Source organism: Coturnix japonica, chromosome 12, assembly GCF_054131305.1.
Source record: "Coturnix japonica strain WE chromosome 12, WE-NBRP24, whole genome shotgun sequence".
Taxonomy (NCBI): domain Eukaryota; kingdom Metazoa; phylum Chordata; class Aves; order Galliformes; family Phasianidae; genus Coturnix; species Coturnix japonica.
In genome coordinates, this window is record NC_140674.1 from 21,840,463 (window position 1) to 22,083,414 (window position 242,952).

Here is a 242,952-nt window from a genome sequence, read left to right on the forward strand (position 1 = left end):
AGCAACCGCTACAGCATTGAGAGGCTGAAGTACTTCTGCAGCACACCAAGGAGCTTTAATTGTCACCTCACCATTTACCTAAGAGACACCAATGCAATGAAAACTATCCTCAGATTTTATAGACTGAAAACTAGAATGTGCTCTAAGGCCATCAGTTTATTAGGGAGCTTTTGTTTGAAATAATGCACGCTAAAAATTTAAGTTTCCTTTCAACAGAACCCATGCTGTACTAATAGATTCTGCCTCAGCAACCACTGACACAGTGTTTGGATCGCCAGAGCATGTGTGTTAACAGGTCTAACTCCATTCACACAGCAAAAAGCTCACTGAGGTCACAACGGGTGCAGTCACAAGAACTACACCAGCTCAGGAGGCAGCTGAGATGCACAGCAGTTTGCATCTGCTCACCCAAGCCCCGTGCAAGCTGCAGATGCAGGGCAGCTCATGGCCACCTGCAGCAAGAGTGACCTCAGAGTGCAGGGGCTGCTGCGCACCACCTCCATAGGAAATGCATCTGCTCAGGAATACAGGCAAAAATCAGAAGTCTACATGTCAGCCATGTCCTGTAAGCTGCCGTCCAAATAGATTTCCATAATGCGTAGGCAGGAAATGCAGAAATGATAGGAACACATGATGTGCAGCCAAACAAAACAGAATGCTTTCAACCATTATTCCAGTTCATTGATCTGTGTAAGTGGAGATATAAGTAGCCACAGCCATGAAATACCCCGTGCTCCTTAACAGTTGAGAACAACCATTTTGTCCCCCCATAGTACAGTTGCCTTCCATTCGGCTGCAACAAAAGGGCAGCAGGGCTGACCGGGAGCACACAGCAGCAGTTCCATGGCAGAGGTACCCAGCAAACTGCTCAATTCAGAGCTGCCACAGAACCTGCACCTCCACAGACAGCAGCTGCAGGACGTGCTCAGCACTCTCAGGTGGATGGAAACAGCTCCGCCTTGACATATGGGAAAAGCACAGGGTGCCCAAGGTAAACACCCCTTAAATTATTGCTTAACTACAGAAACAGCAGAGTACACATGATGGAAATAATCAGTACTGGTTGGGTAAGTCACTCCAGTACTGTGACTGCACATTAATGACTATAAGGATTTTAAAAGTCAATCTAAGTACATTGCATACAAAAAAATAATACATATCCTATGAAAGCAAATGTGAAGAAAACAAACTGCCATCAAGTATAAGGTAAGCACATGGGCAGCAGCAGGCTGTGAAGGGACTATTGCATAAGGGTCAGAGACCAGAACCAGGATTCGGACATCCTGGAGCTCTGGTGCCACAGCTTCCAGAGCCGCGCTCCTGCTTTTACTCCTCTCCAAGGCCCCAAAAACACAGACACCTCACAGGGACGTGGCATTTCCACACACACAGTGTGTGATGGGATGTGCCTCTCACCAACCAACACACCTACCAGGCGACGCAAGAGGGAGTGAGGACAGACAGGCAGGCAGGCAGGAGGCCATCTCATAATACTATCAGCATTGCTCTTTTGGGACTCAGTGTTATTGCCATGGGCTAATACGTCAAACAATCTAGAACAGGCCTTACAGCACACAACAGTACACGTCAGTTCCACAACTCAGCAGTACCCACTACTCCATTTGGCAAAATATTTATTTATAATAAATTTGTTCAAAAGCAGTTGGTCACAAAGAATCCGTTTTACATTTTTAGGCTGTTACAATGCTTTCAGTAAAGTAAATAAGCCGTCTCTTTTTACACAGTGTACAAAACCAAAGACACGTTGAAATGACAGTTAACAAACCGAAACACGAAATGGGAAGAATCAGTAAGACAAAGGCCAAAGCAATAGGAATCTGTCTGCACACAGGCAACGCTGCCGCCATCGTTTACCCGTACAAATCCTCAGCCCCACTCTGTTATCCCTGCACTGCTTGTAACCGCCGCTCTGCGCTCCAGGAGAGGAGTCAGATGGGATGTAGCAGCTCCAGTCACTCTTTCACAGTCCTGCATGTCAACACTGGGAATGGTTTCTGATATGACTTAGACTGCACGCAGTACTTTAATAAAAAAAAGTTATTTACTCCCACTCCGTAGTTCCTGGGGGCTTTGAAGTCAAGTCATACATCACCCGAGAAATGCCAGGAATCTTCTTTATCTCTGCCACCATTTTCAATACAACCTATGGGGGATAAATAGATTTGTAAAAAGCAGGTAGAATAGACATGATGAAAACTATCGTAATAAAAGGAAAACCCTGTTCAGACTGTTCTATAAACAGGAGAGAAAAATCCTACAGCTATTAGCATATTACTACCAATTAAGAAATAAAAACAACTAAGGAAAACTCCCAGCTTCACAATGTTTGCAGCTGTATTTAGAACCTGCTGATGGTAACAGAACTGAGCAGCAATCACAACATGCTTCCCTTAAGGCAGTGGCTCTTCAGCTTCACAATGATTTTTTGGAGGTTATGTTTTAGTACATGCTGTCCTGCTCTGCTGCCCATCACTTGCAGACACCTCAGACCAACACCTCCAGCTGACCCACGATCAAACAGAAAGCAGCAGCCTGATTGAAATGATGAACTTCTCATAAAAAAAAGGGAGCTCTGAAGGTTAAAAACCAGCTGCTCCCTTCTGCTAATGGACAGATGCTTCATTGACAGTTGTTCTCCAGAGCAATCCATTAACATTGCTCCATCAGAGATGAAGCACTCAAGGCTGGACACTGATGAAGCTTCCTAGAAAAACTGCTTGCAAGGTCTCCCAGTGATCTAACCTGGAAACAGCACGTTTTGAGATGTTAAGCAGCAGCTTCCAGTAAAATAAAAAATGGGAAGCAAAGCAATTCCAGAAGGCAGGACATTCCCAGCTACTAATGCAGGCAAAAGCTTCAAAATCTCTGCTATTTTGGCTGGAAAAATTTTAAGTTAGTCGTTCCCACTGCAAACTGCTCTTTGTTACTGGTTTTTTTTTTCCAAAGCAACACTACATTGTACTTAACCAAGAGCAAGAAAGAAAGAAAATCAAGAAAGAGAAAGTTAAAACAAGTCACCTACAACACAAGCTCTGCAAAGGAACTTGAAGGCCCATCTTACCTCTTCTGGAATCTCATTACCAGGAGTTGCTGCAATCCCAGTCATGAAGTCGCTAGTAATAAACGTTCGGATAACCACAGACCTCTGGCAGGATGGCTGTTTCTGCAGCGGGTCCCGATCAAAATGCAGCGGGGTCAGGATTATTGGCATCTGGCTAATTTTTCCGGCATAACCTTCAGGAAAATAGCAACACAAAGCGCTTTAATTTGATTTAGAAGTACAAGCACGACTAAAGTTTTACAGGAAACACTGTAGTCCTGGGGCTTTCCCTCCCACAAAACATAAGCATTCAGTTTTGCCTGCTCCAACATTAAGTGCAATAAGGGGTGATTCTCACAAAGAGAAATGTTAAAGAAGTTTATTTTATGAGATACTTTCAGCCATTACCAATGAAATGTAGGTAACACCACACACCAGGGTAGGGTGATTGAACATTTGCTCCCTTCTTTCCACAAGGAAGCATGATTTCAAAACCACACCAAGTGTCTTTGCACAGTTCATCTACTTTATTGGCAAATACTGATAACTGAGCTCATCAAAAAGAAGTAATTTGACTTTCTTCTGGCTAACAGTGGCTCTTGTAGGAGCACACACTGCAGCAAAGTATCATGCCTCTGAGCTGTGCAGCGTGTCCCACCCTACCCCTACCAGAAGGGTCCCAGGCACAGTCCCATGTGTGACAACAGGCAGCAGATGAGGAAGCAGCAACCAGCTGTGAAATTTATCTCCAGCTGCCATATGAAGAATTAAAAGAACTGCAATCCCACCACTAATTCTGCCAGCAGAAAGTCCAGTAGTTCCTGCCTTTCAGCTCTCCACCTCCAGGCCTTTAAGAAAAGGCCTGTCATCCCATGCAGCAATAAATTTTGGACGTATTCAAGAAGCCTACAGAGTGACTGTGCCACTACGTAACCACAGCCATAGCAATGGGGGCATGGGGAACTTGAAACAACAGCCTCATCTACAGGACAAGGCCGAACACCTACCAGACTCCCTGAGAATGTTGTGAGCCTCAAAATCAGCTTGACGTAAAGTGCTGAGGACTCCTGTTGTCAGGAACGTGGGTGTGACATCAGTGGGAGGCTCTTTGACTGGTGGACCAAACACATACACAACCCTGGAAAACAAACCAGATGGTAGGAAAACACATTTCCTGGAAGTGGAATGTAACAGACTGCCTAAAGACTGCATTTCAGCACTGCAGAAAAAGCAACCACAGAAAGACTGGATATTTAGTTTCACTCCTTAGCCACCAATTAGAACGTGTTATAATTTAATGGATATGTTCAATAAGGGCAACATGCATGCCAGCTTTGCAAGTCAGATCTTACTAATATATGCTGTTTGCCAGAGACCAGCAATAGTTCCAGAATTACTTACCCAAGAGAATAATCCCTTGATAAAACACCAACTCAGTGGCATTACAGAAGACTTTTTTTTCTTTCCAATTTTACTTTGATGTCAGTAAAAGTTAAGATTATTCTAAGAAAGCTACTTATGTGCTTAAAATGTCCATTTTCAGTCCCATTAGGAAACCACCGTATCATTGACAGGAAACCTTACTGTTAAGGAATAGCTGCCTTTTCAAAGCAGGGCACTAACACTGCTGTTAACAAATCCATTTCACTACATTTGTAATAAAGTATCTTCTGAGCCCAAACCAATCACATCAGATTGATCTTTTTAATCTTACTGTTACATGTGCTGCAGAACTAAAAGCAATATTGCACAACTGGCCTCACAGAAAGATCAACACCAACCCAAAGTTCTGAGACAAACGCCCTGGAATGGCAGAACTCCTGGTGAGGTGGTATATCCCAGAGGGGAGTATTAAATCCAGAGCATCTTAAAGACAGCAATGCTGTAAATCCAGCACACACTTGGAAATTGCACATACCACCTCAGTTCGTGCCTTCTTTTATTTGCTCTGCACACAGTTTAGAGGAATACCTTGTAATTCAGGATCTATCTCCCAGGTACAGCAGCGCTTTCAGTGGGTGTCACTTAAGTGACAAAATGAAGTTTTGCTGTAAGCAGTTCTAAGCAGCTTTGCCACAAGTCTACAGCTGAGCAAGAAGGATACGTATTTTCCAGAACTGCCTTAATCTCTGGACAACTTCAGAAGAAAATACATATTCACAAGAGACCTCAATTAAGATAAAACCATCCATCTTCGGAGCTCTCCTCTGCAGCACTAGAGCTGGCAGTCTCATGTAAATCCCCTTCTTGACACAAAGTACAATCCCACATGCCACCACAGCTCATCAGCTGGCTCAGAATTCTTAAGTTACATTGGAAGTTGTTTAATTGAGTGCTTAAAATGAGGAGATAAACTAACCATTACTTCGAGTTGGTATTGCCAGAAATAGACCCAAGCTTGGATTTATTGTTTGTAACCTCCATATAATACACATATGTTGATAAGTAATTACATCATAGACTCCATGGGGACACTAAGCTTATTATTATTAGAAATAAAAGCAGTTTGGTACCGAGCAGAGAACACTTGCCTGTTGATGTTGTGGCACATACGTGGTATGAGCCTGGCGAGAAACATGAGGGACTCCCAGTGTGGAGCATCCTTACTGGAGATCCCACACACGTAGCTGTATGAGCGGCAGTCACCCTGGAAATCAATGGAACATGAATTTCACTGCCAAAATATTTCACACTGCCTTTCCATGCACTCTGTAAGTTACAGGTCCATACTTTGTGTCAATGCTCAGCAGACACAAACTTGTTTAAGTCAGAACACGTAGAAATATCGAGTAAATGAGAGAATGCCAAAGTGACAGACGTCTCTCACAAACTAGCAAGTGTGTATAAAATGAAAGGTTTCAGAATCTACGAGGTGACTGGAATGCAGGGACTTGATTGCATGTTTTGAGGGCACCATCTGAGGAAGGCTTGTGACAAAGTATAGGAGTCTGTACTTTGAATGAGGAGAACGATATTGCTATTGCTAGAAACAACAAAAGCTGACTGCAAGGAGTTACAGAAGAGACATGCAAGATTAAGCAGCCAATAATAAAAGTAAAGGTGTAATTCAATACTGATAATGCAAAGAAAGACTTGGCAGCTATGACCGCCAACTCAGCATTTAGTGACAGAACAACAAACCAAATACAAACAGAACCCATAAAAACCATCATGGTTTTGGTAAAGGAGCGAAAAGGAAGAAAACGCTGCACTTGTGTATGTTGTGCATCTGTACAGATGTGAGTGTTTCCATATCCTGAAGTTTGCTTTGCTCTGGGTCCTTTTTTTTTTTTTTTTGAGCAATTTATTTTAGGACCACTCAGCCCCAAACGGGGCAACACGAGTACAGCAGGAATCTATGAGATTATAAACATCAAGAAGAAATTGCCTGTGCAAGCAGCCAGCACTATTCAACCTTAATGATATCCTCAAATGTGACACCTGGCATTTACCTCTTCAGATATCATGACACCTGCACACCACCAGAACTGGCATACAGCACAGCTATCACACTCCTGTGAAGCTGATTTTCCAGAACTCTTATCAACATCACAGTAGCAATTCTTACACTTCCTAGCAGCCTGCCAACTGCTAGGAAGCAGCTTCCTGGAATGAATTCATTTACCTGCACTCCCACCGTTTTGATGGGTAACAAGAAGGCATTCAGTGAATGTAGGCTTGTAATCTGCATCAGTTTCTCCTGGTCCTCTTCAGTCGTGCACGCTTTGACCCTTTGCAACAAAGTATGTGGCTGTGCAGTGATGCAGAAAAATAACATTTAACTACACAAAGCCCCCAAGCATTCAGACAGAACTTACACAACACAAATAAAATCAAGTAGCTGGTTGTCTAAATTTAGTTCACATTTACCCTTGGGAATTGTTTACAAAATACCTTTCCTATAACAACTAAGTTTCAGTGAAAGTAATTGCATGTATTTTAAGCTGAAGCCCTCTCAAGATCACAGCTTTTCTGCATTCATTCTCTCTCCCCAGAAGCTGAATTTTTCATGCCTGTTTATCTCAGGCACAGAACAAAGCAATACCATATTACCTCACACAGCAATACAACGTGCTTTCAAGAAGAACACTTACAGATGCTTTTCCTTCAGTGTTCCTTCAAGAAAAAGCTCTGCAAGTTGTTCTGAACTTGGGACTTATTGCTGCTCCCTACTGGTGGCTCTTCAGCCCCCTGTAGCTCAGTTTGAGAGCTCACAGAAACCAGGAAGGTTCCAACAGTTCAAGGACTGAGTGCTTAAGTGTCACTGACTTATCACTTCAGTTTGGGGCACCCAACAAGTGCTGGTTCCTCACTCTTGCACCCTCATCCAGGCACCCAGTGGCTGTTAGGAAATGCCATCCTAGGAAATTACAACTGCTCCAAGTAGGGAAAATCTTTTTTCTGACATGGTGAGATTTGAATCATCTTCTGAAATCCCCATATCCATTAATTTTAACTAAAGCAGTATTTATTTGCTATATGAAAGGTAAGTAAAGCTTCCAATTTACACAAGTCACTCAATACTGTGCCAAACAGCTTTGAGCAAGTTGGACTGGAATGTGTTATACCCAAAGAGCACAAATCAGTCATTTTTAAATGTTACCAACTTAAACCACACAGCAATGTGCTACAGAATGATCACACCACTTCTATACACGTTAGAGCCCGACAGTTTTGTTACCTTCTTAACACTTGCAGAAAAATCTGCAACTATTTTCAAGATGTTGTTTGTTTCAGGAAAATCTTTGCACACATAAGGCTCCTCAGCACATATCACTCTGATGGCCAGACCTGGACCTGCAACAAAAAGTTGAAAAAGCATCACGCTAAATTACATGAAAAGTTGACTTTCATCTCCGGAAGCAAAAGCACCTGGAACAGCAGGTCACTCAGTAAGTACGCTATGCTTTGCCATCACACCTCCAATGCTGTCTTAACACCCAACAGAATAAGCCAAAGAAAGAAGCCAACAGTTTATTCCGGAATAGTATTTCTGGCCAATACATTTAAGCAGTAATTACTGACGTTTTGCGTTGGCTGGTTGTTTAAAGCAGCAGTTAGTGATGATGAAGTGCGCTGGATGGCAAGCCAAAGCAAACAGTAACCTCCTCTTTCCCTTCACTAGGCAGCCTGGATGACAGAGTTGGTTACAACATACAGTTGAATCCCCATTGTTTTTTAAGAAGACCCCTGGAGGCCATTTGGCCAGCTAACTACTTGACACAGAAGTACGTGTAATTTGCTGGAAACATCTGAATAGTGTCTTTAACTTCATGCAGTGCTGGTGCATTAACAGAAGAGTCCATGCGTTCTGACTGCGACTACTACACACCCTGCAGGACAAGTTTAGAAACACAAAAAGTACATCCCTCTTAAGAAGATGTGGACTTTGCTACATTACGTATTTTGTTGTTTCCTGGTTGAAAAGTGTTGCTGTTATTCTCTGTTCAATCATTTTCAAAACAGCAACAACCACTTAGAAAAGCAGGCAAACAACAGCCATTATTTCAAATTAGATATATTTGACAGCTTAGACAGCATTCAGCTGCACTTCACTGATAATTCTTGCTTTGGCTTAAAAAATTAAGAAGCAAATACAGCTATGTGATAGCTCATTACAAATCTGATTTTACGCATAGAGCTTAAAATAACAAGCTGCTCTCAATACTCATTTCCTCAAAAACAAAAAAACAACAAAACAACCCTATGATTAAATTAAAGCCTCATAAAATCCACCAGATTAGTTCTGTGTTTAGAGGTAAGTTTTATTCTCCAACACAATTGTTTTCTGCACGCTAAATATCTTCCAAGCAATACTGATGCTTCACTAAGCAGCATGGATTCTGGTACCTGGGAAGGGATGCCTTGAAACCAGCTCTTCGGGAAGTCCAAGCTCTCTTCCTAGCACTCGAACTTCATCTTTGTGAAAGTCTTTTAGTGGTTCTATAACTTTACCCTTAAAGAAAAACAAACAAAATCCACAGTGATTTACACTCTAGCTCACATATTCAAACAAAAAGCCTCAAATGTTTAGGTAAGGGCAGTCAGAGCGGCCTGCTTTTCACAGCATCAGCTGCCAACACTTGCATAAACACTGGAAAGGAAAGTACACGTGAATGCAGGCTTTGCAGAACAGTTACAGGAGAGGGGATAAGACAAAGTTTAAGTCTGTGCCAAGAGTATCAATGGCTTAAAAAGTGCAAATACAGCTGTAGGTCAGCCTGGTTCTGACCGTCTTCTGAAATTCACACAGATCAAGAAGCTTTGAAAATACCATATAGAACTATAGGTTTGTTCAAGCTAACCAGCCAAGGGTACAATAAAAAAGACAAGGCTCGTGCTGCACATCTTCAGAGTGTCTTCTGTCACCAGTTCAATCTCCTGTGTTTGTACCATTTCTAAACTCCCGCTCTTTATCCACCGGTGTCCACAGCAGGATATTCCAAAAAGATCTGTGGGTTCTTAAGTTGACAAATGGCAATCAGATCGTGCACCACCAGCACACTGCTGGCAGACAGCCAACCAGGCCACCGACTTGATGCTGTGGCTGTGAAAGAGCACAGAGAACAGATCCTTGGAGGGACCTGATGGAGCTGCCCCTGGTTCTCAACTCACTTAAATGCATTCACAGAATCACAAAGGTTGGAAAAGACCACCAAGGTCATCTAGTCCAACCATTAACCCACCTTGATGAACCACGTCCCTAAGTGCCACATTTCTACAATCCTTGAACACCTCCAGGGACAGTGACCCCCCCAGTCCCCTGTTCCAATATCTGGCCACTCCCTCTGATCAGAAATTCTTCCAAATTCTCACTCCCTTCCAAAGGAGAAAACTATTATGCCTGTAGTGTTCAGTGCAACTGAGCAGACTTGCAGTCACACCTCTCAACAGGAACTAATGATCATTTCACCTAAAAGCACATCGCTGCTGTTGCTTGAATCCATATCGTGTGCAATCTGAGCTATCAATGCCATTACAAAACATTGCATGCTGACTGTATCTCTCATTCTGAACATCAGAAGGAGAAGTAAGTGGCCCATTACATCATGAATTCCAGCCGATCAGTCTAAAGTTGTCTGAAAAGCCTTTCAGCAATCATCTGCTGTAGGTGTTTGGTATTGGCTATGCTTCCATACACGGTCCTAGGTTTAAGTGCTAAAGGAAGGAAGAGCAAGGAAATCGTTTTCAGGTAACGATTGTGAGCAGCACTGTTCACAAGGGCATGGATTCAGTCTGTTGACATTTCCACTAATATCCAGTGCTGGACAATACTGAAGCCACTCTGACTACTTTGAGAATGTAGCAACCAGAAAGAAGTGTAATAAATTACAACATTAAAACAGAACTTAAAGGGCCTCACAAGCATAGAGATGCATCAACACAGGCCAGTTATACCAGAAAAACATAAGCTATTCATCTTTGACTTCCAGCATCACATTTGTGATAATCAGAAGGACACACCACCATTCACATTTTCATTTACCTCTTCTCTTAACTTTCGAATCAGCTCTGTGTCATTATGATGAGTTTTGATTACTTCAGCTTTGCCACTCGCAACAAGGGAAGCGCTTTCAATGAGATCAGGTCTGAGGGTACCCTGAGCAAGAAAAACCTCTTCAGGTTTCAGATTCATTTCTCCGATAACTTCATTGGCAATCTGTAAGATGGAGAGGAAAAGAGAACTTTTCAGTTTTCAAAGGTCTCACTGGATTGCCAATGGATTAGGCCATCTGTAGCTTATACAACACTGTGCTACTGAGTGCACAGTGCTTCAGAAGGAAATAACCTGAGACACAAAATGTATCTAGAACGCATGTGGAAAAAAAGAATTCTAAGTATTACCTTAACAAATGTGTCACCAATAATCTTCCTTTTTTCTTCAGGACTTGTAGTCATATTTAAGGTCTTGCTAATTCTTTTACGTGGAGTTCTGTCCTCATCAGAGATCGGCAGAGTTGTTGTACCATTATAGAAGGAATGAGCTGCATTCACCACTGTATGAAATTACAGGGATTGGTTGGCAAAGCCAATACAGATTTATATGTAAGGTTACAAAGAATAGGAATTACTATTGTGCTTAAGAATACTGCGACCATTTAAGCACCAATTGTACTAAATAGGCCTGATACCTCAAGAATGAACTGCTGCAAAAAACACATTATTTCCTTTATCAACATGCTCTAGAGGGCCATTTTTTACATACTACGAGGCTAGGAAACAAGTTCAGTTCTTGTCTCCCCTCTTAGATTACAACTTACATGCTCTGTTTAAATAGTTATGGGATGGCTATTAAGCGAAGGCCTCACTGCAACCAAAGTTAAACAACACAATGTTTACTCATGGTGCATCATGCCTCTTAATTTAGAGAGGCTCTTGATACAGAGACCAGCTAGGAGGCTCTCTGGCATCTTTTACCAGCACTCCATGGCTGACAGAAGGCTCATTTTCCATAAAGGAATTCCCTTCATTTGTCACCCTGGGAGCTTGTCACAGCCCAGACTCGTCAGTCTAGGGAATGCAAGAATAAGGCACAGCATTCCTCTGAAACAAAACAATACAACAAGAAAATCCTGCAATGATGTGTGTAGAACAAACTCTGGTCATCACCATTTGCTTGAAGTCATAAGATGGCTTCTCCACAGACTATTCCACAAACAACACACTCCAATAAAACAGGAGGGAAAAAAAAAAAAAAGCTTTGAGGAAGGACTTTTGAGTGATTGAATGTCATTGGAGCCAAATGAGCTCGGTTTGTAAAGACAGAGATACAGAACAAGATGTGAACCTCCAGTGGAGCACTCTTAAACAAACTACAGACGACAACTGTGATTAAATGAGTTTTGCCACAGCTGAGTGGTACCTTTAACCTGAATCCCAAGTTTTTTCAGTGCCTCCTCCACAGACTGACTTTCTCTTTTGCGCATAAATCCATTGTCTATATGTACAGCTATCACCTGGTCCCGGTTTAAAGCGCGGTTCAGGAGAGCAGTGCACACAGTTGAGTCCACACCACCACTGAGTAAAACCTAAGGGTGAGAATAAAAAGGGAAAAAAAACAGACTTGCCAAGCTGTCAAGGGAGAAAGTGTTAACTACTAATTCAGATACGGCTGCAAGGATGAAAGCAGACTATCAATTTTTCAGTTTCCTCCAAGTCACCACTGGGAAGTCAAACAACATATTGACCCAACCGTGCAACATGCAAATGCTTTCTCAAACCTGCTTAATGTGTTACCCAAATGATGACAGCTCTGTGCTCTTCTACTTACCCAGTCTAACTTCATTAGTGTTTTTCTCAGTTTTTTGCAAATAATCTCCCGACTTGAGCTCCAGATGCTTACCAGAACTTTGGATGAGCCCACTTTCTCTTTGATATTTTGAATGCATTGAAGCTCTCTGTTTTCCACCGTAAAGGTACCGCTGCATCCCGCAATATCGTAGAGAAAATTCTTCAGGATCATTTTTCCATTCACTGTAAGGCTAACTTCAGGGTGGAACTGTGCTCCATACAGCTTTTTAGATTCATTTGCTATACCTTCATTGGTGCAAAGAAATGAGCAAAGCAAATTAACTGGATGTGAAACGTGCACATACACAGCAAAACAAACATCTGCTCCAAATACACTAAGCTTTATTTTTAAAACTGCACGTTCTTTTCAGAAGGTTAAATTAGAAAAAGGCGAGTTGAAACATTATGGAATTTCATCAGGAAGTCATTCACCAAAAGGTGCAATTCTTTATTTCAATAAATAATGAGTAACACATCAGAAATTGTAGTTCTGCTCCCCCAGTGTCAGCAAACCCGAGAAGTTGAGACAATCTGATACTATTTGCCATCCATGCTGCCCACTGACACGCCTGGCTACCAGAGCCTCGTTTCTTTCAGCAGCAAAGAAGCTGCCATTTTAATGTCATTAACCCCAAAAGTCAATTTATACAATTCACAGACATTGTCCAGAGTTTCTCTACTCAGTTACAGGTCTGCTTTAAGAGCAGGATGTGAAACATTCCTAACCCTTTGTTTTTTAAATGAGAGATTTTCATTAAGCCACAAGAATAGCTTGAAACCTTACTAAGTGTTTGAGTAAACTTAAGACTTATCCATATCTTCCATCTACCAGGAAAGACTCTTAAAGAGGCTGCTGGGTATTCAGTACTTTGAGTAGCTGGCAAAAACCAACACTTTCCCGTGACAGCCTGCAAGTAACTTAAGTCCTTTAACAAAAGCAATAAAAAAAAACCAATTTCAGTTAGAATAAATACCTGCTATAATGTTCCCAGACTGTGCAACCACCTTGAATCCATCAGCAACCTTATCCACACTGTCCCCATGAGTGAGGAGCACAAGTTCTTCCTTCTGAAGGCCCCTAGACAAAGATTAAAGTCTAGAATCAGTAATAATAAGGTGGCTAGACTTAAACAGAGTGCCATACATTGCAGCGTAAATGTGACAGAAGTCACACATCAGGTTTTCACAATGCTCTCACTTACAGAGCCCACAAAAAAATAATCCAGCTACCTGCAACACCAATCCCCAAATACTTTGTGCTAAAGGCACAACGTGGGGGGGTTTTGGGGTTTCTTCTTTCCCCCAGAGATGTGCTCAAAAACAACCAGGCCCTTTCTAAAGGCATACAGAATTCCTTCCCAGGAGCACTCACCTCCATCTGGGACTCCTACACTGGAAGCTGCCAAAGCTCCCATACAATCACAGAAAGAGGGGTTGGGTTTGGGGTTTTTTTTTGCTGTTTTTAAAATACCTCAACACTGAAATACTCCCTGTCTGATGTGTACAGCCATTTACTGCCAATCAGGATATCTGGATTCCTGCTTTTTACTCCAATTAAGTTAAGTTTTCTTGATCAAATCTGAATGACTTCAGAACAATTCTGGGCACCCTAAACATTAGGCAGGATACAAAGTTCTACAATAGCTCTACAGGGAAGAAGTCAATAAAATTGCATCTCAGGGCACAATTAAACTGTTCAGATTACTACAAGGAACTTGTGAGGTACTGACAAACTACCAAGAAATTTAATTCTAGTTTATTAAGACACCACAAAGCAGTTTTGAAGGAAGGCAGAAAATGTATGTTTCAAATGTACTGTTACCTTTCAGAAACAGGATGGGTGCCAGCCAATATAAAGTAATGCGCTGTCAGGGAGGTTACAAGAGCTTGATGCAGACTTTTGCACAGCAGTACTTGACAGTGACCCAACTAAAACATTTTACTTTGAAACAAAAGGGCTTATGCAATATTCTAAACAAACATCTACATCTCAAAAGACAACTGAGAAGTTATTCCTAAATACTTGTTTAAATACATAATTTGCCTACTCATTAATATAGCTGTAACGGTCTATCAGAATTTCTGAGAGCTTGGGTGCAATTTCACTGTTCTCTGGAAATCACCCCTCCCTCCTCTCATTCGGTCACCAGTTTCCAGACCAGTTCCATTCCATTCCCAGTATTGCTCTCTTCGCTCAAAGCATCCACGTACCTGAACAGTGAACACGTGTTATCCAGAGTGATGTTGAACACTCCATCTTCTCTGACACTCTTCTTGTGTACCGTACCTCCAAACACCTTATTCATCATCTGCCAAAACACAATGATTAAATGAAAAAGCAAGACAATTTAGTTTTGCTTTAATCTTTGTACTTCAGGCTGTGTCAGGCAAATAGCTCTAGTCCCTGGACACACAACAAGCCAGACTTTCATGATTATACTCATTTAAAATAGCACTTGGCAAAACAGTGAGAATTCTTCTCAAAAATGAGCACTGGGCTCATTTTCTTCCTCTGGCCTTCTGTCAGCGTAGCTGGGGACCACTGCTGCACACAATGAGTAATAGAAACACACGGCAGCAGGCAAGAGACAGAGATGCACAAGACAACGCATACTCAGTACTGTAAATCAATGTGTACTTCTGAATGATTGCTCTGCACATCAGAGGATTATCTGAGGCCAGTTGCCACAAAGGCATATAAGCTACTAAACAAAAACCTGACACCCAGCCCTTAGTGAAGTGCCCTCACATAGGCTTAACCTCCTTGAGATCTGCCCGATCATCTCTGGAGAGTCAGGCAAAAACATAAGTCTGATTTTTGTGACCACGGAGACTCTTCTTAGCCCTCGTTAGGAAGGAGTAGCACAAATCTCCACCCAATTATTTCTTCTTAAAACTCAAAGGGTAAAAGCACTTCACCTGTTTATGATGGACGTGTTTTCTAATATCATATAGATGGAATCAGTTTACGATTGCCAGGGTGCATTTATTGTGATTAAAAAAAAATGAGCACAAAACTCAGTTCATGGTAGCAAAGCAAGGAGAAAAGCATTAATGCTGTTGATATGGCAGAATCAAGAAAGCAAGCACAGCACACCCGGTTTACCAATTAGCACCTTAAAAATATCTTCTGCATTCATGGCATGCGACACTGCTTATTTAGGAAAAGCTGGTCCTGTAGCAGTTCACTCTAGCTAACTGCAAAGCAAGGCTGCCATGGGCAAACAGCTCTCTCCTCCATACCTGCATGCCGTAGCAGATCCCAAGAACCGGCTTTCCTATTGTAAATATTGCTGGGTCGAACCATGGCGCATCTTCAGCATACACAGAATTTGGTCCTCCAGATATGATGATAGCTCTGCAGACAAGAGATTTATTAACTCACATTTATTGACTTCATTTGAACACCAGCATTGCCTTATAACACCCATAACTCTGTATATTCTGAATTAAATTCTAATACAGATACCCTAGCAGACAGTTTAGGTTTGCTAGGCTACAGCTGGCAAAAACAGTTTACAAGAGAGGTATTTCTTCAGGTTAAACAAAGTCAAATAGAAGCCAGCTTAAAACAGGGCTGCGTTTCACATTCCCAGCCAAATGCTGACTACGAGAGAAGCAAGATGGCGAGAATCAAGCACAGAGCATTAACGTTGCAACACAAACACACTCTGCATTGCCTGTGCCATCTGGAGGAGAGCCACGTTCAAATAGAGACTCCTGAGCTTCTGGGGCTGCGAAAGCAGCACTGCTGGGCCAGAGCTGCACAGGGGGCAGGGAGGGCTGGGGTGTTGCTGGGGATGTGCACAAGGGGCTGGGCAAGCAGGGCTGGGCCACAGGGAACAGGGGTGACCCACCTCAGCCACCCTATGACTGCACATTACATTTGCTCAAGAGCCATGCATTTGGAGCAGTAATTATTTAAAATAAGGAAAATCTAGCCACACACCTACAGACTAAACATTTTTTTAATGAGAAGTCTATTAGCTACTGCCTTGTTAAAAAAAATTCCAGGCTTCAAGTCTGCTTCTCTTACTTGCCAATTAAAAACACAAGAACACAGAAAGATCTCCTGAATCTGAATCCTTAAAATAAAAAATGAATTGAGAGATGAGAGAAGAAAACAGGAAGAAAGCCAGCACCAGCCACGAGCTGCACCAGTTGTCCTCATGTTCCTGCAGCACAGGATGCAGAATTTTGAAGTTCAATTGCACTGCCATGTAATTAGTGCTGTGCCTTCTAACTCTGGTACAGACATACTTTGCTTCGGTTTTGCTTAAACCACTTCCAAAGCAGCCTGTTTATAAAGGGCTACAGGCCCACCAGGAGCCACATCAAAACACCAGGAATAAAACGCACCCATTGCTCCCCAGCCCTCAGGTCCTGGAGGTCAGAAATGTGGCCAAACCTACAGGCTAATACCCCCAGACACAGCACAGTACGTCCTTACAGGACCCTGTGCCAGTGTTCTGCAGCTGCAGAGATGCCTTTGTAAATGCAACTTGCAAATGCAACTTGACAGCTCTTTCCACCTCTCTGCCTATCTCAGACCTTGAACAGACCACGGGCAGCTCCCAGGACTACTCAGTTTTTATCTTTGATGCCACGTGCTGCGATATGGAAACCAGGCTGTTCCCATGGCACACAGAGCCTCATCAAAACCCTGCAGTAAAACCATGAGCTCCTTTTTACAACGGTCACTGCAGAAAGGCACCAGACAGCTAAACTCAGTGTTTGTAGAGCTCTCAGGGATGCCAATGATTGACCAGCACTAGGGACACAACGTTTATTGACTGATGGGTGCGACTGATAAGCCGGAATCATTACCTCAGCCTTGAGAAGCAACCTGTAGAGTGGAGAACCCTAATTTAGAGAGCAATTACCTGGAAAGACAAATCCAACAGCTCTGAGCAGGAAAAGCAGAATCTGCAACTCTGAACAGAAAGGGAGAAAAAAGCTCTCCCACTGCTGCAGCAGCAGAGCACAGCTCTGAGCCCCTCACTGCCAGCACCACCAACCACACCTGGAAGCGAGGTGCAGGGATGCTTCTTAAAGAGGTAGTTCGGTACATCCACTGCTCAAAGACTTGGTTGCTGGGGAATCATTAACTAAATCTGACACATTTCTAAAAGAAACTCTTCACAGAAAGGCTGCCTGATGTGTGCAGCAGCCCCAGGGTTCTCCGTTCAGTTTGCAGAAGAGATCAGTGTGTTCCTATCTGACTTTCTAAAACACACTGCTTATTGAGTCACTAATTATCATTGATTAGAAAAACAGATCTGCAACACAGCGCTGCCTTATCTCCTGCGTGGCTCCAGCAAAGGCACTCAGAGCACCTCTGAATTTTCACCCGACAAGTAACATCCTTGATGACTTGCAGACCTTGGCCTATTTATTTTCCCCACACAAAAGAGGCAGACTCTGGCAAGCATCATAAAACAAGAACTGTACAAAGTTCTGCACAACTGGGACAGTTTCTTGCTGCTAACAATGCATGGCACTTCCACTGAGGCTTTTTTCAGTTGCATCCCAGAAATGGTTTGGCATCAATTATAACAATTTGTCCAATACTCAAACTGTAGTTAAATAGGTTGGGGTTTTTTCATAATTAAACTACCCTGGTTTAACAGGTTAAAGAGCGCTGCCATGTAATTTTCTGCAGATGCACAATTAAAATGCAGCCATTTAAGTTGTACTTACAACCAAAAACTATTAAAGTGACATTTTATAACACCACAACAAGCAGCAAACAAACGACAGTAACACTGCTGTACAAGTTTTGCCCAGTGAAACCTAGGCAGATGAGCTGAGGATCCCACAGCACAGCACGACCCCAGGGAAAGGCACAGCACAAGCAGGCAGCCAGCCCGGCCAGCACCTACCGAAAGCCCTGCTCCCTGATGGCGAAGGCGGGCGTCTCCAGGGGGAAGATCTCAGACTGGACGAAGAGCTCACGCACACGGCGGTCGATGACCTTCCCATACTGTGCACCAGCATCCAGGATGACGACAGCTCCCTCGTAGTGGTGCTGCCCATCCTTCAGCTCTCCTCCCGCGTTCTCTGGCTGTGAACATGGCTCAGTCAGTGCTTTGTTAGACACCACAGCCTTATAGCACACATCTTACAGCTACAGGGCTGCTGGCACCTTAACTCCTGGCTAAAATAATACAGACTAAAGGCAAGACTTGTAAATGAAAGAACCTGCAAGTTTACAAAGCCCAGTGTGTCCCTGACCTGGCTACACTGACACAGCACATCCCTCCCACACAACCACCACATCCCCATCCCCAAATCCAAGCACAGCACAAACTACATCAGCCTTTCCCCTGCATGATGAGAGAGCCTTCCATAAACAAACCTCCACAGCCCCAGCCTCTGCCACGTTACACTTCTGCATGCAGCCCAGCACGCCATATGATAATGAAGAGCACGTGCCTTGTTCCTAAAGCAAAGCAGCACCGTGCAAAGCCAGGAGAAAAATGTGTTTCCTCATTGCATTGCCATGTACTCTGAGCTTTCACTTGTCATTACATCCTGGGGGGAGCAGGGAGTAGAAATTGAGAACAAATGTTTCTGCTTCAACTTATGAAAAACAAACAAACTTTTGAATGCAGCATTCAAGCAGAGCCTGCAGTCTGCACACTGGGCTGCTTGAGCTGGATGGCCAGCTTCAGCCAAACCTGGCAGAGGACAAGAAAACACATGGATGGGTTTCTTCTTCTCTAGGGAGAATTGATGCTCTGTGGAAGCACCCTCACCAAGGGGTCTTTGAGGAACAACACGAACTTGACCATAATAAGATGGCACGAAATTCATGCAGAAAAAACTTTTGCTCCTGAAATCGCTCACTTTTGAGTTTTTTTTCCCTCTTAACTTAAAACTTGCACTGTTTCTTTGCCAGAGTAATTTGATGAAGGAAAACCTGAGAAGGGTTCTACTTTGGCAGATGCTACCTTAACAGACATTCTGAAGCTTTCCCAAATGCAAAGGCTGCCCTACAGATGCCTTCCTCAGCCACTGAGGGACATCACACCAGCAGTTGCCCTGCAGGCTGGAGCCAGCGAGCATCCAGGGGACTTCCAAAGCTCACAGCAACCAGGAAATGTTTTGCTTTCCATCCTCTTACAGGGGCAACTGACATCGGTTCTGGTGCCTCCTGTGGTTTATCAGGTTGGTCAGTTCTGATGCTCTCACTCTCCAGCTTGGCTCGGAGTCTGTCTCGTTCAATTATGAGGATATTTAGTTCAGATTGGAAGGTGTCTCACTCTGTTTGAAGGCTGTTGAGTTTGGACTGAAGGGAGTCCCTCTCAGATTCAAAGGCATCTCGTTGAGATCGGAGATACTTTCTCTCAGCTCGCAGATCTTCCCTTTTGGCTTGGAGATTTTCGTTCTCAGCTCAGAGACACTCTTGCCAGGCTTTGAGACTCTCTCTCCTAACGAGGAGACACTCTTTCTCAACCTGGAGATTCTCTGCCTTGGTTAGAAGACTCTCTCTTTGGATTTGGAGACTCTGTTTCTCAATTAGGAGACTCTCCTTCTGGAGCTGGAGATTGTCCCTCTCAGCTTGGAGACTCTCTTGGAAACTCTCTCTTTCACCCTGCAGATTCTGTTTCTCAGCAAGAAGACTCTCTCTCTGGAACTGGAGATTCTCCCTATCAGCTCTAAGACACTCTCTTTCATCTTGGAGACTCTCTCTCTCAATTTCAGAAACTCTCTGCCTTTCTGAGATAGTATTGAATAAGGCTCGATAAGCACTAGCCAGGCCCCAAATCATTTGTGCCTCCTCAGATCTGCCTGAGCCACAACATTCCTGCCTCAAATATCTGTTTAAGCTCTCAGGGTCTTTCAGGTGTTCAGGAGTAAAGGTTCCATGACACTGAGGACATCCATCTCTCTAAAGTCTCTCCCAAGCCTCTCCACACTCCCTGACACTCAGCGTTCTCTGGTTTGGGGGAAGACTTCTTCAAAACATGATAAATACAAACACTGAGTGAAATGACAAACCAATAGTCCGCAGGCCCTTGAGAAGCAGTTTTACAAGGGAAAACATTTTTTCTCTTAACAAAAGTATGATAGCAGTGCTCAAAGTTTACAAATATCACCGAGTACTGGCAGCCCGCCTGGACTTCCAAGGTCAAGTTTTCAGTGAGCACCTGCGAAATAGATGAACTTTCCCAACGAAGCTCTCCGAGAGCAGAGATTCATTTTAAAAACCTAAAAAGCAGCTTCCTTCCCTTCCAGACAGGTACCCAGAACTGGAGCATTAACACTTTAACTCCCAGTGCACTACATGATACTATGATGTGGAATACCAGGAACCAACAATCATCAAACCATAACACCATCTAAATTAAAGGATGTAAACAAACAGTTCTAGATCCTTCAAAAGCCTAAATCCAGGTTAGAGTCGTTATTAATTTCTGTCCCTCAGCTGACAACTGATGAGAAGCTCTTAATGACTTCTCAGCATTGAGCCAGGCAGCACGAGGGGCTCCTGCTCAAGCAGACTGGGGCAATACTTCTCCCCAGTGCTGCTGAGCACCCCTCAGCAGGGTTATAACCACAGCTCCCTGTCTTCTCCTGGTCTGTTTCCAAAATAAATCCCTGGAAATGGCTGTTTGGGAGAATGCCTGTTAAACCTGGTTGGACAAGCAAGCAAGGGGTTCAAGGACTATGCACAGCACACAGCTGCACCCGCTCTGACATCATGGGAGAGCAGGGCTAGGGCAACAGAACAGAACTTACACTTCCTAAGAGAAAAACAGGGGGAAAAAAAGCCTATATTGAGTCCCAAGACTCCTGCTGAAGAGCACAACAGACACAAAACATTCCTACTGCCACCCACACCTGGAGAACCAAATAACCCTACAGAGCCCAGACCAGCAGCCGGCCCATTGCAGATCTCTCACCCCATAATTCCGAGAGGAAAAGGCAATGCTGTTGGTTTTCAGCATTAGAAAACACAGCATTGGTTCTATAGGAATAACATCAGCTCCATAACCAGCTCCAGCACGGATCCTGCCATCAGGTGCCCGGTGCAGGACACAGCCTGCCTTATTGCCTTATTCCCGCTGTGCCCACACACAGTCGGCAGTGTGAGCAGGGAGCAGGCAGTGCCCGCACACACACGGACCTCCATCACGGCCCCACGAGGCCGCAGCGCAGCCGGCACCGCAACGAGCTGCAGCCAGGACCTCGCTCCGTTGCTCCCAATGCAGCACAGGTTTCACGGCATTAACTGCTCCCCGTGGTGCGGGATTTCAGCAGCCGCAGGGACTCGTCCTCCTGCTCTCGATGTGCGGCACAGCAGCGCCTGCTCCCCGCTCGGGAAGCCCCACGGCGGGCACGAAACCCCCGACTTCAACCCGGCCCCAACCCGGCCGCATCCCAGCCGGGCTCCAGCGGCCGCAGGGCCAGGCCCGAGATCGCGGTGCCCGCGTTGCAGCCCCGGGCCGTTCACCGGCCGCCCGCGGAGCGCGGTTCAGTTCCGGCGGCCCGCGGCGCTGCTGGGGACCGAGCCGAGGAGCTCCGAGCAGGCAGCCCCTGCGGCCCTTTGTTCGGGGCCGAGCCCACCCCAACGCCCCGCAGAGCCGACGGGAACCGCCGCGGGGCCGCTCGAACCGCTGCCGGCCTCGGGCCCGACCGTAACCGAAACGGGTCGGAGTTCGGCCGGGGCCGGGCCGCGCCGTGTGCCCGCCGCCCCCGGCACAAAGCGGCCGGAGCCCAGCGCGCAACGCCGCACCGACCTTGGCGTCTCCGTTGCACAGCGCCATGAGGACGGCAGCGGGGAGCCGGGAAAGAGACAAGGCCGAGCCGAGCCAAGGCCGCCAGTGTGCGACTGCCAGGGGAGGAGCCGGCCCAGCACCGCCAGCCGGGGAGCAGCGACGGCAGGAAGAGGAGGAGCGGGGGGACGGGGCGGGGAGACGGCCGGGATGTGTGTGTGCGATTGGCCGTGTCCGTGCTATGGCCGGGCTGTGTACGGGCTGTGTCCCGTCCTTGTGGTGCTCGTGCCCCGCAGCGCTGTGTGCAGCCGGCTCAGGGCAGGGCTGGGTGCGAGGCACGTTCCGACCCATCCGCCCCTCGGTTCCGCTGCGGGTCGCGGCGCAGCGTGTGTTTGTACCGAGCGCCCACAGCTGATGGCGGCGTACGGACAGCACGGCTCGGGGCTCACACACCAATAACATCGTGCTTTGTGCTGCACCACGGGGCGGAACCTGCCCCGCCTGGACGTTCGGGTGGGAGATAAAGGGCGAACACTGGAGGTACTCGCTGCCAACAGCAGGTCAGAGCGGGGCGGCTCAGCAGCGATAAATAAAGCAGTAATAAAGCAGTAATAGAGCAGCGCTGCCGGGTACCGCTGTACGTTTGTATGAGCGCTGCCGCTCGGTCCCCGCGCGGTGAGGCCGGAACCGACCGCGACCAACGGCCCCGCACGGTGCCGGCACTTCCGCATCGACACGGACGGCGCCGCGCACCAATGGGACGCAGCCACGCCTGCCCCGCCGCCTCCACGTGACCGGAAGTGCCGTGCCGTACCGGCGCGGTGGTGCCGGCGCGGTTCCTCATCGCCGTGTGTCGCTCCGTGTGGAGCCGCCCGTCCCGCCCGCCCGGGGCCATGTCTCCCGCCATCGCGGCCAAGGATGGCGGCCGGCAGCGCCGCCCCGGCAGCCACCAGCACTGCCTGGACGTGAGGAGCGAGGTGCCGCCCTCGTTGGCGGTGTGCGGGGACGGCCCCGTGGGCGCCGAGGCCGAGGCGCTGCTCCCGCCGGAGACGCCGACGACTCGAGGCCCGCGTGGCTGCCGCGCGGAGCTGGGCAGCGTGCTGCTGCTGCTGGCGCTGTACGTGCTGCAGGGCATCCCGCTGGGGCTGGCGGGCTCTGTGCCGCTCATCCTGCAGAGCAAGAACGCCAGCTACACCGAGCAGGCCTTCTTCAGCTTCGTCTTCTGGCCCTTCAGCCTCAAGCTGCTCTGGGCCCCCCTGGTGGACGCCGTTTACCTGCGGCGCTTCGGCCGCCGCAAGTCGTGGCTGGTGCCCACGCAGTACGTGCTGGGACTGTTCATGATCTACCTGTCCACGCAGGTGGACGCGCTGCTGGGCGACGGGCAGGGCCGCGGCCCCGACGTGGTGGCTCTGACCGTGACTTTCTTCCTCTTCGAGTTCCTGGCCGCCACTCAGGACATCGCCGTGGACGGCTGGGCCCTCACCATGTTGTCCCGGGAGAACGTGGGCTACGCCTCCACCTGCAACTCGGTGGGACAGACGGCCGGCTACTTCCTGGGCAACGTGCTCTTCCTGGCCCTGGAGTCAGCCTCCTTCTGCAACAAGTACCTGCGCTTCCAGCCCCAGCCCCGAGGCATCGTCACCCTCTCAGGTACTGCCTGGATACCCGGCGTGCACACCACTACGAGGAAGGGGATGCTCCCTCCCTGAGCCCAGGGTACAGCGTGGTTCAGAGCCAGTCCTGTGAAGTGCAGGAAACTGGCAGAGATTGTGGCCTGAAGTGCAGAGGCAGCTGGGCATTTTCTGCCTGAAGAAGAGGAGGCTTTGAGGAGATCTCAGTGTGGCCTTCCAGCACTTGAAGGGGGCTTATAAACAGGAGAGAGCAACTTTTTATATGAGAGATGGTGATAGGACAAGGGGGAGTCACTTTAAACCGAAAGAGGGGAGATCTAGGTCAGATGTTAAGGGCAAGTTCTTTACATGGAGAGTGATGAGGCCCTGGCACTGCTGCCTGGAGAATTGGGGGTGCTTAGAACTGGGCTGGATGGGGCCATGGGCACCCTGAGCTGGGAGGTGTCCCTGCCTGTGGCAGAGGTTGAAGTGGAATGAGCTGTAAGTTCCCTTCCAACCCAACCGTCCTGTGATTCTGTCTGAGCTCCCAGATTTCCCTGGGCTGAGTGAGGGAGATCTGCCAAATCAGGGATCAGGCTGAGCTCAGTGCTTTGGAAACTTGGTTGCTTTAACTTCTCTTAGCTTAACAACTGTGGAATAGAGTACTGCTTAAAATAAAACAACAAAAGCTTTGTCTCTTTAAGGAGGCATTTTGGGAACATCTGGATGAAAGGCCAGAGAGAATAAAGCAAGTATCTTCTTCCCAGATGGTGAAAATGGTGTTGGCAGACATAGAGGTGATGAGGGGTTTAGTCTTGACTATACTTCCAGTCTGTAAAGGGTGGTCACCCTTAAATTGATTTGGGGGGATTTTTTTTCCCTTTAATTAATTGAACAGAATCTGATAATGCATCCTTATCTAATTGTTAGTCTAGGGATGCTTACTTCTCCTGTGTCTTGTCCGTATATCAGCAAGCACAGAGTACTCCTCAAAGTGCCCCTGCTGGATGGTTGTCCTTGCTTCTCCTTGCTGTGCAGTTCAGCAGTGCTGCCGTGTCTCTTCCCTCTCGCTGCAGCAGCGGACTGACGTCTTTCACTGCTGATGCAACCTGGGAATCACTCGTGTGCTTAGAGCTTCTTTTGTCTTTGCTTACCTTTGCTCTCCAAGGTGTGTTGTTGCTGTCTTTTTGAGTTTGGTTCTGCTTTTATAAGGGTTTTCTTAGAAACATGCTGCCTTTAAAAAAGTGCTAAAATCAAAGCACCTATAGAACCTGTCTGACCTGTGTTGGAGTATTAATCTGGGTGGAGTAAGTAAAGTAAATATTTCTGACATTGCAGTTGCAGGAGATGTCATTTTAGGGGAGCAAAACTGACTTGAAGATTCCTTTCCCTGTCCATGTGACTGTACCTCTCGGTTCACCATGTCTATGCTTGTGGAGTAGTAACTGTAGCAGCAGTACCACAAGGCAGCTGTGTTAGGCCAGGTGTGCCTCTGATCCTGGTGCTGACTGTCTCAGAGCTGGAGTAGAGCTGTAGGGAACTTCGCAGTGCAGGAAGGTGGCTGCTTTTCTGCCAGTTCAGCTCCCTGAATGCTTCTGTTCACTGAGTGCCTGTCTTATGGAAAGGACAAGCCAGTACCTCAGGACTTTGGCGCTTTGCTGTTCAAATGACTTATTTTATTTTTCCTTTGAAAGCTCACTGGGCAGGTTTGTTGATTCCTGAGCAGTTAGATACAGTCATATGAAAGCTTCCTGTAGCATAAAAGAAGAGGGGAGTTGCGGGAAGAAGGAGCCTCTCCAAGGCAGCCAAGTTTTATCTTGGCTACTGACTGCAGGGCGTGCTTTCTGCTGGGAGATGTCATTATGTCATTACTAAAGCTGCTGTGATGAAATGACAGCCCTTTTCCACACCTCGCTGATATTTTTATAACCTGCTCTATCCCTGGTTGAGTTTTGAAGTTTGGTTTTACACTGGCACAGTGGATTGTTTTCCTAGTGATAGTGTGGAGGCAGAGATAAAGCAGGGATGGGGACGGGTGGCACTGGTGGCACCAGAAATGCTAAAATACATCTACAATTAAAAAATATGGGTAATATGGGTGTATTTTTTGTTAAGACTCCTGTATGTGGCCTTGTAGCTAATTTAGCTATTGCTGTGTAGCACCTGGCAGGGCTGATGTGATCAGGAATATTCATGTGTTGATTCTCAGAGCTGTTTCCTCGTGCTGCAGTGATAACACTTATTTCTGTTGTCAGAGCGCTGCTCCTGGGTGTCCTGTGCATGCAGCAGCTGTGAGCAGCGTGGCTCCAAGCACTGATGTTTAGTCAGAAGATACTGTCAGGGTATTTAAAACAACAACAAACCAACCCCAACAACAATAGAGGAAGGAGCAGTGCTGGCTATGAGGTATCTCTTTGAAGATACTTTTGAAGAGGGACATATAAGTGATGTGGAAGCAGCAGGTGTTAGTTTGAAATGCCATTTTTTGTTTTAAACCATACGTGCTGGGGTACATCTGGAGCAGCCTTTCCATGCCTGCTTCCTCACTTGTGCTGCTTCTTCCTGCCAACAATGAGCAGCTAATGATTGATGAAACCTTGGTCCTGTCTTTACCCTTTCACCAGCTCTCACTTTCAGTTAACTTGAGGCTTCTGCAGTGGCTTCTGATCAGAAAGATGAAAGGTCGCTTTTGTTACACCCTCCTGCACGTGATTGAGTTCTTTCTTGCCTCTTTCACAGAGGTGGACGCTGGGACTATCTTATATCATCTCACCAACTCAAAGTGCTTGTCATGAAATGATGTTGTGCTTCATTACTGCTGCCTGCAAACCCACTGTTTAACAGATATCATATCTGCTTAATACAGAGTGCTTAAAAGACAGCAAATGCCGTATCCTCTTAAAACATCTCTTTGGGTGACATGGTGATTGCATAGGAGCTTTGGTCAGAACATCATTATGCTTGTTTGGCTGTAGATCTGTTTCCTTTAGTTGGTAGATACTAAATGGACTGTTTGGATAGTAGATATTAAATGGAGTAGAACTGGGGTGAAAAATGGTTGTGTGACTGCATGATGAATTAACTGGAGAGTGGTGGAACAACACTGGTTTTTCTCATCCTGTCATGTAACTATTAAATGTGTCTTTATTCTCCTCCTTTGTTCACTTCTGGTGGTTTTATGTGCAGCTCCTCAAAATGTTCCCTTTTCTGTTCTCTTTTCCATTGTGCTCACTGTGCTAATACACAGAACTTGAGCAAAGTGGCCCCGATTGCTGCCCTGTCAGAATCTCAAGCAGACGTGGTTCTGGATTGAGCAGAGAAGAGCTGTGCCTGCTGCTGTCTGTAGCTGTGTGCTTGTGCTTGTGCTTTGGTTTGTTGCTTGTTTTTACATGGGTCAGTGAGTAATGCCTCTATTCAATTATTTATTACTAGTTGTCCTTTATATTGTTGCAAAACGGCCATGCTTCTCCTACTTAGTAAATTGTTAATCAGATGTTTCTAGCAGTTGCTGGGAGAAATGTCTCTTTTCTTTGCTTTAGATTTCCTGTTTTTCTGGGGAGCTGTCTTTTTAATTACCACTACACTCGTGGCCCTTTTCAAAAAGGAAAACAAAGAATTAACGCCAACAAAAGAAGAAACAAAAGGCATCACTGATACATACAAGCTGCTCTTCTCAATAATCAAGATGCCAGCAGTTCTTACGTTCTGTCTCTTGATTCTCACAGCAAAGGTAAGGAAATACGTTTAAGAATGTTAGATGCCAGCATTATAAGAGGTTCCTCAGTCCCCGTGATGTAACTTGTATCTCAGCTTCGCTCATGGTTGTCATCGGTTCCAAATTCTCACAGAGTTTGGAAACACAACTGCTTGCACAACACAAAACATTTGTCTGAACATTTAAGTGTTTACCAAGCACTGAAGAGAAGTTTGATTGCAGTCTTTTGTTGCAGTAGTTTATTTTTAAATGTGCTTCGTTACAGTTAGGCTCTTTGTGTGGTCTGCAGTTAAAAGGACAGAAAATGTTTATTTTAACCTAAATCGTATTCCTGGAATCCACAGCTCAGTACAAACTAGGTTTCCATGGCATCCTCTTGGCAGTTCTGGATACCAGCAGGCCTTTAAGGTACGGGCATGATCACTGTTGCTGTGCTTAACGTTCCTGGTAGAGTTTTGGCATTGATGACAAGAATAGAGTGCAAGTGTAGAATTTGTTTCAGAACCAATTTGGAAATCAATTGACTTTCATTTCCAATTTGTACTCTGTTACATTTCTGTGTGTATTTGATACCAGGTGAACTTCGTTTCTAGTCACACAATGTCCGTTTTCCCTGGTTTATTTTGTCTAACTTATGTTGCAGGTTGGATTTTCAGCAGCAGATGCAGTAACAGGACTCAAGTTGGTGGAAGAGGGAGTACCTAAGGAGCATCTGGCTCTGCTGGCGGTTCCAATGGTTCCTTTACAGATAATACTGCCTCTGATTATCAGCAAATACACAGCAGGCCCGCAGCCGCTGAACACGTTTTACAAAGCTATGCCTTTTAGGTAAAAGCACACAAACAAAACCTGATTTATTGAGCAGTGGTGATTTGTGTATTCAGATCAAGTGTTGGAATTGCTGTGTAACTCTGACTTCATAGTAAGTTGAGCTCTGTCTTGTGCCTCAAAGGTGATGCACGTGCTGACATGTGAGGGAGTGCAGTGTGCTGCGTCCTCACGACATGAATACAATAGTATTGGAGCAGTGTTTTCCTGCTCTTACTCGATGTCAACAGTGCCCTGGTCATGGACTGTTCTGACTAAATTTAGGACTTGGTGTAATTTAGTGGTGATGTAAGAGAGGCTCATTGCGTTGGTGAGTCATTGGGAACATCTGCTAGATGTGTGCTTCACTGAGATCTCTGAGAATAGAAGGTGAATTAAGTGGGTATAGACTGAGGAGTTGTCATTTGTATTGAGTATCTTAAGTGGGAGTTTGCTCATGGAATTCTGTAGGAATTCCAGTTCTGGAGCAAGCCAAGGAATCCAGCAAGGTACTCAGTGCTTTTATTTAGTAGATGGATGTTTGATCTGTGACATTAATTACTTGATTGTACTCCAATGTAATTACGTATGCTTTCATTAACATAAAAATAAAATAAAATAAAATAGGTTGTATATTGGGTGTTGCTTCCTACAAATTTCTGTCTGAGGGATGGGAGAGAAGTTAGTATAGGAGGTCTGGCAGTGTCACAGTGATAGGGGAGAGAGAATTGTTGAGGTTTAAAGTGTTTATGATTTCAATGCTTGTTAAATATCAAATAGGTAATTATATACAAGATAGTTCTAACTAGATGTCAGCTGTTTCTATTTTAATATATTTTATATGCACAAGTGTTTGATAGTTGTTTTGTATCAAGGTACAGAAATGTGGGCAGAATCACCTGACGTACACGTTATCTATCTTATTCCTGCAGATTACTTCTTGGGTTGGAATTTGCTTTTCTGGTGTGGTGGACTCCTAGAGTAAGACATGAAGGAGGATTTCCTATCTACTACTATGTTGTAGTACTGCTGAGCTATGCTTTACATCAGGTAAGGTGGGAAGCAGAGGAGGACAGGGGGGTACTCCATATCTAGAGGACTAGAAGTGCCATGAACAACTTTTGTTCATAGGGAGCGATCTGTTGTGCTGTATGACTGGACCCATTTCTGTGACTTGATGCGAGCATCACAAGCAACTTGCTATTAGTAGAGAAATTGAAAGAGTGATTTCTGTTGTGCTACTTTAACCTGTTGAGTTTATTTTTGAATCAGTGTTGCTGAAGTCAAGTAATCACTTGAAACAATGTTTATGTTAGGGCTTTTATTGTCATTGTCTGAACTGGGAACACCTTACTGCCCTGTGGGTTTTTATCCCTCCTGCAGATCTCTCTGTACAGCATGTATGTTGCAATAATGGCTTTTAATGCCAAAGTCAGTGATCCACTGATTGGAGGAACCTACATGACGCTCCTCAATACTGTGTCCAATCTGGGAGGGAACTGGCCATCCACTGTTGCACTCTGGCTTGTTGATCCACTCACGGTTAAAGAGTGTATAGGAGCCCAGGAACAGGCCTGTGGGAATGCACTTGAGGCAGAAGTAAGTTTGGAGGCTGTGAAGGTCTCTATTCAATTATTTCTTGGTAAGATTGTTTCTCAGTATTTCTTGTTCCCCTTGGGAAACCTGTACAGTGCATTGCTCACACTTAAAAATTCTCACTAACTGAACTGATTTTTCATGTCTGGTAAAATTCAGTCTGTTTTTATCTGTGCATTGTTCACAGTTAACACCTTCACCAAAGATTTCTGCTTGCAGAGTAATTGTCCCTTTCTGTCTTAACTGGAGAGAAAAGCTGATGGTGGAAGCACTAGATCAGTGCTGCATCCTCTGCAGTGTGTGGAGGCTGTAGTTGCTGAGTAAACTTTTCTCAGCCTGCAGCTGCGTAAGTATGTGCTGTGTGCTTGGCGGGCCCCAAGTCACTGCAGCTTTGTGGCAGGTTTTAGTTCAGTCTGTCTAGAGCCTTCCTTGCTCCATATACCTTGGTACCTTCTACCGTGATGTTACTTTGCTGTCTTTGATCTCTGCTTTCCACATAAAGCTGAGCAGTGTGGCTGGCTGCCTTCCCAGTTCTGGGGAGCCCTGTGGAAGAGAACAGAGAACATATTGTGCTGCTGTGCACGGATCAAACAACAGCACTCACAGCTGCCTGGGATGCTGGGTTTCAAATTCGCCTCCTTGTGAGCAAATGAAAAATTTTAATGCAACTGTCTGGACATGGAGGAGTGGAAGTGTGTGTGGGGTTGTGTTGTGTGGTGTTTTGTTCCACACTTGTAATTGAGATTTTAGTCTTGAATGCCTTTCTGTGCGTACAGGACTCTGGGATGTGGAGGTCCTCTAAGCACGCAGAGTGTTCAAATGAGTTATGTTTGATTTCTACATGTGGAGCTGCAGTTCTGACTAGTTGCAGTGGAGAAGCTGCTTCTGCTTACTGTGCCTTTTCAGCGTGCATCCCAGCTTGCCTCTGACTAGGTGCCCTGCATCCTGGCATCTGTAGCACTCAAGGCCCTGCTCTTTCAGCTCATTCCTCCAGTGCTTTTCTGCATCCTTCCAGCTGGCAGTGTTCCCTCACTACCACTCCCTTCTTCCTCCTAATCTGATTCTGACACAGCTCAGAATCACACACATGCTGGCAGAACCTCTGTGCAGAGGATTGCTTTATCTTGGGATCATAGCAGTAATGAAAGATGAATAATAGCAGGAACTGCCATGTACCAAGCACTTATCCCCTCAATGAGTTTTTAACTTTCAGTTCAATTAAGAAGCATCCCAGGCCTGTTTTCTTCAGTCATATACTGCAGGCTGCTCGCTTTGTGCTGTGTGTTTGTGGGTTCCCTGTGTGAGGTGCAGGGTTGTAATTTCTAAAGAAGCAGTTTGATAGGAATTCTCTTTTTCAGCCCCATGAAATTAAGAATCATTTCACCTCTTTATTAGAGTTTACTGCTTTGGCCAATAATCTCCATTTCTCAAATGTTTTATAACAAAGCTTCATTGCTTCTCACACTAACTGCAAGCTCAAAAGCCTCTCCCCTTATTTCTGTAAGAAAAAGAGGAAGATTTATTTGGTTAGAATCGTGAAAGAACAACTGAACTGTAACTATCCAGTGCGTGCTGCTTGCAAGCCTTGTGTTGCTGCATCTGCCAGGCAATACTTCACACCTTGCCTTTTCCTTCTGCCTTTCAGCTCTGCACAAAAGCCGGCGGTTCCTGTGTCACCACCCTGGACGGTTACTACGTGGAATCTGTCGTCTGTGTCGTTCTGGGGTTCGGTTGGTGGTTCCTGCTGGGACCAAAGTTCAAAAAGCTGCAGGATGAAGGACAGTCTGCATGGAAGTGCAAGAGGACCAACTGATGCTGTTGAAATACTGGATGGACTCAGAGGTGGTTTTAGTTTTATTACAGAGACGTATCCCATAATCAATAAACAGGAATACAGTTATTTTTACACGCCAAGTTGCTGAAAAAATGCGTGGCTGAAGCAGTGGTATGTGTGTATGTGATACCACTTACCTTCCCAATATGAAAATTCAGGTTCAGAGTGTAACGATGAGAAAATGGCACCCATGTACTACACAGCTATCCCCATGCTCTAGCTTCAGAGTCGTGGCTTCCAATAGAATCAGCCTCTGAGTTTTCCATGTGGTAACTACAGGGAAGCAAATTGTGCCACGTTTATCTGAACAGCAGCTTTGTTAGCTGAGTTCCAATCCTTACTTTGCAAACAAACGATGTGGTGCAGGCAGTGGAGCAGGGGAAGGATGCGAGAGGCGTTTGGCTGGGAGCTTAAGCACATCGTACTACAGAGTTCATTGTGGGAAGAGAAACGTAACGTGTCTTTGGGCTTTGTTTCTTCTCACCTTCTGAACTGTAACTGCGCCTCAGAGGATGAATTAATGTTTCAGAGATTCTTTTAAATGTATTTTCTGGCTTTTATAAGCTTTAAAGATTTATAAGAAAATATTTTTATAAACAAAGTTACATTTGTTTAATTTATTATTTCCTCTGTTTCAAAGCATTTTGATTTCTTGATGAAAGGGAAGCAGGACCTGGGTAACGCACAACACTCTGAGCCTTCAGTCCTGGCGGTGCAAACTGCCCAGCGTAGGGCTTAGCACATAGAAGACAGGCTTCGAAAGGAGAGGGCTCGCAGCCCCTCTGGAGGCAGTCATTTGGATGGGTTTAACTGACAGTGCTGGTCCCTTTGGTGCTGAAATTTGAAGATAAGTTGGGGAGCAAAAAATGTCTCTCATCCCAGCTAGGGGTAGGAAAAGAGGATGGTGCCTTTGGAATTGACTTGGTGATGATGGACTTGCCAAATTCCTGGCCAGCTGGCATCCATCCTGCTCGTGGTTAGGGCAGGCAGGGGACGTGGTGTGCTCCGGCTGCTGAGAAATCGTGCTGATCCTTTATAGCGGAGATTTCCTGGTGCATTAATGAAGAATGACTTCTCTCTTGAGTGCCTTAGTGATGTACAGCAAGTTTACTGTACTGCTGGAGACAGGGCACTTGTGAGGTGATGGATGTATATGGTACATCGTTTAAAACAATTAAACATGCCTCTGAAAGGTACGTGATCTGCTTTGCCGTGCTCTGTTTCTCGCCTTGTCAGCACTGGAAGTGTTGCACCATAAGCTTTGTGCTCTGAGCTCCTGCTGGGGCACAGGCTGTGCACCGTTTTGTTCCTGTATGCTCCAGAAAAAACAAAGCTGGTAGCAACTGGAGACTGGAGGGGCACAGGGGTGTGCACTGAGTTCATACGTGATGTAATGAAGGTGCCAGAAGAGGAAACGGAATCCATCCATGTTTCAGTTAACTTTTACGCTGCAGCTTTGATGCTGTTTCTGGAGGTGCTACTGTAACCTGCTGGTCATAAAATACATCGGGAACTGCTCAACTGATACACAGCTGAACTCCACGCAGAACATCTCCAATGTGGTGATGGATGTGAAGTGTGACAGCGGTCGTTCAGTTCCTACCGGGTTAGCGCTGTTCGCTCAGGCTGCCGGCAGCTGATGGTGCCGTGCGGTGCCGGAGGGCTGCGCTCCGTCCGGTGAGCTCAGAGCGTTGGGTACGGGCAGGGAACGACTCTCGTCGGGGCGGCGCTGCGGGGCGGGCATCGCTGCGGGGCGGAGCGGTGGCCATGGCGGAGCGGCGCGGCGGGGCGGCGGAAGGCCTGGCCCGCCTCTCCGAGTGGGCGGACGCGCACCTCGGCCTCGTGCGGGTAACGGGGCGGCGGGGCCGGGGTCGGTGCTGGCGTCGGTGTCGGTTCGGCCCGCGGTGTCTGAACGCCGTCTCTGTCTCCTCTCCCCGCAGAGTCTCAGTGCCGGCGTGGCGGTGGCCGGGCTGCTGGTGCTGGCCAGGAGCGTCCGCATGGTGAGTGCGGCGGAACGGGGCTGCGCAGCGCCGGGACCCCCCGGGGCCGCCCCGCAGCTCACCGGCACCGCACGGCGCTGCTGCTGGATGGCCGCCCCCTGCCGGCACCGCACGGCGATAATGCGGCTCTCGGGGCCCTGCTCCCGTCCCTCCCCGGCTCCGGTGCGTCGGGTCCCGTCCTGCCCCGTGGCACAAGGCAATGAATCCCTGTGCACTGCTCAGCCCCGCTGCCCCATGGAGCTGCACTTTGCGGGTTGGCAGCTTTTGTGCTCTTCCAGTGCAGTGCTCAGGATAGAATGGCACTGGGCTGCGAAGGCCCACAGTGCTCATCCAGCTCCAACCCCCTGCTGTGTGCAGGGTCACCAACCAGCAGCCCAGGCTGCCCAGAGCCACATCCAGCCTGGCCTTGAATGCCTGCAGGGATGGGGCATCCACAGCCTCCTTGGGCAACCTGTTCCCAGTTCTTCCCATCGGTGTGCTGGCAGTGCGTGCCAGGCCTCTGCAAAGGGTTTCCTGCAGTGAGAGCTCTGCAAGTTAATTAAGATTCTTAATTGTGAGCTCTGTGCCATCCCAGTGCATCTTTCCCCTCTGTCCCCTCACAGAGCAGTGGCTTTGTTCCTGCACTGCAGCTGTTAAGCTTTGTTTCCCTGCGTGATCATATAACTCTCCTTTGAATCCTGTTATGAACAGAATCTAGTATCAAATTCGGTCATCTTGTGATCTTTTCAAAGGTGCACAGCTGCTTTTGTCCCTCTCCTGTTTACTCCCTTATCAAAGGCCGTGTTGTTCTTTCAATCCTCCACTCTCCCTTTGTTGTTGCTGTGCCTGTTCTTTGCTGGTGTCTTCAAACCCTTCTTGGCTTCCTTTCCCCCACTCTGGCACCATCTGGACCATTCCTTAACCCTCATTTCACAGTGAATCAAGTTGACCTCAGCACGTATTGCTCGAACGCATCCATTTGTTTCTCTCTCAGCCTTCGTGCCCATACCTTGTGCTGCACACCCTGCAGAATGGGGAGCGTTCCTGAGTGTGAGAGATGCTGTGCCTGCAGCTCATTGCTGCCTAACAGCACAAATAATGGCCAAATAATTGCACAGGTTGGACTGTTTGTAGAAGTTGGATTTGACTGAAGCTGCTTTATGTCTATTTCTTTTTTAACACTTGCTCTTCTTCCTGTCAACAGACCACAAAGTTCACGAATGCTTTGGATGTTCCTGCGGGCTTCATACAAAAGAACGTGAAACTGCGTGGAAAAGTACATCGTGTCACTGAGAAGGGTCTGGAAGTTGAGCACATTCCCATTAGCGTTCCTTTCATCACCTCGATACAGAGAAAATGTAAGTAAAAGTATGTAGAGAGAAATGGAGTGCGCACAGAAGGAGGTCAGGAGTTCTTAAATCCTGGGCTTGGAAGCTGGTGGTCAGGAATCAATGGAGCATGAGGCGCTGTGCCTGTATGGAGGGCGGTGCTGACACACACATGAAGTCACAGTCTGGCTTTGCCCTTTGGTCTTCCCATACTGTACAGGTGGGAAACTGAGGAATGGGAAGGAGTGAGGAGAGCTCTGTAGGAAGAGCTTGCTGGTGCTTTAATAGCAGGAGCATCATTGCAATATATTTCTGGCAGCAAAACTCAAAGTATCCAGGCAGTTCATTTGTTTGCATGGCTCCTTTCATTCCAGGGAGAAAAAACCCTGGAATTTATTTATTTTTTATAAAGTCTGTGGGAATAGACTCATAAGCAACAGCTGAGGCTGTGTGCAAAGCATGACAGCTGACTTGCCTGCTGCATTTGGTAAAGGAGCGCTGTGTCTGCACCCAGGGCAGTCCGAGGGTCTCTTGCTGGTGAGACTGGCCGGCGTGGAGCTGACCCCCGAGGGCACAGAGTGGATCCAGAGGGAGCTGAAACCCTCCCAAGTGATCTGGTTCCAGCTCCTCGGGAGGGAGCACTTGGCACTCGAGTGCCTTGTCATAGTAAATAAGGTAAGTGTGGTGGTAAGAATGACTTAAATCTGCACTGTGGGGTCTGACTGTGATCATACAGTTATCTCAGAACATGAGAACGTTATTACTGCCATTTCATAGAGTTATAGAATGGTCTGGGTTGGAAAGGACCACAATGATCATCCAGTTTCAACCTCCCTGCCTCAACCAGCAGACCAGGCTGCCCAGAGCCACATCCAGCTTGGATTAATAGTCACACAAATCTGAAGTGATGTATTTGTCAATCAGACTCTGAGATGAAGGTATCTGTGGACCAGTCTGGCTGCAGCGTGCGGCTCAGGTGGGCTTAATGTTCAACCCACTCAGTGCCTTCTCATAGCCCTCTTGCTCAAGTACTGTTTTAAAGGTCAGCTGAGTTTTGCTCAACTCAGTTAAACATGTTAAAAAGCGTTAAAAGTTTCTTTCCGTGTGAGCATAGATTCGATGAGGAGTCAAGTCTGTACCTCCATGGCAACACGCACCTGTGCATGCATGCACTGCTGTGAGGGGTAAGGGAACATGACATTCCCTGTGCTGTTCTGTAGGGCCGATTTTCCAGCGTGTGCTTAAATGAGGAGGTCCTGAGAGAAGGGCTTGGAAGAGCAGCGAGCATAGAAGGACTGCAGCACGATTCTCACCTGTTCTGGGAGCTGCACAAAAGACTTCTCCGAGCAGAGCTGAAAGCCTTGAGGAAAAACAAGGGCATATGGAAAGAAGAAAGCTTCTCCGAAAGGCTTAGGGGTCGTATGAGCAGCAGTAACTTCATGCAGACACTGAAGTGTTTTGTGAGCTGGTTGAGAAGCAAAGTTTAAGGATGGGGTGGGAGGCCGGATAGAAGCAGGGCAGTGATGTGTGTTACCTGCTTCGTGTACAGTGTAAACTGATGCAAACAACCCCTGAACTTGGGGGTTCCTTGTCTGGAGCTACAAAGTGTTGTCTCATTTAATCTGTATGGGACAGAAGCGTGGTTATATTGGGCGGGACAGGAATGGAAGTGGTGTTAAGCTAAACTGTTCCTCAGCATCCTAAGTCACATGTCTGGTTCCCCCTGCTGGGGACCCCACAGCTGTGAGCAGCAGGATGGTTTGTTTCCTGATGGTTCTGGAGGTACCTAAATCGGGTGGACAGAAACCTTTTGGAATGGGAAAAAGGGACCAGAGCTCGCCAAGAACTTGTTCTGTTTTTCAAAGCAGTGTGACGTGTACACCAGGTGTGGGGCTGTAAATATTCCCCAAATAAAGGTTGCATTCCTTACGTTTGTTGTGGCTTTTTATGTACCGGACAGCTGGGCTTTGTGTGCCATCTCCCTCACTCTTAATGATGTGAGTGAAGAACTTCATGCATTTTTCTGTGTATTTCCTAAAGGAGTGAGACACCGGACAGTGAGCTATAGCAGAATTCATCGCCACGAGCCTCCTTCAGGCCGAGACAAAGGGCTGTGCAGGGGCAGGGCTCTGTCTTTGAGTTCGGACCTGTCCTTAATGGTGCTGCCCGCGTGCGGTAACAGCGGCCGCGGTGACAACGTCGATCCCACCAGGTGCTGTTGGTGCTCTTTCCTTTATCAGCCCGGGCTGAGCCGTGAGAACAAAACCGAAGCATCTCCTCCCCCGCAAGATAAAAGAATAAGCACAAGCGCCGAGGAAAGGAAAGAGCCGTGGCTGTGCGGGGTGCTGCGGTTCGCGTGTGAGGAGCCGCACGAACGATCCCAGCTGCGAACGGGGCAGCGCCGCGGAAGATGCGGGAGCCGAGGGCGGCGCTCCCCGCAGCAGGTGCCGCCCGCAGGCGGTCGGGCTCGTTGGCTCTGCCCGCTGCTCCCGGTGAGGGGGAGGGCCGGGGGCTGCGGCCGCAGCGGGGGCCCCGCGGGCACACAATGGAGCAGGTTGAATGGGAGCGGGCTCGGGGCCGCCGCAACACCGGGGCTGGATCGTCGGGCGGCGCTGCGCTGCGGGGCCGGAGGGCGCTCCGCTCCGGGCCGGGGCGGCTCCGGGTTTGCCCTGAGCTCCGCGCCGGAGGGCGGGCCGGGCCGGGCGGCGGCGCCGTGCGTTTGAACCGGGGAGAGAGCGGGTCGGAGACGGCGAGCTGCGGGGCGTGCGGGGCTGAGCAACCGGGGGGCGGGCGGCGGAACGGGGGGAGCCCGCGAGGAGCAGCGCGGCGGCCGGAGCTCCGAGAGCTGCAGGAGGAGAGGTGCGGGTTTGTGCCGGAACTTTGGGCGGCCGGGAGGTGGGGGGCGGCAGCACGGCGGGGGGCGGCAGCACGGCGGGGGGCGCTGCGCCGCCATCGGTCCCGCGGGAGCCGCGCCGGGGGAGTTACGGCCGGGACGGGGCGGCTGCACCGGGAGCTCCGTCTCGTGTCCCGGGCTGAGCGCAGCGCGTCCCGCTGGGAATGAGATCCCGGGGGGTCGCCGCCGTCCCGGGGCCGCGCTCGGGTCGTTCGCAGCCGCGTCATCCCCGGCGCTTCGGTTCCGACGGAGCGAAGTGTCGGAGTGAAGAGTTGTTGAACTCCGGACGGACGGAGACGGCCGAGGCCGACGGAGCGGTCTCGGTTCCTTTGTTTAAGGAGCGGTCGTGAGGGGCTTTTACTCGGCGCTGGGCGCGTGGCCGCGAGCTGCGGGGCTGCGAGTGGAGGAACAGCGCGGGTCCCAGCGGGCAGAGCCGGGCCGGGGGCTGCGAAGGGCTCCGTAGGCACCGCGAGCCCGGAACGCGCCCACGAGAACCTTTTGTTTTTAGGTTGATGCGTTTCTTTTCTGTTATTTCACGAAGGGGGGTTGTTTCGGGGAAAGCGCATCTGCATCCACTGGCAAAACGATGCGAGTGATGAGAACGATGGGACGGGTTGGTTGCAGCCAAGCTGCAGGTGCCTCCCGGCTTTACCCACCCGCCCCGCAGCGCTGGGACCAGCCGGCGGTTGGGGGGACGCGGCTCCTCCATGGAACCACGCCGACTCTGCTCGGAGGTTGCCTGGGGAATTGATTTAATGCCTCGGGCCTTTCATGCCGTGAGGCAGCGTCCCGTGATGGCTTTGATCAGATGGCAAAGCCAGGGCAGCAGCTACACGGCAGCTTTCTTCTTCCCCCTCGTTTTTATTGCGCTTAAGGAAGCGTGGAAGTTAAAAGGAGAAACGTCTGAATGCTGCAGTCTGTTGGCTGGGCTGCCAGAGAGCTGCTGTATTCCTGGGGCAGCTTCCCTGCCTGTGCCTTCAGGGCAGGTCGGACTGCAGGTGGCATTGCCTTGTAGGGGACCAATGAAACTTTTTCCTGGTGTTCTGGACTCATTTGAATGCATTGAGATGAAGGTGCTCCGTAAGCACAGCTATGGTGGTGGTGTCCTCCTGGTGTGACTGGATGCAGAGCAGGTTGTGAGCAATCACCCACTGATAAACAGGAGGGGGAACAGCTGTTTATGAGGGTGGGCAGTGATAGAACAAGGGGGAATGGTTTTAAACTGAGACAGGGGAGGTTTAGGTTGGATCTTAGGAAGATGTTTTTCGCTCAGAGGGTGGTGACTCACTGAACAGGTTGCCCAAGGAGGCTGTGGATGCCCCATCCCTGCAGGCATTCAAGGCCAGGCTGGATGTGGCTCTGGGCAGCCTGGGCTGCTGGTTGGAGACCCTGCACACAGCAGGGGGTTGGAACTGGATGATCATTGTGGGCCTTTGCAACCCAGGCCATTCTGTGATCCTGACCACTGCACTGGAAGAGCACAAAAGCTGCCAACCAGCAAAGTGCAGCTCCATGGGGCAGGGGGGCTGAGCAGTGCACAGAGATTCGTTGCCTTGTGCCACAGGGCCAGAACTGTGCTTGGGATTAATCTGTCTGTGCTTCCCAGGCCACAAGCAGGAGCTGCTTCCACTGCAGCGCTGCCGAGGTTGGCTGGTGTTGGTGCAGACCGACCAAACTGCCAGGAAGTGTGTGTGTGCACTGTTTGTTTTAGAAAACCACTCTTGCTCTCTGTACCAAAGGTGGTTTCCTTGTTCCAGTTTCCACAGACACCGAGGACCTTACCATTACTTCAGAGCCCGCTCTCTGCTTTCCCAAGGCTGCCATACATGTGGCCTTTTTTAGGACATCTGGCTTTACAGAAGCTCCATTTGGTTGTGCCTGGTGGATGAGTGATGTGGATGTATCCAAGAGATGGGAGGGCACCACAAGGGTGGGGAGGTGGGAGGAAGCAGCCACCCCTGCATATAGCCACTAGCAGAGCCTCCTCCAGAGCGGAGGTATGGGGGTGTGGAGGAGAAGTGGGTTGAGGTACTGAGAGAGTTTTGGGGCAGACACCTGTTGCAGTGCTCGGAAAAGCTGGGGATAAAATGTTAAGGATGCAACATGTGCTATGGTGGGGGTGTAAGGCTATAGGTGAGCACTGCAAAACCACTTCAGTTGTGTTTGGCCACATGTGTTAACACAGCGTATGGTTCCTGGCAAGTCTCTTCAACTTGAAATAAATGAAGGCTGCTTGCAAGAAGTTTCAGGTGGAGGCAATGTGCCGTGTGAAGGAGCACAAGCATTGGGGCAGGCTTGATTTATTGGAACTGGCACAGAGTTCATGTGCCTGTGCTCATCAGGCAAGGCCAAGCGTGTCACCGAGTGGGGTGTAGGATGTGCTGACTGTCTGCTGGGGGTTGAAGCAGGCATTGCTGAGCTCATAGGAGCGTGCTTCCTGCGTTCCGTGCTCACTCCTAGTCCCAGCGATGGCAACCAATTTGGTAGTGAACCTGTAGGCAAAAATGGAAGCATGTTTGCAGTTGCCAGCGTTAGCACTTGATGACAAATGCTGAAGTTCTTTTGGAGGTAGCAGCCTTCGTCCCTGCTCCTTGGGGTCTGCATCTCAGTTGGCGAGTAGCCCCATATTGTGCAAGATGCAAATAATCTCTGCCCATGGCTGCCCGTGTTGGCAGAGGCCCTTCCCAGGCATCTTGTTTTTATCTTTGTATTTTATCAAATAGTTTGAATTATTGTGTGTGCTGCCACGGCTTCATAGGTTGTAGTAACAGCGGGAGCAGCAGCTGAAATAAAACATTTCCCATTTCAAATAATGGTCTCATAGCGTGTTACCAGTGGGTCTGAAAATGACTTGTCTGGGCTACCATCCTTACTCTGAGCTGGGTGCTCCCGGCACCACCTGCTGTGCTGGCTGCTGCCTGCCTTCTGCAGGGTGTGCCAGCTAGTCTGCAGAGGAGGAGTCCTCAAAGGACTTCCCTTGGGGGGAGGAAATGCCTACCTCCAATTCTAGAAACAAAGTTGTAATTTTCCCAAGCCATTCTAGGTAAGAACAAAGTAATCTTACACTTGGTGTTTGTTGCTGTGACTTTGTGCCTTCAGAGCATCATTTCACTGCTGGGATGGCATGTGAAATCTGTTTTCACAAGCTCTTAAAGGTGTCATTAGCAGCTGTTTGGTGGATTTCTTGCTGTGTTCAATCTCTGCCAACATCTACTCCTTTCTCTTGTCTTTCATGGTTCACCTTCAGGCAGAGGTGTGCACAGAGGTGTGCACGGTGAAGGGATGCTCACCAGGTCTGTGGCTGAAAGCAGAGCTCAGTGGGCTCTTGACAGACCAGTGTTCTGCTTGGCTGGCACCGGAGTGGTCACAGTAGCACCCTCAGAATGAACAGTGGGAGTTTTTCTTGGCTTCATGTGCTGCTGTAGTTCATTGGGACCCTTGGGAATGCATCTCCATCCAGCACTGAGGACAAAGCTGGATGTTTCCCATGGGACAGTTTGTACCTGGAGATCTAAGGCATGAGCAAGGTGTCTCTGGGAGCCTGTGAGCCGCTGCCTGAGGCCAATCATTTCTGTGTGCTTTGGGGCCATTGGTATTGCTGTGGGTGGCTCTTAAGGCTGCCAGTCCTGGCTGTGCTGTTTGTTCCTCTGCCTGCTCCTGAGGGAGTGCTGGTTTTATCCCATAGGAGAAACTGGAGAATGTATAGAAGAATCTTCAGGATGATGACAGGACCCAAGGATGTGCTACAGGTGGTGTGTTGAAACAGCATTGCCAGCGGGGCAAAGCATGTTCTGTCTGTGCAGATGAAAATCTTCAGTGTAGACTCTTGCATTCAGCATTCATGATTAAAAAATGTATGTGCAGCAGAACAAGCAAATGATTTGGATTAGTGGCTCAGGGTGCAGAGAGCTGGCAAAAACAGCTGGAAGGTGTGCAGAGCGCTGGAAAGCCACGTATGGAAGACAGCCCTACGCACTCACTCGTGTTTATCAGCCGCATGCCTGGTGTGATGAGTGCTGCTGAGTGCAGGGTGTCGAGGTAGGTGTCCTTTGGAGCAGCGCCTGCTGAGCGGTGGAGGCAGCAGCGTGCTGCACTCCTGGAAACAATTCCTCCACGGGAGGAAAACAAATTCCACTTAGGCTGCTTGAGGAATGGGGAGCAAATGCTAATTCCCTTTCAGGGTCTGTTGCCATGGGGAGTCGGTTCCAATCCTTTCTAATGCCGTCCTCAGCTGTAAGTTGTGCTGACACATGCTTTTCATGACTCCCCAGAAAGAGCAGAGGAATGACTTGAAACAAAAGCTATGCCAGAATTAACAGCCAAGGAAGGTTAAGGCTTGCTGTTTGCTAACGTGGGCTGGGCAGATAAGGAAGCTTCCCCTTGCAGAGCCCAGTGCAGCCTGGTTGGCCTCCGGCTGCCATCCCGTGTGCTTGCAGGGCAGGAATGGTGCAGGGCAACTTGTGCTGCACAGGGAGCTCTCTTCTTCCCCTAGGAACTGTTCTAAGGGTATGCAGTAAGAAAAGGAGCTGATGCTGGATGATCTTCCCTTCTATTACCAGTTATCTTTTGTTTTTTTTTTAATGCTAAATACTCCCTGTTGAAAAGGAAGAGTCACTTTGGGATAATTTTTGACCTCTCAAGATACCTGAAGTTCTCTGATGTGCTCACATATAGTGTGGGTAGCTGAAAAAGAGAAAAAGGCATAGTAAGGTGGGTGAGAGTGCTTTCCTTTATGATAGCAATGCCAGTTTTGTAGGCAAAACTGCTTTTATGCAACAGCATTGAACTGTTTGCCTGACGTTGCAATGCATTGCATGCTCTGCCTGCTCTGCACTTGCCCTGGATTTGTGATATTAGTAACATTTCTGCAAGCTGTTTTGAATAAATGTGGATATTTGATGCTGATCGCAGTGCAGATTTGCACGGATGATGTGTGGAACCCCTACAGCCTGTGGCTGTGTGGCGGTTAAGTCTCATTCAGGCCAGCTTAAATGCTTAGCAATATTTGGGTGACTGTTAGTGTCTCAATGAATTGAAAAGCCCAGGACTGCAGATGGGTGGGTGCCTCATAGACACTGTCATAGTAGGGTTTATAATCTTTCTGGATTCCATTTGCAGGCCCAGTGATGGCTAAGCTTTTCATCCGATGGCCACTTTGTTTAGGAGATTCTGCTCAAGTACTGCCTGTGTTGCACTGCATCTGGTGCCTGTGTGCAAGTGGGAAGGTTGTTCCACCAGAAGAGCTGAGGTTTCTTTCTTTACAACGTGGAAAAATGTGGACTAGGAACAGTAGCTGCTTCTCTCCTGTCTCAGCATAAAACCTTCCTTGCAGGGAGTTGCACCAGATGACCTTCAAAGGTCCCTTCCAACTGAAACCATTCTGTGTCTCCATGATGGTGTGTTGATGGCTGATGATAAGCAAATGTGCGAGGAAACCTGCAGGCTATTGGAACCTGCTCCAGGGAAAGGAAGTTGCCAAAAGCAGGAGTTTTCCTGGTTGCATGTTGTGATGCAAGCTGAAGTGCAGATGATTTCGCTCCATGCCTTTGCTATCTGCTGTTCTGAAACATGAATGTAGCAGAGGGCTGAGTTCTTGTACAAGTGCAGGTAAGCTGGGATAGGTGTCCTGTCCTCTGCTTGCTGCTGCAGTGAGTGTGCCACACTGCTGAGTGAAGACGTTGCCTTTAGAAATGCTGTGGGGCTTGGTCAGAAATGTGTTTTTTGTTCCGTTCCCAAGATATTCAAGGAAATCTTTTGCTTACTCTCAAGCTTAAAGTAAATCTGTTAACCTCTCCATGCTAGCAGTCCATGTAGACCTGTGAAGCTGATGAGTGCCTTGGTGCTCAGTGAGGGAAGTTCAAGGTGTTACTTCCACTCAGATGAGGTGTTTATTTTTCCAGTTTGCAGTACCTGGAAGCTGACTGGGTGTGTGTGTTGGGAGTCAGCAGAGAACTGGGGATCCCAGCTGCCAGATGGAGAGCCAGTGTGTGCCTGGGAGGCGTGTTCCTGCTGCTGGCTGCGGGCAGAGGGCTGTGTGCCCTCCCACACAGATGGCAGGAGCTGCCTGTTTTATGGTCACATCTGGAGCTCATGCAGAGTTATGTCCATTATTGTGCTGAGCATGTCCTTTGTTTGGTTCTACATTTCTCTTCCCATTTCTAACCTGCTCTGTTATGCTTTTATCTTTTATTTTTTATCTTTTATTTTTTTATTTTTCTGTTATCCCTCTCTGTTACGCTTTTACTTTATGCCCTTGTAGCTTCCAGAATCCCTGAGCTGTTTTCCTTGTAAAATTTACCACCAATGGCATTTGAAATGAGTGCAAGTTTCCAAAATCCAGTGCTTCTGTGTATTGTTTTCTGGGCTTCCCTTTTCTGCTGCAGACAGAATTACCAGTCACATGTGGCTTTCTATATTTCAACTTTGCAGAGCTTCTTATAGTTTATTTTTCCCGTGCACCATCTAGTGCTGGAGAGAGGAATCCCTTCTCTATAAATGATTCTTTCAAAACCTGTTGGCTGGGCAGGCAGTGGAACGTGAGCTTGGCATCTGGAGCCGTGCCTTTGGCACTGGGAGGTACTGGTGGGCTGCACCTCCCGCTGCTGGCAGGAACCATTTGTGCTATCAGACTGTGTTAATGTTATCTGTCAGAGTGCTTCAGGAGCAGGAAGGGGAGACAAGAGGAGATTTGCAGTCTCTCCACCCTGTATATTGCTGGTTTAACTACCAGCTCATCTGTCTGAGTGCTCTCCAGAGGGCTGCTCACAGGACAAGTGGGTTCCCAGGTGCTAAATGGACACGTGTAGGGGCAGGGCTTGGGGGTGCTGCCTGTGCAGTAAGGAGCATCTGTTACAGCCCACAGAGTGCAGCCTCTGCCTGCAGAGGTAGCTTACATGCTTGGCCCTACCAATTCAAGAATCCATTCCATCAAGTATTTCCAGAAAACCTTCCTTGGGAGGAGTTTCCCCCGCTGTTGTGATGATAAAAAAGAGTCATATTTGGTCAGCTCATCCCCATGTATCCACACAGACCCGTTTTGGCGTGCACATGTATGTATGCATGCACGTAACTTGACCTTACTGTTTTTTTCTATCACACTTGAGCAAAATCAGTTTCCTTTCAGCAGTACCTCCCAGGATTCCAGCTTTGGGATCCTGCCTTCATCCCCCGCTGCTGGGAGAACCTTTGTTGTGGGCAGCAGCACGGTGCGGGCGGACCCACTGTGCAATGAACAAGAGCACATTGTGTGAGCTGAGAGGGAGGGGAGGGGGCTGCAGGTTCCCCTCAGAGCTGTGCTGTGAGTTGTGCGGGCAGCTGAGCAAGAGATGCGATCTGTCTTTATCTGTGTCAATTCCAGCTGATGAAAACTCGAGACAATTGTCATAGTTAAAACACGGCCATGCTCGTCTTTCTGATGCCTGGAGGAGAAACCTGGCAGTTGGCTGGGCAGCAGCAATAACGTTATTTCTGTGCTTTCAAAGTATCTATCAGCTTGTGCCTTATTAATTAGCACTAGAAGAGTGACTGTAGTTGCAGAGAGCTATGATGAAAGCTCATGGCCCGGGAGGGCAAAAGTCCAAGGAATGCACAAGTCTGGCAGAGATGTAGTGGGTATTACTGCATAGTGATCCCAGCTCCAGTAAAACAGGCCTTTAGTTTAAATGGTATGTGGTCCATACCCAAAACATTGACTGTAATGGAGGCAGATAGGCCGGGTGCAGGTGGGAGGGAGATGGAGTGGGTGACTGAGGCTGCTGGGCTGGGCCTTGGGCAGACTGCAAAGGGGGATCCAGTGAAAGGATGTGTCTGAGCAGCAGGTCAAGGAATATGGTTAATTTTAATGCAAAAGAAATACGAAATGCTGATTTGTTGAGTTGTAACCATCACTGCTCTGTAAGCCCTGCTGGGTGGGATGGGGGCTCTGCGAGGCTCAGCTCACAGAACAAAAGACTGACTGTCTGGATGGAAGTTGGGTGAAGTGACTCAAACGCAGCCTCGTCTTGAGTTATAGCCACCAGCTTATTAATGAGTTAACTTATACTGTGTGGGTCTCTGAACATGATTGTTCTGATTGTTGCTATTGTCCCGGGTTGTGGCAGCGGAACTGCAGAGCTGCTCGTGGTGGAAGCTTTCCCAGGGACTGGAGGGGGTTGTTTAGGGGGATTGTTTCCCACCTCATTGTTAATGCTTGGCTTCAGCTGCTTGTGCTCCCTTGCTTGGCTGGGCTCTGCTTTCTGTTGGCGTGATGTGCTGGTCCGCTTTAACTGCCTGATAAATACTGCTGCCTGGGTCTGGAGAACGCTGGCTGTCAGATGGCTCAGCCCAGTGGAGCTCTGGGGCTCATGGCCAGTAATACTTTTCTCTGCTCCAGGTGCTCAGGTGGGAGTATCTGAAGCCAGTTACCCATGAGTGCTCCCAAGTCCTTGTCTCTGCTGGAGGTGCACCCATCCTGTGGCTGTGCTGGGAGCCTCAGCCTTGGTGGGCTGGGGGGGAGGCTGGGCCAGCATGAGCCCATGTGGGAAGGAGTTGGTGCCTGGCTGCCTCATTCTCCTGGGATTCTCTGTTCAGTTCTCATGATGGGGTGAAACAGAGATGTGGGAAGTAAGGAGATGGTAAAGCAGACTGATGGTTCATCAGCTGCTTCAGCACAAGGAAATGCTAAGTGGGACTCTGAGCTGAGAGCATCTCTGCTGCATAAAGCTGGGGTCCTGGGGCTGAAATTACGTAGCTGATGTGACCAGATCTCCTCAAAAGTGCTGCCCACGCTGCTGTCTCTGGAAGAGTCTGTCTTCAGCTCCATGGGTGAATATTCCCCGGTGTTTTGATCCCTTTGATTTTATTTATTTATTTATATGGAAGTTTAGCTGGGGACAGTGTGTATTGCTTTATGGTGTTGTCAGATGCACTAGCAGTTGTTAAATGTGGGACAGCATCATTAAATAGATCCAATCGATCCTCTCTCGTGGCTGTGTGATGGCCTGCAGGGCTGTAGGGCTGGCTGTAGCAGCAGGCTGCTCTGGGGCTCAGCAGTGCCGTGCTGGTGGGAGCTGCCCTGCAGGGTCCGGCTGGTTGCAGGGGCTCTGTCTGTACCTGTCCTTTCTTGTGTGTCTGTGGAGGTGAGCTGGTGTGTTTGGAGAGTGAAGGGCTGCATTTGCTGTAGTACTTCGAGGGTGATGATGGATTTGGCTTAAAGGGCTTCAATAAGTTCTCTTTGATAGTTCTGGCAGCTATGCGTTTCTTGTAAATGAACTAAATCCTTCATTCTGTTTCTCTTTGTAGGGTACCTTTCTTTAATGGTGAGCAGAAGGTCTCAGGATGAGTTACTGGAGTCTGGATAAGAAAAGCTGTCTGCAGTACTGCAGACACTTCTTGGCGGACAACGGCGTGTTTCATGGTAAGCAGCAAGCTGTACTGTTACCTTCTTTTTCCCACTGAATCCAATGCGATTGAAGCTCAGCTGTGGGGTGTAGGGCAGCTGCAGATCTGCCTGCAGACTGAGGCTCTGCTGGACAGCACTGCACAAGAGATGTGTGCCTGTCCCCAGGAACTGGCATGTTGCTCCTGACTCCTACAAGAGGAGCTGATAGAGCTAAAAGGGATGGCAGAGGCTTTTAGGGATTAGCTTGTTGTCAGCGTGCCTTTTGGAGCCTTCTGGTCCTGTGGCTTCTGGCAAAGGGCTGTGATGAAACAGGGGGATGAGTGTTTTTACTGCCTTCTTGCATGGAGAGATCTTGACTGTACCACTGGGAAATTAGGAAAGATCTCATGTGACCTCTGTGGGAGAAGTTCTGCCTGTTAGCAGGGCAGGTACCGTTATTCAACCCCTTGTGACTGGCTGACAGTTGAGCGTTTGGCTGCGTGTCCAGCTCCAATAGCTGTTAATTCTAATTTAAGCAGTTTTTATGACTTCTAAAAAAATTGCTATTATATTTTCATATTCTGACATTGGGATCGTGGCTCTTCAGGGAGCAAGTGTGCAGAGCTGTTGATTAGCTTATTTTTCTACATTTATGCATGCTAATATTCTGTAATTGTTAAATGAAAGACGGGACATGTTTAGCAAATAGCTGGTTTTGTCTCAGTTGTTCTGGAAGTAGCTTTTCATACTTAGAGCAATTATCTTTTCCTCTTCTCTCAGAAATACAAACCTTTTGTTTGAATTGCATTTCCATAACTGTAATTAATTCTCTCTCTATTTCTAATTTTATCATCTGGCCTTTGCACCTCTTTCTTTTCAGGCTTTGGTGTCAGTAGGGACTTGACCGCTGCTGGTCAGATGTCGTGTTCATTCAGTCTTGCTCTTTCATTCAGAGCAACACACTAATTCAGTTGTATTGGGCTTGCCTGGAAGGTTCACATTTCAGTGTCAGGATTATTATCTGTAACTCAGTCTTTAATCTGGAAAAACTGTTGCATCTCGTCTGTGAAGTAGACTTGGAAATATCCCACTGCATCAGCTGATGTTCTGCAAAGCTTGGGGTCATCTTTCTCCATAGAGACTTCAGAACTGGAAGCATCCAGAGACACCCAATACAAAAGCTTCCTGCTCACCCTTGTTCACTGCCATGTTCCCTTCTTATCCATCAGGGACTTGCGTTGCTTTGAGGATGTAGACACGTGGTGTTAAAGTTCTTCACTTCCAACTGAGGTGTTTCAGCACAGGAAACTTGTAGGCTGCCCAAATAAGAATGCCAAAACTCTATGTTTACTGGAAGTTCAAACATCTTGTTTTAGGAACAAACAAATAACAACAACAGCATCAAAAAAACAACCCAAAAACCAAAGCAACCACCAAAATCTTTAGGCAGAAACACTCGAATGAGACCACAGCCCTGCATGTATAACCTGTTAGAGCACACAGTGCCTCTAAAGAACTGTCACAGTACATCACTGAGGCTGAGCAGTGCACCTGTCGGCTGTGGTATGGGAGGCCTTTGCCTGCAAGCATAGATGTGGTGGGGGATGAAGTGTGAGATGTGGCAAATAGCAGGACAGCACCTTGCTCATCGTGCATTAGCTGGAGGCCTGGAGTCAAATGCACCTTTGAATCTTGCTGAGTAAGAAAGCGTAAGTGCTCTTAGATGAAGGCATTAGTGCTGCAAGGCCCAGCCTAATGCAGCTCTGATCAGTGGTCTTTAAGCAAGCAGAGCTCAGGAACATGGAGAGAAAATGTCTGCAGACGTTGCCAGGAGAATTCTGTGTAAGAGGAGACAAGATTAATTTGTTTGTTCCGTATAGGAAATCAAAGATGGAGAGGGAGTATGGCTGACCATAAATGCACTTGTGAGGGGTAAGTGTGGGGAAGAAGCAGCTTATTGGAATCGGTAGGAAAAGTTCAAATTGAAACACTGAGGACTGTATTGAAAATTGTCTGTAAGTTTATAAATCAGTGCAGGGGAAAGCTAACCTCCTTTGAGGTGGAGGCCAGGAAGTTTTGATCATTGTTAGAAGCACCCTGACTGTGCCTCTGCTCAGTGCTGCAAATGTGATTAGTATCAGCAAGCAATATTCTGGCAAATGTAAATATGGACTGGAGGGATGCTGAAGTGATCCCAGGTCAGTTCCTGTGTGGGAAACAGCAAATGCTGACAGGACTGCTTCCATTCCCTTCTGGGAAACGCTGCTGTTCACACATCAGGCTGCTCACTGCTGTGCTGTAATTATGCTTTGAGGCTTGTGCATGTTGTTTGGCAAGGAGAAACTATTGATACATGGCTGTGTGCCTTACCACGGGGCTTCAGCAGCTTGTGTGTGAGTAATGACTGAACATTCGTATACATAATGCTCCGGCACTATATGCATCTAAATTGCCTAAGGATTCCTCATCACTGCTGAATTTTATTGGGGAAAGCTGCTAATCACTTCTTTTGTGGGAATTTAAAAGTCCTGTCTCTTTGTCTGGAATTTTTTGTTACAAAAATGGAAGTTGCTGCTGTGCCTTGTGCTCTGGGGAGTCTCATCTGCCTAGGAGCAAAAATGTCAGTTTTCTTCAGTAACAGCACTGTGTGCACACAGAATAACAAACCGAAGACAGATTTGGGTTTAAGCTATTTTAGCAGTTTCTGTAGAATAGAGCAGAGAGGCTCTCACAATGTTGAGAATTGCCTAAAGGACGTGGTGAACCTACTTTCTTTTCCTTCCTGCTGCAGAGAGTGCCAAAATACAAAGTACATCATGCCTCCAGGCTTGCAAGATTTTTTTTTTCTCTGGGTTTTCATGCTGTAAAATCATATTTGATTTGTTTGCTGGCAATAACAATATAGGACTGGCTGTGTTGTCAGACCAAACTTCCATCTATTTCGCTAGCAGATATTTGGGGCTAAAAGTATAAAGGAAGACAGGCGCATACCAAAGTCTTCCATGTGGTATGTACTCCCAGCACCTGCCGGTCAGGGATGTAAGTGCTTCCCCAGCCAGAAGCTGCATCTGGATATTTGCATTTATTACCTTCTCATCTTATAAATTCTGAAGGTTTTTTTTTTTTTTTTTGAATTAATTTCTTTTGGCCACCCATGGGAATGAACTCTGAAACTTGTTTTTGTTGGTGGAAACCTGCTTGAAGGAAGCAGTCATTGCCACATTCAGGCTGTAAGCAGCGGAGAAGGCTTGGATGCTCAGTCTCTTCCCTTGGAAGGAGTGTTGGCTGGCTGGATTGAAGTTAGGGTCAGGCTAATCAAGTCAGTACACTCTTATGTCATGTTAGATGTATACGTTGCTTTGAATGCCGCCTTCCAACATCTCACTGAGAAAATGAGAGGAGGGCATTGTGAGGATAATGTTTTCTTCTGCTTCGGGAAAGAGAAAATAGCAAGAGAAAATTTTGGTCTAGACCTCAATATTGAGATCCTGATCTGCTGAAGTGTGATATAGTGATGCTCCCATTTCCTTCCATTGACTCTTCATGAAGAGCTGTTCAAGCACCTCATTGATGCTGGCATTAAACACAGTTCCTCCAGCAGTTATTTTGCCATCTGATGTTGTGCAGTGAGTGGCACCGTCCCAGTGACCTTGCAAAGGAGATTACTGAACATTGACCTGGATTCTTGTGTGCTCTTAGTCTGTCTTTTCAGGAACGTCCAGCTCATTTTTTCACAGGGTTCTTCCAGATCACCTGCTTGCAAACATCTGAAGTTGAGCTGGGGGGAATGACTTGGGACAAGGAAGCAGCTTATCTTGAGAGAGCACCTGAGTGGTTTCCCAAATGTAACGAATGCAGCCGTGCGCTGCTTCTATTAGACAAACACCCATTGCTGGTGCACATCCAGCTCTGGGCAGCACCTTTAGAGGCTGCTGGTGGCAGGTGTTGTTGCAGTGCTTTTCCCTTTGTTTCAGTCTGAAGAGCTGAGCTTTTATGCAAGTTCTCATAGGATTTCTTTCTTTTTAGTTATCTTGAACTTTTGTGTTCAGTGAATGGGAACATCAAATATGTTTTATACACTAGAATGGTCTGGTTTGTCTATTAGAGCACAAATTTTGGGGCAGTGATATTAAGCCCTTGCAGAGTTGCATGTCTGTGTTTAGCTTTGTGTTTGCTGATGGGCAGTGCTTTATAATTAGCTCTTCTGAAACCTCATTCAAGCCTTATGCTTGAGGCTACAGTGCTAAAGATGCCAGATGGAGACTGCAGAATTTGCTCTTACATCTTTATAGTTATCTTCAATTTAAGTCTTATAGTGATGCTTGGGAAAGAAGTAGTTAGTAGTACAGTAATTCATATTTCATATTCCGATTATATAGGGTAGTATACACAATCCCTTTTCAGAACAGACACATGTAACTGAAAATGTGTGCCAAAGAAGAGTATTAAAAATTAAATAAGATAGAAAAGAATTAGATTTCAAGGAAACATCCTAAAACATGAAGAAAACACCTCTCTGTGCTTTGTCCACGCACCTGTAGTGCAAGGAGCAGTTCCATTGGCCTCAAGGGCTCTGTCTCAATGTGGGGTGCCATACAGCTAACATTTCATGTTGTGTTTTTGCCCTCCTATCTAGCTCAGCTTTCCAAAGAACGGTGTGTTCATTAATGGCAAAGGAAGAAAGTTGATAAAAGCTTTAATCTAATAAAAGTGAGGAGCTGTTTGTGCAGATAATATAAAATTTTATTCAGTCCTAGATGAATTTTTGGACGATTGTGTTACAGTTTAGATTTAAGATTAAATTTGTGTGATGAATATGAAGCTTTGTTTGTCTTCTTAGTTCATTAACTACTTGCTGGAAGAGATAGAATTTCTCTAATCAGCCTTTCTTTCTCTGTAGCAGAATTAGCCCCTTTTTACCGCTTTCCAGCAATTTTGACATTGAAAAAGGAAGAGCTGATGAGCCAGAAAATTAGTATTCTTTCAATGCTGTGGTTTCTAAACCTAATTCTTGAAACTTTCTCATTTATTGGAAAATTAATATTTGGCAGTAGAACTTGGACTGCGAGCTGTGGTCAAAGGGTGGTGAGCCCTGTGGCACAGCTCCATCTCCACCCCACCCAATGTACAATGCATGCGTGGAGCCACCTTGTTACCCTGGAGTCACTGCTTGGGGTTTGGTGAGCAGCTTTCAGGCATTTCTGTGATCTGAGGCTGGAGCTGCGTGGAAGGGAAGAATTACAGTCTGCAGGTATTAGATGAAAGCTTTAAATCTCCCTTCTTAATGAGATGGTGGGGATAGCACATTGGCACCGCCCGCCTTGTACCTCGAGGTGCTTGATGTCTCGTCTCAAAATAATATCTATGGTTTAATGATAGAGCTTTGAAGAAAACTAGAAAATAATATTAGACTAGGGGAGATGGATTTCAACTGAATGAATATCTTTTTAATAAGTTTTAGTGCTTTTGTAGCTGAGATTGTCAGAAGCTATCAGTGAGATGAGGCTTGGAGGACGTGTAATGCGTTTTATTAAACCAGCTTAAAAAGTCGAGAAAACAGAGTTCTGAGTATGCAAGTCATTGGCAGAGGCTGCCAAAGGAAGGAAGGATTATGGGGCAGGAAATGTAGGTACACTCCAGTGCAGTGTGTCTTTGAGGACACAAGAGTTTCAGACTTGACTTGGGCTGATAGGGCTGGGACTGGATGTGAAACCTGGCTTGTCAGCAGAGCCATCGTGGTGATTGTTTCCTGAAGCTGAATAAACTTTGAGGTATTTTCATACCATTGGGTGGATGTCCCCCAAATTATGTAGAAATCATTTGTTTGTTGTAATGCTCTTGGTGAACAGTATAGCATGTTCTGGTCTCTAAAGCCATTCAGCACCTCATCACTTTGATTTGTAAAATGAGCCAAAGTAATGAGGAATATGGTAGTGATGGGACAAGCTTTCCTATTGAGCAGCTTCTGTGTATTGATGCTTGTTTACAGCCCCTATCACAAGAAATAGAATGAGAGGCTTGGAATGTGCCATGATTATACTCTATAACGCCTTACCAAGTGCAGTTTGATATCTCAAGAATTAAAGACCAGTGACAGTTCATTTCCTTTGTTGTTGAATTGCATCTATAATAGATCAATTCACCAGAATGTAAATGTATTGACAGCTGTCAAGAGGCTTCCAAGCAATGACTTCATCCTTTAGGAGTAATCTTGTGAAGTGTGAACCACTGTGGGGTAATTAAGTAGCTCTTCCATTTCCCTTATGGTAAGTGGGATGTGTGACGCTTCTCTCTGCAGAATGTAACTTCCCAGAGCATTGCTGTCCTCAGCTGAAGGTGTGATTAGAAGCACAAGCCTTGGGTGCAGCCAACAGTGATCCCACTGTAGGTTCTTGGGGTTGTTTCATTTGATATGTTCGTTTGCTGGCTGTAGGCAACGTGTCTTGCATTGAGCTGCAGCCTATCATATGTTGACTGTAGGAAGCCTTGCTATTTGTGTTAGCAGCAGCTAAGAAATAAGGATTTCTTGCTTAGTGAAATGCATGTCAGCTCACTCATATCTGGTCTCATGCCTCTCTCCGAGTTGCCTGCGTGCTTGTCTGTCTTTTCATCCCCCCTGCCTCAATAAACACTCCATCATGTAACTTTCTCCTAGCACACACTGGACAAATTCTGTCCTGTTCTATTGCTCTCAGTCTTTGAGAAAGCAGCTGAGGATTCCTGGTGTGAAGGCTATTCTGTAAAAGGCAGCCAGTAGAGGAACAATTAACAAATGCAGTAAATCCAGGATGAGAAGCATTACAGGTTGAGCCTACTTCGTTCCTGCAGTGCTTACCAGCGCTGTGTCCCCTTGGGCTCCATCACAACTAAGTGCAAGTGTGTTTCTGCCCATCGTTCCACACCGACTTTAAACCCGAGTTTCAAAGGCATCGACTTGGCTCAAACAAGTGCGGTATTGGCTGCGAGCACGGCGTTTTTTTTCTAGCTGCCGGGAGAGTTAGTGCTCGGCATCACTCAGGAGACTACTTGTTCTTACGAAATCAAATGCTCAGTGATGCACAGCCTGAGCCATTTGCATGCTCTGTGCTCCGGCTGGCCTCGTTCCGCAGAGCACAACAGGCTGTGCTCCCCGAGCTGGGGGGAGAGGGGAGGAACGAGCCCTTCCTGCAGCATCCCGTGGCTGAAGGCGCTGGGAGTTACCTGGGGGTGAGGGTGCTTTTCCTGCCGTGCCCCCCGCCTGCGTCACTCGCTCTGTAGCTGGGGCTTTGCTTTGCAGGCGTTGCAGCCCCTGCAGCCCGGAGCGGCGGAATCGCAGCGCCGTGTGCGCGGCTCGTGCCCAAAGTCGGCACTGCTCCTGCACAACCGCGGCAGCACGGAGCACACGCTGCCAGCTTTTCTACCAGGCGGTGCCCTTTGCTTTTGAGGAAAGTTGCCTCCGGATTTGCTTGTCTGCCTTTTATGGCTCATGAAAATCTCATCGTGCTGCTCAGCGAGCGGTGCTGGCGAGGTGCTCCTGGACTTCTGAGGACTGCTTTCCTAATGTTTGCTCTCGGGAGATGTGAAGATCCAATGGAGGCTTTCCTGCAGTGAGAATTCCCGTTTTCATTGCCAACGATGCACAAGAGTCGCAAAATTAATGGCAGACCTTGAAGTGTATAAAAATTTAAATCCTGAGAAAGGTAAGGATGCTCCAGTTTGTGGTTACTGTGGGAAGAGCTCAAGTGATGTCTGAAGTGCTTGTAGGAAAATGAAGGGTGCTTTGTTTACAATAGGAAACTCTTATGTGCTGTATTTATTTGGGCATCATTAATATGGAAAAACAAACACCCAAATCTTTCTCAATATTTCAGAGGAAATCCTGCTGCTTTTGTGTCAACTTTAAAATAGGTGTCTCCATGTAAACATGTTGGTCGTGTGTGCTGTTCCTATGGCATGCACCAAACAGGGCTGTGTTTCATCTATTACTACATGTCTTTGTCTTTAAAAACATTGTAGACCTCTTAATCCATTGGTCGTTCTGCCACGGCAGTTTTCCATGGGAATGAGTATCCGTTTTTTTCTAGTAACACTTATAAATAGAATACAAGCAGATAAGCAAATAATATGTAAAGTTCTGATCAGGGAGCAATGGATGAGAGATCTCTGAGACTTGTAGGGGACTGATACAGAAAGGAAGGCATCTCGGGTAGACTGAGCAAGATTGGATGTTAAGGTTAGTGCTGGGCAGAAAGCAGTAATTACTGTAAGCCTCTGAATGACTGTAGAGGAAAGGACATGGAGAGGGGGAGAAATCAAGGTAGCCAAAGTTTATTTTTATATTATTGTGTTTGTGTCATTACTGATGTTTGGTGATGTGTGAGAATTCTTTTTTAAGGATGTTTACTAAAGAGAAAGCTTCTCAACATTGGGTATTCTATCCAATTATTGGATAGAAAATTGGAAAAACAAAACCAAACCCTATTCTTACTATTCTGGAAAAAATGAAGACTGCTTTGAGCTGCTGTCAGTTTCTTGTGCATCCGACTGAGGACAGCCCTGCCTGTTGGGGTGCTTTGCTGCAGCTCCCTGTGCTGTGTTCATGGTTTGGAGGTTTCTGTTACACGTAGCTCTGCATTAAGTTTTGATGCACATAGTTAGGGAAAGGAGAGCAGGTGTTACTCCATCTGTTTGCTGAGACACAGCAGGTAATGGATAGGTCCCAATTAATAATTTACTGGAGAGAGCTTATTGGGAGGGTGTTTTTGGAGCAATCTTAGAAGAAAAGCATCAGGTTTAACTTCTGAAGCTTGTGTGAACGTTCTGTACGTATAAATGCATTTCATGCCAGGTGTTCAGCTGCTGGTGAGCTCCTGTCTGAAGGCATTTTGTAGTCCTTTCCTGCAGACAAACGTAGCAGCAGCTGCCACCCGTATGGTTGTTGGTGCTTCTCAGTTGGTTGCTTTGCTGGGTGATGGCAGCCCAGGGGAAGGGGCACCGAGACACTGTCCCACAGCTCCAGACATTGCAGATTTGTGGCATGGATGGGACTGGAGTGGGAACAAAGGAACTTCTCCAGGAGTTATCCTTCTTTGTGGTGTGTTCATCCTGGGCTGTTCCCGTTGGGAAATAACCGTTTCTGGCTGATGGAAGCAGGAGCACAGAGCCGTCACAGACAGGCTGGTGAGGAAAGGGAGAATGGTTGTGTGCTGTGAAAACAGGCACTCTGTTCCTTCCCCTCTTTGGAGCTCATATTTTGCAGGCATGAACCCATTTGCACTTGTGAAGGGCGAGAGTAGGTGAGCACCTGGCCCCCCATCCAGTGGGTGTGAGATTGCATTCGTGATACCAGTTGCAGCCTCTGCGATGAACACGCCTAAGGGTGCTGCCATGGCAGTGCTCGCATACCATGGTGCCACAACTATTGCCTTGCTGCAGAGCCTGCCCAGGGCCTGGCCATGAGTGGCTGTCGGAGGATGCTGCTCCCCTCCTGCCCACAGCTTGGCCGTAAGTTTGTGCCTTTGGGGTGTGAGTTAGTGAGCAGGGATCAGCATGGGGTGGGATGGGAGGAGGTACAGGGGGATGTATGAATTGAGGACCTGCCTTGGTCCCTGGCTGACCAGCAGAGCTTCTGTCTGTCTGTTCCTACTCCAACAGAACTGGAGGGCTGCAAAGCAGCAGCTGGCTGCATTGAGCTTTGTCTGCTGGGCTGTGGCAGCAGCCTTTTGTAAGGCTGGGCTTCTGTGGGATGCTTGTGTCTTTGAATCTACCCAAACGCCTATAAATCAGGCATTAAGTATAGACCATAACCTGGTGAGTGATGTTTAGGAGAATTAGCTTTAGGTGAGGGACATGCTGTTCTGACTACTATTGAAGGCATCAGCCTCCTCCTGTGACGAGCTTGGTCTTCCAGAGGTTTAATTCCAACAGTAGCATAAATCTATTGCAGCACTGTATGCACTTGTAATAGATTAGTATGGGCATGTGGCAGCTCTGAAAGCTTTAACACTGCATGTTGGCACTGAGAAAAGTGAAGGAGATCGTGTGCAGCCACAGCATGACTGCATCAGGAATTGCCAGGGCCGTTGGAGCCTGGCCTGAATGCTGCTCATCTCCTTGGGAGCCTTCCCATGGGTTTTGCAGGTCGGGGACTTGATAGACCAATTGGTAAGTAAGTTCTGTGCCTGTGGAATGCTTAGCATTCATTTATTCATATGAATTATGTACACTCCTCATTCAGTGAATCTACAGAGCACGTAATGCATAAGAGACTCGAGGTGCTCTCCTCAAACTGAGGCTAGACTGAAGGCTCCTGAAATGACCATTTTGCTGTTCCACAAAGATTGAAATGGCCACATGCTGTGCTGGGATCAGTGTGTGTGCTGTCCTCACTGTGAAAGGCAGCACGCAGGTAAGCCAGATGAACCCGGTGGAAGAGCTTGCAGAGGCAGATTGACACAGCTTCTAACAGTACAGGCCTTACCTGCAGGAGGAAACGTGCGTGTTTCTCTGCATACATCACATATCTTGAAGAAGTCATTTAAGAAGCTCCTGTCTTAGAAGTCAGCTTGTCAGCGTGCTGGCAGCATCGTGTGTGCTTCAGAAATTGAAGTTGCAGGAAACCACAAGTTGCTTTTTTGTTGATATCAGTGATGGGAAACCTCACAGCAGCTTGTGCCTCTTGGCAGTCAGGTTCCTGGGATGCTCAGTGGGGTGACTGACACTGGAGACATTCCCATGTGCTGCCCATAAGATCAGCGATTTGCATGAAACCCAAATGCACAAGGCATTTATTTCAGAAATAAAATTGCCTTGGTGCTTGAGACTGACATTTGTTTGACCCCGGGTTGCTCGGTGTTGGTGACTTCCACCAAGGCAGTGTGAGAATGGAACAGAGGAGCATGTTTCTTTAGGAAAATGACCATTTGTGCATTGTGAATAGTCTAATTCATATCATCAGTTGAACTGCAGGCTTCATTTATTGACGTAGAGGTTAATTAACTCCACCTCCAGTTGTGCTTTGCTTTTTCCCCTCCTACTCTCCACCGGAGCCCCAGCTGCATGTTGGTTTGGCAGTTGGAAGGAAGCAGTGTGTGCTGCCATGCACTGGGTCCCTCTTCCAGTCCCTTCCTCCATCCTGTGCCCTGTGGTCCATTCCCCTCATGATGCTGTGGAGGTGCCACGGGTTGCTGTGAAGTGATCCTGGAGCAGTGTGAGCTGTTCTCCATTTCTTCCAGCCTGTTGCTGCTGCTGCTCCTTGCTCTGCAGTGTTACAATCAATTTCCATGCTCTCTCTGCCTAAGGATCCTCCCGCAATGAGGAGGATTAGGATGTGAGAGCCTGTTAACTATGTTTGCTTAAGTCTATGCTTCTTGTTCGCTCTAATGATGTGATAATGTATTTTGGTAGTTGGCCATCTATATGGTTAAGTGATTGCACCTTTCAATGTTAATAAAGGAGCTGTTAATAAAGTGAAGAGTCTAGAGTTGAGGTCCTGGAGCCCTGGGACAGGGCAGGACCTTGGGGTCCCACAGCAGCACAGCTGCCCCTGCCCAAGATTCTCTTATTGGCTACTTGCCCCAGTGCTGCTGGAATGAAACCTGGGCTGGTTTCTTGAAGATAACAGTGAGAAGTTTGCTGTGCTGGCAGAGGGAAGGTATCCCTGAGCAGGGATGGAAACCATGCATTATGCATTGTGTCTGGGGGCTGTGCTCTCGGATTCCACTTCCAGTGTAGATCTCAAGGAGGGGATCACAGGCCCTGTAAGTACGGTGCTGTCCTAGCAAGGCATTTTCTGCATTGCACAATACTCTGTGAAAGATAATCTCGTAGTAGGATTGAGGTCTGGGGATGTGGATCCAATAAAATCCTCAGGATGTGCCAGGCTTGTTGCTGCTCCCATTCTGCTTTCATTATGGCTAGGAAGGGGCTCTGGGTGCTCCCAGGGCAGGAGCAATAGCTCAGTGCTGTCAGGCATCAGCCAGCTGTGGAGCAGAAGCTTTCCTATTGGAACATACGTATATAATACAATATAGATAGAGTTATAGAGATAATTTAAATTGCTTGTCCTGGAAGCATCAAGCTGGAAATCTCAATATGGGGTGCTGATCAGTAGTTACTATGAAAAATATGTTATTCCTAAACCATAACTGCTGGGAGTTCTCACTCCCAAGTCTCTTTAACAAACGAAAGCTCACACCAGACAGATTTCAGCGCTAAATGTTAAAACTACATGGATATTTCTTTTCTCCCCTTCTGCATGGTGTGTGGTGGTGTTTTCCCCTTCAGCCTTTTGGTCTGCGTGTTATTTAGTGAATGTACGGGCATGAGTTCTTCATATTTAATGATCTTCATGGACTGCAGGCCATTCTCAGTTGTTTTGAATACACCAATGTGTTGTGGGTGCCTCCCCATGTTTTATGTCTGCTTTCCTGGGCACTCCAGGGACCTGGCAGCCCCAAAGGCATTACTGCGAGTGGGACTGAGGATTGCTTCAGTTTTACAGAAGTGTGGGCGATCATCCATCTCGTGTCAGCTTGGAGATGATGATTAAAACCACTGTAAGAAGCTTAAAGTTACGCAAGGGGTTGGGAGAGTTACCGCCAAGCAGATGTAAATCCTGCGTCCAGTACGAGATGTGGTTATTAGAAGTGGTCCTGGCTGGGGGCAGAGGGCTCACTCTGCCCTCTTTGTTATCCAGTGCTTCATTATGTAACAGCCCAGCCATCAGCAGCATGATGATGTCAGTGGGAAGCCACATGGTGTTCCAGATGTCAGCGCAGCTCTGTGGGACTTGGATGAAGCGTGCTCACCAGTGGGTGTGAGGAGCCTGTGTGTCCCAGCAGTGATAGTGCAATGGCCAGCTTACAGCAAGAGGTGGCTGCAGAGTGGGATGATGAGAGTTCAGATAGACAAGAACTTTTGTGGTTTCATCCAGAATGCCTTTACTGCGTGGATCCCACCAGTACAACTGCATGAATCCCACCAGTACCACTGCGTGCTGTTCTCTGGTCTGAGGTGTGAGTGCTTTTTTTTGTTTTTTCTCATTGCTTTGGAACGTGGCTGTGCATCCCTGCAGCTGTGCTCCAAGCAGAGCCTGGGGGTGGGAGCTCACCTTGACTGCAGCAGTGCAGGTGTACAGGTGACATGCAGGATGTGCCCCTGCTTTGGGGATCACAGGAGGTGGCCCAGGAACCTGGCAGTGCTGTGCAGTGCTCCTGCTGCTGGGCTGCCTGCTGTCACTCCTCTGGGCAGAGAAATGACCTGTCTATTTGCAGGATGCATAGACAGACCAGAAATACTGACCTCACCCAGCTGGGGGATGCCAAAATGCAGCGGGGAGAGCTGACGTTACAATTGAAAATATCTTCTGCATTTTATGGGTTTATTTTATGGTTTTATTTCATCTCCTCAAGCTTAACATTGGCTTAATGCATATAATTTAGAAATACAATTTATATCCTCTTTAGTAATTACACTTCTCATTGTCTGTTTGATAATACTCTTTATGCCCTATTTAATCTCTTTATTTTGTCAGATGGCAGTACCATTAAGTCCATAAAAGCAAGACGGAACCTTTTCTCTTTCAATTGCACCTCTAAATATTAATTCCATAATACACAGTAGTACAGTGGGGAAAAATAAGGACTATTTTATGTGTTGTTTTTGTTTATGTAGACGGCAGGAGAGAGAAACCACAACATTCTTCTTTCTTTTTTATTTTTCCTTGCGACTTAAGTGAAGTAATCTCACAGCTCAGTTGTAGGATGTCGTTCCTAAAGCTATTAAGTATATTTGCATCTTACAGTGTTGGCTTTATTAAGGCCCACTGTGTTAATTTCAGGAGGCTTTCCTGTGAGCACACAGGCTGTTTGCATCAGCAGCCACACAACGTGCTCTGTGAAAGCAGAGTGGTTTTGTTGGCTGTCTGATATAGACCAAGTGGCTCCTGTTCAGAGAGCGGTGTGTGCTGTCAGATGGCTGCCTGGAGCTGCCTGCAGGAGGAGGTGCAGGTGGGATCCTGCTCAGCTGCCCAAGGAAACATCAGCATGCAGCATGCTTGGTTGGAATGGTGTGTGTTGTGCAACCTCCTGCATGGACACACAGTGTAAAGTGTGGAACTTGCAGCTTTCTTTGGTCATTTAGGTGGCATCATCCCTGTGCAGGCATGGGGTGAAATTACACACCTGGCAGCACGTGGTTATAGATTAGAACTCCAACTTAGCATCCCTGTCGTAAGTGAGGCTTGTTGGGCAGTGAGGAGCAGTGTGTCAGGTGGAACACAGTGCATCCCACAAAATGGTGAGATCTCAGGTAACATCTGGACTTGCAGGCTTGCATGCCTTTCCTCCTGGCTGCAGGACTCTGCCAGCTGCTGAACAGCATGGACATGGCAGAGATGGTACAATTGGCACTGGTGGGTCAGCGTTTGGCCTAGTGCTCAGTGAAGGAGCAGAGCAGCTCCTGGCAATGAGATGTGTGTATTGCTAAGAGTGATGGTCATTGCTCTACCTGAAAATACATGATGCCCATCTCAGGTGTGTGTCTGGCCAGAGTCTGAAATCAACGTGCTGGAAATAGGTTTGGAAGACCTTGTTTCTTGGTGTGCTGTGCTTCATAAGTAACTGAAAAGCGGGGATGGTGTAGCTTGTGAGTTAGAGAGAAAAAGGAAACTTCCTCCTGAAGTTGGATGGCGTAGCACTTTGGCTGCCCAAACCTTTCTTTAAAGGTGCATTGCTTCTGTTAACATGGATGCAATAGAGCTGATGCAGGGAACTTTCTTACATACACTGTTCTTATTTAAGTATTTGCATTTGAATGCTGTGTGCTGAGAACTTGGACAGTGCGAGCAGACAATTGGTGCTTATTGCAGATGGCATCTGAGAAATGGAGAATGCTGAGATCTCGGTGTAGGCAGCATTTATTCCCTTCTTCTGTATTTGTGTAGAAGTGCTTTAAAATCTTCCATATAAATTTGATTTGGAAGCTTATCTAAAAATGTATCTGTGAAATACATCTACTTTATCAACATGATATAGTAATATTACGCTATTGAAACAGTGACAAATAAATTGTACGATTGTTGTCTGTTGGAACTACCTGACTGTGGTGCACCTCCTGCTTTTCTTACATGAAGGAACAGCATTCCTCTCTCTGCTGCCTTTTGTTAGTGGTCCTCAACAACAGCTCAGAGAAATAGCTGTTTTCCTCACAGGTGAGCTAATGTTAATGGGAAGACTTAGGTGAGAATTAAGTATCTTTAAGACTTATTAGTAACTGATAGGCTTAGGTGCAAAGAAGCAGATTTTCTGTTGAGTAGCTTGTTGCTAAACCTCTAAGCCAAAACCTTGTTGTAATAGAACACTTAAGCAGTGAAGTACAGATGTGCATGCAGCCTGCCTGCCAACTTAATGTAGTGGTTCAGGTTTCCACACTCTCACCATCTTCTTTCTTGGAGGACAATTTTATTAAGGTGAATTTGAGGCAGACTCGCGCTGAATTTGATCTGAATTGGAAGTCTCAGTCCTTGTGCAGACACTAAGTTCCATGAACTACTTCTGCTTCAGTTATTCCTCCTTTTTGAGGCTGCAGCTCCTCCATCCTGTGCTGTTTGGAGGCGCGTCTACCTGCTGCTCTGTGCACCTGTGGGTAGCTCTGAGTCAAAGCCACAGAGGATCACTTGTGGGTACCCTTTAGTGACAATAGCACCTATTTCTGCCTTGGTTTCTCTCTCTTCTGGTTCATTTGAAAGCACTGCCCAGTCTACCCATCTGTTGGCTCTGGCTCCCCCAGGGAGCAGGAGGGTGTGCAGGTATTGGCCATGGTATGGGAGGAAGATGATGAGGAGGAGTAAGGACAGAGCTGGGCAGTGTTTGGGAGCCAGCCAGGGTGTAAGCAGATCACAGGTGGCGATTTTGGAGTGATACCAAGCGAGGAGAGGCTGCAGACAGATAGAAACAGGAAAGTAATTTGAGAACATGGCTATAGGCTGAGATCAAGGGGAAACTTTATCTTGATCTTAGTTCATGGAGGAGCGTGGGAGGGAAGAGGTGAGATGAAATGGAGGAGATGGGTCTACTGCAATCAAAACAAGGAGAAAAAAAGACTCCCCCATCCTAGGTGGGATGAGTAGATAAAAACAAGCTTGTGTGCTTGAAATTGGGTAGCAAGAGAGGAAGGCTGCGGTTGTGTGTGTGGCTGTGTGGTGGGACTGTGTGTTTATAATTCCATTAACAGTTCGTACTGTGTCAAAACCACAGGATTGAAGATAAGGGATTACTGAGCCCAGAGGAATGAGGGCTGAATGATGGTCTTGCCCTTCAAAGCTGGCAGAGTGCTGGCTTTTAAAATTGCAGCACCGTGTCTAGTCATTCAAATAGATAACATATATTTGAAGGAAGTAAGCACAGAGCAGCTATAAAATATTTCAATATTTGATTTTCTTTGACTTCTGTGAAGATGTTTTGGCAGATGCATTCTATTTTCTTACGAGAACTTATGAAGAAGGAATAGTGCATCTCTTGCATTTCCTGACTGAAATTGAAAGGCAAATGTTGTATGTCTAGTAGAAGCTTGGAAGCCATTGTGTCATTTTATTGGTGGAAATAGATGGCTGTTCGGTTCAACTTACTCTGTTCTGCTTCGCAGTTGAAAGATGCATGAGTGTTATGCAGTCTGGGACTCAGATGGTTAAGCTGAAGAGTGGAACCAAAGGGCTCGTTCGTCTCTTCTACCTGGATGAGCACAGGACCTGCATCCGATGGAGACCGTCCAGAAAAAGTGAAAAGGCAAAAAGTAAATGTATAATCCCTTCTAATTTCTTGGGAAGTTGAGTATTAAAGTGTGGATTACAGATGGGACAGTGAGTAATATGTTACGGATCAACTGCATAAATGCAATCCCCTATTATGATTCAATGTTAAAAAATGCTTAATGACTTTTAGCCTGAATAATTCAGAGCTGCTGAAAAGCAGAGTGTGCTTGGATGGTTAGACAAGCATATCAGTTTGTGACTTCTCTTTTCCCCACAGTCGTCATTGATTCTATTTACAAAGTGACCGAAGGCCGTCAGTCTGAAATCTTCCACCGCCATGCAGAGGGGAACTTTGACCCGAGCTGTTGCTTTACCATTTACCATGGCAACCACCTGGAGTCGCTGGATCTGATTACCTCCAACCCAGAGGAGGCTCGCACCTGGATCACAGGACTGAAATATTTGATGGCTGGGATAAGCGACGAGGACTCGCTTGCGAAGCGACAGAGAACTCATGATCAGTATCCTTTTACTAACCTGAGCACTGGCTTTCAGTGCAGTATTTCTTGTTTTTTAGTGAATTTGGTACAGGAGGTTCATCTGCTGCCAGTTTAACCAATAATTTTGCCACTGATTGGGATGAAAATGTTGGATAAGTGTGACATAGATGCATACATGTGCAATAAACATTAACTGTGCCTTGGGGACTGGATGAAACTCCATGGAAGTCAGTGGGCCCTGCATTTAGTTAGTGAAATCCCTACCATGTAGTCAGAGCACATGTTTATAGTTATCTCAGTGAGTACTCTAACCATGACTTTAAAGGGCCTCCAGTGCAGTTCAGCAGTAGTGTTACTCCTCTGTAGCTCTTCTTTTTCCATGTCTTTTATGTATGCAGCCTGGCTGGTCTGAGGGCTGCTGTGCTACTGACCACTTGGTAAAGCTTCTGTGTCCTGAGGTGTCCATCATGGAAGGATTTATGTCATCTTCTGTTTGCTCAGCTGTTCTTTTATTCTCCTGCTTCAGATCACAGGTTTTAATGGAAGGCATTGCTTTCAAGTTATTTACTGCTTGGAAACTTGAATTTCTTAGCCTTTGCCCAGCTGAAATTCTAAACTTTTTCAGTCCTTTGGTAAAATGGCAGGTAACTTGCAGCCCTCTGTTTTTCTTAGGTGATGTGTGTCAGATATCTGTGCCTACATTGCAGCCTCCAGTGTTTGTCAGAAGCACAAATCTTAAGAGCTCCTTAAGTATTTTTGTAGGCTGGTAACCCAAATGAACTTCTTGTAAAGATTATGGTCCCTGAGTATTTTCTTGGTATGTTTTCTTCTGCAGGAGAGCAGACTAGCATGTTAAATACAAAGAATGCTCTTCCCTCTAACTAAAAAACAAGGCAAAATCAGCACTTAATCTCGATAATAATTGTTATCTGTCTCTTTTTTTGCCTCCCAAAAGGTGCCAGTGATTGTTTGTAAATATCCCTCCTGGACAGCAGACACAGTAGATGTTTTAAATTTACACATTCAGTGGTTAATTCTGATGCACAGATCCATTTGAGGGATATATTCCATGCTCTGTTGCACACAGACTCAGCTTGCTATATTTATCCACGGCTTCTCTGAGCTGCACATATCTGCTGCATGTTCTCTACTGGTGAAACATCCCTTCAAACCTTGTTTTTGTTACGAGTGTGGCAGCTTGGAGACAGCCCACAAAATGACCACGTTACAGTTCCAGTTAGAGAAAGAACTTAGCAAAAGCTGCTGAGGAATGGATGTTCAAAAAGGGGGCTAAAGTTACTGCTTAGAACATGGAGAAGTTAAAGCAAAATTAAGGGAAGTATGTATGTCAGAGTAAGTGCAGCAGCACTTAAAAACTACTCTGAGTGCATTCTCAGAGGAGAAGTTAATGTCAGAATGAAGAGAGTAAGGGAGCAAGCATTATGAACCTAGCTGGAAATAACTGTCATCAACTGATACCAGTTTTAAGTATTTAAATTAAACCATTGTCCATAGCAAGGGTAAGGATGAAAATTGGTTCGAACACACACAAACCTTCAGAACATCCCCAGAAATGTCACTGTGGAGATGTGCCATATGCAATGTAAAGAATCAAGTCCTGTTTTCTGAGCTCAACAGCTGCTAGCTTTGATGTCATTTTGTCCTGGATGTATAACTGCTATCCCTTTTCTCTGTACAAATTATGATGTCATGGACTTGCTGCACTGTGGGACATGCGACAAAAAAGTGAGGGTAGAAACACTGGAGAGAAAGCAGCGGTCAAAGAAGTTCTACAGAGATGAAATAATTACTGAGTATACAGATGAAAGAAATGCAGGTAGTTTAAGAGGGAAGAATGTGGAAAATCAAGAGTGGTTAGTTGTTATGGAGGCTCTCATTAACCTCTGGCTCATAATAGTGTACTTTGCCTGATTTGGTTGAGTCTTCTTTATTCCAGCCCTTTGCATTAGATTAACATCATCTCTGATACAGATGGCTGTTGGGCTTTTGTCCTGTGAGTCATGAAACCAGTGGCCCCCAGATGTTAACTCTGTGTAGGTCACTAGTCCCGGTTCCACCAGCGTGGTGGTGCAATAGTGAGCTGTACAAGGAAAGGTTCGGCAGTAAAAAAAGTGGTTTGGCATCAGCACAGGGAGCACCATGTGGGTAGCATCAGATCTTTGCCAGCAAGGAGTTTTTCATGGCATACCCCAATATCTCTAACACAGACAGTGGGATATTTTATTTCTCCTGTTTTGCTCTGACTTGAAAGACACATTTGTGACATCTGGGTTGAATAATGCTCAGTTTTTCTCCCTATCGGAATCTAAGGAGTTGGAGAACTCTTATGCTGCTGAGTCTGAATCTTGACCCTTACCTGCCCCAACTGCTCTGCTTTCCTCTTCCAAGGGGAGATCACCCTCTTGTACCTTTCCTTGACATGTTTGCAGCTGGGTGAAACAAACTTTTGAGGAAGCTGACAAGAATGGGGATGGGCTGCTGAACATCGAAGAGATCCACCAGCTGATGCATAAGCTAAACGTTAACCTGCCCCGCAGGAAGGTCCGGCAGATGTTTCAGGTTGGTGACCTCTAACACCCACTGTTACGGGGGTGAGGCAGTGATGGCTATGGTGTGTATCTGGACAGATCCAGAACAGGGTCTGGAAGTTTGGATGTAACAGTGTGCCCTCCATGCCAACACCTCACACTTTTTTTCCTAAGTCTTGTCTTTTTATAGACAAAGATACATGAGAATTCTGGCTTAACAGAATGAGCTACATGGAAGAGAATCCGTTGATATTGCTTCATAGAAGAGTATTCATTATTAGTACTTCTTTAGATGCGTTGTTGTTTTCATTGCTATGAAATGAATTATTCTATGCTGGCATTGATAGGCGATAAAGTTGTTCTATTCAAAACTTTTTTTCATTTCCTTTATGGAAAAATATTTAATAGAATCTGGCTTTATGAAAGCAATTACAGATTTTTAAAGCTTCCGTTCTTAGCCAGAATCATTTTTTTAATGTCTGTTGTGTGAAAACAGTTCCCATTTTCCACCAGCTCATTTGTTTACACTGTATGAAAGGAAAGACAAGCCAAGGCATCATGGTGAGCAGAATACATTTGGTGTGACTCTTCAGAAACAGCCCTGCCCAGAATCCAGTTTACTATAAAAAGTGGGGGGCTTGGAGAAATATTAATCAAACAGCTTCTGTGAAGGGAATGCAAAACGTCATCCTTGGAATGTAAAGCAGACCAGGTCCTCTTACTGCATCTGCTATTAGATGGGCTCCTCTGCCCCAGAAGGAGGTTGGGCATGGACTGGAAGAGCTTTCTTGATAAGGTAGAAGTGATAAAGAGATGGAGATGCTTACTCTCCTTCTGGAGAGGGCTTTGTTTGGAGAACCAATGCAGAGACAAGCCACCAGGCCCAGACAAGTTGGTGTTAAGAGGACTGCAGAGAAGGCATTCTGACTTGCACAGTAGCAAATGGCCTTTTTAACACTACTTGGGGATGACAAGGGGGCTTATAATGAGTGAGAAAACATTATCTTACAGCTGTGAATAAAAGGTATTGTTTGTAGGAACATTAACACATCGCTACACTTTTATTTCATTTAGCCATCTGCTTACGCTCAACAAGAGCTGCAGCTTTCCTGAAGTTTGGTCATTGTGGAGACCTAGATAATGTTTGACAGCAGTCCTCCAGAATATATTCTTTGTTTTGAAAATCCAAAGCAATCCTCTTAGGCAGATGTTCACAGTGCAAAGCTTGTATTAACATACGTTAAGTACTGTTTTCTTCTCTTCCTACCTCTGAGGATAAAAAAAACTGCAATCAAGACTGGGGCTGCTGGGGTATTTTTGGTGTGCAGTCTTATTGCTGCTGCAGCCTTGGACCCCTGCAGAGAGCCGACAGGGGGATCAGAGCGCTGCAGCTTGAATTACCATTAATTTAAGACTGTGGCCTTGTTCTGAATGTTTTTAAATGTCAGACTCTGTTAGAGGAAGCCAAGGGGTGAAATTACAGTGTTCCTTGCTATGTTATAATCCAGGATAACTGCAGGACGTAAAGGTGGGCAGTAGATCAGAAAAAAAGCCCAGGGTGTGCTTCTTTACTTGGGAAACAAATTCAGAGCTGAAGATGGAACCTTGGTGGGGATCCACGGTAGTACTGTTCTCACCAAAAAATCCAACAGGTAGTATTATCATTCTGATGTTATTTTAGCCTATGTGTATTAGGATTTGAGCCTGCAGATTAGAATTCATTATATTTCTGTTCCTACGCATAAATCTTGTTCTGCTTTGTTCCCTGAATTCACTTGCATCTGGCATACTTACCTGAGCGTCTTTACCTCTTAGGAAGCTGACACAGACGAGAACCAAGGAACTCTGAACTTTGAAGAATTTTCAGTGTTTTACAAGATGATGTCCCTGCGTCGAGACCTCTACTTACTGCTCCTGAGCTACAGTGACAAGAAAGATCACCTCACCATTGAAGAACTCGCTCAGTTTCTGAAGGTGGAACAAAAGGTATGGAAATATATATCCATGCATATCTACATGCATATAAATCAATTCAAGTATAGGGAAAAAGCGGTATGAAAAAACTTTAGAATGGAACACTCAAAATCCTGAATGCAGGATGAGCTACGGGCTGCAACGCTCTCAACATTTCTTCCTTCCCCTTCCCCCCCCACACACACAAAAGGAGAAGCATGATCTCCTGAGATGGATCTCAAGGCTGTGTTCTTCAGCAACACCTTGCACTTTCTTTGCCCCTTCCCTTGTCTCCTCCCTTCCTAGTATTAAATGTTAAAGCAAATGTACACTTCTGTGTTTTCAGAATGCAGATATGATATCAGTGATCTCAGGTGAGGCAAGATTGCCTTCAGAAGCTGGTGGTGGTTCAGATTGTAATGCAGCACTGAAGGGCCTTCAACCAAATGGCAGCTAGCTTTTGCTCTTGTCTAGCTGCTTGGCAGTCTGTGGGCAGTCTGTCCAACTCCATCTGCTGCTCCTTTGGCAAGGCTTTTGAATATTCTGCAGAGTGAGGATGGAAGAAAAGGGTTGGGGCTTTTTTGTTAATTTGCTAAGCTGGTTTTCTGTTGTTTTTTTGTTGTTGTTGTTTGTTTTTTTTTAAAGAATTCCCTGTTGCCCTTACCCAAGAGCTTGTGAAACAGATTACTTCCACTTAATTGCAGTTAAACTCACCATATTGAAATTGCAATTTTATGGCTTCAAATGTCAGAGAAGCAGAAAACAGGCAAAAAATAGGCTGGTTTCCTGGAAGGTACTGCAGTCCTCTTAACCGTGAGTAGCTGTGAGGGAGGAACATCCCTGGATGTGCAGTCATGTCTGCATGTCTGATTGCTGTCCCACTGGGGGTGCCCTTTCCTAATATGTCGGTATCAGCTTGGAAGCTGCTCCCCTGCTAAATGACAGATCACTTCTGTGGCAAGGTCTCCAGGGGCTTTTGACTGATGGCATCTCATACTTGGCTTTGAGTTCTGGATAAAATAGGTGCTGCATACACTATCTTCCCTGTTAAAGAGCAGCTTTGTGGTGGCTGGCTACTCTGCACAGTATAGGGACTGGTGTCACTCTGCCCCACTGATTCGAGCCCCCTGGCAATGCTGTCCTGTATGCAGACTCTCAGCTTGAGGCTGCTGTCTGTCCTTCCCCTCCTTGCTGCTGTGTTCATGTCACACCAGGTGCTTTTTTTCACAGTCAGTAGAGACCTCTTTGCTGCCCCTGATGATGGTTTAATGAAGTTATGCACTTTGGTGTTGCGAACCTGAAGTGTTTGGTTCTGGTTCTGTAAGAGTAAGACCGTAAGAAGAGTGTATCCCGTGTGCCTGCTTACCACCTGCTGCTTTCCTATGGATCAGTTACTTTGCACTGTACCTCACATCTGTGCTGAGGAAACGGCCACCTGCTGAGATCCTGCCTCCAGCAACGTTCTCTGCATGCTCCAGGAAAGTTCACTGCTTGTTGTACGCTGGTTCCTGTTCCACTTCTTGTGCTTATACAAAGGGATAATAAGCATACTGACTTATGTGATAGCTCCATATGTCGTGACACTTTTCTTCCAGTCTCAGTGTAAGATGTTGATGTAGGGATTTGCTTTGATTGAATATATTTTGATTTCCATATAGAATAATTAACTATTAACAACTGGAGGCTAAACCTCCAGTCTGACACAGGCTCATGAGTTGGCATCCTATCTGGGTACAGCTGTCACCAGCATTACGCTGCTTTAATTTCTACTTTCTTTGTTTTCTAACCATTCTTCATATTCTTTCCCTTATTTTCTTTCCCATGGGAATATAGAAAATGAGGGTGATTCCTGTATGTAAAGTGTAATGAGAATAAATTGATAGTAGTTTCCTAAGTCTCAATCTCTCAAGCTACAGTTAAAAAGCACAAAACTTGCCCTTAACAGATGCAACTTTGAACTAGATCAGACATTTTCATTCTTAGAGCACACACATACTGTGCTTCTGGTCTGTCGAGGAGTGGTGTGGAATGATGAAATTGTTAATTCTAGTCAGCCTCTGCTGAGGAAAGGCCACTCTGAACGGTGTTTGCAATCAAGCAGCAATGTCTACTTGAGCTGGGATAATCAGTTATTTTCTCCATCAAATTGTTCTCTTTCCCATTATCCTGTGTAATTCCAGCAGTCATCTCATGATATTGACTTAACTAGGGGATATAAATAAAATGTTTGGGCAAGGACAGGCAGTGTTTCTCTGGACAAGAGGAAAGCAAAGGGAAAGCTGAAGGGTGGAAAGACTGGGAAATCTCTCTTCACATTACTACTTCTTTCAGGTTGGGTTGCCGTATGAGTTGGATTGCTCACTTGCTTTCCTTCTGTTACTACATTCCTAATGTTGACACATCTAGTTGCTTGTTTTTTTTCCCCTTCTCTGGTACTTTTTCATGCTTAGGCTGTAGCCTGGAGGCGCTATGAGATGTGGTTGGTCATGGCACCCACGTTTCTTAGGGAGAGCTCCTCACTTGGCAGGATCAGGCCCTTACAGAAGACCAGATCCAGAGAGTCAGCCTGCTCTTGGAGGATTTCCATGCTGTTGAATGCTAGTGCTGGGAACACTGAACTACAGGAAATAATGGGAAGTGCAGATCAGTTGGAGACTATACAGATGGAGCAGATTGAATGGAATTGGTTTTCCATCTGAGGGAGAAGTCCATTGTAAGGACAGGGTTCACAAAGGGACTGGTTTTTGTTTTCAGGAGTGAAGGCTGCAGAACCTGCAGGGTGAGTGGTCTCCCTCCTGCCTCTGCCTGAAGGAGTCATGTTAGCAGAGATCTCACCCTGGGTGAGACAGGGGGCCAGACCACACATTCCTCTGCTTCCAGACTGCTCCTCAAATTGATTTGCAGAAGGGTGGCTGAGCTGACTCAAGTGTGCAAACAGTAAACAGAACAGTGGTACGACTGAGCTGCCAAAGTTTGGTGTCATCGTTACCATCCTCTGATATAATTAGTAGAGGAAATAAAATATGCTCAACCTTAGTTTGCACTTTGGATCCCTACAGCTTGAGGATGAAAAAAAGATGACATGAGTGATGAAAAGTGCTTTCCTCTGGTTTCAGAGGAAACGTGAGCATCTCTGGTACTCTGGGCCCCATTAGTCAGGCCTTTGATTGGGAACGTCCTGGAGCTGATGACAAAACTCCTGTTTGTTTCAGAAGAGCTGCTCTTTTTCGTTTGGGAATCTAATTATTTCTCTCATAGCCTGTATATTACTCTCCTAGAGAGTGAATTCTCTTGAAAGTAATGAAATCACAGGAGTGGAAAATACTGGAAAATGAAATCGAACCCTGCAGATCTTTTTGCATGTTTAAGTAGGTTGTACTGAAGAATAGTACATCATAGTTCTCATTGCAAGGTGCAATGGCTGCACGTTTGCACAGTACAAGTACTGTTAATTGTGCTTAGCAGCTATTTTCTTTAGTCTTTTAAACTGAAATGACACAGCTTTTAGCAAGGAACTCTACCTCTCGTTCCTGTTTTTCTCCCAAAAGGTAAGAGCCACCAGGCTGCTGGAGCATTGATGAAAATCAAATCAAGTCCTATTACAGTAGGATTACTGGCTGTTCCCTCCCTGTTTGACTCAATTTGGTGTCTGATTACAAGATTTTAAACTGGCCGAGGGTAGATTCTGACATGCTGGTCACATAGTAGGAAAAATAAATGTACCAACACTGTCCTGTTTTGTGCAGATGAGTAATGTGACACCAGAATATTGTCTTGACATCATACAGAAGTTTGAAGTATCAGAAGAAAACAAGGAGCAGAACGTTCTTGGGATTGAAGGTAAAGCCTTTTGATTTCTAAATTATTTTTATGTCCTGATCTGTTACAGTGGAGTAGAAGGGCTTTAACAGTGTTTTCATGTTGCCTGTGGAGCAGTCGGCTGCATAGGTGTGCATTTTAATGACAAAGGAGAGACAAGGGTAGATGGGCTGAATTATGTCTGGCAGTATCAACAGCCAGCATCATGGCTGCGATGTGTTGCTGCATAACAGAGTAATTTGGATGCCTCAGGCTTGTATAAACTTATTGCCAGCTGTATATTTTTAAAACACAAACACAAAATATGTAATTTATAGTACAGTATGTTCTAACAAAGTAATAAATGCAAAGTTTGCATTCTGCTCTGTCTGTAGAGGTGGAATCTCAACTGTATGGTCCATTGAGTTATGCTTAATCTCTACTGTATGGTCCATTGATTTATTCTTATGTGAAGTAACAGAAGATCTGTTGCACTTAATCCTTGAGTCTTGTTAATGTATTCTTTTAGTAACTTGTTTGTTAAAGCAATTGTGGATGGTTTATTTATTCAAAATTCAACTTAGTAACTGGAACAAAGCAGATTAAATGCTACGGTCTGTTAACTTGCCCAGAAGATACTCTCATGAAGCAGAGTAATTTGCTTGGAGGTTTCTGTGGGGAGTGGGGAAGTTCCTCCACACAGAGCTGAAGGTGGGGAGGCTGCACCCAGCATTTGCAATCAGTTTCTGGCACGACTCTGGGCAGTTCCCTGAAAGTCGCACTGAAATAAGGTGACATTTAAAAGTATTTATGAAGGTTTCTCTGTTTTGATCTTACTTGCTGCTTTCATGTTTGAGTGGCTCTCCAGGTTGGCCAAGATTTTGAAATATCTTACCTCTCACGTTCTCAAAGGAGATATTTTGCAGACTTTCTTGGTTTGATTCTGATCTCATAGACAGTGCCATAAACCAGTACCATCTTCTCAAACAAACTTACAGCGTAGAGGAAAATGCGATGAAGAGAATTTTTATCTTGCTGGACTGTGTAAGAGTCCAGCAAGACTCTTTTCTCCTGTTTTCTCCTACCAGTTCTAACAGGACCCATCACCTCTCTTCTGTTCAGCTTATCCCTGGAATGGTTTTGTCTGAACTTGAGGAGGCTGCTTGAGCACATGACTTAAACTGTTCATTGGGCACAGGGAGATTCTCCACTCTTTGGGAAAGATTTCACCTGTGCCTTTTTGTCATCATTAAGAGTCTGAACGAAACACCTGATCTGCAGATAGGTGGTAGTGGGTATATAGATAAATATGAGGTATAGGAAAATGAATCCTTGCTCTGTGATTCATTGATTTGAGGAACAGGAGTTAACACCATAAAAAGAAGAGACAGCTACTAGAGTGTGAACTGTTTACATGGCAGCTTTGAAAAACTGTTTCTGTGTTCAAAGGTTTCACCAACTTCATGCGCAGTCCTGCCTGTGATGTTTTCAATCCATTGCATTGCGAAGTGCACCAGGATATGGATCAGCCCCTTTGTAACTACTTCATTGCTTCGTCTCACAACACGTACCTGACAGGAGATCAGCTGCTGTCCCAGTCTAGGGTGGAGATGTACGCACGAGTGCTGCAGGATGGTTGTCGATGTATTGAAGGTATGTTTTTAGTATAACTTGCTAGTTGTGAGAGGTATTTTCAGCACAGCTAATGACAAACCTAAAACAGTCTTTACTATCTTGTTGATTTCAGATAAAATCAGTTGCAAAAATTTCATTTAATATAAGAAAAGTGTGGCTTGTTTGTTTAAACTTAATCAGAGTAGCTTGAGTAGATTGAGTGAAACTTCCTGACAGCTGCATAGTTGGGTACATGAATTCTGCTGGCAAGATCAGCAGGTAAATATAAGATAGTTGGCGTCTCTTAACATCTAGCTTCTTTTTTTGTCTTAAAAGTGGATTGCTGGGATGGCCCAGATGGAGAACCAGTAGTGCATCATGGGTATACACTCACCTCTAAAATACTCTTCCGTGACGTGGCAGAAACTATCAATAAATACGCCTTCATCAAAAATGAGTAAGTGGAGGGTTGGTTTTGAAGCTGGACCTGTCTGTTTTGTGTAATGAATCTCGCGTCAAAATTCAAATCCAAGAAGTGTGTGTAGTCCATTAAACACGCTGAGAAATTAGAAGGCTGATTTTGTTCCTCTGTTTGTTGCCTGCATCATGTTTATTGTTCAGCTGCCTGAGCAGTACTGTCAGTGAAGCTGGAAAGTTAACTAAAGTTAGGAAGACCTTCTGTCTGTTTTCAGCTCAGTTGTACTTTGAATAGTCAGAGGCTGTTCGATATCTAGCGATCATCTTGGTTCTTTGTTTGAGAAAAAATTCCCACTTGTTTCCCATGGGAAATTCTCCTTGAAAATCAATGCTGTAGTGCTCTCTACCTAAGGAAATACTTTATTTCAGTAGGAATTTAACAAAGCTGTCTTGTAATACAGAGATGAGTGGTAATGTTTACATTCTAATTTGCTTTCCATGGTACTATATAACAAAGTTTATTATTGAAGTAGTAGGGAGTTGGGCCATGTATGTATACACAGAGGTCTCAGAAGATCATGAGTAGGTATGTAGAATTTTGAATAGCTTGGAGAGAATAAAGGCCTGGAGGAATTGGATCCTTATTTGGTGCATAGTTGGGCTGTGCTGCTCCTTGCTGTACAATTTTGGGGCTGCCAACAGTTTAGAAAAGAGCTGGGCAAGAATTAAGCCATTATATACAGAAATAATGTCACTAGCTCAGAGAACATTAACTGAAAATTCCTGGAGCCTGTGAGAGTGTTTTGGAAGGTACTGCCAGATATTTCTGCTGCTCCCCAGCCTGGTCATCTTTAGAGATTTGGTCTGGCTCACTGCAGCTGCAGTTAAGACAAAAGCAAATTGATCTTGCTGCTATCATAAAGGCTTTGGAAGATGAGCAGGGAGATGTTAACAAGTGCATTGAATCTGCAGATTTCAAAACACTTGGTTCTTGCAGTGTATGAAGACCACAGAGGGCAAAGGAATATTGTGATATCTGAACAGAAATACACTGCATTGCTGAGGAGCTTTATTGTGCATTTCTTGGTCTGTGGCTCACACTCGCTGATCCTCTGTTTCAAACACTGGCACCTGTGTGCTCCTGGGATGGGGTTGGAGGTGAGGGCAGAATCTCCTGCAGCGACTGTCAAAGGGATTCTGACTGCGCAGGAGTTTGGGAGTTCATGTGCAAAGTCCTTCCTCCCAGGGGGAGTTTGTTTCCAGGCTGTTGACAGTGTGAGAGCAAACTGCTCGAAATGGTTTGTGGTGAGCTGTGCAGCTCTTCTTTCTTAAAGCACAGTTATGTCACTGTCTGGGGTTTTGTTTCTAGGTTTCCGGTGATACTGTCTATTGAAAATCATTGCAGTATTCAGCAGCAAAAGAAGATTGCTCAGTACTTGAAGGAGATACTTGGTGACAAACTGGACTTGTCATCTGTAGTCACCGGAGATTCCAGGCAGCTTCCTAGCCCTCAAAACTTGAAAGGGAAAATCCTAGTGAAGGTAATTTGCTACTGATGGCACATTGAAAATCCAGTGGGAGGCGGTGCCTAGTATTTATTGTGTGTCTTTGGGGAATAAGTTTATCTGTACCACCATGATTGGTACAGATGCAGTGAGTTCAAATTCAAAGCTTTTCACAGAGATACCAAAATGGTAAACTTTGGCCTCAGCAAGTGGCCCAGGACACTTCTGTGAGTGTTCTAACAGGGCAGTTATATCAACAATAAGGTAAAGAAAATTCTTTCTTCTTCTTCAGCACCTTATCTAAAGGTCTTCAAGTCAGAGAAGCTGATTTTTTTTAAGCCATAGCACTGAGTGAAGGAAACAGAGATTTGGTAAAAAACCCATCTTTAAGAACAGGAGGAAATGGGGCAATTACCTGATGATTTCTCTTTTTCTGGTTTGTCAAATGAATGTTGTTAATGGGTATTTTTCCCTGCCATTCATATTCCTGTAGTGTGCAGACAATTTATACAAGGAAAGATTTTATGACAGTGCTTTGGAGTGATGTAAAATGTCTGAAAACTTGCATTTTCATGCATTGCTCCCTCACCCCGCTATGAGCAGTAGTTCATGAAATGAAACAAAACTATTTTCATGGTTCATCAGTTGCATTTATGAAAGAAGAGCACTTCAGAAGGTGGCTAAAAAGCAGCAAGAGAGGAGGCTCTGCAGCACTGTAGTTAGTGTTGTATGCAGTGTGAGTTGTTGGAGCCCCTCTGTGCAAACAGATTTGCTCTTGAAGGAATTTCAAAGGCTGAGATGGCTGTAATAAGAAAGCAATGCTAGGCAGGCCGGTGGGAAGATGATTAATAGAGTTGTAGCCTATAAATTTGTCTAATTTACTTTGGCACATGAGAATTACTTCGCTGTGAGCACTTGAGATACCGTTTTTTCTCCTCTATCCTCCGTGTTGAGCTGTCTATAGCAATTCACAATAGATCTGGTGTTAGATTGAACATTTCAGTATTTAGCAGAGATGTGACTGATTTGGAAAGCCTTCAAGTGCTCAGCTTTGGTTTTGCATTTCACTGAGGCACTTTTCTTGCTCTTGAACCATGTGAGTGTGCAGTGTTGGTGTTTTAGGGAGCTGAACAAGATAGCAGTAATGCCAGTCATTGCAAAACATAGTGAATCCAGATTGAAATATGTCACTAAATAAAAGGCAAGAGGCCTGGTGCTGTTCTGGTCTTCCATGAACTTCTGAGCTGCTCTTCCTAGCACATCTGAGTTTGCAACTTTAGGTCGATTCTTCAGCTATCAGTGGCTGGAGCCTTGTGATTGGTTTCAGAATGGAGTGCAGCTGGGCTGATGTTTGTAGAATGAGGAACTCTGTTTTCAGCATCACAGAATCTCAGCACAAAGCCCTATCTCCCATCTCCAGTTCAATTTAAACAGTCATATTAGGAAAGAAAAATATTTAGCTTCTGGTTGAAGTACGCTGGTTTCTCTCTCTCTCTTTTTTTTTTTTTTTTTTAACTGTTATTTATGCTGTTCTATGCATTTCTTTTGAAATACAATATTGACTGATTAGATTAAGAATTTCAAATTATGGCCATAATTCTTATTTTGCTATTGAATATAGAAAAGATTTCTGGTAATACTAAGGGACTTTAGGCCCACGTAAGCTCTGAAGTCATTAGCAGAGCAGCATTATTCATTTCAGAATGCAGTCCTTAAGTCAGTCCTCTTCATTTCCACAGAAACCCAGTTCTCGTCTCTCTCTGTCTGTGATGAAACAGGCAGACTGCAAGTGTTCCTGCAAACAGGGAGGATGACAAGACACGTAATAGCATAAAAGTTTGTTTTCAAAAGCATTAACCTGGCCTTTGGGGCCAATTTATTGAGTAACAGACAGCAAAACAAGAGGCAGTACCAAAAGTTACGTCTTGGTAGGTTCAGAATGGGCTGCAGGAAAGGGTTTTCAGCGGAGCATAGTGCAGCATGGGAGGAGGCTGCCCAGAGAGCTGAGGGAGCCTCCATCCTGAAAAGTTTGCAAGATTTGGCTAAGCAAAGCTCATCTAGAGCTGTGATGGTCCTCCTTTAGTGGGAGGTTGGACTAAAGACCTTCAGAGGTCTACAGACAACATTGCTACAGTTCTGAATTTGGGCCTGGCCAGAAGTGGTCAAACAGGGCAATGGCAGTGGAATGTTCCAGTAAGTATAATTCATCTTTCAGATCCTCAATTTTTTTTTTTTTTACCAGAAGTAACCAATAACCTCTGATACTCACCACTCTAATCAGATGTTGGAAACTAGACATGGAGTTGAAGTAGTTCCTTTCTGATGTAGGTATATGAAGCACAAAGTAGAGGATTAGCAACTAATTTTGGATTTCTGACTATGCGCTTGCATGAGCATGCAATATTAAATTAAACTTTGCTGCTTCATTCATGTTGATGACTACTTGCAATGAGTTTTTTGTGTATGCATTTTCCCTTCTGATGCAGAGCCTATAACATAGTCTCAGCTTCTGAGTTTTGAGCTTTATTTGAAGTATGCGATGGTTTGCTTGCTAGAGGTAAGCCTGAAGCACTGGGGAGGCAACTTTAAACATTCATTGACACTCACTGGCTCGCTCCAGAGATGGGAGATAGTGTGCTTTTTTGGACTAGCTTGCAAATGTCTTCCAATAACAAGCTAACAGAAGTACGTCAACTCCTTTTGAAGACATCTTCTATGATAATCTGGCTCCTTGAGCCAGTTTGCATGAGATTGTCTGAATTCTAAGCTCTGACCACTTTTAAAGTAAGCACTAATTGAGTTAAAGGGTATTTGAGGCTTTGGAGAACATAATGTTGACTGTGTGAGTATTAATTGTGAATATTTTTTTCCTCTGTTTTAGGGAAAGAAGTTGCCGTACAGTCTTGGAGCAGATGCCGAAGAAGGAGAGGTTTCTGATGAGGATAGTGCTGATGAAATTGAGGACGACTGCAAGTTGAAATCCTGCTATGTATGTGCATGTACACATCTTCTAGAACTACTGTTTCTTGCATACGTGTTTCATAGCCCTACTTGCTGCTGTTAGCAGACTGTTTTTAAACTTGGACTTCTAAGTCAGGTCTTTAAGATGCAGGAATTACATAATTTCACATTTTGATAAGGACTGAATTTGTTCAGAAATGCAGAACTTCTCATTTAAATCATATAAATGACAGATGTACACAGCAGCCTGGTGCCAGTGCAGTGAGCTTGCTAGGCATCTTCAACAAAAGATATTATCAGGGGAGACTCAGAAAGAATAGATCAAATTCAGATTAATATTTAGGGAGCATAGTGTTGTTTATCTCCACTTCTGAATGTAGCCTGGTGATTTTTCCCTGCTGCCACCCAGAAGCACCTTTGTACAATTCTCATTAGCTGTTTATGGCTTGCAAATTGAGCTTTTAATTTGTCTGTATTATTTTTGCCTGCTATTAGCAATCAACAGACTTTCAGAGTAGCTGGGATTTGCTTTAGAGGTAACAGAAGTCCCCACCTGAACTGGTTCATAAGAAGGGAATGTTCCAGTTTCCAATTCATTGTCATGTGCTGTTGAACAGGAGCACTCTGTAGTCCCCATCTGCTTTGCTAACGTGACTTCTGATGTACAGAAAGACCCAAGAGAAAACCTGCGGTCCTTAAAGCCACTAATGCAGTATGTCTTCTGTGGCCAGGAAGGGAGTCTGTTAGGACTGACAGCTGCACTCTTCCTGTCTCAGGAGAGTTCTCGTGCCTCATAGGGAGGGGAATGCCAGGTGAAAACATGTTATCAAGGATCCTATTTCAAGCATCGTATGTAAGAGACCTTTGGTATTTATGTAGTCAGTGCTGCTATTAACTCAAATGATTCTACAATTCGGTTATAATTCTTTTGTCTCTTGCCAGAGCAGGTATCTTGTAGCCGTTAGGCTGTCTGATATCACTGAGGAAATCTGTTGGTGATTTAGTTGAGAATTTGTGCTGTGCTCAAAAAGAAGAGGTCGGACTTGTGACTGTTTGAAACACCAGGGCCTGGGGCTGTGGGCAGTACTTTGCTGAGCCCTGCAGGGGCCCTAGAGGGAAGAAGGGAAGATGGCAGTGGCAATAAAAGCCCCAGCTGGATGGGGTTATGCGAGAAACTTTTCTTGTTCAGAGAAGGGCAATGGTGGGAGTGCCTGGGGCACATGCAGTGCTTTCTCAGGCTGTCCCAGATGGACATAATAATCTGTTCTAACTGGATCTCTTAATGGTTTTCAGAGTAATGGTGCAACTGAGCATCAGGTGGAATCTTTTATAAGAACCAAGCTTGAATCTCTGCTAAAAGAGTCCCAGATCAGGGACAAAGAAGATCCTGACAGCTTCACGGTGAGAGCACTGCTAAGGGCAACTCACGAAGGTTTAAGTGTTAACCTGAAGCAGGTAGGTGGGTGCTTTTTTCTTTCATTTCCTGGGTATGAAATATGGTGATGTGTTGTGCATTTCAATGACTTATGAACAGCTCCTGATAGATTTGTTTCATCTAAAATGAAAACCTGGAGTAGCTTCAGATAAAACGTCTGAGGATTTAGGAGATTGAATGTGAAGAGTATCTCTCTCTCTAACCTGTTTTATTTCCTTCTACATGTTGGAAGCAAGTAATTCAGGAAGCCTCAATACTGCAAATAGTTGCCTTAGTCCTGTCGTGACTGACCATGGTAATTCAGCATTGCTGTTTCCTGTAATGCACAGGATTGTGCTTTTACTGCCCGAAGCAAGGGCCTGTTTCTTTTCATACCCAGACTGTTTTATGTTTGTGAATGATATGTTTCTTTTCCCTTTTGACATCAAGTTATTATTACAGAGCTATAAAATTGTACTGGGATTTTGAATACATCAGTGCAGTTTGTTCCTCCAATCCATAGTCACCATATTTTCACCTCAACTCAATGCAACATCTATTATGTAAAATGAGAACAGATTGTTCTGAGGGATGTGCCTACTCAAATGATGTAGTATCCAAGGTCAATTACGTGCAGATTGACTTCCTGCACATCTTCCCACTCCATAGGTTTTATGTTTTTCTTGTCAATATTTTTGTAAGACTGGAGCTATGAGACCTTTGTCTGAAGCCAGGCTTGTCTGCATAGAATATGCTCATCTTGTGCTGGTGCTTGAGTTGTCTGGTCACAGCTGTGTTGTGATGGGAAGGGGCTGTGAGCATCCAAAGATCAGAGCCACCTGACCTGGCAAAGAAGGGCTATTTCCCTTCTTTCCCTGCTAAGTCATAAGATTATGACCTAGCAGCTGAGAGCGGGCTGCTTGCCTCTTCACTTTGGCCTCTGTGGGGTTGGGAAAGTGGGATTTCAGAGAGCAAACAGTTAGTAAACATGATTAGAGCCACTTCAACATTACTTTGAACTAGAATAATAACATTTGGGATGTTCTCTGGCACCTGGAAAAAGGATTGGTCCCTAGCTAGCATTGAAGAGCAAAGGACTTTGTTTAAAGAATGCAGATTTCTGTAAGTCACTTATGTTTAATTTGACACCTGGGATTACCAGTTGCATTTAACTGGTGAGGCCAAAATACTGGAAATGGGTGATGCAAGAGCATTGTTGGCACATCTGTCAGGTCATAATATCTCTAATAATCTGTAATCAACTTATTTAAAATTATTATTGGATGTCGAGATCCCTTCCCGCAGCAGAGCGTATTGGAAGACTGGGTGCATGTCTGACCCTGTTTTCAAAGGTCTTTAAGCAACATAGAGCTGAGAAATTGGCAGTAATAAGAGGTCAAGTAACTGGCAGATTAGTTGATATCAGCTGCTGATTTAGATGGAAGGCAATTATAAATGGCTTGATGATTCTGTAACTTACTTGCTCACTTTGTTTGGTGGCCCTGTGGTAGAGTTCTGCTCTGACAGTTGCTGTGTAACTGCTGCACCAGAAGCAGTCTGCTGGGATTGACTGTGTACATTCTGTTGGTCAAACCTCACTTTCCTTCCCTTTATCACTGACAAACTTCCCTTTTTCCAGTAACCGAACAACCCAAACAAAAAAAGAACTCAACAATCTATGATGCAAATTCATGTGCTGTTGCCAGTAGATACCATGTTCTGTATGGAGGTTTTTGTATACATTTGTGGAGTTGGGTTTTTGGGGTGGGGGGAGGAGTGGGGCAGTGTGTCCTATCAGTCGCTTTGGATTTGCTGTGTTTGAGAATGTCAAACTCTCATCAGACAGAGACACAACCTTCATCTGCTCGGGTTTCCTTCTCTGCTTTATGGGGATTTTCAGCCTGAGCTAGGAACAAATGTGTGTATGTAGATACAGTGAATTGGTGGCCTCAGCACCTATTGTTTCTATCATTGTTACTGGCCAGAAGTGATGACCAACACAATGCAGTGAGTAGTTGGAGTTTTCTGGAGTCACTGAAATACTGGGGCAATATTCCTCAGCATCTTTAGGTCTTTATTTTGCTCTTTGAAAGAAGAAGGGATATGTTTTTCTGGCAGAAAAGGCCAGGTGCTGCCAGGAGTTATCAAAGCCGTGTCCAGGGGCACAGCGGTGGATGTGAAACTTGGGCTCCAGGCTGTCTTGTAGCTTTATTTTTTCTCTCTCCTTTCCTTTCTGGCTATTTTTATGTATGTTTTCAGGTGGTTGCTGTTGTTTTTTTTTTTTGCTGGATTGTTTTTTCTCTGTGCCTGGTTGCTGTCTTGAATATTAATGTTCATTTTTGCCTTCCTCATAGAGGATTGCTCATCTAAATTAGAAAAGTCCTTTCATGAAATGGTTTTGAGTTTGTGTTCAGAGATCAGTATGTTGTGCATAGAGTTTAATTCCCTTCTACCTTTATTCTCTTGTGCAATTTTCGTACTCTTACAACAGTGAATCAGAGTGACGAGCCAAAACTTTCATTGGGTTAAATCCCAATGTCTGTTAGAGACTGTAGTGAGTGTAATGTAGTGTAATGTGTGTAATGAGTGTATTAGTGTGATGTCTGTTACAGACTGTGAAAGACTGAAGGTATCCACTTACACGCATCTTTCCAACTTTCTCTGTACAGAACCTGGACACGAAAGAAGGTGGGAAAAAGTCTCACAGTCGATCATTAATGGGCAACTTCGGTAAACACAAAGTAAGTGAAATGAGAGAGTGATTTTGCTGGTTTGTCTGACTGTTTTAATGGCACATGTTGTGGTTTATTGCATGAGACAGGCATGGTGTGCATGGAGGCAGTGAGGAAGGACTGCTTGCTTACACATGGTGTAATTATTGCTGTTTAGAAGAGTATAGCTGGCAAGATTATGGAGAATCATTCTGAGACAGTCGCTGCACCCCATAAAAATCTTGCCTGGCCATAAAGATAATCTGAATTAGTGAAGGGTAATTGCTGATATTTCTGATCAGACCTAGAGCTGCAGCAGAGCAGTCTGAACAAATGCCTTGATATGTTCTTGTTTTCCAGACTTCTGTCCATAAAGCTGATGTTGGTTTTGTTTGGGGGTCTGGTTTTGCTTTGTCCTACACTCTGAGCAGGGCCATGCAGTGCCCCCTGCCTGGCTTCTCACATAGGGGCTGCTGTGACTGAGCAGTGGCTTTGGTCCCACCACTCCTGCTCTGTAAAAGTTATTTTCCTCTGATCTATTCATGGTTTGTCATACACTATTTATGTGTATGTAGCTGCTGGGTCAAATTGTCTGCTTCGCTAGATCTTCATTGCAGCAACTGCACCAAACCAAGCAAGAACTAATGTAATCCAAATGAGTGTGAGGTTTCCTGTTCCACCTGTGTGTGCTGCCTGAGCAGATAATAGCCATCAGGAGGGATGGCGTGCCTGTGTTTCCTCCTGTTCTGTTGGTGGGAAAAGATGCTGTGGGGTGAGATGTCACATACACAAGTCAGCTACTAAAAACAGATGGTTATACTGAGAGTTGGAAAGCATATCAGTGATTTTAATTGCTTCCACTAGCTATCCTAATAGATACAGCAGGTGGGAGAGTCTGTCCATTTAATCTATGCTGGGAAAAAAAAGGTCTGTGTGTGTTGTTGTTTTTTTTTTTACTATATATATATATATGTAATGATTATATTGCAGATCGAGTCAGGGGGGAGTTCCAGTAGTTTCTCCCTCATGCCTTTCCAGCTAATGGGGAAGCCTGGCATAGATGGTTACTATTGATCTTTTTGCAGATGCAGAATTATCCAACCAGGGATATTGACTTGTGATGTTTTCGGCTCTTGTTCCAGCTGTATACGTGTGTAAACTCTTTAAAACCTCCAGTGGAGGAGAGAATGCCAAAGCTGGCAACTCCTGCAAGTTAACTGCAGGATGGATCATCAGTCCAGACCTTTGAACTGCTCAAGTGGTCTCCAGTATGGTCAACTTTATTTCAGTGCTGAACAGAGTTAACTTAAAATATAAACTGAGTTCTGTGCATTATTGGTTTATCATAGCAGGAGAAATGAATTCTGTGCTCAATTATCATCTAACTACATGAGCAGAAGGATACAGAGCTTTCAGTTATATTGTTGATTACCTCGTGATGATAAGGGAATTAAAGAAACTCTCATTTGAACTACAGGAAGTGTTACGAAACATGTAATGTTGCTGAAATTGGACACTGTGAAAGCATAGGCACTTATTAAACAACAGCATCTTTTTGTATCTTTTTATCATAGCTAGTTCCTTTAATGTATGCTGCAATAAATTAGAGTGATTTGAATGTTCATTTGCATGGCTCAGAAGGCAGCGGAAGAAAAGATGCTTGGGAATTTTGCCCTGAGGTTGTTTGTGTTCTCAGCTTCATGAGTGCATTTGTTAAATTCTCTAAATTGTGAAGGGAGAGAGAAAGAAGCATAGGTGAGTGCAGTACGCTGCACGTGTACACCCTGCTGCGTGCTGCTGTTTGTTAAATATGGTAGTGGCCACTGGAAATCCAGCAGGACCAGTGGAGCAGTGCAGAGTTGAGAGCCATCCTCTCTGTTTCCCCCCAACTTATCACCATCTACAGCCTGTTTATGGCAGAAGGGAAGCTGCAGAGTGTGCGTGGTATACTGTAGTGGGTGCCTGGCTTGGAGAAATGTTTCTTTTCCAGCTTGGCCCAAGCTGCTGGCCAGCAGGTAGACCTGCTCTCTGGGTTTGTGGGTAAGTGGTGTGTCCTTGCAGAAATATCCCGTACTCTGAGCTAGTTGTGCTTCATTTTTTTTCCCATCAGAAAACAGGGAAGGCAACATCCAAATGTAGCACATCAGATGATGATGAAAATCAGCAAAACTCTTCTGGAAAGGAAGCAGGGCAGCTGCACAGGTGAGCTGAGTGTCACTGCCGTTTTTCAGCTCAGTTGGATTAATAACATGTTGTTATTAATATGTATATGTCACAGCCTAAGTCTGGTTTTTCGAAGCAAGGCATTTATGACAGTTCTGTCAGGGTATGTTTTGCTGTGGCTGCTGTAGCCTGATACTTTGAATACGTAGGCTTTGGTAGGTTGCAAATAGCAATTACCCTTGAACTGATAGGAAATGCGATAGTAATACCTTCCTAATGGAAAAATGCCAGTCTACATTTTGCATGCTGTAAATAGTGCTCAAAGAAAACTGCTTTAGCCTAAATAGGGATACATCACGGCCCTTTCAGCTTTATTACATCTGAGAATGTAAAGAAAAAGCAATCAAAAAAGTGCCACTGAGAATGCATTTGCTGTCACTGAAAAGCTCCTTTTACAGAGGCAACTCAAAGCTGTCTTTGTTTTTGTCTGGAGAAGCCATCGCTTGGCTATTTCATTATGGTGTAAATAAAAAATGTTGTTTGTGCGTTGTGACTGAAGGTACAGGGGTAACTGTCAGCTTGAAGGCTGCTCAGAACCCACTGTAAGGAGACGAGCCCCACAGAGTTCCCTGCTTACTGCACCTTTCTTTGCAGCTTGAGTTGTACAGCTGTTTGTTTCCTTACTGATGAAAAATAAAGGGAATTCATATATGCTTTAAATATTAAAAAAGTCCTTCTTTGTTTTATGTATTAAATATAAATCAGTAGACTGACTCGTCGAAGGAAAACTGTGAAGCTGTGCCGAGCTCTGTCTGACCTAGTGGTGTACACGAACTCTGTGGCAGCTCAGGATATAGTAGACGATGGTAAGTAGATGTCTGCAGTTTGTTCAAAGCACTCACATCTGGGATTTTGCAGGAGAAAAGACCCTGGTAATTAGCATGAACTCTTGCTTGGCTTTCCTTGCAAATTCTTGAAACTCGAGAGTTGAACAGAAGGCACTGCTGAAAGACGAAACTGGTGCCCTTCAGTTAAACTATATATCGGTTGAGTATGACAAAACAATCAGTGTAAGTTTGGGCTAACTCTGATCTTCTCCTTGGTTAATACCAGTATAGCTGAGGTTTGGGTTCAGGCCTCCATGCCCTGGGATTGCTTTGTAACTTGTTTGTTGGTTAACAATGCATTCAGGATCAACAGGGAATGTGCTGTCATTCAGTGAAACAAGAGCCCACCAAGCAGTGCAACAGAAGGCTGAACAGTTCATGCTTTACAACCAGAAGCAGCTTACAAGGGTTTATCCGTCAGCGTATCGGATCGACTCCAGCAACTTCAATCCTTTACCTTACTGGAATGTTGGTTGCCAGTTAGGTGGGTATTGCATGAGAATCTTATTTCTCACTTCTTGTCTTTGTGTTAAGTGAATATGATCTTTATCAGTGACACTCAACTCTTCTTGTTTAACAGTGGCACTAAACTACCAGTCTGAGGGGCGTATGATGCAATTAAATGAAGCAAAATTTAGGGTAAATGGCAACTGTGGTTATGTCCTCAAACCTCAGCAGATGTGCAAAGGTAATGTTCTATTATGTATTGATTACGAAATAGTAATTAGTAGAAAGGTAACAAAGAAATGTCAGAGGCAGTCTGGGCGTTTGAAGGTGGCTGAAGAACTCAACCCGAGCTACTTGTTCTTGTTGGCATCTGTGCAAGAAATGTGAAGACCGCTGATCTGAGTTGTAACTGTAGCCTTACAAATGGTCAACCATATTGGAGAAGAATTTTTTTTTTAGGGCGGGTGTCTTAGCCTTGCAAAACTCTCCTCATTAGCAAGGGTGGTATTTGTCTTGTAGTAGTGGGAGGGTTTTTTTGTTTGTTTTTAAAATTGAATGAATTGTAAAATTCATTAATGGTTGTTCCATGCTCTCAAGTTAGCAGCTAATGTGTGCTGTGTGCATATGTACTGCTTGTGGGGGCAAGGGGTTAATGTCTAATTTAGATTGTCTATCCTTACGCTTGCTTTCCTTGCTTGCCAACTTTCAGGCTCGTTCAACCCCTATTCTTCAGATCCACTTCCTGCTAGTCCTAAGAAGCAGCTTATCCTGAAAATCATCAGTGGACAGCAGCTGCCTAAACCTCCTGACTCGATGCTGGGAGACAGAGGAGAGGTAAAGCACTCTGTTACCAACAAATGCTTTTATGGCAGGCCCTAGAATGACATGGCAGCCTTTGACTCAAGGAATTTTTCTCCTTATTTAAATCCACCAGTAACTGTCAGACATTGACAAGTTTTTGGTCATCAGTACTAGCATTTCCCACAGTCTGTATCCTATATGTAATGTTTAAGATGTAATTTGTTTTGTATTTTGGAAATGATTCATGGCTGGCCTTGGTTCCTCAGCCTATAAACCACACACCACTACAGTCTGTGAAGCCACGTTGCATGAGTGTGCTGCTTGGAAATCACAGTGATTCTCGAATATGAATTTAAATTAATTATTTGTGTCAGTTTCCTTAAGATTTGACCTTCACTTATATTGGCTTGCTTTTAAAATATTGTTGTTTCTAAAATAGATAATAGATCCCTTTGTTGAGGTGGAAATTATTGGGTTGCCTGTTGACTGCTGTAAAGATCAGACCAGGGTGGTTGATGACAATGGTAAGATAATCAACTAATTTCCTTTTCTTAGAGTAAAATATGAAGTAATTACAAATGATTCAGTGTCTGTTATTACTTTGTAAATTGCAGAGCTTCTTACCTGATGAAATCAAATGATTTTCTTCTAAATTAATTCTGCTTTCTGACCAGAATTTCTGGTGCAGGACACGAGCGAGAATTGCTTTGCCACAACATCCATCTCCTGGATTGTTTTGAAATCTCCTTTGAGCAGAAATTCTGAACATTTTGATGTGTAATAAAATACCTGTATAATTTCAAAGGAAATGAAAACAAATAAGCAGTTTTATGGCCACCTCCCCCATCATGGGAAGGTGGGAAAGAACAGAGTGAGTTAGCCTGCTGCAGCAAGGGAGGAGGCCATTAGTTTTAGCGGGCAGTTGCAATATCATGGGGGGTGGAAGAGATTAGTTCCTCCTGCCACCTACACAAGAACCATTTTTTGGTAAAAGCTGCCTGGGAGATGGATCTCCCACTCTCATTTATTTCTATAATGAAGATTGAGAGAGCTTAGACATAGATGAGCAATGTATAAGTGAGTGTTCAATTGCACGTTTGGTCTGTTTCTCATGCCTCTTGCTATGATTCATGAACACTGGGACCAGTGCTTGCTCTGACTGTGTTTCTGAAACTTTCTGCTGCATTTGTTGTATAGGGTTTAATCCTGTTTGGGAGGAAACACTCACTTTTACCATCCACATGCCTGAAATAGCTTTGGTTCGATTTCTTGTTTGGGATCACGACCCTATTGGGCGAGACTTCGTTGGACAAAGAACGCTGGCCTTTAGCAGTCTTGTACCTGGTTAGTCCCACATCTTCTTCTTGAATTAGATGTTTAAACAAAGATCAAATGGCTTTGAATTGCAAGTTTAAAACTGGGTGTCAGCACAGTATGTATGCCTAAATGTATGAACTCAGACAGCTCTGCAATGTTAGGGTTATGCATTCACTGTTGCTTTCAGGCTGGGTGGCTGTGATATTGGGTGTTTCTTCTGTCTTTAACTTGGGGCAAACTGTACTGTGAGACTTGGAAAACTCATAAGGACACATGAGGTTTCATTTAATACAGCAGGTATATATGTTCCACTTCTGCAGACACTCATTGTCAGGTGTCCATAAAGTACACACTGCTGACTGGGATGCAATGTCTTAATTTTGCTAGGTTATCGACATGTGTATTTAGAAGGACTGACAGAAGCTTCCATATTTGTTCACATAACCATTAATGAAATCTATGGAAAGGTGGGTATATTTGCATATGTAAGTATTTTATGGCTTTTTGTTGTAATTCTTCTAATAAAAATGAATTTCAGTTCAGTTTAAATGTTTTGTGGAGTTTACAGTGTGTTTTGTATTAGGTGCCTGGCTAACTCTGTGCTGATCATTAGTAAGGTTTAAAGAAATTATGCAGTTCATGTAGGGATGGAATGAGCTGAGGACTTTAAACTGCACCAGGACTTGGTATTTGAAAAGCTATTTACAGGAGCTAATTTGTCATAAATCTCATAGGTTCTAGTGCATACCTCTTGTTGCTTTTCTGAAAGATTACTAATTTTAAAGCTCATTTTTAAAATGAAAGCAAAAGCACAGTGCTTTTTCTCTGCTTTAATTGCCTTCATGAACAGGTCAGTGGAGATCAGCAACACACAGAAGTTAAGGCCATGTTCAACAAGCTTCTAAAATAAAATGGACCTTTGTAGTGATAGAAAAATTATAATAATTAAGGGTATAGAAGAAAGAATGTTAGCTCTCAGCCTTTCTCCCTCTTGAGAGCAGATGCAGGGAATGTTATGTCAAAGCTTTTCTGACCAGCAGCTTTTTGTCTGTTCTGGAGCACTGTAGTTATCTCTGTACATAAGATCACAGCTCTGCAAGTACCCAAGGAAATTTCAGAGAGGAGATAACATAGGCAAGGCCCAGGGGCTGAGATTTGGTGCAATCCAGATCCTCACTTAACTCCATTACCTTTATCCACACTGATCCCGTTAGATGGCTGAATGATCCAGAGATAGCCCTTTAAACCACTTAGATGTGTGTCTTGCTCTTGGCATCCTTGCCTCAGCACAGGGATCAGTGTTTCAGTGCACTCTCTGCTCTTGCCCCTGGAAGTGTTCCTACAGCCAGGGACATGTTGGACAGAATGGCCCTGACTGTGCCTGACCTGTGTGTGCTCTGTGCACAGAGAGAAGCTTTTAGTCTTCCAGGTAGTCTTCATCACTGCTGCATCTGTGTTAAAAGAGCAGCAGCAGTAAACAGCTTGGGTTACATCTGCAGCACATTACGTAGACATGTACACATCTGTAGAACTTTGGTTATTGCCTGAAAAACAGCCTGTTTGACTGTTGCTCCTGGTTCATGTTCTCTTCAAAGCAAAATAGTAAAGAGTAGCTTCATAGTGAAGACAAATGTTTATAACAGAAGACGGAAATTATTCTGAGTGGGATTTGATATCTCATATAACTTAGTCTATTATCTAATTCTTGCATTAATGATGGACTACATTATTGTTTCTAAGGTATAAACAGGCCAAATCTACATTGCCATGCTTTTAAAAAGGATGTCTGGTGAAGTTCCTATGAAAGACTGATGTTACATTAATGACTAGTCTTAAAGAATTTGCTGTAGAGAGTTTATATTTACAGTTGATGCATTATTTACCTTAGTTGCTTGTATTGTGGTCTTGAAAATATTAGCCAAACGTATTTGCATTTTTTGCCTTTCAGTGGAGCCCCTTAATCCTCAATCCCAGTTACACAATATTGCACTTTCTAGGAGCCACAAAGGTAGACTTCATCAGCATGCACTTTAACTTGCTGGGCACAGATTTTCGAATGGTTCCTAATCGCATGATCTGTAACTACCAAGCTACATCATTCTTCATTCAAACTCTGAAACATTTGAGTATTGCTTTGATGATGCCCATGCATAAAACTTCAAATTAATGTCTAGCCTGTCACTGCTGTACATTTCTTACAATATTGTCATCTTTGATTAGGAGACTTTGAGCAAACCTCTCTTGTAATTGTGGCAGGCTGCCATCCTAATGAGGAGAAACACAGACATGCATGAATTCATGGAGACCTATGCTGATAGTTCCTTGGTCAGAGTAGATGTGAATTGCTTGGTGTGAATTTTTTGCTTTGCTGCATTTTAACTTTGTATTCATCATTCATAAATGCTCAGAAAGCAGCCTTTTCCACCGCACCCTTCTATAGTAGTCTGGACTTGCTTGAAACCCTGGTTATTCTTGTCCTTTCAGAATAAGCAGCTGATCGGACTCCGAGGGCTGTTTAATAAGAACCCAAAGCACAGTTCTGCTGAGAGCAGTGGTCACTACGTACGGAAGCGCTCTATTGGTGACCGAATTCTCCGGCGCACGGCCAGTGCACCAGCAAAAGGTAGAAAGAAAAGTAAAATGGGTTTTCTGGAAGCTTCTGAAATTAAGGACAGTGCGTCCGAACCAGCAGACCTGAAGGACAAAGAAGGAGTCGTAAGGCGTACCAGCCGGAGTTTGCAAGCACGTCCTGCTTCTATGCCAGTGGACAAATTCCTTCTTGTAGGACTGCCGTGCACAGAAGATGAAACTACTCAAGATGCCAAAGGAAATGCAATTGGTAAGAGACTTCCAGAACTAATGGTGGTGTAATGAAGTAGAAATAGTCTATTAGGAGGGTTGATTATGCAGTTTATATACAAGTAGTGTTATTCAACTTCCTTAAGTGTTACTAGGCAAAATGCTGTGTGCTTAAGATTCTAGCATTTTTAGTCCCCTCAGATTCCATGTCAAGTGGAATGATCTCAATTGGAGTTGCAGTGGAAAGCTGTCTCCAAACTAGGCAAATAAATTACAATAATTTCTAGAAGTGCTCTTAAAAGGACACTTTTCAACTTCTGTTGTGAGAAAGCAAAATTGGTTCTTCCTTTAAGAACCCACGTTCAATCAGTCTTCACCAATGTCTGTTTTGTTACCGTCAGTTTGCTTATGAAAAGTTGCTGGCATGGTGTTTTCTCTTCCCGTTTTCAAGGAGGAAGAATATCGTGCAGTGTGTGGCTTTGGTTGCAAAATACGTAGAGACCAATGCAGACTTTCAAAAGTGACTAAAAACAGGGACAGTAGGGTCAGACTTTGTACCCAACTGTCCTTAAAAAGGAGCTGAATTGAGTAACTGAGTATAAATGGAAAGCACCAAGATAAAATCTTAGTCTTGCTTAGTCATGATACACGAGTCAAATCTTAAAACAGCTGTTTTCCCAAGTCTTTTCTGCATCACTAGTTTGAGTTTTGAATGCCATTCCCCTGACAGCAAATTTGGTGAGTTCAATGACATGCATCATATTTGATTTACTAGAATATTTAGATACATCTTGAGAACTTTAAATACCGTGGCTGTAGTTTGTTAGACCTGCTGCCTCCACCTGGAGCTTGTACCTTGTCTGAGCCACCTACGCTGCTGTTTGGGATTGGTTTTTGTTCATCTGGGTGCGTGCTCTCATACAGGCTGGCCAGGTGCCCAGCTGTGGTCAGTGTTGGCAGCTGCACTTTTTCAGAGTCGGTCCCCACAGGGCTATTCCTCCACAGGCACAGGGCAGCCAGCAGCACTGTCTGTCCTACCTGGTAAGAGGAGAGCACAGTGAGAACCTGGCTTGGATGGTGGCTGACAGAAGTGCTGCTGTGCTCTGAGTGTTCTCTCTCAGCTGCACAGCAGCAGCTTCTGCCAGTGCCAGGAGCCACGTGGAGCTGGACAGCTGAGCTCAGGTGGGAATGTATTGTTAAGCCATGTTTGTTCTACCTGCCCTCATCTGTGGCTTTGAAGGAACTTAGAATATGGACATCACTTTGTAAGACAAGTCACTAAAGAGAAATGGAAAACAAAATTAAACCTGCCTTTTTTTTTCCCCCTACCAACCTGAGATAAGACTGTAGACAGGAAAAGGGATGTTCCTGGCAAAGGAAGTTAGCTCTGAAAATGCTGCATTTGAAATAGAAATATTTTCTCTGGATAAGCACGTGAAGCTGTTACAGCTCGGTCATTTCTATCAACAGCTGTAGGCATTATTTGCAGATTTCTTACCATAGATGCTTTAAGTAAGGACAGAATTTCACATTTTTTGGAAGCTGTAGGTATTGTCTTACAGGAAAATAACACAGGCTCTGGTGAGATCACCTAAAATTCTGCTTCAGGAAGTAAATTTTCTCCTTTGGAGTGTCTGTCTGGCTTGGCCCACAGAGGAGAACCAGCCTCCTTAGGCACAGAAAGTGAGACAAAAGATGAAATGCTAAATGGAGGCCTCTGCTGTAGCTGCAGGACCTTCTCTCTTCTCTGTGCCAAAGGGACAGCCCATTTTTGGAAGAACTTACCTTCAGCCTTGATAAGAAAAGGTGTGAAAGGGCTTCACACATGTGCAGAACTTGGCTTGGGAGTTCTCCTAAAGTAACTTCAGTGCCAGTCATTCAGACTGGGAGGCAGATCCACCGTCATGGAGGTTTCCAGTCCAACCGAGTGCTCGTTATTTCAGGATGCAGTGAAGAATAAAGAGGGCTGGCTGTCCAGCAGAGGTCTTTCTTGCTAAAATGCTATGGCTAAAAGTACCTCTACTGACTTGGGTGGATTTCTGCAAAGTGAACAGTGTGCTGCCCACTTTCTCCCTTGGTTTTTGTAGGAAAACAAAGATGTACAGATGAATGAACTGTACATGTCTCCTGTCTTTCTGTGGGTACACTGATTGGCTGGAGGAACTTGTCTCTAATGGGGGGCTTCAGGCACCTGATTTCTTGTGAACGTAAAAAAGAGTATGCGTTATACCAGATTTATTGCTTAATTAAAGCTTCGAAGCTAGGAGTGAGTCATGGAGCTGGGATTTGGCAAATAAAGACAAATAAGAAGATTTGGTGGAGAAAATCTTACGTATTTCCACAGAATTTGAAAACTTGCTCTCCTATGAATGCAGAGTGCTGATAGAAGAGCAGAAATTATATCCTTCGATTTTAATCTCTTACAATAACTGTACGTAAAGAACAGTGTCTGGAGTCCAGCTACCTGACGCTTTATACTCCGAGCTCTTTTAAGCATGCATCTTGTTTCCAAGTATTATGTTTTTTTTTAACAGAGCTGTTTTGTTCTGTCTTTATTGCCATGCTTCTTTATAGTACAAATCTGAATAGGAACACAGCTGAAGGTAATGCCATGTGCGAACGATGATCTGGTACCTCATTAACATTATTTGCAACAAGTATTACATCACGTGCTTGATGTAATAGACATTCTAAGGAAGCTTCAGTGAAGTGCCTGCAGTTGTATTTTTCCATTTATCCATGTCACAGATAATTTGGGCTGAGCCCTCACGACACCATAACGGTTCTGTCACAACTGTACCTAATTTTACGTTCTCCATTTGTCTGTCTCAGGACAAAGTAGTTGTTAATAAGCAGAGCACAAAATGTATGCAACTAACGTGTTTCTCGTTTAATTTAGCCAACAGTGATGGCGATAAAAATGAAAAGGAAACAAACTGGAAAGAATCTGTTTTCGCCTGTTCTGAGAAAACCGCAGATATTTCAAATTTGGCATCTCCCTTGAAAAAGGAGAGTGCCCAGAATGAAACTACAGCTGGTTTTTCCCTTGTGCCACCTCCCCAGGAGCAACCCAAACATTTGGTTGCCGTAAGTGGTGTAACCGAAACAGATCACCTCATAGGCAATCAGGAAAGTCACCTTCCCATTGAAACTGTGCCTCTAATTCAGGACGCTGGCTTTGAGCGCATCACGGAAAAAATGCAGGGCAGGAACTGTGCAGGCAGTAAAAGGGAAGATGACACAAACAGGTGTAAGGAGCAGAAATTAACGCCTGTCAGGACTTGCCTTCCTGAAAAAGTAGAGGAGGTTGAAAATCCCAAATACGACATCATCCAGAAAAGCACCGTGGCACATCGTTCTCTCACCAATATTTCTTCTGCCGTCTGCTCTGATGCTCCTGATTTATGTTCCTCTTTAACCATGCAGGACAGCGACATCTCCCGACTTATAGAACAAGTTTCTTTGGTGACTGAGAGTGAGATGGACAGTGCAGTCTCAGCTCTGATTGGCCAGCTGGATGTCACTGATGACCAAACCAGCCTCACTGCACCGATGCTCTCAGGTGCTGGCAGCCAGACCTTTGGTGCTGTGGCCACGCAAACACTTACTGCAGAGCTTAGCACTCCCTGTAAGAACGACTTCATTTCCAGCAAATCCAGCAAATCCCCTTTATTTTCAACTCCAGACATTGCCGTGTTCCCCAGCCCTGAGACTGCGGAGTATTCTGTGTACACAATTATCCACGAGGCAACTCTTACTCCAGGTTCTGAATTTAACACCCACAGTGGGTTAGTTTGCAAAAAAAAGTCGAAGAGTGTGGAAAATAACTTGCCTGGCTCTTTTTGTTCTTCACCTTTCTCTTTGCTAAATGCAAATCCCCAAAGAAAATGTGAAACAAGCTGGGAAGCCCCAGGATCTGTGGGTTCTTTTGCTTCCAGTAGCCTCATCTTTGAGGAGATGCTTGTGGACCCCCCTGTGGGTGAGAATTCAGAAAGCAGCAGTCTTGTAGAGGTGGGTGGGGATTCTCAAGATCTCTTGGTAACTGCATGCACGTACAAAAGGGAAGATGTGAGCCAAGTGGCTTCCCCTTTAAAACTGAGGCAGCAGCAGCAGGACAGTAGGCACTGTGGTGAGAGGACCTTTGGGAACTGTGCGAGTGTTGGGCTCTGTGCTGCTGCCCTGGACTGCTCGGATAACTTTAGGACTGCGGGAAGCAAGCTCCCGTTTCCAGCCTGTGAAAATGTTGGTTTTCTACATCATCATCATCATGTGGATAAGCAGAAAGATTTGATGTGTACCTCCAGGAGGTCCCAACTTGATGTAAACTCACCAGTGCTCCGAAGCGCATTGGCTTTCCCACCCCCCCCAGCCATCAAACAGGCCAGCCCTTGCAAATCCAAGAGTCTTGGTGACTTGACATCGGAAGATATTTCCTGCAATTTTGAAAGTAAGTATCAGTACATCAGTAGGAGCTTTATCACATCTGGCATGAGAGACAAGAAGCTCGCTGCAATGAAGAGGATGAGACCACACTCTACAGATGCTTTGACGGAACAGCTGAGAAAGCTGCTGTCCCTGGACCAGGACGACAGCCACCAGATGCTGTATTCTAGGCAGCTCGATGAAGACTGCCCAAAGGCGCTGGTCAGAAAGCTGTCGTCCAGGAGCCAGAGCAGAGTGCGGAACATCGCCAGCCGTGCCAAGGAGAGGCAGGAGGCCAGCAAGCAAAAATCTTCCAACACAGGCAGCATAGCGGGGGTTGTCCTTCGGAACAAGCCTTCGGTGTCCCCTCATGTCGTCAACAGGCACTCGACAGGCTCCTACATAGCCAGGTACCTGGGCAGCTTCCCTGAGGAGGCAGCGGAGGGCCGGGGTCTCCCTGAGGGCACGTGTGCTGCCTGGCAGCAGGGCTGTGCTGAGCGGCTGTGTGCTCACAGCCCCCTGCTGCAGCTGGAGCCCGACGGCGATGAGAAGCCTGAAATCTATTTCCTGCTGAGGCTGTAGGTTGGATAAATGTACGTCTAAAACGTTTACAGACCATTTCATTGAAATGAAGGGTTTTTTAGAAAGAAATACTGTTTCGAGGCTTTAAATTATTTAGAAATGCATTTTCGTGCTGGTGGTCCAGTCACAATTTAATGTTCCTTTTCCTATTGGAACTTACGTAAATAAAACCATATTCCATCCTTATGTATGTATTACTTTAATTTAGCAGTTATCAAGGATGTAGGCTGGGGGTTGGCTGCACGCAATGAGCGTTTGTAGCATTTTGTCTTCGTAATGCACGGCTCGAGGGCATGACATTGCAATGAATGCAAGAGTATTTTTCTGTTTTCCTGAAGTCTGCTGTTTGAGAGAACAGTCCCAGTGGTTGCTTTTGGCCTTTCATGCCAATACTGCATGGAGTGCTTTCTGTTCCTGGCGACTGCTCTGGGCTCTGACTGCTCAGCCAGGTCCTCCCCAGCAGCAGACCCCGAGCATCGCCTTCACTCAGCTTTGTACCCAAATGCTAATAGTGATTTTACACGTTTCCTTGTTTGGACTGTGGTTCTGCAACAATCAATTGGTACGATTAGGGTTAGTCCACATCTGTGAGGACTGCATAGATTTATCTTCTGCCCACTCTGTGAAGTATAACAACTGTTGTGTTCTGTCTTTGTCAATGTGTGGAATGCTTGTTTCAGGACTGAGTGGAATGTGGGGGTAAATCTGGGTTTATGAATAGAAATTTCTGCATATTTTCTGTATTTCTGCTATCGGTTGTGTTTGTAGCAGATTGGTTTTCTGTATATTTGTAATTTTATTGCTGAAGTGTTGATAGTCATTGATATTTAAAGCTGATGTGATAGAATAACTATTTTGACCGTCCTTCATCTTTTTCTATGAAATGCTGGAAGTGAATTGATGAGTAATCTCCAACACCTGGAGCTTCCCTGTAGGGAACAGCATAGCTTTATTTTGGTTTAAAGATATCCTTTGTCTTTGCTGTAAGTTTTTTTCTTATATGTAAAAGATGTACCTTATACCTCTTTCTTTTGTAATGCAGAGTATTGTTGTTCTTGAGAACACCATTAAAATAGATTTTTAAGCACCTGGTTACATGTTTACTGAAAATGTGGAGAATGCAGTTATGGTTAAGCTGACAGCAGGTGGTGATTGCAGACATCACGTCTGTCTTGCCATGAACTTTCAGAAGGGGAAAAATTGTGTAACTTTTTTAAAGTTTTCAATCTCAGAACTTCAATTCTGATAAAAGGTTATGGCCTGGAATGGGATTGGTCCTCAGATATGTCTTTTCAGTGTATGAATAATGCCTGACCTCAAAATGGTGAGTATTGGAGAGTCCTCTTTAAAATATTTGGAGAGCAAATTAAGCCGGTGTCAGAGGCGTCGCATGTTGCTTTTTGTTTTACAATTATATGTAACAAAAATAATAAAGTACCAAAAAGGCAATAGTATTGCTATAGCACAACCACAGTATGTTTGGGTTAGACTTAGTATTTTGTATGAAAGCAAACCTGCCAGGCATATGTACAGAATGGCCATTTGACTCTCTCTCTCTTAATTTGCTAGAAATGGAGAGGATTCAGAGTCTGGAAGGAAGAGCTTGAGATGCAGAGGAGCTGAGTCTGTCCTTCCCTCGAAGGATGGGCAGGCGAGGAACATTCCCCAGGACTGCTGTGCCTCCTGTTCTCCTGCCAGGTGCTGTAGGGACCAGAACAGAGCTGTTTCTCTCTAAAAATCAGGTCAGAAAGTCTGTCTAATCTCAGGGCACTGGACTGTTCCTGTGCTTACTGTTTGGTATTTGGTTATGGTCTTCACAGAGTTAGGAATCATTCTATAAGCAGATGTCAAAGATGCTTGAAATGAAGTTAAATTTCTTTCGTTTTCAGGTCAGTCAGTATAAACAACTTGTCCCTTACTTAAAACTACCCATATTGCTTCTGAGATATGGAACTATTATGTGTATCCCAGTTTATATTCAAGTACAGAGTATATTCATCAGTTGCTCTTACACCTTCAATTCATAAAGCTGTTCGTCTGTTTATTCAAAATTAATTGAACCATGAAAACTCATAGTGAATGGTTTTTGTTTTTTTTTCCTGAAGAATCTGCTGCAGATGTCAACTTGTTCCAGTGCTGATTATCCCCAGGGTTTAGAAATCTATATACCTTGGGTTTCTGCCTGGCTTCACCTCCCAGTGCAGCACTGTTTTATCTGACTGCTCTGTTTAAAGGCCTCTTTCCAAATGTCTCTCAGATAAGCATGAAGCTGCAGCCTTCTCTGTGACATCCCATGTGGAGCAAACCTTTGGAGTCTTGCACTTCTTCAAATCTTATATTCGTTCCCAGAGGTCTCCTGTGAGGGCTGTCAAGTTCTCAGTGTTGTTCTGGAGCTGCAGGCACCACTTGCAACATGTCAGGAGCAGTTATGTCAGTGGAAAGCATGGAGGTAACGTGATTGGTACCACACTGGGATTATAAACACAAGGTGAGAGCATTGAATCCTTGGCTGAAATACTGCACTGGAAGCATCCATTCAGTAGGTATCTGTCGTGCCTCTCTCTCTCCCTCTTTTTTTTTCTTTTTTTTTTTCTTTTTAATACTTTCTTTGGAGGACAGATTTACTTTTGTAATTAGGATTTGCATTTTTTCCACCTGGGGTTTTGTTGAGATGCTTCCTTTGCATCTGTGCTGCAGAGAACAGTTAGCAGCAGCAAAACTGAGATAGGAATGTTACTTTTAAGAAATTCTACTTTTTAAAATTCAAAAGCAAAAAGGGTCAGTAGTTACTTTTATATGATTATCTTTTGGGATATCTCCTTCCCCTGCTTTGACCAGCAGTGTAAGATGCTCCCAATGTTAGGCATGCAGTGGTGTTCCTCATTCTTCACTCACAGCAGAGGATCCTGTATTCTCCTTTATCCACATGAAGGTCTGCTAGGAAGCTTTCACATCTTTTCAGTTCTTCCTATCTGGCTGAGGAAGCCAAAGTCACCAGGAAGCGTCAAACCAGAAGGGAAGCAGAGATTTCAGCAATTTCTGTATGGGCAGCAGGGTGAGGAAGGGATTAGTGCTAAGCTTTCGAGAGTTGGGAGTAACATTGATTGGTAGGTTTGGATGGAGACTGAAGTTTGTTAGTAAAGTCAGACATTATTTATGTGATCCTGTTTTAAGAAATAACAGTCTAAAAGAAGGACATTGTAAGGGATGCATGTCTTGAAGCGGAAGATTAATTCACAGCTGGCTTTCAAGCACTCATTTGATTTACAGGCCTTTTAAAGCAGATGCTTTCATTTAATTTAGTGCTACATATTTCCAACATTTATAGCCAAAATGTTATTGCAGTTTAAGATGTACCAGACTGAAGTGACACTTCTAAATCCAGTGGAGCAGTTTTGCTGGAAGTTAACAGCACTGAGTTGCAGAGCACCTGCAATTAATGTTAATTCTTGTACTTCTCTTGTCTTGGGGCTGTGATATTGAATATTTAAAATGTGTACCCAGTCTTCTAGGTGAGGGTGTGTGTGCTGTTTGGAATGCATTTAAATAAATAGTAGCTCTGTTGACCTGCACTCCCACTTGTTTTCCTGTAGCTGGAAGTGAGAATCTAATTATGCAGAGTGTTTGCATAAAACCAGGCTTCCTTGTTCACCACCTGCATTTCTAATGCTGGAAGACAGTCATTAGGATTTTCTGTTTTGAACTGTGTTGAGAGTAAGGCTGTCCCAGCAGCCTTTGGGGGCAAAGGGGACAAAAGGCCACGTAGGTGTAAAGCCAGGAGGTGGAGGGTCAAAATCATTGATTCTCCTGGTGCTCGGGCTGTGGGTAGGCAGAGCCATGGGACCTTCCTGTTGCAGTGAGACCCTCTCCAGCATAGCAGTGTGAGTGGAGGTTATAGAGGAGTTTCCTGGATTTCCATGGTGCCAGTATATACTTTCATGAGGTGCAACAAGATTTACTCATCAGTTCGAGAGTTTCTTTATTTGAAAGACAAAATCTCAGCAGCTTCCTTTGCCTCTGGTCTCCATGCTGAGTCTCTGTGCCAAGCAGTGCTGAGCCAGCCCTGCAGCAGGGTACTGCTAGACTTAACAGTAGTGAAGGGAGAAGGCCTGATATACACGTGTCCAGTGAATTGCCCCTTCTGTTTCCTTGCTGAAAGGTACTTTTTTTTAATTTGCTGAAAAGTAAAGACGTTTGGTCCTTTTGCCAGTAATTCAAGTTCCTGCATTATTGGGCTGGTGGGGTGCTGTCCCTTCTCAGCTGTAGATCTGTGCTAGGAATCATGTGAGGGATTCAGTCCAGTGCCAAATGAAATGTCTAGATCTCTTTGGCTTTGGCAGCATCTTCTGTTGCACTGAAATGCTAAATGCTTAGTAGGAGGAATAAATACAAGCAACAGCTGCTGACCACTTCCGAATGTGATGTTCTGTTCTTGCCAGGTGAGTAAAAGGATTCATTTACTGAAAAAAGTATATCCAGTCACTAAGGCAGCAGGAACAGTACCAAGCAAACTATTCCTTTTTACTTCCCAGAGCTGTCCTATAAAGCAGTGTCCAGTCGCAGCAGTGGAAGTACAGGCTGGTACTGCATAGTGCTGGATGTGGGAGTCCTTGTCAGCTGAGAGGGCTGTGGGACACAGGGCTCTGTGTTCCCCCTGTCACCATTTCCAGAGGCAGAGGAGTGTGGCAAGGCTCCGCAGAGCTGGGCTGTGTTTGGATTCCCAGGGTGCTGGCAGGTGGAAATTTGCACCTTGCCGATAATCTTTAAGATCCACGTTGGTTTTAAGCAACAGGTTTCTTATTGTGCCAAGAATGCAGCAGAGCAGTTAGGTGTAGGAAAATAATCCTATCAGAAACCGCACTTGACATTTTTATCACGTTATGTTGAACTAAGTGGGATTACCCAATGTGCAAATCTGTTAAAGACTTCATGGCTTCTTCTGAATGTGAATCATCCTTTTAAAGCTGGAATTGAGCCTCTGAGGGCAGGAGCTGCAGGCTGCAGCACTCGTTCAGAGAACCGGTCACCTCATTTTCCTTCTATCCTGACAGCAAATTGTCTCAATTCTTCTAATATTCCACAGCCTCTCATTGAGCCCTCTGCACAAAAAGCTGCACAATGTGTGCTGCCTCTGCAGTAGAGGGAGACTGGGATACTCTTGCTGTCCCTATTGTGGTTATTTAGGCTGTTCCAGTTAATAAAAATACATATTAACTGGAATATATGTACATGTATACATATATATATATTAGATATATGTATATAATCTGAAGTGTTCTAAAACTCTTTAGGTAACCTTGGACACAATTCCTCTGAAAAACAAAGCACAAATCAGGGAACACCTTCAGCTGTGTGTCTGTCAGACTGCAGCCCCTTAAGTCCGTTTCCTTCTGGACCCAGCACTGCTGTTCTTGTGTTTAAACAGACCCACGGTCTCCTGTTGAAAACAAGCACAAACAGCTGGTATTGTTTTCTTCTTCTTAGGAAAAAACACTAAAACTGTTTTGCTTTTTTTTCATTCCTAAAAGATTATTTGCTTCTTCTCATAGAACCAGAAGTGTGTATATATATAAAATACTGATCAATGACAGTTGATCTATTTCCAGGAAAAAAAAGGGGAAAAAAAAAAAAAAAAAGCCTGACTATATCTAGAAAGTCCCATTCATTTCTTTTATTCTTCCTTCTTTAAGCCTAAGAAAAAGTATTTGCTGATATGTTTGGCTTGCTGGCAAGCGAGGCATTGTCAGGAAGCCTGACTTGCTGTGAAATATTAGTAAACAAGCAGCTGTGTTAGTGGTAGCCAAGTTTAACAAGATCTCCACTTATTATCCCGTCATATTTTTATGAAAGAATATGCCATTGCTGTCAGATCCATCTGTCCTACCGCACAGCCCACGCATACAAACCTCTCTGCCTCGCACATGGGAGAGGTTTGGGAGAAATTGAAACAGGGAATGAAAGATGAACAGAATATCTGTTAATAAAGAGTTGGAATTTGATCGAGATAATTGACTGTCTGGCCCAGAGCAGACAGGTTTTATGTTGTGTGCAGCTGTGACAAATCCAGCTCTGCCCAATGCAAACATGACTTGCTGTAGCTCTGTAGGTGAATGCCATCAGCAGATCTGCTTGTCACAAACTGTTATGGTGAGAAGGGGGAGGGAATGGCTGAGAAAAGCCATGGAAGAAGAGCTTGAAGAAATGTGTCTTGTGTGATTCTGGCCAGTAGAACTCCTCATCCATAGGGATAGTGTCACTCATAGGAAAAGAAGATCTGCATTCAGATATCATCATTCTTAAGAGACAAAGAGCAAATCGCTGCTGGACCCCGGCAGGAGACACTGTGGGGCTGCTCCCTTCTGCCCTGGGTGAAACAGCCTCTGCTTCTTGGGGCAGCAGGAGGGGCTGAGCATGCGGCACTGCAGCTGAGCCCTGTGCCTGCTCACAGCTGGGACACATGGCTGACCCTCCCTGTGCAGGGAGCAGTGTCCATCTGGCAGCATCGCAGGGATGCTCCTTCAGTCAGAGGTTTCTCTTCTGCTCTCTTGTAAAGGAGAACAATTTCACCTGTACCAAAGACAGGCTGCAGCACAGTTTTACCTTTCAGAGACACAAATTTTACCTTTTGTTTGATCAGCCTCATTAACAGAATGCATCCTCCAGATGCAGCTTTGGCAGAGGAGCCTTAGTGGAGCTTAGCAGCTGGTCCCTTGCTTCATGTTGTGCCCTGTGAGGGGTACAAGTTATCAGGGGTTCTGACTCCCACTCCCAGTGAAGGAGCCATGCTGGTGGTGCGTGGGGCTGTGCTGGGGGCTGCCTGATCCCAGTTGGTAACTGGAGGTGGGATGGTAACGTTCCTGTGTGCTGAGTGCTCACCGATGGTGCTGGGGATACGTGAAGTTGAGCTGCCAGCTGCAGTTGGAGGCAGCTGAAGGAAGCAAACAGCCTCTAACAACACCTTCATTTTAGATAGGAGTGTTTAAGGTAATGCTTCATCACTGTGAGGTTTTGTTGTTTTTGTTTTTTTTATAGCTGTGGTGACTGTGAGTTTCACATAAAGCAAAGCAGAAGCTCTCTAGGTATGGCTGAAACTAGCTCAGATGTTTCTCTGTCTCTTGGCTCCATTTCAAACCTTCCAGATCTCTGAAAACTTGGAAAAGGGTACAAAGGAGCCCATGCAGAATATTCTGCTTCAGAAACATTAAAATTCATTGTGGTAAGCACCAAGGAATCTGCATTTGAAAACAAAAGCCAGCTCTCAGAAGCCATTCTCCAACTGCCAGGGATCGCAGTATGAAAGGTACGTGCCAACAAAATCAGGGTGTGTGGCAGCTGCTGTTTCAGACCAGCACACGAGTCTGACACGAAGGCAGCAGGATCTGTACCTGGAAATAGCAGTGACTGAGGAAATGGCTGAGATGGTGGAAAACATCTGTCATACGTGTCTGAATCTGTGAGCTCTTGGGCAGGGATGGAAATGTCGGCATCATCCAGCTTGCAGCAATCCAATGCTGCTGTAGTGAGAGCACCCCACAGTGCTGAGCCCTGCTGAGAAAGCAGTGCTGGGCAGTCTGCTGCTGCAGAGCCTGCATGGGCACGGCCCTCACTTAGGGATTCATGGAATAACAGAACAGCCTGGGTTGAAGGGAGCTCGAGGATCACGAAGCTTCAACACCCTGCTGCATGCAGGGCCACCAGTCTCCATATCTAATACTAAAGCATGCTGCCCAGGGCTCCATCCAACCTGGCTTTGAACACCTCTGGGGATGGGGAATATGCAATTGAATGGCTTGGGTTGGAAGGGACCATTCATCCAAGTTGCAGCATTCTGCCATAGATTCTACGGACAGTCCTTGGATGGTGCAGGAAAAAACCCAAAAGGTGCAAGTCTGAGTCAGCTGTAGGAATATTGTTTTCAGCACCTGGCTTGTGGGGTGTGAAGTTGTATTGATTTGTTGTTGTAGAGATATATGCAAAGCTGCTTGTGGGATGCTCTGGGGGAAATTAGTTTGCCTCTGAAACTCCATTAATTTGTGATGCTTTGAGTTTTCAGCTATCTGGAGACAAAAATAATGAATACAACGAATATGGATGACTTTGTGTAGGAACAGTTGGCAAAAAAAATAGAAGAAAAAAAGAGTAATTTGGAAATGATGTCAGTGCCCTGCAGTGCTACAGCACTGTGAGTTTTCAGCTCACTCAGTATTCATCTGGCTTTGGAAACTGGTGCACACGAAGCCTTGGTAGCTTTGGCTTTGAGATACATTGTTTGATGAAAGATGGCCCTGAAACTTAAAATCTGTTTTGTTTCTTGAATGTCGATGTCACTGTGGTGGTGTTTTCCCCAAAAGAGTAAAAAGGAAATGCCAGACTGCTGATTGATTTCAATGACTAATATGTGTTAATGAACTTGGAAACAACCTTTAACAGCATATTGGGTAACAGCACTAATTGCAGCTAGAAAAATAATATTGGGAAGATTAATATAGACCAGGAAGTAGCTGAGGAATGTGACAGCATGAGACAAACAAGGCCTGCCCAAGCAAGGAGCCCATCAGGGCAGTTCATGGGCGGCATTGGTATCATACATTGAAAAGGGCAGGACTGGAAATCAATAGATTTAATGGGTTTCTTGAAGACTTGTTATTGGTCAGTGTGGGAAATCAGCAGTCTGACTTCCTGCACACTTTTGGGTATCCAAGGAGATGTTGGTAGAGAGTGAAAAGGCATCTGTGTTCACCGCTCTCCTGTAGCTGCAGCCCTATCCCCACTTTGTGCCACCATTTGTCACAACAAGCTGAGCAATCCACTTGGGTGTTGAACCGATAAAATATGCAGCCAGTATAAACTGATGAGCAAGGTGACACAGTAAGGTCACTTTGACACGAGGGCTGTTTTCTATGAGCCTTTTGAATTTGAAATATTCGGGGCAGTTTGAGAGCTTTGACGTGTAGTAAGATCCTGACCTGTTTTCCACCAAATTGCAATTATACGGCCTTGGCTTAATAATGTATTGTCATCTGGAATTGGGTCAAAGCAAATCCACATACGTTACATAACTTGAATTGGCTTATACAAAGAGAAGGGGATAGAATTTCATAAGCCTTTTAAATAAGGGATAACTGCAATACCAGAAATGTTTTAATGTCATTTGAAGCTAAATTTTAAAATGCACTTCCAGGTGCAGTGTTTAAAGATGAAGCTGTTTCTGTGATGGGAAGATTTGCTTTCATGCGTTTGGAGCTGTGCTGGTAGGATGCCCATAGGATGCTTTGCTGTGCTCCGGAGCCAGTGGTGGACACTGCAGGGTGAGTGGGGAGAGCTGGTCCTCCCAGCTTGCTGGGAGGGATGTGGGCTGCAGGAGCTCTCAGCAGTGCTATGCAGTGCTGGCACAGGGCCCTCTGCTGCACGTTGTGGCCTGAGCAGCATTGAATCTGAGAACTGAACTGAGGATCTGCAGCAATTAACTTAAACCAGATTAACTGGAGGTTGAATTCCTCTGTGTACATGAGACCTTACAAAAATGGCATTGACCTTTATGGTTTGGATGAGGATTTTATAAACCCATCTGCGTTGTCTGGTGAGGTCCATGCAGCAATGTTCCCATTGTGGCATCCTCGATGGAACATCTCCTTTCTTCAAGGGGAATCCACGAGGCCCCTCATTTATCTTCTGCTCCATAAGAACCAGTGAGCAGAAATGTGGAGCATCAAAATTTTCCCAGGGTTGGTAGTTGTTACCAGAGATCTGCACTGATTAAATTGGGGTCTTCCCTCTTGTGGTGATCATTTAAAATCAATTTCCGATGTCTGTGACTATGAAGCATTGCTGAGAGAATGTAAAAGGAACTGTTCCTCAGTTGTTTATGGAGTGATAAAAGTGTGCTTGCAGCGTGAGGGATGGAGGGAGCGGGCATTTGCTGGGAGAGGCTTTGTGTCCAAAAATGAGGGGTAAAATTGTATTTGTCCAATTTAAAGAGTGTGTATTTTTATTATGACATCGCAGATGTGAGTCCCTATTAATGTTTACCATTCAAATCTATTTCCTCAGGCACTCTGCACAGCTGGGCTGGCGGGCGGCCCTCTGGCTGCAGGCAGGGCAGCAGGCTGTGTGCTGGGACCCGAGAAACCGTGTGATGTGCAGTGAAACCAGCAGGTCAGTCTCTCCCCAACAGCCACAAGTGCATGGCCCAAACATGGTGTGCCCTGGGGACAAAGCGAGAGGAGAGGCAGCTGTGTGCAGCTGCATTTGTGTAGCAGCCTGAACCCACTGCAAGGGTCAAATGGAACTGCTGTGCATGAGGGGAAGGCAGAGGCTGCCTAGGCTGTGTTGAGCTTCTTTTTGTGTGGTTCAGTAACAGAACTGGCTTCTGAGGTACCAGAAGGGAAAGAACAGAAGAGGAGGAAAGGGAACCGTGTCCATGGTAAGAGATGTTCTCAGTAAAGAGCCTAAAGAAATGAGAGTTGTGATGGAGGAGGAATTCTGGTCAGACACCAGAGCTGGTTCATGTTTGCCAGCAGTGCTCCAGGTAACTGAAGTGATCTGAGCAGCAGCACAGCTGCCCGTGCTCAGCCCCATTGGTTCATGCACACCAGCATCATGGGCTGAGGTCTGTGGGTCCCAGTGCTGTGCTTGGTGCCCTGTTATTGCAGGGGGATTCCTTCAGATGGGGCAGGGCTCCCCTGTGGGGAAATACTCAGCCTTTTCAAACCCCCCCAGTGCTAAATCCGTATTTCCCAAGAGAAGCGTAAGTACATCACATTCAGGCTTTTAGGACACAAAACAAACCAAAAAGCTGCTGTTGCTATATGTGTGTACCCTTAAGGTCTTTGCGGCGTGGTGCAAAAAAGGTGAAATTGCACTGACTGTCACGAGAGGGAGTTCCAGCACAAGTGTGGGAGCTGTGCTTCTGCTCGATGCCTTTGCTTCCAGGGCTTTGCTGTCTGCATGCCTAGTGTGGAGAAGCTGCTTTTGTTCTTGCTGATGGGGCTTTCTTTGGGTCACCCTGCACATGAAATTAGTGATGGACAAGTATTTGTTGAGAAATGTATTTCTGGTTGGATGAAGCTTTGGAATATTTTAATTCTTTTTTAAGTCTTGTCAAACCTTCTTGAATTAATAAGCAATTTATTCAGGTAATTTTTAAACTATGTATATTCCCCATCACGGAGGATTCATTGAATCAGGAAAATGTGAGTTACAGAAAAGGTGTGGAACAAAGATGCATCCCGTGTGCTCCCACAAGTAGATGAACAACAAGTGGAGGCAGCTGTTTCTGCAGCGGTGTAGAATCCAGGCAGGTGTGTGCACCAGTTGCATGGAAGAGAAGGAAGAGAATGAATATCCTTAGCAGGTTGTCTTCAAAACACATCAGAATGCCAAGGCAGCTCCTCCAGGAGAGCAGTGCCAAGCCCCGCACCACAGCCACACGGATACAGAAATGTAGCTTTGCAGTGTAGGGCTCTCTGCAGCTCCTAAATGCTGTTTCCTTCCAGCTGTTTTGCAGCTGGTAAAGTCCTTACTGATTTCAATATGTTTTCCTTTTATCAGAAGTTGTTTTCTTCTTGTCTTGAATTTTGCCCCCATCCAGGAGCAGCCACCTTGTGCAGACTCACTTTTCCCAGTTTTTAGGAAAAGGGAACCTTCATCTGTAGGAATATGAGCAAGGTATTCATAGGGATTTCAGCTGGGGAAGGTGCAGTTTAGGGTGTGTGGCTTTAGGGCACAAATTCCTGGGTTGGCTGATGCTGAACTGCTCTGTGGTTTTCTAATACACGGGGAAATGGAGAATTGAAGTTTCCGAGGAAATCCTTTGTTTTATTCAGAAGAAGGCATTGAAATCATCTTGCTCTGGCTTTATCCAGAGTTTATGGTTAATTGGAATGACCAACTCAGGAAATGAATTATTTAAATTAGAGATAAATGCAACATTTTGGCAAGGTTTTCATGAGATGTTAATGAATATTTGTTTTCTCCTCGTGGCAGTTTGTGTTTTGTCATTGTATTCCTTGCTGGCACAATCTCATGTTCTTTCAAAGGGCCCAACAGGACCAAATGGGAATGCTTTCAGCCTGTGTGAGTTTGCACAGCACGTGAGCTGAAATCATCCAGTGGTCAGTTCTGAATGCTGAATCAGTTCGGTGAGTTGTTTTCAATCAGGAAATTCAGACCTGAACCCAGAACCGGAACATGCATCACTGCTCAGCAATTCAGTCCTGTGTTTTTATGGAGTTAGAATGAAGGAATGGCCAAGAATGTCACTTAATGTTCAGCAGATTCGTTCAGCTTGTGTCTGGGTGTCCCCCCATGTCAGCACCCCTGCTGCCCCCTCAGCTGCTTGCATTGAGCAGGGCATGCAGCTGGATGGAGGGAGGTAGGATGAGAAGGGTTGTGAGCTTCATGGGTTTTGTGGTAACAGAAAATCACGTGAGGAATGCAGCATGGTGGAACTGGAATTTTAACTTGGCCTCAGCAGCGTGGAAAACGTTCAATTCAATGCAAATCCGAGTGACGCATTAGGTGCCTTTAAATTGGCATTTACCTCATAGTTTAACCTCATCTGTTACCTTAACAGCCACACCACAGGTTGCGCTAATGTATAAACCTCAAAATACATTCTCCAGTGTCAAAGCTGATATTTCCCAGCAATTGATGGTGTGTTCAGGGTTGGTTCTCCTTCCTGAGCAACCATTGGAGAGGTCTGTATGGGCTGTTGGAGACCTGAGGTGCAGCTCTGGATGCCCCAGCTGTACCTGGGGGCTGTTTATTGCCCAGCATGTTGCTCGGCTCAACCCCCAGGGCCACACATGGCATTGGCCTCAGACCACATCCTGGCCCTGGCAGCCCAGTGCAGCTGCCCCTGGTGGCACCAGGCCCTGGTGCTGCTGAGCCCCAGCAGTGCTAAGCCCAGGGTCTGCTTGCAGCACAGCCTGTCTTCTGCTGTGCTGCCACTAGGCACTAGAAACCCAGCTGAGATGGCTTTTATAGCTTGTGTCAGGCAGATTTATTCCCAGCAATTATCCCCGGGCCGGTTGGAAAGGTATTTACCAGTCACTCTGCAGCCATTGAAGCGAAACTGTACAAAGACAAACCCAAATCCTCTGCAGCCATTAATTTTAGAGACCAGTGGGAAGTGAATGCAGAAGTGATGTTCTGCATGTAAATGTTTGCACTGACAATGTCATTTCTCCAAGCTGGAGCACCTCCAGCTTTCCACCTTCCAGCTCTCCTATCAGATGTCAGCATTCAGCTGTGTGCCCCAGGTGTACCCTGAGCCCCAGGAAGGAGTGTGTGGAATTCAATATTTTAAAGTTAAGTAAACTGGATTTTTTAGGTCTTTATCAGATCAGCAAACACCCTGTCGTTGTGTTGATGATGTAGATACGAGTGGAAGCAATCTGGTGACTTTAAGGGAGCTCTCAAATGTTGAGATTGGTGCAACTCAGGAGAAAATGCATCTCATGGACACAGCTCCAACTGGTACAGCTGTCCTGGGCTTGCGGCAATCTGATCTCACAGCTGTTACTCTGCGGGTCACAAGGGAGCGGGGCAAAGCAATAAAGCGAGTCAAGGTATATAAAAGTGGTGGTGATTTATATAGGAAATCACCTGCGTTTGTTTTGTTTGTTCAAGGAAAAAAAACCTCAAAAGAAGAAATGACTTTAAGATTTAGTGCCACTATTACGAAGCCATAAAGATTTTATTTCTTGGAGCACTGTTTGTGAAGATGAGTTGTGTCTCTACTGCAATGCAAAGCAGTGGGCCGTGCAGTTATTTACACAAGTCATGCAGGATTTGTACAACCTTAGGCATGTCTTTGGCCGCCTCCTGAATGCTGCACGGAGCCTTTCTGGTGTTGGAAGCAAGGCTAACGAACCTTCTCTTTGACACTCTAATACTTGGTAATCCAGCTGCTGGGTGAAGGGGCAAAGATGAGAATGTACTCTAAATGTATTAGTTGTGTAAAGGAAAAATATTGCCAATTCTTGTTGCAAAGCGGCCAAATTTTAACGAGGTGTTCTGGCTGTTACTTCTAAAACATCAGACATTAAATCACCCAAACTCAGCAGAGGTAGCACAAGGAAACACATCTGTTCCTAAGCAGGCTGTGTTTGCTTTCTCTGTTGTATTCCTGGCCCTCCTTGAGGGGCTGTGCTATGGAGAAGTTCTGTGCACAGTACAAAAGGGGAAGGGTCTGCCTCTTACTGAGGTGATGTGTGATTGCTGCTGGCCGAGTCTGAGGGAGCAGCACTGAGGGAGGGACTGCAGAGCGGAGGGCATTGCCTGCAGCCCTGCAGAGCTGGGCAGGGAGCAGCATGGTGGGATGCAGTGATGCTGCGTCACAGCTGCTCAACTGCACCCAGTGCTGCTACAGGAGAGCTGATTTCCTGCAGCATGCTGTGGCAGTGTGTCCATAGGTCTTGTGGCCCACTGGAAGGTCTCTATTAAAGAGTCATACAAACACATTCCTTATAGTTCTGGCTCAATTCTTCTCGCTGTTTCTCCTGGGTTGGCTGCTGCCTATGGTTGCCCTTTCCTTCACGTGACCACATGCAGACAGAGGTCCCCTCTGTGCTTTGGGTGCCAGCAGCACTCCCAGCCCTTCCCTGCTCTCCTGCTGCTGCAGTTAAGCAGCTTGGCCATGGCTCACATGGTTCCCCTGTGTAAGTGCAGGAATAGCCAAAAGATAGCAATCAGCAAAACAACGCACTTTGTAACATGAGGTGGGGACACCTGGGCACTGCTAGGGACTTTGTTCCTGCAAACCCTTTGCCAAAGCTTTGGCTCATCAACGGCTGAACAGCCGGCCCGGGGCTCTCGCTGCACCCCACAGCCAGCAGCACGGCAGCTCTGCTGGGAACAAATGGGTCTGAGCTGCATGCAGGACCTGCAGCCAGCCCGGGGCTCCAGCAACAGCCTCACTTTTTATTTTCTTTCATTTGGCAAAGCCCAGATGGATCTGCAAAAGAGAAATCAGAACTCCTTTTGCCCTTAATTTGGTTTTCCTTTCTGGAAGGACTTACAGCCTCATTGGCTTATTTGGTTCCTCCTCCTCATTTTGGCCCCAATTCACTTAGAGCACTGGAAGCATTTAGAATATTTAAAGAGCATTCCTAGCATGGAGCAGTGAATGGTACCGGAGTCAGGAAGTGCAGCCAGAGGGCTGCTCCAATGGGACACAACTGGTGTCTCACCCCATTGCTGTCAACCACCCAGCTCCAGAGATGTGCAGTGAGGATTTTATTCTTGCAGCTCAAGCACAGAGGAAAACAAAACATATACAGATTAATGTGTAATATAATGTGAAACGCAAATCGAGTTGAAGAAATTTGTTCAGCTGGCAAAGAAGAAGGTGCTTATTTGCCACCAATAATCCTCCTGAGCTTTTCCTTAAGCACTGCGTTCTCTCCTGCTTTCGTACACTTCGAACTGGCACCCGGTGTTGTTTGGCTGTTGGACTGAGATCTATTGTAGAATCATGTCTACAGCTCGTTCCTCCCTTCCAAACGGAAGATGTGAATGTTTAAAATCATGTCCATGTTGTCATACTACATTTTTCTGTGCTTACAACTTTCATATCCTTAACCTCATGCTTCAGATTTGCAGAGAAGACTTACTGTGCTTTCAGCTAAATTTGGGTAGTAGTTATCAAAACCGTTGCAAACAGCAATGACACTCTGTCCTTGCTTAAGGCAACAAAGCCTGGAAAGATCCCAATCTGTGAAGGTCAGATTGTCTTGTTAGGAATACATGGCTCCTGGTAGAAATTATTTCCATTAGATCAGATGTATATATATAATTAGCAGAACCAAAAACAGATAGCATTTTTACGGGAACAGCTATGCAGCCAATGAAGTTATTGCATCAGAGCTTTTTGTATTTAATAAAACACGACACAGGGAATGGAGTCATATTTCTTTTTACAACGAATTGGCTTGTATCCCAAAAAGTCCATTGTTCTGCTGCAGAGCTCGGCTAGGAGTGTAAAGCTCACTTTCTATTCTGTGTCTCAGAATGACACAAAACAGCAAATTGTGCATTGTGCCATAAAATGTTACATAGCCCTAAGGTTTATGGTAGGAATATACCCACCTTGGCCAGCAGGTAGAGAAGCGACTCTTATGTGGTGTCTGGGGAAGGGGGAGTCTCTTTCCAGGAGAGCTGTCCTGCTGGAGAATGCAGGGGATTGGCGGCAGTGGGACCTTCTGGGATCTTCAGTACCTAAAAGTTCAGTACTTGGGAAATGTGCTGTTTCAGTGGGGATATTAATGCAAAATTTGCTTAAACTTTAGAAATGAGCAGAAAGCTTTTGTTGAGTTTTGTTGGGAAGAGGAATGGGATCCTCTGTGGGGCTTCTGGAGCCCTTCCTGTGCACTACCCATGGGGCAAGGGGTGTCTCAAGCCAGCAAATGCCCACTGGAAACCCTAGAAAGCAGTGGCTCCCCAAAGTTCTGCTGGTTTTAAGGTGATGCCAAAGCTGATGGAGAAATGCAGTCTGCAGAGACTGGTGTGGACCTGGTGGGACTGAGAGGACAGAGAAGCCCCGTGTTTGTTGGATCTGCAGACCTGGAAGTAATGCCTCAGAGAGTACAAGTTGTGGGGTGTCTAATTGACAGAGGAACACGGAGCCCAAGGGATGGAGTTCACAGGGTGGCTGAGGAGCAGGTTGGTCAGGGGGTCCATTGCAGCAGCTGGTGAAGAAGCCCAAGTCCTCAGGTAGCTGGGCTTCAGCTGCCCAGTGCAAACTCGTCATCCTGGAATTCATGCCAAATGCAGAGGAACAAGAAATGAGAACTGTTTATAGTAAGCAACAAAACCAATCTATACAAAGCTGAATTCATCACTGATGTAAAACAACTGTCTTAAAGAAGTTTTGCCAGAGTTGAATGCTGCTCTGTCACTCTGTGTATGTTACATCGTTTCTAAGATACTGATTACCACAGTACAAATAATTGTATTTAAAGTATCCCACTGCTATCCATTCTTTTGTTCATCCGAAATGAAAATATTTCATAGATGCATGTGAGGCAGATGTAGCCTGGGGGCCACGGTTTCCAGTTTTGCATAAACAGACCTTTAGTTACCTTTCCTGCGGGCACTTTGAAGGCTATCTCTCCAGCTGGTTTGGTAGATGTAGCACTGGACGTGCACCCACAGCCTTCTGCTCTGCCTCTGTGGCCATGGGACTTGGGGTGGGCAGTGAACTGAAAAGGGATCCCTGGAGAGCAGCTGCTGTGCTCAGGATCAGCCCCTTCTGTGGCAGAGGTGTGTCCGTGCCCGCTGACCACAGCTCTAGGCATCTCAATGTTAAATACGTGGGTTATGATCCAGCTCTAGGATAGGTCTGATCACGCTGACCTAGAGTCACTATTTTATCCACCTTGGGATCTAGGCTCAAACTTTGGTTTAATTCCCTTTCTGCAGGCTGCCTGAAACAGGAGCTCCAAGGGAGATGTGATCGTTGCAGCCACTGTAAAAGAAGAAATAACTGAAGCCAGAAGGTAATAGGAACTGAATTTGTATGTATTTAATTAGTGAGCACACATGTAAGGGATAATGTCTTTTAGAAGAAATGCATACTGTGTTTCTGAGCCCTCCCTTATCTTCCCAAGGGTCGTAATGAACTCTTCTGAGTTCTGCAGATGTCCAGATTAGATGCCGTGTGCACCCGCTCTGTGGAATGGCTTTTGAGCAATTTGGGTTCTTTTCCCTTCAGAAGCACTCAGGAAGAGTCCCAGTTTCATTCCTATCTGCACACAGCTCTGGAGTGGGATGATGCACCAAGCTGCTATAAGTCAGATAAATGTCCTCCCCTGCCTGAAGAAAGGCTTTGGGGCTTCCTGTAGACTTGTGATGCACCATGCAGGTTCTGTTGGCTGTTCTGCACATTCTTGGTTCTCCCAACAAGCTTTGAGTAGAGTTCTTATTGCTCAGAAACTGTAGCTGGGGTCGCTCCAAGTGGTTGTTGTGTGGAGCTCTCCTTATGGGTGGGAAAGCTGATGATGTGCAGTTCACCCTTTTGGTAGAGATCTGGCTCTTGTCTCCATGTTTTTCACTTCTGAATTAGAGACTGCAGATTGCAATGATTTTTGGTTAACCAATTTGTGCTTTCTTTAGGATGAAATCATCCCTCCCTTGTAACTCTTGCCTGCTACCTATAGAAGGAAATGGGAGTGTATGTCTGTATGTTGTGATCTTTTGGGGTGAATACAGTAAATATGTGCTATAAACATGGCACAAATTTATCATGCAGTATTTGCTAGCTGTTAAGAGACCATAAGCTGCCCTTGCCCCCGTCTCGCTCTTTCTCCAAATAAGGATCCCTCTTTGTTCAGCTTTCTTTGAAAACAGGTGTAAGGTTGCAGGAGCGGGGCGAGGTGAGCTTCAATCCCTTGAACTCCTGCCTTTCTAAACATTTGCAAGCATATAGCCAAAAAACTGGCACCAATGAGCAAAGCAGCTGCGGCATGTTCCAAATCTTGCTCTATTTAAAGCATCCCAGGGTGCACAGGAACAACTGCAGAGACAAACCTTAACACTTGTCCATAAAGCCAGCAGAGGGAGGAATGGCAGAACCAGGTAAGGTGGTGCATGATTAAAAGTCAGTGTAGCCGTGTAGTCTTAAGTCATAAACATGAACAGCACAGCGTGAGAATGCTCAGCCCTTCATGTAGAACAAATTGTTGTTCAGTGACATGGTGCTGGTAAGATCTGAGCTTTCTTAGTTCTGTTAGCAGCGGTGAGTTTAAAGTAACTTGAGTTCTTCCTGCCTCTGAATTCTACCCGTTTTATTTTCTTCTGTTTTTGTAGTTGTGATTTTAAGTTGATGAATGTAATTAAACTGAACCATGGAAATTGAGTTACGTTTGACAGTGATTTAGATATATTGCATAGCTGCAGTCTGAGCGCAATGCTGGGTGAACACAAAGCAATTTAGATTTTAACTCTGCAAAGCCCAAAGGCAGAGCAAAGTGAGACGCTGGTAATGTACTGTTTGCTACGAGCACAATTCCGCTGAAGGTGAGAAAAGGCTGTTTTGAGGAATGCATTTTGTAGTCACTGTCACTTTCTGTTTAGCTCACCATCAGAGGCTGCATGGTGACAAAGCTGTACGCTTATGTGCAGTGTCAGCTGTGCACACAGTTACTCAGCAATGCTGCAACTTGTAAGAGGAACTTATCCACCTTCAGAAGTACACCGGTAGCTTTTAAAATGTTGTGCCTCCTGTGTATGGCACAGTTACCATCGGTATCTAAAAGTACTCTGAAATGCTGCTGAACTCGGGTACTGCTGGGTACTAATGGCATTTCTTAGTCCTAGTTTTAACTGGTGTCCATGGACATTCCACTGACATTCCACTGTGTATTAGCACTGCTGCAGGTGTAGCACTGGTAGAATCATGATGTCTGTGCTTAAGAAAAGAAAGTGAAGCAGCCAAAGGTGTGACACAGAGCCAGGCTGGAGCCGACCACAGCCTGGGGCAGCAACGGGAGCCTGGTACTGTGGGCATCACTGGGGCGTGGGTTGGCACATAGGGGAGCCAGACAGAAGGACTGGGTGCCAGGTTCGTGTGATTTTCTAGTATGAAGCTGGTAAATGCTATCAGCACAAAAGCCTGTCTGCGTCCAATCTGCTTTAAACTGGGTTTCAGAGCACATCACTCTCCTGGCTGCATGCATGGAATTCAGAAAAACTGGCTTGTTGGGGCTGGCAGCCGGGATGCAGGCAGTGAGTGACTGATGTGGAGAGGTGGAGGGACACCTGTCTGCTCCATTCTGAGATAAACTCATGTCTGAAGTAGAAAAAAAAAAATACTGCAGTGGGGGGAAAAGAAAGTAATTCATATCTAGATTGCCAGCTTACGTACATGGGTACGTATAGAGTAAGATTCCTTTATTCTTGCTACCATCCAGACTTGTCCTTCTGGTTTCAGTGGGCTCTGGCCCAGCAGCTGGGCTTGCTTTACTTGGCCAGTTTTTGAACAATGCTCATAGTTGCTCCTCAACAGCCTATATTTACCTCGGTATCCTGTTCTCATTTGCATTCATTAGAAGAGTAATTATAATGAATCCTCACATTTTAGGACTGTAGCTGATTACCTGCAGGGGTCAGTAAAGATTTCTTTCCAAACCGCAGATCCTTAGGAGCGCTGCTCCCCTGCTGCTGTCCCACTGCCCCTCACCTGAGCTCAGCATGAACACGGGGCAGTGCAGATGCTGCCTTTGCAGCTGTTGGTGTGCCCAGCCTGCTCTGTGGGTAGGGTGATGCATGCCTGTCAGATTTAGGCTAGGGATAGTTTTCCAAACTTGCAGGCTGTCAACTTCTTCTGTGGCCTTGAAGGAGTTTGTCACCTTCTGAGCATTGCCTTGCAAACAGGTTGGGTACCTGCTGGATGTCTCACACAGCCGAGTATCCAGCCTTATGCATGTGCTCTGCTCCGTGCTTCAGCATCCCCTGCATGTGGCATAAAACAGTCTTCACACAGTTGTTTTACTCTAACCTCTAGTATCTGTCCCATGACACGCAGCGGATCAGAGCAAATGATCTCATGGTCATATCTGCTCTTAAGCTATGAAACACAAGTACTTTTAATGGCTCCTGTGAAACTCTATCCCTCAGAGCCAGCTGCTTGCTGCCCATGACAAATGCTGGGCCCAGCATTCCTGCTGACCCATCAGTGCTGGCTCGCTGCTCTTACCTTTCTGCATTTAAAGTGGATATCACATAACAAAACACCATATCCAGCAGATATACTGGCAGCCAAGCAGGGCTCTGTCAAAATCCTTCCATGTGCTCCAGTATGGTCCAGATCTTTATCTGTAACAGGATCTTTAGGAGGAAAAACAGCAAAGAGCAATGATTCCCAACAGAAGGACCTTCCCCTTTACATAGAGTCAAACACTCTTTAAAGGAAACAGGCAAGGATTCCTCTGTGGCAAAAGGACACCCCGTTGCACAGCAAGATTGTACCCTCGTGCTGCATGGTTGCTATTTTTATGTCTTGTTTTAATGGCAGCATACACAGATTTTCTACCTATATACTCCTTCCCTCTTGGTAGATAAACCATGGAATACCATGGCGAGCTGTGGTTGTGTGGGGTGGCGCTTTTTAAGAGCAATGTGGAAAGCCTTAAATTATTCAGCATCCCTCCAAAGTCTGTCTACTGGATGTCGAATGTGCAAGGTGTTGTGGAGAGTTCTACATTATTTATTAATCCCTTCAAAAACCTGGGGATCTTTTAACTGCAGAATGTTGTATTTCTGCATTCTGCAGTATGTTGTTAACTCATGCAGTCTCTAAGGTTGTGGTAATTAATGGCAAGCTTCTGCTACTTGCTACAAACTGCTAGGAGGGTCTTTGATACTGGTGCTGTCCAGGTACATGTTTATAAGGGCTGTTCCTGCTTTCTGTGTGCTTCCTGGAGAACCACCACCTCAATCTGCCTCCGAGCTATTTATTAACCTGCTTTAATCCTTAGTGGACAGAACAGGCAAGACATCAGATTTTCATGGCCTAAGGCAGACAGGTGGAAGCTTCTGTGTTATTTTCTTACTTTAAGCTGAGGGAAACCCTTGCAGTGAATACCTTGTCTCACTGCAGGATGGGAGAGAGAAGAGGGCAAAGCCAGGCACTGTACACAGAGCACTAAGCTGGGTCCCTTTAGTCTCACAGCCCTGGGCAAGCACCCCTCTGGGTGGGAACTCACTCAGTATCCCCTCACTGTGGCTCCAGGCACGTTAATCTTAAATTAAACAGGTACAGTACTATATATATTTATTGTATATAAAAATATATTATTATATATTTAATTATATTATATAATTGCTGCATTTTGAATTTGCAGTAGCCAAGCTCAGGAGACTTCTAGGATGTGCTGTACAGGTACACGTACATCCAGGCTATTCAACCTGAGTCTGCTCTCTGTCCAGTCCAGATGTTCTTCTCTGGACGACCCATGGAAACCAAGGACAGAGCTGTACTTCTGTCTCTGCTTCTTTTGGAAGCGTTAAGCCTCGCATCTATCTGATTGCAGAGACCAGAGTGTGGAAATGGTTTTGGGTTTTGCTATGTGTATGTAGCAGGCCTGCCAAGACATGGTGACTCCATGCCAAAAATAGCAATTGCAGACGTGGCCCAAGCTCACAGGTATCTTCTTTGTTTTGTGATGATAGCTGTGTTGTTGTACTTCGTGCAGTGAATTCTCAATCAATGTAACGTGCCCTCTCTGAAAAAGACCCTCATTCCTCTTTCAGCCCAGCTCCCACTTTCACGCCTCGTGGTACCCATCCTGCTTGCAGTTGGCTGGATAGTGGGTTGTGCACTGATGGTTTACATCGTCTTCTCCTGACAGAAGTAAGTGACTTACATGGGATCAAATGCCATCCATGCACTCTTTGGTGTGCGTTGCTACCTTTTTCAACATAATTTTCCTTCTTTTACAGGACAGAAGAATTTATGATAATGCTGATCAGAAGAACTTGAAAGTTAGATTGGGATGTCTAATAACTAAAATATGTTTTAAATTAATTATTTTTAATATCAACACCATAGACACTGTGTACACCCTTTTTGTCCACAATAAGTCTCATGAGCCCATTCTTCCACTTGTAAGCAGATAAAACAAAGAGCACATCTCTTCCCCTGAGCAGCCTGTCCTACAGTTAGGGGTTGGAAGGGACCCCTGGAGCTCCCCCCATCACACAGGTTCCCTGCAGCAGGAAAGCCCCCAGGGGGGATTCTGAATATCTCCAGAGGAGATTCCAGCACACGTGGGCATCCTGTGCCAGTGTTCTGTGACCTTCACAGCAAAGAATCACACAGAGTGATAGAATGGATTGGAAGGGGCCTCAAGGATCACCAAGCTCCAATCCCCCACCACAGGCAGGGCCACCAACCTCCTCATTTCATACCAGCCCAGGCTGCCCAGGGCCCCACCCAACCTGGCCTTGAACACCTCCAGGGGTGGACGGGGCATCCACAGCCTCTCTGGGCAGCTGTTCCAGCACCTCACCACTCTCATAAGAACTTCCCCTGACATCCAACCTCAATCTTCCCTCCCTCAACTCCAATCCATTTCCCCTTGTCCTGCTGTTATCCCCCCTTTCCAAGAGTTGACTCCCCTCCTGTCTGTAGGCTCCCTTCCAGTCCTGGCAGGCTGCAATGAGGTCACCCCGCAGCCTCCTCTTCTCCATGCTGAACAAGCCCAGCTCCCTCAGCCCATCCTTGTAGTGGAGGTGCTGCAGCCCCCTGCTCATCTCTGTGGCCTAAGAAGTCATTCCTCACCAGGTATGCCAGCCGTGCAGCCAGTGTATTGGTGAGAACACGCAGTACTGACACAGTCAGGTGCCCCGGCAGCTTTTTTGGGTGCCTATTGGCATCGAGTGTTTCAAATTGAAACGTACAGAGCTAAATTATAAACAGCAGAGTTCAGCTGTGGCTGAGAGCGGAAGGAGCTGACTCGGAAAGACACAGCTACTCCCACACTCGCTCCCTTTGTATCCTTAACTTGTTCCCAGTTTCTTTGCTGCATTTTTTTTTCCCTACAGATTAAACCATGATAGAATGAGCTGCAACTGCTGCTCTCAGAGCGATGGTAGAGCAAAACATAACAAGAGGTGCACTGAGCACGGTGCAGAGCAGCCAGTGCAGCCCCTCCGGACCCCACCATGCAGCACAGCCTCGGCTGGGCAATAGCGGTGCTTCCTCTGCAGGGGGCGGGGGCGGGTCCCACCTGTGAGCGGGTGGGACGGGAACCTTCTGGAAGGGTGAGGGGCACGGGTGGGGGTTGTGCCCCGGTTCCTGGTGTGGCAGTGCCCCACCGATCCCAGCCCAGCATGGGGCAACCAGGGCTTCGCTGGAGCTCAGCCTGCAGTACGGACATGGACACAGGTAGGAGCTGTATGGCAGAACGCTGGTTTTATCTCTGCTGAATGCGGCTGGCTGCTGCCTCCCGCGGTGCTTTCCAGCTCTGGGTGTGTTGGCTGCAAGCACCTGCTGTGCAACCCCAGGGATGGTTGTGCTGTGGTTGAAATGCAGGTCTGGCCGTGTGTGGCTGTGCCTGCATCCCTCACTGCGGTCAGTGGCACGTGGGATAATGATGTCTGTATTTTAAAGCACTTGTTTTACATGGAGCTGCAGAGAAGGTTGGCTGCTGTGTGAGAACAGCATTTTTGTGTTTTGTTGCTTTTTGTGCAGACCTCGTTTGTGCAATGTGGTGAGGTGGTGCTTTGCTGCTGCGTGCTGTGTGGTGTCAGTGCTGGTTGTTAGACCTGGTTGTGCCTCCAGGCACGGAGGTCATGTCAAAGGGGCAAACAGCAGCTTTCCTAGTAGGGCATGCTTTGAGCTTATTGATTTAATGATCAAATTGTAGCTCCTAGCGCTCCACGCCTTCCTGTGGGTGGGAGCAACAGGAGGATGTTATGGGAGCAGCTCAGTGTTGGGGTGAGGTCACCTCCTGGGGGCAGCTGAGATGGGAGCATTGGGCATCCAGAAGCAGGCTGGTTCTCTGAGCCCAGCTCCAAAGTTGTCCTCAGTGGAGCAGGAAGTGTTGTTTTAAACAGGTAGAAGCGTTGTGCTGAGCCTGCAGTGTTCTGTGGTTGCGTCTGGTTGAGGATGTATTACAGAAGTGGTTCACTCGGGGCAGCTGCAGCTGGAGTCCTCACTGTCACAGCTCTTCCCTAGCAGTGGTTTGAGTTGTGCTCTCTGCCATCCATTTAGCCTGGGTCACCATGGCTCATCATGCTGATTAACGACTTTGCTGCACTTCATCACCTCCGAGCTGGGCTGCAGGCACGCAGCACTCGTGGGCATGCGGCCCAGTCCTTAAGAAACTGCAGCTAGTGTGGGATGTCTCAGCACTGGGGGTGCATCTGCCTTCTGCTCCTGCATTGGTTTCTCTTACAATACCAACTCACGCTGTCTGTGTCAGTTCTGATGTTCCACTGGCCTACCTGATGTTCTGGTGCTCTGCCTAATGCAGTGTTGGAATATCTACAATATGCTGATTGAAGAGTATAATTGGCTAACAGGTTTGTGAAGTGCTGTGTACCTACCCCAAAGGTACCCTGTGCAGGACGGTCTGTCCCATGTCGAGCCTCTACTCTGGGCTGGATTCTGACTTCTGGGATCCTACAGAAACCTAATTGTACAGGTTTTTTTCATATGAATATATAGCAATGCTTGTATGTAGTAAGACAGGAGTGGATGCTGTATTGTGTATCTGCTGTGATAGAGATGGGGACAGATACTGAGTTGGCTCTCATTCAGTATTGTACTGGTGTATCATCACTGGGACACAAGACTTGGGGTGGATGTGAGGCAATCAGGTGGGAATGGATGGAAATCTTTCTGACAATCTTAAAACTGTCTCAGTGAATCCCCATGTAAGGAAGGAAGGCTTAAAGAAGGAAGATGGTTTACGTCATGCGTGTTCTCACAAAGGATTCTGTCTGTGTTCTGTTCCCATCAGTTCAGCGTGTGATGCTACGTGAGTGTCTGTGTGGTCGGTGGAGGACACTGAATGGTGGTGTTGTCACCAGGAGGTCAGTGCAAAGCAGCAGCTGGGAGTGGAAATTCACAGCTGTGAACATTGTGAGAAGTTTTGTCCCAGATACGTGGTTGATGGATGTTACATTCAGCTGTCTTTGTATGGATCCTGTAAAGGCTGTAAGGGTCTGCAGTCTGGAGCAGGCAGTGTGCTTCTTCCACTGATGGATACAGGAAACATTTCCCTTTTCTGAGGTAATGATGTTTGGTGTGGAGCACACTGAGCATTTCTCATTCCACAGCTGAGTGCCACAGACAGTGGGCAACACAGTGCCCAGCTGAACGTACGTGAGGGATGGAACATATCTGTGTGAGGGCACAAATCCAGCTGTTAAGCTGTTACTGAGCCCCAGAAGTTGGGCTCATTGGGGCTTGTTTGTATTGAAGGATGGTAAAGAAGAAACCCCCTTTCTTAGGCAGTGCAGCCAAAGCAGTGAAAGTTACGAAAAGGGGCAGCTTCAGCAGCAGGGTGCTCTATTAGTGGTGCCACATGGATTGTTTCTGTAACTTTCAGCACTCAGTGTGGTGGTTTCCTGAACAAGGAAAGTCCTAGAAAGCAGCAATGCAGTTGCCTGTGAGTTTTGCTCCTGCTGTGAGATCTGCTGGAGTGCTCCGAGATGGGAATGCCACATTGAGCGATGTGCTTTTCAGGCTTTGTTGTTCTGGAGGCCTTTGGTGGATGCTTCCTGTGACATACCTATAAATATTTCCCTGACATTAACATTCTGAGAAGGAAAAGCCTCGCTGGTGCTAATTAGTTTGCAAGCTGTGATAAAAGGTGTATTGTGATTTTTCACTGCTTGCTTGTCAGATATCTCACATCTCAATTACCAGCTTTCTGTTTCTCTTATGGAATACTGATTTTCACTTTTTCATGAGCATGGAAATCAAGTGTTACTGGTTAAAGTTTGTTTTTTGAGGTGTGTCTTGTGCATGTTATTTCTCTGTTGGGTGCTAACACGTGGCCTTGCTGCACACAGCGGATGTGCCTGGTGGCTTTGCGTAGGAGAGCTGGGGAAGATGAGGCTGCTGTGAGGGCACAGGACAGGCCCAGTGCCAGGACCCACAGGGTTCAGGCTGTGCTGCAGAGTGTGACTTCTTTTGTGTCCTCCTGGTCCCAGTGTGTGGCTGTGTCCCAATGGGGCTCTTTCAGCACTCATGCTCCCCTGGTGCAGCAGCTTTGGCTGGGAGCATAACCAACCTCTGTTCATTTTCCCACCTGCAGGCAAACAGAATGTCAGGTGGTAAGTGTATCAGAAAAGCTTGCTGCTCTGCTGCTGAACAGAACTGGTCTACCTCTACCAATGTACTTGTGTTGCTGTAAGAAAGATGCTTGATTTGCCATTCTATTAACTTACAAATTATTAGTGATTCTATATTTACTTAGTTACCTTTATAATTACTTATTCTGCATTTAGTCATACACTTTTTTTAGTTACTTTATGACTTGCTTTTCCACCTTTGGTGTGTGTTACTGTATTTATCTGTAAAATGGGATAATAGCACCTATCGAAACCCACACACAATACGCTTCTGTATTGCTCTACTTCCTGTAAAGAACACACACTGCATTTGGTTTATAATTTCAGTTTATTATCAAAATGTTTTTATCAGATGGCAAACTGAAAAAGCTAAAAGGAACATAGGTTTTCAAATATACCTATTGTAGCAGTCATCTGAGGTATCTGCCACTTATTTTTGGAAATCTCTTTGCTTTGGTATACAAAGCAGTTCCTTTACAATCTGCATGATGATGTTCAGTACCTATCACTGCAGATTTAAAGCCCGTTACCTTCTCATTTAAAGCTCTGCTAATGTAAGCAGCTGTGCAGCTTTCCTGGTGTGAGGGCTGACATCCATTGGAGCACGTACCAATGATGTGCAGGATTGAAACCCACAGTGCTGAGATAGTCAGTCTGAAAGCTGTGCATGACAGTACGCTTATTGGTGTCCTCCACTGCACATCTGTTTTGGAGGCTGCATCTTACTCTCTGATTCCACTCATTACTCTAATTGGCCAGTTCTATGCAGATGCTGATAAAATATATTACAGTAGTTTAAGTCAAAAGTGTAACTCAGATTTAAATACAAAAACTGTGATTTATACATTGCTAGAAACTTTAAAAAAGACCAACATTAGAGAAAGCAAAAAGCGTAGAAAATTGTGGGAGGGTCTTTGATCACAATCTTACAGATTAGGCGTTCAACAATTAATAAATTACCTACTATTTCAGTTTGGCTGGAAAGCAGTAAATAAACTTTTGTAAATGTGAGTTTAGATAATACACAATGGAATAATTAGCGAGAGGTTATTTAACTGTGGCACGTCTTTGGACTCCCTTTGCATAAATGGCTTCAAGTAGAAAACATTTGGTAGAACAGATTTATCCTAACAGCAGAGAGTACAAAGGCTGACGCAGGATGCAAACCGCTGCCTCGTTATCATATTATGGTCAACAACACCACGTTTTACTTGATACTTCCTTCCTCTGCTCGATCAGGAATCCGCGTTCATCAACCAGTGGGAGATCGTGTGTTGTACTCTGGCATTTAAAAAACACGATGCAAAAAGCCATAGCTTGGTGGGGAGCGGGGTTAGCTGTGAGGGCAGCGCTGTGCACGGCACTGAGCATCCTGCAGGGCTGGCTGAGGAGCAGCAGCAGCCACAAGAGCTGAGCGCTGCCTTGGTGTTACCCTTCACTGGAGGAACAGATTTGTTTTGGTGTGGTTGCTTCTTGTTGCTTACTGAGGATTAAAGGGACTTCTCTAGCAATTTTCTCTCAATTTTCTTCCTTCTGCCTCTTGTCAAAATTAGTTCATAATTTCTGTTTATCTGGAAAGCTTCTTGTGCTGCAGGCTGCGCAGCTCCATCACCAAACCCGGCATTTCTTAGCAGGATCCATGTAGCTTTTTGTGGTGCATGAAAAGGCTTCAGAAAACTCCGGAGAGTTTTGCAATGATCCTATGACCCTTTAAAACAAAACAAGAACATCGTGGCATTTTTAATTCCCTTTCTTTAGTAATGGAAAAAAACAAAAACCAGCAAACCAACCCAAACAGAAAGATCCCTGTTTTTAACCTTTTTCCCCCATCACGTATTGCCCACCCTCAGTTTGCACTGGCATTTTTTTGTAGCTCTGCTTTGTTGATGACTTTCCTGGCATCAGGAGGACGAGGCGCTGAGGTGGAGGAGCAGCTCTGCCTTCTCCTGGAATGATCATTTACATTTCTACTCCAATCAGATTTAAATGAAGAGGATTCTGTTTCCCTGGGCGTTCACAAATGTTTCAGTGAAGGAGTTTCTTGGAATAAAGACTCAAACAAACAAGAGCTCTCCAGTGAATACGAGGAAATTCCAGCTAAGGCAATGTGTGTGTGTGTAATTGTGAACATGTGTGAGTGTAACTGCGAGGAGCTGATCACTGCTTTGGGAATGGAAAGAGCACAGAAATACCTACATGGGGCAGCAGCTTCAGCTCAGAGTGTCAGACTTGGATACCAGCACACGTGGATGTGGGCCTGCAGCTGAACTCAAGCAAGGTGTCTAAATGATCCTGCAGTGCTTCAGTTATCTAGCTGCTGAAATGTGATTTTGCCAGGAACAGAGCAAAAGGTACTCGGGGAGTAAATGTAAACTCCATTTACATTTGTTAGTAACAAACAACACAGCAGCAGGGTGAGAATTCTGTTGCCTTCTCTAATATTCCCAGAAATGTGAAGATCTGGAGCACAGCACCTGCTGAGTTTTAACATGGCACATTAGTGCTCAGATACAGGCTCTGTTTTGCTACCTTTGAGGATTTGATCTAAACCATCTTTCTGGTTACTTCTTTTATTAGTGGACAGACAGTTCTACCTGTCCAGTACTTCTATGCAAGTAGTGACTTTTCTGAAGCACTCTCTGTCCTACCTGTAGGAGATGCAGCCTGCAGTTAGTGTAGCAGGTGTCTGAGAAGCCAAAAGATAATCCAACCAAACTCCATCAAGCTCAGTGCATTGGGAGCCCTCGTGTGGTTTTAATAGCATCACGATGCAGTCATCTTGTGGGTATGTCTTTGTACTGAAAAGCTTTCCTTTTTAGAGCTCCTCTGTGGGCCTCATCCTGAAAATTGTCTCACCTTCTGAAGGCGTCGCTGTGGCTCCTCATTAATTTTTGTGTAACTGGATATAGAGTTTATAGCCCTTCCTACTGATTGAGGAACAGCACAATACATAATGTAGTGTGTTCAAGATATGCACAGATACGATTGTGTGAAGATGCTGAACTGGTGGATTTTGGGGGACTCGTGATTTGTACAAATTAGGTATGGAAGGAAGGGGCAAAGTACAGCCTGGTCAGCACTGAGACCAAATTCAGCCGAGCGTAGGACTTTGCACAAATGGGCTCTGTGAGAGATGTGCAGGAAGTACAGAAACCACCCACAGAGAAATGCCAGTCAGGCAGCAGCTGAAGGAACAGTCACTACTGTCACCAGATATTTGGCTACGTGGGACAAACAAGATAGCCCTGTGAAAAGCCACTGGAGGAGAGATACTGAAATGAATGCCCTGAATTGTATCAGGAGCGATATCAGCTCTTGTGTATACAAGGCTTTGATGACAGTTTTTCAGAGCTGTGAGATGTGCTGTTGGTGTCTGCATTACTGAATTACATTGAAGATTGCTACACATGCTGACCTGAATTTGCCTGGGCTGTGCACGTCAGTTTTGATGGAGTTCACAGCATATTCTGGTCTGTACGTTCCACACCATACCTACACATAACAAAGAAAAGCATCTGTTAGCAATGAGATTGTCCAGGAAGAAACCTGCTGTCATTTCACAATGAAATACTTAATACCGTGAGATTAAATTCCATGTTGGAACATAATAAAAATATGTATTATTATTTTTAAAGTGTATTCTTATTCTGAAGCAAAGGCATTTGAGCACAAGAAGCTGCCCACCAGATCTATTCCTAGGTGAGTTCATTTATGTAGGTAAGAAAAACTTTACTTAGCAAGGCTTTACTGTCACTACGTTGTATAGAACACTGCTCAGCTTAGCAGCTCTTAGGAGAACTAAGAAGTCAGCCTGATGGTACTGTTAAAGCATAATGGAGTGATTTTCACAGCCTTCAATCGAGCATGTGAAATACCTGTGCAAAGTTGAGAAAAAACAGCTGCTGGTGGTTCATGTCCAGACCAGGGAGAAGTTTCTCTTTCCCATTCTTTTTCACAAAGTTCTGATAGGCCTGCAGAATGAATTGTGCAGAAATGTTACAACTTTCAATCTGTACAGTATACACGATGCGATGACAAGAAGGAACATGGTGGATTCTTTGACACAGTTTATCACAAACTGCCTTGGCCATCTATCCTGCTGCATGCTGCTTTTCAGCAGAGAAAGACAGGGCCGTTCCTTAGTACTGCAGTTGGAGTGGGCTGACTGTATCAGTGCAGGATTTGCAGTGAGTGGATTTGCAGTAGAGTTGTACAGCAGGTTTACTGCCTCATTTACATTAGATTAAATAGTAGGATGAACAGGCTTAAGAAAAGCAATTTACTGTGTCAAAAAAAAAAAAAACAAACACAAAAAAAACAGCAAAGAAGAGAAGGTTAATGGAGTAATTTCAGCAAGACAGGCCCATCCAGATCACTAGGTCTTTGTGTAACCATGCATCTTTTTTATAGAGGAAGAAATTAAGTATGGTGTTCTGAAATACAGTACCTGTGGAGAATTAATGTTACACTTCGTCAAGCTTTATGATACTTTATGTATTAAATTCCAGTGAATGGTTACATATTTTCCTAGCAATCCTTTAATGGGGTTAATTAATGAATAACAGAGTATGTTCCTTAAAAGAAAATGGCTGTGAGATTCTCTTCTGTTGACTTAGGGGTTGCTGTAGTGAGGCATCAGCGAGCTCTGTGCTAAAGCAGCCTCCAAGCTGTCAGTGCTCAGAGCTGCCTGTATGAGGCTTTACCTGCAGCAGTTGGTTCATGCAAGTTCTGTGGGTCAGGCGTTACTGTCAGTTGCTTTCAGTTTGTACCTTGCATGGTAAAGGTGAATGTGGGAAGGCACGGTGCTGTGCTGCTTTCTAAAGCACAGTCCTGAGCAGAGCAGAGCTGACACATCTCACCTGAGACCCAGCGTGTGTCCCACCCAGCACGCGGGACCCCCAGCATGTGGGTCCGTGGTTCAGTGGCTGAGCTGTGCACCCCAGCCTGCCTCTGCAACAATGATATCCAAGATATGATCCAAGGATTCATTCCTCCTGCACTTACTCATCTTTCACTCCTACCCTTGTTCTTTCTTGTCCCTAATGAAGTAAGAGATGCGTGGCAAAAAGCTTCAACAGTTGCAAAACTGTTAACTTTTTTTTTCCCCTCTCAGATATTTATCAAATACACGTATATTGTACATTGCAGGGCTCCAGGATCCAGTTTTACTAACATAAAATTGGTTCTGCAGAGAGAATAAATCAGTTTTGTCAATTATTCAACGTTGCGTTATGAAAACCTGATTTCTACAAGTAAACCTTTTGTTTTGTTTTGTTTTGTTTTTAAACAAATTGCAAAAGATTTTAAAACCTTCCCATAGCAAGAACAACTGCTTTCATGTTTCTCATAAAGGCCGTGTGTCAAAGTGTGTTGTTTGTCTGCCACCACCTAAAGAAAGATGTGGGCAGATTGGAGGAATATTCTGACTAATGGCAGTGCCAGGCTGCCAGAAGAGTAAAGTCAATCACTGAAGTGTAAGTTGAAGAAAGTACAGTCAGCAGGTCTGCTGAAAAGGCTCCAGAAATTGTAGTCATTCACAAGCTGAGCAAGACTCAGCAGTGCCGCGATATCGCAAAGATATCGTACTGGGATGTATAAACAGGAGCATCTTAAATAAGTCACAGGAAAGAATCCTTATTCTCTACTTGGCATTGGCTGGGTCTCAGCTGGAGCACTCTGTACTGTTTTGAGCACTGCACTCAAAGAAAGACGTAGACCAACTGGAGGGAGTCCAGAAGAAAACAGCAAGAATGAGCAGAGGTCTAGCAAACATGACCTATGAGGAAAGATTGAAATAATTGGGTTTGTTTAGTCTAAAGAAGAGAAGTCTGTGCTTTACATAACGATCTTCAAATATGTAAAAGGTGGCTGAAAAGAAAAGAATAGATTGTTCTTTGTTTCCACCATTGAAAGCAAAGTTGAGATAGCATTCAAACTACAGCAAGGATATAGTGGATCTTCTCACAGAGTGCTTGGAGTGGTTGGCTGTGCCTGCAAGGATGGGGGTGAACTGGATGGCCTCTCAGGGTTCCTTCTGTTTTTGATACATTTGTTGTTTTTTATTGCTCCTGATACCATCATAACTAAGGAAGTCCAATTGCTTTCTCTGACTTGTTGTTTTTTCACTCTATGTCCATTCCTTTCAGAAAGAGAATGCTCTGTTATGGGATTGTGATGTTGTTTTCATGTGTAAGTATTCATGTAACTGAAGAACAGAGTGATCTATTATGACATAGCGGTTCCTCTTTTAGACTTACAAGACACTCTTTAATCTCTTACTAATGGTAATATTTCCCCTCAAGCATTTATAATTCTATTGATCAGAGCATTGCTGATGGCCCTGCTTGCAGGAGTGGTATGACAAGTTTGAGAAGTGTGACTTAGTCCATGCATTCCAGCAAAGGCACTTTGCTGAGCAATGACAGCAGTCATGTTTTCAAGTGTTGGATATTTTGCTACAGATGAGGTGTTCAGGGAAGGACACAAAGCGTCGTGTTACAGTGGCCTGCACTGTCAGATTTGTAACATGGAAAAGGCCTAGAGAAGCTGACTTGGTTCTCATCTCTCAACCTGTGGTCACAAAGAGAAGACCTTAATTTACTTTCAGACTCTGAGATGGTAAATCCAAAGAATTAGGTATCTATTTCAGGTAGAGAGTGAAAGAAAAACCAGAAAGCAGACAAGCTTCCTATAGAAGGCTTAGGACAGGGCACCCAGATATCACTGACATCTTTGGGTACCTGCCCAGCGGACACCAGTCATGTGTATGAGACAAGATTCTGAGCAGTGTACATGGTGAATAGAGCTCCATGCCTCTGGATAGAAGTGAGAAGAAAATCATTCTGTTCCTCCTTCCTAGTATAGAAATGCTGGTGAAGACAGGTAGCCAGAGCTGCTCAGTATCATCAGTGTAGTTCGGCAGTTGTTCAAATGTGGCCTGAGACAATAGGATGACAGAGACACAGCAGTTGTCAATAGTTTTAACGTGTGCTTTGATGTGTGGTTCTGTCCCAGGCACCAAAGCAGTGCTGCTTCTCCAAATGCTGTGAAATAAGTTGTCTTAACCTATGATGATTTCGGCTAAAATAAAAAGGTGGATGCTTCTTACCTTATATGCTTGTCTAACACCACCATTATCAGCAATGTTTTCTCCTAGAGTGTTGATTCCACTCAGCTGTGAAAAAAAAAGAAAAAGAGAATACAGTCTCTGGAAGGAAGAGCTGATCCAGGATCTGGCTGCCACACAGTGTGTCTCATTCACCTTTAAATGTGGAGAATTCCCATAAAATCTGAAGTTGGAGGAGAAGTCTATGACAGAAAGAACCTCTGAGAAGTTTCCTTTTCCCTTTTCTCAAAATCCATGCACTCTTGTTTTCCCTAACCTCCTTCTTCCCTGCACAGGTGGCTTTCAAGGACCTTGTATCCATTACTCAGAATTTCTGATGCTTAGTCGTGTGTTCATTCATTCTTCCTATTTTCTCTGTGTTTTTAATGCTCACCTGCTTATCACAGTTCCTGCTAGGGAAAGTAAGCAAAGTCTGTCCTGGGTCTACAAAACAAGTAAAGTCCAAACTCCAGGTACTTGTAATTACCAGTTAACAGACATCAGCAAATCTGCTGATGCCCATGAAGGACTATAGGGCCCATGAAGGACTATAGAGCAAGGGCTTCTGGGGCTGCCACTCAGGATGTACCACTGCCTTGTTCAGATCTGGCAGTACAGCTATGGAGTTGTTACTGCTATTTTTAAGAATCTCTCGCTGTTTTCTCTCAACCATCATGTGAAAAAGTCTTTGCCTTTATGTTCAGAACATAAGATTTTTGTGGTTTTTCATTAAAAAAAAAAAAGCAAACATTGGTAGTTATAAGTAAATCTGGCATACCTGCTGCCCACCTGCTAGGTCCCACGAGAAGTTTCCATACTGGTACACGATGCACTGCGATAAGTCCTTAAAATTGCGTGCAGATTCTTCAGTCCACCAGTCTACGAGGTCTCCATTCTCATTGAAATTTCTGCCTGTAACAGTAGTTTAACAGAATGATGAATATAGGAACAAAAGAAGCATTTGATGCCATAAGAAGGCATCTATATGGAAACTTGGTCTTCGTTTTGTTTGTTCATTGGAATGATTAAGCACGATGACATGTAAAATATTCTGTGTACTCTACGTTTTGTAACTAGAAACTCAACCTTACCGTTGTCATCAAAGCCGTGTGTGATTTCGTGACCGATGACCATGCCTATACCGCCGTAATTCAGGGATTTGGGCTGAGATGCACTGAAGAAAGGAGGCTGCAAAATGCCCGCAGGAAAGACTGCAAAAACAAACCCAACGCGATGAAGGCACTGCCTCGTTCAGCTCTGAGTGCAGCGTGAACAGACCATTTTTACAGATGTCAAGTCTTGCCAAGTGTCAGAGAAATCTGTTGTTTTGTAACTAGCAGTAACTCCCAGTAGGACCGAGGCAGACAGGCCATGCTAGCAGTGAAAGAACTCATAGAATCATAGAATCACAAGGTTGGAAAAGACAAAGGTTGGAAACGACTAGGTTGGAAATTGGAACAGAGAGCTTCTTTTTACCCACTTGTACACTAATTTCTCCATGCTTTCAGGAAACAATTTAGTAAAAATAAATCATTGTGATCTTTTATAAACGAAGGTTCTCTCTAGATACAAAACTTGTATGTAAAGAATGATCTGGCAGTTCTCATACTGTGAATGAAGAAGAACATGCTGCTTGTGTTTGCTTGTCAATCCCAGCACAGTTCTGCCCATTTCTTTCAAGAGGAGAATGAATCATGAGAAAAAAAAGAGGTTAGAAAATGAACAATCACTGCTGTCCTGTGCATAGTGCTGTGCTGTCACAGTCGTTCTGTGTCACTGTTACTTTGGCATTGCATTAAGTTATCTGCATGTTTCTCTGTTCATTTTTATTAGTAGATGCTGATAGTAAAGGCAGGAGTTTAAATGCTGCCCCGTGCAATGGCTATTTTGATGACTGGAAAAACAAAGCAATACTTGGGGTACAGCATCAGAAGGCTGTTCTATTCCTGAAGCCCACAACTAGCAAGGAATTTACTCAGGATGGTGGGCATCAGTCCTGGTGGCCTGAAACACAGCTGCAGTCATTGGGAGCTCAGTGTAGCCTGTGCTTGAAAACAAAAGAGCACCTTCCCTTCCTGGAGGCAGGCAGCTCCCCGGGACTTTCAGCTCAGTTTAATTAACACCCTGCCACCGCAGCCGTTTTTAGACTAAAATGGTACAATTCAGAGTTTTGTTGTATTGTTTTTTCTGCTCTGCCCTTTAGGAAACAATTTATTCCATGACTTCTGTTACATAAAGCACAGATAGGCATTCCTCCTATAATGGAATACATTTCAAGCAGAGATTCAGACAAGAAAGGGAGTGAAACTCCTTGGGATATAAAAGACAGACTACTAATCAGCTTTGGGAACATCCAAGGCAGGAAGAAGCATGAAGTGTTCCCCCAGAATCTGTGCAGCCCTACACAAAAGAAGAACATGCTGCTTTTCTTCCTGAATGTGATTGCAAACCGCAACTCTTTGCCAGGAGTGACTGTTGCACAGCATTCCCCAAAGTCAGGAACACGGATCAGCTCCATTAGGTACAGCTGCAGGGCAGGGGTCGCTGGTACCAAAAGGAAGAAATGCTGGACTGCCTTACTAGCAGCTGCTCCACTGCTTTGTTATTTATTTCTTTATTTATTTGATGTTGAGTGGCTTCTTTAAGGTCTGCTTTAAGTACTGCTGTTGGAACTGCGAGGATCACAGCCATGTTAAGTTGCATTAATGGAGCTCTAGATTTCCTATGTATTCTGCATAAAACTCCTTTTTAGAGGTTATGTTTTTTCTTGTTTTTAAAGAATGTTACTAAGCTAATTCAGACATCACTCTAAAGATCAGCCTGCTTTAATTACCCTGAGGTGCCATAGCTGCAGGGTGAGGTAAGAATTTGTGGCTCAGATTAACCTCCACTAAAAGAAAAATTATTCTGGAAGGATTTAGTAATAATTTGGTAAATCTTACCTATCTGATTTCTACTTGCAGAATAAAAAGCATTGACAACAGCAGCTCCGCTTATCCACCTAGCAACAATGAAAGAACAGAGGTTAGAATTTCAGTTCTTGATGGCAGAGTTAATAACTACAGGTACAAATGTAGAGACTGAATTGCATAATAATGGAGTCTGGGAGGCATTTTTGGAGATTGCTAAGTTCCGAGCCTCTCCTCAGCTAGAGGAAGTTGCTCAGGATGATGTCTGGTCAGGTTTTGAATATCTCCAAGGATGGAGAATCCAGAACCTCTCAGGGCAAGCCGTGCCAGTGCTTGACCACTCTTACTGTTAAAAGTAGCTGTGTCTTAAATGTAAGTGGACTTTCTTGAATTTTGTTGTCTTTTGTTCTGTCACTAGACACCACAGAGAAGGGTGCTCCCTCTGCTTTACTCCTGCCCACCAGGTATATCTACTAATATGATTTCCCGTCCCCTGCTGCCATTTCTTCTTAAAGCTGAGCAATCCCAGCTCTCTCAGTCTTCTGGTTTATCTGTGTTAATTCAGAGGAGTGCACTTCTGAAGTAAATTCCTGCTTATCCTCATTTCATTGTGCTTTGTTTGGCACTGCACAGTGATCTCTGCACAAGAAAAATAAAACACATGAGGATCAAATTTATCTTTCAGATGAACTTAATTGAAAAGCTGCTCTCCAAGAGTCCACTTAATCCACTCCAGGAGCTAAGAGACCAGACTAGAGCTACTCTGCAATACTCAGCCTTCCATGCCATCCCCCTGATTTCATCATCCTGCTGTTAATATAGGTCCAGCCTTTGAGAAAGCAGTAATGCCCTCCAGCCTGCCCTCTTAATAGGGGAAAAAGTGCAGGAAAGTCATCAAATCTTCTCTGATTCCAACTGTGTACCTCCTCCTGTACAAACTAAGTGAAGATCTATATAAGGTATTTTAAAAGACTTACTCCTCTTTGTCCACCTTTTCTCTAAGCTTTTTCAGTCTTTTCTTCTGGGTAAATACTAAATTTTGAATGATGTTTTCAAAGTATTCTTCTTCTTTGTAGTTCAGCTGCAAAGAAAGAGGGAAAAATACTTAGTGGTGGTGTTTGATGCAGTTTGAATTAGGCAGGTGGTTCACATCGTATTTAGGAGCTGGTTCACATTCATGACCAAACAGATGCAGTCACTGAGATACAAACACTCACATCCAACTCAAACCATGTTAAATCTGTGTCAGATTTAGGAGAGCTAGACCGAACCTGTATTACACTGCATTTTAATACATTCTTATTTCCTCTATACAACTGAGTACAAGGTTGAGTTATTCTGTGCAGATGCAGATGATTTGGCTATAGAGATAAAGCCATGGTTTCTCTCTTGAGACCTTCTTCTATGTGCTGTAGTGGATGCTTACCTCCTGGTACTCGCTGTTCAGCTTATTGTCATCTGTCATGATCTCATCTGGATAACCAATCCTCTCTCTAATTGCTCTTGCCTGGGGAAAAGACAGTTTGATGTCCATAGCAAATCTACCCATATTTTCAGATCAGTCATCAATCAGGTGGGCAACTGCAGAAAACCCCCAGCTTTACTTGTACAGAGTTTTTATTTTGATTTATTTTATCACTGAAATCACTGTAAAGTTTATTGTTAATTATAACAGTGGAAACCTTCTTTTCCTGCTGTTCACAATAGCTGGTTAAATCACCACAGATCATTTCTTCTCATTTTCAGTATCACTTTCCTGTAGGTATTCATTATCTATCCACTTAAGCACAGATTTGCCTGGAAGGTTTTCATCTTTCATATAGATATCTCCTATTTTGTACTCCTTCCTCCAGAGAGGCCCCTGCCCATGTAATTTGAATCTGATATAAAAAGTCTGCAAGCTGTTGTACCTCTCTAAAAGAAATATATGCATTTATGTACATATGTGTATATATGTGTGTGTATATAAAAGCGTTACTGCTTTTCTCTTCTGGAAAATGAACAGTTGCATGCTTATTTTTTTAGAGAAATGCACAGTATTTCCAGTGTTTAAGGTTTCACTTACTTTTTCTTCTGCTTTCTTTTTGGTTTCTGCATCCATCCAGGTGAGCTCATCTAAGGTTTTTATGAAGACACTGCGTATATCTGCAATCATTTCCTCCACCTTGAAAATAACCATCAATATGTTACAGATCCGTATGAAATGATTCTGTTATTTTTCCACAGTTACGGCTTATTGGCTAATCTATTGTTTATTGCCACCATCCTGTTTCCCCTGCACTAGCTGACTCTGTGCTGTTTATGGACCATACACTGTGGAGCTAAAGTTAAGGAGCACTTTCAGCCTGGGAATGGGCACAAGCTCACAAAACAATGCTGATTATTCAGGTTACAAAGGATCTGTCAGATATCCATCTGTTGCACGTTGTGCATCTGATGGGATTATTTCATGTATGAATGGTGTATCTTATGCTTTGATTACAGGAGTGATAGGAAGCAACCGCATCTTCATTTTGGGTTTGTTTTAAGACATGTTCCATGTGAGTGAAGGCAGGGAGAAAGAACTGATAGTCCCTGTGGTGCACTTTTGCAGGATGTGATCTGGCAGCAGTGCTAAGAGTAAGCAGTACCTTGGTTCCTGCAGGGGCTGCTCCTTGGGTGTTACTGGCTGATGCATGGCCCACTGCTGAGGCAGCAGTGTACCTTTGGTTCAGGGTCAGCTTGTGGGGCAAGTGGGGTACACAGATACCTCCCTGCCTCCAGGTGTGCGCACATCCAGTCTTTGTATTTCACCTTACTTCACAATGTGGTTGTTTAAATGGAAGCTGGCCAGCTCAGAATTAGTAATGCAGAAGTGCTTAGGTATAATGGGATGACTCTTACATCACACTCATTCTTGAAACTTGTTAGTGGTATGTTGCTTGAGGAGCAAATCCGAAGGTTAGGTCTTTTAGGAAGTGACCTTGGTATGCAGAGAAGTTGAATCAAAAGTGTAATCAAACCTTTTAAAGAAGTGTAATATGTGACAAATGATGTTTGCATGGTGCACAGGGGTAATTTGCTGGAAGTCTTACCACGTGTTTACTGTCTCCAGCGAAGGCTTCCTGCACATACAGCCGTCCCACTGCATTCTCCATGTTGCCATTGACATAGTTGGCACAGCGACGCCAAACAGCAGTTTCTGATGTGGTGCCATACAGAGCCTGTCAGACAGATACATCAGAGAGAACAGTGACTTCAGGGCGCATGGAAGCTGCAGGTGAGCTGATGAGTAGATGTGCACTTGGAGCCTAATGGATCTTCAGTCAGTGCACCGAGCTCCTGTTTGTACTCATGGAATCTAAACGGGCTCACTGTGTGAAGGGCATGTCCTCCACAGGCTGGGGAAACAGAAGAATCATTAGCAGTATCTTCTTTTGTGCACAAAATGCCTTACATTTCATACAGCACAGCCATGACCAGATCATCTTTTCTGGTTAACAATGATCATTTTTTCAACTCAAAAAGAAAGATGAATTTCTGCACCTTACGAAAAGCATTCCTGGTATCCTTGTAGTTACGGCTCAGGCTGTTGACGAGGTCCATTATGAATCGCCAGATCATGTAGTTTTGAAGTTCTCTACATAATAAAACAGCAATAATAAGCTGGTAACGTTTTGAGGCTTTTGAAATATACTGGAAGTAAAATGCAAATCACAAAGATATCTGCCATACCTACCTGGGAGTGTACTTATTAAGGATAGACTTCAGCTTGGTAAGGTATTCTGGGTCATAAACAACCACGTGTTCTGTATTCTCAACATCAATTTGTACAGTTGCCATTATATTATTTATGAATTTTGACCAGTTGAATGCCTGGAAAAGGAATACACGTTATTTAAGGTTAAATGCTCCAGAAACAGCCTTTAGTTATTTTTAAAAATACATCTGCCTTGCACAGTTGTTCTGATCTCCCAACATCTTCACTACTTGTAAGTGGTGTCATCACAGTAACAACTGATCTGGGATCATTTATATCCCCTGTGCTCTAAAATCCTATGAAAATGGGATGGTATCCAGCAGAAAGGGCCCAGACATTGTTTTATTTTCAGAATAACGCAATTAAAAACGTTGTGGCTCTTTCCATTCAGCCTGGGAAAGCAGGAATGGTATTTTCAGTTAAATTTCACTTACTCCTGTGCTATATATGACTAAGGTTTTCTAAATCAAAGCATGACAGAAAGCTTTATTTCTTAGCATAGTTTGGCTCTGTAGACGAGAGCAGTAAAAAAATTTTTTCAAGCACACGGTAAGGGCTTGTTCTGAAGTGTGTTGAAGTCCACATAAAGCTTTATTTTAATAGGCTTTAAAACAGACACACTGAATCCTCTGTCTGTAATGAATTTTCCTCTGTATGCCACAGTGTGATATACTGCAAAAGAAACGGTCTAATAGCAGGTCCATGAGCATCTGACAGCAGGATGCCACGGCAGTTCTCACTAAGATGGGTGTTCTCTATTGTTTCCTGCTTCCCTGGTGCCAAAACCCCACGTGCTTTATGCTGGTGTTCACCAGAGCCCACACAGCACTCACTGGGCAGTACCTGTGAAGATTATTTTCTGTTGTTTTCATTCTGTCTCATCCACCCATGTGAACAGTGTTATTCTACTGTCTGGGCACTCTAAACAGGAAGCTCTTGATAGTTTGCTGATAAAAATAATTCCCCTTTGCTTGGTCTTTGGTCAGTGATATCGTGTGCCTCAGAAAGGAGGTGGAGGGCAGCCGTGGCTGGGGAACAGGCAGTGCCTCGCTTCCTGGCTGTGTGCTGTGCTGCAGGCTCAACCCTGCTGCCGGCACTGGGGCTGCATGCAGAGCAGGGTGCACACATGGTCACCTCCGATTCCTCCTGCCTGGGGGGTTCACACCTGCAGCTGATGTTCAGCAATATGCATTGTGTTTCTTGTCCTCTGTATGGTACAGGCTGGGACAGACAGATCCTTATCCTTCTGCTTGCAGTCTGTGCGGAGTTGTATATTCCTACAGCAATTTAGCCGTTCCCTTTGTGAATAAATGACACTGATTTACAGCTGACACTAAACAGACTGCTTTAAATTCCTTATGTAAGCCTGCAGTCCATGTCATAGGAGATGAGACTCTGTGGACCAGTTTGGTTTAGAAAGCAATTCAAATCAGAAGGTTAAAATCATAATCAAAACTGTAGAGCCACATTGTGATTTTAGTAGGCTGGGTGGGTACTCATAGTGGAAAGGAAGGTGTTGCTTTTAAGAAAAGCGAATAATCCTTGTGCTTCCTTTGAAGGAAAAAAACCTCACGTTAATTTTTAAAATGTTTGCTATGCTGATTTGTTTGAAAGTCAGTGGGGATTTTTTCCCTGTCTGGTTCCCTTGAGAGGGGTAACTTCTTGTATCAGACAAACTGTAGCTGAAGAAATCAGATAAGCTTTCAGGAATAGATTCTCTTCAGTTCTGAAAGAGAAGCACCAAATCTAAAGCTAATTTTAGGAATAATTGCTGTTCTATCCTTAGGCCATTACAACAACAGCACCAGCTCCCATCATGTGTCTTTTGAGCATTTTTGGATAAATTTAGAGCAGATGATTACTGCTGATCTGCAGTACTCCCCAGAAACTAAAAATAACCTGGGCAATACCGTCCTGTGAACAAGTTAGCTTCTGACATGATGATTGCATTCTGACATTATGACTGTAATGGTAACTTGTCAAGTTAGATCTGTGGGAAAAGGTAAATTATGAAACTAATTGAGTTAAGCAGAATGGAACTGTCATATAATTTAAAACTGAAGAATTTCAAGTCAATAAAAATAGCAGAGACTGTGAAACTAGGATAGGAATAATATTATTTCGTTGTACCTCAGTAACTGCAGCCAGGCCCTATTGACCTGCTTGCCTGTGTGCAGGCCATGGAAGGCAAAGCTGTGTATGATGAACACGGGCATGTCTGGTAAGCGAGCTGTTAGTGGGATGGCACACCTACATTATCATATCTTTAGATATCCTTTAGCTGGACTTTGTGGTGCCATGAATTAAAGGTCATGCTGTGTAAGTGGCACATGACTCAGGAGACAGTTCAGAGCTGAAACGTCCTGGGAGAGCAACAGTGGGAGGAACAGGCAGAATTTTCCTCACGTGGTCATAATTTCCAGGGCTCCTTTCTGCTTGCTTTGGATGATCATCCTACAGGGGGAATGCTGGGGAAAAAGAGGACCTTTTGGTCTGAATCTGTAGCTCTGGATGAACAGAGGGCCTGAACAGTCAGAAATGATCATACAGCATGTTGGAGAGAATTGCTGGCTGCAGTGTTTTTGGTCTCTTTGTGTTGAAGCAGAGATGCGAGATCTGCCTCCAAGTCAGCAAAAACTGGGTATGGAAGCACAGGGTTCTATACATAGTGTGATTCAGCAGATATTTAAGTAATAGGTGGTTCAATGCAGGAATCTTGTTTGACTTAAAATTTGTGTAAGATCAAGAAAAACGTGTCAAGCTTCATTATTGACTCTCATCAGCCAAGAATATCGATATTAATTATCACTTACCATATTATTTATTTCCAGTGAAAAGTTGTTCTGGAGTTGTGCCAGTGTCATTTTGTTGTACATCAGAAGTGGATCGTTTCTATCTTCAGACTTTGTTGTTGCCTATCAAAGTTAACAAGGAGATTGAGTCAGTTCACAGGAATCTTGGTAAGCAGCAGTAGAAAGCAAACAGGATGGTTTCTGGCTTCACACGTTACTACGAGAAGTTTGCAAAACTGCAGAACTTGTCCTGTGTATGTAAGTGTCGCATTTCTTTGGGCAGTGTGTGCATTCTGGTCAGTGTGCTTGTGCTGCTGAGTTCCCTCTGGCTCCACTGCAGGCCATTTGTGCAGGCAGTGCTGTGCCTGCCGTGCTGTACCAGGCAGGTTTGTCAAAAAGCGAGGCAGTGGCCACTTGTACTCTTTATCAGCAGCCCCCGCTGCAGGGAAATGCCGGTTGTGTTTCCTTTCTTACTCCCCTTCAAATCTTTCCCCCAAAAATTCCTTTCCTTTGAATAGTTTCCTATCTCTGACCAAAACCCTGAAGTGTGTTTCTCAGGAGAATGTGAAGTAAATGAAAATCAGATGGTTTTAGTTTATACAAATGGAGTGTTTGGGTCTGCCTCTGCCAAACACATGCCCTCGCTATCAGCGTAACTTACAAAACCAGCTGAAGCTAGGAGATCTCTACTTTGACTGTTTTACAGTCATCCCCAGCTTCAGGTGCTTTTGGAATGTTCAGTAATCACAGACCATGTTCCTGCTCATGAATGCTTTCATTTCCACTTGTTTATCTCAGTGCAAGTTTAAATTCTAGCTGTTTCTCCCAGGGATACTTTCTGGAGAACGGGCATTTGATTAAAAATGCACTTGAAACAATCAGCATTGTGGAACAGCTTGTGTAGGACAAACATTACTTTGTGTTGCGTGGCAAGCCAAGGGATGGGGATCTGCTGCTCTGATAACCAAGCAGCCTGCTTGGAGGAAAGGACAAAAGAAAAGAGGCTCCAGCAGCATCTCCTAAAATGCACTTTCTATGGCAGAACACACACCAAGCCTGTCTGTTGCCCTTTTCCCTTGAAGGGCTGCTGTGAACAGTTTAGGATGAAATAGTTTATTTGTGGAAAACAGGTAACTCCTGTTTGCCTTGCTCATCAGAAGGCCTGTCTTTGTATGTGTTCTTCTTAGGTATTCCAGACCACGGGTACTTCTGGTCAGCATTTGATCCCACAGAGTAGCACAAGCGTGTAACTTAACAACTCGCTGTACAGTTAGTTGGCTCCCTTAGGTATGAAGGGGGTCAGGTATTTAAAGATACTTTGTAAATCAGTTTTCTTACATTAGCGATCTCTTTCTCCAGGTCCATGACTCTCTTCATTTCTTCAGCAACCTGGGTCTCATTGAAAGAAATGTTTCTTTCTTGTAGGATTAGTTTGGCTACAGAAGTCATGAAATCAACGTAGGCAGCACATGCCTGCAGGGAAAAACACAGATGGTTTAAGGAAAGAATTCTTCAATGAATATCTTGATTGCATTTAAGATTTCGTCCTCATTTTACGAACAATGTGTGGCTCTTCATCTCCTCCTTTGATAACTGTGCAGCAATTGATTCTCAGGTACTGCTAGATCACAAACAGAAACGTGAGAGTTTCCTCATGGAAAAGTACTGTGCAGTTTGTAGCACTGTTCAGACCTAAGCACTGTCAACTGCTGCACTGTGTTTTCATTATTTAAAATGAGACATTTGTGGGTCCATATTTAAACTACCACCTGTGCTTTTTCTAGTTCACTTTAATTATGGCTTCCAAAAATACTGTGTCCAAAGAGCAGAGTTCCCAGACACATAAAACCCAGAGAAATGATGATGGACTGTGGGATTGGTGCTGTGGGCACATTATCCCAGAAGCAGCAGCTCTTGTGCGATTACCTGGAACATCCAGAAATCGTTTTGCTGTGTCTGAGTTCAGGAGAGCTTCCTACACTGCAGGTAGTATCATGTACATGAAGTTTAATATATCTGAATTCACCAAGGATAGGAAGGGAAACATAGAAGTATATTCCTTAAATGGTACACTGTGAAATATCTTAAGATCTTAATTTTATTCTAGTTCTTCTTTGATAAACCACTCTCAATTTTCTTTCAACCAAAATGCTGTTTTCAATATACTTTATAAAGGCAAGGTGAATGCATATTAAATTAGCTGTAATAATGAATCTATTTTAGGCAAGATATCTTCATCTGCTGGAACACTGGGAATAGTAGGATTAATGAGGTGTGCATGGTTGATTAAGCAGAAATCTTTTGGTGTGTCCAGTAACCTAAGGCAGCAGGATGCAGCCCTTCTAATGAATGCTTACATTTATATGGCCATTCCGATGGCTCCTTTCTTTGCCATCCATCTCCTGTCAGCCTCCCCTTCCTGCAAACAGCACCTGCGTGTGCTGGAAAACCGAGCAGCTCATGAACAGTATTGACAACAAGAGTTCAGAAGGAAAGGTGGCTCACAACTGAACTCCGTGTTATTTTTAATTAAGTCAGATTGATTTATCAGGGAGAAAAGCCCATTAAACCACTGACAGCTACATTAACTCACAGAATAGAATGCATAGCAGGCCTGCAAATACCTTTCTAAAATATCCAGATCCATTTACAATTAAGAATATATGCCTTAATACAAACATTGCCCCCAAAACAGCAAGTCAACAGGAATCTCCAAGTACTAATCATTGCACTTTATTTTTGGCTTGAAGGTAAAGATCAGTGCATGTCACAGAGCAGACAGTTAAGTCAGCTAACTTCAGATGGACTGTATAAATATCTCAGATATTGTAGAGGAAACTTAGATGTCACAATAATTCCTGTAAGAGTATTCTCTTAAAACAGAAAATAAAAAGTTGTAAAAATGACAGAAGTTGCACTTGCAGCTCAGTGGTTGTAAGTACTGACAAAGCCAGAGGTTGAAGGGCAGGAGGCAGTACCTGGTTTGCTGTATGCAGCTCAAAGAGTAGGATGAGACAGCAGGAAACAGAGCCAAGCAAAGCTATCAGAGGGCAAGGACTGAAGGGAAGAACATCCCTCAAATGGAGCACTCAGGCTTGTAAAACAGTTGCAGAATCACAGAACACCCAGAAGATCAGTGGGGCCAACCTTCATGGGGATGGGGAGCCCAGATGAGATGATCTGTCCTTGTCCTATTGCACATTAAAACCCCTGGTGGAGGTTGTTCCAGTCTCTGACTGTTCTTTATCTGCCTTTCAGTGACTAATCTCTGTTTCTTTTTTTAAAATGCTTCCCCCCTACAGTCCCGAAGTGCAGAGCTGTGTGATACCTCATGGTAGGTCAGAGTTCAGAATAGAAATTGTGGTTTCTTGCGCTGCAGAGGGTGCAGTGCAGGAAAGGGAGCAAACTGAGATACGTGATCTCCTACAGGCCATGGTAACGTGATGATAGTAGAGCTGAACAGTTAACATGATTTAATGTAATCTCAATTATAGTATAAACAATTAGCATGTCAGCAAAACACCTATAAAACAACGTGCCTAATATGCTTTTCATAATTTCTGTGTTTAGTTACCCAGAAGAAAACTGGCTAATTAAAGGTCACTGTGGTAGCACCTCCAGCTGCTCAGCCCTCACAAACACCTCAGCCCTCGAAGGCTTGGAGCACTACCATGGCTGTGAGTGATACTCAGGGTCAGTGCCCACGGGTTAATGAAATCGTGAACAAACAATAACATGAATTAAAGGCTATGAGAGATTGTAAGTATTTAAAGCAGTTCATATGATATCATTGTTTAGCTGATGCACTTTCATTAGGCAATTAACTGAGGGGACTGTGGTCTCTTCAAATCTTTTATGCAGTAAAGTGTGATCTTTGTTCCAAATGGTTGTGTTTTTCTCTTCCTAAGCCTATTAGTGATAATAAAAGTCATTTCCTGAGGTGATTAGATTATGTCTTCTGACTTAGGTTGGCTCCAGCCAGTGGATCCTTTCACTGTATGCCCATTATGGGCATGAGAGCAGCAGTAAATGTGTGCTATCTGGACTAACCTAACCTTATTCCTGGACTCCACTGTCACCCTCAGCATTTGCTGGTTGATGCCAGTCAACCATAGTTCATTAGGCATGATTTTGTGATCAGCAAACAGAGGTGATCTATAAACACTTCTAGCTATTTTAATATGGGATGTCTCTTGATTCAGCTGTAAAGCCTAGCAGATGTGTAATAAAGGTAAACATTTAAAGCTTATTTCCTTTCAAGAGGTCCTAAAAAAAATTCCAAGTAGCTGTTCATGCAAGAATTATGTGGAAAAACTACTGTTTCTTCCAGATGTATGCTAATTAAAAGAGGAAAAAAAGGGAATGGGTAATGAAGGCAGCGAGACAGGTTGGGAATTCTGAGGCATGGTGATACTAGAGGAATTTGCAGGCTCCTCATCCAGTGCTGAGACAAGTGGTTAACACTGGCAGCTGGAGCCGAGATGGAAAACACTTGGCTCCTAGTGCAGCCAGGAGGTCAAACAAGGACACTAACATTAATGGCATAATAATATAATATCTCCTCTTCAGGACACTTGTACTGCCTCCCATCCTTAGCTCATTTGTTTCTATATCCCCCTAGTCTCATTCATCTGTATCTTCTGCAGTTGCTTTTCCTTTCCTCCTAGCTCCTGATTTCTTGTTTCCTTGCACACTTAGCCAGTTTCTTCCTCCAGTCTTACACATTGTTCTCATCTGCACATCAGCCTTGTTTAAATGCTCATAACAACTACCTTTCTATTTCAGTTTACCCAATTCTGCCAGTAATGGCTCCCAGTGTAGTATTAGAATCAGTCTGGGGAGAGTCTGTTCCAGTTCTTTGCCAACCTCACTCTTGGCAGGTACACCTGCCTTGAAAAACATAGGCTAAAAATGCTGGAATGTAGTCAGTGATCTATCAGCTCCATCTTACCTCTTGGTATGCACCTGTGCATTCATAGTAGTCACGAGAAGGCAGGCCAAGCCCAGGTTGGTCAATCTGTGAATGGAATTAAAGTTAACAAATGTGTAAGGAGAAAATGGCAGAGCATTCTGCTGTTCTTTGGTCAGTTGCAGGCTGCTGATGCTTCACTCTGGACTGCATGCCTATAACTTGTGTATATCTATCTATGTATGTCTCAGTTCTACTCACCTTCCCCGAGAATAACGATGTATCAGTGCAGTGCATAAAGATTATTAACCCTGAAAATGGACAGGGCACCAGCAAACCAATAAGAGAAGCTGAACTACAGAGATCCTCAAACGTCTACACACAGTAACATTCAAACCAGTTACATTTCTCTGGGCTAACATGTATGTCTGTGCTTCCGGCTCTTTTGCTACATGTATATGATGAGCGAGGCAGTGCCATCAGGCGGACTTACATGAATGATGTGTGCTGAGGAATTCTTATCGTCTGTGCCAACAAAAAAGTTAATAAGGACCTTTTTCCCATATCTGGCGTTGAGCAGAGCTATAGCTGTCTCGGCTGTCCAGGCAGCACCTGGGTAAATGAAAGGTGCACACAGTCTTTTTGGTAAACAGTGACAAATAAGTCACTTAGGATTTTAGCAGAGAAGGATGTGGACTCTGATTATCTTACCGTAGGAAGACTCCCAGTTGTTTGTTGCTACAGGCCAGTCAGATAAGTTTGCCAGCAGTGTGATTAAAGGCATTCCGCCTCTGCTATCGATGGTTGCTTTTGGGAAAAATGAAATGAATTAACGCAGCATTTTAGAGCATACAAATGCTGTACTGTTGTAATGAGCTCAGAGTTCTGAACCTGAGGGCTCTTTTCACCATCAGCACAGCAGAGTTGTGTTCTGATGTACGCCTCTTCTTTAAGATTTAAAATACATTTCAGCCATGACTGCAGACAACTTAGGCAGATCCCTAGGACTGTGGCATTGAAGAAGTACCGTGTTTCAAATATAAGTAGAACTTACGTAAAATAATAGCTTTGAGAAATATTCATCATTTTATGGAAAATATAAAGAAGTGTGTGAGCAGCACTGCTGTCTGATTGCAGCTCGTAGTGACAGCACCTGGCTCAAATGCTTGGAGTAAACGATCTCTGTGGCTTTATAGAAGCTCTGACACGCCAGAGATTTTCTACCTGATCTCTTCTAAGACAGAATTAATTCCTATTTAACAGAAAGGACTTTGGTTTAAATATCTGCATTACTCAGGAGTAATGTGGACGCACTTAAAACATCAAAGCAATTCAAACAGGATATACAGCACTCATTGTACCACTGATGTTCTTATGTAGCTCTCTGAAACTCCAGAAGAATTTCTGATAAATTCTGTGCTGAAACTACAAGTAGAGAGATGCAGCTCACTTTGGGATCATTCTTATGTAAGCTATATGCAATAAGTACAGGAGGAACTTACTTTCATTTATGCACGATCTGTACAGAGTTTTTGCCTTCTGCACTGCTGTTATATCATTGGTGCTCGGTGTGTCGAGGACATCTGGAACACACAGCAAATATACTTCAATATCTGATCTTTATTGGAGAGGAAGGAGCTGTGAGCCCCTGTCCGTGCCTGCCCTGCTGTCACACTGGGCTGCTGGCTCTCCTTGCCCCTTGCAGCTCATGTTATGCACTCCTTTACAAACACTGCTCCATAGAAACAGAAGCCTCAGCAAGACTGTGACATCATGAACCACAAAACTGGTAAAAGTAGGATCTAAGCAAGGAAGGGACATTCAGTCTCCAGAGAGGTTTTGAGAATCTTTTGTGAGTATAAACTCAGTGATTTCTTTGACTATGTTACTTTATTCTGAAAAAGGGGAATATAGATAATTGGAGAGTGTTACTTCTTGTGGAAAAAGAAATGTTCATAAGTCTATGATGTGTCTTCTAGAGAAATGCTTCCAGATCTTTGAGGTGTAGTGGGTGGAATACAGATCTGCAGGACAGGGCTGCCAGCATCCAGCATCACAGCTGACTTCCTTTGTCACCTGGCTTCCCTGCTACTGTTAGTTCACAAGAGTAATTATATAAGTTATAATGCACAGATGGGCACACAGAGTTCAGGTATCAGAAAGGTCAGGTCAAGTCAGCTCTGCTCCAGTGTCAGACACAACAGTGTAACTTTAAAGGTATTCTGCAAGCAAACAGTTTGTGGTGGATTATCCTGAAAAATCCTAAAATATTTAGTAGTATTTTAAGCTTTGCTAGATAACCACACCTTGTTAGAATTACATGTAGGCCAAAGAAGAAACTTTATATAGTCCACAAACATAAACCCTACTGACCTTTTAAGACAACTTCTAGTTCATCTCTTAAAATGTCAAAGTTGCTATAACGGGAGCTGGTTTCTGGAATGACGTTCCTCTTCAGCCATCCTCCACAGGCATATTGGTAAAAATCACTGCAAGGCTCTGCAGTGGTGTCCATGTTCTCAATGATTCGGGCTGCTGCAATACAGGACAAATCAAGGTGTAAGGGCTTTTTGGGGAATGGCAATGAATGCATTTGTTTGCTCTGAAGAGAAAGTTACTTTCCCTTTTGTTTAGAATAGGCTCCAGCCTACTTCAGTGTTCTAGGCCAGGCCAAGTACTGGTCAATAAAAAATAAACTACCCAGTAAGTTTAGGAAGTGTCTGTCTTGGAAATCAAAACTTGTCTGGACAGATCTTGAACAACTCGGTACTTGACTTTGCATTAAGCAGGACAATGGGACTGGATGGTCTCTAGAGCTCACTCCCAGTTTCAGCTCTTCTGTGAATGTGTAAACTCTGCTGTCTCATTTTCTTTCTAGTTTGTTCTGTTCTATTTAGGGGTAAGTGGATGTTTTGAATGGTGTGCTTTATTCCTGTCCTAGGTCTGCCCCTCTGCTGTAACAGAGGAAGACTGACAATTATTGCCAAGCTCTTTCATTTTAAGGGCATCCTTAGGAATCCCTTTGTCAGACTGGAGCATCTAGAGGGCAGCACTGTCCTTTGGGTTGTCCTGACATGTTAGTCGAGCAGCAACGACCTCAATAGCCAGCACTTGACATCACAGCGGGCTCTGTCAGTGCATTGTGCCAACCTTGCCACAACCTTGCCAGGTAATGGTGAGCTGGAAAAATCTTCTGACACCAAGACAGTGTAATTCTTAGCCACTCTATTTTCACTTTTGGAGAAAAGAAAAAATAGCAACAACAAAACCAAACAAACCAAGAACTAGAATAAGTTTACGTCTTGTGTACATCTGGCAACTTACTGTCTATGTAAATCAGCCTTGCTTGAACCCTGGAATCAGGTTGCTCTGCTGGCAGTCAGTATCGGTGCAATCTTTCTTTTCTACTACTGTGATATAAAAATTATCTATTGTAACATTTCTGCTGCGGAGCCCAAAGCAGCCAATGTTAGCACATCAAATTTGTGAAACCATTTATGGTTAAATGCTGCAAAAATGCAATTATTACCATGAATAAACTAAAATCAGTTAAATGTGGTTTTGCCATCAGTGAAGCCCTGAAGCTTATGTGTGGTGCCAACACGTGAACTGCCCTTCTGAAATCAGTGGGACCTCTTAGGCTGACAGACTCCTAGAGGTGCAGTAAGTTATCTATGAGGTAATACTTGGGCCCAGCGGAGCATTCAGGCCTGAGCAATGGGATGTTTTTGTGCTGGAAGTCAGAAGTGTGAGACCGATGAGTATTTTGTTACTTAGTTCTAACAGAGTTACTCATACAAGTACAGAAAATTCAGCGCAGCACTTTTCCCTAGCCCTCTGTATTGCTCTGATGAACCAAATGTTGGTTCTGTTCCTGTGCTTAATGTGTTTATTCAATTTCCAAGCTTGCACTGAAGAGTGTAGAGACTTGTTTGAACTCCTTTTAATAATTAATTTTATCGTAGTTCTCATCATTGCCAGCTGTTGCTTTAATAGCTTACAAATAAAGTAATAAAGTTGGGATAACAACTAGTGACCTGAGAAGGATGTGGGAGAAACACTGTGTGCTTGCCTGGGTGCCGTTAATAACAGAGATATGAACATTTCCTATTCTCATCAGTGCTGTCTGACCCCAGGCAGTGTGCATCAGGCCATGTGAGACAGCAGAGAAACATATACACAAGTGCACAGATCACGTGTTATCCTCATGTGCTACACAGCAATGGATTTCACAAGCATCACCATGCAATTACTGGTATTCCATGCTGTGTATAACCAATTGAATTTTCGTTGTACTTTTTCTAATTCTCATCTATTTGAAGCTCTTCCAATTAAAGCTGCTATAAATTCTCTCAGTATTTTCACTTGATTCTTTCTCAGTGTCTTGTTCCTATGGCAGAGACTTTAATCATATCGCAGTTCTGGTATTAGACATCACCGCCTCACTTAATGTCTATTCCAAATTGTATTTCCTCAAAGACTTAAATGGAATTTCCAACGTTAATACTCCTTGTTCTCTATCTGTATAACTTTGTATGTCATTCCATGTGGTCTGGAAAGAGAACCCAAATCAAACATGGAACTGCTGCAGAATCCTGATTTCTAGTAGTATTAAACTTGTGGAGTCATCCCATTGAGGTGAAGCAGCAGCGACACATTTTATTTCCCTAGTTTAAGAACCTTCTGGGTTTGTTTCTTTTCTTTTTAATATGAAAGTTGATTTATTTTGTTCTTTCATCATACAGTTCTGAAAATCTTTCAGAACTACATCATGAAGTTCCTTCCCAACACTCCCCTCCCATTGTAAAGAATCTGACAGTTATATTTCACTTAACAGTCATACAAGTTTGGAGAAGACCCAGGACTTCTATAGCATTTTCTGCCTTAAGTGCATTATATCACTGTGGAACAGTGAAATCTTGGCTTGTTTTACTCAAACTTCTTATTGTATTTCAGGAATATGACATTGAAAATGAGCACCGTGAGAGATTAAAAAGGCTGCAATGGAATCGGAAAATTGATCTGATCGTTTTTCAAACCCCAACATGAGCTTTCATGATGGCAGAAAAATCCTTTGTAAGTATGTCTAGAATACAGTGATGGGCACCTGAAATAGATCCTAAGAGTTACCTACACTGTGTTGATGGTGGCAATATACGGTCATTGAGACAACAGGCTGTGCCAGGGCTTCACCAAGCAATGATTGCACAGGACTCAGGTGAGGTGGAGATACTCCCACTACTGTCTGAAGTGAGACCTGAGAGGAGCAGCCCCAGACAAGAAAGGAAACAAACAGAATGATGCTTCTGCATTGTTTCTGGCATGTCTGAAAATCTACATGGGGCCTGTGAATCCAAGTGTTTCGGAAGCCTCTGGTGGGGTGCTGTGCATTCAGATTCCTTAGCAGTTTACTTAGCTTGCATTACATAAACCCTGGCTTGAAAACACATTTTTTCTGAATGCTGACTGTCGAAACCTGTATGAGTGCTCACAGCTCTCCCTGTGTCTCTTATTGACACGGTGGGTCTACACCTTCTCCTGGGGCTGTCTTTTCCCTTAAATCCCAGAGAGGCCAGTCATGAGGTACAGAATTCACACAGAATTTATCAGTTCCACTTGACATGAAGATAACACGCAGATCTCACTGTATTTTGATGCTTTTCTATTAACTACTGATGCATCAAATCTCCAAAATGCAGCAGACAGTGCAGAATATTTCACTCCAAGGGCTCTGACTTGACTAACAGTTGGCATGTAAATATATCTGAAAACATTGTGGATTTTTTTTACCATTCAGAAAGAGGGGAAAGGGAAAGCGTGGCTAATTTCTGCCTTGAAGCTTTTTAGTAGACTTCTAGTGGAATTCTGACCAATGTGTAAATGGAGGATTTTTTCTGCAGTTCGGGCCTTACTGAAGAATGACGTTAGCTGGGCAGCCTATAAAACACACAGCTTTTCCTGGACATGAAGACTAATTCTGCCTCTCCTCAAACAGCAACATGGCATCTTAAAGAGCTATTAGCAGTCAAGAGTCTCCTTATAGGCATCTTCAGAGGCACAGCATTTCAGCACACGCTGTAGCACTGCCTGAATGCTGACTTGGGGATGAGGAAGAGCTGTTTTCTGGTTCACTGAAATCATTTTCTGCTGCTGGAGGTGTTTTTTGGAGAGTCTGCTTCTGAGTCTTGAGCCAGCCTGACCCTGATGACTTTATAAGACTCGGCAATATCACGTCATGAGGTTTTACATTACAAAGGGAATTATTTGGGATAGCAGATCACATGCCTCCATGGGCTGCATTTGTCTACACTGAGCTAGCAACATTATGTGGTTGTCATTTTGTTTAAAAGTACAGACATATATTTAAAACATGGGTATGTTTGTTCTTACCTGACTTGATGCAGTCTGATGTCTTGCAAACCCCATCTAGGAAACAAAGCAATCATACCTTTAACTTCTACTCAATGTCAATACAATAAAAGCTACTATAAATTTTACTTTCATTAACAGTCACTTTGGAAATTGCATTTAACTGCAGGGTACAGTGAGATAAGGGTAAAAGAACAGCGTGCATTCAGAACCTGAAGTTGATAGGATCTGGCTCTAAAAATGCTGTTATCCTCATCCCCTTGGGACTCTCAGTGCTGGTACCCACCATGCACAGTCATCTGAAGAGAAGGTTCTATCAATCAATTGGTTGTGGTAAACATTTTATTGCAGAGGAGGAGAAATTTGGAGAAAAATAGAAAATGGACTGAAACCAGTTCCAAAGTTGATGTGAATGTAGCAGTTCTTTGCAGTGACAAAGAGGAGGATTTGTGTGGACGTTCTGCCACATTCACTGTGCAGCCCTGTGAGCAAAATCCATGGCTCCAGAACAGAGATTTCCTTCTGAGATCCAGAAATATGGCACTTCTTGGTTTTCATTTCAGAAGGGCATTTTTTCCATTCCAAAAATGGGCAATACAGTAGTAAAAAGTTTGAGGGGAATTATTAAGTACTTTAAAAAGGTCATTTCTAGCGTAATTAAACATTCATTAAACACCCACAAAATGGAGTTTTGAACATTCTCGTATTTTCCACTCCAACCAAAATATCGGTATTTCTGCCTAAACGGAGCTATTCTCAATGTTTTGGTGTGGTTGCTGAGCTGCAAAACCTTCGTGTGACTGCACTCAGAGTCCTTGTCACAATGTATCGTGGGTGGAAAAAAACCAGGCTTTTCACCTGTACAGGAATGTGGAGGAAGCTCTGCAGCTCGGGGCTCTTTGAAAGGATTCTCTTCTGTAGTTTCCGCTTACCGAAGCATTAATTACAAGCAGAAGTAGCCCTAAATCCAAACAAGCAGATGGTCTGTGTTTCCCACCACTTTGCGTAAGTTAATGTGCTGAGTCCCAGTTGGAAGCCAAGCAGTTGTGTGTCAGTGTGCAGCAATACAGGCAATACAGAGTGTGGATGCAGTGTTACAGCTCCTGTCACTGCACTGTGCTGTCTAATGACATACATGTAAAGCACGGTGATGGTGGAGCTGCTGCATCTGATTCTGGCACAGTCTTACAGCATCAGGCAAACATTCTGAGCTGACCATTTAAAACTTTCTTAATGTCTCCTGTAGTGCAACTATGCGACACTATGCAACATCGACTTTCCTAATACAGTGTTTTAATATACTGAATCTTCAGTATTTTTTTTTCCCCCAATATGAACAGCTGGATTCCATTTGATAAAACCTTTTTGCATAATTGCTTAAAATGCTTTTATATTGGCAAGTATTTGTACACTCCAAGACATCTACGTGTACTCACCATCATATGTAGCATACAGGACTATCATTGTGATTGCCACAATAGCCAGCAGAATCACTACAACAGTTAGCCCTATTTCCAGGCCACTCCATCGCAGTTTCTTCTTTGGTTTTGGAGTATTCATCTCAGTTATATCCATCTGACTTTCTGACTTGCCCATAACCCAGTGTCTGTAAAGGAAAAGGGAAAAGTCACTGGAGAACACTGAATCGCGGGTCTTGGAACTGGCTCCTCATCTGCATAGCATCCAAGATGCTTCCTGGATGAATTTCCACACTTGCCCAGAGTTTATCTGTAACAGTGCTGGAAAGTCACGGCACTGAGATGTGTGTCCTCTCCCGGTGCCCACACACAGTGCGTACCATGTGCCGGCTGCCTGCAGGAACAGAAGGGTGCTCTTCCTTCGTGCTAAGAGGCTGCCGAACAGAAAAGGAAGGCCAGTGCACTAAACACTGTTTTAAAACTCACCGTGTAATTTAATCTTGTGTGATGGTACAGGAATTCACAAGGAAGCAAAGGCAAGTCCCTTGCCTGAATAAAAATTAACTTAATCTGCCAGTTACTTATCTGGTGCCAAAGGTCAAAATATACCATTGTGCTTCGCTGTCATCTTTTAAAATATCGTGTAAGCAGTTCTTGACTGCAGCTTTACAGCTGTCACTAAAAATAGCAAAAAAAAAAAAAAAAAAAGCAAAGTAAGTCAGTATCTGCTGGGAGCATGACACAGTGACAGCGCAGAGATTGAGGCTTCACAGTGATAACCACAATACTGCAGTTTGACCAAGCTTTGCTCTCTCTGTGTGCTCCTGTTTGCTTAGGGCCTGGGCGCTCTGTGCTGATACTCACATTCCTGAACACCTGACGATGTGTTCCTTATGTTTTGGCACTGGAAACTTGGCAGTGTCTGTTCACAGCGTTCCCTGCTGGAGGTCCTCTTGTGCCCAGCACACTTCCCTGCAGTGGCAGTACCAATGGGAAGGGTGCCTTTCTCAGCTTCTACTACTGCTCAAGTCCTAGACTTGAACTTCAGGTACGTTCAACTGGATGAAGTTGTTACTGCTGCCTTGGATTCATCCTTGTCTCCTCAAAATGCTACAGCCTTTCAGACTGTAGTCTTCACTTTTTCTCACCTCTTTTCTGCCTGATTCCTGTCCTGTAGTTCAGAGAACCACAGAATCACAGGGGTTGGAAGGGACCCAGAGGCCACCTGGTCCAACCGCAAGTTCCAGCAATCCCTGCCTCTCTTTCCATGGCCACCTCAAGAGCCGGCTCCCTCTTGGCAAAAACACCTCCCTGCAGTATGTGCTTATCAGTGAAGATACAAAGTAATTCAGTATCTTGGACCTAAGTAAACCCATGTTGTGCTCCACCTGCTTATGTAATGCTGAAGTGTGCCCATGAATGCCATCACAGTGACACTGCTGACCCAAATGAAAGGAACATTTCACATCAGAGCATCTCCCCTCCCCTCCATCACTCTCCCCACACAGTGGGCTGCACACCGTGCCAGCAGTGCCAGGGATTCTGCAGCTCCCAGCCCAGCTCTGCCCTGCACATCTGCACCACTGCCGCCCCTTCCACGTTCTTTGTGGTCTCTGAGCAGTGGGTCTGAAATCCCACAGAGCCATGCAGAAGTAAGAGCTGTGCTGAGAAACTTGTCCTGCGTTAGCAGTGAGCTAGAGATTCATAGATAATGTAAAAGGAAACAATTAACCATTTATTAACCATTGTACCCTTCTCACTTCCAGTCATACCAAGCAGCAGAAAATGTAATTTATATTGACTTAATGCTGACCAATGAACACTTGGGGCCTAATTTAAGAAGTTGATGTTTGTCTTCTGACTCTGGGAGCATCTTTAAAGCATTGAAAACATGGTTTATGGGAGCAGGCAGAAACACTGCACCTTTGCATGCCAATATGTTCCTTGCAGCTAAGTTTTTCCATGTGAGCTAATCTTGCTGTTCCTGCAGGGTGCTCCTTGTGTTTAAAGGCATCCCGCTAATTTTGACCTCTGGTTATTTAGCGAATGTATCCCATCTGTGTTAACAAACTTGAGGTAGAAGCTTCTGTATGTGCTAACTGCAAGCACACCCAAAGCAGAGGAATAACGTAAGCAGGTAAATGCACGGGTAATGTGGTTTTCTTACATTTCATTTAGCTGCCTACTAAAGCAAAGATACAGCTGAAATTAATTTCTCGGTCCCCGGTCTGGTTGCACAGGGAGCTGATGCAGTAGCTTTTCTCCTTGGGATGCGTATGTTTAAAGCTGACTCGAGGCATACCTGCTTCTCGGTGCAGTCTCTACATGGAATGCAGCACAGCAGCACCCTACCTTTTTTGTCATTGTGTGGCACGCAGCGTGCAGACGAGCTGCTCCCGGCGCGGTAGAAGCACGGCGCGGCAGCTCGGGCTGCCCGGTGCCGCCGGGCTCCCCGCTACAGCCGGTGCTCGGGCTGCCCGCCCCGCCCCGTGCGCTCGGGATGCCGGCAGCCCGGCGGAGTCCTCGGGGCGGCCGGTTCCGTGCCGCACGCTCAGCCGGCCGTACGCTGTATGCTGTGCGCTGTATGCTGTATGCTGTTCGCTGTGCGCCGTACGCTGTGCGCTGTTCGCTGTTCGCTGTCTCTCGGCTCCGCGCCGCTCGGCCGGGAGCAGCAGCCGGCGGGTGGCGCGCCGGGCCGGCGGGAGGAGCGGCGTGGGCGGGGAGGTGCCGGCGGGCTCCGGCCGGGCCGCACCGCGCGGTGAGGACGCGCGCTCATCCGCCGCGACACGGGAGCACCGGGCGGGCCGGCTCCGCCGCGCCGGGGTGGGTGTCGAGGCGCCCGCGAGCTCCGCGCCCCGCACGGCTCGTCCCGTCCCGTCCCGTCCCGTCCCGCTGCCCGACGGCACAGCCGCCCCGAGGCCGGTCCCGCGGCACAGACGCCGGGCGCGCTCGGGTCCGGCTGACGCCCCGCAGGACGAACCGGGCGGGGGAGACGCGCTGCTCACGCCCCGCAGTCCCGGCCCGCGCCCCGCACTCACCGGCTGCCGCTCGGAGGGGTCCGGCCGCCACGCGCATCCCCGGGCAGCGATGGGCCGGCGGGGCGGGCGGGAGCGTTAGTGTGGCTGGGCGGCGGGCGGCCGGCGGGGCTCAACGCCCGTCCCTCCCGCGGGGCGCCGGCATCGGCGGGACATCAAAGCCCGGGGCGCTCCCCCGCCGCCGCCGGAGCCGAACCGCCGGCGGTCAGAGCGGCCGTCGCGAGTCCGAGCGGCTCCTGGGTGCCCCGAAGGCTCCTTCCTCTTTGCGATCGTTGAAATGCGACGGGGCGGGAAACAAACAAACAACCCCCCCACCCCGCCCCGACAGCGGCGAACCGCGCTCTCCACCTCGCGGAGCTGCCCCCGGCGCTCAGCTGGAGGGGAGGGAAGGCGCCGTGCCCCGGGGCGGGCGGTGCGACGGGAGCCGCGGCCGGCGGGGCTGCCCCATGGTCGGCGGCACCGCGGGGCGGCGGCCGGGAGGGAGCGGAGACCTGCAGGGGCTGCGCCTTTTTTCCCGGTCGGTTCCGGAGAGACGGGGATGATGCACAGAGAAGGGCAGCGGCTGCATGTCTGCAGCGCCTCTTGCCGTGCAGCCTCATTGCCTTTGCCGAATTGATGCTGTCACGTACCCTCTGCGAGATCTTATGTCCTCATTCACTTTCCTCTCACAAGAAAGGCAGCTGCAACTTCTCGCACGAAGAGACAGCCCTGAGCTATCACCAGATTTACCAGCCAGCCAATACAGAAAGATACTCCTTTCATTCTTACTGAGTTTTCTGTTTATTGTTTCATTTTTACTAATACAGGGGCGAATACCTGATGAAGCGAGACGCATTTCTCACATTCTCTGTCTTGAATCACTTTTGCTGCCTTCCTAAAGGCACGTATGTCGCCTCTCAGGCAGAAATGGCAACTGAAGGTTCTGAAATCTTTCATTACCAGCTGCATACACTGAAACATCTGCAGCCTGAGAAGCACAGCCTACCTCAGCTCTACGAAAAGTGGAAACCAAGAGCTGAGCTCTCTGGAACTGCACAGCCACTGATGTGCAGCGCATACAGTGAAGATGGGAGAGCAGCGAGGTATCAGCTGAACTGAACGTGGAAATGAAGCCCTACAGTCACCCTGAGACAAACACTGCCAGCTCTGAGACAAACACAACCAACTCTCACCATCCAATGTAAGAGTAGATGAGTATGTGTGATCCTGCATGTGGATACTAGAATGGCAAGAGAAAGACTTGTTTCAGTTACATCAGAAAAGTGTAACTGCCTTATTCATCTTCAGAGAACCCAAGGAGAACAGGCCTGACGAACAGTGTGAGTTTCCACTCCTGTAGAACCCTGTGCCTGGAAAAGCAGAGTATACACGTAAATAGTTCTGTGGATGCAGCGCAAGGGAGGTATGACTTGTGAGTCAGATACAGCAATTCCTGTTTGGGCATTCTTCAGGGAAAACTCCCATCATGTAACTGAAGTAACAGCCTAAAACCCATGATCTACATTCCTGCAGACAACTGGAGACTCAAAGCGTGTGCTGGCTGACAGTGTACCTGTCATAGGCCTTCGATACAGCTGGAAAACCCTTTGTCCAGCACAGCCTCCCAGAAGCAGTGCAGGCCCAGCTCTGCCCGCTGCTGACAGTGCTCTGCACCATGTGCTGCTCAGAGTGCACAGTGCTGTCCTGCTGCTCCCCAGCACCGTGCGTCAGCTGGTGGGGGCATTCTCAGTAGGTGCTGCACACAGGGTTTGTCCCGTCAGTCACCTGAAGGCTCAGCTTATGAACAACTGCAACAACTTCTTCACTGAGATCAAGAGTGTGTTTGGTTATTTTTAATGCCCTGTGATTTTAGAGAGAAGGTCTGTGGTCTCATATTAGTGGAAATACTCCATATGTTGATAAGGTGCACACTCGATACCAAGAGGAGCCCATGGCTTGCATTATTTCCTTTCGAATTCTAAGCATTTCTTTTTACTCAATGTCATCATCTTTCACTGTTTTGTATCATCATAATTTCACAAAGCTGAGAGAAAAATAACCAAACTACCCCAAATACTACAACAGAAAAATGCACCCCAGAACTGGACACATAATGAAACCCTGTTTAGAGAACAGAACGGTTTGTCCTCGTGCCCCTCCCAAGCTGCCCTACTGCGTTCAGAGGGGATGGCAGTGCTGCCAGTGCAGGTTTGTCCTTCAGGGATCCCTCAATGACTCTCCATCCTGACAGACAGCCACAGCGCACGTACAGAACCACCACCCTGCAGGTGATTCAGAGCCAGAACCAGGAAAGGTGAAAGAACACAACGTCATTAAATCAGTGCCCCTGAAAAATAAAGGTTTCTGTTCTGTAGTGATTTCAGAGGGTGTAGCAGTACCGTTACCTCCTGTAAATCAGTGCCTGCAGAAGGGTGCTGTCCTACAGCTCTGCTGGCAGGTAGCTCAGAACGATGTGCAGGTTGGGTGCATTGTGCAGCCCTCAGAAGAACAAAGTGTGTTGTCACAATAACTGACAACAGCAGGACCTGGTTTGCAGTATGACCTCTGGATGACACTTAGGAAATTAGGAGTGCTATGAAACAAAGTTGATGATGCTCCTTGTATTTCCTTTTGGAAAAGCTCACTTTCCCAAAGTAACAAAGGCAACATTAAGAAACAAACAGCATTAATGTGATAACCCATCTCAGTCCTGCTAATTCTCCTCCCCTTTAAGTCTTGTGTCAGAGGCAGGAAAAGAAAATGGAAGCTCTCCTGCTGTCTTTTGCCTTCCTGCAGTGTGTACGGTGCCGTGGGGACATCGCCGTGCTGGAGCCTGACACACTGAGGGCTCTCAGGGTAGCTTTGCAGCAAATCCACGTCTGGGTGATTTCTCATTTAGGAAAGCAAACAGCCCAGGCCTCAAATATTTGCTTCAGTGCCTAAATTATTCAGGTTTAATTGTATTGTATTGCAGAGCTCTGTCTTCGCAGCTGACAGCTTTGTACCGCGGCTGACTTGCAGGTCTTTGCAAGCCTGAAAGGAACATTTCTCTAAAAAGCAGCCTGCTTTTGCTCTTTTGGGCTTGCCTACAAAACACACACAATGCTTCAATTAATACAGCCTAATTAGCTTTTTTGGGTTCCTGGGACCCTGCCATTCCAGCAGTCCCTGCTGTGTGAGCAGAGTCCAGGGAGTGGTTCTGCAGAACAAATAGGTGAGAGATGCTCAGAGCTGGACACGGCATACAGGTGGCCCAGAGCTGCCATAGGGTGGGCTGGCAGCAGAGGCAGGGCAGGGCTGTGGGGCTGCAGCAGGCCTTCCTGCACAGCACAGCCATGACTGCACACCGTGACTCACAGCCTCCTTTCCGTCTCGTTTGCAAACCACAGCTTTGCAAAGAGAGTGAGTGCGAGCACAGCAGGCCCTGTGGCCCGGTAACGACTGGAGCAGAACCTCTGTGGATGCACAGGATGTACGTGCTCAGTGGCACACAGTGTTTGTCGCTGGGCTTCCAAGCATGGCAGACGCCACTCCTGCTGTGGTGCCCCGGGCCGTGACGGCACTGCACAGCATCGTCCTGCTTGAGTACTGCATGTCTGAACTGTGGTGATCATTTAGACTGAAAGATGAGGAGCATCTTTCACCAGGAGGCAACAGATCCCAACGTGTGTTTCCTCAGTAGGACGGAAGGATGTTGAACTGGTGCAGGCTGTGATCAGGATACGACGTGCCAGAGGGTGAGGTTCCTTTCACTGACGTGTTACGTTCAAACAGTACCACTGACACACTGCAAACCTCATAGACATACTGAACACTTCAGGCCATGTTTGCTCTGAGTGCTGAGTACAGTTACAGTCAGGAAGATTCTTAAGGCTGGAAGGTATTGGAAACGTTTAAATTCAGGATGACAGATTTAAAATATTCATAAGTAATATCTAGATCATTGGGGACGGTGTGTCACAGCGTAACAGAGTGGTGGGAGATCTCACCTCGCCTGACGCAGCAGCAGCCTAATAGTCAGTGTTCTGCTCTTTCTTGCTGCTTGCTCTGGAGTTTCTTTTCCCCATGCAAATGACAGAAGCAAATAGTGTGCAAGAAAAATAAATTCTGTGTCAGTGTCACAGATGAGCTGGCTCCACGTCCCTGGACAGTGAGATAATTTGAACAAAGTCCGTTATTTTAATGCCTTTTTTTGGTCTCTTCTTAATCCTGAACAGCAAAGTACAAGGCGTGTGTAACACAGGTACTGTGGGGAAAATGGGGAAGAAAGAAGCCGCCCTGGCTTTGCACTGCCAGCACACAGTGAGGTTTGTCCTGTTCCAAACCATCCTTCTTGGATCGCATCAAATAATAAAAACAGGACTGTATCCTACTTTGTGGGACTTACAGCACTTTCTGGGGAGAGCCTTGAGATAGGAAGCAGAGAAACTCTGGTGTGTGTGAGTCTGAAAGTGGATTTACAGAATCTCTGTGGGTCATCTCAGCAAGGACTGGGCCTGCTTTCACTGAAGCCCATGGAAAAGCTTCTGGTAACTTAAACTGTGGGATGGAGACCTACGATCTCCTTCAGCCCTGAAAAGTTGGGCTGTTCTGACAGGTACTTGTGTGTGGCATTCAGCTGCGTGTTGCACGGTTGCTGATATCTGAGCATGCATACAGCAAAGCACATGCAGTGAGTGCGGATGCGCACATGCTCTGTGCTCAGCTGTGCCTGTGTCCGGCCCCTGCTGCAGCATCCTAGTTTTGGGAAGTGTAAGCGTAGAGACAAAGTGCTGGTCTTGTACCATGTAGAGGGCTGGCGTGACACCAGCATCTTAATGTTTTTCCTTGGTTTGCTTACGCTTGGCTAAAAATAGCTTACTCGGTGTGAGTGGGTGTTCCTTTTCTTTCTTTTGCTGAAGGTCCTCCCGTGTGCCTGGAAGTTCTTTCCCATTCTGCTTGGTGTTCTTCAGTTTCCATTTGCTTTGCTGGTGTTTTTGGTTTGCCTGCTCTCTGATCTGTTTTCACTTCAGTGTCCTTTTTATTTTTAAGTGCTCTGTTTCAGTGGAGCTGTTAGCGTAAGGCAGATCAAGTAATTCCGAGTTAAAGCAGACCCTTGAACTCCGTGTTTAATGGGTTTGTAATTAGGCCACGTATCCCTGTGAGAATGGGCAGTCTGAGCATTTACCAGGATTACAAAGGGATTTACTTGCCTACTAAGAGTTTCCAGACCTCTTAAATTCTCTAAGAAGCTTTAAGGACAGCACCTCCTTTGGCTGGGAAGGGTTTCACAGAGGCTGTCTGCACACAGAGCTGGGCCATAGGCAGTGGGAGAAGCCCTGCTGTGCGAAGGAGGGAATGGTTCAGGGCTTCTGGAACGTTAAACACAGAGGTGAATTTTGCAGCCTGCCTTGGCAATGCATGGCCAGCTTAAACCGTGTGGTGTGTTTGCTCTGAGAGTTCATGTGTGTATATTTAATAAGACATGCATATTAAAATACACATTAACCAGCCATTATATGCACATCTTTCTGCAGATGTATATGATTAGTACTGCTTTCTGATCCTAGAATATACAATTGTATTTAAATATAAGGTCCTTGCTTTCCTTGGTCCTACCTGTGCACTGTTCATAAGGTTCTGGGATGTGACAGGTGTTCAGGGAGATTAATCCTTAGATGCCAAATTGTTTACTTACATAGTGGTGGTTTGTTCCTACTCATAACTGAGGATGGGCGCTGTTGTTTACTGTGCAGGGAGGAAGGGCCAGCTCCATGGAAGCAGAGAAGCTTCCCTCCCCAGTCCACCTCTCAGTGCTGCTGGCTCAGGTGTTGTGGGCTGGGTGCAGGGCCAGGAGCACGTGGTCCCTTTTCTCCCAGCAGCATTATGATGTTACTTTTATTGCCAGGTTGAAGATTTCTTTCCCAGAACTGAGGATCTCAGATTAATGAATCACAGAATCATATGGGTTGGAAGGGGCCTCTTGGGGTCCTCGTGTCCAAGCTCCCTGCCAAAGCAGGTTCCCTAAGCAGGTCACACAGGTGGGCACCTGGGTAGGTTTTGAATATCCCTAGAGAATGAAACTCCGTAACTTCTCTGGGCAGCTGTCCATAATGAAGGCAAAACTGCTTTTTTTAAGACTACACAAACAGAACCTGCTTGATTCAATTTCATCCTTTTCCCACTTACATTTCAAAACAATGCAGTACGTGACACTAAGGGGGCAATGAGTGATAAATAAGGAAAACTCTTCCAGACTATGTAAATGCATCTCTTTTGCTACGTGTGAGAGCTGTGAAAAAACTTTAGTCCAGTAAGAACATAGAGAAAATCAGAAAACAGGCAAACTAAGTGATGACAGAGATAATCCAGTTTATTTATTTTGAATAAAATGGTGTAAAGAAGAGTTCTCTTGCTGTTTATTTTAAGTGCTTTCTAACCAAGGTATGTATCTTTTTAGGCCAGGTGGCAGTGAGCTGTCTTCAGTAATTAGTTCTATTTTACTTTCTGTCATTGAATAATAGGTTTATGACCACTGTAATTTTTCTGTCCTAAGGGCGGTCGAGCACCCACCTGCTTCTTCCTCTTTTTCACCATCAGCTTATTTCACTAAAGCCTCTGATCCATTTCCATCCACTTTTCCCCAGCCTGGAAGATTCCCATTGCTTATTAGGCCACAGTGAGCCACTGTTTCTTAAAAACAGCGTATGTGGAACCCAAGGAAGATGCAAAAGGATAAGTGTTCTATTGCAAGCCCAGTACTTCCTATGTGAAGCGAAGTCATTGAGGTGGAAGATGAAAGTATTCTGTTTTTCCTCAGTTTTGCACTGGGGACAAAACTGCTCATCCACTAAAGCTGAAACTGGAAGTTTCAGAGCTATCACTCACAGATTCCTTTGCTAACCTAATACATTGGTTCTTATGTTGGGCACTCTTGACCTTTCAAATTTAGAGATAGGTCTCCAACATTCAATCATGCAACATGCAAGGATACATACAGCAATTACACTATCCCACAAATAAATTCTTCAACCATTTGAATGTGGGAAGCCAGGAAGTCATTTTGCTTTCAGCTTCTATCACCTGGCTTTACTTTACCCAGTGTTTCAGTTGGGTGCCATGTATGCAATTGTTTCTATGCTATTGCTGTGATTTATGTAAACACAACCACTAGCACTTGCTACTGTGTTAATTCCCCCTTGCACAGTCAACAGTGTATCTAAAGCCGTTCTATTTTGTACTCCCTTAGACCCCCTGGATGAGCTTTGGGCTTCTTCAAGGGCAGTAACAGCCTCTTTCAATTCTACAGCTCCTAAAAAGGGAATTAACCACCTGATGAACGAGTGGAATCTACCAGGTGTTTCCACTGGTGAAATGAGCACTTCTCTCTTGACTTTTGAGGCTCCTTGTGCCTGTATTATCCCAATTAACCGTTAAAAAACAGTGGCAATGAAGGACTGATTGCCATCCCAGCTGAGCACAGGGCGGTGAGGAGCCGGCACCTGAGGGGGCTCAGCCCTACGGGGCGGCCCGCAGCTCCTGCCAGGGGCCGTGACCTTCAGCTGACCCCGGCCGTGACCTTCAGATGACCCCGGCCGTGCCGCCCTTCAGCTGAAAAGGGCGGGAACGCTGAGGTGAGAAAAAAAGGGCGGGAAGAGTAAAAGGCGGGAAGAGTGAAGCGGCGTTCTGAGCTCCTATTGGCTGGCTGGGCGTCAGGAAAGCCTATATAAGGCGCGTAGGCGGGAAGGTGAGCTTCAGGTATTTACCTCAGGACGTGAGAAGAAGCGGAGCGCGGCAACGGAACGGCAGCGGGCGGACTGCAAGCGGCCTGCGGGAACGAGGTGCGGGGCGGACGGGCCGGGGTGTGCCGGGAATGAGGGGCGGGCGGAGGCGGTGGACGCCGTGCACGATGTGCTTGCAGTGAAGGATGCCTGAGGAGTCAAATGGGGGCTGGCCGGAGCGGGCTGTGCGGGGCGCAGGGGGCAGGCCAACCGGCCGGCTCGAGCGTAGCCTCCGACGGCGTGAGGGGCGGAGGAAAGCCGGCTGGAGAGCGGCATCCGACGGCGAGAGGGGCGGGGGGGGGCGGCCTGAGAGCGGCCTTGGGCGGCGTGAGGGGTGGGGGGAGAGAGGCCGGCCGGAGTGCGGCTTCCGACGGCGTGAGGGGCGAAGGGCGGGGGGGGCGGCCGGAGCGCGGCCTCGGATGGCGTGAGGTGCGAAGCGGGGGGAGGGTGGGGCAGAGTGCGGCCTTCGACGGCGAGAGGTTGAGGGGAGGGCTGGCAGGTGCGCGGCTTCCGACGGCGTGAGGGGCGGGGGCGGGCCGGACCGCAGCCTCCGACGGCGAGAGGTTGGGGGGGAGGCCGGTCGGAGTGCGGCTTCCGACGGCGAGAGGGGCGGGGAGGGGGGGGGCCGGCCGGAGCGTGGCCACGGACGGCATGAGAGGCGAAGGGTGGGGGGAGGCGGCCTGAGCGCGGCCTCCGACTGAGTAAGAGACAGGGGTGGGCCGGACCTCAGCCTCCAACGGCGAGAGGGGGCCGGTCGAAGCGCGGCCTCCGAAGGCGTAAGTGGCAGGTTGGTAGTAGGGGTTGGGGGGGGAGTCGGCCGGAGCTAGGAGCAACAATAAAGCACTTTTACTTGTGTCTGTTGTGATGTCATTTAGGGGTTTTATATGTGTTTATCATTTGAGGAGGGTGGGATTGGGATGAAAGATAAGAGTGGCAAAGCGGTTGTCATTGTTAAAGTGTTTATAAAGATGAATGTGATGGAGAAGCTATTATTAGAAGAAAAGGTAGGTTAGCCTGAGAAAAAAAAAAAGTAAAACACCGTTTCCTACCTAATGACAACATGTGGCCTTGGATACTAGGTGTTGTGAGATACTCTCATAAAATAAGATGCTGAGCTTCAGCTGGGTGGCTGTGCCATGCTTTACACTTCAGAAGGTGATGAGGGTGCCTGGTGCTCTCAGTAGATAGTGTTGAAATTAAATGGGATGGAAGTAAAATGGGGTGGAATGGTGTCATGCCTTGTAATTCAGGTTCTGCTGCCGGAGAAAGAAGACACGGTGTCGGGAACTGAGAGGCAGAAGAGAGGAAGAAGAGGAGGAAGAAGCCTGCCAAAGCCGGGGGGAAAGAGAAAGGCATTCTGGGCAAAGCACCTCCCTGTTAGCAGGGGGCATAGTCACATTTGAATTGAACGTTGCCAGTGCCTTGGGTGACCAGGCCGGCTTTTTGCTGGGCGACCTCCCTGTAAGCAGGGTTTGGGTCTTTGATGTAGTTGATCTTTTACCTTGTTGCTCCTATGGCTGCCTGGGGAGCGTGGCCCCCTGTAAGGAGGGCGAGAGCCACCTCTCCGCACCTGAGTGGGAAACGGAGCCTGCCGGACCCCAAGGCCACCCTGTAATCAGGGTAAGCGCCTTTTCCCTGCCCCTTCTCCCCCCGGCCCCGCAGTGCCGTTGCCTGCTGGTGGCCTGACAGTGTGCCAGCCCTGTACTCGGGGTGTGTGGCGCGGCATTTGGCCTTTGTCCTTACTTGAGAAGCTCCTTGGCACGTTGAGGTCTGTGGCCTCCGTGCAGCCCTGGAACAGGTCACAGGCTTTTGTGTGTTGCTCGTGGTTGTGGGTTTATTCCTAGGCGTTGGCTGCACTGCGTTGTCCTTCCCTTCTGGAAAGTTGCATCTGTGTGTGTGTGTCCCCCTTCCCTGTTTGTGTTGTGGAGTGAGTGAGCGAGTGTGCTTTCCTTTTAGGCCCCCACAGAAATGGCTGCAGCTTAGCTTTGACTTCCCAGAGGTGGAATGGAGGACTTGGTTGCATGCCTTTAGGGGAGGGGGAGGGGGGGTCTTGCCCCCCATCTTAGTCCCACGAGCGCTGCAATTGTCCCGTCTGCCTGTCTCCTTTTTTCTTAGTTGAGATCTGAGCCACGTGCTAGCTCCGTGGCCGAGGCCGCCCTGTAGCCAGGGTTTGGGCCTGTCCTTGCCCGGCCGCCTGTTCTGCTGGCGGCATGACGGCCCCGTACTCGGGGTGCGTGTCACAACCTGTGTTGCCCTGAGTCCCCCAAGCGGCCCGCCCCCCCCTGTAACCAGGGCTGGGGAGGCTGCAGCGTTGCAGCCGGCTGCTTTAGTCATCCAGCTGGTGGGGATGACCCCTCCCTGTCCCGTCAGAGGGTGCAGGTTGAGGTTCTGCTTTTGTGTAGGGTGACCTCCCTGCTCGGCGGGTCGAGGTTTTGTTCCCTGTGGTGCTAAAGATGTGGTGATGTTGTGATGTTGTGCTGCCGGGCGGGCCCGCCTGTAGCTCAGGCGTTGGTGGGAGCTGCGTGCTCCGCGGGGCTTCTTGATTTGATGATGGTGAGGTGTGGGGCACCGTCCTGTAGGCAGGGCTGTGCGTGCCCCCTGTGCTTGGTGAGCTGCTTTCTGAGAGACCCCCTGTACTCAGGCGGGAATGCGGCCCCGGCCTTTCAGAGGCACGGGGCTGCGAGATGTGGGGTTGGGCTTGTGCCCTCCCTGGAATAATTGAGTCTAGAATCCTGATTCCCCGGCCTTTGGCCTTGTCGCCCCGCTGCCTGGCGGCTGAGTGTTGTTCCTGCCGCTGGGGGGAAAACCGGGCTCTGTGGCTCCAGGGGTGTTGTCGGCTTGCCTTTGGCCACTGCTTTTTGTGTGCCCAGCTTTATTTGCCCAGTCTGCCCGCCTCCGTGATCCCCTGCAGCGCCGGCTGGAGCCTTCGCAGCGCGCCAGTGAGGTGAGAAATGAAGCTCTAAGTAGTTTTGGCAGGAACGGAGTGGGGAGGGGGGCAATGCACAGACTTGCCCCTTGGCTGGGCAGTCTTGTGCCGCGTTCCTTTGGTATGTTGGGTTACCCTGCTTCCTTCAGGTGGAGGGCTTGCTGCTTCTTGGGTCTAATGGTGTCGTGCCTCGTATTTCAGGATCTGCTGCCGGAGAAAGAAGACGCGGTGCGAAGAGGAGGAAGAAGAGGAGGAAGAAGAGGAGGAAGAAGAGGAGGGAGAAGAGGAGGAAGAAGAGGAGGGAGAAGAGGAGGGAGAAGAGGAGGGAGAAGAGGAGGAAGAAGAGGAGGAAGAAGAGGAGGAAGAAGAGGAGGAAGAAGAGGAGGAAGAAGCCTGCCAAAGCGGGGGGGAAAGAGAAAGGCATTCTGGGCAAAGCACCTCCCTGTTAGCAGGGGGCATAGTCACATTTGAATTGAACGTTGCCAGTGCCTTGGGTGACCAGGCCGGCTTTTTGCTGGGCGACCTCCCTGTAAGCAGGGTTTGGGTCTTTGATGTAGTTGATCTTTTACCTTGTTGCTCCTATGGCTGCCTGGGGAGCGTGGCCCCCTGTAAGGAGGGCGAGAGCCACCTCTCCGCACCTGAGTGGGAAACGGAGCCTGCCGGACCCCAAGGCCACCCTGTAATCAGGGTAAGCGCCTTTTCCCTGCCCCTTCTCCCCCGGCCCCGCAGTGCCGTTGCCTGCTGGTGGCCTGACAGTGTGCCAGCCCTGTACTCGGGGTGTGTGGCGCGGCATTTGGCCTTTGTCCTTACTTGAGAAGCTCCTTGGCACGTTGAGGTCTGTGGCCTCCGTGCAGCCCTGGAACAGGTCACAGGCTTTTGTGTGTTGCTCGTGGTTGTGGGTTTATTCCTAGGCGTTGGCTGCACTGCGTTGTCCTTCCCTTCTGGAAAGTTGCATCTGTGTGTGTGTGTCCCCCTTCCCTGTTTGTGTTGTGGAGTGAGTGAGCGAGTGTGCTTTCCTTTTAGGCCCCCACAGAAATGGCTGCAGCTTAGCTTTGACTTCCCAGAGGTGGAATGGAGGACTTGGTTGCATGCCTTTAGGGGAGGGGGAGGGGGGGTCTTGCCCCCCATCTTAGTCCCACGAGCGCTGCAATTGTCCCGTCTGCCTGTCTCCTTTTTTCTTAGTTGAGATCTGAGCCACGTGCTAGCTCCGTGGCCGAGGCCGCCCTGTAGCCAGGGTTTGGGCCTGTCCTTGCCCGGCCGCCTGTTCTGCTGGCGGCATGACGGCCCCGTACTCGGGGTGCGTGTCACAAACTGTGTTGCCCTGAGTCCCCCAAGCGGCCCGCCCCCCCCTGTAACCAGGGCTGGGGAGGCTGCAGCGTTGCAGCCGGCTGCTTTAGTCATCCAGCTGGTGGGGATGACCCCTCCCTGTCCCGTCAGAGGGTGCAGGTTGAGGTTCTGCTTTTGTGTAGGGTGACCTCCCTGCTCGGCGGGTCGAGGTTTTGTTCCCTGTGGTGCTAAAGATGTGGTGATGTTGTGATGTTGTGCTGCCGGGCGGGCCCGCCTGTAGCTCAGGCGTTGGTGGGAGCTGCGTGCTCCGCGGGGCTTCTTGATTTGATGATGGTGAGGTGTGGGGCACCGTCCTGTAGGCAGGGCTGTGCGTGCCCCCTGTGCTTGGTGAGCTGCTTTCTGAGAGACCCCCTGTACTCAGGCGGGAATGCGGCCCCGGCCTTTCAGAGGCACGGGGCTGCGAGATGTGGGGTTGGGCTTGTGCCCTCCCTGGAATAATTGAGTCTAGAATCCTGATTCCCCGGCCTTTGGCCTTGTCGCCCCGCTGCCTGGCGGCTGAGTGTTGTTCCTGCCGCTGGGGGGAAAACCGGGCTCTGTGGCTCCAGGGGTGTTGTCGGCTTGCCTTTGGCCACTGCTTTTTGTGTGCCCAGCTTTATTTGCCCAGTCTGCCCGCCTCCGTGATCCCCTGCAGCGCCGGCTGGAGCCTTCACAGCGCGCCAGTGAGGTGAGAAATGAAGCTCTAAGTAGTTTTGGCAGGAACAGAGTGGGGAGGGGGGCAATGCACAGACTTGCCCCTTGGCTGGGCAGTCTTGTGCCGCGTTCCTTTGGTATGTTGGGTTACCCTGCTTCCTTCAGGTGGAGGGCTTGCTGCTTCTTGGGTCTAATGGTGTCGTGCCTCGTATTTCAGGATCTGCTGCCGGAGAAAGAAGACGCGGTGCGAAGAGGAGGAAGAAGAGGAGGAAGAAGAGGAGGAAGAAGAGGAGGAAGAAGAGGAGGAAGAAGAGGAGGAAGAAGAGGAGGAAGAAGCCTGCCAAAGCGGGGGGGAAAGAGAAAGGCATTCTGGGCAAAGCACCTCCCTGTTAGCAGGGGGCATAGTCACATTTGAATTGAACGTTGCCAGTGCCTTGGGTGACCAGGCCGGCTTTTTGCTGGGCGACCTCCCTGTAAGCAGGGTTTGGGTCTTTGATGTAGTTGATCTTTTACCTTGTTGCTCCTATGGCTGCCTGGGGAGCGTGGCCCCCTGTAAGGAGGGCGAGAGCCACCTCTCCGCACCTGAGTGGGAAACGGAGCCTGCCGGACCCCAAGGCCACCCTGTAATCAGGGTAAGCGCCTTTTCCCTGCCCCTTCTCCCCCCGGCCCCGCAGTGCCGTTGCCTGCTGGTGGCCTGACAGTGTGCCAGCCCTGTACTCGGGGTGTGTGGCGCGGCATTTGGCCTTTGTCCTTACTTGAGAAGCTCCTTGGCACGTTGAGGTCTGTGGCCTCCGTGCAGCCCTGGAACAGGTCACAGGCTTTTGTGTGTTGCTCGTGGTTGTGGGTTTATTCCTAGGCGTTGGCTGCACTGCGTTGTCCTTCCCTTCTGGAAAGTTGCATCTGTGTGTGTGTGTCCCCCTTCCCTGTTTGTGTTGTGGAGTGAGTGAGCGAGTGTGCTTTCCTTTTAGGCCCCCACAGAAATGGCTGCAGCTTAGCTTTGACTTCCCAGAGGTGGAATGGAGGACTTGGTTGCATGCCTTTAGGGGAGGGGGAGGGGGGGTCTTGCCCCCCATCTTAGTCCCACGAGCGCTGCAATTGTCCCGTCTGCCTGTCTCCTTTTTTCTTAGTTGAGATCTGAGCCACGTGCTAGCTCCGTGGCCGAGGCCGCCCTGTAGCCAGGGTTTGGGCCTGTCCTTGCCCGGCCGCCTGTTCTGCTGGCGGCATGACGGCCCCGTACTCGGGGTGCGTGTCACAACCTGTGTTGCCCTGAGTCCCCCAAGCGGCCCGCCCCCCCCTGTAACCAGGGCTGGGGAGGCTGCAGCGTTGCAGCCGGCTGCTTTAGTCATCCAGCTGGTGGGGATGACCCCTCCCTGTCCCGTCAGAGGGTGCAGGTTGAGGTTCTGCTTTTGTGTAGGGTGACCTCCCTGCTCGGCGGGTCGAGGTTTTGTTCCCTGTGGTGCTAAAGATGTGGTGATGTTGTGATGTTGTGCTGCCGGGCGGGCCCGCCTGTAGCTCAGGCGTTGGTGGGAGCTGCGTGCTCCGCGGGGCTTCTTGATTTGATGATGGTGAGGTGTGGGGCACCGTCCTGTAGGCAGGGCTGTGCGTGCCCCCTGTGCTTGGTGAGCTGCTTTCTGAGAGACCCCCTGTACTCAGGCGGGAATGCGGCCCCGGCCTTTCAGAGGCACGGGGCTGCGAGATGTGGGGTTGGGCTTGTGCCCTCCCTGGAATAATTGAGTCTAGAATCCTGATTCCCCGGCCTTTGGCCTTGTCGCCCCGCTGCCTGGCGGCTGAGTGTTGTTCCTGCCGCTGGGGGGAAAACCGGGCTCTGTGGCTCCAGGGGTGTTGTCGGCTTGCCTTTGGCCACTGCTTTTTGTGTGCCCAGCTTTATTTGCCCAGTCTGCCCGCCTCCGTGATCCCCTGCAGCGCCGGCTGGAGCCTTCGCAGCGCGCCAGTGAGGTGAGAAATGAAGCTCTAAGTAGTTTTGGCAGGAACGGAGTGGGGAGGGGGGCAATGCACAGACTTGCCCCTTGGCTGGGCAGTCTTGTGCCGCGTTCCTTTGGTATGTTGGGTTACCCTGCTTCCTTCAGGTGGAGGGCTTGCTGCTTCTTGGGTCTAATGGTGTCGTGCCTCGTATTTCAGGATCTGCTGCCGGAGAAAGAAGACGCGGTGCGAAGAGGAGGAAGAAGAGGAGGGAGAAGAGGAGGGAGAAGAGGAGGGAGAAGAGGAGGGAGAAGAGGAGGGAGAAGAGGAGGGAGAAGAGGAGGGAGAAGAGGAGGGAGAAGAGGAGGAAGAAGAGGAGGAAGAAGAGGAGGAAGAAGCCTGCCAAAGCGGGGGGGAAAGAGAAAGGCATTCTGGGCAAAGCACCTCCCTGTTAGCAGGGGGCATAGTCACATTTGAATTGAACGTTGCCAGTGCCTTGGGTGACCAGGCCGGCTTTTTGCTGGGCGACCTCCCTGTAAGCAGGGTTTGGGTCTTTGATGTAGTTGATCTTTTACCTTGTTGCTCCTATGGCTGCCTGGGGAGCGTGGCCCCCTGTAAGGAGGGCGAGAGCCACCTCTCCGCACCTGAGTGGGAAACGGAGCCTGCCGGACCCCAAGGCCACCCTGTAATCAGGGTAAGCGCCTTTTCCCTGCCCCTTCTCCCCCGGCCCCGCAGTGCCGTTGCCTGCTGGTGGCCTGACAGTGTGCCAGCCCTGTACTCGGGGTGTGTGGCGCGGCATTTGGCCTTTGTCCTTACTTGAGAAGCTCCTTGGCACGTTGAGGTCTGTGGCCTCCGTGCAGCCCTGGAACAGGTCACAGGCTTTTGTGTGTTGCTCGTGGTTGTGGGTTTATTCCTAGGCGTTGGCTGCACTGCGTTGTCCTTCCCTTCTGGAAAGTTGCATCTGTGTGTGTGTGTCCCCCTTCCCTGTTTGTGTTGTGGAGTGAGTGAGCGAGTGTGCTTTCCTTTTAGGCCCCCACAGAAATGGCTGCAGCTTAGCTTTGACTTCCCAGAGGTGGAATGGAGGACTTGGTTGCATGCCTTTAGGGGAGGGGGAGGGGGGGTCTTGCCCCCCATCTTAGTCCCACGAGCGCTGCAATTGTCCCGTCTGCCTGTCTCCTTTTTTCTTAGTTGAGATCTGAGCCACGTGCTAGCTCCGTGGCCGAGGCCGCCCTGTAGCCAGGGTTTGGGCCTGTCCTTGCCCGGCCGCCTGTTCTGCTGGCGGCATGACGGCCCCGTACTCGGGGTGCGTGTCACAACCTGTGTTGCCCTGAGTCCCCCAAGCGGCCCGCCCCCCCCTGTAACCAGGGCTGGGGAGGCTGCAGCGTTGCAGCCGGCTGCTTTAGTCATCCAGCTGGTGGGGATGACCCCTCCCTGTCCCGTCAGAGGGTGCAGGTTGAGGTTCTGCTTTTGTGTAGGGTGACCTCCCTGCTCGGCGGGTCGAGGTTTTGTTCCCTGTGGTGCTAAAGATGTGGTGATGTTGTGATGTTGTGCTGCCGGGCGGGCCCGCCTGTAGCTCAGGCGTTGGTGGGAGCTGCGTGCTCCGCGGGGCTTCTTGATTTGATGATGGTGAGGTGTGGGGCACCGTCCTGTAGGCAGGGCTGTGCGTGCCCCCTGTGCTTGGTGAGCTGCTTTCTGAGAGACCCCCTGTACTCAGGCGGGAATGCGGCCCCGGCCTTTCAGAGGCACGGGGCTGCGAGATGTGGGGTTGGGCTTGTGCCCTCCCTGGAATAATTGAGTCTAGAATCCTGATTCCCCGGCCTTTGGCCTTGTCGCCCCGCTGCCTGGCGGCTGAGTGTTGTTCCTGCCGCTGGGGGGAAAACCGGGCTCTGTGGCTCCAGGGGTGTTGTCGGCTTGCCTTTGGCCACTGCTTTTTGTGTGCCCAGCTTTATTTGCCCAGTCTGCCCGCCTCCGTGATCCCCTGCAGCGCCGGCTGGAGCCTTCACAGCGCGCCAGTGAGGTGAGAAATGAAGCTCTAAGTAGTTTTGGCAGGAACGGAGTGGGGAGGGGGGCAATGCACAGACTTGCCCCTTGGCTGGGCAGTCTTGTGCCGCGTTCCTTTGGTATGTTGGGCTTCCCACTTCCTTCAGGTGGAGGGTTTGCTGCTTCTTGGGTCTAATGGTGTCGTGCCTTATACTTCAGGTTCTGCTGTCCAAGAAAGAAGATGTGATGTGGAGAACTGGGAGACAGGAGCTATGAAGGCGACGCGGAAGCCTGCTGATGCAGCGATAAAGAGAGGCTCTCTGGACAAAGGACATCCCTGTTAGCTGGGGCATAGTCACATTAGACTTGAGTGTTGCCAATGTCACATTGCATGGGGAGTTTTAGGCTTCCTGCAATGCCTTGTTACTTTCTGTTAATGCTGCTCTTTTGCATCCTTTGGCACTACGTTGTATTTATACTCTTGATCGACCAACCTTACAGCACTGCATTTATACTTCTTTAGCGGGTAACAGCAGGAGTTGATAGTTTGTTGTGTCTCACTGGGAGTTCTGAAAATATAATCAAAGGCATTAATCGGTTGAGTTTCTGGAAAACTGAATTGCAGGTTAAACATCAAGCACAGGCTGTCCTTTCCTATTTCTTTATGGAATTGGCTTTTGAAAGGCTGAGGGCTGCTGCAGAGATAACAAGGTCTGGAGAATTTGCAGCATTTGCTACCAACTGTGAGGACAATTCCCAGCCAAAACAACGGGCTGCGGGGTGGCCTGGGGCATCAGCCAGGGACTGCAGCATGAGTGGGAGCAGTGAGTGTGCCTGCCGCCCTGAGCACATCCCACAAGTGTGATGTTCTGCTTTCACTCAGTGAGAGATCCTGCAGGGAATGCCATGTTAAGATTACAATAAACAAACTAACTGAAAAAAATGGCTTCTGCTTTGTTTTGACCAGCTAAGTATATCCCCTTTCTATCCAGAAACAGCACATGGTAAATGTGTATTGCTCTGATAATGAAGGATGCAAGGGGCAGTGTGAGTAAAGGAAAGCATTTCTTTCGTTCAGGGGATAGTCCCAAGAAACACAAATATTACAAGCCCACGTTTTTCTGAGGAGAAGTTCTTGAGCAAACTCCCCTGCACAGTAGGGAAGGGTGGCTCCTTGTGGGTTCATTCACAATGGAGACTGAGGTTCCTGCAGTAAGGAAACCATAGGGAAGCCCGTGCCAGTCTTGCAATGTGCACAGTAATTTCCCTTGGGCCCTGTTTGATTTTTTGTTACCTAGCAGTGCAGTAAGTGCGTCTCTCACTTGAATGTCATAGTTCACTCTTGTTTTGCAGAGCAGTCTCTCTGAGTGGTACCACTTGTTCCTATTGCAGCTTGTCAGGCTGCTTGAGGTACTGCTGTGTGTTTGCCCTATGGCACTGCAGTACTCAGCTGAGCTGCTGCCTGAGTTTAGTGCAGCTTTTTGAGACACGGACCCAACTTGCCTGATTTTTTTTTTTTTAATTTATTATTTTTTTGTTTCCAGTGTAGTATAAAGCACTTTTTTTACATTTTGTTTCTATGTCCCATTTTACAGATTTCAGCTGTTTCCGTTCACAGTTTGTAATTGGATCAGTTTCTTCTGTATTTTATTTGAACTTCTTTTACAACGATTTCAGGTAAGTATGTTGCTGTATATGCTTATGAGTCAGCGAGGTAGAGCTGCGTGTAAGGTAAAAGTTGGGTGTGTACCTACACGCTCTGCTTTTATTTCTGTTTATTTAAACTCCCCCTGGTGCTCAGTGGAGAATCCCAATGGAGCTCAGGTGAGTAGACACGCTGTGTGCTGCTGCTGACGTTGGCTGCAGCGTTCCCAATGGTGGCTTACTTACAGCCTGTGACACAGAGGTGGTGATCACAGGATTTCAGTTACGTGGAGATTAAAGGATAAACTTTGTCAGATGTTTTGCTAATAACTATTAGAACAAAACGATTTAATCTTTCGTATGATTTAACAGTGATTAGAGAATAATCCAATATACTCTAGTATCAGTCTTTGCTGTACCCATTAACGTTTGGAACATTTTTGTATGTACTTAACTAAGAAAATAGGGTATTTCTGGAACTGCTTTTGTAGTGATGTAGCTTGCAGGTAAATGCTGCCATACAGATAAAGCAGCGGATATACAATGATAATACCCTGATAGAGCCATAATAATAGTTCTTCAAGGTGATGTCTGCTTTATGTCTCCTACAAAGAAGAAATGCGGTGGGAGTATAGGCCAGTTAATTACATGAAGGGAAGTTTTCTCAGCTGTGCTGTCCTGGTGCTGACTCTAGAAGTAATCACGCTGTGCAGCACAGCAGCAGGAGTTTGGGAGAGTTGAGAATGTCAGCTGTGCCTCCTGAGATGAAACAGGTACATCTGAATGTCATTATTTCAGCCGTCAGAAGAGAAGGAGGGCATGCTGGCGAGGGTGGGAGCTGGGCCCTGAGCTGCGTCAGGCTGTGCTGCAAGATAACATCTGTCTCTGAATGCAATTTGCTTACATCTCCGTTTTTGGGAGGAGGTTACCAGGAGTACATGGAGGGAATGTACATCTAAGAAGCCTTCCCTTTTAAGTTCTGTCTGCTGAGTAAAGCCTTTAGAGTAGGACAGGCTAGCAAGGCAGTGTTGCAGCATGTATGTTTTAGTGCTTCTGGGTCCAGTCCAGCTGTGCTGGGGCAGGCAGGTAGGCTGAGATGTAAATTGGAGGGTAGGGAAACTGTTAAGTAGTGATTACCCTCAGGGAAAGGGAGTAGGCATTTCCCTAATGAAAACTGTTTTGCATGTAGTTTCAATGTAAAAGTGGCAGCTTTGTCTTAATTATTGTCTTCCAGTGTGTGAATGTGTTGCTGTCCCTTGCCAGTTCATACTGTAAGTGGTGTGTACTGTCTGCACTGCAAGCAGAAAGCCAGTTGTTTTGAGAGGCAGTTGTTTGAGGTGCATGTTAAACCACAGGTCTGTGTGCCAGGCTGCTCTCATCATCAGGTGTTGCTCTCTTCCAGTTCCAAGCACAGCTCCTGGTCTCCTCTCCTGGAGATGAGAGTGTTTTTTTGGGGGAAGATTAAGTATAGAAAATAGGGCAGGTGGAGTGTGAAGAAAATCAGATCTGGAGGAGAGATGTATGTACTGCTGAGGAGCTGGGTCAGGTTCCCATAGAACAGTTCCCCATAGAAACTTTAAGAGTAAACTGGGTTTGGTCTGAGCTTCATAATCATCTCTGCCATGTCTGATGAGCCCATGCCCTGTGTTCCTTTGGGCACTGGAGAGTAACTGCTGCTCCCAGCTGCTGCAGGTTTGTGGTGTTTGATTCTCTCGTGTGTATGCTGAAGATAACACAACAGCTTTTTATGGTTGTCCTACAGATTGCATGCAGTACAAGTAAATGGGAAACCTCCTCATCTCGATACCTGTTGCCCAAACCAGATTTAATACTGTGACTTTGCTGCTTGAAAGCCAGTCAGACAGATAATGGGACTTGGTTTTTGAGGCGAATATTTCACAAATGTCCAATGGTGTCTTTTGGCTCCTTGGAGGACGTGCACAATTGTTTGGCTGCCCCCTTAGTCTTGTACTCTATTCAAGTTCAGTACAGTTTTATTCACTGAACTTGCCTTTGTAAGGCTCATTCGTAGCCTTTATGCCACAAACCTCCATATGAACAGTTGTGGCAATGGAGTAGAAGTAGATGTACACGGATGAAAATGTGATGCAGTTTGGGAGGCAGATGCTGTGTATCTGCAGGTTCATGTGTCAGCTATTGGGGAGCAGGCTGTGCTTTCCAAACAATGTGAGAATGTCAAATGGCAATAACCAGCACCTTTAGTGTTCTGCTGAATGGCATCGAGGGCAAAGAAAGATAATGTTCAAGAGATGGAAGAAATCAGAGAGTAAATAATATGGAGGCCTTCAGTTCTCCAGAACATGCCTGGCAGCGTGCAGTGTGCTGTGCACTCTGATCCACGTCCTGGAACCAAAATTCAGGATTACTGCAAAGTGGGCGTCAGTTCATCGGGGTTGAGACTGAACTGTATTAATTCCCACATGACAGACTTTAATCCAGACACGCAAATGGCTCTTGATGTCTTAAGGAATTTTAGCATCACGTCATTAATCTACATTAGGAGTCCTGGGGTTATTGTACAGATTTGGTTAGTGCCAGGGATGAAGGGCCTTTGCCAGTGCATTTGTAAGACATTTTTTTAGGTCCATTCTAAGCTAGTTAGATTCTGTGAAGCTGGGTATGATGTCAAACCCAGCTCTGTGGGTAGTGCAGCTGTTGTGCTGAGAGGAGACAGCAAAGGCAGGAGGAGTAAAAACTGCCAGGCCATCCTCTCCTGTGAAGTGGCCGTTCCTCCTGGTCTGAAGGTTTGCACTGAGCACATGGATTGCAGCTGTGCTGAAATCCTGAGTGCCGTTAATTTCTGATGGAGATGTGTAAGGGAATACTCGGACTTGTGGCTTTTCTTATTTCATCCAGTTGAAGGTCTTTGGATTTGATAAGTTTAGGCTCTGCGTGGTTACTCTGTAGGTATTTGGATACAGTAAGTCTAGAAAGGAACCAAAGTATGCGAAGCAGCTATTAAATATTCTGTTATGACTCCAGTATATCTCACTGTGATCCTTAGAAGGAACAAAGCGTGGCCCTGGGAGGATGAAAAGTTTCCATGTGCTACCTGAGAAATTGTTTTGACAGCCATTCCCACCTTAGTGCCATAAAAAAGCTTCACATGAGCTGATGGTATCTGCAGGGCTGATATGATGAGCCTATGTAAATGGCGAGAGCAAACCCTGAGGTCTTCTTTAAGCTAAATTTGTATGCTTAAGATTGGAAAGGCACCATAAATACTAGTGGTACACTGAGTGTTGTGCCAGAGTTATGTAGTGGTTGTGCTTCTTTTTAAGCTGCCCAATAAAATATAGATAGAAAAAGACTGGTATGCTTAATAATTGAGCGCACCATGTCAGGCAATGTACGCTGCCAGTCTGGACTTTTTTCTGAGTGTTTTTTCCCTGCGGTTTGTGCAGCATTGTGGGCATTTCTAAGGAAAGCCTTGGATTTACCTGTACCACAAGTCAGTTCTGTGGCACCGATTTCTGACCTGCTCTCCTAGAAATCCCCTTGCATAAAACAAGTGACCAGGCACACAAGGTGGTACCCAGGGTAAAGTGCTGCCTAATCTCTACCTACAAAAATAAGCAAGAATTGTTTTAACAGCAGAGTCATTACTGTGGATAATAAGGAGTCTCAGCCGCATTCATTATATTCAAAATACACATGGAAGTCATTTATCAAACACAATGAACAAAACAGGAGGAAATGTGTAAATGTCAAAAAGCTGCAATATGACTTCACTGTCCTCGAACACCAACTGGGTGTAATTACACATGTTCAGACTTTTCTGTACTTACCTTCTGGTTTCATTGTGGGAGTAGTTGGGTCAGTACCGCACAGGAGGGGCCGGCAGGGCAGGGTGGGGCGGCTGCTGCCAGGGCTGAGCAGAGCGGTGGAGCTGGGCTCTCCTTTGGAGCACAGCTGCATGGCTGGGTGCTGATCAAGCACCTGCATGGCCCACCCGCTGCCAGCAATCAGCGCTGCCCAGCTCACACTCAGCTGTGCTGGACAGAGTGGTCGTTGCATCAGCTTTTCTGCCCTATCTGTCCCTCGTGTGTGGCTTAAGGAAAGATGTCTTTTCTATCAGTTACACAGAAGAACTCAACTGGAATTCCAAAAACAGAAGGAAGTTCTGAGTAGCAGCATGACCAGTATGCAAGAGTTTTACAGGAACAAAGGTTCATTTCTGTGCTCAGTATCTAGTGCCTTAATGGAATAAAACATACAAGTTAACTAGGAGATGAAGCTGGGTAACCGCAGCTGGCTGCTCCTCTAGGCACAGAGTGCAGCAGTGCTCTTTGCAAATCTTGTATGAGCTTTTTCTGCTGAAAAGATAGGTCCTGTCTGAGCAAAACAAGTCAGAAGATGTCTTGAAAACATACAGCCTGTCTGCTCTGTAAGATGATAGAATGAATTACATACACACTTCAAGGAGAACTGAAGGGCAAATCTAGATAGCCATTTAACAGGAGGCAAGTAATAACTGGAAGATAAGGTAAAACTGAAGAAAGAAGTGAATTAACCAGCAGTACGTTCTGCAATTACTTGCTAATGCAGAGTTGCCCTAATGTTGAGCTAGCTAGATTTTTTGTTATTCAGGTATTTAGACTGCATTGTGATGTGTGAGGGATGCCATGCACGCAGTGTTAAAGCAGATTTCCCAGTTAATTTTCACTAGCCTGCCTCATTGAGGCTGGTGTCTGAGAAGATAAATATGAATCCCAAAACGTCGTTCTGTTGCACGTGTGTCTGAATAGATGCAGGTGTTTGGCAGCAGGACTATGGCAGACCCCGAAGGTACAGTCACAACAAAACATCTCTTGTTGCGCCATAAGTGACGTCTCCTGCTTCCCTTTGCACCAGATGGAACAGCTGCAGCTTGTGTTGGGGCGCACTGACCAGGGTGGTCTGCTGGAGAAAGGAAGCAAAGGCTTTCCCCCTTTTCTGAGTGCTCCTAAACGTGTAGCTGTAAATGAGCAGATGAATTCATAAAACACTTTCTCAAATATTGCTATGCACGGAAAGTGAAAGGAACGGTGGGTGATCCATGACATGCAACAGTTACGTGAGTGAAACATCGATGCAGAAGTGTTTGTTTTTGCAGGTGCTAAAGCCCACTGGGGTCTAGTCACCAAATCTCTGTGACTTAGTTTTGGAGGTGATTGGTACAATTGTAGCCTGGCTCCCTCCAGCACCACTGATAAAGCTCCTTTTGAATGAGAAGTGGCAGAGCAAGCTGTGTGGTTGCTGCAGGAATGGCTCTGGCTGCTCCGCTGGTGGGTTTTATCACCTCTGTGTAAGAGAGCAGCTGTGAGGTAGCACTGATGTTCCTGCAGAATGAGGCCGTGGGGCACATCTGTGGGCAGTGGCATGGCCCAAGGGGAAGGATTTCTCCAGCTCCTTCTCATCAGGTGCCTCCTGTGGTTGTGCACATCTCTAGGAGGAGATTGTTCACAGCTCTGCTGCACTGAGCTCAGTGCACGAGTGGTATTTTCACACTGAAAATGTATCACTGTTCATCCCCAGTTTAATCTGAGAAACAGGACCCTGTGGGGATTGTTAACTTCTGCTTGGTGACTTGGTGATGGTCTTTTGCTTCAGCATCACAGTTTCTTCCATTTTCTTTTTATTTTCTCTTAGGAAAAGGTAGCTGCATTGATAAGATGGATGTGAGCATTGTAATGCTAGTTTAAATGAAAATAGCCATGCTTAAGCTACTCTAGGACAGTCGTATTTATTCACATAGCACATTTGAATATTGTATTAAATAGCATTGTTTTTCAAAGGAAAAAGATTTTTATGGACTGGGGGGCATTTCCACAAAGAAGCCCTGGGCTGCACGCAAACACGCTCAGTTTTCATGTGTTTGCCACATTTCTGTGCTCAAATCAAGTTAATGGAGTGCACGTTTTTGCTTGGGGCCTTGTGCTTTTGTCTGAAAGGAGAGCCAGCCGTGTGCTGGGAGCTGTGCTCTGACTGCACCCTGAAGCCCATGCAGCAGGTTTTCTTCTTTCTAACCAGCTGCTATTTCCTAGGCTGCCATTTCTGCTTCTAAAAAGAATCAAGTAAAATAAATGTGATAAAAGCTGATTCCTGGAATGTCAAGTCTTAATTGGCATTGCTTGGGGTGGATGATAAGAAAACAGTGCCAGTGTGTGATGAAAACCAGAGGAATTTCTGTTGAGATGAGCCGCCTGCCTGTGAGTGTCAGTCTGCAGTTAGTGCAGAGACTCTGGAAACATGCAGGAACTTTCTGGTTGCTGACAATGGCAGAACAATCTCATGAAGTTAACTTCACTGTTCAAGAGGCCGGGCTGGTTTCCAGCAAGTGATTCTGAGCTGAGTGCTGGGCCCAGGTGCTGTGAGATTTGTGTCTCCTCCGAAAAAGCCCAACCTGCTGCAGTTCAGCAGCTGTTACTGAGCTGGGTGCAGGGGTTTGGGGCAGTGTTCGGTGTCACAGTTTAAAACTGAAATGATCAATGAAATGGAATTCTTAATATGTCCAGATCCTGTGCTGAACTCAGAATCCTTTTGCTCTGCCAATGTCGTGTTGCTGGCAGACTGCAGTACAGCCGGGCTGCCTCCCGGTTCAGTGTAAATACAGCTGTGATCCGTGGTCAAGACAGGGCAAGGGGTCTGTGGTTCAACAGTAACAGTGCAGCAGTACCATGGGGTGTGAAACACCACTTGGAGATGCTTTGTGAAAGGAATGAGGCCTTGCTACATGTGTTTGAAAACATGTCTTTGAAAATGATACTTTTTAAATGACTTCTGATCTTAGAACAGCAGTTCCTCAGTGAGTCTACTAAAGCATTCCTTTGTTATCTTCCAGTACCAGATACAAATTGCTTGTAACCTTGTGAGGGAAGGCAGGTGATTTATCACTGAGAAAGATCACAATGTGAGGTTTTGTTCTAGATTGTACTTCTTTGCTTGTCACTGGGCCAGAAGCACAGGGATTGATTTCTGTCACTGGCATAAATGAGTGTCCAAACTTCTTTTCAACACAGTGTTCACTTCTTTAACAAAACCTCCCTAGTGTATTGGAGAGACTGTTACCAGCACTTCCATGTCCTCCGCCATTGGTCAGTGATGTTTCAAGAGCAACCCCAGCCCTAACAGTACCTGCCCGCAGATACTGTCAATCCCACATTGAAATGGCACTTAGGAGCCTGTCCCCTTCTTTCCTATAGCTCCCCTTTAGGTACTGACAGGCTGCTCTCAGGTCTGCCCAGCTCTCAGCCTGTGCTAATAGGAGAGGTGTTCCATCTCTGGGCTCATTTCTGTGGCTCTCCTATGGATGTGCTCCAACAGTTCTGTGTCTCTTCTGTACTGAAAACTCCACATCTGGGCTCATCCCTGCAGGCAGCCAAGGTCAGGCTGCTCAAGGCTGGTCAAGCTGTGGCTGTCGCCGTTCGCTGCAGGAGAGTTGGACTGATGGCCTTTAAGGTTCCCTTCCAGCTCAAACGTTTCTGTCATTCCAAGTGCTGCCGGAGGGTGCCAGGTCCCCAGTGGAGCTCAGCTTCTGAGCAGTGTAGGCATCTGTGAGGTAATCCTCGTGGGGCTCAGAGCTGGGTAGGGAGAAGCATAAACACTGAAAGCATTACTTGCCTGGGCTGGGTGTAGCAGCAGGGTCCACCTGTCGTGCTTTCTGTACTCTGGATGACAGCGTGGTGGTGGTTTTCCTATTTCCTTGCACCCACAAGGAAAGCAGAGAAATGAAAAAGAAAATGACTCCAGACAAATTCAGTATAAAGGAAACATGAAAATAAAACAGATGGCTTTTCCAGAGTCATTTTGCAGAAAATACCGGATTTTTTTCCCCTGTGGATTAGCATTTGATGCTGTTCTTTTTTTTTTTTTTCTATGTATTTTTGTTTTTATTGTTAGACCCTCTGAATAATAAAAGATGACATTTTAGTGAGGATGAGCAGAGCAGTCCTCAATTTGCCTAATGTAACTGTACATTCGTTATGGATCTTTGTCAACATACATTAAAAATACTTCATCGGTTCAACCCATTTAGTTTTCTGAGAGAGTCCTGAGAGTTCCTTGCTGTTAAATGAATCAAGAGACACAGCCAGTCTGGAAGAGGAGCCTTTGAATGTTTCATTTCTCTGTTGCATAATGCACTGACATGTCCCTGAAGGTGTCTTACAGAGCAGTCGTGGGGCGATGGCTGGGATGGAGTTCTGTATGCTTGTGTCATTTTCTTTGTGGGTGTGCAGGTTGGGACTGAACCCTACAAAGGCTACTGCCTGTACAGGGGCTGCTCAGTGCAGTAAGTACAGGATCTGTGCATGCTATGTGCTGGTTTTACTTCTTTCCTTTTCTTCTTGACCTCTGCTCTGAACGCCATTGAAGTCACTGAAGGCTGGGCTCAGGAAACTTTGAATCATGCCCCTGATAAGGGCAGCGTGTGTGGAGTTCAGGGTTTGTTCCTTGTATTGGCAGACACTGTTACAGCCTTCTCAGCTTAGGTGCTGCGTTTCAGCTTTTCCATGTTGCAGGGGGAAATGAACTCCTCTTGTAACTGAAAATACACGAGAGGCAAAGACCATAATTTTGTTACCATCAGAGGCTGTTTTAATGTGCTTAAATGTACGTTGCATACACTGGTAGAGCAACATTATTTTTATACCCAAGGACTGTAAGGGAATAGTTGTGCTTGCATGAACTGGATGTTGAAGATTTTTCTTGGTACATATTTGATATCTGGCACACAACGATGCTTTACTGTGTGTTTCATGGATAGTTTTGCTAACAAGTCTTGCACATAGAAAAACAACCATCAAGTGATTTTTGCAGCTTGTAGATATTGATCATTTTCTAAGGGTGGAAGTGGTTGGCTCCATCATGCTATGCTTGCAATCTGCTACAGAAAGTGAGTACAGTTATCCTAGAATAGTATTTTCCTTGGTCTCTTTGTTTGCAATTGTTTCCATACACATATGTTTCCATACACAGTGGATGGGAGAAAGATAAGAGTTGTGGGCTGAGAGCAGAGACTTTCTCAGCAGTAAACAGCACTTCTGCCATTGTGGTCAGCTTCTGTCCCAGACCTACCTCCAAAAGCTGTGCTTTGACTGTGCGTGACGTTGGCAGGCAGCTGCGGAGGCATCACATTATGCTTGCTGCTACGTTATTTCAACTATAAATAGAGACCTCGAGCCCTTTGCACTGAAACCTTCCCCTTCACCTCCATGAAACCAGTCTGCGGCTCCCCTCTGCCCCATGTCCATCAGAGGCACTGCACGTGGCTGTCTGTCTGTCAGCACATCATGCCCTTGTGCTTAAAGTCAAAGCTAATGCTTTTTTCTTCACTTTTTTTTTTTTTTTAATGCTAACTTTGGGACTCTGGGCTGTCACTCGTCCTCTTCTCTGAAACTGGCAGCTGTTTTGTACTTGGAGAAAGTGAAATATCAGAGGAAAAAAGTGTTTATATTATGTTGAATATCCTCCACAAATTGGACTTGAATAGTGAAGCATTTTTATTTCACCATTACTGAAAATGAGAATAATTTAACAGTGCTTTTCCTTTTCACTCTTTATTCTTTTCCCTTTAGCTGGATATACATTATTCCTATAGAAATGGAAGACTAATGGAGGTAGCTAACTGCAGTGTAGAAGCCTCTGTAACAGCTTTCTTGTGGAATTCTGCTTGTGCATGTGAGACCCAGAGGGCTGAACAGCACTCACCTTCCTGAGCCCAGTGAAGTGGTGAATCATGCTGCCCACAGTGATCCCTGTAAGGCCCCCACCAGCTCACCTGGAGACTATCAGAAGCTCAGCGTTTTGCCCACATTTCAGAGGTGTTTAGGGAAGCTTCACAGATACTTTCTCGTTTAGTTCAAACCTTAAGTGGGCCCCCATGGAGATAGTTTTTCATCTCCACTAGTGTGCAACCCAACATTTATTTTTTAAGAACTGTTGTGAATATTAAGTTGAGTAATGGAGTGAATATAGCCGTAAGCTTTTAGCTGAATTTGGATCTGAAGCTGCGAATGAAGAGAGACGCATCTTTGTGTTCCTCCACAAGAAAGCCTCTGATGCTTATCACAGGCCAGTCACAGAACATTTCTTGTTCCTACTGCACACAACCTAGCTGGAAACGTTTTGTTTTAAATCACTGTGCATGTTTGTTAAATGGGAATTATCCAAGTTAGGAAGCCTCAAACCATGACCAAAGCCTACTAGGTCTGGTGTGACCACGAGAAATTAGATCACTTATTTTGATAGCAGTTTAGATTGTCCCCAAATGCTGTTTGTGACTAAATACATCTCTGCTTAGACATAAGGAAGGTCTGTTCATTGCAGACGAAGGAAGTTCCCTAGGATGCCTGGAATAGTTAGATGTGGGGATGTGTGAGGGTTTCCTTGCACTGCCCTTCTCTGGACACGTTCCAGAGATCAGGGGCTGCTGTCCTGGGACTTCAGGACACGTGTCTTTGATTTTGGTGACAGTAAGTGTGTTAGAAGTTGAGTGGCCTGTCAGCGAACACGCTCCTCTGAGGGTCCACTTCTACCCCCCTTTTCTGTAGTGAGATGGTGATAGAACCTCTCCACAAATCCTGCCACACAAAAGTACATTTCTAAATTAGAGACATGTTCTGTGAATGTGAGCTGTGTCCTTGGGAGTGGAGTGGAGCTCTGGTGGATGCTCTGGAGTGCCAGTGTGCTCCTGGCCCTGTCAGGCACAGTGGGGTTGGCCACCAGCACGGTGGGTTCGGGGGGCTTGGCTCTAACATAGGTGCTGTGCCAGTTAGCTCAGAATTGTGATTAACACCCTTAAAAAGCAGTTACATTCTTCTGCAGCACAGATGTTGTTTAAATCTTTTATTTGAGGTCTTAATTTATTTAGTGTTCAATTCCCATGTGGCCTTGCACTTGCATATCATGTTTTCAAGTGCTTCTATATGTAGAAGCAGGTTTGTGTCAGTGCTTTCTAGACAAAGAACAACCTGCATACAGACATTTAATTCTGACTTTTGTTTCTCTTGCTGGGTTTACTTTGTAGGCTTCCTGTTGCTGAGGGGATACATGATCGTAGTCTTAAAGTATAGATCGTATGGATGGCAGAGAGAGCAAAATGACTCCTGAAGTACAGTACTCATTGTTTTTGCAATTATTTGTGAACTGTTTTATGGATGTGTCCTGGAAAGACGAATTCTTGCAGAGAGATGTGATGAAATACTGCCATGCCTGAAAGGAGTGACTGTTGAGGAGAGCCAATGCTATAGCAGCTTACATGAGTGCTGCTTCCCCTGCATGCACACCTGCTTAGTGGAATATCACATTTGTGCTAAAAGAAGTGTCAAAAGTAGTGGAAAGATTTAGTTTCGTGCCCTTCCTTAGGCTGTCTCTGATGTCTCTGATATCTACTCATTTTGTGGTAAGTTAGGGTAGGATTGTGGTACTAACTGCTGGATCTGATAGACTGCCACTCAGGGATCAAACCAAGCTCAAAGAAATTTGTGCCATAGCAACTGCATGGACTGTGACAGCTGCAGAGTGTGGTGGTTCAGATGATTTGGCTTCAAACCCTTCAGTTTTCCCAAGCAATTATTTCTACTCAGACAATCTGCAGCCGTCTTCTCTACTTACTGACCACGTTACCTGTCTTTTCCTTTGGTGACTCCAGTTGTACCCCTTGGGCACTTCACCAGTGAGATGCTTCCTCTCTGATACAAGCATCACAATATTGTGCTTAGAGTCCTGCACACTTTGGTACCACATTTTCCATCATTGCCACAAGGCAGAGCTATCCTTAGTTCCTCCCTCCCCAGAACTGCGGCTTGGAAGGCCTTTATGTGCTAGGACTCTTGCGATTGCAAGGAGAAGGATAACAGCAAGGAGGGAAAGAGCAGGAAGTTTGGAAAGTTCATCTGGGAGTGAAGAGAGCAAGAGTGGCATGAAACTAAACAGAGTTCTTTAGCCAAACAATGTCCTCCTGTTATTGCTTCCTTAACTAGGGAAAGCCGCCTTCTTTAGAGAAGAGGAGCAGCCAGGCTGTTTGTTGTTCTGTAGAGGAAAGATGTGAATTTAAGATAAGTCTGGGTAGTGCGAAGATTTTTTAGTGCTGAAAAATATCTTTAACATGGCTGCATCTTAAGCTTGGCAGTCACAGAACTTTTGGAGAGAGGTTTACATGGGGAGCAGCACTCCCACTGCCCAACTGTTGTTGCATTGTTCTGCAGTACTGCAGAAGGGATGTGGAGGAATCCCTGGGGAGCAGCTCTATTGTCCTTTGGTTGTTGCTTCATGGAAAGTTAGATCTTCTCATTTCTAACATTTTATTGAAAATGAATACTCTTGTAACATCTGTATCATAAATGAAGCAGGCACTTACATGCCAGATGTCACAGTGCTCTTACTGGTAGCCTTAAGCAGCTGGTTCACTTTTTGCAGTGATGCTTTTGTGCATAACATTCTGCAGAGTCTTTGCAGAAGGAATGGAAAGTAAGGAATGGAAAATAAATCCCTCATTTGGGTTTTAATACAGTACAAATGCTTTCTAATTTTCTGTAGGAAAGTCTTTATGTAAATAGATGCAAATGTTGAATTGCTACCATACAGTCAGGGAGCCATACAGCTCTGGTTCTGTAGTTTATTGTTCAGAAAAAGTATTAAAAAGAGAAGAAATGTTAAATACAGAAATCTGGTGGGCTGATTGTTGCTGTGAGGTTGGACACTGCATAGAAAGTCAGCTCATCCGGAAGCTCAGATGGAATTCTGAATGATAACATGAAGAGTTTCCTGCAGAAGAAGATGCAAGGCACAGCACAGGCTTCTGCCTCCTCTTCTAAAAGAAGTGTCTGTGTCCCCGAGTTTTGTATGTGTACAAGATATCCTCCGGTTTGTAAGGAAAATAACTGTGGCTCGCAAAACTTGATAAGAGAACTCCATTATTGGTAAAAATCATGTTTCCCTAAATAGGATCTAGATGGTTCCAGAAATCAAATGGGACATTATGAAGCAATAGAGGAGTGACAGGCGCCTGTACTCTTCCTTTAATCCAGTAACCCAATTAGGATTGACATATACAAATGACCCATTTGTGCTGAGGACTATAATTCAATTCCCTTTCTTTTGAACCCTGTATCATTTTATTCATTATATTCTGTATTTGTATGCCAGAGTACCTCAAGATTAACCATAGAAAAAAAATGACGGAATCAGTACTGACATCCTGGTGAAATAGTGGTAGTGGAGATGCAGTTTCTGTCATTGAACATGTAATTGGAATGGACAGCTTGATGAACTCGAGGCACAAGATGCCTTGGAACAATCCCAGCAAGATTCTGCTTTCTTCCAGAATCATTCCATTCCATTCCTTCTTCTCAGAAGAGAGAAGATGCAGCAGGAAAGAGTGAAAAAACGTCAGGAACTGTGTTCATATTTCTAGTAAATGAAGAGATCGTCCTAGAATGTTTGAAAACACATTTCTGCCTCATTTTCATGGTATTCATGAAACTGGAATAATTATTCTAGTTCCATTTCCAAACACCAATTTAAGGAATGAGCCAGATTTCCTGTTACCAAGCTATTTTTATTCCTCTCCAAGTAGAGTTCTAAGTGGGTGCAAATTACCTCTGTAACTTAGCAGATGTGCACATGTATCCCATTATTAGAAACATTTAAAAGAAGAGCTGATGGAGAAGAGCTCCCATTAGCAGAGCTCACTGCAAAATTTATTATTCCCAAAGTTGTACTTCTTTTTTTCTTCTAGCAAGCAGTGGAGTGAATTTGATGCTAGTGAAAGACTGATATTGCGGCATAGGAGACTAGAACTCTGCTTACAAAGTGGACATCTCTGGTGAGTATTTCATAATTCAGTCACCATGTCTCTGTTTGAACTGTGGTACTGTGCAATGCAATCTGTGTTCCCAGACCTTCCGTCCTTTTTTAGCTGTTATTCATGCTTTGCTTGATCAGGCTAACATCAAAATCAGCTGCATTTCATTTCTCTAGTATTTGAGTAAAAATTGAGTAGCCTTTACTTCCACACACAAAATTCTCGAGCATCCACTGAATCTGTCAGCGAGGATCATGCCTGTAACACTGGCATTTAGCATTGTCAACATTGGCTGCCCTGAAATTGCCAGCTATCTTTCATCTGGGTCTTGAAACAGCTGTTAAAAGGGCAGTGATTTCAGGCAGGTAGTGATGAACTGTAATTAAAAATAAAGTCAAGTCATCCTGTTTTCAAATCCATGTACGTTCTCCTACACTCCAGCTCCCACATATGTACACATTCTTGAAGGAATGTCTGTTTGCAGTAGAAGTAGTTTGCAGCAGCGTGTAATATTTAATCAAAGACAGTACTCACTCGGACCACACATAAATGGGTCAGATTGCAGCTTGAGATGCCTTCCAACTTGGACCCCTGTGCAGAGACATTCACAGTGTGGATAGCTGCTGCTAGAGCTGTCTGCACTCGTTTCTTGGCTCTCGTTCCTGCGAAGCTGCCAGGTGCAGAAAGAAGTACATGGTGTATCTCTGACCTTGTCTGTGTAACAGTAAACCAGAGGATTTCCTTTTAAGTCACTGTCTGAAGGGGACTCAAAAGAGCATGTTAGAGTGTGAGTTTGTATGTATTTGTAGGTGGGATAGACCTTGGTGTACTTAGGTGAAATACCACCAACAAACCCTGCAAGACATGATCAGCTGGTGGTGCAGGCTTGGCTGTGGCTGAGGTTATCTGGACTCACGTCTGACCCTGTTTGAAGCGGATCAAACCATGAGAGAGCAGAAAACAGTTATCATCAATGTTTTTTTCCTTCCTTTGTAAATTGTCAGTTCAAAATGAAGTGATGTTGACAAGCTCTGCTCCTATTCCCTATTGGAAAATAACCTTAGATAACCAAATGGCTCGCAAGTGGATCAAGGCTGGAGAGATTTCTAACAATTCTTTCTTGTCTTCCCTATCACTTGTACAGAAATGCATATCCAGGTGTCCCAAATTACTCCCCCTTAGAAATTTTCCCCATTGCTTTAGAGGTGCTGCATCCAGTTTGCACACCGCTGTGTTGACCTCGGTGTCATTTTGAGATGCAGTTTCCTCATCTATTGAACCTGTCTCTTCCTCTCAGGTGGGAAGCTTTGCTAGCCAGTAGTGGAAGAGCTGTAATGTAGAATTATGGATGCTCGTTAAAGTTGTTGCAGATGGAAGCTGCGTATTTAAAGTTACAACATGCTAATTGGTATTCCTTCAGGTTTACAGGGCAATGGCAGTCAGAAGGAATTCCTGGCTGAGAAAGATATTTAGAACCTGAAGACATTTTCCTCAGACAAGTGAGTATTGCATACAGTCTTGAAAGACAGAGTTATGGAAACAAAGCTATTTCTTGTAGCGTGCCAATAGAGATGTTGTTTTCAAACAGATCTTCCAGAACTATCAAAAAGGAGATTGAGAGAAATGTAATGGAGAGTATTCATGTGATTCCAACTCACTCAAGCAAAAGTGGATACAGTTTAGAGCTTGGTATGGCGAGCACAGAGAACAGCTAAGATCTAGGCAGAATGTCAGAGTTCTCAGGTGGCTTTGCAGTTCACACTGAAATTGGAGATACTGTACCTACAGAGCTGATGTTACTGTTTTAAAGTCACAGCAGGCAGTGCAGTTTTTTACTTGGTTACTGGAAGATGAGTAGACCTAACTCAGTCATAGGAACTCCCACTGAACACATTAACGTTTGTGTGGTTTTGCGCTTAGGAAATGAACTCAGAGACACCACTTCTGCATTTCAGGTCTCCAGAAATTTCATTATCAATGAATCAGGGCCTGTAGTTTCTGTTGGGTCCTTACTCATTTCTGATTCAGTCAGACTCCCACAGAATTTGGTGAGAAATGAATGAGTGATAGTCTGTCATAAAGATTACTCAAGATATAACGTGTCCGCACACTGCTGCTAGGGATGTGTTCTGCTCAAACCACATTGTACAAGCCCATGTCACTCTTGAGACACCAGGAAACAGTCTGAGTGTATTTAAGGGAATCCTGATCACTGAGCTGATGGTATGTTTTATCTCACATGCTGTGGGTTGAAACTCAGAGAAAAGATATGTAAAAATCTGGCTTGGAAGATGTCGAAAATAGAATGGAACCTTATTTTCAGGAAGTACAGAAAATGTCTATGGATAAGAGGGATTATAATGCCAGGTGGTTGCTGGAATCTCCTGTGAGTACCCAAACTGGCACTGGGAACTGGTGTAAGAAAGCAAAGGAAACCATCCTGCTGGAGCATCAGAAAGCCCCCAGTGGCAGTGGTGGGATCGGACCAGCTGGGCATCTTCCCATCCGCACAAAACAACCAACTCTGCTTCCTCTCTTGTCACTTAGCAATGTTAGGATTTAGTTCTGGAAGACCCACTAGGGAGGCAGCAGCAGTTAGGAAGCAGAGATCTACCTGAACCCCTGTGAGTGTGTTATCATCTGTGCAGCCAGACCATGACATAAGATATCTAATTTGACATGGTTGGTGACAAGGTGCACTTCTGTCTCTTCACTCATTTTCCATTGCAGCCACTACTCATCATTCCTCCCCTCTGATCTCAAAGCAGTCTCTTCAGCAGTGCTCCTTGTCTAAGTTCACCTTTTTTCCACTTCCTCACTCCCATTTGCTGACTCCTACTTACTTCATATTCTCTTATATACATGTCGATGTTCAGTGCCGTTGTAATCTCTATATAAATGAAGAAACCTGTCAGTATTTGTAACCCTGTTTGCTCTTTCTGCGAGTTTTACCTTCATTCATCTCCAAAAGATTGTGGACAATTTAAGGATCTGTTTGTGCAGCCCCGCAGTAGCTGGGACCATTGGAGGGAATAAGGAGAGGTTTTTCACTACCATTCGGACAATGTTTGATTTTTTCTTCTTTTTTTGAGGCAGTTGGCAGCAACGTGGACCTTTGTGTGGGTGAAATGCTGGAGAATATGCAAGAGAGTCACTGTTTGAATCAGTGTTACAGATAAAAGTAGTTCTTATGAAACTTACATTGTGTAACTTTCACAATAACTTGATTCAGTTCAGCAGCTTTTAGAATTTCTTTTGCTTTTTGCTGCATTTGGCAGAGGTGAATGTATTTGCTCCTGAAGAGACCCCAAGTGTGCCATGAGGAAAGAGCGGGGATATATTTATTATACACTGTAAGATGAAGGGGGAGGTGAAGAGCAGCCAGTCTTCTGGACATGTACTCCTTGTGTCTGAATTGATTTCCATGTGGAAATGCACCAGAGCTGTTCTTTGCAGGACCGCCTGTGTAAGGTAGATGCACTACAAAGAGCGTGGCCATGCTGATCGTGAGCTGTCTGCAGTCTTTGCACTACAGCCTCACTTGCTCTGAGAGTGGGAATGGATTTTGTATACATATTTCTTTCCATAAGTATCACTTCCCTGTTTTTTTATCTTTTCCCCTCGTTTTGTGGCAGTACAGTGTTAAGTTGCAATGAATTAAAGAGAAGGAGGAAAACAAGCTCCCTCCTGCATGAAATTCTGTGTGTGCAGCATCGTCTCCCATACATTCCATCTGTGCTATTTATTTCTTCTTCCAGGATTTTATGCTTGTTATCACCGAGTCCTCCTGTTGCTGCTCTCAGCTCCAGCTGCTCCTGTCTGTATGTAGTGATGCTGTTCTGTGCAGTGCTACCCTTCCTGCAACTGCAAATTTTAACATAATGAAATCCTAGCTGAGAAACAAACAAGGGAAAGGACTTGGGGCAAGCAAGCAGGGGGAGCTTAAATTATGAGAAAACTCTTGAAAGCTCTTAGAGATCACCTTTTGTACAGAAAACCCAACAAGTACTTCAAAAGAAACACTGCAGGCCTCCCCAAAATGCCTGTGGACTACTGATGGTCTACAAAGAATTCAGGTGGCATATGGAGCATGCATTCGTCACTGCAGATAAGGGAGGAAGTATTAACTTGGAATCTGCAGGGGTGTTACGTATTTCTGATAGAGCACACGTACATAATAACCTTGATTCTCTTAGAGTATTTCATGCATTTGGTATTTAAATTAGACTTCATTTAGTAATCTAGTTTAGTGTATCATCTCAAACCAAAGATGCAGAATCTTTATCACCTTTTTCTGTCTCTTCACATCCTTGTCAGTGTTTAAGCAATTCTTTGATGGTTAAGTTAAAGCACATGCGGAAATTTCCAGCAGTTTTATTTGAAACAATTACTCATTTCCATAACAGTGTAAAAAAAGCAACACAGTGGCCTAAATGTGGATGATGAGAGACCCTAAGTTTTCTCTCTAAACTTGACAAACAGAACCATTAAGAAAGCCTGTGTAAGCTCATGAAGTTGATATTAGACAAGAAAAATGCTGACTGAATTGCAGTGGCAAATACTTCATCTTTCTAGAAGTCAGGGATGTTTTAAATAGAGGAGTGTCTTTGCCTCCTCATTTAGCCCACTGTCTTTTATTGCTGTTTGTGCTAAATCCTTTCTGACATCCTAAGAAAGTGTCGATGGCTATGGAATACAGGACCTAACAGTGGCCGTCATGACAAACAGAGTGTAGGAATATCCAGATTTCTTCTTGAACAAAAACATGTTTAATTCTATTTACTGGTGTGAGAAGAAGTCCTCTCACTGATGGCAGTCTGAAATCTCCTCGAGCACAAAGGCTGCTCAGCAGGCAGAAGTGTAATGGCCAGCATGAACTACAGCTGGTGTTCATCAGTGAGCATATGGAGGTGAGGTGATTGTCAGCAGTTACTGTGTGCAGTCATGGAAAAGTTGGGAAAAGCTCTGCTCTCTTCAAGGTGATGTTGAGAGGCAGAATATTCCAACTACCCTTAAAGTTCACATGCAACCGTGTCTTAGCTTTGCAGTTTGCAACTGACACTTTAGTTAGGAAGAATGTTAATGTGACAGCATGTCCCCTCTGGTGAGGAAAGGGAGGTGACTTCAGGCAAACAGCTGTTAAATATTTTGACAGCAGTCAAGTTGGTAGATCAAACATCTCACACCTGACTCCATCATCAAGCAAAAATTCAAGGCCAGGCAAGCCAGAAATGGTCTGATTTTAGGCAGCATTTCTTTGCTGTTATCATTATATGCTTGTATGGGAAATTGGTGATCACAGCCTGAACCTTTGCTTAATCAGCTGAGGCAAGTGTTAGGTCAGCTGTGGGAGCACAGGTGAGAGTAATTTAGCTGTGCTCCCAGAAGGGGTGGAGCTTGACTCCATCTCCTCTATTCCTCATTTAAGGGCTGACCACCACTAAGGCAGTAGCTCTTGGAGACTGGTCCATGATGGAGATTGTATCAGCATTTCCCAGTGAAGGCATCCATATTGGTAAGTTTTTCCCTATAACTAACATTCTGAATATTTGTTACCATCTTTGTATCATTCCACCTTACAGTGCTCGACATTTGTTACTTGCTGTCTCCAACAAGTCCAACGTAAAAAAGTTGAATGTTATAAGAGAAGGAACTGTGACTCCTATTCCATCCTGGGATAAACCCAATCAGTTGATTCTACCCTCAGAGGGGTTTCTTTATAGTCCACAACTGGGTGAAGGTGTGTGTAAAAGCTCTTATTCCCTATACTTGTCATTATCATGAGAAATTCAGCTCAGGCTTGTGCCTGAAGCATGGAAAGCTTCTTAAAGGAAAGGAAAGGAAAGGAAAGGAAAGGAAAGGAAAGGAAAGGAAAGGAAAGGAAAGGAAGAAGGAAAGAAAGAAAAGTAGCAGATGTTGTGCCATGAGTAGGAGGCTCCATCAGCCAGGGATCAGTATGTTGCTGAGGAAAGGCCCGGGAAATCATTTCTCCCATCTTCTCATAACAAAAGAATGAAAACACACAGAAACAAAAAACACAGAGGAAAAGTTTTTGAACAAATTTCTGGTACTTTACAGCCTTTGGTTCAGTCCTTGTGCATGTCTGACTGTGCCACAGAACAGTGTCTCACCTGGGATCCCAGGATGAGGCTGTCCACCTAGAAATTCCTTCAGCTGTGCTCTGGAACAGAGGCACAAGGAGATGTCCTGGAGAGGACTCTTGAGACCTGCTTTGAGGCATCTCAAATCTCCAGCAGAGCTCTAAAGGCGATGAGAAGCTGCTTTCCTTTGTTAGAGCCTTTGGGGAGATCTTTGACATTCTCATTAAACAAAAGGGAGTGTATTAAAACAAACAGCTTTTTGTATTGCTAAACAACTCCAAATGCCTTCAGAACTTGCACAATACAGACATCTCTGATTTGACAGAGATGATTTTTGAAGAACTGACTTCACATACTGGTTTTGTTCTGCTCTTGCTGTGGGGTGAGCAGTACAAATGCCACAATGAAACAAAAGAAAATGCTTTCAGCCAAATTCTCCACTCACAGCCCTGCAAACCCTCCCAAGCCAACTCGATAGCGGTATCAGTACTGAGGAAAAATATCTGAACCCCTCAGATCCCTGAAGTTTCTGTTCCATTGGTAGAATTAGGGGGACATGGAGTGGTTCACTGGTCTCAGTACAGAGGGGCCAAGAACCACAATGAGTCTCGCTGTGCTTCTGGACTCGCATGTTGTGACACAAACAGGAGTTAGTAGGTTCTCCAGCAGAGCAACACAGCACCATGCTGTGCAGCCATGGACAGAGCTGGTCTGATCTATAAATAAGGTAAAAGAAAGCGTGTTTCTTGACTCAAGGTGTTTGTAATCTAGGTAAGTATGTCACACTAAGCTTCTGTGAAGCAAAATAAGCTCTTCTAAGGGACGGGATAGGAAGTAATCCAGACTTTTTTTCTTTTTTTCTTTTTTTTTTCTTTCTATTTCCTTTGGTGAGCCAGAACCCAAATAAATGATCTGCTTATCTGTGCATGTAGAGAACAAGTTGAGAGTCATATTTTAACTGATGAAGTTACTGGAAGGAAGAACATAGGCACTGCATCTTTTGGTTACCCATCCCTGTTACAGTGAAGTGAAACCATGGCTGCTGTTAAGATTCCTCAGCACCTAAAAAAGCCTTAGAGGTGGTCCCTAATCTTCCCACTCCGTGTTGAATGGTTTTGCTGCAGCCCAGCTTTGTGTAAGGAGGCTTAGAGGAAATAGGTCAGTTGCCACATACCAACCTTGTCTAAGGTTTGGTTTTGTTGCTTTGGAAACTGAAGTACAGGGGTGAGAGTTTGGTGTATTTCTGAATGTCATCAGCACATCAGTGCACATACTGCGTGCACGCTGTGGAGTGGGCCCTGACCTCAGGGGCAGCCCACAGCTGGAGCCAGGCCTTGGGCTGCAGGTGTCACAGTGAATGTAGTTGTTCTGGCTTTTGCAATGCATCTCAATTATGTTTGGAGGTCACAGCAGCATCTTGCCGGGCAGGGGAACTGCACCCTTTTAAAACACCATTAATAAAGCAGCAGCTGACAGTCTTGCTGCAGTTTCATTGTGTCTGTTTTGTTTGTTGCAGTGTGCTGTGATGGAGACGTTTCATTGCTGCCTGTGGAAAAAAACTGATCCACCCTCAGCTTCCTGGACTTCCTGCTGTAATAGAGATGGAGGGGATGTGGGTTTAAGTATGTTTTGTGTGTGTGAGAAGGGAAAATGTGACACGGAAGTATAAGCTCAGATTCAGAAAATAATGAGGAAGGTGTAGTTTAATGTAGTGAGCTATGAATAATTAGCCAATTTCTTTCTTGTTTTTTGTCACCATATACTGTTCCCTGTAGCATCTGAGCACAGCAAGTATTAGAAGAATCTCTGCTTGACAGGGAAGGGCAGACAAGCACGTTACATTGCTCGCTGCTAAACTAAACTAGCAGAACGGAGACGAAAAGAACCTATTTTTGCCTTCCTAAACTCTTCAAAATCAGTGAGTGTCAACCTTGTGTTGGGCCTGCGGGTTAACGGCAGCTGGGCTGGACCCGGTGCAGCAGACTGTGTGACTGCAATTTATGCAAAGATGGTCCCGTTTTTGTTTCAGGGTTCGCCTTTGGGTAGTAGCGTATTAATATGTGAAAGTAGCTCCCTCTAGTGATGAGAAACGGTCATAATTTCCATCTCTTTAAAGCCAACGCAGTGAATAACGGTAACTTTTATGTTATGCTGTCCGTTGTACAGACATGCTTATAGCTCATTCAGAGATACAGTAACTTGTGTGGGTGTCTTGCTTACACAGCTTGCCGAACTGAAGAGCTCACACTGTGGTTGATCAGCACAACACTACAGTGCTTGTGGTATTTGAAGAATAGCTTAGAGTAGAACTTCGAATGTATTAGCATTAGGGTGAATGTCTTCATGCCTTTTGTGTGTTTTCTGATGTTTTTGTGATCCCCTTGTTTTAGTCCTTCTCACTGCAGAAGTCCCCTGCAGCATTTCACTACTTTGCTCCTTTGGTTTGTTGCTGAGGTGAAAACTGCCTATAATTCCCATTCCTCTTTTTCCATGAGATGCAGAGCCTGGTCTGTACTCTGAGAACTGCAAAACCTTTGGGGACTTTATGCTGGAAGGTGCTGGGTGTTGTGCTTGGATCCAGCAAAGCAGCGTGATTTTGTGGTGTGCTTAACTCCATGCACATGAAGAGTGTGGTTGTGATTAACAGTAACAGTCATGGGACAGCGGCTGGATCTTTTATAAGATCTCTTTCACCTTATGCAGAAGATGTAATTATTTTTAAAAGGCCATTAATGTTGACATTTAAGGGGCATTTGTAAAAAAAACATCTTTGAAGCTTAAAAAGTAATTTGCACGATAAATTTTAACCCTGAGTTTTTCAAGACTTGTAAGGAATACATAAACTCATACATGACTCTTCCAGTTTTTGTTACAGCTTTTTTTTTTTTCTTTTTCTTTGCTATTTGCTTCACTTTCCCCCACTCTAATTCACTGTCAGTGATTGCTTTTTAATAGAAGTCATAGCACTTTACATTAAATAGTCAGCTTTTTCTTTTCCAAATGCACAGATACACAAATGATGGTATGATTTCATGATGAATACTTGCATGCTCTGTCTCTCATTCACATGACTTCAGGCAGTTGTTTCAAGCTGTGTCATGGGAAGGGGTATTTTTAACTGGAGAGATGGGGCTGTGATCGGGACGTCAGGTGATGGGTCAGTTGGAAATCTGCACTTGGAAAATTAATGTGCCCCAACTAGGAATATTAAATATATATATATAATCCTTACTTTTGCTCTTTTGCATTTCCTTATTCAGTTAATTTAAAGGTTAAAAGCCATTGCCTCTCTCAAGTTCTGTTACAGTTCAAGAAGCTCACAGTGTTCCTGAGAGGAGCCCTTTCTTTGGCTTCAGGTGTCTTGGCTCTGAAGTTTTTTAGCAGTGTTTTTTCTCTTGACAGGACACATTCTAATTGATTGCTCTGTGCATTAGTATTGCAAGATAGCAAGTCTGAAAGCCATTTTCTGGCATTAGTATGTGTCCCGAGAAGCTCTCTGTGGAGATTGGATTCCTTGATTCCTGTGGCTGAACTTTCACTGCAGAAGCTGTTTTGATGCTCTCCCTCTGCTTTTAGGGATGTTATTGTATATTTAAGGAGGTAGAAATAGAGCGAAGCTGCTGAGGCTGTTCAAGAAAACTGAACTTGAGTTATCATGACCGAAGGAAGCAAAAGCGAAATAGAATGTGCCATTTGCTGTCCTTGTCACCCTGTTTTAAGTTTGAATTCAGTGCAGATCACTACAATACAGGGAGTGGTGTATCCTCATTTCGAAGCTGCTGCTTGTGCTGCTGTGGCTGATCTGCTCCATGGTTTTGCACTCTGAACGCTGGGGGACGCTGCTTGCTCACTTCTTTGTAGCTGGACTTTGGAACACGCAGTGCATGTTGTTCCAGTCAAACTCAAGGGCTTGAATTTATGTACTATTCCTTCAGATGGCCCTTAGCTTCTAATGCTGTATTCAGAAGATACAGAATTCTGCACAGTAGGATTTTGTAGCTTATTCTTGTTAACTGAATAAATGGGTTAAGTTGAGCTAAGTAATGTTGCAGCAATGCTGGGGAGAAGCTTGCACTTAGCTTCCTGTAAGAGACTCGACTGGGTTAATAGTTGTATATATGCATGTATATCTAGGTCAAATGCAGGAAGATGAGGCAGTGTCCTGTACATTATGGCCTGATTTTACAAGAAGAAAGGACGCTTTCATATCCCTGCACAGTCTGTGTGAAGGTGATGTGTGACTGTCAGGAAAGCTGGGATTTCACCCTGCAAGAAGCGGGCAGTGAATGTCCATCCTCTCACTTGTGAGGTCTCACCAGAAGCAAAAAGGCCGAAACCTGATCACACAATTTAATGCCCTTAGTTAATAATATTGTGTTCTGATATATTGATGTTGCTTTATTTCTCTTTACAATTTATTAGTGGAAATTCAATTAGTATGGATGAGATATTAATCTCAGTGCCTGCCAGGTGATCTGTGGCTGCATTACTCATTGGCTTGTATTGATTTTGGAACTGTTGTGTCTTTTCGTGCATTGTCTGTTGATGCTGATTTTATTGTTTCATTCCAGAATGAGGGAACAGTGGCATAAATATGACCAATAAAAATTCTAGAGGGGAGCAGCTGTTAACACTCAGCTGATGTAGGAAATTCTACCTTTTGTCTTACAGTCACAAACGTAATGCCAGTTCCACAGCTGTTTGGCTCCGCCTGCATAAAAGGAATGCTGTCCTACTAACACGGACACTCAAGGTGTGTGTTTTCAGGTTGGAGCTTGTACTCTTACTGCCTTAAATCTGGCTTAAGGCTCCGTAGCTGTGTTTTTCTCAGTGAGAATAACACTTGCCTGCTTCCAGAAGATGGCTTTTGGCTGCGAAGGCCTGAATTTTTCCATAATGCTTGGAACAATTATGTTCAGAACCAGCTGATGAACTGCTCATGAACTTCTGAACTCTTAGCAGGTGAAAGCTAAGTGACAGATTGAGGCTGCTGTGCTTAGTTCTTTGTGTAGGCACTTACAAAATGTGAGCCTGCTTTGTGAGAAGTGCTGTGGTTGTTTTCAGAGCGCCCTGTCCTCGTGCTGCAGAGCCTCAGCTCCCAGCCCTGCAGCAGTGCTCTTTCTGGGAAGTGCATTCCCAGGCACAGTCACACTGTGCTCCATATGCTGAGAGCAGTGAGGGTGGTTTACAGCGTGAGCAAAGTGTGGCAGGTCTGGGTGCAGATACAGTGCGGGACCCGAGGGGGGCTCTCAGCATTTCGCCTTCCCTTTCATGAGTCACATTTCTCTTGTATTTGAGATCTGCTGTGCTCTGTGGATCCCTCTCATATATCAGGGTCACTGCGGGAGCTTTCAGGACAGCCCCCCACTGGCAGAACGGTGATGGTGTCAGCAGTCCTCAGAGTAGAATCAAAAAGCACATGCAGTAATTTTGTCCCAGCCTTGCAAAGCTGTACCAATAGTAATAGTTTGTGGTTTGGTTCTCCCTCCCCCCCCAGAAAATAAAGCTTGTATAACCATAAAACCAGTGAACAAATGAATGGATTTCATGAAAAGAAATTCTGGCTACTGTTCATTGGTCATAATGGCCAATGCCAGCCAATAAACAGCGCTCTGCAAAGCCCAGGATTTCAAAACCTTGGGGAACTCTCTTGAGTCGTGCTTTTCTGAATGGTGTTACTGCATTACTGAGCAGGAGTATTTGGTTAAGGAGCACCCCAAAAGAAACAGCTGAGTTTAGAGTCCTGATTCCTCCTTTCCTTTTGATTAAATAGACAGTGTATGTGTGCTGGGCTCCTCTTCTGAGAAGTGTTTTCCTGGGATTTTGATATTCTGCTCTTGAAAGGAGTTGCATTGCAAGGAGCTGGAAACACTGGAGTTCAGGAGTGTCCTAGTGACCTGTTACTAAAAATAATAGAACAGTGGGGACAAACTGCAGCAGAAGTAAAAGCATCCCCTCCCCTGTTTGGTGTCTGGGTACATTTAGGGAGAGGCTGCAGTTCGCTGTCACAAAGCTTGTGAACAGGAAAGGAAAAGCTGTCCATTACGGTTATGGTGCTCGGTGCTTTTTATCCATCAGATAAAGGTTGTAAATTTCTTTGGGGGTTTTTAAAACATGTTTTTTATAAAGGCATTCTGTACTTTTTCTTTCCTCGGAGGACAGTAAATAACTGAAACATCTTCTAAATCGCTATTAGCATGGGAAGGAACATTTGATGTTTCTGGTTTACTTTTTGCTGCGTAGTGAGCTGAAGGGAAGAAGCTGGCAGTATGGGAGGAGTGGCTGTGCAGCCGTATCCTCACAGCGTGCAGATCTTAAGGCAGCTGCTGCCAGGGGAGCTGTGAATTTCCCACTGATGTCAATCCGTTACACACGCACATGGAGCTGACGCAGACGCCTCTGATTAAATGGGCAGGGTGGGCCCTTGCTCTTCTAGCAGGCACAGTCTTCTCTTTTAGCCCTTAAGATGAAGACAAGCGTTCATTCATTTTTACTGTAGATGTGTTATGTACAGTTCTGTCTGTTGTTCTGTTTGTAACTTGTTTAGTAAATTCCAGCTGTTGAGAGTAAATATGCCATTTTCTCTGATTTGGAAGAGGAGTTGGCTCTTGTCCTTTCACGCTGTTTCATCACTTGTACTAGGTTTTTGTTTCTTGTTTTCCCACTTGAATGTCTTGCTACCCTTAAATGTCCTCACAATATTGATATGGACCAGTATTTATCATCTGCCTGTGACTGCATTACAGCACATATGAAACAGCAGGCACACAGCACAGTGAGTCGCTGCTCTGATCAGAAAGCGAAGCTGAATGTTGGACAAGAAACTGCACTAATATTGCAGTAAAAGTTTCCTTTTCATTTATACTGGCAAACTTGTTTTAAGGTAATACAAGCTTGTTGTCAGTAAGCTCAGAAAGTATCTGTAATGATGATAGGAATTTGTTTAGGCTACACTCAAAATTCTACTTCTCCCCACGAATGGCACAGACAAGAGAAGTATGGCAGAATTGTACCCCTATAATCCTGGCTGGGAATGTTTGGAGTAAAGGGGTGATGCAGGATTTCTGACCTTTATACTCTGCTGTTACCTTAGTAAAACAACAACAGGTAATGACTCTTGTGGAAAGTTTCTGGTTTTAGGGTTTATTTGTTGTCATTGTAATTATTGAGTTGAGTCAACCTTTTTGATACATCTGCAGAGAGCTGAAAGGTTAAGTGTTTTGCACACTGTCTTGATGAAACCTTTTCATTGCATGCAAAATGCAGAATTTCCACGTGTCTTTGGACAGAATCTCCATGTATTTACATTGTTTGAAAATGCGTCCTTGAAGCTGCTTCATCCTTGCTACCCTGACATCCTATTCATGGGAAGTGCCTGTTAAATCCTCCCGTTACTTCAGGCTGTTTTTGTCTGTCTGTAAAGCATTTATTTCATACAAATGAAAATAGTAACCTTCCCTATTATTGTTATTCTCTTCTAGAAGGATAATTACTGATTCACATCTTTCCAAGAATGATGTTAAAAGAAAAGCCACTTCACCTGCTTAAAACTGTGTAGTAATCCCGTTCAAACGATTTGTAGATGTAAGACCATTAAGAGTGATATAAATACGCTGTTACCATGGGATTGACTGCATGTCATCCGCGGCTCGCCTCTCCCCATGAGATGACTTTCCTCTCATTTCCTGCCTCTTCTTTCCAGAACACAGGACAGCAGGGGCGGTAATGGTGATATCTGCAGCTGTTGTTGCCAGAGAGAGAGGGCTTCCCATGTGTGTGCATGTCCACGTGTGCTGTGCTGAGCCTTGGGGTTGTTTCAAAGCTATTGGTTTGGGTATTTATACCGGAGATTCAGATGTGCCTCTGATCTTTTGAGGGTTAATTTTGCATACACAAAAACAAAAGATGAGCTGGAATGAGATCTCCTGAGATGTAATTTCCCAAGCAGGATATTTTACAGCCCTATACATTCCAATCAAAAATGCAGAAGAGCTGCATTATTGACAGAGATGGCACAATCCCAGCCCTGATTATTTCTTGCCTCTCCTTTTGTTAGAGGTGCACCATCGACTTGTAATATCTTTGACCTGCTAAGAACCATTTTCAGTATGTTGAGGTGTCACCTTGCTTGTACCAGCTGATGTTTTTGGAGGCTTCATTCCAGTGTCCAAACCCCTCACCTCTCACCCAGCACTACAGACATAATCTTAACGAATGTACTTGCAGAAAGTGCTTTTGCACATTTGTCTGGGAGTTGTGTTTGCAGTAGTACCTATTGCATGTTCATTTCTTGTGTGCTCAGTTTTTGCACGCTTGTGATTTGATGAGTCTTCACTTATTGAAGAGAGCTCAGACCCTACCAGTATGATGTTCACACCAGCATCCATTGGTTTGTTATGTGTTGTAAGGCTGATATGCACATGGCTGATTCACAGGGATACTCTGTATTTACTGATTGCTAAGAATGAAGTCGTTTCCAGTGGTGGGCCTTGAAGCCCAGTCTGCTGCCTGACACCTTAATGTTCCTACAGGACAGTGCAGCTTGATTTTGACCTCTATGGCCTTGAATTACTATATAAGTAGAAATATTAAATAATGGACATGGAGTACCTGTTGCAGTGTATTATTTTGGTATCCCCAATGTATTTGATGACTCATAATGATTTCAGTGGAATTGAGAAAATAAGGTTTGCATGGGCAGTGAGCTGCAGCCTGCTCAGGCTCCAGTAGTGCACAGCTCAGCACTGAGATTAAAGGAGGTAAGAGAAGGATGCCAGTTACTTCAGGTTGGGAAAGGCTGTACATCACCCTCTGAGATGCTTTAATCATCATCTTTTCAAGTTTATCATGGATTTTTACATCAGAAAATCAACCATGATTCCTAGAGATGCAATTATTTTGAGTAACCAGTGGGCAGCGTGAACTCCAGTGATAGGACTTGAGCTACTGTCATCCATTAATTTTGCACTTCATTAGACTGTTCTGCCAAAAAAGGGACCAGTCCTGCCACATGTACTTCTGGGCGCTGTCTTAGTACTGTGCTGCACTGCAGATAGGCCGGAGCGCAGGTGCATTTTGCAGTGGCACAAACCTGAAATAACTCCGGCAGATTCTCCATAGCAGTTCTGGGTACGTGCCTGGTGTAGAAACTAGCCCTGTATTGCTGCTTTGTTCTGGGAAGGCTGCTCGGAGGCTGTTCTCAGAAGGCCGCAGAAGTTACTGAGCCCTCGCTGAAAATTTAATTTAGTCCTGAATTCTTTTGAGGTCTTCAGTCTGACTAAAGACCTCAGAATTAGTCCTGACTTGCAGACCATCAGCACAGTGCATGAGCTGAGCTTTCATTGTGTTCGTTGTGTTCTTTTATTAAAGAATGGGCTTTGTGAAGAACAAAGGCAGTAGCTGAAACAAAGCAGATACCTGTGTGTATTATGCAGTGTTCAATTCTTACTGTCTCCTGCTGCTGTCCGAGCTCAGGGCTAAGCTGGTTTCACTGAAATGTCACCATAGCTGATGGGCATTTTCCCCCTGTTGCTAGTGCTAGTGAACAGATCTCTTCAGCTCTCAGCACCGTCCTCTCGTCCTTGATTTTAATCTGCAGAGGAGAAGATCTGAGAATTAACAAAACGATTCACTTCTCTTGGCATTAATTTCTTTGACCCCAGCACCAGCTCTTCCTCATGGCTCATTCTCCATACATCCCTGTGCCTAGGAGGAACAGCCAGGCATGGCATGTGTAAGTGAACTTCCAGCATGCTGAGCACATTGCAATTCCCAGCTCTTGTCCATTCTCTTTCTCACATAACATGTTGCTGGAGAAACAGAAACATTTAATATAGCCAGGAAAGCTTCAGGATTGGATTTACTTTCTCGTCTATTTACCTGTGATTTATGTGCCCCAATAATGAAGTGATTTTGCTTTTTACTTCATCTGTTTTAATCTTGAAATTAAAACTTATGGCATCATTTTTCACATGGAAGCTGTCATTTCCAAGCAGCGTTCCATCTCAGCTATGCTGGATGAGATGGGCCAGTAGCACGCTTGTTTGAGTAGATGGGTAAATTACTTCAAAGTGGTGTCTGGTCTGAAATTGGTTTGTAAGAAGCCATTTAATGCTGGCTCAGAATCTGGGGCAGTGCTTTTCAGATTAAACTCCATCAAACTCACAGATAATTTCCAAGTTGCCTACCTTTAGAAACAATGAGCTTCTAAAGATGTTTTGTCTGGGGAAAGAAGAAATGCAAACCTGTCTGTGTAACAAGATCATTTGTACAGTTCATCTGTAAGAAGAACATGTTCCCGTTCCCATTTTTACAGCCTATCAGTGCATTCCTTGCTTTCCCCCCAGCTCTGTATGGATATATTCATCCCCAGTTGCTCTCCAAGGATTTAACATCTGTAGGCCTGTGCTTCTGATGTGACTTTCATCCCTCCCAATTCTTCTTACTCTGGTGGGTCTCAAAGAAGAGCAAGTGGTAAATCTGCACATAGGTTTGGAGTATATTAGCTATTCTTTTGCCAAGAGCTCTTGATAACGTTAGTAAAATCAGACAGGAGGATAAAAGAAACTTTTCAAGAACATTTTAAGAGAATGCACATAAAGCTCTCTGCGCAGTGGCTGCCATTGGGAGTGTCCAAAATGCTCTTCTTCTGAGAACTGTCCTTTAGATAAAAGTAATACTTAAAAAAGCGAGTTCTGACACTTCCCTCACCTTGCCTTTCATCCATGTCTTTTTTGCTTGTTGAGGGTTTTGTTTTGTTTTGATTTCTCCTATGAAAGAATGAAGACCCTGTTTTCGTGCTTAGCCTGTGTGTAGATGCATTCTCCAGCTGTTGGTTTCCAGGCTGGAGGAACACTCTGTCCTTCACTGTTCTGCTTGGCTCGAGGTGGCCACCAGGAGTGCCCTGTAAGAGGAGTGATCAGAAAACAGCAGTGGTCCACCATTCCTTAATAACTGGTCTGAAATTGCCTTATTTGTCTTCAGTGAGAATAACTCACTGTTATTCTTTGGTGTACTCTGTTGTTTTTATTTTATTAAGGATGAGACACAACAGCTTTTGAACTTTCAAGGAATTACTGAATGCTTTTGTGCCTCCAGTAGACTTTACAGATTCCTACTGGATTTCAGGGAAAATTTAGTAACTAGTGGTATGTCTGAACAACTGCTTTTCTTTCTTTGTTCTGTCTTTAAGCGCACAGTGTGAGACGAGCTAATCAGTGACGCACAGAGCGTATGGTCAGTTTGCGCCTGGCAGGCAACACAGCTGCTGTTGAAACACACTTTTTGATTCTTCTGTTCATCATTTGCTCACCACACTTGGTTCCTTGTTTTTGCTTTTATGAAATTGAGACCTTGCTTGGGTTTAGTTTTTGTTTAGTTATCCTGATTGAGATCACAAATTATCTATCGGATGAGTGAGTGTATGAGAAACTGCTGGTCAGTTACTTGCAAGGGTACATGCAATTATTAAGTTTGCCAGTTTTAATGTTCAGTGTGGAGACTGTAGTTAAGTGCTACCGAGGAAGGAAGTTCAAGTTCCGTGGCTCTAACCAAGCAGTATATGTGCTTCATGTACAAAGGATATCTGTGGAAGATAAAGAGCATTACAGGCATAAATAAAGATCTGCTATAAATGTGCAGCACACCAGTCTTTCAGAACAAGATGCTGCTAAACAGTGTGTCTGATACAGACCACTGTTTTAGGCATTCTCCTGATGGTAAATCATTTTACTGTAATGTCTGACTCTGGGTTACGTAATCGAGCCTTTTTCCTTTGCAGCCATGAATGTTGGAAATGACTTTTTTTTTTCCTTTTAATAGATAATTAGATTGGAGGGCAGCCAGCACAGCCCGTCATCTGGACATCATCAAACAATTGTAACCACAACTTCTTCCTTCGGTGAGTGAGCACCCAGATGACACGTGGCTGCAGACTGCAGGGGATGGCTGTGCAGGTCGACGTGCTTTCAGGGCTGTGCCTGTTCCAGGACTTTCATGGAGCCTCTGTATTCCTAACACTGATATGCAAAGGGAAGTTAAGATGTCCATTTCACTGAGTACTCCCTATGTCTTGCCACAACTATAAGTAAAAAGTGCAGATGTTCACAGGGGATTCCAAGTATCTCTTGGTGGTGGTCAACAGTTTTCTGCAGGTGACTGTGAAGCTTCAGAGTCTTGTGGCAAATGGTACTTGGTGTGCAAGGAGGAGCCCAGAGCCTGAGGTCTCAGGTAAGGTTGTAGACTAATATGTGGGACATCTTTTTGTTCTTTGGAGCCCAGGTCTCATCCTTGTTGCTGTATATTTAACATCTATAATCAGATATAAAGTAATTCTTAATACAGCAGCTCTTACCACTTCATTTTGAACTTGCTGTATATTTTGTATTCAGGTACAGGCAACACATTCCAGGAAAAATAATTGGATCCTTGAAAATGGGAGTACGTAAGAAGTACAGAGTAAATGCATTTACTTTTGGCAGACATTCTGGGCAGTGTAGTACTTGATCTAGGGGAGTAAGAAGGCTATTATCATCCATTATCTTTCTGTGCTTAAAGCCACATTTTCCTGAGTGCTTTTCCCCTGTGTGAGTGCTGATACTTTCAGCATAAGGAAGGATCTGAGGTTCCCTTACAGTGATTACACTGCATCACCTCATGTTCTCGAATGTAAGATGCACTACCAGTCGCTCATGGACAGTGACTTTCATCAGGCAGAGCTATTTGAAGATCAGAGGTTGCTAGAAATAAACAAAGAGTTTATAATGAACAGAAAAATGAATTCATTAAAAGAAAGTGCTACGTCTGAGAGTTCAGGAAGACCAGGGAGACGGGAGAATTGCAGGCGTCCAGTGGAGTCGGGTCTGGCAAAGGAAATTTAAAAAGTGCTGCAAAACTCCTTAGTCACGTAAATGAGTAATGTTACAACATACAAATGTATGATTTGCATTTAACTTTCCACACTGGTGAATTTTTTGCTAAAGTCGATACAACAAATTAAAATACTGCAAATCAAATTGTGGTTCCTCCTAGTGAATTTTGGCAAGGTACTGTTGCTTGCCATGCCAAGCAGTGAGGAGTCGTAGCTGCTCCAACAGAACCCTACGTCTGGTTTTAACATTTTTTGCTTTAATGTCACATTTTTATGTGGTTCAGAATGTCGGGAAAGCAGCATTACAAACAGTCTCAGCTTGGTTTAAAAAACATTGTTTGGTAACGTGCTCCTACTACAGCTTTATTAGTCTGTGCATATTTAAGTGGTATTAAACGTATGGTTACTTCGTGATTTGATGCTGGAATACTGATGTCAGTTTGAATTTGCTCGCACAACAAATGCAGGGTGCTGGTACTGGAAAGGAATTGATTATAATTTTTGTTTCATATGAAGACCTGCATGTGTGTCACAAAAGACTTCTGATCTCACCATTTCCATTGAATGAATTTGAATGAAGGGACATGAATATGGGACATGAACTTTACCAGGAACAAGAATATGGTGAATGGCATCCTGAGCAAATGTCCGAATTACTGCCTTTCAGAATGCTGGGTATTGGGTACATTCATAATGGACAGATTCCCTGCTGGTGATGGGCACTGTATGAGAAATAAGGAATAAATTGCCAATGGAAATTTGCTTTATATACCATGCTGATCTTGATACATATCCTTACCCGGGGCTCCTCACTGCGTACTTAGCTGGCATACCAAATGACATCCTAGAGCAGGCTGATCCTGGCTGTCAGTAACGCATTTCTTTTTCCTCCTCATCACACCTGTCATCTCCTCCATTTGCATGCTAGCCCACTGCCTGTGTTATTTAATCATGATTATTGAAATGACGAATGAGGTTCTGCAGAAGTGCTGTTTGTAAATATCACCTGAGAGCGTGGGGAACGTATATCTTTGCTCTGGCTTTGTGGAAGCAGTACCATCCATAGTGAATGCCAAGCACCACAAGTTTAGAATGGAAAACAAGGACTGAATCCGTGTTTTGCTGGAGATGAGCCGTTGTGTACTGTGACAGGCACTCAGACCACATTATCCTTGTAGATGTATGACTAACAGAGGAGCCTTGGGACTTGGCAGAGCTAATTATGCTGAGAACTCAGTGTCCACATGTGGATTTCTGCCAGGCGGAAAGGAACGGCCACGCACGCTCAGCAGATGGCCCTCAGAGAGCCCCGAGCTCAGCAGGGCTGGTGCTGCCTCACAGCTGTGCTGCGCGCTGGGCACCGTGTGCCGGGAGACTATGGGCAGCCTTGCTGTTATTCATGCCGTCCATTTTCATTTGGGAGTACTGAAAACTTTCCTGATGTGATTTCTTCACCAGCACAACTTGCAGTTGCCTGTGTGCTCTCATGATTTCAGCTAGGCTGCCTCTTCCCCACCTGTTGTGCTTCTTTGCTGGGCTGTTACAGACGTGATGCATCATGCAGGCCTAGCAATGGTAGTGCTGCAATTACTTCGTACACAAATGTGTTTTTAACATGCTGGGTGGCAAACAGCAAACTCTCCAAGAGCAGGTTGTTTCTGACAGAAGCCAGGTTAGTCCATAAAGCACTCATTGTTTAATCCAGATTCTTGCATCTTTCTCTTACTTAGCAGAGTAAGGATTGTTAGAATGTAGGCTAATTACTAATGAAAGGAATTTGTTCAATACAGCCGGTATAACTTGGAAGACTGTTCTTGTGATACTCTGCATTGGAGCAGAGGGCGACTTATTCACAGGTGCTGAGCTGCAGCAGAACGTGCTGCAAACCTACAGCTTTGTCTGGTTGAATTCCTGAATGCTTGTGCGATGTGCTAAGATGCCATGTTTAAACAAAAGCATTTGCACCCTTACATTTACTCACTGTTACCCATGGGGCCTGCAGGCAGAAGTGTGCAGACACAAGAACACATGGCTGGCAGTGCCCATGGCGCATGTTTGTGTGTGCATGTCTGCAGGGGGCTTTGCAGGGCATGTGGAGCCATTTCATGTTTGTACATGAAATATACAAACATTTCATGTTTGTACTGAAAATACTTACAGTATTTTCAGTGAGTGCAGTAACTGGCTTTGCACTCAATTAAGAAAGTTGTGGAAAGTCTTCTGTACTAGGAGGTAGCTGAAAAAGCCATTGGCTGCATTGGCAAGCACAGGTATATGGTGCTGACTTGGAGTGTCAGACTGGGATGGGCAGATGTTTTCTAGTGAAAAAGAGTGAGGTGATGGTTGATTTGGATGGACTGTTCTGAAAAGACTTGCTTTCATTGAGCAGGGCAATGTAACACCAAAGTGGCTGCCTGTGCTCCCAGGTGCCCACTGCAGAAGGGTGGAGGTGCTCAGTGAGCAGTACCGAGCTGCTGTCCAGAGATTTTTGTTTGAGGTGGGGGGAATGAAGGGAAGCTGGACAGAATGTCACAGAAATACAGACTTGAATGTTGTCTCCCTGAGTTATACTTGGTGCCATGACATACATAGCAGAGGATGGACTACCAGGGGCTCCAGGGCAAGTGATAACTTTAGCCCTAAAAGGCCTTAAGTGGCCTTGAGGCACTGATGTATGCTGCCTTAAAATCCTACCAGAACTGCTTCAGAAAGCAGCTAGGTTTGAGAACACAATGCACCGAATAAGCTTTATTTTTTCTAGGCTGTGAGCAAAAGGCACTAACAAATCTACCATATACGTAAATGTGAGGGAAAAAGTGCTATTTTTGCAAACACGAAGCTCTTCATACACAGTCTTAGTGCTGCTCCTTGTCTCCGTTTTGCTCATTCTTCATCTGTCCCATTGGCTTCATGCTCTCTGTGGCTGTTAGCTCCTGTTTACCTCTCCGGCTAATAACTGTAGGCTGAAGAAAGTTACTGTTTTCACACATGTAGCACTGAAGTTAAATATATGGAATCTTATGCTTATTTTTTTTTTAAGCAAGACTATAAGCGTACAAATCAGGCTGTTTTTTGAAGCTCAGTAAACATAAAGGAAGCAGCATTTTAATCAAAATGAAGTGCATCCTAGTCACATTTCAGCACATGTATATTTCATAAGTACATTTTCTGCAAAGCAAATACAGGGTGAGATTGCTGTTACATTTTCCTTGGCTTTTTCATCCCAAAGTAGACTGCCACTGCATAAACTAATGGTAATGTGATCCATATTTTCTAATTTATGTGGAAAGCAGACTAGTAATATAAAGCATTTTATGTCTTTGGTTTTCTTGTCCCTTGCCATTTTTCAACAACTAGACTGATTCTCTTGTGTTCAGTTTGGTTTTGTGCGTTTGACTTTGTACCTTTAGTTACTAAAAATGCTGATTCTGAGGATTCAGTGAGATGGCACAATGAGACAGACACGTGGAAGAATAAGACACAAGGCTTTGAACCCCCTGTCGTACTGGATAGTTGGGTAATGAAGGTGTGGGCTCTCTCCCTTGAGCTGCACAGGGGTTGTGTGCATTGAGCACAACATTGACCTGAAGCCTGACCAATGAGAATCTTCACAAGGGCAGAAAAAGGGGCAACTGTCAGAGATGTTATAAAATCTCTGGAAGGGCCCAGCCGTTAAATGAATCCAAATGAGAGGTTACGGCGAGTCCTGCCTCACAGTGTGATGGAGCACTGGAACAGGCTGCCAGGCGGTTGAGGAGTCTCCTCTGGAGATATTCAAGACCTGCCTGGACGCTGAGCTGTGCGACCTGGTGTAGGGAACCTGCTGTGGCAGGGGGGTTGGATTCAATGATCTCTGGAGGTCCCTTCCAACCCCTACAATTCTGTGGCTCTGTGAAAACCTCCCATTTCCTCATATGAAGGTTTGTTTGAGACAGACACAGCTTGGAGGATTTTACTTCCAGGCAGGCAAAGAGCAGCCACCTGAGCAGCATGAAGCACAGTGAGTGGCCTTGCAGCAAACCCCTCACATCTCTGCTGTTTGTCTGCTCATTGCAACAGAAACTCAGCTGTCGACATTTATTACTGCCTGAAATCTTCTTTAGAAATCTGCTATGAGTGTGTGATTATTTAGTGTTTAAAATGAGAAGTAAAATATTTTTCTTCCATGTATTTTTAACACATCGGGTAAGGGTCTGCTCAAACCTTTCAAGAAGCCCACATCAGACCTATGGGAGTAACAGTGTGTACTTCCTTGAGGGCTAGTGCTTGCTAGTTAATGGCCTCTGCTCTCCTCTTCTGGTGCTCTCCTCCCAGGGTTCATGTTGTCTTTGTTCTAGGAATGGATTTTTCTTTAGAGACTTCTCCTTTGTACAGACTTTATTTACCTGTGGGCAAGGTACTGATTTCTTACACAGAGACATCACGGCGTTGCTGCATGAAGAAGGAACTTTGAGACACAGGGAATAATGGACTGCTGAAGGGAACCTGCCCACAGAACAACATGTCAGGAATCTGAAGTATGAAATGCTCATCTTTGAAAGCAGGCACTCTCTGGGAGTTCTTTCATCTCACACAGCCTGTTCAGAGCCCTCAGTTTCAGTTCTTGCTCCAGCAGAGGATGGGTCATTACAGTTGTTTTCCTCTCACCCACACTCAGGTAGTTTTCCTTGGAAGTGTTCTTCTTCCCTCTGTTTCCCGCACTGCTGGTACTTCTCAGGTACTTCTCATGAGACAGGTACTTCTCATTTTTGGACACCTTGTGAATGAAAAACACTTTCCATTTGATAACAGTTGGGAAGCTCTAAATCACAGGCAGTACTTTTGTTGTTGCTTTGCATTCCATTGATTTTTTAATGATATCTTATTTACTGTGATTAGGGAGGATTTCCCCCTCATTAATTTGGCTTTCTCACCAAAAAGACTTCTGGCTGATGTAGAGGAGTGCATGTGGTGTGCATATAGTGCTGCCTGAGGCTGGGAGCTGCACAGGGCCAGTAGGAACATAAATAGAGGAACAGCACGTCGGTCCTGTGGCTCCCTGCATTACACCGCAGGACTCTGTGCTTGTTTCTGGGTTTTCATGGACAACTCCTGTGATGATTTTGTCTCATGTTCTGTATTTAAGCACTGTGATTATGTAAGACCATCTGCTGAAATGTTTCGAGTTTAACAGTGAGGTGTTTGTGTCCCTTTGCCTGTGTAGTGTCATAATAACACTGAATCAGGGAAGTGTCTGAGTGAACTTAAAATTTGCAGGTCTAAGTTTCTCCAATAAGCTTGGATTTTTCTGGGTGGTCCTCTTAAGTAAATGATGTTTTTATGAAGCCTCAGTAATTAGAATCTTTTTCTTCTTTATCTGTGTTAGAACCTTATGTCTGCTAATGTCAGACATGCGCCTTTTCTTACACTGCATGTGAGCAGGTGTAGGGATTAGGAAAAGTGATTTCTGTTTTGTGGAATGGTTTATTTCTAATATGTTTGCATGGTTTAATTTTACCACTAAAAGAGAACTGCATTCCTTGGTTTGTTTTTTTGAGAAGTCTTTGGGGGGGCGGGGGGGGGTGACAACATGGTTCCTGGATCCAGACTTGCAAAATACAGCTATCCCAATTTCTTCTTGTAGAATTGTGTCTGATACATGATGTTGGGTTGTAGTTTTGTGACATTTTGTTGTAGGTGGGTCTGGCTGGAGAGTAATGTTACCAGCTGCTGGCAGAAGGTGGACTGCAGGCTGTCTTTGTGCAGATGAGCGTGTTCAAATTACAGTGAGGTTGTTCAGGGTCATGAAGTACAGGTTATGGTGAAGTGGAACATGGAAAGCAGGATGAGAGAAGAAAAATAATACAGAGAGGCAAAGGAAAAATATGACATAAGGAAAAGAAAAGGCAAGAAGGTAATTGGAAGCAAAGATTTCAAGAAAAGAAAAATAGGCAATTAGGTGTGTGGGAGAATGAAATGGAGGAGTGAGATCAAAAGTCATTCTGAAGTGAGCAATGGAAGATCTGTGAGACAACCTCTGTAACAAAGTGAAAGTAAAAGAGTAGAATGATGGTCTGTTGGTAGATAGAGTTGAGAACAGGATTTTTTTTCTTCTTTTTGTTTCCTTTTCTGTTTCATTCTAAAGCTTCCTCTTACTATAATGCAATGTCTTCTGTTCCTTTTCCTGTATCTCTCCTATGTTTTCTTTTCTAAGAACATCAGAGACGTGTTTGATCATGACATACAGCTGACTGCAGCTTTTTCACTGCACAGTTGAGCTGGAAAGCAGCTGATTTTAAACCTGCTTTATTCCAGTTTGAAGACTGCATGGATTCACATAACAAATAGAGCTAGTATTGTCTGTCAATTAAGTCATGAGTCAGTAGGATCCCCACTCTATCCTCTGGGATGAAATGTTGGTGCATATCTTACTCTTTATGCTGCCAACTTAGATCTAAAGCTGAAAATGTTTTCATTGGAAACCATTGTGTGAGGAACTGATACCACCCAGTTTGTTTCTGTGGTAGATGCTATCACTGCATTAGATGCTCTTATTAATCCCTCTGTCTGCCTATGTGAAGTTATAAATTATACTTCAGCAAAGACCTGCTCCAGTGCCTTCTGGAGCTGAAGGATCATGTGGATGTAAGCAAGGAGCTGTGTGACTGAGGGAAAGGCCTGGGGAAATTGTAGCTCTGCTCTCATTTTGAGACTTGAAAGAAAAAAAGGGCTCAAGAACACCGGATTTGTTCTCAGACCATCACACATACCCTGGGCAGCATTAGAAGTGCTGCCAACAGCTTGAAGACAGTGATCCCTCTGCTCAGCACTGATGAGGCCACACCAGTGCTGGTCCGTATGCAAGGGATGTGGGCACTCTGGGGAGAGCTCAGCAAGGGGCCACTGAGATGCTGCAGTGCCTGGAGCATTGCTGCGGTGAGGAGAGGCTGAGATCAGGGGCTGCGGGGCCTGGAGGAACCTTGGGGGCCCCAGCCATGCCCATCAGACCTGCAGGAGCTTCGAGGGCCAGGAGTCAGCTCTGCTCAGCACAGCCCTCCCCTCAGGCAGCACTGCTGGACTGGAGCTCTACAGGGAGAGGGGAGGGCTGGGAGCAGCTTGGAGGTTGGGGGACAGGGCTGGGCTGCAGGGTGCCCTGGCCCAGGACTCTGTGATTCTTGGGAACAAATGTGTCATCTGCTGAGGCTTTAAGGAACAGGTGTTTAATATTTTACTGATAATTCAAATCAAAAGTTAATTAAGAAGCAGATGATGAGCCTGACCTTGAATCAGTTCTCAATGATGGTGTATTTTCTTTCTGTCTCAATGTAAAAACTCTGTTGTACTTCCTGAAGAGGCATGCTTTGAGTGGGCAGTGAAAGTCCTTCTTTTCCCTTATTAGGTCTGGATGAGTCTTTGCACATTAGACAGCTGAATTGCAGAAATTTTTCAGTATTCCTTCAGTTTTGTTTTAGTGACCCAAAATTATCAATAAAATACATATGAGGAAAGCAAGCTGCCATGAATATATGAGGAGATTTTAAGTGCTTTCTTGCATTGCATTAACCCTCAGGCTGTGATGTTTGTAATAAATCAACCAAACCTCAACATACAAGGCATAATTGACTGAAAATCAGTCTGAGTCAGTCTGCATGGCCCAAGGGGCTTCTGGATGGATATATCCCTTCTGAGCACTGTATATTCAGATGAGAGTTTCCCCAGGTTGCTACTACCTTCCTGTCAATATTATAAGTTTCTCTTGAGTATATTTTACTTATTAGGGAAACACTAATGTAATGCATTCTGGATAAATAATTGCATAAAAATGAGTATGATTTTGAACAGACAGACTTTTTTTCTTTCCCTTTTACTACAATTTATAAATATTTGCATGGTTTTACTTCACATTTGATAACTGTTTTTACCTGATAGGGTTTATATAAAGTCCCTTGAGAATATATCTGTATTCACTGAGTGTTGGAGTGTTACAGTAATGCTTTGCTGGTCTGTGATGTTACAGTATTTGTCATGTTGCAAATAGGCAGAGAAAAGATATGTTGTTTCCTTTGATCTCTCAAACTTGAGTACAGTTATAAAGTAGGCTGACTGCTGTGCAGCCCCAGACAAAGCAGCCACAAGAACTGAACTGCTCAGAACTTTAAAAATGATGTTAGGCCTTACGTGGTATCAAATAGGTGCCTTTTGGCATTGAAAAGAATCACCATTGTGCTGACAGACTGAAACAATGTGTATTTCCTTCTACACCAGATGCAGTGGTCCAATAGCTAAAAATGATAGACTTAAGGGGATACACAAATGCTGTCTGGAGCTTTAAGCTATCGTTAATATTTATTCTACCTTACGATACTCAGAAGAGTCAAGAAGCACACCCTGCAAGTGCACATAACCCACATGTTTTTCCAGTGAACTGAAATTTGTGAGTAGCTTTTAATAGCCAAACCCCCATCTAAGTGAGTCATTCATCAAGAAACAGGTGTGGCTGTATAAATACACTGAGAGGGCACCAGGAATAGAGTGAGGTGATTTATTTACTAATAACATAGAAGTGAATTGGTCTCAGTCCCTCTACAAACTTCCTTGCATTCTCATCATCTTCTCAGGTAGCAGTAGGTAGCTTTGATGGCACTGTTAATGGTTCGTGGTTCATATAGCTGTGGAAGCTGGCCCCAGCATCGCCCCTGGCCTGCCAACTTTTGGTGCTGCATGGAAGTTTTCAGAAGTGCTTTAAAACCAAAAATCCAATTGTGGATAAGGGAAGTTTGTTTAGAAAAATGCGAAGCTAAAAGCTGTCCTAAGCTGAAGCAAAGCTTTTCTTTTGCAAGTATGTACCGTCTAGTGAAACATAGTGGGAAGGTGCAACTGATTGCTTCTGGAGTCTGCAGTATCCCTTCCTTGCTTCCTTCAGATTCTATAGACATGTTGTCCTTTTGAAGAGCTCATGCTTCAACTTAATCTTTCCATTAAAAATATTAAAAATTCTTCTGTAAGAAGAATGGTCCATGTTCTTTGGATATCATTTATGATAATGTTTGTGGTTTCAAGATAAAGCAACACTGTCCTCTGTGCAAAAATTGCATCACTTCAAGAAACCCCAGTGCTAGAACAGTGGTGATTTTGTTGGTGTAAGTAAAAAGCAGCCATAACCAGAAAACGCAGTTTCTTAGCTCTCTAGAGGCAGAACTGTGTTCCAAGCATTCAGTCTTCATTCATTAGAACTGGGTTTGATCCTGACTCCTGAGGGTGAATTTCCTGGTCTGCTCATTCTGCCTTCCTTGAAGGTTAATGGGAGAGAAAACAGTGAGAAAGTAACTACGAGAAGAGAAATGGAAAGGGAAGACAACCCACTGCGAAGCTTTTGAGACTGTGAGCGGGCAGTGAAATGTGCAAACAGAATTACAAATGGCTCCTGTGGTCATTAATTTTATTACTATTGGAAAAAGTTCAACGTGTGCAGCTGATTTTCTTGCTGCTTCCGGGTGGGTTCATAGCTGGGTCACTCCTTGCTTTCTTCCATTTTTTTTTCATCCTGTCAGAAGGGGATAATTGTTTCTTTCCAGCTGTTTGGATTCTCCATTTAACTCAGTGCTGTTTTCCACTGTCTAGCTTCTGCTAAAAGAGAAACATTTCCTTTTCTCCAACATGAGGAATATGTTTAGCAGTGTCTGTTGTTACATATACTGGATTTGTGTAGTGATTAGGTAGGCTTGCACTAGTGCAGCTGTGATACGGGTGTTCTACTGCTAGGAGAGCTGTGCAGCAAAATTAAAAGCATTCATATCATGCTGTTCCATGAATTATATTTGTGGCCTGCTGTGCTCTCTATTAGAAAGCAAACAGTTACTGTGAGGAGGTGTACTGAAGAATAGCATCCCTGCTAGCTGTCTGTCTCCTCCTATCAGTTCATTGAGCCAGTAGCTGCTCAAAGAAAGTGACGTGGTGAAGTGTCTTGTCTCAGGAGAGCTGTTACACCACAGCTAGGAGAACGTCTTGCTCTCCACACTATCCAGAACTGAGCTTCTCTCCACTTTAATAGCTGCAGATTTTGCTACTATCTCTGTCTTGCTATCGACTAGAAGAATTGCACCTTCCTGAATGCAACTGTCCCCTTCTATTCCTTGTAAACACTGTAGATTGCCTCTTCCTTAATAGCTTTTCCTTTTCACTGTTGCCTTCTTGGAAACATTATTACCGTAGAACTGCTTGTTTCTCTTCTTCCCACCTTGCACGTTTCCTGAAGGACAGTACATGGTCATCTCTGGTGGTGTGTGTGCAGTGTAACCCAGTTGGGTTCGTTCTCATCTCAGCCATCCTGTCTGTTGCTGGCCATCCTGTTTTGACTGTGTTTTCATTTTTCACTACCATGCTGTTTATATGGAGAGATGTACACATGAACCTTATAACCCACCCAGTGGAAACACTGGGGCTTACTCACTTTTAGCTTCATTCATCTCTTATTACTAACACCACAGCCCACCAAAAACGTTCAGTTCACTGCAGTCTCAATCTACTATCTGTGTTTACAGCACAGAAGGGATTTATAGAAGTGGGCACTTATTGGAATTAGCACATCTGCTCAGAGAAGGTGCTGCTGCTCACAGGGACAACTTGTGATGTGTTACTGCATGGAGCAGAAATACACTAGCTTCAAAATGAGCGTCTGTGCAGCATGATTCCGTTTTGCTTGAGTTAGAGACATTGCAGTCCAGCCTACAATGAGTATGTAAGTTAAATCACATTTTTAGCTGTAACGGAATTATTTCTGATTTACACTGCTCTAATTGCTCAAATTCAGTAAGCACCCTTTTCCTACAGTGCAGCAATACAGCTGCAGAGGAAATGAATTAAGTAGAAGAGTGTCTGCCTTCTATTAGAAGCCACCATTGATGGAGTTCATCTGGAGCAAGTAAGCAGATGCAATAAGAAGCTGCAGTCTAAACACCTTGTGTCCAAAAATGATGACTGAATCCAGTAGACCAAAAAACAATCATTTAGTTTGACATTTTTTGAAAGCCTGTTAAAAAAGAAATCTAAAAACAAGTGCTTTTGAGGAATAAATTACAAAGATATCTGTGGGGTTATATATGTTTATGCCAGCTTTTGAGACAGTTTGATAGTGACAGGATGAGGGGAACGGCTTTACTCTACAAGAGAAGAAGTTAGGTTAGGTGATGGGAAGAAACATTTTACTCAGAGGGTGGAGAGGAGCTGGCACAGCTGCCCAGAGAGCTGTGGGTGCCCCATCCCTGGAGGCACTCAGGACCAGGTTGGACGGGGCTCTGGGCATTGATCTGATGTTGGCAGGGCTTGGAACTAGAGGATCTTTGAGGCCCCCTCCAGCCAGAGCCATCCTGTGATATGATTTGATTCTGTGAATTGCTGCTTGCAGGGTGTCTCCTAGGAGTCCTTTCATAGACTGTCAAACACTGCTGACTCTTAGAAGAGATGCTGTTGTTCAGTGCTGTTTGAAGTGAGGCCAAGAGAGGAGGTTTTCACGCTTTACGTATTTTCTCTTTGTGATTGTTCTTCAGCACAGAAAATACATACCAGGAAAAAGAATGTGTATTGCACAGGACAGTGTTGTATTGGGAACCTCCTGTCATTCAGGAGTTTAAATTCAGAGAGTAAGGGGAATAGGTGGTAAGGGTCTACAAATTCATTCTTTCTTTGACACACTCTCAACCAAGGACCCAGTGGCAGATAAATGTGTCTTTCTTTCTCTTGGTTTCTGCAAAGTCATTATCCATTGTGGTTTTGACACTGCTGTACTCCTCCACTCTAGCACTGTTTGTTTAGAAAACGTGGGAGCTGAGGGGGACTGTGATGACATTGCCGACCTCTCTGCTTGCCTACCTGTCTTGCCTCCTTCAGTCTAATTGATTCTGAAAAAATTCAGTGAAATTTGAGAGTGAAATCAAAATTAGAAAGATAGTGTGCCTTTAAGTTCTGAAACGGTGCAATATGAACATGTCCTTTAGAGGTGAACAGTGAATCAAGCACAGATTCTTTTGCTCCAGCCGTAAGAGAGGTTTCAGATTCAGACTGTACTGGACACACATGTCAGATAGCACAAGGCACAGCTGATAAAGCACAGTCAGTGAAGAAGTGTGCAAAGAAGATCATAATAGGGGGATTTTCAGAAAATTTTTGGTTGGTGTCTACAGTCAGAGCTTTTATACATCCAGTGCAGGTTTAATGGCTTGAGATACGTAGAGGAGCAGAAATTTCCATAGTAGGTAAAATATATTTCCCAGGCATTAACAACATTGTTCTGAACACCTCATGGTTATGTGACTAGAGCAAATGAAGACAACATAGGCAGTGGAAACACAGAATTTAAGAATGAAAGTAATTGATTGTGTGTCAGAAAGCACTAAGATATGCTAGAGTGATTTAAGCTGGTTTTCCACAGTTTAGCATCTGGGTTAATTGATAGATGGGAAGGCATAGATCCCAGCTGATGCTTTCTTTTATTGGGTTGGCTCTGTGTTCCCTTACTAATGAGTGGAACTGAATGGGATTGGGTCCTAACAGATTTCTAACCAGGTGGATTTGCAGTTTTACACACATTACAGTGTAGCTGGACCAGCCTTACCATGTAATCCTTATTCAGAAAATGTTCCTGCATCTCTGTCATGTATTTGAATGCAGAGTAGTGCTCAAAAGAAAAGAGAGGTGGAGCTCTCCAAGAAGACTGCATTGAACTTACCTGCTCACTTACTGTCCAAGTGCTGTAAGTTTTGTCAGCTTATGAGCTCTACTATTTTCTAAGAGAAAATGTTTGTAACGTACCAAAATGCACGTGGCTGTAGTTCTGCCTGTGTGTGGTTAGGGCAGGCAGTGAACATTTCAATCTTAATTGCACAGGGAATGTAAGTTTTATAAACCCTAGACTGACTTGAGATACCACATAGACCACAGAGATAGGCAGCACCTTGCTGAGGTGCATAGCTGTTGCCTGTCATTAATAAAGGGCTGTCACTAAGTAACTACAGTTAGCATCCATATGGTGTGCACACACATACACACACGCTTGCAGTGGGAGTAGGAATACAAAAAGGCAAGGCAGGCACACCCTTCTGTTTCATCTTCATAAAAGGCTCCCGCGGCTCTTACCATGCTAAGCCCAGAGCACAGAAGTGCAAAAGAATAAAAGCAGCTCTCCAGCTGCTGAGGCACAGCCATGAAGCAGCCACGGGCTTTACGGGAATGACATTTATGGCTGACATCAGATCTGAGTATTTGCATTGGATTTCAGTGTCAGCATCGGAGGTGGGGCTTAGCAGGGACACTGATCCAGCTAAGAGGCAGCTCTGTCTGGGAAGATACTCACTCCCCATTTCTCTGCTATCCTGCTTGCTTCTGACTCCTCCCTCCTGCAGCTCAGATCAGCACAGGGTGAATCCAACAGACTCCCATTTCTACTGTGTTTCTCCCTGAGCTTGAACATACCTGGTACTCTGCCTTCGTTTCAGCTGAACTCGTGAGTAAGGCACATTGCCTGATATATGTCAAAAGTGAATGGCTTGCTATTACCTGAAGAGACTGAATTAATTATCTTCCAGTACTGAAAGGGTTATGAAGAACTGTATTTTTTCCGGCACCTTTGGTACTTCTTTGTTGCCAGATTTTTCAAGAGCATGAGTTATTCTGGTTATCAAGGGAGCTTAAACTGGAATATTTCTTCACTGGATGCTACAAAAAAAGAAAGGAAAACAAACTTACGATGTGGAGCTAACAGTTATGGTTTCAGCTTGTGAAAACTTGCAGAGTCAGTGAGAAGGCGAGGAACAGCATTTGCCAAGGACAATGTCGGTAATGCCTAGTAATTTGTCACTCAATGGGACAAGCTTCCTCGCTGAAAATCATAGCATTATGGATAAACCTAATGAGCGGAGAACTTTGAATGTCTTTCTATTTTGCTTGACTTTTATCATTTCATTCACAGTGCTTCTGGGCAGCATTTATTCACTGGTTTCCCTGCTGAGAATGCAGAATAAATCCACAATTTCAATGATTGTGACCTCTTTGTCAATAGATGATTTGATCAGCATTGTGCCAGTGATTATTTTTATGCTCACGCAGTGGTCAAGTGATGCCCTTCCTCAGCCTCTGTGCACCACCTCAGCACTTATATATTTATTCCAGGGCATTTCTAGCAATCTGAAAGGGTCTCTTATAGTTTCCTACAACTTCTATAGTATCAACAAAACTGAGACAATGAACTACAGTGCTTTCAAACGACGAGTGAGCATGGTATGGGCAATTGTTAGCATTTGGATCGTCAGTTTGCTGATCTGCATTTTGCCTCTCTGTGGTTGGGGCAAATACATCCCCACCTCCTGGGGTTGCTTCACAGACCATGCAAGTTCCTACATCTTGTTCTTATTTATTGTCTACTCACTGTGCTTTTGCCTCCTCACAGTGCTGTCTGTCCCTCTGACTTACCAGCTGTTGTGCTCAGATGAGCAACAGCTATTACACGTCGATTACCAGGAAATCTCTCGAGGCTACATCACCCCTGGGACACCTGCAGGCTGCAGTACTGCCACCCCATGTCTGTCACCTGTGGACCCTGTGGATAAAACCCTGAAGCATTTCCAAAATGCATGTCTAAGCTCAAAGGCAGGTTTTAGGAAAGGTGTGGCTGAGAGCAGTGGACTCGAGCCCCGATGTATGAACAATGCAAAGAGCAGGAGCTTCACAGTGGGCTTTGCCCAGAAACGATTCTCACTGATTCTGGCATTGACAAAAGTCATTCTCTGGCTTCCAATGATGGTAAATTGTCAGACTGATTTACTTTTTGTGATGTTTACTTATGTTTAAGTGGGTCAGGAGTTGATGTGCCATGAATTGAAATAGATGAACAATAGCTGTTACAGTTGTTCCTTGTAGCATACACCGTGTCAGCAAAAGTCCTTTTGAATATGTCTGCACCACTTTACATGAATTTAACTGTTTTTCAGCAGGTTTGATAGAGACTGATTTGTCAGAATGTTACTCTTATCATCACATCATTTGTGTCACCTGAGCACTGAGATGAATAAGGTCGACCTTTTTGTGTTTCCAGTTGCCTGATATACATTTTTTCAGCATTATGGGGTCTGTGAATATTAGTATGCTGGCTTTTATGACCTTTCTCATAGCAGTGAGTCACATCCTTTGCTAAACTGACTGAAAAATAAGAGTTTTTTAGAAAAATGAGATTTGTATGCATCTTTTTAATCTCTACACAAAGAGTAGGGCAGGTGGCTATTAATGTGCATGCACTGGTGTATTTGGGAACAGATATATTTATTAATAATTAGGAAGGAGGAAGTTGAGGCTATAGGATGTGGGTTTGGGCTTGGGCTATCTCTGAGGCTGAAGTATGTATAGACACAGCATCAAAGCCTCCCTCAGCTGAAAGAGAGCATCACAGAGCATCTGCTGCACAGCCCTGGGTGGCACAAAGTTCTGTTTCCCATCAGGAGGTGGAGTTCCTCAGTACCAGGCAGAAACTGAGCCAGCAGTCTTTTCTAAGGTGCTTGGACTGTGAGTTGCCTGTATTAATAGTATTTGGGCATCTGTATTTAAGGTTTAGCTTAAGTAAGAGGTTTGCAAGATTTTGAGAATGAAGAGGAGAATCTTTGACAGTATGATTTCTCAGCCGTGTTTTAGGAAAAAAAAAAAAAAAAAAAACAAACAAAAAACTTGTTAGGCTGAACATACAACATCTGTGAAAACCTGTAGGTTTTACTTGTGTCACATTCATGTTCTCTTTATTCCTGGAAGTCTATCATGTGCCTAAAGCAATTTAAATTTCAAAATGTTCTGCCTTTCAGATACAAATGGTTGTCCAGCACATCACTGGCTATCAAAGCCTTTCATTTGAGACACTTAGCTTCCTGCTGACATTGCTAGCTGCCACCGTCACCCCAGTATTTGTCCTGTCAGAGCACTGGATCCACCTGCCCTGTGGCTGCATCATAAACTGCCGGAGGAATTCATATGCTGTGTCTTCAGAGGAACTCAAAAGTAAGGCTGGGGGGCTGACATACAGCTGGAATGTGGTTAGGAAGTTAGTAACAGTTCTTGGTGTTCCTTGAAATCATTTACCTGAAGTACCTGAATTACATAAGCATTATTTGGAGAAGAATAAGCAATGCATGGCATTCTTTCAAGTTCGCTGGAGAAAAGTAAGTTGGCTGGTACTGATGGATGGTGAGGCATAGAAGCTTGGTGAGGTTCCCAATTTGCTGACAGAGCTTTCAGCAGAGCTAGCAGACTCTGCATCCTAGTTCCCTGCTCCTCTCCAAGATGCATCTGCCAGAATCTAACTTGTACTGGTGGAATACATGGACCGTGCTAAATGTGGCATGGGGAAAAAGCAACTTATTAATTGCAAGCAGATCACAAAGAGGAGAACAGCTACTGTTTCTACACCTGCCCTATAGCTGGCAAATAGAAATCATACTGACACAAGAAAGAAAACCACAAGGGACAAGGAGGGTCATAATCCCAGTACAATGAAAACAGTTCAAAGCTGAGGACATACTCCACAGCTTTGGCCTCAATATTTTCATGTTTATTGTGTGTTTATAAAGATTACCTGAAGGTAAACGAGAATAGCAGACCTTTACTTGATAACCTCTTTAGAATTTTCTGAAGGCCTGTTTTTCCCTGTGCCTCCAGGTAAAACCAGCTGCAGGAGAATGTGCTCTCTGTGCCACAGCCTGTCTCTCTACATACTGCATGACTTTTGTCCTTTTTGTAATGAACTTGATCATGTGGTAACACTCAGAGAAGCAGTAAACAGAGAAATGCAACTGTCACTCTGTGAACTTACCTCTAGTGAAAAACACCTTTAGGTTTCTGTAAATGTGGGTAACATTGTGATATTTATGGCTCAAATTCTGCATAATACTTTCCCATAAATTTCCTGCTCACAGTTATTTGTGAAATAAATCTCCGGTGTTCATGTGTCTGTGCAGAGGGGTTGTATTTTGAATTACAAATGAAAATACAACCTTTCGGGTAATCTTAGGGGACTACTTGCATTGAAGGTTGATTTTCAGTACTCAGAAACATTTCATCAATTTGTATAATTTTTCATCTTTAGGACAGTGTCTCAAACAGGCTGTGGGGGAAAAAAAGGTACTGCAAAATTCAAATATGATTTTAGGTGTAGACCATAAAACATGACACACTATGGAAATGGCAGGAAACCTAGTAGTTTCCTGGAATCCTTGAACTTTGAAATGCAGCATTTCTGAGTTCATTGAGAAAGAACTGCTATCTGAGACATAGCTTTGTAACAATTCTTTCTTTTTATGCACAGCAGTGACTAAATTCGTATTCCATCTTTTAGAATGTAAGTTTCATTGCATATGCAATGAAACTTACATTCATTTTAATTCTTGGCTTTGACTCCTTCCAATTCATTTCATCCTTTTTTGTTCAGCCAAGCACAGAGGCTTCGAATTCAACCTTTCCTTCCAGCACGGTTATGGAATCTACCGAATATCCCCCGAGAGCCACCACCACGATGGCGATGGTAAATCCACGTCGTGCCACAACCTGCTGGTTTGCGAGAAACCCTGCGAGCCGCCGAGGGGAGGTGGCGGCGCCGCGGCGCGGGCGGAACTCAGCACCGCGGACAGCGCCCGGCCAGGCCCGGCGGGGTTCAGCACCACGGACAGCGCCCAGCCCGGCACCGCGGGGGTGCGCGGGGAGGCGGCTCCGGGCCTCGGCAGGAGCGTGGAGGGACCCGAGAGGAGACTGTCACACGAAGAGGGTCATAAGCCAGAGCTCACAGACTGGGAGTGGTGCAGGAGTAAATCGGAGAGGACCCCTCGACAGGTAAGGTGGATATTTGCGCTTATTTTTTTTTTCTGGCAATAAGAGTTACTGCACTTTTGCTTACGCTGAAGTTTCTGTTAGTTCTGTTGATTGCATGTTTATTTTTAGTAAAAAACTTACTCAGTGTTGTATATTTTAGTAACTTCACACCTATTGCAGATTCTGGTCATGCAGTGCTCCCTCATTCATCTCCTTAATCGTAGATCTTGAACTATAACCTTGTATATACCTACGTAATCTGTATATGGAGAGAATTCAGTACAACTTATGTTAATTCATCTTAATGAATAGGTTTTTTTCTCTCCAAGTCATTCCGAAAGCTTATATTTTTAAGAGTATTTCCTGGTGACATTTCAGTCATGCTTATGTTTTGTGCATGTAAAAAGGGAGAAATGAAAAAACAAACCTGAGTGGTGGAACTACAGACTAATGCAGGCTTCAGTCAAACCACGAGGACTCCTAGTAATTTTTCATCCATTTCCTTAAGAATGTAGATAATTATCAGGAAGAAGAAATTCTGAGTAATCTTTTAGCTCTGTGAGAGAAGGGATTGAAGACGGAGTCCAAACATGTCAATACTTCAATGTTTTCTTAAGGATGCCTGTGGACACAGCTGTAGTTTTTTGCACAGGGGTCCTGATTCTGCTCCTTTGTATTTGCTGTCTGCTTATAGAATCTGAAAGAGCTTTGCATAGCTTGAGAGAAATATCAAAACCCATGGTTTTTAAGGACATAACATCTACAACTAATACAGAGCTCCTTGCTACATGACTCTCTTACCTATACATGTATCTCGTTGAATGTACCCCCATTACCACAGAAGCTGGGGTTTGCTCTTGGTGATCAGATTGCATAGCCACTATTTGTTCCAAGTGCAGAGTCCTCATTCAAGGAATCCTATCCTTGTCAGTGATGTCCCCTATCAGCAGCAGCAGGATCAGGGATTTCCTCAGGTTGGAGGCACTTTTGTTCTGCCATGACAGTCCTTGTTGTTACTGCCCATGCTGAGAGTCCCTGCTTCAACTTCTGAGTTGGATTTAACAGTGAAGAGATGAGTTGCCCAGAACTGCCATTTGTGGAATGACAGGCTGAAAATGGATTCAGCAAGAGGACAGCTATTATCTCATGTAAGAACACAGTCTTAGAGAAGAACTGCCAAGTCTTGTTTTATATAGTTAGTATTTGTTTAAAAGCAAAAATGTCACAACAGTTATTGCAGGCTGAATGCTGAAAGATATTTAAACTCTTAATTTGAAAAGATAAGGATTGTTTGCGGTTCCCTTGTCAACTATCTTTTAGACTGGCAGTAAGTGTGAGGTTTTCTGTCTCCTAAAAATCTGATGTTACCAACCAAAGGCCAGACATTGGCTTAAGGTGCCAAGTGAGCCTGCAGTCTGACATCTGTAGCTAAAATAGAAATGTGCAGCAGCTGCTTGTCCCTGTGCAGTTTACATGCTGCTCTCTTCACATACTGGGCTCTAGAAAGCCTCTCACAGTTGTCTAAGGACTGTAAAAGCATAATGGTGTATTGTGTTATCTGCACCTGCTGTGAGTGCTTTCCATAGGCATTGGTGTTTATGCTCCAGTTCAAAAATTTGGTCTGCATTATAAATGTATGTGCTGATCTTCTGGCAGCGTAGATGTATACCCATTCTCTCAATAAACCAGTTTGGTTTTGTGTGCATATAAGTGCGTAATTTTAATGTTTTATATGTGACATAGACACAGTTTTGTACTGTTGCTGTAAATTGGCTAAGACACCTGAAGAGTCAGTTCTGACTTTGGAAGTTTCTCTTGGTGGAGTTTAAAAGGAATTAGGTTCAGCTTTCAATTCATAATGTGTGAGCAGCCTGAAAACACATGTCCAAGGGTGAAAATGGAGGATGTTAAAACATTTAAAAATATTTTATAACTATTATGCTTTAAGGGATCCACATCTTCTGGAGGCAGTGCTGATGAGCTGGGTGAAACTCATTATTTTGTTGCCTTTCCTGCAAAACTGGAGCTTCTAATAATCTTCCCAACATGTCAATTCCGTGAATTCCACAGTGGGTGCAGTCTCTCCTTGTATATTTGACTTGTGATACCTGTTGCTACCTCAAACCTTCCCCACTAAAGCAGAACAAGAGGCAGGAAACTAGAGGCCAAAGCCAGAAGCCAGAAAACAAAGCCAGGCTGCCCAGCCAGCTATTAGGTAAGCTCTGAGTGTTCTGCTGTGCTCTGTAACATTCTGTAGATGTTTGGCATTACACTCTATATGAAAAAGATTGGATCCTGCATGAAGCCCACAGGACAAGAGCTGCAGAAGGCTTTAAACTGGAAGGGGCCTCTGGAAGTCAATTAATCCATCTGCTGCTCCAAGCAGGGCAGACCTGAAAGCTAGATCAGATTGCTTAGACCCTTGGGCATCTGTAGATAAGATGTATAAGTTGTTTTTCACATCTAAATAGCAGAATCTTCTCTCCTTCTGATAAACACAACTTTATAAATTTATAAATTGAGCCAAAGTAGGAGTTTGATACTTCAGATTCGATTGATAATCCCTTTCATGAAAAATCAAATGTTCACTCCCTTGCAGTGTGCAGTGATGAACTACTGTTTGTGGGCAAAAGTACATGATGACTGAACCTGTTTTTAATCTACTAGTTCTTGCTACCCTGCTGTGTGCCATTATCTCCCTTTGACTCTCCTTGCTGTATTTTCTAGACAGGTTTCCTTTTCCCGTCTCCCATGTCTGCCATTTCAAATTACTAGACCTGTGACTTTGCTTAGAACAGTTACAAGCGTCTTGTTGGGAAGTAGTTGGCAACGACTGTGTGTGGCTGGCTGTATTTGCCCCAGGGCTTTACATGTCACTTTTGGACAGACTTCTTGAGTACCTGCATTACAAGGAGTCCTAATTCATACTTTTCTGACATTTTCCAAGTTATAACCCAGTGTACAATTGCCAAGCATTAAGGCTCCTATAGTATAAAAGTTCAAGGCTTCTAAATTAGAGATCTCTCTAATTCTGACATTGAGCACAAGCTTCCAGAGCGTCACAGTGCTGGCATTTGCTTTGCTGGTGAAAAAGGACAGTGTATGAAATTCCTGCAAGCCTTCTAAAAAGAGCTTTAATGCACTTCTCAGATATGTGTTGAGTGAAAGATTGGTTTGAACCAAACATTAAATTAGGCAGAAGCCTTCCCTTTTGTTTAGTCTGCCTGGTAGTCCCTAAGTATCTAAGAAAAGTCACTTTCTCCTTGTCTCACCATTATTCACTGTTGTCTTTCTCTGGCATTTATTGATCACGTACTTCTGCTTACTTTGCCAATTAAGCTTGCCAACTGTGGAGAAGATAGCGTATCTTACCAGGAAATGGATGATTATCCTAACAGGATGAAAGTCCCTCATCTTCTGTAGTTTCAGACTATAAAATGCTTGATGACAGAAATAAGTATAGATGTTCTTATTAGAGTACTTCCAGCTTTCTGTTCAATAAGCAGAACTTGTAATAACTTAGAGTAGGAGGAAGAATAGCAATTATAGATAAATTTTCTGTATAGCTGCAAGTGGTGTGGAAACTGTGTTCTTATATGCTGAATTTCCACATAGCAGAGGGTACAGATAGTCAGCTCGAGAACTTAGTGAGAAAAACATATAATCATATAATCATAAAATCATTTAAATTGGAAAGGAACCTTAAAGTTCATCTAGTTCAACTTCCCTGCAATGAACAAAGACACCAGCAGCTCAGTCAGGTGCTCAGAGCCCTGTACAGCCTGACTATGAGTATCCAAGATCAGAGTATCCACCACCACTCTGGGCAACCTGTGTCAGTACCTCACCACCACTATTGTAAAAAAACTTCTTGATATCCAATCTAAATGTCTCCTTCTTTATTTTGAAACCATTTCCCCTTGTCCTGTCACAGCAGACTCTTCTAAAGTGTCTGTTTGTCTTACAGCCCCTTTAGGTACTGACAGGCTGCTCTCTGGTCTCATCTCCAGGCTGCGCAGCCCATCCTCTTAGCAGAGGTGTTCCATCCCTGGGATTATTTATCTGACCCTCCTCTGGATGCACTCCAGCAGGTCTGTGTATCTCCTTTGCTGAGGACTCCACATCTGGATGCAGTAAACCATGTGAGGTTTCACAGCCCAGAGCAGAGGGGCAGGATCACCTCCATCATTCTGCTGGCCACACTTCTTGTGATGCAGCCCAGGATACATAACCTCGGTCCCCTTGCACTTACTTGTTGAAAAAGGACAGTGATTTGTCTTACAGGAAATTAGAATGCATTTTTCTCACACAAAAATTGTGTATCATTTCTGTTCTACGACCTGGTTTGAAAGCCTTGAAAAATAGATCACAGTAAGTACCAGCAAATTTAACAGAATCTAGTGTAGTTGCAGGGAAAAGTACATTCCTTATAGCACTGATGTGTTTTTAGCTGATAAACTCTCCTTATTTCAGATTTGGTGAAGTGTTTATGTTAGGAGCTGCCAAACTCCTAACACAAATACTTGAGAACATGAATGACAGGTGGCTAGGAGGGAAGAGGAGGAAGCAGCCACTCACCTCTGCTACTCCAGAAAATCCACCTTGGAACTCCTTCTATAAAGGTTTTTATCCATAGTGCAATTGTAAAGAAATGCGGCAGTTTCGACCTTTCTTCCAGATTTCTTTTATTTTCGTTGCCAGGGGCTCTGCTGTAGAAGTTCTGCTCTCTGAGCATGCAGCAGGACCTTCATTTCAACAGAACAAAACCCAAGGGCAGCTGGAGGGGGACATAAGAACATAGTTCCCTGCTACTGAGAAGCATGTGGAAGGAGCAGCATGGCATTATATATGTAAAGTGCTGGAATGGAATGGAATGGAATGGAATGGAATGGAATGGAATGGAATGGAATGGAATGGAACAGGTTCCTTGAGTTGGGAGGGATCTATAAAGACCATAACCTCCACCTGCAATGAGGACATGTTTCTGTAATGCTGACTTAAATGTCAGGTGACTTTGGATGATAGGCATGTCTTCTTGCATGTCGGTACTTGAAGAGTTTGAATGTCACCTATTTCCTTTTCTCACCTCTACCCTTAAGCTCTTTCTTGCTTTGTCATATCCATTTTTTTCTTCCTTTCTTTAAAACTCTTCTGTAAATTTACTCAGTCCTTTCACCTAAAAGATGTCAATTTGCCTTTGTAGCAACGTGGGAAAGGTGAGTACAAAAGGAAAGCCTCCATAAATCTTGTCTTGCTGCAGAACTAGCACATGGCAATGACTGTGCTGACAAAATGAAGGCAGAGGTGGGAATACTGCGTGCAGCACTGTGCAGTAAATCACAGTGTTTATAGGCAAAAAAAATCCTCTTGGGCTGCGTTGTCAGGGTAGGGACATAGCTGGGTTTTCCCCATTATCACTAATGGAAGTCAAGAGGCCGAACCACACACAGTGTTCCGGAGATATATCCCCTTACTTTCCTGTCCTGCAGAGCCATCTTGTATGTTTCCTCCCAGCTCTGTGTCTATAGCCGGAGATTTTCAGAGGTGTTAGATGGTTGTTATCATCATATGATGATTATATGTGGTGTTCTTTGCGTTACTGAATAAATGTTAGTCCTTAAATTTCCTATTCCTCCTTCCCCAAAGTAGGCATTACATACTGGGTGGATTAGAGCAGTTTACCGGCCACTGCTCAGAACTCCAAAAAGCTTTGCAGTGACAGATTTGCCAAAATCTTGCTGACCTCTGACATGATGTCCATCATATTTAAATGCACCTTGTGCTACCAGGTGTAGGTAAGGGCCCATGTAAGGAGGGCATCTCTACCCAAGAGTGAGCTGAGCACAAAGCTCGAGGTGCTGCTCCATCAGCTTGGTGCAGGTACAGATGCAGAGCAGCTTGTGGTGCAGCAGAACTGAACCATTCAGCTACACTGTGTTCAAGGATTAATGTGTGCAAACCTGTGTGCTTGGCTGAAACTTAATCAGCTACTGTAACTGATTACTAAAAAGTAATTAGTTTCAGCCAAGTGGGAATTGGCCAGTATTGGGGACTCTGTGGTTCAAAATAGCACAAGCAGTGAATCTTTGTGAGGGACTTTACAGATTTAAAGTAGTTGCCTGATTCCCACAGGGAGGTAAAAGCATGACGATTTTCTGGTTACGCCCATCCCTGCAGTACTGTGGTGCTCATCTCCAGCCCAGCTGGACAAGGGGTGGGAGGAGCAGGACCAGGGAACATTAACCCAGGCAGCAACCCTGCTTGGCCTTGGAAGTGGGGAAGTCAGAAGAAGGTATGGATTGGTCCTTTGATTATTCAAACATTATCAAAATGGACCAGAAAACAAACAAACAAACAAAACAACAACAACCAACACCAAAAACCTGGCACATTTTACCAAAGTTTTTAAGTAGAAGAGTTGGTTAACAGGGAGGGCTGATCCAAAGCACCCAAAGTGCAAGCATTACAGCTTAAAGTTTGGTAAATACTCCATTATAACCAGCAGGACTTTGACATAGTCTTCACAAAGCTGTGAGCACAAACGCTGCTGATATTTCAGATGTCCAATGCCAACAGCCACTCCAGTACTTCATGGGAAAGTAACTCTTAATGGGGCTGAATATTTATTAGTGCTGGATGCAGGGAAAGACACAGCAGCTGGCCGGCACCACTCGCTTGCCTGAGATGATTTGGGGAAACAAGGGATGAGAAGTGTTGCACCTGCTGACCTTTTTTTTCAGTCTCTGAGCAGCAGGTACCTTGCAGAAGGCTGCTCATTTTAATTCATGGTTTGAAAGCAGAATTTTTTGTCCTGTTATTTTCAGACCATAAAGAAGCAGTGAGAAAAGGGTATTCATCACTTTGATTTAGATTTTTGGACAGTAAAGTGACAGAAAATACATGTGATGCCTTTGATTTTATGTTGAAGCTGTGTGCTGCTTAGAAGATGCTGTAGCTGGTTGTCTGCTCACCTTCAGTTCTGGGAGTAACGTTTGGCTCCATAAGTGATTTCTCTGGAAGGAAAATTGCATGAAAGGAGAATGTGTCAGTTTTTTATTCAGAACCTGTATGGGCCAGCTGTAATTGAGAGGGAAGCAAAAAATGGTCCTTGTCATTTCTAACTCTCTCTTGGCTGCATTGTTGAAGGATACCTTTAACATCTCATAAAATAGCAGTGTATCCCCCTTTCCTAAAGACACTGTCTATAAATATGCCATGTATGTTTTTGCCTCTAGTTAGGAGCCTTCAGGCAATAGAAATCTGTCAGGCTTGAAATCTTTTATAGGCTGATTTTTTTCTTCCTTTGACTTGATTACCTCATCTGTGGTTTGCCTCAAGCAAACTCTTTCAAAAGGCTCTATGTATAGCATGTATTTATGTTGCTTGCAAAGAGAATGGGGAAGTCTGTGTGCATAATTTCACTTAGGAGAAGTCAGTGCTGTGTCTCCTTATGTCAGGAGTTTGAAGTTGTTTTAGCAGTGATAAATATACAGGATCTGTCTTGCTCCAAGTAGGCTGTAAACATTCCAGTAAACAATGAATGGACTTGAAGATTATATTTGCTTCCCACCAGCCGTACAACTGTATCTGTGCTAATTTATGGTGATGTTCTCATCCCGTCTCTTCAAGTAGTGGTTGGAATCAGTGTGGCATTTCTCCGTCTTATGACTGCTGCAAAAAGCTGCCACTGGCTATAATACCAGTGCTCTCTTCTCAAGGGATCCTAATGCCACCTAATGGAGTAGGAGTAACGAAAGCTGTTCCAATAAAGCCAGTACATTCTAGGCGAGCATGTTCTCCACTTATTAAGGACTCATGCTTTTCTTCACCAGATTTGTAGATTACTGTATTTTCCTAGAAAGCATAAACACCGTTTACTTCAGAGTGCCTGCTGCTCAGCAGAAGGGCTCTTAGGGTAGTGCTTGCAAATGACCTCAGAACTTTTTCTTAGGGTGGCAGTATATAAATGAAATAAACTTCACCACGAGTGGAGAAAAAGGCAGGGCTTGGCTTTGCAGCTGCTACAAAAATGAGAATTAATGTGAGTGGATCATCTCCCATACAAAGTGCAATATTGAAGGACTGTCTTGAGCTCATTTGCTTCAGGCACAGACAACTGAGTACAGCAGTTCTGATACCTCAGTGCTGGTATTCTTACCTTGGGTGCCGCTGTTGTGTTTGGGTCCAAGGCCTGTCCAGATGGGGCAGACCAAATTCAAATCCAGGCTTTCAGGTCATCTGAGGTGACCTTGTCTATTCTTGACACACCCTGTGTTGGGTCTAAATTTACTGCAGGCGGCCTCTCAAAGGGCAAGTCATTGTAGTAATTAATTTTGGGAAGAGGAAGACTAAGCCTCTGTTTTGAAATAAACAGAAAACACATTGTCTCTGAAAGGAAATGATGGAATATTTACTGGAAATGTTCTGAAATTAAACTTTCTTAACTGGGATCCATATTCCATCAAAGTCCCTAGGAATGGAAATTCATTTGAGCTTTATTCATAGTACTGATATTTCTGTTTGAAAGGCAGTGTGGTCCCGTGGAAGTGGTGTTGGACCAAGACGCAGCAAAACGTGCCTCCTGCTCATGGCCCTGCACTGCACTCACTGCTCAGCAGCCCTGGGGGACGTTTCCTGCTCTGTGAGCTCACTTCAAAGGTCTCTTGCCGTTCCCAGAGTCAGATGTGCACTGACATAAGGTCTGCCTCCCTCTAAAGCTCATGTTACATTTGTCTTAGTATTCTAGTATTAGTCCGTTCTGTGACTCATGGAGTGATGAGGGAGTCTACCAACTAACTTGTGCTGGAGACTGAAGCAGGTGAGAGGCTGCAGCCGTGTACCAACTGCCTTGTGCTCCAATGGCTGCAGCTCTCCCTCCAGTCCTGTGTTACACTTGGTAGTTTTCTGAGGACATCTCAGATCCTCCAAAGCTCCTCAGGTAGCACTAGGCAGCCAGGCCCAGGCAGCTACAACAACTCTTGTGTGTCCTTTCTGAGGATGCATCCTCTTCTCATAGTCAGAGAGGAAAGCTCCTGTCTTAGGTGCACTGGATTATCCTCCAGATGTGCTGCTTCCCTTGGATCATGTTGGATTTTCAGGCTGCTAACACGCTCCCTTTCTTCCCCCAGTTAACCTTTTGTCTCCACTGGCCTTTACAGTATTGCAACAGCAATTTGTTGTTATTAAAATCAAACTAAGCTGTGGATGACTCAAGCCACCACTCAGGTCATGTAAGTTGCTGAACAGTTTTTTTACTTTTGATTTGAGTTGCTAGCAGGTTTCCTAGCTAGGAGCCCACCTCTGGAACAGAGTCAGCTTTGGTCACAGGAAACAAAATACTGACTGATAACTGTCTGGAGAATGGAGCTGGGATGCTTTCCTTTACCTGCTCTGCAGGGATTTGCTTCATGAAACAAATCTTACCAAGAAATCCTGGGAAGTGTACACTTAATCCAGGTCAAAAACTTACTTTCTCTTCAGGGAAGGCTGTGGTTTTTCTGGACTCTGTAATTGGCCCAGTAGGGCCATGTGAAAGCTGTAAGTCAGGTGACTCTTGTGAGCCCTTTCTCACTGCCCTGCTCGGGCCAGTGGCTGTAAGGTGTGCTTCTGTCCCCTACGCTTTTGTCAGGGTGTGCTCACCTGGACCTGCTGGAATCAGCCAGAATGGGGAGAGGAGAGCCCAGCCTGAAACTACAGCGATGCTGTTGAAGGTTTGCCTCATAGCAACAACTGTTTTCTCTCTTCTGTGAAATCTGGGAGGTGGATGGTTTAATTTAATAATGAAAGCATTTGCTTTATCAATTATGTAGAGATTTCTCTGTTCAGAATGCGTCAGCACTCCTTAAGGAACAAGTACATTTGTGATTTACTTCATTGTAATTTTCTGTCTCGGCTTGTTAAAAAATGCATGTGCTGGTACACGTAGTCCTCCAGTGAGAGCTCTGTCCCAGATTCCAGCAGACAGAGCAGACAGCGGCCACCTCCAGCATGAGCAGCACAGGAGTGTGCCCTGTGATGAGACACCGTGGAGTGAACTCTGCACACAGAGTAACACCAGGCAGGGCAGCTCCTGTTGTCCAGGAGCTCAGGGTGAGCATCACAGCCTCAGAGATCCTGCAGTGTTCCTGAGTGCTGAAATACATGGGAAATAAACAGTCTCACAAATTACCAACTTGATGTTTCTGTGATGCAGACCTGCAGAAAAAAATCCTCTGGGGGCAGAGCTGGGGTTGAGTGCTAGTTTGTTACTTTCATGAGACTGGGCAAATCTTAGGAGATTCAATTAAAGCCAGTTTCAGCAGAGAGATGGCAGATCTGGCTTACTGAATGTTTTGGTTGGGGAATGCCATGATTTTGTAAATTGAAACATTCGAGCATTTCCAACTTGGAACCCTTCAGAACTATCAGAAATGAAGACCTGAATTGTAAAAATATATGTATTTCTATACATATATATGTGGACAGTAAGTAAATACTTCTATGTACATATACCTATGTGCATGTAAAGAACAAGCATCTTTAAGTAGATCTAAGAACCAGAATAGGCTTAATTTTCTGCATACTTTTAATTGTAGAACGAGTTAAAGGTGCCTGTAATTGGCTAATATTTCTACTGGAATTTTCCTAGTTGAAAGTATGCAGTTTCTGGGCTTCCTGGTTGGTGACCAGGACATGGCACATAAGACCTGGTATGTCCGCTTCACTTCAAAAAGAAAAATATCCATTTCTCAACAGAGGACAGACAGAGAAAAAGCCATTCAATCTGCTGTCATTGGAAAACGTCTTACTCTCCAGAACTGGAGTGCTCACTGCAGCAAGTGGGGGGTGTTTGTTGTCCCCCAGGTCCCTCCATCAGATCCTCCATCTTGACATTCACTCTGACAAATCTGTAGTGTTTTATAAAGCAGAATGTAACCTTGCACCAAAGTAATCAGTTCTTATTTAATCTATTTTTTTCATATTCTTTCGATGTCTTTCTGCATAATGTAAGTGCTTTTTTAGACAGTTCTTCAGACTCTGAGCTTGATTAACTACCAGAAATGCAGATGCACTTAACTGACCCTGCAAGGAGTTCCAGTGTTGATTGCTGAGGCCAGGAGGGCTGGAAGCAGAGCTACAGTTCTTGTGCCCAGCAGTATCTCAGTATCCAAGGAAAGCACCATTTTAAACGTGTGTTACCAAATCATTATATCCAGGCTCGGTGTGTTGCACTATCTAAGAAACTGAACTTGCCCCTCCATGAGCACTGCTCAGAACACTTAGCAGGCTGTGCCCACTTGATCTTACCCAGATCTGAATTTGCTGCTCTGTCCTCTGGTGTCATTAGTAAAGTATCTGGGGTGGAAGATAAGTGGTCTAGAGCTTCCTTGAGAGAAGACAGAGAAGAAAATAGTTCTGCTCACATATTTCCTGGAGGAGTGATCCTGATTACTGCAGAAAATACAACTGTGCTTTTTAAAACAGTGCCCTATTCTTTGCTTTAAAACAGGGGCCGCTGGTGCCTGCCCCAACAGAGCTGCTCTCCAGGAGCTCCAGTACCCCACCAGCAACTGGGAGCTATCAGTGAGATGCTGGATCTGACAGTCATGTGTGGCTTCTTTGATACCTCTGTGCACAGCACAGCCACTGTCTCCATAACCACACATGGGAAGAATGCTTGAGGACCATTTCTCTCTGACAGATGTATTGAAGAGAGTAATACAACTTTGATTTCCTTCCAGCAGGGCGAACCAGCTGCTATCACTTTGTCAGCTAGATTCCTTTGATGAAGGACTGTGTTAAGTCACAGTCTGGCAAGATTTTTCTATGCAATGAAACCTATTTTCTTTCTCATGCTCTTTAGTGAAGGTGAGGTAACGTGTCACTTGACTGAGCTGTGTGGTTGTAAGTTCTGCCTTGTTCTGTGGATGTCTCATCACAGCATTGCCCTTAATAATGAGCAAGTAATTGCCTTTCCCAGCTCCCTAAGAAAAATTACACCTTTCCAGTACCTGAAATGTCTCTTTCTACTCACTTTCTCAGTATTACTGGAAACACTGAACAGGACTGGTTCAAGTGGAAAGGCTCTGTTCAGTGCTTCCAAGGCTGAGCTCAGTGTTTCCCTGTAACTTAATAAGGAAAAATTGTTCCTGTTTGAAGAGTTTCTGTGGGCTGTCTTCTGTTTGCAGGTAGGTCTGTGCCAGACAGAGAGACATCCCTGCTCCTCTGGGCAGCCGTCTGTCTCATCTCAGCCCTGCCTTACACTGTACAGGAAGAAATTCGAGTGCTAGCCAAACTCTTCAGAGCTTTAGACTTCCACATCCTGATAAATCAACCATTTATCTTCCTCTGGTTGCTCCACCCACGTCATGCTTTGCCATTTTTTTTGCTTTATCACCTTGCTGGCTGGTAGCTTTTCAGTGCCCTCAGTGCACACTTCTGGGTGGGAGCAGAGCTGGATTTTGCTGCTTCTCCCAGTTTCAGCAGTCTCTCTCTTGTACGTTTCCATCTGACCAGTGCCACCCTTCCATGTGATCTTCCCTGTCCCGGACCAGTGCTTCCTGAAAAGGAATATGCCTTTGGCAAAGCTGAGGTTTGTTTTAGCAGTATTTTTTTAGTGGATAAGAACTTGGTTTGGGATGCAAATCCCTGCACCTCTTAGTAAGCAGTCCAACTGAAGCAGAGTAGGTGAGAATGAGCCTGTACATTTGTTCTCTCCAACATGAGTCATTGAATGGCTGGCCTCCACTGTCAGAAACAACAGTCTGTAAGGTGAGGAAGAGAGGCAGGATCTGTCCTGCAGCACTGTGAAGGGGAATACTTAACAACTCGCCTCTGGGTGAGCAGCCATGGTCCACGCAGCAGCAGACTGCTTCTGTTCTCCATGATGGCACACACGGTGACTGCTTTGAGTAATGCCTTCATTTATTTGCGGCCACTTGAAACACTTCTTTCATTGAAACTGCTAAGAATTCTTCATTTGAGGATGACCTTTAGGACTACAGAGCTGGAACTGAATTTTATCTCTATGCCTTCAAGTGTATGATTTTTTTTTTTCCTGCTGATAAATTCAGCTTTGTACTACAGGGAAATCCATATTGGTGTCTCAGACTTGTGTGAAATGAGGGAGCAAGGGAGTGAGTCCCTGGATGGGCTGTCTGACCACTGCCATGGTGGCATTGTAAACTCTTACTATAGATTTCCTACTGATACTATTATTTATTTCCATAAAGCTATATCAGTAATTCTGGAATGGTATCTGTAAAGCTGTTCCAGTAATTGTAGCTCAGTTGGTAGGTGGCACCCGATTTAGTTAAGTGCCCAAGGGAGACAGATGCTGTCAGCATGGAGTCCAGTTTTTGTGAAGTTCTTTGCTGTTGTTTCTCTCCTTTGTTGACTGAATGGAGCCTCAGGAGATCAGTACCTCCATTGGAATTAAGCAGAAATTAAGTGAAGACACTTGCAGAGGTCACTGCTATTACTGGCTAGAGAGATGCCTGCTAATGCTAGTTGTCTCATTGTGGACTGCCTGCAATGAAATGTTAACAGCAGACTGTTACCATAAAGAGTCCATAAGCTGTAGCTGAGTCACGGTCACTTCAGAATTCACTTTTTATACTGAAGTGCACGGTTATGAACACTTTTTTATACTCTATAACAAGCCATATAGTTAATTTAAATACCAGCTTCCTAAAATAGTGCAAGGAAAAGCCTTCAACAGTAAAATAAGTGAACTGGTTATCTGTCATAGATTCTAGCCTCAGAAGTTAGCATTAGGTAATGGTAATTCTTTCTCTTTTCAGCGGTCCGGTGGGGCCTTAGCTATTCCTCTGTGTGCGTTTCAAGGAACTGTGTCTCTTCAGGCACCCACAGGAAAAACTCTCTCTTTGTCTACATACGAGGTAAGCACTGAAGGACAGAAAATAACACCCACGTCAAAGAAGATCGAAGTTTATCGATCCAAAAGTGTTGGTCACGACCCCAACCCAGAGGAGTGTCCTAATACATTTGCTGACACCAGTGTTAAAATTCATTTAGAGGTTCTTGAAATTTGTGACAATGAAGAGGCTCTGGATACTGTTTCCATCATCAGTAATATCAGCCAGTCCTCCACACAGGTAAGGTCTCCGTCCTTGCGTTACTCACGGAAGGAGAACAGATTTGTCTCATGTGATTTAGGGGAAACTGCTTCCTACTCGCTCTTCATTCCATCCAACAATCCTGACAGCGATATTAACATCACAATTCCAGACACTGTGGAAGCTCACCGGCAGAACAGTAAAAAGCAGCACCTGGAAAGAGGTGGTTATCAGGAAGAAATACAGATGTTGAACAAAGCATATAGAAAGCGGGAAGAAGATGGCAGCAGCAATTAAAAGACATTTAATTTAAACATTTAAACTGACTCAGTGGACGTTGCTCCTCTTGACTCAAGTTACCCTAACAAACACAGTGCCAGCTGGTTTGGTTTGTTTGTTTTTTTTTTCTCCTAGCACATAAATGATTTTTATTTGGATACACTGTTACATAGTTAACACACATGGGAAAACAAATGCTTCAGTGCTTCGCAGCTTTGAGTAATGAAATTCAAGTTTTTATGTATCTCTTTATTTGAGGACAACTTGCATCTGAAAGGAACCCTAAACAAAGTCCTAAAAGCCACCCTTGCTTGCTTGTTGGCATTGGGTGGTCTATGGGAGGCCAGAAAATGGGAGAACAAGTCTACACCCATGAAGATGTTAGGGGTTTCAATGACTGTTGCAATTCCTCTGCTGATGTGGCAGACTTGAAACCTTTACTGAAAATTTGTAGCACAAGCCTAAGACTAAGCCATTTGGTTTGGGATTATATGTTACCTACATGGTTTAATTTTCTACTGCTCTGTACGTGACTGATATGTAATGTCTCTGTGTCTGTTGTATTGACCGTTGAATGTGGGTGGCTGACATGTAAGCATGCACAGTTTGTAAGTCCAACATTGTGAAAATGTGCTCTCATGGCTTGACATTTCTTTCATTGAGTGTGTCAAATGTTGGTTGAATTTATGCTGGTTACTATAAAGTGTGCCGTTTTCTGCCTCCTAGATCTCTTAGGAGAGGGGACAAGGCTGTTCTAGGAGGCCAAACGTAGAGACCCAGCTTAGCTGTTGACCTCAGCTTGAGGCTGATTGCCCAGATCAGCTTCCTGCCCTGGAGCACCCTCTGGAGGAGCCTATCCTTATGCTGCCTTACAGGAAACCTAGAGCCAAGTCTGAAATCAAGCTGAAACCCATGAATGGACTGTTTGTCCATTTGATTCCAACAAACCAAGGCCAAATCAGTGAATGAAGTCCTCAAGTCTAATGCTTTTTGTCTGAGAGCTCGTCTTCTGAGATTTTGTCATTCATTTCAGCTAGACAGAAGTAGATTTCAGCAGGACTTTCAGAGGTTTGACTAAAAGTTACACCATTTCTTCAGTTAATAGATCTAATTTTCTGTGAGTGACAACATAATAATTTAGGTGTCTGCGGTCACCTTCTTATCCTTTCAGTGGGAACATGCATGGGAAAGTAAGCACAGCCCTATTTAGGATTCCTTTATGGATTCTGAACAAGTAGAGCAGAAGGGCCAACTAGCTCAGGCTGTGTTGAGTATGGAGGCATGGAAAGAACAGGTGATTTACCTTCTCACTTCACCAACATAAATCAGGCCTGCCACCGCGTTCAGAGGGGCTGTGCTGGTGTGACAGTGATGTAGAGCTGAGGAGAATCGGGGTCAGAGACTGCAGGCCACTGTGATGGAGATGGATCGCTCTGTGCAAGATGTACTTTTCACATTCTGCTCTTCCAAGGTGAAAACAAAGGTTCTCATAGGATTGCCTCAAGGCTCTTTGTACCCCTGCAATGCTGTGTTACATTTCAGATTTAACAAGAAACTACAGTAGATGGCGCAATCATTGGTAAGTCTATTGAACAGGTGATATCTTTGTGCATGCAGCAGGGGGACACGTTCTGCTGTCTCTTAATGTATTGCTTTGCTTTGTGTTTGTAGGATGAGCTCAGAAAGCTGCTTTATAGCAACAGATATTCTCAGTCCAGAAAAAGGCTGTGAGGGAGGATGCAGTGCATCACTGCCCCAGTTTGGTCATGTTCTCTGATGGGTGCATTTAGACTGTGTTCAGGTTTGGAGGCATTAAAATTCTGACCCTGAGCTTGACCTAACTGTAGAATGTTGTCTTGCTGGTGTAATAAAAATACATTTTCTTTAATGAATCTGTAGATTTGGTCATGTCTGAATGTCTGACTATTTTATATTTTATTTTAGTGACTCACATCATTAAACACTGTGAAGTGTCTGGAAGCCCAGGCTGTAATTACTCAGTAGATAACAGCTCCTTGCACAAAGTACTAGAAAACTTTTTCTAAGAGAAAACCTCTGACTCCTGTACTTGGGAACTGTCAGAGTGTCTTCATTTATCGTTTTATGAAATGTATTTAATTTTGAAGTACTTATTTTGAAATGGTTTTTAAGGAAAAGAAGTCTCCCTGCTCTGTTGTTTATCCTGCCTGACCTTTTAATGTATTTTGGTGACAGCTTGACATTGAGGGCAAAGTGTTTGTCAAGGACTGTTTGAAGGTGACTTGAAAGAGACCTCATCTCTGCTCAGACACCATAGCAACTGACTCAGAAAGTCCCTCAGAAAATTTGACCTGCATCAGCCCCTGCACTTCTCCTGCTTGTGGGAGTTGGGCTGTTGAATAATACAAAGGATAGAAAACAAGAAACTCAAAAGAATTTCTGAGATAATCTTAGGTAAGCAGCATATCCAGTGTGTTGGAGTTTCCCTTTGGTGGCACATGTGCAATAACAAGAATGTTAAGCTGATAGAGTTACGGGAAAAGCAGATATGTAATAGGCAGAGCCAGGCCTCCAATCCCAAATGCCAAATGAAGGATTGGGCTTCTTGAAATAGACGATATGGCCCAGTACTGAAATGTATGTTTCTTATTCTGTTTGAATGACAGCATCATGCTACTTCATAAAGAGTAATAATTAAATTTTACTTACACGTTGTTTTATCTTTATAGGTTTGAGGTTGATACATATATTCTGGAACATGATTCCACTTCCTGCTATGTATCGCTATAATGATTTCCAAGATGAACTATGACTGCTAGGTTTCTTTTCTCTCATGAATATTGCAGATTTAGGTGTCTCAGGGCAGAATAAGTTCTGCTTTTCTAGTCTTAAGCAGCAGCTGTTTTATCCATACACTCCTGTATGCTGCACCTTCACTCCTTCCAGACGAATCTTTTCTCATAGAGGCAGCTCTCCTGAGTGCAGCAGTGCTGCTGTGCAGCAGCAAGGTTACTGCCTGGGGTCGGAGCAGTAGCATGGGATCACTGCGGTGTGCCTCACCTCGGTGCTCACCTGACAAGTTTTGTGCTCTCATTGGAAACTGGACCTCAGGGAATCATTAGGAATTTGACTCGGAGGAATCTCAGTTTGGATTTCTGAAAGGAGAGCACTGAGTTCTGCCCTCTCTGAGAACACGCTGCTGCATAAAGAAATTGTTACGTATTTTGCATCTTGATAGTGTGCCGCTGAAATGGATGAAAAGTGAATGTGAGCAGTGGAAAAAGGGATCTGAAAAGGCCCAGTAACTGGCAAAATACTGGGAGCATTTTAAGAAATACATTTTGGCATATATGTCAGAAGATGGTCTTTAAATGAATAGATGGACGATCCTTCCAGCGTCTCAACCTACAGATCTATTGCAGGTATTGGGATTTGTGACGTTTCCGTTAGGATGTGTATTCTTTTATCTTAGTGTTCAGAAGACATGGCTGAAATAGTAGTTACATGCACACAAGGGAATTTAGCCTGGCATTGAAATCTCATTTATGCACATCCCACATGTGTGCACTGCTTCGGTGCCCAAATACACTTCAACAGAGTAAATCTGTTCATGTCCTGTAAGTGATGCTCCTGCAAAGTGATGAGAAAGAAGAGAATCAGTTATGATTCTTGCTTTTTAATTTGATGATAATGTCTTATCAGTTAAATGCAATGGCCTTATGCATTATATATGTTGTGCTGGAGACAGCCTGCAGTTCCACTCCATGACTGGGGTGCCCAGATCTCCTGACCCCGTTATCTGTTCTGAACCAAAGCAGGTCCCTGCAGTCTCATCCTCATCCCACGCTGCTGTTAAAGAGCAGCAAAGGGAGGATGCTTCTTCCCAAGAGTCAGGGGAGGAGCAGCTGATGTGCTGCTGTGTCCCAGTGCCGGGTTTGGCCTCCGCAGCCTCCCTGTGCTTCAGCTCCAGCTCTCCGTGATGGTTTTATCCCGACACTACGCCATTAACCCGAC

The 242,952-nt window shown here is 45.1% G+C and overlaps 8 protein-coding genes across 36 annotated transcripts; 6 read left to right on the top strand and 2 right to left on the bottom strand.

Moving 5' to 3' along the window:
• Positions 1-1,617: 1,617 nt before the first annotated feature.
• On the bottom strand, positions 1,618-22,218 carry GMPS (guanosine monophosphate synthase). 3 transcript variants are annotated; one of them, XM_015872177.3, is made up of 16 exons: positions 22,099-22,218; positions 18,235-18,416; positions 15,596-15,710; positions 14,564-14,661; positions 13,327-13,430; positions 12,405-12,598; positions 11,925-12,090; positions 10,907-11,058; positions 10,548-10,721; positions 8,912-9,017; positions 7,743-7,858; positions 6,687-6,812; positions 5,593-5,708; positions 4,069-4,199; positions 3,083-3,255; positions 1,618-2,164 (listed from the first exon to the last, which is right to left on the bottom strand). In XM_015872177.3, exons 1-16 carry the CDS (start codon positions 22,123-22,125, stop codon positions 2,063-2,065), a joined length of 2,082 nt encoding a protein of 693 aa, XP_015727663.3. In that variant the 5' UTR covers positions 22,126-22,218; the 3' UTR covers positions 1,618-2,062. The 3 variants fall into 3 exon arrangements, with proteins under 3 accessions (XP_015727663.3, XP_015727664.1, XP_085369569.1); XM_015872178.3 differs by lacking the exon at positions 22,099-22,218 and adding an exon at positions 21,486-22,034; XM_085513443.1 differs by lacking the exon at positions 22,099-22,218 and adding an exon at positions 19,479-19,508.
• A 661-nt stretch (positions 22,219-22,879) lies between these two features.
• On the top strand, positions 22,880-32,832 carry SLC33A1 (solute carrier family 33 member 1). Of its 2 annotated transcripts, XR_014933451.1 has the most exons (7): positions 22,880-23,724; positions 27,224-27,414; positions 27,744-27,807; positions 28,043-28,227; positions 29,139-29,256; positions 29,590-29,805; positions 31,448-31,708. XR_014933451.1 is itself a non-coding variant. In XM_085513444.1 (6 exons), the coding sequence occupies exons 1-6, from the start codon at positions 22,968-22,970 to the stop codon at positions 31,613-31,615; spliced, it is 1,635 nt and encodes a 544-aa protein (XP_085369570.1). In that variant the 5' UTR covers positions 22,880-22,967; the 3' UTR covers positions 31,616-32,832. The 2 variants fall into 2 exon arrangements, 1 of the variants encoding a protein (XP_085369570.1); XM_085513444.1 differs by lacking the exon at positions 27,744-27,807 and having other exon boundaries at positions 31,448-32,832.
• A 205-nt stretch (positions 32,833-33,037) lies between these two features.
• MISO1 (mitochondrial inner membrane subdomain organizer 1) lies at positions 33,038-36,872 on the top strand. 2 transcript variants are annotated; one of them, XM_085513445.1, is made up of 5 exons: positions 33,038-33,313; positions 33,577-33,636; positions 34,820-34,973; positions 35,458-35,618; positions 36,164-36,872. In XM_085513445.1, the coding sequence occupies exons 2-5, from the start codon at positions 33,634-33,636 to the stop codon at positions 36,428-36,430; spliced, it is 585 nt and encodes a 194-aa protein (XP_085369571.1). In that variant the 5' UTR covers positions 33,038-33,313; positions 33,577-33,633; the 3' UTR covers positions 36,431-36,872. The 2 variants fall into 2 exon arrangements, with proteins under 2 accessions (XP_085369571.1, XP_015727666.2); XM_015872180.3 differs by lacking the exon at positions 33,038-33,313 and adding an exon at positions 33,382-33,484.
• Positions 36,873-37,667: 795 nt separating this feature from the next.
• PLCH1 (phospholipase C eta 1) lies at positions 37,668-114,975 on the top strand. 12 transcript variants are annotated; one of them, XM_085513702.1, is made up of 25 exons: positions 37,668-37,802; positions 47,116-47,230; positions 63,818-63,964; positions 64,201-64,444; positions 66,874-67,003; positions 68,788-68,958; positions 72,672-72,765; positions 74,173-74,376; positions 74,674-74,794; positions 76,124-76,295; positions 79,141-79,248; positions 80,514-80,675; positions 83,304-83,375; positions 85,456-85,547; positions 86,274-86,374; positions 86,700-86,879; positions 86,976-87,083; positions 87,552-87,676; positions 88,083-88,167; positions 88,841-88,987; positions 89,348-89,427; positions 90,909-90,968; positions 91,445-91,799; positions 114,188-114,264; positions 114,881-114,975. In XM_085513702.1, exons 2-24 carry the CDS (start codon positions 47,152-47,154, stop codon positions 114,253-114,255), a joined length of 3,105 nt encoding a protein of 1,034 aa, XP_085369828.1. In that variant the 5' UTR covers positions 37,668-37,802; positions 47,116-47,151; the 3' UTR covers positions 114,256-114,264; positions 114,881-114,975. The 12 variants fall into 12 exon arrangements, with proteins under 12 accessions (XP_085369828.1, XP_085369830.1, XP_085369827.1 ...); XM_085513704.1 differs by lacking the exons at positions 114,188-114,264; positions 114,881-114,975 and adding exons at positions 94,334-94,362; positions 94,659-97,850; XM_085513701.1 differs by lacking the exon at positions 114,881-114,975 and having other exon boundaries at positions 114,188-114,394.
• A 209-nt stretch (positions 114,976-115,184) lies between these two features.
• Positions 115,185-119,314, top strand: STRIT1 (small transmembrane regulator of ion transport 1). The gene is made up of 3 exons (XM_085513712.1): positions 115,185-115,342; positions 119,018-119,117; positions 119,207-119,314. Exons 1-2 carry the CDS (start codon positions 115,330-115,332, stop codon positions 119,110-119,112), a joined length of 108 nt encoding a protein of 35 aa, XP_085369838.1. The 5' UTR covers positions 115,185-115,329; the 3' UTR covers positions 119,113-119,117; positions 119,207-119,314.
• A 999-nt stretch (positions 119,315-120,313) lies between these two features.
• Positions 120,314-173,332, top strand: LOC107318420 (uncharacterized). 5 transcript variants are annotated; one of them, XM_085513711.1, is made up of 6 exons: positions 120,314-120,653; positions 164,837-166,530; positions 166,714-168,523; positions 168,707-170,445; positions 170,629-172,426; positions 172,609-173,332. In XM_085513711.1, exons 4-5 carry the CDS (start codon positions 170,186-170,188, stop codon positions 171,227-171,229), a joined length of 861 nt encoding a protein of 286 aa, XP_085369837.1. In that variant the 5' UTR covers positions 120,314-120,653; positions 164,837-166,530; positions 166,714-168,523; positions 168,707-170,185; the 3' UTR covers positions 171,230-172,426; positions 172,609-173,332. The 5 variants fall into 5 exon arrangements, with proteins under 5 accessions (XP_085369837.1, XP_085369833.1, XP_085369834.1 ...); XM_085513708.1 differs by lacking the exons at positions 120,314-120,653; positions 170,629-172,426; positions 172,609-173,332 and adding exons at positions 140,153-140,284; positions 149,982-150,101 and having other exon boundaries at positions 168,707-168,761; XM_085513707.1 differs by lacking the exons at positions 170,629-172,426; positions 172,609-173,332 and having other exon boundaries at positions 168,707-168,761.
• MME (membrane metalloendopeptidase) lies at positions 123,881-155,985 on the bottom strand. 5 transcript variants are annotated; one of them, XM_015872196.3, is made up of 23 exons: positions 155,851-155,985; positions 152,831-153,000; positions 151,416-151,451; positions 147,399-147,560; positions 146,528-146,608; positions 145,737-145,832; positions 145,519-145,637; positions 145,068-145,133; positions 141,455-141,589; positions 140,138-140,239; positions 137,304-137,440; positions 137,111-137,204; positions 136,660-136,788; positions 135,651-135,749; positions 135,012-135,092; positions 134,563-134,666; positions 133,619-133,677; positions 131,768-131,887; positions 131,455-131,588; positions 130,680-130,745; positions 127,447-127,542; positions 126,987-127,063; positions 123,881-125,279 (listed from the first exon to the last, which is right to left on the bottom strand). In XM_015872196.3, exons 2-23 carry the CDS (start codon positions 152,988-152,990, stop codon positions 125,180-125,182), a joined length of 2,253 nt encoding a protein of 750 aa, XP_015727682.1. In that variant the 5' UTR covers positions 152,991-153,000; positions 155,851-155,985; the 3' UTR covers positions 123,881-125,179. The 5 variants fall into 5 exon arrangements, with proteins under 5 accessions (XP_015727682.1, XP_015727683.1, XP_015727680.1 ...); XM_015872197.3 differs by lacking the exon at positions 155,851-155,985 and adding an exon at positions 155,165-155,378; XM_015872194.2 differs by lacking the exon at positions 155,851-155,985 and adding an exon at positions 153,193-153,278.
• Positions 173,333-187,772: 14,440 nt separating the features above from the next.
• On the top strand, positions 187,773-240,851 carry GPR149 (G protein-coupled receptor 149). 6 transcript variants are annotated; one of them, XM_085513720.1, is made up of 6 exons: positions 187,773-187,861; positions 189,261-189,339; positions 205,762-205,840; positions 222,628-222,820; positions 224,247-224,644; positions 238,405-240,851. In XM_085513720.1, the coding sequence occupies exons 4-6, from the start codon at positions 222,634-222,636 to the stop codon at positions 238,975-238,977; spliced, it is 1,158 nt and encodes a 385-aa protein (XP_085369846.1). In that variant the 5' UTR covers positions 187,773-187,861; positions 189,261-189,339; positions 205,762-205,840; positions 222,628-222,633; the 3' UTR covers positions 238,978-240,851. The 6 variants fall into 6 exon arrangements, with proteins under 6 accessions (XP_085369846.1, XP_032302345.1, XP_085369844.1 ...); XM_032446454.2 differs by lacking the exons at positions 187,773-187,861; positions 189,261-189,339 and adding an exon at positions 193,285-193,355; XM_085513718.1 differs by lacking the exons at positions 187,773-187,861; positions 189,261-189,339; positions 205,762-205,840 and adding an exon at positions 219,950-221,581 and having other exon boundaries at positions 238,405-238,719; positions 238,830-238,972.
• The last annotated feature ends 2,101 nt before the right edge of the window (positions 240,852-242,952 follow it).

Bases quoted from the DNA above. Each gene is read 5' to 3' on its own strand.
- GMPS (XM_015872177.3), bottom strand. From the start codon at position 22,125: ATGGCGCTGTGCAACGGAGACGCCAAG. The intron at 9,018-10,547 runs GTAAATGAAAAT...TTTTTCTTTAAG, and splicing joins TTCGAAAGTTAAGAGAAGAG to GGTAAAGTTATAGAACCACT. The intron at 5,709-6,686 runs GTAAATGAATTC...ATTGATTTCCAG, and splicing joins TCAAAACGGTGGGAGTGCAG to GGTGACTGCCGCTCATACAG.
- SLC33A1 (XM_085513444.1), top strand. From the start codon at position 22,968: ATGTCTCCCGCCATCGCGGCCAAGGATGGCGGCCGGCAGCGCCGCCCC. The intron at 23,725-27,223 runs GTACTGCCTGGA...TCTTTGCTTTAG, and splicing joins AGGCATCGTCACCCTCTCAG to ATTTCCTGTTTTTCTGGGGA. The intron at 29,257-29,589 runs GTAAGGTGGGAA...TCCCTCCTGCAG, and splicing joins TGAGCTATGCTTTACATCAG to ATCTCTCTGTACAGCATGTA.
- MISO1 (XM_015872180.3), top strand. From the start codon at position 33,404: ATGGCGGAGCGGCGCGGCGGGGCGGCGGAAGGCCTGGCCCGCCTCTCC. The intron at 33,485-33,576 runs GTAACGGGGCGG...CTCTCCCCGCAG, and splicing joins CGCACCTCGGCCTCGTGCGG to AGTCTCAGTGCCGGCGTGGC. The intron at 33,637-34,819 runs GTGAGTGCGGCG...TCCTGTCAACAG, and splicing joins TGGCCAGGAGCGTCCGCATG to ACCACAAAGTTCACGAATGC.
- PLCH1 (XM_015872225.2), top strand. From the start codon at position 47,152: ATGAGTTACTGGAGTCTGGATAAGAAAAGCTGTCTGCAGTACTGCAGA. The intron at 64,445-66,873 runs GTATCCTTTTAC...ACATGTTTGCAG, and splicing joins CGACAGAGAACTCATGATCA to CTGGGTGAAACAAACTTTTG. The intron at 83,376-85,455 runs GTAAGTGAAATG...TTTTCCCATCAG, and splicing joins GCAACTTCGGTAAACACAAA to AAAACAGGGAAGGCAACATC.
- MME (XM_015872196.3), bottom strand. From the start codon at position 152,990: ATGGGCAAGTCAGAAAGTCAGATGGATATAACTGAGATGAATACTCCA. The intron at 151,452-152,830 runs GTGAGTACACGT...TTTGTTTCCTAG, and splicing joins CCTGTATGCTACATATGATG to ATGGGGTTTGCAAGACATCA. The intron at 135,093-135,650 runs GTAAGTGAAACC...TCTTTTCCCCAG, and splicing joins AAAAGAAAGCAGAAGAAAAA to GCAAGAGCAATTAGAGAGAG.
- LOC107318420 (XM_085513707.1), top strand. From the start codon at position 166,271: ATGTGGGGTTGGGCTTGTGCCCTCCCTGGAATAATTGAGTCTAGAATC. The intron at 166,531-166,713 runs GTGAGAAATGAA...CTCGTATTTCAG, and splicing joins CTTCGCAGCGCGCCAGTGAG to GATCTGCTGCCGGAGAAAGA.
- GPR149 (XM_015872242.3), top strand. From the start codon at position 220,613: ATGTCGGTAATGCCTAGTAATTTGTCACTCAATGGGACAAGCTTCCTC. The intron at 221,582-222,627 runs GTAAATTGTCAG...TCTGCCTTTCAG, and splicing joins TTCTCTGGCTTCCAATGATG to ATACAAATGGTTGTCCAGCA. The intron at 222,821-224,246 runs GTAAGGCTGGGG...TTTTTTGTTCAG, and splicing joins GTCTTCAGAGGAACTCAAAA to CCAAGCACAGAGGCTTCGAA.